Source organism: Heterodontus francisci, chromosome 33 (assembly GCF_036365525.1).
Source record: "Heterodontus francisci isolate sHetFra1 chromosome 33, sHetFra1.hap1, whole genome shotgun sequence".
NCBI lineage: Eukaryota > Metazoa > Chordata > Chondrichthyes > Heterodontiformes > Heterodontidae > Heterodontus > Heterodontus francisci.
The window spans coordinates 51,123,626-51,411,983 of NC_090403.1; the positions used below are offsets into that span (position 1 = coordinate 51,123,626).

A 288,358-nucleotide genomic window follows, 5' to 3' on the forward strand; every position below is an offset into this window, starting at 1 on the left:
ACCTTTATTTTAACCTTATATGATAGAGCTGATAGGAAAGACCTATTTCCCTTACAGAGATCAATAACCAGGGGGCATAGATTTAAAGTAATTGATAGAAAGATTAGAGGGGAATTGAGTATTCTTTTCACCCTCATCATATTTACAAAAAACACTTGGATACTAACTTGAAGTGCCACAGCCTACAGGGCTACGGACCAAGAGCTGGAAGGTGGGATTAGACTGGATCGTAGTTTTTTCAGCTGGCACCGACATGATGGGCTGAATGGCCTCATTCTGTGCCATAAATCTGTCTATGTTTCTATTTGACTCTCTTGCTTCTACCTCCTTGTCTCAGTTGCTCCTCTTGTCTGCCTGCTATTTATTTTTGCTTTGTGTTTAAGTTCATTTCTATTCTCTTCCTCTCTTTTTTTGATTGCTTCCTTCTGTTTTCTTTCTCTTTGCATTCCTATCTTTTTATTCTTTCTCTTGGTTAGTCCTGTGCTCAGTTAGAATCCACTGCACCAAGCCTATGTGTCTTTTTTCGCTTTTAAAGGTACGGTTCAACAGCAATGGGCTTGCTCTAGTGATTAGCTCAAGTAACCATTATTCATGAGTGAGACATGAGTATCTGTAGTTAATAAACCATTTGGGGAGGATTATCACACACAACATAAAAGGTTATTGTGCAAAGTAGGAGCTCATGGTTTAGGAGGTAACATATTAGCATGGATAGAAGATTGGCTGGCAGAAAACAGAGTATGAATAAATGGGTCCTTTTCTGATTGGCAGGATGTGACGAGTGGAGTCCCGCAGGGGTCTGTGCTGGGGCCTCAACTTTTTACAATTTATATCAATGACTTAGATGAGGAGAGCGAAGGCATGGTAGCTAAATTTGCAGATGACACAAAGATAGGTAGGAAAGTATGTTGTGAAGAGGACATAAGGGGTTACAGACTGCTATAGACAGGTTGAGTGAGTGGGTAAAAATCTGGCAGATGGAGTACATGTGGGAAAATATGAAGTTATTTGGCAGGATGGATTAAAAAAGCAGAATATTACTTAAACGGAGAATGACTGCAGAATTCCGAGTAGCAGAGGGATCTAGGTGTTTTAGTACATGAGTCACAAAAAGTTAGTATGCAGGTACAGCAAGTAATAAAGAAGCCTAATGGAATGCTATCCTTTATTATGAGAGGAATTGAAAATAAAAGTAAGGATGTTATGTTTCAGTTATATAGGACATTGGTGATACCACATCTCGAATGCAGTGTGCAGTTTTGGCCTCTTTATTTAAGGAATAAATTGGAGGTGGTTCAGAGGACGTTTACGAGATTGATACCTGGAATGAGCGGGTTGTCGTATGAGGAAAGGTTGGACAGACTGGGCTTGTTTTCACTGGAGTTTAGAAGAGTGAGGGGAAACTTGACTGATGTATATAAGATCCTGAACGGTCTTGACAAGGTGGATGTGGAAAGGATGTTTCCTCTTGTGGGAGAGTCCAGAACTAAGAGGCACTGTTTTAAAATTACGGGTCGCCCTTTTAGGACAGAGATGAGGAGAAATTCTTTCTCTCAGGGGGTTGTACAACTTTGGAATTCTTTGCCTCAGAAGGTGGTGAAGGCGGGACAGTGAATATTTTTAAGGTGAAGGTAGATAGATTCTTGTTAGGCAAGGGAATCAAAGCTTATTGGGAGTAGATGGGAGTGTGGAATTCGAGACCGAAACAGATCAGCCATGATCTTATTGAGTGGCAGAGCAGGCATGAGGGGCTGATTGGCCTACATCTGCTCCTAATCCGTATGGTCCTATGGTCATAAGACCAAACTTGTCTTTTTTATCCATTTACGTGATGTTGGAGTCGCTGGCAAGGCCAGCATTGAATGCCCGACCCTAAATAACTGAGTGTCTTGCTAGGCCAGTTCAGAGAACAGTTAAGAGTCAGCTACATTGCTGTTGGTCTGGAGTCACATATAGGCCAGACCAGGTAAGGCCAGCAGATTTCCTTCCCTGAAGGACATTAATAAATCTGATATTTTTTTTGCAATAACCTGGTAATTACATGGTCACCATTACTAATACTAGCTTTTTATTCCAGAATTATTTAATTAATTGAATTTAAATTCCCAGCTGCCATGTTGGGATTTGATCTCATAGGCCAAAGTTGCAGTTAGGTAATATGAGAAGCTTTCTCAATGGCTCAGTTGCTCAGTGTGTATTACCTTGTGCAAAACAGAGCTATGCAGACCAAGAAGCTCTGAGATTTGATTCGTGGCCTGTGCTGTATTAGTTGACCTGGGGCGGGGATGTTTAAGGTTGGACAGGTTAAGAAAAATATCAATATTGTTTTCCATTCCTGATCATTCGCCAGTGACACTTGCTGGAAAACATGCATGTGTGGTCTTAGAGTGAAGATTTAATCAGCCTCAGCTTTGATTCAAAGGACGTAGCAAGGTAACACTTATTGTTTGAGCTCTGCATAAAGAATGGTCACCTGAGCAAGAGACAGAAGGGAAACTAGCATCTCTGGGACCATACCCAGTCTTTGTAGGAGAGAACGGGGAGGTGGAGGTGATGTGGGCTTGAATTTTGGGGTGTGAGGGTGGTGGTGGGGGAGGGGGGGGTGAAGACAAAGGATGAACAGTGAAAAAGAGTAATGTTAAAGTTAGAAAAGATGCAGCATGATATTTAGTTTGCGATTTCAATTCATTACAACAATTTGATCAGTAAATAATCTTTGTTAGGATCATGGTGGGACATCGAACAATGGCTGGCTCGTGGACTATTTTTATAAACATGGACCAGCTCAAAGGTACCTTACCAAGAGAAATGTGTACGGGGCAGGTATGTAGTTTTAAATCCTTTTGAAGAAAATTAGTTCTGTTGTCTTATTTATTGATTTTGTTTTCAGTATAGATCAGATATTTCAAAAAGGGGAGAACTGACTGTGGAAGCAAATGCCCCAAACTTTGAAATTACCCACTGTTTGCGTCTAGAACAAAATGTTTTACAAATAAATGTTAGATCTAAGGGTTAGATCAAACGGGTGCCTGCCCTTTTAAAAAATTCAAGCAGCAACATCTGACCCCCACTTAGTTCCCATCGACTCGGAAAGTGCAGGAATTCCAGGTGCAATCCCACAGTGGTATTATCTGGATTTATCTGATACTATAGGAGGTTTTTATGTTGAGAAAACTGACTAAAGGACCATGGTCCATACTGTAAGGTAGCATAAAGGATAAAAACGTAGGACAGATAATGAGGTAAATCAGTAAGTAATGTTTATGTGGTGCCAGGTTTACTATGATTAGTCAACAACTTCATTATTGTTACATCATGTGACTAGCAGATGACAGAAGGCAAACTAGTTGGACCGTGGTCCTTTTTTCCATCTAGTGATTCCTATGTAAGTTAATATTTTAACGGTTGCAGATTGTAAGTGGAAGGGAAGATCGAGAAAGTGAGGAGTTGCATTGTTTTGAGGTCCCGGAATGGAATGAGTTCCATTCACGGACATTGCAGTGAGACTTGATTTTACCATAGCCACAATGTGAATTGTGACAGGCAAGCATAAGAGGGCTTCCTAAGTTATCAAGTTATCTAGCTGAGTGATATTTGGAGATACACGTGTCTCATAGATGTGACAAAAAAGACATTTGGCTTAAAAAAAACCTCAAAATAGTAAAACCTCAGCAAGATTTGTCCACCAACTGAGAGTACTCTTAAATGGCTATGGTGAAAAAGATAATATTTCAGACCATGGAAGCAAGTGAATTACTTTAACATAGTGATTTCAGGAAACATCTAACATAGTGTCCCACCAAAATGTAAACCAATTATATCTATTTCTTACAGGTGCTGACTGATCTGCTATGTTTTATTTCTCTTACACAATCCAATAATTAATATCTTGTTAGGTCAAAGGTCCTCCTGGCTGGGGACAAACCTACAGAGGCCACAACAGCATTTAACTAAAAATCAAAAGATGATCAGTATCTTAATTCAGAGCATTTGCAATGATCAAGACAGGTTTGCAATTACTTTCACAAGATTACGAATAGGACTGGTGTGTAAAGTTGGGATAGAAAAAAGAAGGCTTATTAAACAGTAACTGCAGTTCTAATGAAAAGTAATTGACCTGAAACATTAACTCTGTTTCTCTCTCCACAGATGCTGCCTGACCTGCTGAGTATTTCCAGCATTTTCTGTTTTTATTTCAGATTTTGCTTATTAAGAAATGTTTTTTGATGAGTTTCAAGGTCTCTCCCATTTGAAAGCTTTTGTCCAATGAAATCAAATTAAGAACCAGTTAAAAGCATTTTCTGTACTTGAAATTTTCCCAAATTTTTTTGAAGTCCGGGTTGTTGGGATGGTTATAATGACATAACCAAAAATAAAAGCTGTTGCTTTCCCAAAGAAATGAACTTTCTCTGTACTTCATGACATTGACGAACTTTGACACTTTCTTCACAGACAACATCTATGTAGAAGAGTTAATAAAGAACCTCCAACATGGCACATATGATGAAACCTTAAACTTGGGTGCTGATATTCACAGCTCTGAAATGAAAAATGTTCAATTTTGCAACACTGGTATTCCTCAATTCAGCACAAAATACATAACAAAAAACCTCATTAAGTATTATGGATACCAAGTGACATTTTTTATGTCTTTGTGATTTTCTGTGGTGAGATGAGCACAGCATGAGAGAATCTAATTACTGCAACATTGCAGAAAAACAACCTGTACTTGCTTACAGAAGAATTGCATTCTCAGATTAAGCATACAAGTGGGAAAGGCAAAATGCCTTTGCTTTCTGCAGACTGATTCCAAATGTACACATTAATGCCATGTTGGTAGTTCCCAGTGAGCTGATGGATAATGGCCATTGAATCCAATGACACATGGGGTTATTTGGTGCCTAGCAACATGGCATAGCAACAGCATGTGTCTGATTATCATTGTCTCATGATATGTCTCCTTTTCTGCTTCTGTCAGGTGCTGCATCACTGCTTTGGAAACAATTTGACATGCAAAGGCATTGAATGGACTTTTATTTTTGTAAATGAGGTGAAATTGAGCATCTGGAGATAACACATTTCATGGTTTTTGACCCTGATGGTTGGAGCATAGAACAACTTGGGGAAAAATTGCACTGGAAAATAATGAACAATTGACATAGCCCAGTGCTTACTGCATTGGCAACACTGTCATTAATTGCTCAAGTCTTGTCAAGATTTTCTTGCTTTGAAGTTTCAATGGATAACACTGACCAGTATAAAACTGAGTCAACTACGGAAGATCCCGAATTCAACCCCTGGAGTACGTTGAGTTTGCTAACCTCAGTGGGAGTGACAGTGGGAACATTACAATGCTCCAGAATGTCCTTGCTCTCAAAGTTACAATTTGAGCAAAGCCAATGATAGGTGATTTCAGGAAAACTCTCTTCACACAAAGGGTTGTGAGAATTTGGAACACTCTGCCCCAGGCCGCCATAAATATAAAGTCACTGGAGGTGTTTAAATAGAGATTTTTTTTAAAATTGTGCAGTGAGGACATTAAGGGATTCTTTAAAAATAAACTGCAAATGCTGGAAATCTGAAACAAGCAGAAAATTATGGAAATAACTGAATGGTACACCTCTGAATCACCACCCTCTCTCTTTAGGATTCGAACTGTCTTGTGTATTTCCAATATTACCTGTGTTTATTAAGGGATATGGAGGAGAGGCAGGAAATTGAGCTTAAAAGGCAGAACTTCCACGGCTAACAAAAAAAATGATGGGAGCAGACTCGTTGGGTTGAATGACCTACTTGTGTTTCTATTGATGAATTAAAGCAATCTTTGGTTGTACTTGGAGTACTGCGAACAGTTCTGGTTCCCACACTACGAAAGGGATATTAAAGCACTGGAGAAAATGCCGTAAAGATTTACAAGGATGTTCCCAGAATTGAGAGGATGTACTTAGCAGGATAGATTGAAAAGACTGGGGTTCTTTTCTCTGGAAAAGAGAAGACTAAGGAGATCTGATAAAGGTCTTTATAATTATGGCAGCTTCGGTAGAGAAGATGTGGAGGAATTGTTTTCATGTGTGGCTGAGTCCAGAATAAATGGGTATAAATATAAGAGCCACTAACAGATCAAACAAAGAATTTAGGAGGAATTTCTTTACCTGGAGGGTGGTGAATGCGGAACTTGCTGCCAGTAGGATTGGTTGAAGTAAATAGCATCGACACAGTTAAGGGGAGGCTTAATGCGAGAGAAATGAATAGAGGGTTATGGGAAGAGGGTGGGAATTGGTAATTGGAATGGGAGGAAGCTTTAGTGAAGAATAAACACTGGCATGGGTTAAATGGCCTGTTTCTGTGTTGTAGATTCCATATAAAACTCAATAAGAAGTTTGGTTTTATTCCGCATGTATTGATTTTGCAGGTCACTCACATGATCAAATAGTCGGTCACCGAGGATTTTTGTCAGATCTCAAACCGATAGACGGATATAATGGAAGATTTGGATACAGAAGAAACATACCCAGCCTGAGACAAAAGCCTTCCAATTTCGGGGAGGTTACCGATCACCCTTTGTACTAGCACAGACGCAAAATCCAACAGTGAAAAGACTTAGGACTGCAAACTTTTATATCATTCTTTTCAACATCGACAGGAATGCATATTTTTTACAAGGACCATTGTTGATATCAGAGATCTTGGAGAGTTGAAAAATCAATCATCAATTGCTACATTTTTAAATAATTAGCATTATAAGGAAGTCACCTCTTCTAGAGAAACAAATTGAATGTGGTAATTCTGTGATTATCAAGAATGTCTGTGTAAACAATATATTGTATGTGATTGACTATGCAGGACTCCTTAGATCCTAAAATAAAGCATGTTTGTAGGGGCAGAATTTTGCAACTGTATATTGTAAGTTAGCTATTTATCCTGTATTTGATATTATAGATTTCTGCATGGAGGAATTCTTGCTTTGAACAGTTCTATTCAAATTCAGGTTGCCTTACCTACACTGACAGAGAAGAATGGCTCATTTGAAGCATAAACACCAGCACAGACCAGCTGGACTGAATGACCCTTTCTGTGTGTAAGACAGCATCAATCTTGGTTTTGACAGGCTTAACTGCTGCCACTTGCACTGATTTGCCTTCCATACTATTGGCCACTTGGCTGAGCTACCTGGGAGTAGGTGGCACTTGTGAAACTGTGCCCAGGCAAGACTAATTTGTACCTTCAGATGTGGCGAGAAAAGGGGAGAAATTGGAAAAGTAAAAACCTTTACACCACAACATTTTCTGCCATATTTTGTTCCAATTTGGAAATATAGATTGCCACATGTGAGAAGAGCTCTGCCACAAGAGTTTCCACATTTGGTTTAAGCACCATTTACATTTGAACCACACGTTGATTTCCCTGCTTCACTGTATGCCATTGTTACTAGACAATTTTTGCTACACAGGGGTATAAAGTTTTCAGAGTCAAGGCAGGTGCTTGGAATTAATATACAGATCAGCCATGATATCATTGAATGGTACGTGCTACTAGGTTAGAAAGTCATGGATTGGAAAGTCATGGGTTCAAGGTCCACACTAGTTCTTGGGCTTAGAATTCAGACCAACAAAATTTAGATGTTAAACGAGTCTTTGTCTGTCTCTTCAGGTGGATTTGGTGCCATTCCCCTGGTATCCTGGCCAACATTCCTCCCACAACCTGTACCACCAAAAAAAAGCAACTGATTGGCTACCATAATTGTGTATATGTCAGTTGTGGCTCTGTGAGTAGCACTGATATCTCTGACTCAGAAGGTTGTGGGTTCAAATCCTACCTCAGAGGCTAGAAAATAAAATCAAGGGTGATATTCCAGTGTAGTTCTGAGGGAGTGCTATACTGTCAGAAGTGCCATCTTTTGCAAAATGCTTTGGGATGCTGTGAAAAGTGCTATATAAATGCAAGTCTTCATTTTACATAACTATTACTCAACTCCAAAAAGGCATTCATTGTGTGAACTGCTTAGATTTTAGAGATGTTTTTGACAATGTGATAAAGCACTGCATAAAATGTAAGTATTTCTTTCTTTTGTTACAATCAGGTGAGGAGGGGTCAAAGGGCTCCCCTCTTTTCCTTCTCCTTGTTTGACCACAACAGGTTTATTTCTTTTTGAAGTGGATATACTTACCAAGTCAATGAATATTTAACTGTTTACATGCTGTGATCATAAAAATATTCCAATCGGACAGGTTTTCTTGAGTTTAACAAAGAAAAAGGTTAGCTTTATTGTACTTAAACCTATCTAAGTAAAAATTTAAAAAAATGCTCCACTTTCAAGCACACACACACGAAGTTCACACACACACACACACACAAATAGATTACAGAGTGGTGAAGGATAGATTGGTTTAATTTGAATTAGAGTCCAGAGAAATAAAAGGGGTATACAATCTGTGGAGGTTGTTGACTCGGCTGGGTTCAGGTTGAATTCAGTGGTCGTGCGACTTTAGTGGTACTGAGGCTTCTGATTTGAAGATGTGGATGGTTGATTCAGTGGTTCTCCTGGAGACAGCAATGTGACTGATTTCCTTCAAAGAGTCTTGGTCTGCAGCAGGGGTATGCCTGGGTGGTCATGGTCAGCAGGCAGGGTTCAAAGCTTGCAAGGTGGATTGGAGAGAGAGAAAAGGAGGGACCCCACTTGGGTCTTCGCTCTTCAGCTTCTAGCTGCTTGTCTCTCTACTGCAGAGAAAACACCAGCTTAAGCACACAAGGGTGGGCCTGTCACATGACCATCACCCAGTGATTCAAACATGGTGGTTACTAGTGTGCATTCCCACTTGCAACTTAATCAATCCATGTCTAGGAATTCCCTTCTTACAGCTATGGTCCCATCGTTCAAGTGATTAGGTTTGAATGGTTCATCTCTACCAGTTGAATATTCAGGTATTGGCCTTGATCCCTTGCTGATTGGAATAGATAGGTTGTTCATTCAGATTCCCCAGGTCCTTGTTCTTGATGGGTCTGTGCAGACAGGCTGTCTCCATCTCAATGCACTGGAATGTGGAAAGATGTAAAATGGAGTGGCCATCTTGAGCTGCCAGCATTGTGGAAGAAACTAGAGCAAAATAAATCAAACTTCCTCGGATGAGTACTCGCAAACTACTTTATTAACTTGTGCACAAGGAGAACAAACACAGTAGAGCTCACATTGAGACTCAGTGCGATGTTCTAAAGAATTACAGTCAAACAGTGGCAATTATACTATTCTGCAACCAATAATCTTACAACAATATTTCAATCCTTAATTTGCATTCTAAAGCACCAATAATATTACAATTTAATTCTTGCTCTAAACGAATAAGATACAGTAATTTTCAATCCTTCGTTTACATATCTATCTCACCATTGGCCTTGCAGCTGGTACAGCGCAACAACAGAAAGAGACATCAGGCTTCAACAACACTCTTCTTATCTCATCAGCCAGACATGGCACATTCCTAAGGAACAGTTTTCGTGAGAAACATATTGACCAAGCAAACTCACACCCCTAGTCCAGGGATGGCTCACCTCAGGTTCCACACTTCCCCCCTTTTGGCCTGGAAGGACAACTGCCAGGTCTCACTCAAGTTCTATATTTGCTAGCCGTTGGGCTTCATCCTTAGTGGGGTCATGATTCAGAAGGAGGGAGGAGATGGGTTGTTGGATTGCCACCAGGACCCTGGAGATTCTGTGACCGGCAAACGGAGCAGATGCAACAAAGGAAGAGTTGGATGACAACGTACAGGATGAGCTGCACAGACCCCCCCCCCCCCCCCCCCTTTGTGCCGCCAGCAAGAAGTGAAGGGCCATTGTCGCTAGATATGATTTCAGGGATTCCAAACCTAGGCCCATATTCACGTAACAGTAACTTGGCTACAGTAATAGCAGCACATAGTTGTATCCCATACATTTAGGCATTTGTATCATCACCATTACATAATCAATTGTGCGAACATAATACAGCCGCAATTTCATTCTTAGAGCAAATTGACCATTCATTAATTCATTTTAAGTATTTACAAATAGGTTACACAATCACCCTTGTGTGGCATAACTAATTGTCTATCTTTTATAGAGCAAGTTTGAAAACTGATTGTCTTTAAGGTAGCTGTCCATCCTGTATTCATACATCCTCTCACATCGCCTAATTAATTTCTTAAGTTTCCAAATTAAGTATGTCACATCTAACACCATGATACCCAAAACCACTATCAGGACATGGGAGATAATTCTAAACCAGGGGTGCATCTGCACGTTTGACTCCCAGTTCCATAAGTCCTCCCACCAGGTTGAATCGTTTATCTCGTCAATCTCATCTTGTAGCTTCTTCAACTGTTGTTCCAGATTGTAGTACACTACAGCAGCGGCCTCTAGCTGCTGTCTCTCTTTACCCAAGCGTGTGGACAATTGCGCAATAGTATATTTATTTTTCTGTCAAACCCTCCTTAATATTTTCTGTCTTTCGTTTTTGTATGTCTACCAACTCCATCTTCCCCAAACTGGTTGGTATTTGTGGGTTGAAACAAAACATACTGTTGTTCACCGGACAAGTCCGGTTATGTCCATACTGGTACTCCTTTGTTGTGGTGGTTAAGCAATATCTCCCCTTTCCCATATAGGCCGCATGGGTTAGCCCTGACAATGCTTTCCTAGTCTGCATGGTGTAACTTACAGTGGCATTAAACCCACATTTTAATTCTGCCATTTTATATAATTTATCCAAACTGGTACCTGTCCTGCATCAATTTACCTCCAATTTTCCTTCGTTTGTTCTAACATCCACGGACCATATGTACTACAAACACTTTCATTATTTGAAATGTCGTGGACCTCCTTTACCTTTTCTATGATATCATTAATAGTATGAGCATGACCTTCCCGTACTCTCACCAGTCCTGTCACTGTTTTTGACAGATCCTGTCCTACTTTAGCTACACCACTTCTGTGCCTTTTGTTCCTTTTTTTAAAAACATCCTTTACTAGCTGACTGAAAGTTCTAACCTTCTGGTCCACATTTTCCAAATCTATAGTATTGACAATTGAAGTTCCTGTATTAAGGACTGTGGCTGCGTTATTCACTAAACTATGTTTATGGCTCTTTCCCTTTATTATTTTCTCATTACCAAATTCCTGTCTCAACAATTGTTGCAGTAATACTCTTGGATCGTCTCAGGGCACCAGTCAGGTAGCTGGATATCTGAGATATTCAATATTACCGGTACCAACTCAAGCTTTATATTATCATATACAATTTTATTACTTTTTATTATTGCAAGTCCATTTTCTGGTCCTGCAGTCAAGGCCGGGCAAGGGAGATCAGTCACTTGTGGCTGTTGGGTCGTAACCTTACTCGTTAGTAATTCGGATGTGGGGTTAACCGTGGTGATTGGAGCTTGTTGTCCGTTTAATAAATTTTGAGTGCTGGTTTGATTTCTGGCTCCTTCTCTTGTACACCCCCCAATGATTTTGACACAAAAGGTCCCTGGAGGGCCTTTGCTGTCAAAATGTGACACACCTGGTAGATTAAATTGTCCACTAAAGTAAAAGCAAAATACTGCAGATGCTGAAAATCCGAAACAAAAACAAGAAATGCTGGAAATACTCAGCAGATTAAATTGTCCGCCAGGCATATAGTAGTTCTTTGCAGGATATTACATAAAGGGGCTGGCTTTAGGTCAAATCCATCAGTAAGGTTCCTGCGATACCCAACAAGGCCCAAAAATGATCTCAGAGCCTTAGTATCTTGTGGTAGGGGGAGTTGGAAGTTTGAGGATTGTCTGTACTCGCATCTGCTCTGTCTCACGCTTTCCCTGTGTTATCACTATTCTCAAATAATAAACCTTTTCTTTCAATATCTGTGCCTTTTCCGGGTTAACTTTCACTCCAACCTTCCAAAGGAGTTGAAGGAGCTCCTCCAGTAGGTCAATTGTCTCATTGATAAAGATGCTGTGATATTTGATGTCTGCAATTAAGTTTTTAAATTCTTAAAGCTGCTGGATCTCTTGTTGGGCATCAGTTCTCATGTGGCCTTGGAACCTGCCGTCACCTGCTTAAAAAACACAAAGAATCCATTGTGGCTCTGCCCCTGAGCCCAATGGGCTAATTTGTCCAATTCTATCTGTCAATTTAGAAATTTAAGGTTTAATAATGTCCATTATATATAAATTTTACTCTCAGCAATGCAAAATTGTGCGGTGGGTTAAATGGAAAAACAGCAGCTGCAGCGGGGGTTTTTTTTTCAAGGGGCGGAGCAAAATTGTCTCAGCTGCGTCACTTTACAAAACCTTTTTCTTCTCTCATCGAAAAAAAACCACACTCCATTTTAATCTATTTTTTAAAATCCTTTTGGTATTCTTAGGGTTGCTCTCCTTTGAAGTTGAAAATGCCACAAATGCTTCCGTTGCTTTCCAAATAACAAATCACATCTGCACACTTACACTGGTATTCCACTGTCATGCCACATATTCTGAACTCTCAGGTGATCTTATCAAAAGATCAAATATCATCGGTGAGGAAAAGTGGGGGGGGGGGCACTAGTGGTGTCTATCTGAGATCTTTGCTTAACTCCCCCTGCAGGGTCCTGATGTCTCAGGTTATGGCCAGACTTTCAAATGTAGCTCTCTTAAAAACTCATATCTCCAAGAGAAAACTATCAATTGCTAGTCTTATCTACACTTTCCTGACTTTCACTGGAAAATTCGAGGCTTCTTGGAAATTAGCTGTTTATTTCACTATTTGTTTATCCCCAGAATTCCTTTATTAGCGCTTGCATCAGCCAGATCTGATTGCCAATTCCTATTAATTATAATTCTATTTCATTTTGAGCCCTGGAGAACCTTTACAATTTATATTCATAATTCCTTAAAACAAAAATCAAACATTTCCATTTGATTCCAGACATTAGTGTATATTGTTTGTGTTTTTTTTACCTTAGATGACATTTTAACTCCTTAAATAACTTGCCAAATTAAACTGGATTTTCGACATCTCACATTATTCCAAATTCAAATAACAGTAAATTTCCCTTTGAGTGCTTTACATAACCACTCATATCAATTAAATTTTGTTTATTGATTCCAATTTCTTATGCCCAGACTTGGTTGTACTTTTTGTACGTTAAAGACAGAAGTGCTTGCAACTATCTCTCCTTCTCAAGCACTTTGTCTCATTGATAAAGATAGTTGCAGCAGGGTTAATTTCTTGCTGGTCTCCAAGGGGGCGGAGCAAAGCATTCTTCGCTGCGTCGCTTTACGTAACCCTTTTGTTTTAATGGAAAAGAACTAAACTCCTTTTTAAATGTTTTTTTTTATCCTTAAATAAGAGGTTTCTAATCCAAGGATTATTATTTTTTTTAAAACAAAGATGATTCCAAATTCCAATTCACTGCAATAATATTTAAAAATCAAAACTGCCAATGTTATATGAGTGAGCCCTCTGTCCGGAACTGAAGACTCCTCCAAAACATGACATAATAAACTTGAAAGTTCATTGTGGCAACAAATGAAATTTCCAGTTCTTCAACTTAAACAGGTCAATTAACCTTAACAGTATTAATTCAATTCAGACTTATTAACTTATACTACTTATTAACTACACACAGAACAGAATAGCACGTGCTTATTTTAAAAGATAGGTAAATTACGTCATTTTTCTTGTTCTTCAGGCGCCTTTCAAATGACTGTAATAAAACCAAAAACTAAAGAAAAAGTTATTTAACATTCTTACAACAAAAGATTTAACACTAGGTCCTTACACAAACTTTAATCTTTCCTATATCTCCTTTGTTTATCCTTCTCTCCCTTAAACCAATATCCAATTCCTGACATTTGCTACTTAAAACAGTCAGTAAAACATGTCTTTAATTTAAACTCCAAAAAAAAACTAGAACAGATTTTAAACTGGAACTCCAATTAAAGCAGTGTTTTAAACTTCAAATTGGATTTCTGCCAAACCTCTTCAGATCTTCAAGGCTGAAGCTTATCTCTTAGAAAATTGTTCATTGCCTTTTCACAGTTGCAAAACCAACTTTTAAAATCAAAATAAAATTTTAACTTAAAATATAATTCAATTTTATATCCCATTCCTGGGTGCACAACACTAAATAGAAATGAACACACTCAACAATCACTTTTCACACTCTTTCAATTCCAAACAACTTAATAGACTCATGCTTTCAACATTAAAGCCAGACAACAAAGAGTTAACGACAGTCTACAGAACACAAGCTGTACATCCCAGACATTCAATTCATGGAAGCTTCCAACATTCACACACTTGAATCAAAAGACACAGTAACTTGTTTTTACTCACTTGAAATTTCCTCCTCCTGATCAACAGGAGGTTCAGACTCCTTAGGAGCCGGCCCCTTTTGTGTTTGCATGACCAGGATCCTGGCTTTGGGTGCCTGTCTCACTTCCTCAGTCCTTCGTACACTTTCCTGACTCTTCCGCGACTCATCTAAGCACTTCAGCATTCGGTCCTTATTAAAGGTACCGTTGGGCGGGAACATCTTTCCCCTACCCTGCGTCCATTTCACCAATCTTGGGACATATAGAATGCTTTCAGGCCCATAATGTATCTACATATATGCATTAGGTGTTCCCTTAATTACAACAAAAGCTAATTAGACTTTACCTTACCGGCCGACTTCCGAATTACCTACCAATCTCGTCGACCTGGCTCTAACGGGGCCTCTAACCCCAAGAGGGACTCGAACCACCCTCCGAGGGGGCCTCTAACCACCCTCAAACTCCTCCGGATCCGGACGGAGACTCTAACCCCGAGGGGGACTCTAACCACCCTCTGAGGGGAACTCTAACCTCCCTCAACCTTTGACGTCAAACCGGGGACTCTAACCCCGAGGGGGACTCGAACCTCCCTCAAACTCTTCTGACTTACCCCGGTAGTGCTACACAGGTGAGCGTGTGCGTTTCCTCGGTCAAAACCTCGTAATGCCGAAATCAGGCAGCCGCGGTCATCGAGCTGTTGACCCGCGAGGCACCACGCTATTCTCCCGTGCTAGGGGGTTCGTCATCTCGGTGGAACCTCCAAGAAACTGTGGAAGAAACTAGAGCAAAATAAATCAAACTTCCTCGGATGAGTACTCGCAAACTACTTTATTAACTTGTGCACAAGGAGAACAAACACAGTAGAGCTCACATTGAGACTCAGTGCGATGTTCTAAAGAATTACAGTCAAACAGTGGCAATTATACTATTCTGCAACCAATAATCTTACAACAATATTTCAATCCTTAATTTGCATTCTAAAGCACCAATAATATTACAATTTAATTCTTGCTCTAAACGAAGATACAGTAATTTTCAATCCTTCGTTTACATATCTATCTCACCATTGGCCTTGCAGCTGGTACAGCGCAACAACAGAAAGAGGCATCAGGCTTCAACAACACCCTTCTTATCTCATCAGCCAGACATGGCACATTCCTAAGGAACAGTTTTCGTGAGAAACATATTGACCAAGCAAACTCACACCCCTAGTCCAGGGATGGCTCACCTTAGGTTCCACAGCATCAAGTCACCTTTTATCTGTTTTTAAAAAAAATTCAATTCAGGCTTCCAGCCGGTGGATTAAAATTCATCATTCGATGTAGCACATTTTCGACACACTTTTATGACATGGGAAGGTGATATCATCAGGAAATGGGCAAAGGATCCTAATCTTTGATTGCAATCAGTTTTGTCCCTTTCTAATAACCAGTTTCTGTAAGGTTGAGGGTTCAGTGCATGAGTCAGTTGCATTTATGCATTCAGGGCCACAATAGAGAGCTTTATAAATAAGGGACCCACATGCTGGACATATCACAATACTCCACCATCATTTCATGGAATCATTTGCTTGAAATATGATCATCAGAAATTTATGACCTCCAACAGTACATTTTGTTCCAATAAAAACTACAGGATTGAGAACTGTACAAAGCATATTTTTAATCAGAAATCTTGCAACTTAAAAGGTTCTACCTTTCTCTGTGGGAGATACCAAAACTAAGGGCTATAAATATAGGATAGTCACCAATAAATGAAAGAGGAAATTCTTGAGAAACCTCCTTACCCACCGTCCAACCTGAGAGTGTTAAGAAGCATTTGCAACCATCTTCAGCCAGAGTTGCTGAGTGGATAATCCATCTTGATCTTCTCCTGAGTTCCCCACCATCATAGATGCCAGTCTTCAGACAACTCGTTTCACTCTACATGATATCAAGAAACGGCTGAAGGCACTGGACACTGCAAAGACTATGGGCCCAGATGACATCCCAGCTGCAGTACTGAAGACTTGAGCTCCAAAGTTAGCTGTGCCCCCAGCCAAGCTGTTCAAGTACAGCTACAACACAGGCATCTACCTACCAACATGAGAAACCGTCCAGGTATGAGGTATGTCCTGTACACAAAAAGCAGGACAAACCTAATCCAGCCAGTTACCATCCCATCAATCTACTCTCAATCATTATCAAAGTGATGGAAGGGGTTGTCAACAAAGCCAGCAAAGTGCATTTGTTCAGCAACAACCTGCTCACTGATGCTCCAACAGTCAATTTATATAAATGACTTAGATGAAGGGACTGAAGGTATGGTTGCTAAATTTGCTGATGACACAAAGATAGGTAGGAAAGTAAGTTGCGATGAGAAGATAAGGAGGCTACAAAGGGACATAGACAGGTTAAGTGAATGGGAAAAGATCTGGCAAATGGTGTATAATGTGAAAAATGTGAAATTGTCCATTTTGGCAGGAAGAATGAAAAAGAAGCATATTATCTAAATGATGAGATATTGCAGAGCTCTGAGATGCAGAGGGATCTGGGTGTCCTAGTGTATGAATCGCAAAAGGTTAGTATGCAGGTACAACACGTAATTAGGAAAGCTAATAGAATGTTATCATTTATCGCGAGGGGAATTGAATACAAAAGTAGGGAGGTTATGCTTCAGTTATACAGGGCATTGATGAGACCACATCTGGAGTACTGTGTACAGTATTGGTCTCCTTATTTAAAGGAAAGATATAAATGCGTTGGAAGCAGTTGAGAGAAGGTTTACTAGACAAATACCTGGAATGGGCGGGCTATCTTATGAGGAAAGATTGGACAGGCTAGGCTTGTATCTGCTGGAATTTAGAAGAGTAAGAGGCAACCTGATTGAAACATATAAGATCCTGAGGGGTCTTGACAGGGTTGATGTGAAAAGGACCTCATTACAGCCTTGGTCCAAACATAGACAGAAGAGGTGAGGTGAGAGTGAATGTCCTTGACATCAAGGCAGCATTTGACCAAGTGTGGCATCAAGGAGCCCTAGCAAAATTGAAGTCAATGGGAATCGGGGAAAACTCTCCATTGTCATACTGTCACACTTAACACAAAGGAAGAGGGTTGTGGTCGTTGATGAGGAAACATCTCAGCCCCAGGATATCACCGCAGGAGTTCCTCAGGGTAGTGTCCTAGGCCCAACCATCTTCAGCTACTTTATCAATGACCTTCCTTTCAACAAAAGGTCAGAGGTGGGGATGGTCGTTGATGATTGCAGAGAGTTTAGAACCATTCACAGCTCCTCAGATACTGAAGCAGTCCTTGTCCGCGTGCAGCAAGACCTGGACAATTCAGGCTTGGGCTGAGAAGTGGCAAGTGAAATTCGCATCACACAAGTGCCAGGCAATGATCATCTCCAACAAAAGAGAATCTGACCATATCCCATTAACTCGCTAAGTCTCCTTCAACAGCACCTTCCAAACCCACAACCTCTACCACCTAGAAGGACAAGGGCAGCAGATGCATGGGAACACCACCAACTGCAAGTTCCCCTCCAAGTCACTCACCATCCTGACTTGGAACTATGTCGCCATTCCTTCACTGTCGCTGGGTCAAAATCCTGGAACCCCCTTCCTTACAGCACTGTGGGTGTACCTACATCAGATGGACTGCAGCAGTTCAAGAAGATGGCTCACCATCACCTTCTCAAGGACAAATGTGTATGGGCAATAAATACTGGCCTTGCCAAAGAGAATCAATAATTAAAAAGAATATGGAGCTCACTACCACAAGGAGCAGTTGAGGCAAATAGCATAGATGCAGTTAAGGGGAAGCTAGATAAGCACATGAGGGAGAAATGAATAGAAGGGTTATGCTGATAGGGTGAGATGAAGAGAGGTGGGAGGAGGCTCATGTGCAGCATAAATGACCAATTCTGCCGAATGGCTTGTTTCTGTGCTGTGAATTCTATGTAATTGATTAAAACAAATTAGAGCAGTTGCAGTATCTACTAGGGCAGCCATAAATGTCATTGTATTTTATGTTGGATGACATACTTAAATACAGAATCATGTCCAATCATGCCCTTAGCTGAAGTCTACGCACAACTCCGGTACACCTGAGGACACTACTTGGCATTGTTATTGGACAATTTTTGCTAGATAAGGGTATAAAAGGATACAGAGCTAAGGCAGGTGGATCATGGCTTTGTGCAACACTCTTTACCCCAATGGTGCAGGGGAAGAGTCTGCATATGGACCCTTCCACTGGGGACTCCTGCCTTCACTGCAGTGTCAATTGTGGCTCAGCTGGTAGCATTCTTGCCTCTGTGTCAGAAGGTTGTAGGTTCCAGAACTTGTGTACAAAAATCAAGGCTGACACTCCACTGCAGTACTGAGTGAGTGCTGCACTCAGTGGTGTCATCTCTTGGATAAGATGTTAAATCAAGCCCCTGTCTTCCCTCTCAAGTGGATTAAAAAAATCCCATGGCACTATTCTGAAGAAGAGCAGAGGACTTTATCCCTGGTGCCCTCGCCTATCAACATCACAAAAACAGATTATCTGGCCATTATCACATTGATGTCCGTGGGAGCTTGTTGTGTGCAAATGTACTGCCATATTTCCGACATTACAACACTTCTTTGGCTGTAAAGTGCTTTGAGATGTTGGCGCTGTAGAAATGAAAGTTTTTTTCCACTGGATAGCAAGATGGTAAAGCAGGGGGTGTCCAGGCAGCAAATGAGGGCGAGTACAGGAAATTACTCTGTGCAGAATGATATAGAGGGAATTTCCAAGAGTTGGTTCAAGGAGGAGTTTTCTGAGCGTTGTGAGGACGGCCAACCCTCCAGGCCTGTTCTGAAGTCTCCAGGAATTGAAGATTAATTTCATGAAAACTGCTGGGGAAAAGTTACTGGAACAATAAAACTTTTGTCCTTTTATCTTTGAAGAGCAGTTGCACGCATTTGCTGCCCTCCAGCCCAGGGGGCAGCAGAGGCAGCGGCCGCTCCGAGTTCCAGTATCCGGAGCTGCGTCGCCTGGAACCGGGGGAGAGGTTGAGAGAACTGCGAGGCTGTGATGGGTGGCGGTGACCTAGTGAGTATTTTTGGCGAGCGAGAGGACAGGGACAGGTAATAAATTTAGTTGGGAGTCTGAGGCCCACAGCAGCATCTCGGCCGTTTAAAAATTGGGAAGGGACAAGGGAGGAGGGAGGAGGGTGAAGGGGGGGGGGTAGTGGGAGGGAGGAGGGTGAAGGGGGGGGGTAGTGGGAGGGAGGAGGGTGAAGGGGGGGGTAGTGGGAGGGAGGAGGGTGAAGGGGGGGGTAGTGGGAGGGAGGAGGGAGAAGGGGGGGTCGTGGGAGGGAGGAGGGTGAAGGGGGGGGTCGTGGGAGGGAGGAGGGTGAAGGGGGGGGTAGTGGGAGGGAGGAGGGTGAAGGGGGGGGTAGTGGGAGGGAGGAGGGTGAAGGGGGGGTAGTGGGAGGGGGGAGGGAGAAGGGGGGGTCGTGGGAGGGAGGAGGGTGAAGGGGGGGGTAGTGGGAGGGAGGAGGGTGGGTAGTGGGAGGGAGAAGGGGGGGTAGTGGGAGGGAGAAGGGGGGGTAGTGGGAGGGAGGAGGGGGGGTAGTGGGAGGGAGGAGGGTGAAGGGGGGGTAGTGGGAGGGAGGAGGGTGAAGGGGGGGGTAGTGGGAGGGAGAAGGGGGGGTAGTGGGAGGGGGGAGGGAGAAGGGGGGGTAGTGGGAGGGTGAAGGGGGGGTAGTGGGAGGGAGGAGGGTGAAGGGGGGGTAGTGGGAGGGAGGAGGGAGAAGGGGGGGTAGTGGGAGGGAGGAGGGTGAAGGGGGGGGGTAGTGGGAGGGAGGAGGGTGAAGGGGGGGTAGTGGGAGGGAGAAGTGGGGGTAGTGGGAGGGAGGAGGGGGGGTAGTGGGAGGGAGGGAGGAGGGTGAAGGGGGGGGTAGTGGGAGGGAGGGAGGAGGGTGAAGGGGGGGTAGTGGGAGGGAGGAGGGTGAAGGGGGGGTAGTGGGAGGGAGGAGGGTGAAGGGGGGGTAGTGGGAGGGAGGAGGGTGAAGGGGGGGTAGTGGGAGGGAGGAGGGTGAAGGGGGGGGTTAGTGGGAGGGAGGAGGGTGAAGGGGGGGGTTAGTGGGAGGGAGGAGGGTGAAGGGGGGGTTAGTGGGAGGGTGAAGGGGGGGGTTAGTGGGAGGGAGGAGGGTGAAGGGGCGGTAGTGGGAGGGAGGAGGGTGAAGGGGGGGTAGTGGGAGGGAGGAGGATCAAGGGGGGATAGTGGGAGGGAGGAGGATCAAGGGGGGATAGTGGGAGGGAGGAGGATCAAGGGGGGATAGTGGGAGGGAGGAGGATCAAGGGGGGGTAGTGGGAGGGAGGAGGATCAAGGGGGGGTAGTGGGAGGGAGGAGAATGAAGGGGGTAGTGGGAGGGAGGAGGATAAAGGGGGTGTGCAAGGTGGGAAGAGGGAGTGAGGGATGGTGTGAGGAGGGAGTGGGGGGGGTTGGAGGGAGGGGGTGAGGGATGGTGTGAGGAGGGAGTGGGGGAGGGGGCAAGGGATGGTGTGAGGAGGGGGAGAGGTGTAGGGGGAGGGGAAGGGAGGGAGATAGAGGGAGAGAGAGGTAGAGCGGGAAGGGGAGACAGAGCAGGGAAGGGAGAGGGAGCTGATCAATAAGATTGTGACAAAGAGCAGTGATGGTCAGAATTAGCTGTGATTATTTTGGATTTTCTTTTCTTTTTCAGTCATATTCTCAGGGATAACAGACAGGACTGGGAGCTAGAGCTGATTTTACACTTGTAATTCTGGGCCACTGAGGCTGTTGTTGCCCATCAACTACCTTGTACACCTGCGAATGAGCCCAAGACCCTCCTGGTCTATTGTCTGATCCACTCGCTATGTCACCGAGCTGACTAATCAAAAGATTATCAGTGATGTTTAATATTCCTGGATGAGTAGTGCTGAGTCCAGTTTTATCTTCAGAGCTGGTGTGTGATTCAGTCACTGTCCAGCCTGTTGGATAACTCCCATGTTTTGTGGATACACAAAGTGTGTATTCTCTGCATTGTTCAAGTGAAGATTACATAGTGAAAGTAAAGATCATGCTTACACTCATGATATCAGTGACTGTGTGATTTCACAAGGTGATTTCCACTGGGCTTTATTTTGGGATGTCGCTGTTTAAATTAATTTTAATTGATAGCCTTTTAATTGCTTTAGAGAATGTTATGATTAGATTCAATCTATCATTAGGAATTCATTAAATTGTAATGGTGACCATATAAAATTGTCACGTTCTCGGCTAATTTCAAGCATTAGGTTTAATTGAGTGCTAGCGCTGTCGTCCTTGAGTCAGAATGTGATGGGTTATTATCTAAGCACATTATCTAGATTACCATTTCATTGCTATACTGAGGGACTCTTCCATTGTCAGCGGTGCTGACTTTCAATTTGAGGTCCCATACACCTATTTAGGTGGACAACATAAAGGATCCCACAGAATCTAGCAACTGGAGTTGGCCATTCAGCCCCTCGAGCCTGTTCCATTGGATTAGATCCTGGATGATCTGTATCTTAACCCCATTTACCAGCCTTTGTTCTGTATCCTTCATAGGCTTGTGTCCTAGCCAATAATGCTCCTTCAATCAATACTGCCAAAACAGAACCCAGAATCAGTGATCATTGATGTTGTTTGCTTTGTGTTACTTTGTGTACTTTGACTGTTGCCAGTTTCTGAGCACATCAGAACAATAGTAAATGACCTGTGTTGGACCTTGATGCTTTCCTGGGGCAATATCATACAATGTGAATGAACGAAGTGATGATATTACGGCAAAACTATGGGAAATATTTACTCTTAAATCCAAATTCTTTTGAAAAGAAAGACAAAATTCTTGTAAGCAAAATGAGTTCCTGTCCCAGTTAAGCATTGGTCGCTTGCTTTTTATTTGTGGGAAATTTTTTTGATGCGTAAAAGGAAATCAAGTGAAATTTTTTTCGCCTGCCGCTTTCAGAATCTAAAGAAAAGCTGGCACCCACAGACTTTGAAAAATGTTGAACGGGTGTGGAAAGCAGAACAGAAGCATGAAGCGGAAAAGAAAAAGATTGAGGAGCTTCAGCGGGAGCTCCGCGAGGAGCGAGCTCGTGAGGAGATGCAGCGCTATGCGGAGGATAGTGGTGCTCTGAAGTAAGTTGGTAAAGTTCAGGTTGTGATGTTTGGGTCCTGACTGCAAAATACAGAACAGAAGGAGTTCAAGAAGGGAGCACAATATTAACTTTGTGTGGATTTTACAGTGGCTTAAAATAATTAGTCGTTGTGCACAATTTGCAACTGTAATGTGTTGAATCATAAAAGCTTTCAGCACAGGAGGTCATTTAGCCCATCATGCCTGTGCTGGCTCTTTGATAGGGCAGCTAGGCTTAGTCTCACACCCCTGCTTTTTGTCTGCTACTCTGTAAGTTTCTCATCCTCAAGTACCTCTCCAAATCCCTTTTAAAATTATTTATGGAATCAGCTTCCACAACTTTTTCAGGAAGAGCGTTCCAGACCTTTTCATCTCCCCTGTAGATCTTTTTGCCAATGATTTTATGTCTGGCCTCTGGTTGTTGACCCACTTGCCAGAGGAAATACTGTTTCCCTATCTATTCAACACCTCTCGTCTTGGAAAAAAAAAACTATTAGGTTTCCCCCTTAACCTTCTCTGCTCTAAGAAAAACAATCCCAGCTTCTTCAATCTCTCCACTTAACTGAAGTCACTCATCACTGGTATTGTCTTGGTAAACCTCATCTGTACCCTTTCCAAGGTCTTTACATCTTTCCTGAAGAATGGTGCTTCGAATTGTCCAGAATGTTCCAGCTGCGGCCTAACCAGTGATTTATAAAAGTTCTACCATGATCTCTTTGCTTTTGCATTTGATTCCTCTATATCTAAACCCAAGTAACCCATATGCTTTTTAAGCACTGTATCATCTTTCTCTGCTGCCTTTTAGGATTTGTGCATTTGGAGACCAAGATCTCTGTGCTCATCTACACCTTTCAAAATTGTGCCATTTATAGAATATCTCCTAAAGTGCATTACTTTACACTTCTCTGCAGTGAACTCCATCTGCCAGGCTACAGATGTAAAAATATTTAACTTTTCGTCACATTCTTTGCCCTGGTTTATCTATGGTTTCTGACGCAATATCTAAAAATAAAATTAATTCTCATTGTGGGGAATAAGTTGCAGATGCTGGAAACCTGAAGTAAGTACTGGAAATCATCCGCAGGTGAGTCGAGGGAAGTTAAGCCAAAACTTTATAAATCACTGGTTAGGCATCCAAGAGTCATTATGGCATTTAAGGAGGCCATTCATCTGGAGTATTGTTTCCAATTCCAGGTACCGCACTTTTGGAAGGATGTTGGGGCCTTGGTGAAGTGCAGAGTAGATTTACTAGAATGTTACCTGGGTTGAGGAGCTTCAGTTAAGTGGAGAGACTAGAGAAGTTGGGTTTGTTTTTCTTAGAGCAGCGAAGGTTAAGAGGAGATCTGATACAGGTGTTCAATATCATAGAGGGTTTTGACAGAAGAAATAAGGATAAACTATTTCCACTGGCAGAAGGGTCAGTAATCAGAGGACATAAAATTAAGGTAATTGGAATGCACTATTTGAAAGAGGAAAGAGCAGAAGAGTGGGACTAATTGGATAGCTCGTTCAAAGAGCTGGCACAGGTGGGATGGGCCAAATGGCCTCCTTCTGTGCAGTAAGATTCTGTGATTTCATATTCTTACGTGACATATACTGGAGTCTGGAGTGAATTTATGTTGACTGCATGATACAGTGGAACAGTCTCCTCACCTACAGAAAGAGCTTTGAGAGTCCCTAGGAGTAGCATGGTTGCCGTCTAAATGTTTTTTGTGTTGGTAAACTAATGCAAGGTTGACTTTTTGCCTGCAGGAAGAAGTCTGATCGACTTGATTGGATGTATCAAGGGCCCAGCAGTATGGTGAACAAAGAAGAATACTTGCTGGGTAGACCTATTGACAAGTATGCTACAGATAAGATGGTGGATGAGGAGTCTGGGCCCCTTTCTGATACTGGGTTGCTCCCTGGCTCCATATTTTCAGCAACGGGGGCTAACTCTACATTGGATATGGCTTCTAAAATACGTGAAGACCCACTTTTTATGATCAGGTAGGAGAAATTGTTCACTACTCAATTTATGTCCGCTCAAACTTGGGGATAAAAGCTAAAGTGCCCAGTATTGAAACTGAGACATACAGACTAGGAAGGTCTCGGTTCAGACCTTGGATTGTGTTAAGTCTGTGCTGAGTAAGCTGATCTCGGCTAACTGCTCTAGCAATGTGAGCATTACAGATTCCTACTTCAGGTAAACAGGGATTAAAAAGAAACATCCAGGGCTTCCTTTTCTGATTGCAGTTCAGTTAGCTCTCAAAGAAAATGTGCAAATGTGAATATCAGGATTGGCGAATCAGCTGAAATGCTGTCTACAACAACAACAACTTGTATTTATAAGGCCCCTTTAACATAGTACATGTCCCAGGGTGCTTTACTGGAGTATTGTATCCAAACTTTGACACCAAGCCGCATAATGAAATATTAGGATAGGTGGCCAAAAGCTTGGTCAAAGAGGTAGGTTTTAAGCTTTTTTTATTTGTTCGGTGGATGTGGGCGTCGCTGGCTAAGCCAGCATTTATTGTCCATCCCTTATTGCCCTTGAGAAGGTGGTGGTGAGCTGGGGTCTAGGTACACCAATAATACTGTTAGGAAGCAAGTTCCAGGATTTTGACCCAGTGACAGTGAAGGAACAGCGATATAGTTCCAAGTCTGGATGGTGTGTGGCTTGGAGGGGAACTTGCAGGTGGTGGTGTTCCCATGCATTTGCTGTCCTTGTCCTTCTAGGTGATGGAGGTCGCGGGTTTGGAAGGTGCTGTCGAAGGAGCCTTGGTGCGTTACTGCAGTGCATCTTGTAGATGGTACACACAGCTGCCACTGTGCATTGGTGGTAGAGGGAATAAATGTTGAAGATGGTGGATGGGGTGCCAGTCAAGCGAGCTGCTTTGGCCTGGATGGTGTCAGCCTTCTTGAGTGTTGTTGGAGCTGCACCCATCATGGCAAGTGGAGAGTATTCCATCACACTCCTGACTTGTGCCTTGTAGATGGTGGACAGGCTTTGGGGAGACAGGAGGTGAGTTACTCGCTGAAGAATTCCCAGCCTCTGACCTCTTGTAGCCACGGTATTTATATGGCTACTCCAGTTCAGTTTCTGGTCAATGGTGACCCCCAGGATGTTGATAGTGGGGGATTCAGCGATGGTGATGACATTTAACATCAAGGGGACATGATTAGATTCTCTCTTGTTTGAGATGGTCATTGCCTGCCACTTGTGAGGCACGAATGGTACTTGCCACTTATCAGCCCAAGCCTGCATGTTGTCTAGGTCTTACTGCAGATGGCCATGGGCTGCTTCAGTAACTGAGGAGTCGTGAATGGTGCTGTATATTGTGCAATCATCGGCGAACATCCCCACTTCTGACCTTATGATGGAGGGAATGTCATTGATGAAGCAGCTGAAGATGGTTGGGCCTAGAACACTACCCTGAGGAACTCCTGCTGTGATGTCCTGGGACTGAGATGATTGACCTCCAACAACCACAACCATCTTCCTTTGCACTAGGTTTGACTCCAACCAGTGGAGAGTTTTCCCCCTGATTCCCATTGACTCCAGTTTGCTGGGGCTCCTTGATGCCATATGGGTCAAATGCTGCCTTGATGTCAAGGACAATCACTTTCACCTCACCTCTGGAGTTCAGCTCTTTTGTCCATGTTTGGACCAAGGCTGTAATGAGGTCAGGAGCTGAGTGGCCAAACCAAGCATCAGTGAGCAGGTTATTGCTGAGCAAGTGCTGCTTGATATCACTGTCGACAACCCCTTCCTTCACTTTGCTGATGATCGAGAGTAGACTCTTGGGGCGGTAATTGGCCGGGTTGAATTTCTCCTGGTTTTTGTGCACAGGAAACAACTGGGCAAATTTCCACATTGACGGATAGATGCCAGTACTGGAACAGCTTGGCTAGGGCGCAGCTAGTTCTGGAGCACAAGTCTTCAGTACTATTGCCACAATGTTGTCAGGGCTCATATCCTTTGCAGTAAGCAGTGCCTTCAGCCATTTCTTGATATCACGCGGAGTGAATTGAATTGGCTGAAGACTGGCATCTGTGATGCTGGGGACCTCAGAAAGAGGCCGAGATGGATCATCCACTCAGCACTTCAGGCTGAAGATTGTTGCAAATGCTTCAGCCTTGTCTTTTGCACTGATGTGCTGGGCTCCCCCCATTGTTGAGGATGGGAATGTTTGTGGAGCCTCCTCCTGTCAGTTGTTTAATTGTCCACCACCATTCACGACTGGATGTGGCAGGACTGCAAAGCTTAGATCTGATCTTTTCTCCTTCTCCTTGAAGAGAGAGAGATGGAGAGATTTAGGGAGGGATTTCCAGATCTTGGGGCCAAGACAGCTGAAAGCATGGTTGCCAATGGTGGAGCAATGAAAATCGGCAATGCACAAAATTGGAGGAGCGCAGAGATTTTGGAGGGTTGTAGGGCTGCAGAAGATTACAGATATAGGGAGGGGCGAGCCCATGAAAGCGGGGATGAAATTTTTACAATTGACAATCAAATAGCCTGCCTACAGCCACTGTCTGGGCTGTCACATGAAACAAATCACTTGAGCTGGTGGCTGTGTGACTGCATGCCAGCAGGAGTTGCCTTTTGGAGAGTTTTGAAAGACACGGTAGAAAAAAAAACATTAGTTTGCAGTATACTGCAGTGTATGAGCGTGATGCACGATCATGCCTTTTTTGGGTTCTTGGTCTCATTTAGCAGGGGCTTGGCACTTCCTTATAGAAGGGGAAGGAAGACTGGAAGGCATGTCATCCATAGCAACTAGTTGCAGAATCTCATGGGCAGAGGAAAAGGAGGAGGCCTCAGAGAATGATGCATGGAATGTAAGAGGGACAGGGGATCCCTATTTCTTCAGTTTGATCACTGCCATATCTAATCCTCGCACATTTTGACTTCATTAACAGAAACTACTTGATGTATTGATTTCTTTCTAAACCGTTTTTTTTAGGAAGCGTGAGGAAGAGAAAAAGAGGGAGGTTTTAACTAATCCCATGAAAATGAAGATGATCAGACAAATAGTAAGTGGGTCTTCCTATTGTATTCATCTCAGTTAGTCCTTTTATCCCTTGCCTCTTCAAATTTACAGCTGGCCGTTCAATGTCTTTGCTTCAGGCACTTGGGTCAGAGAGATGATTTTTTAGGTAATTCTCTCCACAGGTAAATAATGAGAAGCACCTGAGAAATGAGAAGCACTAATGTAGGAGCTGTTCCCTTTTACTCAAGCTGATTATAACCCGTATAAAATACATCCAACCTTTTAATTGACGAATGTGACTGAACCATGATAATGATTCATCCTTGTAGTGGAAGGAGGAACTTTCTTCATTGTTCCCTGCCGTCTCTTCAGGATCTCAGATCCTGGGTTGTGCATCTTCTCCACTCTACTCTTGCACCCCTGCTCTTCTTATCACAATATCTTTAGCTTTAGACTGGTCAAATCCCTTTCACCACTTCCAAGGCAATTGTCATTTCCAACCTGCTCACATGGAGCTGACTGCAGACCATTGTCTCATTACAGCTTTGAAGCTGTTTGACTAATGTGCAGCATCTGCAGCTGTATCCCGATGAGGACCCTTTTAGACAATGCCTTGGGTTTACGATTATCGTGGTTCATTCTGTTTTCTGCATTCTCAGTGAGGACTTTTATGATCACCCGAGGAGAGGCCAGCAGAATCTGTTGGCCTTTCCACTGAACAAATCTGTATTCATTTCTCTGCTGATCTAGATTTTATTTCCTGATTCCTTTATCTGTTAATTCAAAACAGTGATTGTACATGAGCACTTTGCGTATCCACAATTAAATTGAGCCATTCCATTTCTCAATTTGCAAGAGGTAAGAGACAAAAGGAATAGCAGAGAATGCTGTAAGTCAGAATTGCTGGAAATACGTGCTTCCCTGAGCATCTGCAAGAAAAAGACTGCTCAAAATTTGAGGGAGGACCTCTTTGTCAGATCTCAGTTCTGACCCCTTTGAAACACCAAATTATCTTTCTCTTTCAGATGCCAATGGATCTGCTGTGCATTTTCTGATTTTTAATTTTAAAATTGCAACTGAGTGTTTTGAATGAACGTGAGCATGCCAGAAATTGGGAAAAATCACGAGTGGTTATTCTCACTAAATTTCCAAAACCCTCAACATATTTGCATTCACATTTTGTGTTGTAAGGAGTGAAAAATGAGCTCTTGCTTTGTATTGAGAACAGTTCTCTGAAGCGCTGCAAGATATGACACTTTCCTGTGTTTTATTTTTATTTTTACTTCTTCCTGCTTTTATTTTCTCACCGCTCCCCTCCAGAAAGCACTGAACTGTACTATGATGTGTTTCCACTGCCTCCAGCTGCCTTCCTGCATCTTCCACAAGTGCCATTCTTTGGATGTGGATGGAGATGGGGAAAGTAGGCAGGCTGCTGTGTCAGAGCTGAACTTAATCCTCTCCTCACCTGACGCTCACTTATCCTCACAGCCTAACTGGATGGCAATCAGGAGGGGGAAATCACAGCACACGGCAGCAGTTGAATCTGAGACATTTCTGGCCTTTATGGCTGAGTTCCGTATGAGGTTGTGTATTTAGTGGCTGAGCAATCGGGGGTTTGTTCTGTTAAATAAAATATAATTTTTTTCTCATTTTATTTAGTAAATCTACTGCATAGGGGATCTTTTACAGTACGTATTTAGAATAGGATAAAGGATTGTTTTCACACAAACCCTAAACAAGAAGTGTTATAACTACCTCAAACCTACAAGCTTGAATTTGAACTGTTGAGATCATAGAGGACAGAAGGAGGCCCAAAATGCCTGTGGCTTTGAATGAGCTCTCCCAATTAATCTCACTCCCCTAACTCTTTTGCAATAGCCCTGCGAATGCTCCCTTGCCTAATTTATTGAACACCTTAAACTTACTGAAGAAATTTGTTGTACTGAAACAGAAATAAGTTTACGACTGGTCTTTTTTTTTAAAGCTGCAAAAGAATCTAGATAAAACAGAAAAAAAGAAAAAGGACAAGAAGAAGAAGCACAAGAAACATCGACGTTCCAGTGACAATGAGCAGCATAAAGCAAAGTATAGTATATCAGTAAATAACTTCAGTCCCAATTGCAGTATCCTTGTCCAATTCTGGGCACCACACTTTAGAAAGGACAGGAAGATTTTGGGGAGGAGATTTAATAAAATGGTTCCACAGATGAGGAATTGCGGTTACATGGATAGTTTGGAGAATTGGGGTTGTTCTACTTCGAGCAGAAAAGGCTAAGAGGAGATTTGATAGAGCTGTTTAGAATCGGAGATTTGATGGAGCTGCTTAGATAGAGTGAGCAAACAGAAACTGTCTCCAATAGCTGAAGGGTTGATAACCAGAGGGAAGACACTTAAGGTGACTGGCAAAAGAACCAAAGTCGGTTTGAGGAAAACCTCTTTTATACCAAGAGTGGGTAGGATTTGGAATGCACTGCCTGATAGGATGGTAGATACAAATTCAGTAGTAGCCTTCAAAAGGGAATTGGCTAAATACTTGAGAAAAAAATTGCAGGGATATGGGTAAAAAGCAGAGGAGTGGGACAAATTGGATTGCTGTTTGAAAGAGCCAGTGCAGACTCAATGGGCCAAATGGCAGCCTTCTGTGCTGTACTATTCTTATCCCTCGATCGACTTCAGTGAAAAGAAATTATCTTGTCATAACCACATTGCTGTTGTGGGAACTTGCTGTGCTCAGATTGGCTGCCACGTTTCCTACATTACAATAGTGACTACTTTTCAAAAGTACTTTATTGGTTGTAAAGCGCTTTGAGACGTCCTGAGATCGTGAACGGTGCTATATGAATGCAAGTTTTTCTTTATTGATAATTCCTCTTAAACATCTCGGTGCTTCACATACAATGAATTACTTTGAAGCGCAGTGACTCTTATTACATAGGCATACGTGGTGGCTGTTTATGCACAGCACGATCCCACGAACAATTTGTTAAATAAATGCAAGTTATTGTTGTTCCCATTTATGTATATCATTGAAAGCTGCCTGTGGGCTACATCATGACCTGGATGACAAAGCCCATGAAGGAAATATAAAGGCTCCTTTTTACTGGCAGGCTTAAGTTTGGACAAGTTTGCAATGAAATAATTTTTAAAAATTGCATTTCTTTCCTATGAAAAAGGCAAACATTTTTTTTTTTTTTCAAACTATTGCAGAAGGCATGAAAAGGCTACAAGTCCATCATCCACATCTGTTCCAAAGAAGATAGCTGGGTATGGTTTAAAGGTTGGTTTGTCTTCATGGCTACTTCTGAGACTGTTCAACTTTTCTTTTTTCTTGAGCATGTCAAGAGTACAGGTATTTGCTATTGGAATATAAAATACGTAAGTCACATATTATAGAGTTCTTGTAACAATTTGTGATCCTTGTATTGTTGCTTCTGAGGTTACTAACCACTGCTGCTTTAAATTTTAAAAATGGATCCTTTATTAAAATTGCAGTGCTGAATCTTGAGCATAACTGTATCTATATTTAACCAAAACTCTTTCATATCGTACAGTAGATGGGCTGAGTGGCACATTAAATCTGTCAGTAGCAGAGAAAAAAATACCAAGTATCATGCTTTTCTGATTGCCTTATATGATTCAGTGAAATAACAGATCAGCAAATGTCCTGCAGAAAAACAGTCAATTCAAGTGCTGCAATCACGTCAGTGGGTTTAATTTTCCAATGCAATTCTATCTGCCACTTTAATTTCTGCCCAACTGATGCTAGAGCTGTATACATAATATTTGTAACTTAAATTCACATTTTTCTTGAAGAATAGTCCTGAAAAGAGTAGGGAAACAATATTTTGATTGCTTTCAGTTTGTGTTAGAACGGAATAGGTTTAGTAATCCATTAGAGTCATCTGCCATAATAGCTCCTTCTGTGGCCTGGTGTCAAATTTTGTTTGATAATGCTCCTGAGAAGTGCTGTGGGACATTTTACTACTTTAAAGGCGCCAGATAAATACAAGTTGTTCCCATTTATTTCCTATGTCATTGAAAGCTGGCTGAGGATACATAATGACCTGAACTAAAGAGCGCATGAAATGAAGGAAGTAAAAAGACTCCCTTTTCCTAGAAGACTTGAGTAATTATGGAAGTAAGAGAAGTGGAATAGAATTATAGAATGTTTACAGCACAGAAGGAGGCCACTCAGCCCATTGTGTCTGTGCCAGCTCTCTGCAAGAGCATTGCAGCAAGTCCGACTCTCCCGCCTTTCCCCTGTAGCCCTGCAGTTTTTTTTCTCCTCAGGTAATTATCCAATTTCCTTTTGATAGCCTCGATTGAATCTGCCTCCACCACACTCTCAGGCAGTGCATTCCGGAGCTTAACCACTTGCTGCAGAAAACAGTTATTCCTTATGTTGCTTTTGGTTCTTTTGCGATTCACCTTAAATCAGTGTCCTTTGGTTCTCGGCCCTTCCGTCAATGGGAAAAGTTTTCCAGACCCCTCATGATTTTGAACATCTCTTTCAAATTTCCTTTCAGCCTTCTGTAAGGAGAACAGCCCCAGATAATTGCATGGGTACTGGAATAAGCAAAAAAATGCCCTTTAATCTTCAGTTTGGAATCAAGATTTGGTGCAGCATCTGGGGACTTTACAACACTTGTGATGGTTGCTTTGATCGTAGAATAGTACGGCACAGAAGGAGGCCATTCAGCTCATTTAGTCAGTGCCAGCTCTTTTGACCAACCATCCAGTTAGTCCCACTCCCCCGCTGTTTCCCTACATCCCTGCAATTCTTTCTCTTTCAAGTATTTTTTCCAATTCCCTTTTTGCAGGCAACTGTTGAATCTGTACCCACCACCCTATCAGACAGTACATTCTAAATCTTCATCATTCATTGAGCAAAACATATCTTTCCTTATGCCACTTCTGGTTCTTTTGCCAATCACCTTAAATCTGTGCCTTCCAGTTATCAACCCTTCACCCACTGGAAACGGTTTCTCATTATTTACTCTATATCTAAACTTTTCATGATTTTAAACACAGAGAAGCACTTCTCTTACTGTTGATTATATTTTGCTTGGCACAGTTTGGAGGGCTCGGCTATGGAAAATACTAACCTTCAACCTACAAGACAAAATCTTCAATCTTGTCACAATTTAGTGATCACGTTTAGCACCTGTTATTTTCTCCTTGCGTATTTTGATTTTTAGATATTGGAATGATTCCTTCTGCCCCTTCGGTCATGCTGTTCCTGTTTGCCATGCAGGTGAAAGACTCACACAGCATTAAACACCAACACAGTTCCCCATCCTCTGACCAAACTAAAACATCTCATAAGATCAGATCCAGGTCGCGGTCAGGGAGCCGCTCTCGGACAGTCCTACAGCAATTTCACAGGGACATCAGATGTGAAGATAGAAGATCCAGATCAACATCTCAATCACCTCCAAGACGCTCAAAAGTGCAGCCGCGGTGAGTTTTTTATTTCATCCGCTTTTTTTCCCCAAGGTTTTTCTTCCTCCTTTTCCTCTTCCTCTCCTGAAGATGTTGACTCATGCTGGGATTTTGTGGCTAGCTTGCTTCATGCCACCCTACCAAGTATGAACTTGGACAGTGAGTGCTGGCAGGCGGTTCAGTTGTGGAAGGTATCAAGCTGGAGCCTGAAGCTTTATTCATGCCTTCTGCCCACACATGCAGTTTCCAACATTGGCTGGTAATCAGGATCTAGTTTCCTACCTATCCCAGGCTGTTGAGGTGATTTGCATTGTTCCTGCTGTTGCCATGTGAAATCAACACAGTCCAGGAATTCAAGCTGGCATTTTCCTTCTCTATGAAAGAAAAGAAAAACTGATTTGCTTTTATACAGCATCTTGCACAACCTCAGGATGTCCCAAGGTGCTTTACAGCAAATATAGTCACTGTTTTAATGTAGGAAATGCGGCAGCCAATTTGCAAATAGCAAGTTCCCACAAACACCAGTGTGACAATGACCAGATCATGTTTGTAGGTGTTGTTTGAGGGATACCTATTAGCCAGAGAAGCTCCCCTGCATTTCTCTGAAATAGCGCCATGGGGTTTTTTATGTCCACCTGAGAGGGCAGCTCTATTTAATGTCTCATCTGAGAGAGGGCACATTCAACTGTGCAGCACTCCTTCAGGACTGCACTGGAGCATCAGTGTAGATTTTGTGTCCAAGACTCCGGAATGCAGCTTGAACCCACAACCTTCTGCTTTCGAGGCAAGGGAGGGCTACTTATAGAATCACAGCTGACACTGCGTAGGTATCCTGTAAGAGAGTGAGATATTGGAGGAGCTGTTAATGACCGTTTCTAATGAGGTTTTATTTTTGAAGGTACTCTGACAAAATTGGAAATGCTCAAGCACGAAAGTCATCCCCAACAAGAGGAGGATACCATAGGAGGTCTCATCCCAATCAGTCAAGGTACTGAAACTAGAATTCCATAGAAATGGGTAGGGGGATCCAACTTTAAAATAATTCTCAGAGATTCATTAATAAAAGGATCATTAATCACTGGTTGTGGAGTATTTGAAATAGAGACAAAGGAGTAAAAGGTAAAAAGTACAACTTGGCATTTCACTGATCTTGCAGCATCTCTCAGTGAGAGAACAATATATAACATAATCTATTGCGGTAAGCTGTTATTTAACAGCAAATACAAGACTGCTAAAGCATCTCAACGAGAAAGAAAACTTCCAAGGTTGGGACCCGCCATCTGTTGTTAACTAAAACAGTTAAAGATAGTATCAAACTTAAATAAAAAGCCGATAATTGCGCAAAGATGGGAGGCAGGTTAGAAGATTGGACAGAACTCAAGAAAATCGCAATCACCAGGGAAGTGGTACTGAACAAATTGTTGGAGCTGCGGGCTGACAAGTCTCCGGGTCCTGATGGACTTCATCCTAGGGTGTTAAAAGAAGTGGCTAGTTGATGTGTCAGTTCTAATTTTCCAAAATTCCCTAGATTCGGGAAGGTTCTGTTAGATTGGCAAATAGCAAATGTAACTCCTTTATTCAAAAAGGGAGGGAGACAGAAAGCAGGAAACTACAGGCCAGTTAGCTTAACATCTGTCTTAGGGAAAATGTTAGAAGCTATAAATAAAGACGTTAAGGCAGGACATTTAGGAAAATTGAAGTTAATCAGCAGAGTCCACGTGGTTTTGTGAAAGGGAAGTCCTGTTTAATCAATTTATTGGAGATGTTTGAGGGAGTTGCATGTATTGTGGATAAAGGGGAATCGGTGAATGTATTGTATTAGATTTCCATAGGCATTTGATAAGGTGCCACATCAAAGGTTATTGCAGAAAATAAAAGCTCATGGTGTAGGGGATAACATATTGGCATGGATAGAAGATTGGCTAGCTAACAGGAAACAGAGTGTAGGCATAAATGGGTCATTTTCTGGTTGGCAAGATGTAACGAGTGGTATGCCACAGCGATCTGTGCTGGGGCCTCAACTTTTTACAATTTATATAAATAACTAAGATGAAGGGACCGAAGGTTTGGTTGCTAAATTTGCTGATGACACAAAGATAGATAGGAAAGTAAGTTTTGAAGAGGACATAAGGGAGCTACAAAGGGATCGAAATAGGTTAAGTGAGTGGGCAAAGACCTGGCAAATGGAATATAATGTGGGAAAGTGGGAAATTGTTCACTTTGGCAGGAAGAATAAGAAAGAAGCATATTATCTAAATGGTGAGAGATTGCAGAGCTCTGAGATGCAGAGGGATCTGGGTGTCCTAGTGTATGAATCGCAAAAGGTTAGTACGCAGGTACAGCACATAATTAGGAAAGCTAATAGAATGTCATCATTTATCGCAAGGGGAATTGAATACAAAGGTAGGGAGGTTATGCTTCAGTTATACAGGGCATTGGTGAGACCACATCTGGAGTACTGTGTACAATACTGGTCTCCTTATTTAAGGAAGGATGTAAATGCGTTGGAGGCAGTACAGAGAAGGTTTACGAGACTGATACCTGGAATGGGTAGGCTGTCTTACAAGGAAAGATTGGACAGGCTAGGCTTGTATCTGTTGGAATTTAGAAGAGTAAGAGGCGACTTGATTGAAGCATACAAGATCCTGAGGGGTCTTGACAGGGTGGATGTGGAAAAGATGTTTCCCCTTGTGGGAGAATCTAGAACTAGGGGTCACTGTTTAAAAATAAAAGGTTGCCCATTTAAGACAGAGAGGAGGAGAAATTTGTTCTCTGAGGGTCGTGAGTCTTTGGAATTCTCTTCCTCAAAAGGCGATGGAAGCAGAGTCTTTGAATATTTTTGAGGTAGATAGATTCTTGATAAGCAAGGCGGCGGAAGGTTATCGGGGGTAGGTGGAAATGTGGAGTAATCAGTTCAGCCATGAACCTATTGAATGGTGGAACAGGCTCGAAGGGCCAAGTGGCCTAATGCTGCTCCTAATTCGTATGTTTGTAACAGGTATAACAGATACAAATTAACACAAGCTCTAAGCTGAGTACAAAAACAACTTCATTTTGAATTTATTTCTATTCATTTTCCTGCTTGTGTTCATTTTCCCCCCACTTCTCAAATGTGCTGTAACCTGCAGTGATATCTCTCTTGGACAGAAATCCCCTCTGAGAAACCTTGAAACAATTTACAATTTATGCCTTGCTGGCAACATATGAGAGACAAAACTTTCCACAAGCAGTATTTGTGTTTTTTGCATTGAGGAAGAGAGATAAATAGAACTTCAATTTGTAAGATTATAACAAGGAAAATTTAAATGTGTCAAAAGTGATAAAATAGTTCTACTAGCTAATCTTTGCATTAAAACCTCTTAATGAAACTAGATAATATATCTCAAAATTCTTGTAGAGTAAAACTTTGTTAGTTAAGGAGAATATAGGTATTTTTACTGGAGCGTAACTGATTGCAGATGTCTCATTCTCACTCTGCCAGTTAAACTCCTCAGTGCAATCAGCCCCATCTAACTGGGACTGTAGGCCAGCAAATTGGTCAATAAGTTAAAGCCAGCTTTTATTCCTAAAGCAAGTGCAGTTCGACAGTTTACATACCACTGTGATTTCGATTTAGCATCTCATCTGAAAGCTGGTTCCTTTGATAATAGCGCACTGCCTCAATTCTGCACTTTGATGTCAGGCTAGGTCATGTGCCCAATTCCCTGAATGGGTCTTGAACCAACATTCTCTGTCGAGTGGTGTAAAAGCACTTCTCGAAGGCCTCGGGAGATGGAGAACTGGTGTAGGTGAAAATGGAAAAGAAAGTACTGGGGGCGCAAATCGGAAGGAATGCTTTGGCTGTGACCTTTCATTAAAACTTTCAGGATGTTAATCCATTGTACTTTCTGTGCTAGCTGACCTGCTGTGCATTTCCAGAAATTCTACTTTTCATTTTCGATTCCCAACTTTCACTTATTGTTTCCACCTGCACTTGATCTAATTGTGAAGATGGCCTTAACTTGTGGCGGCTGGAGAATGTCATCTATGTGTTCTGCTCAGGTTCATTGCCTTCACTTCCCCACCCCTTTCCAACAGGATAGTGGCTGAGGTTAATGTCCTAATCTGCTTTGCAGTTTTTTGTCAGAAGTTTTAGTTAAAATATACTCACAGGAGCCTTTTCTCCCCAGGGAACCTGTTTAATGTTCACATCACACCAGCCTTTTAGCTAATATTGGGAGATCTAGATCAATATCTGTTGACGAGAGATTAAAGTGGGTCATCCATAGGTGGAGGGAGTTCGTAATAGAATAAACAAACATGGGGAGTCTGGATGGGGTAGCTTTGCTTGCTTCAGACTGGAGCGAAACATACCCCTTGTGTGTATCCATTCACATCTGCCAGGAAACCCCCCCCCCCCCCCCCCCCCAAATCAACCTAGTCTACAGTGAGGCACTTAAGTGAACTTTGATTACTTTGATTTTACAGAAAACTTTCAGCAGAGGAGCTGGAACGCAGGCGGCTAGAAATGATGGAGAATGCAAAATGGAACGACAAAGTTCGCCAATCTAACATCAGACAGTACAAAGAGGAGGAAGAAATGGAGCAAGAGCTGGAGAGAAAGGATACTAGAGAAGGAAAATTCCTCCAGTAAGTATTAAGTGGCATTGCAAGCTGCCTATTAAATTGTAAGTGATTCTTGCCAGCGCCTTGAATTTCACTTTTTATGGGATTGTAATTGTTTTTGATATGCTTTTGCAGTTTTTTTTTTGTCTGCCCTGTCAATTTTCTCCCCTCCTCTTCTGAAGTCATGTTTGGGATATGGCTCTTTGAGTGCAAGATGGTGCCCTCTGGTCTTCTGCCCATTTCACAGGCAGTCAATGTACGCTTCCCAGCAGGGGTCAGTGGAGAGCAAACAGGAAAGTGAGAAAAGCCAAGGAAAAGAGTGGGGGAGGAAAGAACAAAAAGGAAGCTCTGATGGGGTGGAGGGCAGTTGTGATTAAATGACAGTGGGATGATAATGCAAGGCAAAAGGGAATGGAAATGGGACAATAACGAAACAAAAGATGGGACAGAGGAGGTGTAAATGGCAATAGCAAAACCATTACCAGCGCTTACTGCCGGTGAAAGTGGTTGGATCTGAAATTATTGAAGTCAATGTTGAGGCCAGAAGAGAGATAAGGTCTTGTTCCTTGAGCTTATGTTGAGCTTCATTGGAACAGTGTAGGAGGCTGAGGTCAGAGAGGGAGGAAGCATGCTAATCTCAGCCATTCCTTTGTTACCTCGAGACTTGAATATTCCAATGCAGTCCTCATAGGTCGTCCCAACATTCTACCATCCACAACATGAACTTATCGAAAACTCTGCTGCCCATGTGCTTACTCATACCAAGTCCCATTCATCCATCAGCCCTGAGCTACATTGGTTCCTAGTCAAGCAATGCCTTGCCCTTGTTTTCAAATCCCTTCATATTTCTGTAATCTCCTCCAGCTTCATAACTGTCCAAAATATTTGTGCTTATCTAATTCTGGTCCCTTGGGTCTCCCAGTTTTTAATTGCTCTACCTTTGGCAGCTGTTCCTTCAGTTTTGTAGGGCCTAAGCTCTGGAATTTCTGCTCCTCCCCTAAAAAAGCCTCTCTGCCTCTCTCTCTCATCCTGTAAGATGCTCCTTAAAACCTACTTCTTTGACAAAGCTTTTGACCATCTAATGGCCTAATATTGCGTTATGTGGCTGTGTCAAATTTTACTTCATAATGCTCCTGTGAAATGCCTTGGGATGTTTTATTACTTTAAAGGTGCTCTATAAATGCAAGTTGTTGATGTCTGTGCCTCAGGGACTGAGGCTAATTACAGTTCTGCATACTCAACACAAACTAAGGTCAAACCTGGAACCTTGTGTGGGTCCATTCCAACTGGGCAGTGCATTTACCAACTAAGCCGTGAAGTGGGTTTTCTGGCATTTTTTTTTAAAAACAAAGTGACAGAAAATATGTTGTGTTAAAGTCCTACGCTGTTCAGATTTATGTTTTTCATAAATGCGTATCAGTAGTTTGTAAAGAGGCTTGAAGTCGTATGCAGGTACTATATATAAAATCATACAGGATTCTCATTATTTCCATACTTCCCAATTTTGAATGGGATTTTGACTTTTTTTTGAGACTTCATTAACAAAGCTCGTGTAATTGCACATTTGGAATCATCTCCATTCGCAGGTCGGATCCTGTGAGCACAAAGGAACAGATTGTTCAGGGCGTTTTGCTGTTTCCCTGTCCAACCCAGCATCAGTTTTCAGTCACACCTCCATAGTGGAACATTCACAAAAGGGAATACAATGGCACTATTCTCCAATTCTGCTGATGACAGTCACAGTAACTAAATTACATTATCTGTATGTTGATGATTGAAGAGTTAAATCTCAGGAGTGAAAGGCGATGTGAAGCTCAGCAAACACAGCAGTTCTGAAATTGGGAATCAACTTGGGATTATATTGTGAAAGAAAGAAATAAAAAATCACTAATTTTCTTTTAACCATGTGTTGATGAAAGGGATTATTTAGGGTATAATAGCTTTGTTTTATATATTTTATTTCCCTATAAATTGGGATGCTCTAGTGAAGTGAGATCATCCTATTAGTAAATGTCTTAAAATCCTGAAGTCTGCATTTGATTTTAATCTATAAAACCTTACTGCCTGTTATCATGTTTGTCATTTTTACATCAATTTTTTACCATTCTAAATTCCTCTGTCCACATTTTTAGTGGAATCTATTGATTTGAACTTGTCGCACAGTAATGTCAGGCTTCTGTCTGTGGTGCTGTAGCATCAGTTTTGTGTTTTCCAGTTCCTTGGCCTGTACTGAAGAGAAACCCCTATGCTCCAACCAACATGAGCTTTCTTCTTCCCAAATTTCACAATAACTGCAAAAATAATATAACTATCTAAAAATAAAAACTGAATCTGACTTTAAAACGGAAGTTGAATGCATCTGCACTTTCTGGTCAAGTTGTTTTCTCCATACAGACCCTGCATGCTTCACCTCAAGACAACTCTTGGTCTTGACTTCCTGTGTGCCACTTCATGAGAAATCGACTAGTGTTTATCTAAATGCATTGAGACACAATAGCAGTGGATAATGTGATAGCACAGTGCTCTAGAGCAGCAATGTATTCCAGCACTGGGGTTGGGGATGTGTGGTTACCATGGATCAATGTTGCATGTCTTCCCAGAGACCAGCTAAACAACCTTTATTGTCCTGGGGAAAATGTTTGGTAGGGTGGAGTGGGATGGAGTGCTTGGAGGGTAATTTTCAATTTAGCATGGATCAGGGGTATTCTCCAGTCGAATACTAGAGACTTCAAATAATCACCATCTACAACCAGCAGTTTTACCCTGGAGTGTAAACACTTGTTTCTACAGTATATTCTCTTGTAATTGTCCTGTCTCCAAAAGCTGTACAGGGACTACAGATTAGCTTAAAGAAAACTGAAAAAAAAAGTTTATTTTTTCGAAGCTGTTTATTTCATTGATAATATTTTAGGATTTAGACTTGACAGTTTTTAATTTTTTTTGCAGCAAACTGAAGCTACAGAGTGCTGCAACTTCTTCATTAGAAGATCGTGTGAAACGCAATATTCATTCCATTCAGCGGACGCCAGCAGCCCTGGAGAAGAACTTCATGAGGAAGTGAACTGGGCCTTACAATCAGAACAAGAGCTGAGCTCCTATAGGAGGGAAGAGTGTCTAGAAGATATAGCAGCTGCTGATTTTTGCCTTTCCTAGTACAAATCCCTAACAAAGCAAAAAATATCAGGACTTAGAAATCATTCTTACTCAGGGAAATGGACTTGAATGCACAGAGACTACTTCGTTCAACATCGTTTTTTCCCCCTCCCAAATACCCTACCAGCAATCAATCACAACCAAAAATGTTTGGTCCCACTGAGAAAAGTGTCAATGCAGAAAGGGATAAAGTCTAATAGAATTACCCTACATGTACGCGAGAAATTGTTACAGCCTAACCTCCAATGCCGGCCATTAAATCTCCTGTGATTGTCCAGGGTCAGGAACAGTGTTGATGTTTAGATGTCAACTTGGTCTTTTCCTTTAAGGCCATCACTCAAACTGCTGAGGGAAAGCAGAGGGTTATTGTGTAACTGCTTGTAAATTTCAGGCTGTTGTAAAACAAAAAAAATTACATCTGTAACAAAATGCAACACCTGGGCTGTGACAGACATTTGCTAGACACAAGATTGTTACATAAGACTAGTGAATTCCTGCAATGTTACCCACTGTTGTACTACATACAAGATGACAGAATTAAGAGAGAGACTTCTGAAACTCTCTCCAGGTAGCTGACCAGAACCTGCAACATCATGACAGACAGTTAACATAGCAAAATTTAATAGGAAATGTTGACGTGCAATTTTACAATAGTAAATGTTGACAGAAAACTGTTACCAAACGTCACAAGTAAAATTTGTAGACAGGAATTGTGTGCCATATGCAAGATGATTAATGTACAGATAGATATAGATGTATAATAATTGTGATTTAAAAAAAAAGAATATTTTGCTTTCCTCCCTTCCCCCAATGTACACCAATTCTCAACCAGTAGATGAATTTCCCCTCCGTGATCTTTCCTGGAATTCCCACCACTGACCCCCTGATGGCATAGGTCAGATTTAGGAATTGGAAGTCAAACTGCCATCATGCCACTCTGCGCAAGAGTTTAACCTCTTACCTGCCATGTGCCTTTGGGGTTAGTAAAGTTACGAACAGCCAACTGGGCAGAACCTGCCTTGTCCTACGATCATGGAACCATCACAGGTCCCATCCAGCATTCATTTCCCACCAGTGTGAGTACCGTGTCCAATGACTACTACATTAAGTGGCATACATACCCACTAAGCCAAGTAGGGAGGTGAAGAAGGCCAAATTTTATTGAACATTGACACGGGATTCTGCTACACCAACTTGTATCTAGTGTAAATAATTATCAATATTTGGTAACCTGAAGCATATCTTGTCAACTATGATACCTTTTGATCTGTTTGCACAAATTAATCTGTAAATAACTGAGTGGTTGGTGATTTATTTGATATTTTTATTAAAACTTGTGTATAATGCTGAGCAAATTGTTTAAAAGCAGTGAAATTTTATTGCCAAAAAGTTTCTAGTTTCAAAATACAGTAAAACCATTTATTTTTATTTTTATTCAATTGGTCAGTTACAATGTGCAGTCATACATTTATAAATTCTAATGTTCAGTGTACAAAATACAGAGCGATGGGGAATGAGCCTTATGGATGTCCCAGGGGAACTGCTTTTGTTAAGTGGTATTTGTGGTTAGGTGTCGAATTACTAGTGTTTAATTGTCCAAAGTGATCATGACAATGCAGAGCGATCGCGGACGTTATCAGTGTGTGTGAACATTTGCCAGCTTGCCAGTATGTATGCGCGCATGATGTCACCACACAATGACGTCCTCACCTCACAATAGCGCATGGCTACCCGACTGGGAGCTAATGTGTCAGGGTCAGGTCACTCTTCCAGGTCTGGCATTCAGGCTCGGGCCAGCCAGGACGTCAAGGCAGGAAACGCTCCGCACTAGTCTGCAGTGAGCGATTCCATCCAAGGTAGAGCGCAACCTTTCAATAAAGTTGATTATATTCTGGTGGTCGGGTCGGGCGTGGGAAAAAAATAAAAGGGCTCGGGTCAAATGTGGTTCTGTCGGGCTCTGGTTGGGTTTCATTTGCAGACCCGAGCAGGCCTTTACCTCACAATAGCTGTCTCCGTTCACCAGTACACCGCTCCCTCCCACCGTCCCTGTTACAATTGCCGCTTCACCTCGCTCGACTACTCACTCCCCCTGCCCGTTTCCCCAACCACAGCGACTCTCTCTCGCCCCACCGGCTGCTCTCTCCCCTTGGCCGCTCGCTCCAGGCCTACCCGCTTCCCCCCTCTCAGCCACTCGCTCCCACCCTCAACGCTTTCTCCCCCAGCCCCTCCCACCGGCCACTCGCTCCGGACCTCACCACGCTCCGCCCTGCCCCCTCAGCTGATCGTTCCCCGTTCCTTGCTTCCCCCTCCCCCATCCTACTGTCTGGCCACTACCCCCCCCCCTGCTCTCTCTCTCTGCACCCCAGCCCCCCCCCAATTTCCCCACCACCAGCTCGCTCCAGGTCACGCCATTTCCCTCTTCTCAGCCACTTGCTCCAACATTGCCCCCTCACCTTTCGCAGCCGGCCTTGCTTTCTAGGGCAGTGCGGCGGGGAATGATCGAACATGGGAGTGAGTGGCTGCAAAGGGGGAAGCAACACAGCTGGAGCGAGCGGCTGGGGGGTTGGTGGGGAAAGGAAGCAAGCGGCCGGAGGCGGGGAGGAGCGAGTGGTGAGAAGATGGATGCAGAAGGGCGTGGCAAAGAGAAGCTCAATGGCAGGAGGGAGTGGGGGACTCTTGGGGGTGGGATGGAGGCGGTGATGGCAACCATTGCGGGGATTGTTGGGTGAATTTGTTTTTGTGATAAACTGAACAGCGCCATCTTTATTACTAGCAGCTGCCTGAGATGTGGCAGACAGTGATGTTTCAGTGGAAGAGGTTGCATTTGTGCATGTGCTAGTATTGTGCCACCTAGTGGTTGCGTTGTCAGCAAACGCAGCCTTAATTGTCAAGCAGCTCTACATACCGTTGATCAGTTGCTCACATACTGTAAGATCCACCCCATGCATAATCTAAAAGGGTGGACTCCATAACACCCTTTGGCTATGTTGGGGGATAGTTTCCTGAACCTACTCTGCAATACAAGGAGAGGATTAGAATCACGCAGCACAGAAGGAGGCCATTCAGCTATCCTGTGTGCTGGCACTATCCAATTACTTCTACTCCCTTGCTCTTTCCCCATAGTCGTCTAAACTTTTTCCCCTTCGAGTACTTATCCAGTTTCCTTTTGAAAGTTATTATTTAATCTGCTTCCACTTTTCCCAGGTAGTGCATTCCAGATCATAATTTGCTATGTTTAAGAAAAATTTCTTCTCTCCCCTCTGGTTCTTTTGCCAAATATCTTAAATCTATGACATCTAGTTACCGACTGACTTGGCCATCTGAGCCGCATGGAAGATGACAGGATCCCCAAAGACACATTGTACAGCGAGCTCGCCACTGGTATCAGACCCACCAGCCGTCCATGTCTCCGCTTTAAAGACGTCTGTAAACGCGACATGAAAGTCCTGTGACATTGATCACAAGTTGTGGGAGTCAGTTGCCAGCGTTCGCCAGAACTGGCGGGCAGCCATAAAGGCGGGGCTAAAGTGTGGCAAATCGAGGAGATTTAGCAGTTGGCAGGAAAAAAGACAAAAGCGCAAGGAGAGAGCCAACTGTGTAACAGCCCCGACAAACAAATTTTTCTGCAGCACCTGTGGAAGAGCCTGTCACTCTAGAATTGACCTTTATCGCCACTCCAGGCGCTGCTCCACACACCACTGACCACCTCCAGGCGCTTACCCATTGTCTCTCGAGATAAGGAGGCCAAAGAAAAAATGACATCTAGTTACCGACACTCCTGCCAGTAGAAAAAGTTTCTCTTTATTTACTCTTAACAAAACCTCCCAAATTTGAATACCTCTATTAAATTTCCCTTTACCCTTCTCTGCTGTAAGGATAACTATACCAGCTTCTCTAGTCTCTACATAACTGAAGTCCCTTATGTTCTAATTAATCTCCTCTGCACCTGCTCCAAGGCTTTAACCTCCTTCCTAAAGTGTGTTGCCCAGGTTATTTACCAAAGTGCTGTGAATTTCCAAAAACTGCAGCAAAAACAATTACTGAGCAAAGGGAGGAAACTAGCAATTAGAGTAAAACTACATTTGTTAACTAAACTCACAATTACAGTTACAATTTACACATTTCTAGTAACAAATGACTAACATTGATCCCAGAGCTTGGAACAGATAATTAAATTTTCTTCAGACCTGTGAGAAGTGAAAAACAATTAAGATTTTACTTTGAAAAGTAAAATGTTGAAAAAATGCTGAAAAAATTGCATGAAATAATGGAAAGAGAATAAAATGATGATTGCTTCCAGAATTTCCATAATTTGGGATAAAGCACGAGACCAAGACAACATTTCTTCGACTATAACTTAGAAAGAAACAATTGCAATTTCTGTAATATGACCATATTTCAAAGCACTTTTCATAGTGAATTATTTTTAGACTAAAGTGACAAACGGTTACAAGACAAAACCTGAAACAAAATAAAATTTCTAATTATTTCCAAGACTAAAACAACACATTGTTCATCCAAACAGCTCCCTCATCATTACAAGTTTAATGCACTGTAGCTGTAGATAACCTTTTATTAATCACCGAGGAGAACATTTCACATGGCAAAAAACCTGCTTTTAAATGAACTAGTCATTGATTGTTGAGGGTGGGAAGAGTGAGTTTCAGGGCCATGTATAATTTGGACAATTATCTGGTGTGCAAGAAGTAATTATTGTCCCTCTCAATGCATTTAATGAACTGAGATTTTCTCCTATGTATTTTTCTTAAGCTGACCTTGATTATATTTGGCTGTAGAATTCTTGTCACTATTGATCATCTCTCCTTGATCTTTGCCCTTGGTGTCTCCACCTGCCTTTTCCCCATTCTTGATCTCTGGCCTTCAGTGTCTCCCTCTGGCATCGTTTTCCAGTTTCGCACTATTCTCTATTATCTGTCTCTGACCTCATTTGTTCTTTCCTGATGCAGGGCCAACTCCATCAATGTTGCAGCGCCAGGCAACATCAGTCTGGTACAAGTAGCAAGATGAGCAAACTGCAGCATCTGCATTACACAGACCTATTGTTTCAGAAAGCAGCCGGTGTCATTTACTTGTTGCTGCAAGCCCCAAAAATTAAATTTTGTTAAGCAAACATGGGGGCAATTTCCTCCCCCATCCTACCCCCTCCCATGGCTTAGAAATTGTAGCCAGTGGGGGCTGACCCATCCAACAACATTTTGTAATTCTTTAGGGCTTCTCATGTAACAGAAGTGTTTATATTCAGAAAAGTCCCAAGTTTGATCCTTGGTCAGTGGTGAGTTTGGTGATCTCAGCTAGAATGCAATAGGGACAATCCAATTGTTTTTTTAGTCCTGAGTTCTGCGGTCCTCCAATTCTGGCCTCTTGTACATTCCTGATTTTCATCCTTCCACCATTGGTGGCCATTCCTTCTGCTGGCTAGGCTTTAAATTCTGGAATCCCCTCCCTAAACCTCACCGTCTCTCTTCCTGTCTTCTAAGTTGCTTCTTAAAATCTACCTCTATGGCCAAGATTTTGGTCGCCTGTCCTAATATCTCCTTATATGGCTTGGAGTCAAATTTTGTTTGATAATGCTCTTATGAAGCACCTTTCAGAATTGGGATGTTTTACTATCTTAAAGCCATATGAACATACGAATTAGGAGCAGCAGTAGGCCATTCAGCCCCTCGAGCCTGCTCCACCATTCAAGAAGATCATGGCTGATCTGTTTGTGTTTCGAATTCCACACTCCCATCTACCCCCCAATACCCCTTAATTCCCTTGCCTAACGAATCTATCTACCACCACCTTAAAAATATTCAATGACCCTGCCTCCACCACCTTCTGACGCAGAGAATTCCAAAGTCGCACAACCCTCAGAGAGAAAGAAATTTCTCCTCATCTCTGTCCTAAAAAGGTGACTTTTTTTAAAATCAGTGTCCCTTAGTTCTGGACTCACCCACAAGAGGAAACATCCTTTCCACATCCACCTTGTCAAGACTGTTCAGGATCTTATAAACTTCAAGTCTCTCCTCAAACTCCTAAACTCCAGTGAAATGCAAGTCATTCGGTTAGCAGGGAACAAGCAGCAAAGGCCCCTGCCTCTGGTTTTCTATCCTGTGACCTGCTAGGAGTATATTGTAATGGTTATGAAATACCTTTTTGTACAATGCAATACTGAAGTCTCTTAAGAATTTTATTTGGACTGTGAACTGAACCACCTAAAGAATTTTATCAAGCCTCTCAAACATCCCAAAGTGCTTCATATTGCTTTGAAATGCAATACTGCATAGGGAAATGCAATAGACAATGTGCAAGATAAAACAGTCACCAAACGAATGACTGACCAGCCAATCTGTTTTTAATAGTGTTGGTTGAGACAGGAATATTGGCTAAGTCTAATAGTATGAGACTTTTAACATTCATGTGAAACACAGGGACAGGCACATTGAACCTCAGTCTAGTGTCTCATCTGAAGGACAACATTTCTAACAATGCCGCATTAACTCTTCTACGTACTGTACTGGAATACCAATCTATGTGATGTGCTGAATTCCTTGGATGGAGTTTAAGGCTACGATCTTCTGACTCTTGAGGTGAGAATGTTACTAGTTGAGTCATCATGGCTCATTGAATAAGTAATAAGTCTTTGGCAGGATTTGCCAGCAGTGGAATTCTTAATGGTGCAATTTTTACAATGGAAGATTTTTTTTAAGTGTGTAGGATTCCAACTGAATTTCAATGAAACGTGCAGTGGGACTTGCAGCTCTGCCTCCAATCCAGCTCCAGGCTACTCCCCACCGCACCACCCCACCCACCACCGCCCCCACCCCGCCCCTGCCCTCACCACCAAACCCAACCCAAATTCAATTTTCAGACAGCACAATGATAAAGTAGGAAAATTCACTATTGCATCTGTCCTTGTTTGACCCAGAGTCAACACAACTGCCTTATTTTAAAAATTAATATATTTTTTTTTCTCTCGGAAAGATGGTAACCAAAGGAAGATGACAATAAGTAATTCTGTTTAAATGAGAAATATGGTGGGCTTCTCCAGTGGCTTGTTGGCAAAGTCAGTCTGTGATGGAGGCTGCGTATATACCACAACTCTAATGTAGGTTGTTGTGTTGCTTTGCACTGATATTAACAAATCCAGGTTTAGATTCTGACCTGACAAACTGAAGTGGAGTGAGACTCCTTGGAGTTAGTCAACAGAAAGTAGGAGACAGGACAATTGGTCTCATGTGTGGTTAAAGCTGATTCCTGACCCTGAATATGATTCAATAATTCCTGCTAGAAACTGGATGCCAGACTCAATCCCTTACAGTTGAATAGCCCGCTCATACTCACTGTCTAAAGCATGAATGGAAAAATGGCCAGTGAGGTGTGATAGGGTGTACAATTCCATTGCATCATGGCCCAGCATAAGCTAACAATTTCAGGAGAAAATGAACACAGTAAACAGAAATATTGCTAAAGCATACAATTCTTTCAAGTGTGTAATCGACGATTAGAAACTGTTGTAATCACACACCTGCTTCACAGTCAGAACACACCATACGCAGCACTAATGGAAGATAGGAGAGAGAGTGTACATGCAATGTAAATTTAATTTAAATACATATTTAGGGCTGCCATTGTATCTAATGTCAGAGTTCTATGCAAAGAAAATGTATTCTTTTACATATGTGGATTTTGACTATCTTAGTTCAATATATTTTCTGCATCTGTTTTATCTGTAGGGTGATTTTTAATGTGATTCTGTAAGATATAACTACAGATAAAGGCTGTCAGTTGTTTACCAGAAAAGTCTTCCTCTCACCACTGTTAAATAAATACATAGCAGTTTTGGGGTCTCAATCAGTGCAGCAGCAGGGACTGTGACAGTTGGCCTCAACATAACTGGTTGAGAGAGGGGAAGAAAGCGCTTAGAAGTTCCTGTTCCTCCTTGCTATCCTGAACCCAATTGTGTAGACATAGGAGGAGGTGAGGATCAAGTCCAACTGTGATGGCCTCATGGTCAAATAGCTAGCCAGCACTCATAGCCCGGGCTCCAACATTATGAATGGCAATTTAGCGAGGTCTGATCACAAGATAAATCCAGATAATTGAGGCCATTCAACCCATCTCAAAATACTGTTAGACCCTTAGACCTCAGTCCATTAAGGCAAAACTCGGGCCTCTTCTCAGTGCTCCCAAACCCCATCACCCATGCTGATCAGTCATTACCATGGTATCACTACTTGACATAATATTCCTGTTCCTATAAAACCCCATAAGCAATAAACATTGTGTATTGTATCCATTTGCAATATTTGCATTCTGTCGCTGAACAAGTCCATTCAATGCATTGGTTTATTTTTTTTTAAGTGTCAACAGTGGAAACTCCTTTACTCAACCCAGGGTGAAAGACCATCCATAAGCAACGCTGGCCTCAGATAGACAGCATGTAATCAGTTGCTGACTATAGCGACCACGTTTTGTGATAACTGTATATGTAGAATGTTGCGCAATGTATAATTTTAAAGGATTTTGGATTTAATAGATTATCCTGGCCAATATTTAACCCACAGCCAATACCACTAAGATATATTATCTTGCCATTTGGTTCATTGTTGTTTGTGGGACCTTGCTGTGCGCAGATTGGCTGCTGCTTTTCCTAACTTATTCCCAAATGTACTTAATTGGCTGTAAAATGCTTTGAAACATCCTGAAGTTGTGAAAGGCACTATGTAAATGTAAGTTCTTTTGTTCAACCACTTGTATATAAAATAAATCATTTCTGAATGTCACCAGTACCAACAACTCACTCAAATGTTACTGAGCAGTCCAAGCTTCATGAGAAACTTCTATCGAGGTCTAGAATTCTTTACCCTTTCTCTTCCTTTCTTTTCATGTGTAGCAGGCACAGACAGAGCAGACCAATTGCCTCGTGGGAAAATATTTCACCTTGGGTATCACTAAGTCAAAGCAATATTTGGGATTACATAGTATTTACAGCACAAAAATAGGCCTTTCGGCCCAACAGATCTATGCCAGTGTTTATGTTCCACACAAGCTTCCTCTGACTCTTATTCATCTAACCCAATCAGCATATCCTTCTATTCCTTTCTCCCTCACATTGTTACTTATCTTCCCCTTAAATGCATCTATGCTATTTGTCTCAAATATTCCTTGCGGTAACGAGTTCCACATTCTAACCACTCTCTATGTAAAGAAGTTTCTCCTGAATTCCCTATTGGATTGGATTGACTATCTTATATTTATGGTCTCTAGTTCTGGTCTCTCTACATCTACACTATCAAACCCTTTCATAATCTTAAAGGCCTCTATCAATCTTCTCCTTTCTAGAGAAAAGATCCCCACCTGTTCAATCTTTCCTGATGCATATAACCTCTCAATTCTGGTATCATTCTAGTAAATCTTTTTTGTACCCTCTCCAGTGCTACAATGGCCTCAATGCCCTTTAGCAGAGAAAGTGAAAGATATTTGGGTGGTTCCTGTTTCTGATCAGGAAACATAAATGTGCAAAAAGCAGATGTGGGTGGACGGATTCTCATCATAGGCTTCAAGTTTGGATGCTCTGCCAATACTCATTGTCAAGACTTGGGTACCAATGGGTTGCAAATGCCAATGGATCATGTCAACCATCATGAGTCAGCACCTTAAAGGGCAGAAGTGTTGTAAACAAATAGGAATTCCGCAGAACTGAGCAGTTCTGAAGGTATTTGCCAACAATCAAATAATGCACCTCTTTGACAATATTTGTAGCAGTCTCAGTCAGCAGTTCTCCAGCCTTGATAAAATGCTCAGGCTCTGCTGTCTCAGCACTTAGCTTTGGAGCCATTTATCACCTTGTGCATGCCAGGCAAACAGGAATCGATACTTAGTGAATGCACATGTGTACTCTTTTGTCAAATCAAGGAATTTCTTTTGTCACAAAGACAGGATCGCATGATTGATTCTGTCCACCTTTCAAACTGTTATGTTATCCCATTTTGTTATGTGTCGAGTATTCAATCAGTTTTCACTCCATTTGGCAGTAAATTGGCTCCTTAGTTACTACAAATCTTGGAGCAATTTGCATACATCACAAATTCATCCAACTGCAGCCTAATTTGTTTTGTTTTGAAATTTGCTGAGATGAGCAGAAAAAGTTCCCTATCACATCCCAGGAACCACAGGCATTACATATTCTTTCCATGCCATTGGTGACTGCGCCTTCAGCTGTCTGGGCCCTAAGCTCTGGAACACCCAGCCCCCGCAAAACCTTTGCGCCTTTCTACCTCTTTCTCCTCCTTTAAGATGCTCTTTAAAACCTACTTCTTTGGCCATGCTTTTAGTCACCTGTTCTAATATCTCCTTATGTGGCTTGGTATCAGATTTTTTTTGATAATACGCCTTGGGAAGTTTTACTACTCAAGTTGTACACAATAAATGCAAGTTGTGGAAGGGAAAGAGAAGAATGCCACAACGTCACAAAACAGTAAGAGGCGAGGAGGCCATTTGGCCCTCTGCACTTCACCCATCCAAAAAAGAACCTATTACACCCCTTGTAGACCAATACTTCCCCAATAGTGTCCAAAGTTTAGTAAATAATTCCAAGGGTTTTTTACCTCCGCTGCCCTATCTGGAAATCCATTGCATTGTTAATCACTCCTTATAGGAAAATATTAACAGGAGCAGGTGATTTGGTCTCTTGAGCCTGTTCTGCCGCCATTCAATTAGATCACAGCTGATCTTTATGTTAACTCCATCCACCCACCTTGGAAATGCAATGAACATCCTGACCTTTGTCATAAATTAGCATTTTGCTGATACAAATACATGCCTTACTGTCGTGGTTTAATTTTTAATAGCAGCTTTTCCTTTACTACACCATTTACGATCTTATACGCCTATTTGAGAGTTCATCTCAGTTGAATCCTTTCAAGGTTGAAGAACCCAAGTTTTCCAGTTTTCTCCTACAATTAAGAGGTGATCTTATTGAAATGTATAAAACTCTTAGACAGCTTGATGGGATAGATGCTGAGAGACGGTTTCCCCAAGCTGGAGAGACTAGACCTAGAGGTCATTGTCTCGGGAGAAGGAATAGGCCATTTAGGATTGAGATGAGGAGAAATCTCTTCACTCAGAAGGTTGTGAGTCTTTGGAATTCTCCACCCCAGAGGGTTGAGGATGTTCAGTCAATGAGTATATTTAAGAATGCGATTGATAGATCTTCGTTCACTAAGGAAATCAAGGGATATGAGGATAGGATAGGAAAGTGGAGTTGATGTAGAAGTTCGCCCATGATGTTATTGAATAGTGGAACAGGCTTGAGGGGCTATGTCACCTACTTCTGCTCCTATTTCTTGTGTTCTGAGAGTCTTTGGTAGCACTCTTGTCTCTGTGTGTTCAAGTCCCAATCCAGAGACTTAAGCACAAACATCTAGGCTGGCAGTGCAGCGAGGAAGTGGTACACTGTTGGAGGTGTGTATATAACAAGTCATGGTGTTTTAAAGTCATTCATCATATATGAAGCACTCCAGGTTGTTTTTGAAAGACATGACAAGGCACTCCATAAGGCACTCTGATGAATCAAACATTTTTATTTTATTTCATAGAATGTTGTAACTTGCTATTTCTAAACAGTTTCACATGTATATTTCATTGCCAGTTTTATTGTGGATATGGTTTGCAAAAAAGGACAGAACAGAGAGAGCCCAGAGTGACTCTGGTGAAAGTCAGTGGATTCACACTTTTAACATATTTACTCAATTCATTCCATCTTCGCTGCCTCCGGAGAATATTTGGCATCAGGTGGCAGGACCGTATCTCCAACACAGAAGTCCTCGAGGTGGCCAACATCCCCAGCTTATACACACTACTGAGTCAGCGGCGCTTGAGATGGCTTGGCCATGTGAGCCGCATGGAAGATGGCAGGATCCCCAAAGACACATTGTACAGCGAGCTCGCCACTGGTATCAGACCCACCGGCCGTCCATGTCTCCGCTTTAAAGACGTCTGCAAACGCGACATGAAATCCTGTGACATTGATCACAAGTCGTGGGAGTCAGTTGCCAGCGATCGCCAGAGCTGGCGGGCAGCCATAAAGACGAGGCTAAAGTGTGGCGAGTCGAAGAGACTTAGCAGTTGGCAGGAAAAAAGACAGAGGCGCAAGGGAAGAGCCAACTGTGTAACAGCCCCAACAAACAAATTTCTCTGCAGCACCTGTGGAACAGCCTGTCACTCTAGAATTGGCCTTTATAGCCACTCCAGGCGCTGCTTCACACGCCACTGACCACCTCCAGGCGCTTATCCATTGTCTCTCGAGATAAGGAGGCCAAAGAAGAATTGCTAATTGAGTATAAGTTACAGAATGTCATACCAAAACCATATGGTGATCTGGTCAGAACATACTTTGAGTACTATGTCCGGTTTTAGTTACTGAGACACAGGGAAGGCATTCAAGCCCTGTAGGTAAAAAAAAGGATCGGATTATAAGAAAGAAAGACTTGCATTTCTATAGCACCTGTCAAGAAGTCCCAAAGCACTTTACAGCCAATGAAGTACTTTTGAAGTGTAATCACTGTGTAATGTAGCAAAACACCACAACCAATTTGTACACAGCAAACTCCCACAAACAGCAATGTGATAACGACTAGATAATCTTTTTAAGTGATGTTGATTGAGAGATAGTGTCCAGGACATTTGATCTCCCTTACTCTTCTTTGAATAGGGCCGCGAGCTCTTTTATGTCCACCTGAGGCAGATGAGGACTGCATTTAATCTGATCAAGAAGACAGGACCTTCAACAGTGCAGCACTCCCTTGGTACTACATTCAAGTATCAATTTAGATTACCTGTGGAGTTGGTGGGGAGGGGTGGGGTGGTGCATCTTGAACATATGACTTTCTGAATGGTTAAAAGGTTTACGTGTACAAATCTGTTTAGAAATGTTGAGGGGACCAGGACGGCAGTGCAGCTTGCCTTTGGCATGTATAAGCCATTGTTTGTGAAAAGTATTGTGTGATATTCTCTCTCTTTGGCCTCCTTGTCTCGAGAGACAATGGGTAAGCGCCTGGAGGTGGTCAGTGGTTTGTGGAACAGCGCCTGGAGTGGCTATAAAGGCCAATTCTAGAGTGACAGACTCTTCCACAGGTGCTGCAGAAAAATTTGTTTGTCGGGGCTGTTACACAGTTGGCTCTCTCCTTGCGCCTCTGTCTTTTTTCCTGCCAACTGCTAAGGCTTTTTGACTCGCCACACTTTAGCCCCGCCTTTATGGCTGCCCGCCAGCTCTGGCGATCGCTGGCAACTGACTCCCACGACTTGTGATCAATGTCACAGGACTTCATGTCGCGTTTGCAGGCATCTTTAAAGCGGAGACATGGACGGCCAGTGGGTCTGATACCAGTGGCGAGCTCGCTGTACAATGTGTCTTTGGGGATCCTGCCATCTTCCATGCGGCTCACATGGCCAAGCCATCTCAAGCGCCGCTGACTCAGTATTGTGTATAAGCTGGGGATGTTGGCCGCCTCGAGGACTTCTGTGTTGGAGATACGGTCCTGCCACCTGATGCCAAGTATTCTCCGGAGGCAGCGAAGATGGAATGAATTGAGACGTCGCCCTTGGCTGACATACGTTGTCCAGGCCTCGCTGCCATAGAGCAAGGTACTGAGTATTGTGTGATATTAACAGTACAGTAATTGGTGGTACTGGTAGGTGGCAGTGTTTTCTGCTGGGTGGAAGGAGGGTGATGTTCATTTGGGTTGTAGAAGCATCTTACAGCGGCAGGGGGAGCAGCCTTAGAGCTTGGAGAAAGAAGCCGAGAGAGAGACACCGAGACAGACAGACAAACAAGAGACATTCACAGGGCTTTTTGGTTCTCACCCGTCCACTTCACAAGGAGCTACCATGACATTTTGGTCTCACCCTTGCAATGTGCCGTCAAGCACAGAAATTTAAAGACTAAAGAATTTTTAAATGCTACAGAAGCAAGGGGGTCTTGCAAAAGGAAAATATTAAGATTTTTTCTTCTTCTTGCATTTGATTTCATTTTTTTTTGAGGGGGGCAATTTTTGTTTTACAAAAATGGCAGCCAACTGTACTGCCAGTGCCAGCAAGACAAAAACCAAGAAGAAACACTTTGTGGCTCAGAAAGTGAAGCTGTTCAGGGCCAGTGAGCCCCTACTTAGTGTCCTGATGTGGGGAGTCAACCACACCGTGAGTAAGATCAGATCTGTCTTAATTATTGGAAGTATTTTGATTTATTTATTCATACATCTTAAAAAGGAGAATCTACTTTACTGAGAGGAGCTGGACTTGAGAGAGATGGCTTAAGATGCTCAATTGCCTCATCATTTTTCTTTTAGATCTTGATTTAAGATTGTGCATGGATTTTGAAAGAAAAAAGAAGCTGGATTACTTTGTGATTTTAAGTTTAATTTTTAGGGATGAATCTGGCCTTTCTGGAAGGAGGATTTGGAGCTAAAGGCCTGTTGGGTTTTAAGAGGATCTTTTAGGAGGGGAAGTGAGGAGGGAACCTCACTTAATAATGAATGATAATAAATATATTTGTTGCTGGACAATGTTTTAATGAAGTGAATTGTTTTATTTATGAAAATGGAAAGCAGGAATGTTAATTTTTTTTATCTTTATAAATATCCAGCTCAGGCCTGAGGGTGGAGTTAGGTTTTAATTTTAAAAAGTGTGGAAAATAATGTTATTTTGGTCGAGGGTTTTATTTATTGGGATGTTTAGCGCGATTTTTGTCTTTATTTCGGGCTCTTGTGAGGAATTTTCTCTCAGGCCCAAAACGGGGGGAGATTTTATTTTTTATTTTAAATTATTTTTTAAAATTCCTTCACAGTTTAACGCTGGGTTGTAGTTTGCTTTCTCCCTGGATCTTTCGGCCTTTATTTTCCTCACTCGGCGGCTTCAAAGTTTAGTTTAAATTTATTCACATTTTATGAAGAAAAATTTATCTTAAATAAAACCAACCTTATCCGGGCTGTGTCATTAAAAAAAAAAATCATCCTCCTTTCCCACGTTTTTATCTGCTTTGCCGTTTCCGGCAAACGCGCCTCTCAGGTTGGCCTCTCTCCTTAGGCAAGTCCGAGGCTTCTGCGGCCTAGCTCTGCCCAGCTTACGGTTTTACCCTTCAAGAGAACTGTTTAAACTCTCTCAAAGGCATCAAAATCCTCCCTCCAAACAAACCTTGGAGATTAAGGAGGCAGGGCAATGATTTAAGTGAGTATTTGGTTTTTTTGGGGTGGATATGTTAGCTTTACACAATTGTGGGTTATGGTTTATAATTTGTCTTGTGTTTTGAGCCCAGTAATTCCTGTAATTTTATGATTTCAGTCTGGGATTGCAGCACTTAGAGTAATTTTACGTTTTCAAACATATTTGTGATTGCGTGCGTTTGTTAATTTTCAGCATCCTGCCAAGTGGGTTATAAAGAGGTAATGAAAGTTCCTTGAGGGATTGATGTACATCTTGATGTGGTGACTTCCTCCCCTACTTTGTATAATACGTCGATGAATTTTTGTTCGGCAAGGGTATTGAAGGATGTGGCGCCAATGCAGATAGGTGGAGAGGTGACAGATCAGCCATGATCTCAATGAATGATGGAACAGGTTTGAAGGGCTGAATGGCCTCCTCTTGTTTCTAATATAGATCCACCTGGGAGCCCTCATCATGTGGCTACGGAGCATTGCAGCCGGGAGATTTGCCTGCAAAACTGGGAGTTGGGAAGTAGCACTGTGGACATCCTTTTGGGTAGATCAGAGTGGTTGGCGGGGCTGTATTATAACCGCTAGCTCTTGGTAGCTGGGTTCACCCCAGTCATAAATAAAGGATGCCTCAGATTTGAAGAATTAATATTTCAAAAATCTGAGTGATCTGCAATGGTTAGGATAGTGACTTCTCAATTTAACCATGATTTCAAATCTTCTGTTCTCCTGACCATGCTGGCTAGGAATCGCAGACGAACACTCCAGTAAGGATAAGGAGTAGTAACCCCTGCTGATTTTTTCTTCCCCCTCTCTAGCCCAGATGTACTGACATCAATTGTAGAGACCCGACTGCTGCTGAGGCTGAAATCAGCTAGTTCAGCACAGTCTGGAAATTGAACCTTCTTGCACTGTATGACTCAGTTTCACAATGGCCAGTCCAATTGCCCATTGATCCATTGGAGGAGTCTATACTGTGACTTTATTTTAACATTGTTTCTAAAGCTGTTTATTTCATTTCTCTACCCAGACAGATGAAGTTTGATAGGGTAGTTGTAAAGAAAATGTTTTCACTTCTGAGGGAGTCCAATAGGAGGGCATAAATAGAAGATAGTCACTAATAAATCCAATAAGGAATTTAGGAGAACTTTAAGCTGAGAGTGGTTAGAATGTGACCCTTGCTACCACATGGAAAAGTTGAGGGTGAATAGCATAGATGCATTTAAGGCGAAGCTAGATAATTACATGATGGAGAAAGGAATGGAAGGACAAGGTTGGATGAAGTAGACATGGAGGATAAACACCAGTTGGCCGAATGGCCTGTTTCTGTCCTGTAAATGCTATAATATGTATATGTATTTTATATCCCAAAGTCTATCCCAACTGTTGCGGTTGGGGGTGGGGATGGCGTAATCCATCGTAATCTGGATGAGGGGTCATGTTCTGTGTGAAGTATACACGGCAATTAAATTTTGTGACACTTCGGAATGTAGGTCAGGCCACAGGAGAGTATGGACACCAGGCCAGTTATGCTCACCTGCAGAATTTCACTTTCCTTACAAAACAACGGCACATTTAATAAACCTGTGAAATAGGTAAAGGAGATTTCACTGGTGATTGTGAGTTGTTGCAGTTCTTTTTGTGCCACTAGCCTTTTTACATGAGTGAAATAACACTTGGTCGTCAACTTAACTACACGGGTAATGCTTTCTGGCTGGGGTGGTTCTTGCTGTGGAGTTTGACCTGTCCTTTAATTCATCCTTTTTGACATCTGCTGCAAGCATTTTAGCACAAGAATCAAAAATGTAGCTAGTTTACCTGGAGAATAATGGGTGCTCAGGAGTCATTTTAAGGCATTTAAACATTTTTTAAAAAATCCCCACTTCAGGTTTCTTCCATCACATTTGGGTACTGCTCCATATACAACTGTTGCTGTCTGGTACCCCAGCCAATTGGCCATCTTGCATGTATGAATGTTTTGGCTGTAGGGGCCATCACAGCTGAGCTTGATACTGTGCAATTTTTCCAACAGCACTGGATAAGAATGGGAACGCTAGCCATGTGATGCTGAGGCCAATTATAGCCTCACTTCTTCCTCTTGCTCAGATCAGCCAACTTGTCACTTTCTGTGAATAGAACATGGGACTGTCCTCGTGAGTATGGCTCAGTCAAACACCACATAGTTCAGTTGCCAACTGAGCCATTAGGGTGAGCAAGTTGCAGCTTGAACTGTCCTCTTTGTCTTTTCAATGCAAAAACCTTGACAAGTTTGGGTAAGGTTGTTGACCAAGGGTGTCCAAACTGCGGCCTTTGACCCCTGGACGTTTGGCTTCCAAAGCTCAGACAACCCAGTCCGATTTGCACTTTTACCACTTTTTACACTTCTTTATTTGTTCATGAGATGTGGGCTTCACTGGCAAGGCTAGCATTTATTGCCATCTCTTATTGCCCTTGAGAAGGAGCTGGTGAGTTGCCTCCTTGAAATACTACAGTCAGTGTGGTGTAGGTACACCCACAATGCTGTCAGGGAGTTCTGGGATTTTGACCCAATGACAATGAAGGAATGGCAATATAGTCAGGATGATGTGTGACTTGGAGGGGACCTTGCAGCTGGTGGTATTCCTATGTTCTTCTGGGTGATAGAGGTCACGCGTTTGGAAGATGCTGTCAAAGGAGTCTTGGTGAGTTGCTGCAGTCATTTTGTCTTGCATTGAGCTCCTTGGGCCTGGAGATATGGCAAGGGCTGTTGTTAGTACTTTAGATGGTGGGTTAGAAACATAAAGATTTGCAACTTGAGAAATATGCCTGCTAATAGGAATATTGATTCAGACTCCATCTGGTTCAAGAGGCCCTGTGGTAGCCCTCGAAGACAAAAATGCTTGGACACTTCTTATCATAAATCCCAAGAGCGATTCATAACTTAACTGAACGTGGGTTGCTACTTTGAAATCAGTCCTCTGTGGCTACTCTTATGTTTTTATAAAACATATATTAGAAAGTGTAATGCGGAAGCTGTATTATGTTTCTTCCCCTTGTTGTGATTGGTGAGCGGGCTCACCGTGCAGTTGGTTCCAGAATACAAGATCACAAGACGGTTTGGGTGGAGAAGCCTCTTACTTATGCCCCTATGGTCCCATTTTTACAAATTACCAGCTTTCCCATTTTCCCATTACAGCATTTGGTTGCTTCCTAAATGAGCCCAGTATCCTGGCAAGATCCATTTTTGATAACTCGGGTTGATCGTCCTCTATGACACCTACACATTAGGGTTATTTATTATGACATACCAATGTGGCATGACCTAACATAACCAGTTTATTGAATTGTAATGCATGGAATTGATCATATTTTACATATTTTATTGTTCAATACTATAAGTTCAGAAACTATTTTTGCCATTGTTCATATCTCTAATTCTACATAAAACTTGTCTTCTAAACTCAGCTTAGAATTTTTTTTACTTTTTGGAATTGTGTGGCACTAGCTGTAACATGCAAGGGACAGCAAAAATAGAAATAAATAAAAATAACACAGCAAGAGGAGTTCAACACCAAATTATATACAGCAGACAGTAAGCTTAAGTACAAACTCATAACAAAGGCTTGATCCAGCAAGATTAGGCAGATGAAAGATCTGAGGCATAATTATCAGGGCTCCCAAGGATCAAGCAACAATGACAGGGGCATTTGGACAGTTCAGTTGACATAAAATCTATGTGGGGGTGAAAATCAGAGGAAGTTGGGCAAAAAATAATCACATGGAGAGCTGAAGAGACGTGCAGTTGGAACAGTGCTTTGGATGGTTCTTATTCCTGGCTACAGTAAAACGGGAGAGAAAAAGAAACAACTTGGATTTATATAGCACCTTTCACGATCACTCAAAGCGCTGCACAACCAATGAAACTTTTGAAATGGAATTGCTGTTGTAATGTAGGCAAATGCGGCATCCAGTTTGTGTATAATCGGGTTCCATAAACAGCAATGATATAACCGACCAGATAATCTGTTTTAGTAAAGTTGGTTGATCGATAAGTATTGGCCTACACATTGAAGAACTTGCTTGCTGTTCTTCAAGTAGTGCTGTGGGATCTTTTACATCCGCCTGAGAGGGCAGACGGTTTAACGTCGTGTGAAAGACGGTACCTCCGCCTTTCTGCCAGTCCTACATTGAAGTGTCAGCCTTGATTATGCGCTGAAGTCCTGCAGTGGAGCTTGAACCTATGACCTTCTAACTCCGAGGCGAAAGTACCACTGAGCCAAGGCTGAGACCTAAAATACAATATCCTCTCATACCCCTGTAGCAGAATGTAGTTTTGCAGATGTGGCAAGAAAAGCAGGTGTGAAATATGAATCTCATGGGAAGTGAATTTATCAATCACAGTCTTGTTGTAACGTGCTTTCGTGATATTGGGGTTAACTAAAGGTGATTTAGTTTCTGTCACTCTACCTCTCTCTTTTCCTTTAAGATGCTTTTTAAAATCTACCTCCTTGACCAAGCTTCTGTCCTAATATTGTCTCATGTGGCTCAGTGTCAAACTTTCTTTGATAATGCTCCTGTGAAGCACCTTGGGACATTTTACTATATTAAAGGCAGTATATGACTGCTTGTTGCTGATAAAGTAGACATAGAGAAGATGTTTCTATTCTGCTTGTGGGGAGATCAAAACCAGAGATCATAAATATAAGACCATAGAATCATAAAATGGTTATAGCACAGAAGGAGGCCATTCAGCCTGTTGGGTCTGTGCCAGCTGTCTGCAAAAGCAACTCACCTAGTCCTACTCCCATGCCTTTCCCTCGTCACTAGATAGTCACCAATAAATCCAATTGGGAATTCAGGAGAAACGTTTTTACCCAGAGAGCGGCTAAAATGTTGAACTCGCTACCACAAACAATAGTTGAGGCAGATCACATAGAGGCATTTAAAAGGAAAATAGATAAACACAAGAGGGAGAAAGGAATAGAAGGATATGTAGATAGTGTTAGATGAAGTAGGGAGGAGGCTGATCTGGAGCATAAACACCAGCATAGACCAGTTGGGCTGAGCAGCCTGTATTTGAGTTGTAAATTCTGTGTAAACCATGTTTTACAGCAAAGCTATACACATCTGAATGGGATTACTTACTTTCTAAATTTGAATTCAGGGGTATGTATTTTAACTGTGCAAAGCTGTTTCTGCAATTTTAGATTGGGGGAAATTTGCTCGACTAATGGAGAGGAGAAGTTGTCTTCATAGTGACAATGTCTGCCCTTTGCTTCAGCAGTATAAACAGAATGATTCCAGAGTTTCAGATCAGAACTGATGTAAATTAGACTTGCTTCAAGAATAAGTGCTAATTTTGTTGCCAGTATAAATTGGCAATTGACTTGATTTAACCTTCCTTTTCTCAATCTATTTTGCCTGTCTCCAAAATACCGACTTGTTGTCATCTTTTTCACAGTGACTGTTTCCTCTGTTGCATCCAGTGAATCTCAGTGCTTTTGATAAATTTGTATATTTTTAAGTCTGAATATATATGGATGTATACGGTGTCAGGAATCATGTCCACGTGTCTCCACAAGCAGCTTCAAAAAAAGTGATGTAAGTGCTGTTTGTGCAGCAGCCATTCGCCTGCCAAATGGATTTGATTGTTGATTATATTTACGATATGGGAATGAATACAACAACTGTGTTCCTATAGCACTTTTAATGTAGTAAAACGTCCCAAGGAGATTCACAGGAACATTCTAAAGCAAAATGGACACTAAGCCGCATAAGGAGATATTAGGGCAAAAGACCAAAAGCTTGGGAAAAGAGGTCGGTTTCAAGGAGCATCTTAAAGAAGGAGAGAGAGGTAGTGAGGCGGAGAGGTTTAGGGAGGGAATTCCAGAGCTTAGGGCATAGGCAGCGGAAGGCTCGGCTGCCAGTGGTGGAACAATTAAAATTGGGTGCTCAACAGGCCAAAATTAGAGCAGTACAGATATGTCGGAGGGTTGTAAGGCTAGAGGAAATTACAGAGATATGGAGGGGCGAGGCCATGGAAGGATTTGAAAACAAGGACTAGACTTTTAAAATTGAGGCATTGGTTAACCGGGAACCAATGCAGATCCGCTAACACGAGGTGATGGGTGAACGGGATGGCATAAAAGCCATTCAGCCTGTTCAATTCACCATGTTGCTCAAAACTGGAGAGTTGAGTTTTTTTTTTAATAAGGCTTCATTCATGCTCTAGCAGGAAAAGGGAAAAGCTCCGCCTCACTTCAAAATCAGGTATGACTCTGAATTTACACTACAACTTCTGAGTGTTGGTGTTGATCGAATCTGTTTCACAACAGGACTATTGTTATATATGTGTCACCTAAAATTGGTCTCAGGCAGATCCATTAATAGATTCTGAACTTCTTTAAACTTGATCGGCATCTGGGAACATGAATCCCGTTCATGTCCAAGGCAGCTAGCCAGATTTGTGACTCCTTATACTTCAGATGTGACAGGTTTCCCAGAGGCAGCCTTTACTTGTGGAATATAGAAAATACCTTGCTCTGAGCTAGAATTTACCCCCATCTACTGAACTAACTCTGAGTAATACAAACATTTTATTTGTATTCACCACGATTAAGTACTTAGTGTAGAGATTACCATTTGTCAATTCATTAGAGGTGCCATCATACTACACCACTGCAAGACTACTATCTGTGTACGGTGATGTGGGTCAGCCTGAGCCGAGTTGCACTGTGAAGTTTTGTGTAGCTTTGCAGCCAGGATAAGCAGGAATCTACAAGCCTGCATCACACTGCCCTGAAGACCATCGAAATGCTGGTTAAATTTTATCGTCAGCAAAGAATGAGCAGGACAGTTAGTAATTTGGTTTATGTCATATTGGAATGTATTGGAAATGGGCCGATAGTGACCTTTCTTAATTTCACACTAGACTAAAATCATTTAACATCTACACAAATTGTCTAGTCAAACCATAAGTCAACATTATATTCATGAGCTAAACAACAAAGTTTGGTGACACCTTATGAAGTTTCCCCTTTCACTTCCTTCCTTTTATGTTCCTTCATGTATTCTGTTCCTGTTTCACTCCTGTCTATTTCAACTTGCTGAAAATACGACAAGCAGATTTTTTTCCACTCCAATTGTCTTCCCTTTTTCTAACCCCCACCCCATATTTTCCTGAAGGCAGAAATTCTTACTGGTGTGCAGTTCCTTGGGCTCCTGCATTCTTCTGGCACTTCACACAAGTTACCATTCCTGTTCTTGTGTGAACATAGCCAGTGACTGCTGCCAGGGTGCTCAAGGTGACGGCAACACAACTGAGCCTGATCCTGTTCTCCTCATCTAATAACCCTGTAGGTGCACTAGCCCTCAGGAATTGCTGTTTCGCGACCAGGAGTAATTTCCCCCATCCCTGGGTCATCCCTACTCTGAGATCAGGTAACATAACATAAGAATGAAAGATATAGGAGCAGGAGCAGGCCATATAGCCTGCACAGTGGCGCAGTGGTTAGCACCGCAGCCTCACAGCTCCAGGGACCCGGGTTCGATTCCGGGTACTGCCTGTGTGGAGTTTGCAAGTTCTCCCTGTGTCTGCGTGGGTTTTCTCCGGGTGCTCCGGTTTCCTCCCACAAGCCAAAAGACTTGCAGGTTGATAGGCCAATTGGCCATTATAAATTGTCACTAGTATAGGTAGGTGGTAGGGAAATATAGGGACAGGTGGGGATGTTTGGTAGGAATATGGGATTAGTGTAGGATTAGTATAAATGGGTGGTTGATGTTCGGCACAGACTCGGTGGGCCGAACGGCCTGTTTCAGTGCTGTATCTCTACTCTAAAAAAAAATATAGCCCTTGAAGCCTTCTCTGCCATTCAGTAAGATCATGGGTGATCTTCTATCTAAATGCCACTTTTCTGCCCTATCATTTTTATTATTTGTTTTTGGGATGTGAGCATCACTGGCAAGGTCAGCATTTATTGCCCATCCCTAATTGCCTTTGAGAAACCATATCCGATATCCCTTGATTCCCTGAGTATTAGAAAATTTATCGATCTCATTCTTAAATGCACTCAATGACTGAACATCCACAATCCTATGGGGTAGATAATTCTCTGAATAAAGAAATCTCTCCTCATTCAGTTCTAAATGGCTGATCCCCATATAGTGAGAGTATGAATCCTAGTTCTAGTCTGTCCAGCCAGGGGAAGTAGCCTCTCAGCATTACCCTCTCAAGCCCTCTAAGAATTTTCTACCTTTCAATTAGATAACTTCTCATTCTTCCGCACTGCAGAGAATATAGATCCATTCTACACAACCTCTTCTCAGATGATAACCCTCTCATCCCAATCTGGTGAACCTTTAACCTGGCATACTTTGGCCTGTATGCTTTAACTCATCGGGCAATTTGGATGAGATGTGAAACTGCAATGTTGAAAATGTTCAAGTGGATGGTAAAGATCCCTTGAGAGTTTGCCTTGTCTCCTGATCAGTCTTCCTTCCTCAACAAACACATCAAAAATCAGTTAACATCACATTTACCTTAATTTTATTTTTTGGATATTGTTGCATACAAAATGTTTGATGTATTTGCCAATGTCATGTCATGCTAGGCCCCCACTAGCTAAGAATGAAGCACATTAATTTTGTCATGAACATTGATTTGAAACTGTTACTGGAGTGAAGAAAGGACTTGTTAAACAGATCAGCCATGGCTGGAAAAGACATTTGCATATTAACAGACAGTGATTGGAAGGACAAAGGACCATTCCCTGACGCGTTCAACCCATAATGGACCTTGATCACCAGGTATTGTGCGTAAAAGGAGCATTCCAGAGACTGCTAAGGTGATACAATCCAAGACGTGGTCAGACCAGTTAGTCACATGACTAACCTGCTTGACAACCTGGGTTTTTCTGAATTGTACAAACAGTTTGAACTGAGAAAGTCTGTTTGCTCCTGAACTGAGAATATCTCTCCTGTCTGCTCCCATCTCTTTCTCACAAGCCTCTGAATCCACTGAAGGCACATGAACCCCAAGAGAGAAGAGTCTCCTACAGCAAACAAGGTTTAAGAAGAATACTGGGCCCCAACGAAAAGCAAGATCTACCTATAATCTAGGACTCTACAGTGAGCTCAAAGAACCATAACAAAAACTCTTCAGATATTGCCTCAAACTTTTCCACTTTATTTTTCCTCTGCTCTATTTGCACGTCTATCACGTATGCATGCCAGCTTGGGTGCATCGTGTATCTGTAGGCGTCAACCGAATTAGAGTTTAAGTTCAAGTTTAATAAATTTCAGCTTTTCTTCTTTAAAGTTAAGAAAGCCTGTTGTGCTGGTTTCTTTGCCTTATAATTGGAAAGCGGTGAACAAGGATTCACCAAGGGGGAGCTAAAAACATGGTGTGTTTAAAATTAAACCCTATTTTGGTAAGACATGGTGAAGGCTGAATGGGAACCCTAGACCTCTTTCTCACCTTGTTGTAACAGTCACACCAGTGGCTACATGCCAAAGTAATTAATTGTATATGAAGCACTTTGGGATGTTTCTAAAACATTTAATAGGGTACCAAGCTGTGGTAGGGCTGTGGAAGCTCAGTCATTGAGTATGTTTAAAGTAGAGATTGACAGATTTCTAAATACCAATGACATAAAGGGATATGGGGATAGAGTGGGGAAAAAGGCATTGAAGTGGATGATCAGCCATGATCGTATTGAATGGCAGAGCAGGCTCAATAGGCTGAATGGCCTACTCCTGCTTCTATGTTCCTATGTTCCATATAAATGCAAGTATTTTCTAGCCACCCATGCAGTGACAATTGCTGCTCTCTGTTGCCTATCTCGTCGTCATTCTTTATGTAGCCTGTAGTTGTTAAACTGAGACCCCCCCCCCCCCCCCCCGCCCTCTCCAGTGAATATAAGATATCACATGGCACTATTTCAGTGTCCTGATCAATACTTATCCCTTACCCAACATCACTAAAACAGATTATCTGGTCATTATCATATTGCTGTTTTGTGGGAGCTTGTTATGCACAAATTGGCTGGTGTGTTTCCTACATTACAACAGTGACTACACTTCAAAAGTATTTCATTGGCTGTAAAATGCTTTGGGACGCCTCGAGGTTGTGAAAGGCGTTATATAAATGTAAGTCATTCAAGATGGTGAGTGTTCGACAGATATTGTCCTGTGTTGTCTACAGGTGTACAGTTTCCTGAAAAGTGCGACTTGGTCGTGATCAGGTATGGGAAACTTAAATGGTTTTATGTCTACTCCTTAGTTTGAGTGCTTCAGGTCCAGTTATCATGCTCAAGATGCTACCCAGCTGATTCAGAAAGTGAGACCTTTCTAAGTGGGCATATGGATTGCCTGTTTGTTCAACTTCACCAATTCCATTCTCACTCACAGGAGTTAGTTAGGTGAATGCCCTCACCTACCACCCCCTCTGAAGTTTCTTCCTGTCTATAAACAGCCTGCTTTTGCTTGTCATTGCCCCAGAAATTGGGAATATTGATGCTACCTTTAATATGCTGTAATGGGTGTTGAGATAGCTGTCACCTAGACTGGTAGGATTTTTATGGTTGTGAGTATAGGATCCTTCAAGCCCTTCAGTTTTTGTTCATGTTAGCAAAATATCATACTGATAAAGACGTGAATAATTTTCTCTTTTTAAAATAACAACCTGATAATGGTTTTGCAAAAATCTTTTCTTTGTTATAGATTTGTATATTAATTCAGTTAGTCACAACTGGAATCATGGTTGCTTATTGAATCTTCTGAAACTAAAAGGCACATTCTGTGTTGCCAGGTTAAGTTACTGTAGCATTTATGCTAAGTGTAGATTTCACTTTAAGTAACTTTTACTTAATTGATGGAGAATCACTAAAATTAGTGTTTTTTTTAAAATACGTTACTCACTGTGTGCAGGGTACCCAGCAGGCAATCAAGCAGATAGAATTCTGAACTATAGAACCAAATCAGTGGAGTACAAGGAAAAAGATAAGACCACACTTTGTGACTGCTGTGTTCAGTTTGGTCACCGATACACAAAGGAGGCATTCAAGTCTTGGAGGCGTTGCAGTGAGGAGGCTTGACACCCCCAGCATCAGAGGACTGAGTTGTGAGGAAAGACTGGAGGAACTAGGGCTTTTCAGCCTTGAAGTGAGGTAAATAAGACAGAACCTAATAGAGTGCATAAGATAGTAAACATTACATTAAAGTTTAAGTCTTTAAATGTAACAACAGGACAAGGGAGCACAGGTTCAAAGGCTAATGCTTTCACACTGGAGGAAGAGGACAAAATACCAGCCATACAACTTAAAAATAAGTTAAGGGAACAAAATTGGTGGATTTTATGTATATTTTATTAAAATAGTAAAGCAAAAAAAATAACAGGACTTAAAGACAGACAAATCTCCAGGTCCTAACGGTTTTCATCCAATGTACTGAAGACAATAGGTGAGGAAATTGCAGATCCAAATTGTTCTGGAGTCAGAATTGTGCCTTGGGTTTGGAAAATTGTAAATGCCACTATTATTTAAAAAGGCAAGGAAAAGAAACGGTGTAACTACAGGCCTGTTAGTTTTATACTGATTATAGGACAGTTACTGGACTCTATCATCAGAGATAGAATGACTGAGCACTTGGCTAAGTATCAGGTGGTCAAAGAGAGTCAACATGGATTTGTGTAGGGTAGGTCATGTCTGACTAATCTAGTTGTATATTTTGTAATCACAAGGGGAGTGGCCAAGGATATTGCCTATATGGACTTCCAGAAGGCACTGGATAACGTTCTAAATAAGAGATTATTAGCAAAAATGAGAGCAGATGGAATTTGAGGTAATCTTGTGACATGGATTGGTAATTGGTTGGGAGGTAGGTACCGGAGTAAGGATAAAGACTTTGTTTTCTGATTGGTGTTTTACAAGTGATGTTCCCCAGGGATCTGTACTGGGACCTTAACTCTTCACCATATATATATTAATGACTTGGACGAAGGAGTAGAGGGTTGTATTCCAGGTTTGAAGATGACACTAAGTTAGCAGGAACATCAAGTTGTCTGGGTGGCAGGAGGAAGTTACAAAGCACAGATTCACCAGAACGCTACCAGGTCTTAAAGGGTTAAATGACGAGGACAGATTATACATATTTCTTTGAGTTTAGACGGTTGAGGAGTGATTGAAGCAAGGTATGATTTTTTTCTGGTGGGGAATCCAGAACAAGGGGGCATACCCTCAAAATTAGAACTAGGTCATTTCGGAATGAAACGGTTTCACACAAAGGGGAGTGAAAATCTGTAACTTGCTCCCCAAAAGGCTCTGGACGCTGGGAAAATTTACATTTTCAAGACTGGGATTGACATTTTTGTTAGGTAAGAGTTTCAAGGGATATGGAACAAAAGTGGGAAAATGGAGTTGAAGTACAGATCAGCCATGATTTAATTGAATGGCCCACTTTTGTTCTTGTGTTCCTATGACAAGAAATTCTTCACACAAAGAATGATGAATACGTAGATTGAACTTTGAGGTAGGAAGGCAAAAACACTAGTTATTTAAGAAACTGTTGGATACTGTGGGTGTGGAGAGGAAGGGGAAGAGTGTAGGTTTATTCTCCATAGATAATTGATCTAAGATTAGCTGAATGGCCTTCCCACCCATAAGGAAGTGATCTTTTGAATTTGTTCTTGCAAATTATATGTTACTAGAACAGTCTTGTCTTTTTCCAAAGGATTGATGCAGCTGTGATTATTGCTACTTTGAATTTTGTTCTCTTGTCCCTTCTAAGTCCCCAAATATGCCATCTTACGTGTTCTTCCTCTTTCCTGCATCTTCACAATGTTGGAATCAAGCCTCATTGTACCGCCCCTAAATTTTCCCTTCCTTTTACTGCCTACAGGATTTTTTTAAAAAACAAGCTTGGTGTCATCTATTCACTAGTACTTGATTTATCTCCTGTCCTACTCTTTTAAACTTGGTGGTGTTCTGCACTTTGGACCTTTGTTCTTTAGCTAGGTTTCTCAATAACAATTGAAATATTACAATGGTCTGTGTTTTTATGACTGTTGTAATAGAAATTAAAATGTGACTCATTTGTTCTTTAGATGAAGCACCAATTATTCAGCTTCCAAGGCATGGAATCGGCTGAGTGGGGGGGAATGTCTGAACAGGTAGAGAGCTAGAACTGAACGTCTGCTACTGGACCTGTTCATTGCCGACTCTGGTTTTTGCATGATGTTTTGCTGAATTATATGGTCCTTGCAAGACTGGAAACACCAGGTGATCTGGCATTCTGGGGCGTGATACACCAACAACAAGGGCTCACATCCTGTGCAGTCAGAAAAGAACAGTTTCAGTGTAACTCTTGTATTGTTGGAGTATAGGATTGGGGCAGAAGTACCAATTTCAAAACTTCTTCCTTAACTTTCATCCCAGTCTCCTTACAGTTATTATTGCAGTTGTGTGTTTTTGAATATTACTAAGCTATACATTGACCTGTGTAAATCGTTTGTTTTGTCACCCCTCTCTCTATCATTGCTTTTCTACTGCAGCCTGGGTCTTGGGAGAATGACCTAACTGGATTACTCTCCAGCATTTATATGTAGGCATTGACCTTGAATGTTCAGTTGTTGATCTCTCATCTTTGAATCAGAGGTCATGGATTCAATCCTTACTTCAGAGACTTGAGCATACGAACCAGGCTGGCTCTTCAATGAAATACTGAGGTAGTGCGGCATCTGGCGGCATCTCTTAGATGAGGTAATGTAAGAAAACGCAGCAGTCTATTTGCGCACAGCAAAGACTCACAAACAGGAATGTGATAATGACCAGATCATTTGTTTTAGTGATGTTAGTTGAGTGATAAATATCGGGCAGGGAGAACGCCTCTGCTCTTTTTTGAAATAGTGCCATGGGATCTTTTTATGCTCACCTGCGAGGGCAGCGGGGCTTCAGTTTAACGTCCCAACCGAAAACTGCACCTCTGATGGTACAGTGCTTCATTAGTACAACCTTCTGACTCCGAGGTCAGACTGCTACCCACTGAGCTACAGCTGACACTGCACTGGGACGTTTGCCTATGTGCAAGGTGCTGACATCACTTCACACACAATAGTTGCTCCTACACACAAAGGTGCTTTGTCATCATGTCGCCAGCAGTAAATATACCACCACAGCTGGAATTGCACATTAATTCCAAACTGGTGCCGATTGGGTCAACAATGTAAAGAATAGGTCTTCCAGCCATAGGTGTTAAAACAGTACGGAACATTTTTAAGAGAAAAATTGTGAGAGATGGAGTACTTTGTAGGCAGTGTACTTTTTTTTTTAAACAAAAGAAAAGTAAGACATATTTATTCTTGGAATGCCAACCATTTCGGCATCAAGCACCCTCAGGTCACTACAGCCAGATGTAGAGTAAAGACCACTCCACACTGCCCCAATCTCAGAAGGCGGGTAAATAGAGTTGAGGTAAAGATTAATCATGATCTAATAAAATGGTGGAACAGGTTCAAGGGACTGAATGGCCTATTCCTGTTCCTACAAGTTGTAATCTTTGAATGAGATTCCCAATTTGTGCTCTTGACAGTTCTAATGCTGTAACTCCCTGTCCACCAGGAGCTGCATGGTGACTGCCCAACCCATTTTCACATAGCAACAGACAGAAGAGACTTCCGCCCCAAGGGGCTGGGCTGGACTGGATTTGAATGCTGGTCCCAGAGGTGAAAACCAGTGTCTAGGCCACTGCACCACTCTGTTCCGTGGAGAGTATTTTCTATAGATTTTCTTTTAATTGATATCAAAGAATTGGAATGAAAACTCAAATTGAAAGGAATGAACAAGCTCACAAAAATACTACAGTAAAAGTCTGATTATGTGCACTCTCACTTATCTACCAGACTTTTCATGGGAGTTTGGGGTTAGTCTTGCATAAACCAGGTAAAAATCAAATTGAGTGTTTTTAATTGATTTTTCCCCCTACCTCATCTCTCAATCCAGCAGTTATCTGTATCCAATACTGAGTAGGATAAACTATTCATGAAGCTCCAAAGTTTAGTTTCAAGTCTGGAATCCACAGGTCTCAGGTCTCATCTGAAGATGTTTGAAACTTGATTAGATAATTTAAAATAAACCAATCAGTTTCAGGTAGCAACGTACAAGCATACAGCACTTTTAAAATTGTCTCATCATCTTTGTGTCCAAATCCCTCGTTCCTCCCTATCACTTTAATCTTCTCCAGTCCTACAACCCCCTGAGAATTTCGTGCTTCTTCTAACTCTGGCTTATTGTGCATCTTCAACGTGCACTGCCCCATCATTAGTGGCAGCATCTTAAACCCTAGGCCCTAAGCTCTGGAAATCACCCCTCCCCCCCCCCCCACCCCCCCACCAAATATCCATTTCTCCTACTTTAAGATGCTCCTTAAAACCTACCTCTTTGACCAATTGGGCTGGATTTTGTTCTCCCCCATGCGTCAGGGTCTATGGCCGGGGGTGGGGGGGTGGGTGGCCTGAAGATGCCTCCAGGAGAGGGCTGCCACCCACCCTGACACTGGGAGGGACAGGCCTGATATTACCAGTGGCGGCGAGGCCTCATGGCGCCCCCCCCCTCCCCCGTCGCTTGGTGATGGGACCCCATTTGAATATTTAACTAAATTAAAATTAATGAATTAATGATACTTATGCCACCGCCTGATGTCCCACTGCAACCTTTGGCCCGGTGGCCAGCACTCCTGTGTCTTTGGATCCCTGCCCGGGGAAACGAGGTGCCACACTGGTTGGCGGGGGGGGGTGCGGGGGTGGGTGAGGAGGAGGAGGTAAGTTTATCAGACGGTGGCGGGGGGGGAATCGGGGTCAGAGTAACACCACTGGTGTAGGGAATGGTGGGAAGGGTTTGAGGTTAAAGTTTATACAGTTTTGGCGAGGGAAGATCAGATGGACAAGGTAAGTGTTTTGATGGGGGAGTAGGGCAAATAATTAATTGTTATTGGGGGGTGGGAGAGGGGCAGAAGAAATGACTTTATTTTTATTTACTTTAACTTTAAATATTTAAATTTACTGGTAGGGCTCAAAGCCCTTTAAACGTGGCGTCAGCACTTGCGCACAGCCAGCCCTCTCCATGCGATCGGGGTGGGGGTGGTGGATGCGGCCCACCCCGGCTATTTAACTGAGCCTCCGCACGGAAGATTCGGGCGGCACCGTCATTCTCTTCGCCCGGCATCGGCGGCGGGCACAGAAGATTGAGCCCATTGTCTCCTTTGGCTTGGTGTCAATTTTTTGTCTGATTACATTCCTGTGAAGTGCCTTGGGACAAAGTTTTACTACATTAAAGGTTCAATGTAAGCACAAGTTGTTATTGTATCGCATCAATATGAAAGTGTGACATTTGTCTTTAATATAAACACACAATGCTATGTATGTTAATTTTTTTTAAAGCTTGCCAAGGCTGATAAGATCTGATTAACTAAAATGTTTAGGTTTACAAAACACTTATCCTGTATAATTACTATTTTCATATAGGCTGAAAGGATTACTATATAGTAGCTATAAAAACTGTTTCACCTAATGTCTGTATTTTGAGCAGTAATGCTTACTACTGTGTTGGTGATTGTTGGTTTCCACAGTCAATGCATTGCTACTGTGCAGTGTAGCGCTGTTGTAGGGTGAGATTTTGGTTGTGTTTGGCAATGCTTCTGCTGTCAAATTTCATCAATAATTACTGGCAACTTTCACAATCCCCTTGGCTGCTAATTTTGAAAATCAGCTTTTGAATTATTGTTTTAGTCATTCAGATTACTACCCGCGTTGCTAATTGAAGACTTTGTTGAAGTAACAGATAAACATTGCAAGTATTGAGAGTTTTTTTGTAGTATCAGAAGGTGTTGATGTGTGTGATTGTGCAGTTTCCTCATGCTGCAGGTTTAGGAGCTTTAATTAAATGATGGTTCAATAAAAGCATGTGTGTATAGTGGGGTGTATTTGTGACATGATCCAGTGTTGTATTTAGCGTTTTTCTACTAATATGCTAAATAAAGAAATAACAAATTGTGTAATACTTTGACCTTGCGATGCTCTTAATTCATTTCTTTAAATTACTGCCAATCAGTGACGAACCTGTAACCAACAATTGGCTTGCAGATGAGATATTAAACCAAGGCCCTGTCTGTCCTCCCAGGTGGACATTTTTCTAAATTCTTTCATGGGATGTGGGCATCACTGGCAAGGCCAGCATTTGTTGCCCATCCATAATTGCCCTTGACAATTGAGGGGCTTGCTAGGCTATTTCAGAGGGCAGTTAAGACCCACATTGCTATGGGTCTGGAGTCACATGTACGCCAGACCAGGTAAGGGTGGCAGATTTCCTTCCCTAAAGAACATTAGTGAACCAGATGGGTTTTTACGACAATCGGTGACCGTTTCATGGCACCATTACTGAGACTAGCTTTCAATTGCAGATTTTTTTATTAACTAATGGAATTTAAGTTCCACCAGCTATCGTGGTGGGATTGGAACCTGTGTCCCCAGGGACATTAACCTGGACCTCTGGATTACTAGTTCAGTGCCATTACCACTATGCCACCGTCTCCCCCAGAAGATAAAAGATCCCATGATTTTACTTAAGGGGAGCTCTTCCTGGTGTCTTGGCCAATATTTATTCATCAAACAACATCACAAAAACAGATTATTTGGTCATTATCACATTGCCTTTTGTGGGAGCTTGCTGTGCGTAATTTAGCTGCAATGTTTCCTGCATTACAACAGTTGCTACACTTCAAGTACTTCATTGGCTATAAAGTGCTTTGGGTTGTCCTGAGGTCATGAAAGACTCGACATGAATCCAAATTCTTTTTGTGTTAGATTCAGCCAGAACGGAGGACATGATTTTGCAATAGTGTAGTTAATTCTTTCTATGAGAACACCATTGTAATCAGTGACACAGAGTGCATTTGAATTTGGTGTACGTGCTTGCAGCCATTGCTGCCTAAATCTAACCACCTCCCCTTGATGTTGAGTGGCATTACCATCGCTGAATCCCCCACCATCAATCAGAGGACACCGTTGACCAGACACTTCACTGAACCAGCCACATAAGTACTGTGGCTTCAAGAAAAGGTCAGAGGCTGGGAATTCTGCAATGCGTAATCACCTCCTGACTCCCCAAAGCCTTTCCACCATCCACAAGACTCAAGTCCTGGGTGAGATGGAATACTCTCCACTTGCCTGCATGAGTGCAGCTCCAACAACACTCAAGAAGCTTGACACTATCCAAGACAAAGCAGTATGATTTGCAACCCATCCACCATCTTAAACATTCACTCCCTCCACCACTGATGCACAGTGTGAGCAGCGTTTACCCCATTTACAGGATGCACTGCAGCCACTTGCCAAGGTTCCTTTTACATGCAGTGTCCGAACCCATGACCTTTACCACCTAGAAGAACAAGGGCAGCAATCGCATGGGAACACCACCACCTACAACCTCCCCTCACACACCATTCTGCTTGGAACTATATCGCCGTTCCTTCATCCTTGCTGGGTCAAAATTCTGGAACTCCTATCCCAACAGCACTGTGGATATAACTGCACCACTTGGCTGCAGCGGTTCAAGAAGGCGGCTCACCACCACCTTCTCTGGGGTAATTGGAGATGGGAAACAAATGCTTGCCTTGCCATGGATGCCCATGTCCCATGAACAATTTAAAAAAAAAGATACAGAAACAAAATTGCATAACACTACTGCATAACATTTATAAACTACTGGTGGACCTACCACGGTGTTGCTCATGGTAAGTTAGAAATAATGTCTCATTTGGACCAGGACAGTTTTATCAGGAAATGCAAACTGCTGCTACAATATGGCACATCCCTTTAAGGGCTTTGATGTCTAATAGTGTGTAAGGAATCACTGGGCATGTTCAGCAGTTCATCAGACTACAAGCCAGAATGCTGTTTTTTTTTTGAGTGTCATTTGAATGTATTTACAATCTGGGATGATCTTTTTTTTCAGAAAAGAAACTCTGACTGTAATGGTTTGATTTTAGAAATACTGCTTGAGGCTTTTGATTTCTTCTCATAATTGTAATGCAGAGTTAATTGACAATAAGTACATTTATACAGAATGCAAATTAAAATTTATGTCTCTCCATCCAGAAGTCTGCCCTGGCAAATGAGGCGGGGTCTTGTGACCTCTTCTATTTCTTCGGTCAGTAATAAAGCTTCTTGTCCTTTCTGCTATTGACAACATGACCAAGATCAAGCTAGCCTGGTAAAATTATCGGTGATAGAAGAGTAAAATTATGAGGACAGGTTGCATGGATAAGGCTTGTATTCCTTGAGTATATAAGATTAAGGGGTGATCTATTGGGGTGTTTAAAATGATTAAAGGAGTTGGTAGGGTAGATAGAACCTATTTCCTCTGCTGGGGAAGTCGAGAACAAAGGGGCATAACCTTAAAATTAGAGCTAGGCTGTGCTAGGATTATGTCAGGAAGCACTTATTCACACAAAGGGCACTGGAAATCTGGAATTCTCTCTTCCAAAAAGCTGTTAAGGCTGGGGCTCAGTTGAAACTTTCAAAACTGAGATTGATAGGGTGGATAGAACCCACACACGAACCATGCCAAACCTACAAACACACACACACACACACACACACAAACACACAAACACACAAACACACACACACACACACATGCCAACACACACACAAACCCTCACCTCACACACACAAACACATTCCCAACCCACACACACATGCCAACATACATCCAACCCCCCCCATACACACACATGGACAAACATACACTCTGTCTTGCTGAAGTTATAGATAGCAATCAGTAGCAGAAATTGTCTTTTTTTCCTCCTCGCTAGCTCTGGGGCACTCAAGTGAATTCAAGCGTTGCTGTGGCTAATTTGCCTGAAATTTGCAAAGGCTGGGAATGGAACCAGGGACTTCCACAATCCATGTGTGTCAGTTTCACACAGACCATGCATTTGGCAACCAAGCTGTCAAGTTACATTTGACTATCAAAAGTATTTTGGGCTCTGATTCCACTGAGGATTCAAACTGGCAAATGTAGATATAGTGGCAATAACACGGTGGTGAAATTGACAAGTAGCTTTTACTAACTTCCTTTATTTTGTTCCACATCGGTGTGTTTCCTATGAATTATCTTCATCCTTCTTCCGATTTATAGTATCTTGTCAGGCAACCCATGTTGGCAATTTTAAGCACTGGAACTAATACAATTTGCTATAAAAGTGAGTTTACAGTGTTAACCGTTTCCTTTACAGATCAACGAGCTGAGCCATGTTCAGATCCCTGTAATGTTGATGCCAGATGACTTCAAAGCGTACAGCAAGATAAAAGTGGACAATCACCTTTTTAACAAGTAGGTGGATGTTGCTTTCTGTAGTTTTATTGTATAGATAAAAAAGATACCCTCAGATTTAATGATTTGAATCAGCTGTATTGAACTGTATCCTCAGAACACCCCCTTTGAACCTTACTTTATTGAGCATGGAAGCATATGCAGAGCTTTAAGAGTTTTCCAGTCTGTCAGATTAATTGAAATAATGTGCATCATTTTTAGTTCATGATGTGTTGGCTTTTGAATTCATTTCAAATTGTGACAATTTGAATTATTTTTTAATGTCCTTAAGAGATATAGTAATCAGGTCCATGAGTGAGATTTTCCCACATTTGTACTCTTGGGAAAGGGATTGGGTGCTGGATAGAAAGGACAAGAGGCAAAGCACATCCTTAAAGAGAGGTACGAAGAATCAGTGAGCCAGACCTGCTTTCTTGCACATCCAGACAATAGGCTGTAAGAGTGGCACTGACAGCGAACAACTCGTCCTGTGAATTCTCTTGAGCAAGGAATGGTTTGTGACATGAGTGCAGTTACAAAGAGGGCAAGGAGAGAACCATTTTGGAAAGGGATACAGAGGGAGGGTGTGACAAATGTTGATCTAGTGAGTGTTGGATTGTGCCCAAAATCTGATCCACCTAAATGTCAATCCTATCCTAAATGTCATTGGAATTTAGCAATTTCCAGTGATTGAGATTTGTTAACTCAAGAGCTCTTTTCACTAGAAGAGGGAAATCTAAGGGGTGACCGAATAGGGGTCTTTAAAATAATGAAAGGGTTTGAAGCGTAGATGCAGAGAAGATTTTTCCATGTGTGGGGGAGAATATGAATGTGAGATAGTATCTAATAAATCCAATAAGGAACTCAGGAAAGACTTCTTTACCCAGAGAGCAGTAGAATGTGGAACTTGCTACCACATGGAGCACGGTTGAGGGGAACAGCATCGATGCATTTAAGGGAAAGCTAGATAAGTGCACGAAGGAGAGAGGAATACAAGGATAATGATAGGGTGAGATAAAGTAGGGTGTGAGAAAGCTCATTTGGAGTATAAACACTGGCATAGCTGGGCCGACTGGCCAGTTTCAGTTCTGTAAATGCGGTGTAACTCGATTAATTATCTGGGTCACGACTTTGCGAGTTTGAAAAGCAAATGTGCCTCAATTGAGGGGGATTTTTGGGTAGCATTGACAACTACTGTTAATAAGTTGGAGATCCAGACAGTCATTGTACTGAAAAGAGGATAGCATGTAGTTATTGAGCGAAATAATTACTGAGTGAAAAATCAAAATCCTTTTGTTATTTCCTTTCTGTAACCCTGACTCCCAATTTCTTGGAAATTATAATAATATCATAGTTCCGGGCTAGGAGATAGGGAAGAGTTTGGAAGTCTGACAATAAAATTAGATTTAGCCAAGTCTTTCCAATTTGCTGTTTTGTACATGACTGGACTCCTACATGAGGAGGGTGGAAAGAAGAGACATAGCAGACGCATTAACTCACATCGGTTCACAGGGATTCGGTGTTTTATCGAATGAAAACTGGATTAAAAACCCAACTGTGAAGAAACTGTTCATTATTTATTTTACAGGGAGAACCTTCCAAGCCGTTTCAAATTTAAGGAATATTGCCCAATGGTTTTCAGAAACCTGCGAGAGAGATTTTCCATTGATGATCAGGATTACCAGGTTGGTTTCTTTTTCTGCTGGTCAGACCTAAAGGTACAAGTTCTCCTAAACTCTGGCAATGGATCCTGTTAATTTTAACAACAAATTCTGGAGGATGTCTGTGAACTGAATCTTGCTAAGTAGAGACTGAAATTAACCCATTTCTGTAAAGTAGGGTTGCCCAACGTACAGCCCACGGGCCAGGATCCAGCCCGCAGATGTATTTCAGAGATGAGAAATTTCCCATTGTCTTCTGCTTTCAGACCGACTTTTTAAAACATCGCGCTGTCAGTTTCACAGTTGACAGGTGTTGCATGAGAGCGGTAACAGCGGTTTTCCAACTTTGGACAGATTTGGGACTTTCCGACTTTTTTTTTAAAAGGCCGCCTGAAAACCCCGAATCTGTCCAAAGTTGGGAAGCCACTTTTCCTGCTCTCAGTGCCTGTCAGCTGTGAAACTGAGTGCAATTTAAAAAGAAACTGACCAATGACAAAGCAGCTGTGCTGAGCGCTGCCGCTCGCTGCAACTGTCAGAGAGAAGTGGGTAACAGAGACAGCAAGAGAGATAGGGGGACAGACAGCGAGAGAGCGAGGTGGGGGCAGAGGGCGAGAGAGAGTGGGGACAGAGAGCGAGAGAGAGGGGCGGGGAGACAGAGAGAGAGGGGGAACAGAGAGCGAAAGAGAGAGGGGGGACAGAGAGCGAAAGAGAGAAGGGGGGACAGAGAGCGAAAGAGAGAGGGGGGGACAGAGCGAGAGAGAGAGGGGGGACAGAGAGCGAGAGAGAGGGGGGGGACAGAGAGCGAGCGAGCGTGGGGGGGTACAGAGAGCGAGGGGGGGACAGAGAGAGAGTGGGGGGACAGAGAGCGAGTGAGAGAGAGATGGGGGACAGAGAGCGAGAGAGAGAGGGGGGACAGAGAGTGACAGAGAGGGGGGGACAGAGAACGAGAGCGAGAGAGAGAGGGGGGACAGCGATCGAGAGAGAGAGGGGGGGACAGAAAGCGACAAAGAGAGAGAGGGGGAAAAGAGAGCGACAGAGAGAGAGAGTGGGGGACCGAGAACGAAAGCGACAGAGAGAGAGAGGGGGGACAGAGCGAGTGAGAGAGAGAGAGGGGACAGAGAGCAAGAGAGAGGGAGGGGACAGAGAGCAAGAGAGAGAGGGGGGACAGAGAGCGAAAAAGAGGGCAGACAGAGAGCGAGAGAGAGAGAGAGGGGGGACAGAGAGGGGGGAGAGAGAGGGGGACAGAGAGCGAGAGAGAAAGGGGGACAGAGAATGAGAGCGAGAGAGAGAGAGGGGGGACAGAGAATGAGAGCGAGAGAGAGGGGGGGGACAGAGCGAGAGAGAGAGGGGGGTACTGAGAGTGAGAGAGAGGGGTAACAGAGAGCGACAGAGAGAGAGAGTGGGGGACGGAGAACGAGAGCGACAGAGTGTGAGTGGGGGACGGAGAACGAGAGAGAGAGAGAACAGAGAACGACGGTGGGGGGGGACAGAGAACGAGAACGACAGAGAGAGAGAGGGGGGGACAGAGCAAGAGAGAGAGAGGGGGGGGCAGAGCAAGAGAGAGAGTGAGAGAGGGGAGACAGAGAGAGAGAGAGGGGGGACAGAGAACGAGAGAGCGAGACAGGGGGGGGACAAAGCGAGAGACAGAAGGGACAGCGAGAGAGAGAGAGAGGTGGGGGACAGAGTGAGAGAGAGAGGGGGGACAGAGCGAGAGAGAAAGGGGGGGACAGAGAGAGAAAGAAGGGGGGACAGATTGAGAGAGGGCGGACAGAGATAGAAGGGGGTGAGAGAGAGAGAGAAAGAGGGACACAGAGAGAGAAAGGGGGAACAGAGAGAGAAAGAGGGGAAACACAGAGAGTGAGGATGGCACGGAGCAACATCACGAGGGTGGGTAACACCACGAGGGGGGGGGACACGGAGAGAGAGAGTTAGAAAGAGAGAGACAGACAGACAGAGAGAGGGAGAGAGAGGATCAAGATCACTTCTGACAGATGGACATCTATCTGGAATACTCCGCATAGCTACAAGAAGTGTTTGGGGGACAAACATTGAGTACTTATGCAAGCAAAAGAATGTGACGTATCACACTAACCCACTGTCCAACATGGTGATGAGAAAGTAAGTCAATAAATTAATCTTCTCATTTAAAGCTTCTTCACAAAAATGCACATTTGTTCTTGTTTTAATCAATAGTAAGATAAATTTTTAATGCCTTTATCTTTCTGAAATTGTCTCACAGGCCCCCCAGTGAGACAAAAATTGTAATATGGCCCCCCAGGTGACAAGGTTGGGCAACACTGCTGTAAAGCCTTCACTGTATAGGGGAGGTTCGTACTTTGCAGTGCCGTGGGCTGCATGTTTTATTGGGGGCAATTTTAATTTATATACAAATTTTGTTTTTACATTGGGCTTGAAAAGCGTTAAGCTCTGTGGTCTTGATCAGCCCTGTTTGGATTTAGTACTTGGTCAGTTTTACTCTCATCATTGCTTTCACTTCACTGCTTGGTCTGGCTGTATACTAAAATGTAATTAGAGGTTTTGAGCATGCAGATTAGGGCTGATGTTTTTTTGTGGAACCATGCTTAACTAGCACTATGTTTGTATGCAACCAACTTTCTTCCTCCCCGTGAAAGGAAATATCCCAAAGAGGGAACAGCATTTTGCGGTGTCAGTGAAACCAGCCACCAAATTACTCATCAGGGACTTGTGTTTTTCTGACTAATAGAGATGCCAAAATGTGCAGGAACTAAATGAAATTCCTTATACCGTTGTACATTGCATTTTATGTCAGCCCAGTTGACATTTACTCATCTTACAAGTTAAACTCTGAAATTTATTTGTAAGGAACTTTTAGAACAGTGCAAAGTTTGAGTTTCAGAGGGTTTAAGCTTGAATAGAATGGAGCAGCACAGGCACTGCAAAGCTTGCTAGGCTAAATGTTCCGCCTAGGGTGGAACTGAGTCATACAGACTGGGAAGGACCCAGATTCTTTCACTCATCTGTTCCTGACTTACTGATCTCAGCTGGAGGGGTGGCAGGGGAGGGGAAAATCAGCTAGGAACTGCTATTCAGTGACCCCCCCCCCTCCCCATTTGAATGATAGTGAACACTGGTTGGGTACCAGTGGTTCACATGGCTGAGGTGCAGATGTGCAGACCATGCTAGTGGCATCATACACCAGTGTGAGACACCTCCTTCGGAATAGTAGTGGAGAAAATTGGACAAGCTGAGGACCTGAGCATCACTGAGGGTGTGACAAAAAGAGTAATCTACACTGTGTAATATCTTCACAGTGAAGAGTAAAATCAAAGACTAGTACAGCACAGAAGGAAGCAATTTGGCCCATCTAGTCTGCACTGGTTCTTTCAAAGAGCAATCCAGTTAGTCCCACTCCTTGGCTCTTCCTCTATAATCCCTGCAATTTTTTCTGATTCAAGTATTTATCCAATTCCATCGTGAAAGCTACGATTGAATCTGTTTCCTTCACCCTACGAGGCAGGGTATTCCAAATACCCCAGCAAATGTAGCTAATTTGGGATTTTGCTAATTTAGTGGTAATGCTGGTGTAACAAGCTCCACTGAACATCACTGTTATGCATACAACAAATTAATCCAATTGAATTTGCAACTGAGTTACATTCAACAGAATATTTTTGACTCTGGACCTAGGCTCAATGGTGGCATTGGTGTCACGTAATGCGCTGCTGGTTGGCAGTCTGATGCAAAAGGAGGATGTGTGCTCTACTGCTGCTGTGATTAGTTAATTGAGGGTGGCAACAAAGGTATGGATTGAGGAAACACTTGGCACTTTTGCATGATATGTGAAACCAGTATTAGTTGTGTTACCTCTTTATTTTTGATAGGTGACGCAATTACTTATTTTTCCCCTTCTGCTTCTTTTTGATATCTGGCATAACATGGGCCACAATTAATGTAATGCTTCGCCAAAATAACTGCAGCAAGATTTCTGAACATCATCTTCCAAAGGACACTCGTTCTTTGCTCCAGTATAACTCTTCTATCTATGTCGTGGATATTCTGATTCACAGAGTTCAGTTGTGTTGACTTTAACACTAATCGATTTTCCTCAAGCAGTCATGAAAGAGAGAACAAATTAACCAACTTCTGTTTGGGTTTGATTACTCCGCAGTTTAATCTGTGATAAAAACAGAAAATGCTAGAAATACTCAGCAGATGTGGCAGCATCTGTGGAGAGAGAAACAGAGTTAACAGGTTTGATTTTGCTACAGGCTTTGACACCCCGATGTCGGGACCAAATGGGGGTCCCGAGCCTGCACTTGCCGGCAGTGAGACAGGCTCAGTGATTTTCCAGGAGGCGTCTTCCTAAGTGGCTGCCTCTGAGCTCACCTGCCAATTAAGGATAGTGGGCGGGCTCTCGCAGCAGACTCAATCAGAAGGCTGGCAGCTCTGATGTCTCGGCAGCCCCTCTGGGAGAGATGGGTGATGCTCAGGCGGTCAGGGACCGCAAGGACACCTCAACATGGAGGTGCACTCTGAAGAATTCAACATTCCACAGAATAAACTGGGGCCACAGCTGCCAGGCCATCATTGCAGAGGGTGAGCACCACCACAGGACGGCCTGTGGCTGCGGCTGTAGCCCTCGCAGCCCAGTGGATTCATGCTGGGCTGCTATGAAGAATGCACCTCTGGCTCTCACCCAGCCTGCCGCCAGGAAGCCACCCATCTTCCAGCTACAGCCGCATCAGGGGGCCCCATCCGCCATTTGGAAAATACAGACGGTGTGTGAAGAGTGCCCACAATTGGCACTTTAATTGGCTACCCGCACGCTGGTGGATGGGTAGCCGTCACCCCTGCACCCCAGCTCCTAGAAGCTACTTCCCTGAAAATAGGTCAGAGGTGGGAACGTGGCGACAGACTGACGCACTGACTGGTAGCGAGAAATTGCCGTCACAGCCACCTCCAAACCTGCCTCTGCCTTTGTGGCAAAATCCAGCCCTGCGTTTCAGGTCAATGACCATTCCTCTGAACTGGAGAAACTTTGAGATGTAACAGGTTTTAAGCAAGTGAAAGGGGGCAGGGTGGGAAGGATCATAAAGGATGGTCTTTGATAGGGTGGAAGGCAGGAGAGAATAAATGATAAATGAGTTTAATCCATGAGTTAGGTTGAAGTGGGGTGTTTGGTTTGCTCTATATGTCCTCTTGGTGAAGAAGACCTTGCAGTGCACATTATTTAATGTAAGAGGATCCAAAGGTTTTGTCTCTTTGCTGCCTCACATAGAAGGTTTAAATCCGTTTCCCCTTTAATTTTGCATTTTCTTTTAATTACGTTGTTGGGATGTTGACATTGCTGGGAGGCCAGAATTTATTCTCTACCTTTTGTTGCCCTGAGAAGAAGGTGGTGAGCCACCTTCTTGAACTGTGACAGTCTATGTGGTATTCTTTATAGTGATTTGATGCAACTGAGGTAGTTTGCTGGGCAATTAAGAGTCACCTTGGTGTGGCCAGCCTGGGTAAGGATGGCAAGGTTTCATCCATGGAGGACATTAGTGAATCAGTTGGGTTTCAGCAACAATCTGATAGCGTCTTGGTCATTGTTTTTTTACTGATACAATTTGTTTTTATTTCTAAATTTTTATATCACATCCAAATGGGAAAGATTCCAAAGGATAAATGTAGAGATGATGTGTCTACTTGTGGGGGAATTCAAAGCTAGGGGTCATAAGAGTAAGATGGTCACTAATAAATCCAACCGTGAATTCAGGAGAAACTTCTTTACCCAGCGAGTGCTTAAAATGTGCAACTCGCTACCACACGGAGAGGTTGAGGTAAATAGCATAGATGCATTTAAGGGGAAGCTAGATAAGCACATGAGGGAGAAAGGAATAGAAGGATATGGTGATAGGGTTAGATAAAGTACAGTGGAAGGATTAGCACTGGTGTAGGTCAGTTAAGCCGAATGGCTTGTTTCTGTGGTGTAACATCTTGGTGTTCTGATTTAGGATATACCCATCACTGAGCAACAGTGCTAAGAGCAGCCCTTTCCAAACCAGCAGCCCTTTCCAAACCAGCAGCCCTTTCCAAACCAGTAGCCCTTTCCAAACCAGCAGCCCCACAAAATTCAAACAGGATGAATCAGCAATGTAAATGTAAATAGGATTCCTTTCTGGACTAATGCCCAAGGCTGCAGTTTGGAAACTTCTGACGTAATGGGTAAAGCTGTCACTTGGTGTGGAACCTAACCATACAGACTAGGAGGCGTCATGTTTGATTGTCAGACTATAGTGAGTTTGCTGATCCCGTTCCGCAGTTGCAATTCACCTCTGTGTCAGGAGAATTGGGTGAAAAATCAGCCGGTGTTCTTGTTCCTGATGGGTATCAAGCGATTTATGCTGGATAGTGGAGTCTTGCTGTGTGGATGCTGGATGCCGGCAGGATTGGGCTTCGCTGGAATCCTCCTGCTGGGGTAGTCAGTCTGGGCGTTGCCCTTCATGGCCAGCTATTCTGTTAATGTCTAGGTGCATGTGTGAATACTAGTCACTTAAATGAACTGCCAAGGGCTACTGCAGTTGCTGCTGGGAGATCTGTATCCCAGCATCAGTCACTCTGGAGGAAATTATGTGTGGTGGGATGAGGGAATGAATGCCACTTGGGCAGAAGCTCTGTGAGCTGTTTGATTTTGAGTTCTTGACTCTTGGCACCAAACTTGGCAACTGCTGAACAAATGCTGCTGAAAAATCCCACAGTGTGACAGCTGAATAGAAAAAGCAGCCTGAAATAAATGGCCTTGGTGATCGGTCTTTTTTTCCCCAAGTCCAGATCCTGGTACAGTTTGAGCCCAGATAAATGGCTGCATCATCCAAGCACAGTGCTGGTCACAGTAGGTGCTTCAAGTGTGCCATTCTTTAGAAATTGGTCTGAGCCCCTGAATACTCAAAGTGTAGAATTTCACAGCCAAAGTAACTTGTTATGGAGATACTCTGCTGGTATAGTGCATTACATCCCACTACAGTAACAGTTCTCAACCTTTTAGTCATGATCACCCCTCCCCCTCCCAACAACCCTTCACCACCCCCCCCCCCCCCCCCCCCCCCCCCCAGGTTGATAGCCCATTTGTACACAGGAAGAGATAGAATCAAGGGGGAAGCAGGACATACTGGCTCCAGTAGCTTCAAATTTTCACCTCTCCGGGGATCTGCCTAATCGCCGTGGCTCCCGGGAAATTCGAATCTATTGATCTCAGTGTAGCAAAGAGCCCCATATCCCTCCTATACTGTCTGTCTCTCACACTGATTGCAGGAGGTTTGGACATCTCAGGTTCTGCTCCCTGCGTTGGCACTGAGTGTTGTACAGCAACAACATTTAAAATGCAGTTTTAAAATCCCTGCATAAATGTGTATGCAGGGCAAAGACTTCACTTTTGGACTTATGACAGTTTCTTCTGCGTTAAAAGTCCCTAATATTAATAATTGAGGTGCAGGTAGCCAGGGTCCCAGAGCTCTGGCGTGTAGTTTGACTTTAGCAGCAAGTATTTTCATGTGAGATAGATTAGTTTTTGAAATGAGATGCAGCTTTGGGGGAACATCGGCTCCAGTAAGCTGAAGGGACAGAAAAATAGCCCCCAAATCATGGAGTCTTACTTTTAGTATTTAGTGTTACAAGAATGGGAGATCACAATTCTTTCTGACTTTGTATGTATCAATAAAATGTTTTGTGCAGCATTCCTTCCTCAGTGATGCTATGCATTAGGAGAGTGCTGTTCATCCATACTCACATTGTTACTGAAGCACAATTTCACAATGACCTGTGGACATTAAGTGTTAAGGGCTCTCATGAAGAACCCACTTGGATGAGACGTAGGAAAACTGTTCGCATCTGTGAAACAATGCTCCAGATACTTGGAGGGAAACAGGGATAAAAGAATGAGATCGGACTCGATATTGCATTATAGACTGTTCTATTTCTTCCCGTTCACATTTTTGGAGTACTTTTTCATGTTTGCCGACTACTTTCTGTCCCTCTCTCAGCTGCCTATACTTCAACTTTTTCCTCCTATTCTGTTCTCTGTGGGTCATACTAGCTCTATTGAGGCAGTCTACTACAAAACCACTGCCTGAGCCAGCTGCAAAGGATTTATGCTAGAGGCACTTTTTTGACGGCTGTCTTTATTTTCTTTTATATGTCCTTGTGCAGAAGTGGCTGCTTCATTCGATGCCACACCATACCTGTGGCTAAGGTAAGCAGAATACGGAATGTAACCGACTTCCAACTTGTCAGCTCCCTTGTAGCCCCTTGCGATTCTTAAGCTGTCCATGGAATTTGGCTCATTCAAAAGAAGGAAATGAGACTGGAAAAGCTGGGGTTGTTCTCCTTTGAACAAAGAACATAGGAACAGGAGTAGGCCATTAAACCCATTGAGCCTGCTCCGGCATTTGTTACGATCATGGCTGATCATCCACTTCAATGCCTTTTTCCCACACTGTCCCAATAGGTTAAGAAGAGATTTGATAGAGGTGTTTAAAATCCTGAAGTAACTAAAGAGAAACTGTTTCCAATGGCTGAAAGGTTGATAACCAGAGGGCACAGATTTAAGGTGATTGGCAAAAGAACCAGAGGTGACATGAGGGAAATTTTTTTTACCCAAGGAGTGGTTAGGATTTGGATTGCACTGGCTGATAGAGAGGTGGATACAGATTCAATAGTAGTCTTCAAAAGGAAATTGGATAAATACTTAAAGGAAAAAAATCTGCAGGGATATGGTGAAAGAGTGGGAGTGTGGGACTAACTGAATTGTTCGTCAGTAGGCTCGGTTCAGACTCGACTCAATGGGCCAAATGGCCTCCTTCTGCACTGTACTATTCTGCGGTTCTATTCCCTGGAAAGCTTTGCTTTACACCTGTAACTACAAGCTGGCTGCATGATGTCATGCTTTCCAGAAGTCAGGCTCCCTATAATACCACAAAACAACAACAACAGTAATGTTACGACCAGGTGAGAAAGGGGTCTAGGGTTCCCTCTCAGCCTTCACCTGGTCTTACCGTAACAGGCTTTAATTTTAAACACACCGGTTTTTTTAGCTCCCTCTTAGTGAATCCTTGTTCACTAACTTCCAATTATAAGGCAAATAAACTAGTCAAACAGGTTTTCTTAGGTTTAAAGAAAAAAGGTTGAACTTTATTAAACTTAAACTCAAATTCAGTTAACGCCTACGGATACGCAACGCGCCCTTACTAGCATGCATACGTGATACACACATGCAGATAGAGACAGAAAAGAGCAGAAGAAATAAAGTGGAAAAATTTGAGGCAATATCTGAAGATAGTTTTGGTTACTGTTCTTCGAGCTCGCTGTAAAGTCCTTGATTGTAGGTAGGCCTTGCTTTTCATTTGGGCCCAGTATTCTTCTTAAATCTTGTTTGATGTAGGAGACTTTTCTCTCTTGAAGTTCATGTGTCCTCAGTGGGTCCAGAGGCTTGTGAGAAAGAGATGGGAGCAGACAGGAGAGGTCTTCTCACTCCAGGAGCCAAGTCTTTTTTGAGTTCAAAAAACTTTGTGTCTAGTTCAAAAAACCCTGGACCAGCCAGTTAGTCATGTGACCAGCTGGTTTAACCAGTCCTGACTTTTGTGGATTGTATCACCTTAGCAGTCTTTGGAATGCTGTTCCTTATACTTTCAATGCCTGGTGATCAAAATCCATTGTGGGTTGAATGTGTCAGGGAATGGTCCTTTTGTCTCCACAAGCACTGTCCATTAGCATGCAAATATTTTTCAGTTAAGTGTCTGGCAGCCCTTGTAACAGGCCTTCTCTGCTTCCCAGCAAGTTTAAAATCAATGTTCATATGACAAAATTAATATGCCTCATTCTTGGCAGGTGGAGGCCTGCATGACAGTAATCATATAGTGTTGTTAACATAGTAAACCATCACAAGGCGCTTCACAGGAGCATTATTAAACAACATTTGAGACTGAGCTACGTAAGGAGATATTAGGGCAGATGATCAGAAGCTTGGTTAAAGAGGCAAGCTTTAATGAGTGTCTTAAAGGAGGAGAGAGAGGCAGAGGTGTTTAGGAAGGGAATTCCAGAATTAGGACCTTTGCAGCTGAAGGCACGGCTGCCAATGGTGGAGCAGTTAAAAAAGAAGATGCACATGAGGCCAGAATAGGAGGAGCACAGAGATTGCAAAGGTGGGGGGTGGGGGGGGGGGGGGGGGGGGAGGGTGGTGGGGTGCGCAGGGGTTTACAGAGATTTGAAAACGAGGATGAGGATTTTAAAATTGAGGTGTTGTTGGACCAGGGCCAATATACGTTAGGGAGCACAGGAGTGATGGGTGAACAGAACTTGGTGTGAGTTAGGATATGGACAACAGTGTTTTCGATGGAGCATAGAAGTTGGGAGGTTGGCCAGGAGAGCATTGTAATACAATGTCACAAACTGAATTTCTGCACGATACAACAATGTATGATTCTGTTTATTAAAATTCACTGTAGTTTATAATGTATAACAAGCTGTATATTTTTTGTTTCCTGAAAATTTCAACTCTGGAGAAGAATCTTTGATTTTGGACTCGTATATTCAACTTGGATTGCATCTATATTTGGCCTGAAATCTGGTTGTATGAAATTGATTGAGACATACCAGTTGAGCTTGTCTGAGGCCACATTTACCCTGTGGGCTGTCAGAATTTAATTTAGTTGTTTTTTTCCCATCCCTTCCTCTACTTCAAGCATTGAACACATCGGGCGATTATGAATAGTGTGATGTTAAACTTCAAATCTTGTAACTTTCACCTGGCTTTCAACTCGGTTAAAATACGGTGATTGGAGCTGGGTTTATGCCAGTTGTAACCAATCCTTTTTATTAACAAGAGCAGAATATGCTTGCAACCTGAGCTGCTGAGTGCAGAGAGCAGACATGTTGGCATTTTGACTGTGAAACTTTGTAGTAGAGTCGAGTAGAGAAAGGTGAGGAATAAAGTAGTTAAAGTTTGAAAATGAAGAATGGGGGTAAACGAGGGCTGAATTTTATTTTGACAGCAGGGGTCCTGGCAATGGGCCGGAAAGCGGGGGAGCAACCTCGTTTCAGCCATCTAACGGCTAGCAGGCAATTAGCTGCTGGCCGTAGAGGCTGCTGTCCCTTTAAGGGACAAAAACCCGCCTCAAGGAGGCGGGAGCGGTGGCCGCTGCTGGGACTGCACCCAACCCGGAACAGCATGTGGACCCCACCCTGGGACCAAGGTAAGTGGGGTCATACAGGCCCCAGCAAGGGGTTGGGGAGGTGGTTGGTGACGGCATGGAAGGTGAGAGGTCTTGTGGTCATCCTGAAAGGAGTGACGCCCCCTCTCTCCCCCACCCCCCCCCCCCCCCCCCCCCCCCCCCCCCCCCGGAGCCTGCCAGGTCTCACCCGGTGGTGTCTCCATGCGGTAGCAGGCCCCTCCGACATTAGTTAAATGGGAGCAGAGGTGGGAAGCTGCCCTTATGAGGCCTTTAATTGGCCACTTAGGTCGCTCACTTGGCCTCAAACGGGAGCACTGTACTCCCTCTTCCCCACCGCAGACGAAATGGCATGGGGGCAGGACAATGTTGGGCATGCCAACTGACGCCTCCCCAAGCCATTTATTTCTGTCCCCTCCCGTCCCATCTCCAAGAGCCATGTAAAATTCGGCCCAAAGGGCTGACCGTATGAGCGGAATTAGTTTTTGCTGAAATTTATCTTTTGCTAAATATTTGTGTTTAGAGCCAATATTGCAATAATAAAACTGCTGCTGACATTTGAGGAGCTTTATTACTAAAATAAAAACAGAAAATGTTGGAAACGCTCAGCAGGTCAGGTAGCAACTGTGCAGAGAAGGAAACAGAGGACAGATTTTTCCCGCAGGCTTCAGGACATACTCAAATGGGTGTCAGAAGCCTGTAACTTGTGGGGAACAGGCACCCATTTCTGTTTTTACCGAATTGGTCAATTGATGGCCAGAAGGCGGGCTCGCCATCCAATTAAGGATGGTGGGCGGGCTCTTTAAGCTGAAGGGCCAATAGGAGACCCTCCAGCACTGAAGACGCAGCGTGCTGCCTTTGCAGCTATGTGAGAGAGAGGGCAGCCAAGATGGAGGCGTCTGCTCTCCTTTTTTAAATGCAATATTAAAAAAAGCCCTTAGCGGCTGGCCACCATAATGGAAGGGTATCCCCTCCACAGGGCAGCCTGCGGCTGAAGCTGAAGCCAGGCAAGTGGGAAGGGCCTCTACGCCTGCCTGGAGTGCTAGCCCCCCCTGGTCTGCCGCTGGGAGGCTGCTTCCAGGCAGCTACCCTGTTCCCTGACGCCTTCAGGGACTTGGAGGCCAACTGGAATTTTCCAGTAGGCCCTAATAGGCCATTAACTTGTTAAATTCACTACCCGCTGCTTATGGGCAGGTAGCCCCCCTCCCCCAACGGGGGCAGGCTGATACCAGGAAAGTGGCATGCTGGCCGACAGCATGAATTTACCCTCTTGCCCACCTCCTTGCCCGCCCCATCAGGGCCTAAAACTTCAGCCCAGGGTTTCTGCATTTATATAGCGCCTTTCAAACCTCAGGCTTTTCCAATGTGATTTTCAGCCAATTAAGTACTTTTGAAGTGTAGTTGCTGTTGTGATGTAGGAAACGTGGCAGCCAATCTGCGCACAGCAAGCTCCTACAAACATCAGTGTTATAAAGAGTGGATAATCTATTTTTGTGATGTTGATTGAGAGACAAATATCGGCCAGAACACTGGGGATAACTCCCCTGCACTTTGAAATATGCCATGGAATCTTTTACATCCACCAGAGAGGGCACACCGGACCTCAGTTTAATGGCTCATCTGAAAGATGGCACCTCCGCAGCACAGCACTCCCTCAGTACTGCCATGGAGAGGTGGCCTAGATTTCATGACCAGGCCTCTGGAGTGGGATTTAAACCAGTAAGTTGGTGGAATGGGTAGACAGGTGGCAGATGAAGTTCAATGCAGAGAAATGTGAAGTGATTCATTTTGGTCGGAAGAACATGAAGGGACAATATAAAATAAAGTGTCTTGTCTTTCAACACACCATTAACATATTGTTTGTCTTTGCTCCATGACCTTTTGGTCAGCTATGTGGCCTTGTCCAATCTACACCTTCTCCTTTGTTATCTCTTGCCCCACCCCCACCTCACTTGCTTATAACCTGTGACATTTCTAATATTTGTCAGTTCCGAAGAAGGGTCACTGACCCGAAACGTTAACTCTGCTTCTCTTTTCACAGATGCTGCCAGACCTGCTGAGTGGTTCCAGCATTTCTTGTTTTTATTTCAGAATTCCAGCATCCGCAGTACTTTGCTTTTATATAAAATAAAGTGTACAATTCCAAAGGGGGTGCAGGACAGAGGGACCTAGGTGTATATGTGCATAGGTCATTGAAGATTGAGACAGGTTGAGAGAGTGGTTAATAAAGCATACAGTATCCTGGGCTTTATTAATAGGGGCATAGAGTACAAGAGCAAAGAAGTTATGTTGAACTTGTATAAGACACGAGGTCAGCCTCAGCTGGAGTGTTGCGTCCAGTTCTGGGTCTGGCACTTTCGGAATGATGTGAGGGCATTGGAGAGAGTAAAGAAAAGAGTCATGAGAATGGTTCCAAGGATGAGGAACTTCAGTTATGAAGATAGATTGGAGAAGAGAAGGCTGAGAGGTGATTTGATAAAGGTACTCAAAATCCTGAAGGGTCTGGGCAGAGTAGATGGAGAGAAACTGTTCCCATTTGTGAAAGGATCGAGAACGAGAGGGCACAGATTTGAAGTTTAGTTTAGAGATACAGCATTGAAACAGGCCCTTTGGCCCACCGAGTCTGTGCCGACCATCAACCACCCATTTATACTAATCCTACACTAATCCCATATTCCGACCACATCCCCACCTGACCCTATATTTCCCTACCACCTACCTATACTAGGGACAATTTATAATGGCCAATTTACCTACTAACCTGCAAGTCTTTTGGCTCGTGGGAGGAAACCGGAGCACCCGGAGAAAACCCACGCAGACACAGGGAGAACTTGCAAACTCCACACAGGCAGTACCCAGAATTGAACCCGGGTCGCTGGAGCTGTGAGGCTGCGGTGCTAACCACTGCGCCACTGTGCGAAGTATTTGGTAAGAGAAGCAAAAGTGACATGAGGAAAAACTTTTTCACATAGAGAATGGGTTAAGGTCTGGCTCTGCCTGAGAGTGTGGTGGAGGCAGGTTCAATTGAAGCATTCAAAAGGAATTTAGACTGTTATATGAGAAGGAGGAATGTGCAGGGTTACAGGGAGAAGGCAGGGGAATGGAACTGAGTAAATTGCTCTTTCAGAGAGCCGGTGCAGACACAATGGGCTGAATGGTCTCCTTCTGCACTGTGATTCTGTGATCTCTGACTCTGGCAAGGATGCTAACCAATGAGCCATGGCTGATAATAAAACCCAATTAAGATGGGGGAAATTGGTATTGTGTGTTGGGGAGGAGATAAAAGCATGGTTGAAGAGAGTGGTTAGGGGGATTGTAATTTTATCTATCAGTGGTATCTGCATGGAGCTCTTAAGATTTGCCAATTGTGTAAAAGGTTAAATGACTACCTTCAGCAGCATGAAGCAACTCAGAGAAAATGAGTCTTTCAGAGCTCCAATCACTATCTATCAATCGCTGATGGAGAGTGTACGTCTGAGGGTGTATTGTAAGAACAGGATCGGATACAGCTGTCCTTCCCGCAGCACTGGAATAGCCTGCAGACATTCTCAGTCCATAATCGCATGAGGAATGACCAATTGTGCAAAGTACTGGAAAGTGCCAGGCACCTTTTTTAGAAGCATGCCCCAGTGAGGGAGTTCAGGAGTGGAGGGAAAAAGCAAACCTTTAGCGGCAACCATTACAACCTTGTAACATTAATTCTAGTTCTGGGAAGCTTTCTGCCTTAATTGGAACTGTAGTCTGTGAGCAATCTGCCAATTTAATTAAACAGTTGCACTATTTGGTTACTGTTCAGTAACTAGGAAGGTTTTGGCTAACTCCAGTGAAAATAGTCAATGATTGCTGCATGTAGTTATTGATCATTTAAGTCCCTGGGTCACATAATGTGTTCTAGAATGGATTTAAACAGTCTCCTGGATACGAAAAGCACAGACCAGAAAGGACCCAAGTCCGTACAATGCTGACTCAGCTGATCAGGTGCCTGACAGCAGGTGCAGTGCTGTGAAGGTTACAACAACTTGCATTTATATAGAACTTTTAATGTAATAAAACAACCCAAGGCCCTTCACAGGAGCATTATCAAACAAAATTTGACACCAAACCACATAAGGAGAAGGCAGGTGACCAAAAAACTTGGTCAAAGAGGTAGGTTTTAATGAGCATCTTAATGAAGGAGAGAAAGAGGAAGAGAGGCGGAGAGGTTTAAGGTGGGAATTCCAGAGCATAGGGCCCAGTCAGCTGAAGGCAAGGCCAGCAGTGATGGAGTGATTAAAATTGGGGATGCACGAGAGGGCAGAATTGGGGGGGGATGCAGATATCTCCGAGGGTTGTAAGGCTGGAGGAGGTACAGGGAAAGGGAGGGGTGAGGCCATGGAGCGTTGTGAATACTAAGCTGGGGAAGGGAAGGAGCATTCACTGTTGATGCCGCTGATCAGTGTTCAGTGGACACAGCATGCCTGTGTGGACATTGGATAAGGAGGGATCTGGCTGCTTTGTGGCATCCCCCACTGTGGAGTAACCTGCAAACACTCACTGTTTAGGCTCACCTGCGGAAAAGTAACGACTTGTGTGAGGTATAGGAGGTGGAACTGGCATCTGTTCAACTGTACCCGAGCAGAAATCAGTACCATCAAGAAAGGCGCACTGGGGGGAAATCCCTTGTTATAATTGAACACGACACCTCTTTCACCATAAAAATAGCCATTTATAAGCCACTTGTGGTTGTGATGCTTGTGTAATCCTGTATTGCAGCATGTGATAGCTCAGATCTTTTAGATAATTGTTTCATAAACTCTTGTTTGATCAGGTCTCTTGAATTAGAGTTTGTGTTTGTGCAAGGGGCAAATACAAACCTTGCTGTTTATTTAAAGATGTTTAACCAGTGTTATGCTAAATCACCTTTATTGACATTCCGAAGTTCACTTGTTTTATACATATTTTTGTATGTGTCCATATACAGGCATATTTCACTAGAACATACCCCCTTGGGGATCTACAAAAAAGATTGTTAGATCAGGATGTACGCTATAACTGGGTTTGCTAACTTGCTGCATCAGAAAAATAAATGACTAATTTGAGATGAATATTTTATTATGTTACAGTGCAGAAGGAGGCCATTCAGCCCATCGTGTCTGCACCAGCTCTCCGAAAAAGCAATTCACTCAGTTCCATACCTGCCTTCTCCCTGTAACCCAGCACATTCTTCCTTCACAAATAACAGTCTAATTTCCTTTTGAATGCTTCAATTGAACCTGCCTCCACCACACTCTCAGGCAGTGCATTCCAGACCTTAACCACTCTCTGCATGAAACAGTTTTTCCTCATGCCACTTTTGCTTCTCTTACCAAATACTTTAAATCTGTGCCCTCTCGTTCTCGATCCTTTCACGAGTGGGAACAGTTTCTCTCTATCTACTCTGTCCAGACCCCTCATGATTTTGAATACCTCTATCAAATCACCTCTCAGCCTTCTCTTCTCAAGGCAAACAGCCTGAACTTCTCCAATCTATCTTCACAACTGAAGTTCCTCATCCTTGGAACCATTCTGCACTCTCTTCAATGCCCTCACATCATTCCGAAAGTGTAGCGCCCAGATCTGAACGCAATACTCTGGCTGAGGCTGAGGCCAAGTTCAAGTTCAACATAACTTCCTTGCTCTTGTACTCTATGCCCCTATTAATAAAGCCCAAGATGCTGTATGCTGTAGGAAGAACATGGAGAGACAATATAAAACAAAGGGTACAATTCTAAAGGGAGTGCAGGAGCAGAGGGACCTGGGTGTATATGTGCATAAGTCATTGAAGGTGGCAGGACAGGTTGAGAGCATGTTAAAATCACAGAATCGCTACAGTGCAGAAGGAGGCCATTCGACCCATTGTTTCTGCATCAGCTTTCCGAAAGAGCAACTCACTCAGTTCCATTCTTCCTACCAAAATGAATCACTTCACATTTCTCTGCACTGAATTTCATCTGCCACCTGTCTGCCCATTCCACCAACTTGTCTGTACTATACAGTGTACACTGCTTCTTATTATTCATGCCCTTCTCAATGCTGTTTCTATCCTTTTAACTGGTCCAAAAAGAGAGATTTTTATTGATGTAGAGTCTTTCATAACCTCAGGTATCCGAAAGCCCTTTAGAGCCAATTAAGTACTTTTTGAAGTGTAGTCACTGTTGCAAAGTTGGAAATGCGACAACCAATTTGCACACAGCTTGGTCCCACAGACAGCAATGAAATAATGATCAGATGATCTATTTTCTTTCTTAGTGTTGTTGGTTGAGGGGTAAATATTGACCCAGGGAGAATTCCTCTGCTCTTCAAAATAGAAATAAAAATATTAATGAACAAAAGTATCCTCATTTCCAGGTTCTGACTGTATAAAGTTTTGCATAGTTGCATTTGCTTTTCTGAACTCATCCAGTGAAGTGATAACTTTTTTACATTTGTTCAAGGGAGGTGGGCATCCCTGGCTAGGCCAGCATTTATTGGCCATCCCTAATCGGCCTTGAAAGTGTGGTGGTGAGCTGCCACTTTGAACTGCTGCAGTCCATGTGGTGTATTTACACCCACAATGCTATTAGGGAGGAAGTTCCAGGATGTTAACCCAGCGACTGTGAAGGAATGGCAGTATAGTTCCAAGTCAGGAACGAGTTTTGACTTGGAGTGGAACATGGAGGTGGTGCATCTGCTCCCCTTGTCCTTCTAGGTGGAAAAAGTCCCAGGTTTGGAAGGTGTTGTTGAAGGACCCTTGATGAGTTGTTGCAGTACATCTTGTAGATAGTATACACCGCGGCCACTGTGTGCCGGTGGTGGAGGGAGTGAATGTTTAAGGTGGTGGATGGGGTGCCAATCAAATGGGCTGCTTTGTCCTGGATGGTGTCGAGCTTCTTGAATGTTGTTGGAGTTGCACTCATCTAGGCAAGTGGAGAGTACTCCATCACACTCCTGACTTGTGCCTTGTAGATGGTGGACAGGCTTTGGGGAGTCAGGAGGTGAGTTACTTGCCGCAGAATTCCCAGCCTCTGGCCTGCTCTTGTAGCCACAGTAAAAATAAAAGGGGCAGAAATTGGTTCCATTCATGTTTTCTCCTAGTAGAGGAGTGATTCGCTGTTTGCTTTGTTTCCTGCCAGCACAGGCATCACCAGCACTGGCCAGAGTTTAAAGAGCTGATTTAAAAAAAAGTCAAGGGTTGTTGACGTTATAAAGATCTCTTGGACTGATCCATCAGCCAAGTGTGAGTTACCTCCATGTTAACTCCAGCCTTTTTGCCACTGACGGCCTTAAATGTTAAGTCTTTGAACAGACAATTTTTTCGGCGTTTGCGTAAAACACCGCAGGAATGTTTCTGTGTCTCTCTTGCTATTTTTAACTAGCGATTGACTCCTTCACTGAGATCTTCATGAGTTGGCAGCACTGTTTTGTTTTCTCTGGATCGGCATTTCATCTTTGATGATAGCAGACTTGATTTTTTTTCCCTCTGTCGGCCCATACATTTGCAACAGTGGTCTTTGCTAAGCCAAGTTTTTTGCAGATTGTGGCTTGTGATTTCCCTTTGTGGTCTAAATAATCGATGATTTGAGAATTTGCTTTAAGGGACAAAGAGCATCTCTTTTTATTTTGTTTCATGTGATGTGGGCATCGCTGGCCAGGCCAGCAATTATTGCCCATTCCTAATTGCCCATGAGAAGTTGGTAGTGAGCTGCCTTCCTGCATGTTTCCTGTTTTCTCGTTGCTGTTGTCTCTGCACACCCTTTGCCTTATTTCAGTTTGTGCGATGGCCGCTTTATCATAGAATAAAACGCACACATCAGTTGGGATTAGTGCTACAAGAGGTTATCTTTCAATCAGGCTCATCTTGATTTCCAGTGTTGTACCTTAAAGGAAGAACGAGAGATAGACGAAAAGGTTTAGGGAAGGAATTCCAGAGCTTAGAGCATTAGCAGCTGAACGCATGGCCTACGAAGGTGGAGCGATTAAAATCAGGGATGCTCAAAGGTCAGAATGTAGATATCTTGGAGGTTTGTGGAGTTGGAGGAAAGATTACAGAGATAGAGAGGGGTGAGGCCATGGAAGGATTTGAAACCAAGATGAGAATTTTAAATCAGGGCATTGCTTTACCGGGAGCTAATGTAACTCAGCGAGCAAAGGGGTGATAGGTGAACCAGACTTGCAGCTTCTAGATTTTTGTCCAGCAGTTATGAGCATTCCTTCGACTTTATTGGACGTCCTCACTCTCTTTGACCAAGCTTTTTGCTTCATAACATTCCTGTGAAGTGCCTTGGGACATGTTATTGTTGTTGCAGATTTTTCTATTCTTTCATTGGATGTGGGCAGGGCCAGATTTGTTCATCCCTAATTGCCTTTGACAACTGAGTGGCTTGCTAGGCCATTTTGGAGGGCAGTTAAGAGTCAACCACATTGCTGTGGGTCTGGAGTCACATGTATGCCAGACCAGGTAAGGACAGCAGATTTCCTTCCCTAAAGGACATTAGTGAACCAGATGGGTTTTTACGACAATTGATGATGGTTTCATGGCATCATTACTGAGACTAGCTTTCAATTCCAGATTTTTATTAGCTAATTGAATTAATTAATTATCTGAATTGAAATTCCACCTGCTGCGGTGGTGGGATTTGAACCTGTATCTCCAGGACATTATCCTGGCGCTCTGGATTACCAGTTCAGTGACATTTCCACTACGCCACCATCTCCCAGTAATTCCTAGCCCTGCATCTAGCAGAAACATTGAAATGAACAGATTGGTCAGAAGATGCTTCCTGAGCTAGCCTGTTGATCTTTTTTCAAAAAGACAGTGAATATGGTTGTCTCACCATAATTAAAAACTGTCCTAATTTGTCCTTGTTTAACCCCAGTTATAGTGCTAATTGTAATCCTTACTAATCATTAAGTTATTCTTAATGGATTAACAGCGAAGGGCTTAAGAAATGCATAATACTCCCCATGACTCAGTTGAGTAGTTAAATCATATAGATCACGTTCGACCCTCAGTCCTTGCTGTGCTAACTTGTCTTGGACAGGCTGCAGTACAGGTGTCACAATCAGTTCAAGAACTTCTGGCAGGATGGAGAAAAAATGACAGAAAAAGGAGGAAAAAATCCATGGGATTTCTTTTCTTTGAAAAAGGATAAAATTAACTTGCAAGGTAGAAAGAGAGGGCGACGAATAAGTATAGACTGGAGTTTTACATACATATGTACGTCCATTCCCCTCCCACCCCACCCCCAGGAGCGGGCTAGTAGGCTGGGGTAAAATTGGGTTGAATGGTGGTGGTGCTATGCCTGTCATCTACCCGCTCCCAGTATTTTGCAAGCGGTGGGGAAGGTGGCAGGCAGCCCTCTCAGCTGTGTGCCAATTGAGGCCCTTAAGTGGCCAATTAATGACCACTTATGGGCCTCTTGCCACTGCTGCTGATATTTTCCAGCATGGATGGGCACTTTGGCACCTGGGGAGGCCACTGGTAAAACCTAGCACCCTTCTTGCGTGCTAGGGGTGGGGGCCCCTCCTGATTGGGCACCTTGTGCCACATGGAGCCCCCCCCCCCACCCCGTGGCATGGCCAGCCCCTCTGGAAGACACCCCTGCTGTCTCCATAGACTGTCCCCCTCCTCCTTGCCGGGACCTGGCCGATTGGCAGTGGTGACACCTGACCCCACTTACCTTTTCTGATGGCGATGTCCATGTTCCTGTCCTCACTGGGTGAAGTCCCAGCAGTGGCCACCACTCCTGGTGGCGCTGCTGGGGCTGAAGAGCTGCCCGTCCTCTGATTGGCCAGCAGCTCTTGGAGGCAGGACTTCCTGCCTCAGAGGGGCGGAAGGCACGACTGCAACTAGTTAATCGCCCGGGCCACACAAAATATATTTGTGACGTCCAGGGCCAGCGGAGGCGGGCTTGCCTCTGGCTTTCCAGCCAGTGGATGGGGCCACCGCCTCTAAATTAAATTCCTGCCATAGCATTCCACATATTCTTCTTCTTTCTTTTGGGCCTCCTTATCTCGAGAGACAATGGATACACGCCTGGAGGTGGTCAGTGGTCAGTGGTATGTGAAGCAGCACCTGGAGTGGCTATAAAGGCCAATTCTGGAGTGACAGGCTCTTCCACAGGTGCTGCAGAGAAATTTGTTTGACGGGGCTGTTGCACAGTTGGCTCTCCCCTTGCGCCTCTGTCTTTTTTCCTGCCAACTACTAAGTCTCTTCGACTCGCCACAATTTAGCCCTGTCTTTATGGCTGCCCGCCAGCTCTGGCGAATGCTGGCAACTGACTCCCACGACTTGTGATCAATGTCACACGATTTCATGTCGCGTTTGCAGACGTCTTTATAGCGGAGACATGGACGGCCGGTGGGTCTGATACCAGTGGCGAGCTCGCTGTACAATGTGTCTTTGGGGATCCTGCCATCTTCCATGCGGCTCACATGGCCAAGCCATCTCAAGCGCCGCTGACTCAGTAGTGTGTATAAGCTGGGGGTGTTGGCCGCTTCAAGGACTTCTGTGTTGGAGATATAGTCCTGCCACCTGATGCCAAGTATTCTCCGAAGGCAGCGAAGATGGAATGAATTGAGACGTCGCTCTTGGCTGGCATACGTTGTTCAGGCCTCGCTGCCATAGAGCAAGGTACTGAGGACACAGGCCTGATACACTCGGACTTTTGTGTTCCATGTCAGTGCGCCATTTTCCCACACTCTCTTGGCCAGTCTGGACATAGCAGTGGAAGCCTTACCCATGCGCTTGTTGATTTCTGCATCTAGAGACAGGTTACTGGTGATAGTTGAGCCTAGGTAGGTGAACTCTTGAACCACTTCCAGAGCGTGGTCGCCAATATTGATGGATGGAGCATTTCTGACGCCCTGCCCCATGATGTTCGTTTTCTTGAGGCTGATGGTTAGGCCAAATTCATTGCAGGCAGACGCAAACCTGTCGATGAGACTCTGCAGGCACTCTTCAGTGTGAGATGTTAAAGCAGCATCGTCAGCAAAGAGGAGTTCTCTGATGAGGACTTTCCGTACTTTGGACTTCGCTCTTAGACGGGCAAGGTTGAACAACCTGCCCCCTGATCTTGTGTGGAGGAAAATTCCTTCTTCAGAGGATTTGAACGCATGTGAAAGCAGCAGGGAGAAGAAAATCCCACATATGTAGTGTCATAAAGTATGAAAATTCTGCAGAGCGCAATCAGATAAGAGCTAATTTTTCTAACCTATCAATAAGATTTGTGATAAAAATAGAAAATGCCAGCAACACTCAATTGTTCAGATGACCTAAAATGTTAGTAGTGTGTTTCTCTCGCCACAGATCTTCCTGACCTGCTCAATGTTTCCAGCATTTTTCTCATTTTATTTCAGATTTCTAGCATTTGGAGTATTTAGCTTTTGATTAGAATTTGGGCTTCATTGCCTTACTTTCTGTCCAATTTTGGGTGGTAGGTGCAGTACCAGCTTTCTGCCACTAGATATCTCTGCATTTTGTAAATTAGTGTCAGTATTTATGCTAAGTTTCTATGCCATAGCTGGCTTCTTTCAACAATGTATTTTCCTCATGTTGCATAAGGTTAGATTCTGTGAGGCAGGATTCTGTTGCAAGCAAACTCCTTCACAAGCATGCTTTTATCAATGGAAAAACATTGGTTTTACTTCCTGAAATGGAGAAGGAGCACCTGCAATATTCAAATTAAATTGGACAAGGGGACATGCGTTCAAATTAGTAACATGTACATTTAGGACTGATTTCAGGAGATTCTTCACTCGAAGTGTGATTAGTGTGTGGAATAGACTTCCAGGAAGAGTAAGTGAAACAAAGACCCCCGAATCTGAATGGGGGTAGTTTTTTACGTTTCTCCAGATTGATGAATTGAGATAGGCCAAATGCCCCCTTTGTCCGTAATTATCTTGTGAATACACAGTTTCTCTCCTAATGCAATCATCCCTTTTAGAGAGGAGTGTACTTCATTTGTTTTATGGAGGGCCTTGTCCCCAATTATCACATTAGTCCACATTTGGCTCTTGCACAAAACCCCAGGCTTGGGAATTGGAAGACAAGTGCAATACAAATTACAAGGGAAACATTCTGCAATTTTATTCACCAAGGGAAGGAGATAAGACATGAATAACAAAAGAAGCTGCGCAGTGAGGTTATGACTTGCAAAAATTGGGGTGGTGAAGCACAGGAGTACTGCTTATGGAGGTTCCTCTGTAATATATGAGTATGGTTTCAGAAAGATAAATTATAAATACTGGAAATCTGAATTAAAAGCAGAGGTTAACCACTGCCTGAAAAGAGAAAGGACAGGCATCTAGGAAAGGACAGTCGGGCATCTAGCCTTCCTCAATTTGTACTAAGAGTCCTACCCAAACGTTAAGCTGTCTTTCTCTGTTCCAGGTGCTTGACTGATTGGAGGACAGGTTAGGGGTGGCGTGGGTAACATTTCCTGTATGGTAAAATTGTGAATGCTTGAATACAGAAAGCATTTAACATTCCACTACAAATAACAAATGTCAGACATCTCTACTCCTCACTCCATTGTGTTTTAGGGGCACTTTACTTTGCAGCTTTTTATGTTCAAATGTACCACTCACTTTGGATAAAGTTTTTAATTCTTTCATGGGATGTGGGCAGTGCTGCCAAGGCCAGCACTTGTTGCCCATCCTCAGTTTCCTTTGACAACTGAGTGGCTTGCTAGGTTATTTCAGAGCGCAGTTAAGAGTCAGCCACATTGCTGTGGGTCTGGAGTCTCTGGAGTTACATGTAAACCAGACCTGGTAAGGAGAGTAGATTTCTTTTTCCAAAGGACATCAGTGAACCAGATTGTCATAAAAAACAATTGATAGTTTCATGGCACCATTACTGAGACTAGCTGTCAATTCCAGATTTTTATTTTTTAATTGAATTTATTAATTCATTGAATATAAATTCCACTAACTGCAGTAGTGGGATTTGAACCCATGTCCCCAGGGCATTAACCTGGGCCTCTGGATTACCAGTACAGTGACGTTACCACTATGCCACTGTCTCCCCATAGTTTATGATTTTATTTTTGATGGCTTCTAAATATAATATTGGTTGCTGTCTCAGAAACATGTTTAGCTGCAGTAGATAGAACACTCGTGATATTCTTGGTGTGAACAATGAGGTCATTGAACAGAGTGTTGCTTTTGTTGGGTCAAATTGATTGCAGTGTGGTTTTGATTTCTCCCTTGTTAAAGTGTTTTGTCTGTTGCCTCATAAGTGGGGACTTTGTTACTAATAATAGTTGATAATCCCAGGGCATAGGTGTTTGTTTATTTTTTGTCAATTCTTATTGTTTATAGCGATCTTTGTCAAAGCTTCCATCGCAGGAGCTGGATAAAGTAACAATGAACATGGGCTTAGTCCGCCAGGTCAGTTATAAAATGGCACCTTGCATCTGAGCTTTACCACAATATCCTGTTTGCTGCACTGCATGTACTTCTGTAGGTAATATGAAGTTTGTTAACTAACATGTTGCAAAAACACAGAACTTTCAAGATCCATAATAACTAATTTTTTAATGACTATTTTACCTTGAACAGCGTTGTCCAGTACCTTAGGCACTAGCCACATGTGGCTAATTGAGAATTCAGATGTGGCTAATTGCATTTCTCATAAGTAAATAAGGATTGAGGAATGGACACCATCTTTGAGCATGTGATCTCAACACTCATAGTTGCACGGCATATACATGTGAATGTTAACCTTTTTCGTGCATTTGTTGGTAAAATGAAAAGCAGAGTGTGTGTGTGTTTTTTAATCATTGTGACTGCTTTACTTCCTTGGTTACTGTTTGCTAGTCCTGTGCTGAAATGGTGTGTACCAAGGATGAAAATGCTGGTCTTTAGCACCATGGAAATACCAGTAATATTGCATGGAGAGGGAGCTGTCATCGTGGACAACTTGGCCAATCACCATAACCACTCCAGGCCAGAACCAGAAAGCAAACCCAACCAATGACTGACAACTACAACAGGTAGCAGGAAAGAAGCATTCAGTTGAGCTCTGTGAAGAGAGCGGGAGACGAGCTCGGGGTGAGGACAGGACACTCCTGGATGGAGAATGGGGGCGTCTTTGGGAAGAGAGCAAGGGCGGGTCTGGTGCGCCTTTTGTGAGTCAACATTCTCAGCAATCCAATAAAGTCAAAGTAAAGCTCACAACTGCTGGACAAAAATCTAGAAGCTGCAGTAAGATGGAGCGTGTGCTAAATTTATGCTCGAATTCCCAGCTTTGATGAACGAGGAAGACTGCCAAGTGGTAGATGGTTAAGTATAAACTACATGTATCTGTACTGTGTGAAAGGCATCTACTAAAATTAATGGGTGTGGCTAAACCGTGTCACGTTGTCGCTTGTGGCTAGTCAGCAGCTTCTAATGGACATCGCTGTACTAGAATAGCACGTTTGGAGGATCGCTAGTGTTAGTGCTAATATTCCTTCACATTAGAACTGCAACATTGCAAGTTAAAAGGCTCTAATGGGTTAAATTTTTGTTCATCAAGGTGCAGGATACTGAGGCTGGAAATGGAATGATTGTCTATTAATTGTCTACATCGAGCACTTCCATTCTAATCAGGTGCAAGACCCTGTAAATGGAATGTGGAAGTACTTTATTGTACTCTCCATATTTTTTCCCCAAGTCTCAGGATTCCCTTGAATAAACCAATGTGATACTTTCCTGCAGCACATGTTCTTGTGGCCTCTGATGGAAATCCCCAGTTGTGTGGCATTGATGTGTGCGCTAAAAGAAATGGGCTAAGTCTGAGACTGCTGTAATTGATTTAATCCAGGACCCTCGGACACCACAGCAATTTGCTTCTCTAAATGTTTCCATTCCAAGTTCCCTGGAGTGGTGACTTTATTTATTCAGAGATAGAAGCTTTGCTTGTGTAGGTTAGGATGCCAATAAGTTTATTTATTTATTTAGAGATACAGCACTGAAACAGGCCCTTCGGCCCACCGAGTCTGTGCCGACCATCAACCACCCATTTATACTGATCCTACACTAATTCCATATTCCTACCACATCCCCACCTGTCCCTATATTTCCCTACCACCTACCTATACTAGGGGCAATTTATAATGGCCAATTTACCTATCAAGTTGCTGCACCATGTTTGCAACAACAACCGCTTGCATTTATATAACACCTTTAATGTAGTAAAGCATCCCAAGGTGCTTCACAGGAGCGTTATCAGACAAAATTTGATACCGAGTTACATAAAAAGATACTATGACAGGTGACCAAAAGCTTGGTCAGAGAGGTAGCTTTTAAAGAGTGAATTAAAGAGAGGGAGGGAGGGGATTCCAGAGCTTAGGGTTGAAGGCATGGCTGCCAATAGTGGAGCGATTTAAAATCGGGGATACACATTTAGTCACAATTGGAGGAGTGCAGATATCTCGGTGGATTGTAGGGCTGGAGTAGGTTACAGAGATGTGAAGGTGTGAGACCATGGAGGGATTTGAAAATTAGTATTAGAATTTTAAAATTGAGTCATTGCCAAACCGGGAGAAAATGTAGGTCAGCAAGCACAGGAGTGGGGATTAAGGATTCTTCTTTGGCCTCCTTATCTCGAGAGACAATGGATACGCACCTGGAGGTGGTCAGTGGTTTGTGAAGCAGCGCCTGGAGTGGCTATAAAGGCCAATTCTAGAGTGACAGGCTCTTCCACAGGTGCTGCAGAGAAATTTGTTTGTCGGGGCTGTTGCACAATTGGCTCTCCCCTTGCGCCTCTGTCTTTTTTCCTGCTAACTACTAAGTCTCTTCGACTCGCCACATTTTAGCCCTGTCTTTATGGCTGCCCGCCAGCTCTGGCGAACGCTGGCAACTGACTCCCACGACTTGTGATCAATGTCACAGGATTTCATTTCGCGTTTGCAGACGTCTTTAAAGCGGAGACATGGACGGCCGGTGGGTCTGATACCAGTGGCGAGCTCGCTGTACAATGTGTCTTTGGGGATCCTGCCATCTTCCATGCGGCTCACATGGCCAAGCCATCTCAAGCGCCGCTGACTCAGTAGTGTGTACAAGATGGGGATGTTGGCCGTCTCGAGGACTTCTGTGTTGGAGATACGGTCCTGCCACCTGATGCCAAGTATTCTCCGGAGGCAGCGAAGATGGAATGAATTGAGATGTCGCTCTTGGCTGACATATGTTGTCCAGGCCTCGCTGCCATAGAGCAAGGTACTGAGGACACAGGCCTGATACACTCGGACTTTTGTGTTCCGTGTCAGTGCGCCATTTTCCCACACTCTCTTGGCCAGTCTGGACATAGCAGTGGAAGCCTTTCCCATGCGCTTGTTGATTTCTGCATCTAGAGACAGGTTACTGGTGATAGTTGAGCCTAGGTAGGTGAACTCTTGAACCACTTCCAGAGCGTGGTCGCCAATATTGATGGATGGAGCATTTCTGACGTCCTGCCCCATGATGTTCGTTTTCTTGAGGCTGATGTTTAGGCCAAATTCATTGCAGGCAGCCGCAAACCTGTCGATGATACTCTGCAGGCACTCTTCAGTGTGAGATGTTAAAGCAGCATCGTCAGCAAAGAGCAGTTCTCTGATGAGGACTTTCCGTACTTTGGACTTCGCTCTTAGATGGGCAAGGTTGAACAACCTGCCCCCTGATCTTGTGTGGAGGAGTGGGGATTAAGGATTAATATATATTATATTATATCAATATATTAATATATCTTCAAGAAAGGAGGCACTGCTAGACCTGGTTTTGGGGATGAGGTGGGCCAAGTGGATTAAGTATCACAAGGAGAGCATTTAGGGGATCGTGATCATTGTATCATCAGGTTTAGGCTGACTATGGAAAATGGCAAAGAGCAATCCAGGATAAGAATAATTAACTGGGGGAAGGCCAAATTCAATGGGGTAAGATTGAAGCTGGGGTGAATAAATTGGAGTCGAAAACTGGCAGGAAAACTGGTAGATGAACAATGGGCTACCTTCAAAGAGGGGATAGTTCGGGCATAGTCGAAGTATGTTCCCTTGAAGGGGAAAATTAGGGCAAACAAATCCAGAGCTCCCTAGATGACAAAGAGGTAGAGATTAAGATAAAGAAGAACAAGTGTGCTTATGACAGATGGTCAGGTAGAAAATACTATTGAGAACCAGGCTGAATATAGAAGGTCCAGAGGGGAAGTGAAAAAGCAAATAAGAGAAGCAAAGAGAAAGCATGAAAAAAGACTGGCAGCTAGCATTAAAGGAAATCCCAAAGTTTTCTATAGGCATATAAATAGTAAAAGGGTGGTAAAAGGAGGAGTGGGCTGAATAGATACCAGAAAGGGGATTTACACATGGAGACAGAGGGCATAGCTGAGGTATTAAATAAATACTTTGCATCTGTCTTTACCAAGGAAGAAAATGCAACCCAGGCAATGTTGAAAGAGGAGGTACGTCAGACACTAGAGGGGTTTAAAATTGATAAAGAGGAAGTATTAGATAGGCTGTCTGTACTTAAAGTGGATAAAGTACCAAGACCACATGAGATGCATCCAAGGATACTGAGGGAAGTGAGGGCGGAAATCGCGGAGGCACTGGCCATAATTTTTCAGTTTTCCTTAGACTCAGGGGTGATGCCAGAGGACTGGAGAATTGCAAACGTTACACCCTTGTTCAAAAAAGGGTGTAAAGACAAGCCCAGCAACTACAGGCCAGTTAGTTTAACCTTGGTGGTGGGAAAACTTCTAGAAAAAATAATTCGGGACAAAATCAATAGTCACATGGACAAATGCGAGTTAATCAAGGAAAGTCAGCATGGATTTCTTAAGGGAAAATCATGTTTAACTAACTTGCTGGAGTTTTTTTGAGGAGGTAACAGAGAGGGTTGATGAGGGCAATGCTGTTGATGTGGTGTACACGGACTTTCAAACGGCATTAGATACAGTGCCACACAACAGACTTATGAGCAAACTTGTAGCTCATGCAATAAAATGGACGGTAGCAACATGGATACGAAATTGGCTGAGTGACAGGAAACAAAGAGTAGTGGTTAATGGATGTATTCGGGCTAGAGAGGAAGGTTTGTAGTGGAGTTTCCCTGGGATCAGTGTTGGGACCCTTGCTTTTCCCGATATATATGAATGACCTAGACCTTGGTGTACAGGGCACAATTGCAAAGTTTGCAGATGATACAAAACTTGGAAGCATTGTGAACTGTGAGGAGGATAGTGTAGAACTTCAAAAGGTCATAGACAAGTTGTTAGAATGGGCGAACAGATGGCAGACGAAGTTCAATGCAGAGAATTGTGAAGTGATTTATTTTGGTAGGAAGAACATGGAGAGACAATATGGAATAAAGGGTACAATTCTAAAGGGGTGCAGGAGCAGAGGGACCTGGGTGTATATGTGCATAAGTCATTGAAGGTGGCAGGACAGGTTGAGAGAGCAGTTCATAAAGCATACAGTTTCCTGGACTTTATTAATAGGGGCATTGAGTACAAGAGCAAGGAAGTTATGTTGAACTTGTATAAGACAATAGTTCGGCCTCAGCTGGAGTATTGCATTCAGTTCTGGGTGCCACACTTTCGGAAAGATGTGAGGGCATTGGAGAGAGTACAGAAAAGATTCACGAGAATGGTTCCAGGGATGAGGAATTTCAGTTATGAAGGTAGATTGGAGAAGTTCAGGCTGTTTTCCTTGGAGAAGAGAAGGCTGAGAGGTGATTTGATAGAGGTATTCAAAATCATGAGGGGTCTGGACAGAGTAGATGGAGAGAAACTGTTCCCACTTGTGAAAGGATCAAGAACAAGAGGGCACAGATTTAAAATATTTGGTAAGAGATGCAAAAGTGACCTGAGGAAAAACATTTTCACGCAGCGAGTGGTTACGGTCTGCGCTGCCTGAGAGTCTGGTGGAGGCAGGTTCAATTGAAGCATTCAAAAGGGAATTTGACAGTTCTATCAAAAGGAAGAATGTGCAGGATTATGGGGAGAAGGAAGGGGAATGGAACTGAGGGAATCGATCTTTCAGAGATCCGGTGCAGAAACAATGGGCAAGTGGCTTCCTTCTGCACTGTAACGATACTGTGATATCCAGTTTAATAATGCAGAGGTAAAATCTAAGGGAATAAATCTGAGTCCACACTGGATATCATCTTCTAATCTGTGTGGTGGTTTTCTGCACCTTGGCCAGGGCATCTAGCTAGTGATTTTGGAATCCCATGCAAGAAAACAAAAAATTGACTTATTCTGCCCCTGTAATCTTGCTTAGCTCTGTTGGTAGTGCAGTTGCCTCTGAGTCAGATGACTTCAAGCCCCACGCTAGACCTTCAGCAAACAAACCACATTGTCACTTCAGTCTGCTGCTGAATGGATATGGCGCATTGTTGGAGGTGTTGGCCTTGAGAAGATACGTTAAACTGGGATCAGAGTGATACTGCCAGTTCAGTATCCTGATCAATGTTCCTCCACCAAACACAGATGAGCCGGTCGTTTATCTTGCTGCTGTCTTTGGAACTTTGTGTGCAAAATGGCTGCTGCATTTGCTGCATAAATATTGCTGCAGGATGTTATTTTGCTGCTAAGGTGAATCTGTGTCCCTTTAAGGCCACGAGATATGACAGCTGTTAAGTAAAATGGTGATTAATAAGGTCATTCAGAGTGAGGGGGAAAATGGGGCTTGAAAGTTTAAACACAGGTGGAACAGGGCTTAACAAAATATAAACACTGGGCCCTATAGCCGCAACTCCCAACAAAATAATGTTAGCAACACTTGAGACACGGACCCTGACCACAAGCCTTCACTCATGGGATGGTTCAAGCCAATTGTCATTCTTGGCAACAGAACTGAACAGAACTATCTGATCCGGTGGTTCACAGCTTTTTTTGGACTGGCCCTCACTAAAAAAGCATGCAACCTTTTCTCACTCTGCTCTTTCACTTCTGCTTTATTCCCCACTCACTGCCTTTATTTTTGTTTATTTTCTTCTGCAATTCCATTCTTTTGTTTTCCTCCTCTTCTGCTGGTTCTCTTGCTCTGTTCCAATTCTGTTTCACACTCTGCTTTACTTCTGTGTCATGCAGGCATCCACCTGCTAAGAATGAGGCATATTATTTTTGTCATACGAACATTGATTTTAAGCTTGCTGGGAGGAAGAGAAGGCTTGTTACAAGGGCTGCTGATACTTAGTGGAAAAAAATTTGTATTTATTGCTTGTGGAGACACTCCCTGACACATTCAACTCAATGAATTTTGATCACCAGACATTGAAGGTGTAAGGAAGAGCATTCCAGAGACTGCTAAGGTGATATAATTCACAAAAGCCAGGACTGGTTAAACCAGCTGGTCACATGACTATAATAAAAGTAAAATACTGCGGATGCTGGAAATCTGAAATAAAAACAAGAAATGCTGGAACCACTCAGCAGGTCTGGCAGCATCTGTGGAAAGAGAAGCAGAGTTAACATTTCGGGTCAGTGACCCTTCTTCGGAACTGGCAAATATTAGAAATGTCAACGGTTATAAGCAAGTGAGGCGGGGGTGGGGCAAGAAGTAACAGGAGAAGGTGTAGACTGGACAAGGCCACATAGCTGACCAAAAGGTCATGGAGCAAAGGCAAACAATATGTTAATGGTGTGTTGAAAGACAAAGCATTAGTGCAGATAGGGTGTTAACGGACTGAAGATTGAACAGCAGCAAGTACAAACATGAAAAAAAAAAGTGGGTAAGCAAACTGAACAAACTAAGATCAAATGAAATAAACATTAAAAAAAATTGTAAAAAATGTAAAAAAGAAAAAATAACTAAAAATAAAAGTAAAATGGGGGGCCTGTCATGCTCTGAAATTATTGAACTCAGTGTTCAGTCTGGCAGGCTGTAGTGTGCCTAATTGGTAGATGAGATGCTGTTCCTCGAGCTTGCGTTGATGTTCACTGGAACACTGCAGCAAGCCCAGGATAGAGATGTGAGCATGAGAGCAGGGGGGAGTGTTGAAATGGTCACATGACTAACTGGCTTTTGAGAAAGAGATTTCCAAAGACTCGAGACCCTCTGAGAGAAAAAGTTTCTTCTCATCTCTGTCTTAAATGGGTGACCCCTTATTTTTAAACAGTGATGCCTAGTTCTAGATTCTCTCACAAGAGAAAACATCCTTTCCACATCCACTCTGTCAAGACCCCTCAGGATCTTGTATGTTTCAATCAAATCGCCTCTTACTCTTCTAAACACCAGTGGATACAAGCCAAGCCCGTCCAATCTTTCCTCATAAGACAACCTGCCCATAAACCTCTCTGAACTGCTTCCAACGCATTTACATCCTTCCTTAAATAAGGAGACCAATACTGTACACAATACTCCAGATGTGATCTCACCAATGCCGTGTATAACTGAAGCATAACCTCCCTACTTTTGTATTCAATTCCCCTCGCAATAAACAATAACATTCTATTAGCTTTCCTAATTACTTGCTGTACCTGCATACTAACCTTTTGTGATTCATGCACTAGGACACTCAGATCCCTCTGCATCTCAGAGCTCTGCAGTCTCTCACCATTTAGATAATATGCTACTTTTTTATTCTTCCCGCCAATATGGACAATTTCACATTTTCCCACATTATACTCCATTTGCCAGATCTTTTCCCACTCACTTAATGTATCTATATCCCTTTGCCTCCTTATGTCCTCTTCACAACTTACCTTCCTACCTGTGTGTCATCAGCAAATTTAGCAACCAAACCTTCGGTCCCTTCATCCAAATCATTAAAATAAATTGTGAAAAGTTGAGGCCCCAGCACTAATCCCTGCGGCACACCACTCGTTACATCTTGTCACCCAGAAAATGATCCATTTATGCCTACTCTCTGTTTCCTGTTAGCTAGCCAATTTTCTATCTATGCGAATATGTTACCCATGACACCATGAGCTTTTATTTTCTGCAGTAACCTTTGATATGGCACCTTATCAAATGCCTTCTGGAAATCTAAGTACAGTACATTCACCAGTTCCCCTTTATCCATAGCATATGTTACTTCTTCAAAGAACTCCAATAAATTGGTTAGACATGATTTCCCTTTCACAAAACCATGTTGACTCTGCCTGATTACCTTGAATTTTTCTAAGTGCCCTGCTATAACGTCTTTAATAGCTTCCAACACTTCCCCTAAGACAGTTGTTAAGCTAACTGGCCTGTAGTTTCCTGCTTTCTGTCTCCCTCCCTTTTTGCATTTGCTATTTTCCAATCTAATGGAACCTTCCCTGAATCTAGAGAATTTTGGAAAATTAAAACCAAGGCATCAACTATCTCACTAGCCACTTTTAAGACCTTAGGATGAAGTCCATCAGGGCCCGGGACTTGTCAGCCCACAGCTCCAACAATTTGCTCAGTACCACTTCCCTGGTGATTGTAATTTTCTTGAGTTCCTCCCTCCCTTCCATTTCCTGATTTACGGCTATTTCTGGGATGGTACCTGTAACCTCTATAGTGAAGAGGTTCATCACATGGCTTCTTGTCCCCAGCTGCCTGGCCCAGTAAACTGCTTCCCCACAATCTCCAAAAATTGGTTAAAAATTCCACACTTTTATTTTTAATTCCCCTATGATTTTTTTCTGCTGGGTTGTTTGCATCAGTGTCCTAGAGATTAATTCCTGTAGATTCCAGGCCAATCCTGGAGGATTGGCAAGCCTACTCTAGTTCCTTCGGTATTGGAGGTGATGCATTGAGAGCAACATGGGGAAGATGAAGGAGCCAGAATGATCTCCCAGTCAGCTGGGGAGTTGGGATCTTTCAAAAGAACAGGGGTAGCAGGACTCTTAAAAATAACATTGGGGCACACTGAGAAAACAAGCAAAAGCACATATAAAATGGTGGGCCATGGAGAGTTAAAAGTAACAACAGGTGGGGTTCTTAGAAAAACAGAAAGCGAGACTTTCAAAAATAAAAGTGGGAGCAATAGGGCTAAGAAAACAATATGACTATCAGATTTGCAAAAAAAAGTCCCAGCGCGGCACTTGAAAAGCACAGCGGGAACAGATTTAGGCAAAACAGCTGGGCCAGCAGGGCTTGAGAGCAAAAGGGGTTGGATGTATGAAAAACCTCCCACACTGACAGCAGGAAACACTGTTCCCAACTCCTAGACAGGGAATGTAGTCATAAGCCAGCTGAGGCCAAGAAGAGGGTTTCAAAAGCTTTATAAACTGCAGGAGCCAGACTTCCAACGACAAAGAAAGGAAGGAATATGACGTCTAGAAAAGAACCATCACCATCCGAAGCAAGACTGATGGGGCCTTTTGGAGCAGCAAACTGGGAATTGACTGTTGACCTGCAGTGGAGCTAGGTGATGGGGTTGGGAGGACCAAGGCTCGAATTGATCAGATGATGCCGAGAGCTATTAGGAATATAATCAACAGAAGAGCATCCAATAGCTCGCTTGTACATGAGGCTGAGGATCAAATCACAGCTCAGTGTAATAAATAGGAAAATTCAAGGGTGGCAGAAAAGCATGATAGGACATACATATGCACGCACTTCCTGTAAGTTTAACACTTGCTTCCTGTAAGACATTTAATATGTTAGCATTGGTCTGCCATGGTGTTGCATGCAGTAAGTCAGTACATATGGTGAGTCCCTTAACTGTCCTTGTCATCTGTATTTCTGCTTCTCTCCTTGCTCCACTTCTCTTTTCTCCTCCTCTCTTCTCTCCTCTCTCCTCTGCCTTATCTTTTGTTCTTCTCCCTCTTCTCCTCCTCCCTCCTTTCACCTCTTTTTTCCTTGCTGTCCCGGAGTTGGGATGTGTTGCGGAGGGGGTTGGGGGGGGGTGGAAGTGGGGGGAGGCCGCAACACATGCCACATAGCCATTTGAACCAATTAATGGCCTATGAATGGAGGCAAACTGGGATTTTCCTCCCACTCACAGTAGTGGCCTGGCTGTAAAAGCCATTTTTAATTTAAACTTTGCAGAGGGAATACCTCTATTTTGAAGCGCCCTCTCTCACTTACTTGCCGTGGCTCCCTGCTGCTGCTTTCAAGCTGGAAGGCTTCTGGCCCTCCAGCTTTGACAGCCCACCTGCTTTCCTTAATTGGACAGCAAGCCTGCCCTCTGGTCATTAATTGATTGCTCTGGGGAAAATCTCGATGAGTGACTATTTCACACAGTAGGGGCTTCTCCCATTTGGAAACAAATGAACTTATTAGCGAGAGGCAGCATGGTTTTGTGAAGGGGAGGTCTTGTCTCACTAACTTGATTGAGGTTTTTGAGGAAGTGACGAAGACGATTGATGAAGGAAGGGCAGTGGATGTTGTCTATATGGACTTCAGTAAAGCCTTTGACAAGGTCCCTCATGGCAGACTGGTACAAAAGGTGAAGTCACATGGGATCAGAGGTGAGCTGGCAAGATGGATACAGAACTGGCTCGGTCATAGAAGACAGGGTAGCAGTGGAAGGGTGCTTTTCTGAATGGAGGGATGTGACTAGTGTGGTGTTCCGCAGGGATCAGTGCTGGGACCTTTGCTGTTTATATTATATATAAATGATTTGGAGGAAAATGTAGCTGGTCTGATTAGTAAGTTTGCGGACGACACAAAGGTTGGTGGATTGGGGATAGTGATGAGGATTGTCAGAGGATACAGCAGGATATAGATCGGTTGGAGACTTGGGCGGAGAAATGGCAGATGGAGTTTAATCCGGACAAATGTGAGGTAATGCATTTTGGAAGATCTAATACAGGTGGGAAGTATACAGTAAATGGCAGAACCCTTAGGAGTATTGACAGGCAGAGAGATCTGGGCGTACAGGTCCACAGGTCACTGAAAGTGGCAACGCAGGTGGATAAGGTAGTCAAGAAGGCATACGGCATGCTTGCCTTCATCGGTCGGGGCATAAAAATTATAAGAAGTATAAAAATTAGCAAGTCATGCTGCAGCTGTACAGAACCTTAGTTAGGCCACACTTAGAATATTGCGTGCAATTCTGGTCACTACACTACCAGAAGGACGTGGAGGCTTTGGAGAGGGTACAGAAGAGGTTTACCAGGATGTTGCCTGGTCTGGAGGGCATTAGCTATGAGGAAAGGTTGGATAAACTCGGATTGTTTTCACTGGAATGACGGAGGTGGAGGGGCGACGTGATAGAGGTTTACAAAGTTATGAGTGGCATGGACAGAGTGGATAGTCAGAAGCTTTTTCCCAGGGTGGAAGAGTCAGTTACTAGGGGACATAGGTTTAAGTGCGAGGGGCAAAGATTAGAGGGGATGTGCGAGGCAAGTTCTTTACACAGAGGGTGGTGAGTGCCTGGAACTTGCTGCCGGGGGAGTTGGTGGAAGCAGGTACGATAGCGATGTTTAAGAGGCATTTTGACAAATACATGAATAGGATGAGAATAGAGGGATATGGTCCCCAGAAGTGCAGAAGGTTTTAGTTTAGACAGGCATCAAGATCGGCGCAGGCTTGGAGGGCCGAATGGCCTGTTCCTGTGCTGTACTGTTCTTTGTTCTGAACCCATTTGAGCCTCTGGAGTGGGAGGTCAGGGAGAAGATAGAAGCAGGAAAAGATGAGCAGGGTGGAGGCAAGGAAGAGGGAGGGGGGAGAAGGAAGAGGTGAAGAGGAGGGTGGGGTGGTGGATGGGTGTGGTTCAATGTCAGGTGAGCATCTGTGAATAACTTAACAAAATATACAGATTGTAGATTGAACTAGGGACCTTCCTGGCTCAGTGCCATGCCTTAATGTGCAAGTAATATTTCTTAATTTGTTGATTGTATAATTTGATTTCAGTTCTTTAGCATTAATGTCGTTTTTGCATTGAATTCCACCTGTTAGCTGCTGAACCTAGGGCCATTGACATGGTTATAGTTATATTCCACAGAGTTCCTGAATCATTCATTTTTGTCACACATTGGGTGATGATAAAGACCTTTAGAGCTGAAAGCTAAAGTGTGAAAATGCTGCAAAATTAAAATAAAAATAGAAAGTACTGGAAATACACTGGGTCCATTGGCATTTGAAAAAAGAAGACAGGGTAGCATTTCAGTTGAGAATCCTATATCAGTTTCTGATGAAAAGTCTCGAACTGAACTTTAACCTTTGTTGTGTGTTTCTTCCATTTTCTAGGGGTCTTTTTGTGTTTGTCAAGGTGAGGAATGTTAATGGTAGTAAGTAGAACACGTTCCATTTCAGGCACCAAGAAGTGTGAAAGACTGCAGGACATAAGCTAACATGATAGGTGGGCAGATGCAGTTCAGTGTAACATTCCCGTTTTGTAAAACAGCGTTATCAACAGCACAGGTTGTTTGTGCTTCCGCCCTACTTCCCTTTCTGATAAGTTTCACCAAAGCTCTCCACTGCAGACAGATTTCAATGTGGTTGGAAATAAAGACTAGTCTGGTTCATTCTAGCTTTTGGTTCTGCCTTCTGCACAGATGTGCTCAAACAACTGCTTTGATCTCCCAGCTGTACAACGGTTTCCAAGATAGTCATCTATTACAATAACGACTACACACGATAATTCAGATTAGTTTCAATTGCTGCAGCATCTAGAATGAATTAAAAGTTTTCCAGTGCATCATTGCTCCAGACTGAAACTTTCGTTAATTGCAATAAAAGCAAAATACTGCGGATGCTGGAAATCTGAAATAAAAACAAGCAATGCTGGAAATACTCAGCAGGTCTGGCAGCATCTGTGGAGAGAGAAGCAGAGTTAACGTTTCAGGTCAGTGACCCTTCTTCAGAACTGTACTGACTTACTGCATGCAACACCATGGCAGAACTGAAGAAGGGTCACTGACCTGAAACGTTAATTCTGCTTCTCTCTCCACAGATGCTGCCAGACCTGCTGAGTATTTCCAGCATTTCTTGTTTTTATTATCTTTAATTAATTGCACCTTATTTTCTTGAATTAATTGCCAAATATTGCCAAACCTTAAGGATATCTGGGTTTTTAGGCACTAATTTAGTGGATTAAGGCTTTAAGTAACTTTGATGCTTAGGAATTATTCTTGTTTCTCCTTCACACACCCCATTCTGGTTAAGATGGCATTTGTTGGATTTATTTGAGGGTGAGCTGTTTTAAATCACCACTGAGCCATGATCTTTTTTTGCAAACTTCTTGTGGTTCCCTGATGGTTGAATTGGTAAGTTGTGTTGTCCAGTGTCAAACTGAGTGATACAGAATAAGAGGGCCTCAGGTTGAATCCCCAGTCTCCTAGTGTGGCAGTAGGGGTGCTACATTTGGTCTCGCACCCCAGGACTAGGGAAGGAGGAAATCAGCCATGGCTGCCATTTCTGATCACCGTCCAGTAACCTCTGTTGTAAAGTTTGCACTCAGACACATGAGAATCTGTGCGGATGTGAACATTTGTGAGGGTGTGTCAAATGAGGGCAATGCCAGAGCTGAATACCCCTAAGTTTTAAAAGGGAAGAACAATCATGGTAACGGACTGTCAAGAAACCACACCTTAACATGAGTGAGCACCTATCAGTCCACAGTAAGTTGTGGGGTTTAATCTAACTTTACAGAGATAGTGCTGTTTATTTTTGCAAGTCTTTTGCAAGGTTTCTGATTGTTGTGCAGTCCATTCCACTTGTATAAATATTGCATAACAACAGAAGTTATAAATACCTTCCCTTTTACAAACTGGTATACCATTCTCCTTCTGAGATTACTGGGCCCCTGACATTGTCAATTTTACAGACTTCTGTCTTTTCAACTAATAACCCTGATCATTTTGTGTTCTTTTTTAACTCAAATGATTGATGACAGTTGACGCAGGGCAGCTAACTAGGAAACAGTGGCCTTTTCTTCATCTTCCCTTTTCACATACTGTAAATCCTCATTGCCCAGCATGTTTGTCATTTTTTTCCCTGAAGGATTAAAGGGGGTGGCTTGCTTTCAACAATAATAGTCTCTGCTGCAATTTGTGCAAAATCTCCAAGATGCAGAATTTGAAGATAATAGCTGCCTGCTGACAGTTCCATCATTTCACATCTTCCCTTCACAATGAATTTAGTTTGTTACAACCCATAGCTTCAGCCAGAATAACTGATGCATTTGTTTAAAATCCAGCAGTTGCAAACTGGAGTGTACTTTCTGTTTATATATACTAGTTTTTCTCTTGTGGGTGTTGTTCACAAAAATAAAAAGAAATCTTTCTTGTCTTACTGTCTTTGCTTGTCACTAGTTCTTTCTACCTTTCTTGCTCCCATACCTCCCCTCCCCCCCCCCTCTCTCTTTGTACAGTATCACATTTATTCTTATTTTCTCTTTTGTGCAAGGTTCTCTGTATGCCTCTTTCTCTGTATGCCTCTGTCTGTCTCTCTATCTCTATGGTTCTGTCTCTCGATGCCTCCATCTGTGTCTCTCTGTATGCCTCTGTGTCTCTCTTTGTATACCTCTGTCTGTCTCACTCTCTCTCTATGTCTCTTTTTCTTTCTCTCTCTTTCTCTGTTAGCCTCTCTCTATGTCTTTGTTTCTCTCTATGGGCTGAACTTTTGCCACGGAGGTGGGAAACAGGAGCCGGGTTTGTTTTCGGGTCAGAAACACGCCCCCCCCCCACCCCTGTTGAGAAACTGATTAAAGTTAAGATTTTCACATGGGTAAGCCCTTAATTGGTATGGAGACAGGTTTCCTGTCCAATTAGAGCCAGTGGGGCAGAAATAGAGATAGGGTCAGACGAAGTGTGGGACTGATTTAGACTCCCCATGGCAGCCTTCACTGAGGCTGCTGGTTGTCCTAAGGGAGAGATCTACTGATTGTGCCAAAGCCTTGCACACCACAGTGGGAAGTGAGATGTCACAGGACAGATGGAGGCCTGACACCTGGGGCAGGCCTGTCCCTCGCTTCATAGATGCTGACCTAGATCTAATGCTGGAGGCTATGAGGGAGAAGAGAGAGGTCCTCTTCCTGGAGGGTAGCAGAAGGAGGCCACCTCGTCATGCAGCAGGGGCACCTTTCTGTTCATTGTCATCTCCCTCCTCCTCCTCCTCTCTCACCTCCTGCAACTACCCATTCCCTGATGAGCTGTCTCCTTCTCGGGCCTCATTGTCTTCAAGGTCCACACCTCTCTGGAGGTCCATGGAAGTCAGTGACCGAGACCCTAGCAGGAGGGTATTGAAGGGCTGTCCAGGCACCAGAATTGCATGTTTAGAAGCCCGATGGCCTACTCAGTGGTTATCCTACTGAGCAGGTGGCATGGGTTATATATTGCCTCTGTGTCTCTGTCTTGGGGTCCCATAGAGGGGGGAGTAACCATGTCTTCAAGGCATACCCCTTGTCTCCTAGAGTCCATCCACGTAATTTGAGGGTTCGAATTATGATTTGAGGCAGCCTGGATTGGTGGAGGATAAAAGAGTCATGGCAGTTGCCAGGAAAGCAAGCACACATATTGAGGAAACTCTTGTGGTCGCAGACCAGCTAAATTTGAGGGAGTGGAAGCACTTCCTCTTGACGAATCTGAGGTGGGCAGTTGTTGGGTGCCTCGATGATCTCATGGGTGCAATCAATGATCCCTGCACCTGGGGAGAAATCCTGTGATAGTGGCGAAACCCAACGCCCTCTGTCCCTTCAAGGCCGCATCAGTCGTGAAATGAATTTACTGTCCAGCTCTGGCAAAGAGGGCATCAGTGACCTGTGAGATGCAGTACTGTGCAGCTGCTTATGAGATGCCACTAGGGTCTGTAGCTGATCCTCGGAAGGAGCCAGAAGCAAAGAAGTTCAAGGCCACAATGACATTGATGGCTACTGGCAGGGTGTGGCGACCAGTGTTGTGATGTGCAAGGTCTTCAGCGATGAGGTTACAGATGTCTGTGATTATCTGCCTGGAGAGTTTCTGCCTCCTGCGGCACTGGTCTCTGTCATCGCCAGGTAGCTCCATCTCCGGCGATAGATCCTGTGGTGGGGGTATGTTGTCGTTGCCTTCCTGCCCCTCTTTCCTCTCCCATGCCCTCCTGCTGCTCAGGGTTCTGCCTTTCTTGCAGTGGGTGTTGCCCCTCTTTGTCACAAGGCCAAAAATCTGACAATCATGCCCCCATTGCCAGCTGCAGCCTTCCTTTTGGATAGGTGGCTGCCCAATTGTCCTTGGCAGCCTTGCCTTCTGCTCTTCTGCCCCTGCGGTGCTGGGGATGGTGACGATCCCGTTCAGTTACCGAGCACTGAGTGGCCACTCTACCCGCCACCTGCGCAGCACCAAGGGGGCATCCTTACCAAATGCTGAGTTCCCCCTTTGCCCCGCTGACCCTCTTCTGGTGCTGGGGTGATGCCCTGGGGCAGTCATGACCGGCTCCCTGCTCTGTATACGCCTCCCTTCAGCAGATACTGCCTGAAACCTGTGCATCCCCTTCAAAATTCCACCCTCCCCCTCCAACAAGCTTTTAACAGGCTTTTTAATTACTTTAATTGGCCTCAATGGGAGGAGAGTGTGATCCCTGCCCCACCCTCCACTCCCGCCATGAACAGTGTCCTGAAACTGACATGCCGGTTGGTGGCAGTATTTTTGAGCCCCCACCCCACCTCTGTTCCCAAATACAGACGGGGGGGGGGCCCGAAAATTCAGCCTTATGTCTCTGTCTCCTTCTGTGTCTCTGTCTCTTTCTCTCTCTATGTCATGTGTGTGTGTGTGTCTCTGTATATCTATAGCTCTTTATGTCTATCTCTGTGTCTTTCAGTGTGCCTGTCTCTCTCTTTCTATGCTTCTCTTTCTGTCTCTCTTTCTCTATGTCTCTCTCGTTATGCTCTCTCTCTGTCTCTGAGTCTCTCTCTGTCTCTTTCTTTCTTTCTCTCTCTCTCTCTCTCTATGTGTATGTCTGTATCTCTCTCTCCCTCTCTCTCTTGCTCTTCCTCACCCTGTGCGTATCGAATCGCATGGAGTCCTGGGATTAAAATAAGGACTCTGACTGTCTTGTTAGTTGCAAAAATGATCTACTTTCCACCTTGGTGCAGATTAGAGCTGGGGATCAGTGGGGGTTGGAAAGAACTGCATCTGGGAGGAGTGGGTTCCTTGGGAGTCAGGTAGGGAGGAATTGGGAGCTAGGTCCTGGGCTGTCCTCTCAACCTAGTAGACCAGACATTGGGCAGTTCAGTACTGAAGGAGTGCTGCATTGTTGGAGGTGTTACCTTTTGGAAAGGTGTTACATCAGGGCCTCTTGTTCCTGACTAAGTGGGCATATACAGTCCCATGGCAGTATTCAAAGAAAAGCTGAGATGTCTCCAGGTGTCCAGACCAGCATTTTTCCCTGAACCAAAATTACCAAAACTAATTAGCCAGTCATTTATTTGTTTATTTTTCATGAGGCCATTTATGCGCGAATTGGATGCTGCATAACAACAGGGGCTACATATTGGCTGTGTCACACTTTGGGATGCTCAGAGAACATGAAAGATGCTATACAAATGCAAGTTCTTTCTTTACATTAGACACACCCCTTGTCCAAATAATGCTTTCTGATGCACATTTTTGATACAAGATGCATTTAAATTGTCGTGCAAGTACAAAGTGTACACAAATGTGTAACAGCATGTGTCTGGTTTCATGTCTCAATCTGACTCTAGAACACGTTAAAACCAAAAATGCACAAATTCCTTCCCCCACCCTGTCTGGGGAGGCCAAGTTATCCCACTTGAGATTGACACAAAATGGACTGTAACGCAGTGTGAAATCGTGCTTAAAAAGTGCTCAGGCACTTCGCTGGGCCTCACAGCCACTTCATAAACTTACTGCAAGGAGCCTTGCTTGTGTAATGCTTTGAGAGAGGGAATGCTGCCATCAGTGAAATTAAAACATTCAAAATTTATGGCTGGTTAGTGCAGGATTTAACAAAACACAAAAATGTTTTATGGCTCTGTTATGAGTCCCCTTTGTGACTGTGAACCAGAATTAAAAAAAATTATGTGATAGTTTTAATATAGTTTAAAATCAGGATGAATTGATACATATTCTTTGATTCTTGGATTTTTGAAATTCTTTGTACCACTCATCTTCAGAAGCTTTCAGAGAAAGGTTTTATTTGTTGCAGGTCTTGTGTTGGAAGAAGAGGCTGTCTTATTAAAGGCTGAAAGACCCTTTTGGTTCTAAAGGGTCTATAGGAGAATCATTTAAAATGTTAAAAAAGCCCCTTTTATAATATGCTTTCCTAAAGACTTATAATCATCCGAAGTGGGTCTCTTTATTTAATGTCTTGAAGATGAAAGGTGGAATGTATAGATTGTAGCATTATTGAACATTGCTATACAAAATACAGCTTGTGAAGGGCAGTAGTGATGTAGATCCTTGTTATCTGAGTCTGGAAGGAAGGTTCTAGCCTGTTATTTATTTGGGTTTATGAATCGATGACATTTGTGCGTTGATTTGAAGATGAACTGGTTAAATGGGATGGATGATTATTTTGTTTCTCAACCACTTTTAAGAGTCATCTTGGGTTCAGTTGGTAGCAGCGCCCACCAGTCTGACTCAGCAAATGGTGGATTCAAATCCTTCAGGACTTGAGCTCCTAATCTAGGCTGGCACCCCAGCACAGTATCGGGGAGTATTGTCCTGCTGGAGGATGAGGTGTTGAACCCCTCCGAGTATTCTTGTGTGGATCTCATGGCACTATCCAAAGAAAAGTAGAGAATTCTCCTGGCCAATGCTCCTCTCAACCAACACTACCAAAATTCATTTCAGTCTGAAAGCATGACCCCGAGCTTCCAGTTGCTTGCCATTTCAACACCCTCTCCCCCCCCCCCCACCCCCAACCCCACTCTCATGCCTACGTTTCTGTCCTTGGTCTGCTGCAGTGTTCCAGTGAACATCAACACAAGCTTGAGGAGCAGCACCTCACCCCTTTGATTAGGCACTGTACAGCTTGTGCACTCAACATTGAGTTCAACAATTTCAGAGCATGACTGACCTTTTTATATATTTTTCTATTTTATTTTTTAACCATATATCTGTTTCTCATGTGCCTTTGGACAGAGCTGCTCATTATTCTGCCTTTAACACTCTCGCTGGACTAATGTTTTGTCTTTCACTACTAGCCTTTACACTCTCTTTACCTTTGTCCCATGACATCGTTGTTACTTAATCTCTCCTGCTCTCTGCCCTATCACACACATTCCTTTTGTTCCCTTCCCCACCAACCCCCCTCCTCCTCCTTCACTTGCTTAAAACCTAACTCTTTTCTAACCTTTGCCAGTTGATGGAAGGTCACAGACCTGAAACGTTAACTCTGCTTCTCTCTCCATAGATTCTGCCTGACCTGCTGAGTATTTCCAGCACTTTCTGTTTTTACACCACCAAAATTAAATTGATAACTTATTGTTCTTTGTGGGATCTTGCTGTTTGTAAAATGACTTCCATGTTTGCCTGCATAACCATAGTCACTGAACCTCAAAGGATTACCCGGATTGTGAATCACTTAGGGGCATTTCTGAAAGATGTAATAAAGTGATACATAAATGCAAGTCTGCCTTTCTGCCTGTGTTCCTATCTCAGCATGTGCTTTCACCAGGCTTCTCAAAAATGCTGAGTAACTTAATTTAGTTTCTAAATTTATGAAAGTGAAACGGCCTTGGGCAAAAACTGCTATTTTGAGAGCAGCTTTTGTGGAAGTTCTGGCATTTAATTGTTAATTAATGCCAAAGTGCCTGTATACTGTAAAACCTGGTAATTGGGCTATGTTATGCATGTCAGATCTGGAGACTGAATAAGCAATCCATTGTTTCCCAGCACAAAGTGCAGAAAATTTATGTATCTTGGCAGTGTATATAAGACTTTTTGTTTCTTTTCTTTTTGGTGTACCGTTGTTTGGTACCAGACTGGAATTTAGGAGAATGCATTTTAAGCCATGAAGCTTGGAGTTAAAAAAAAAAAGCCAAGATTTTCAACTTGAAGGCTCCAGCCATTAATTTGAAAGAAGATGGTAGCTAATGAGGAAGGAGAGATTAGACAGGGAGAAACCTAGCAAAACTCAACACTAAGGTTGTGGTTGGCCAAGTTACCATTTTACCTCTAAACATACAGAGCTAGGCTCTGCTGCATGTACCAGCATGCAAGTGTTATTCAATCAAAGGGCTTGACAGGCTAAATGCGGAGTGGCAATTTCCCCTGGGTGGAGAATCTAGAACTATGGGTAATAGTCACAGGATAAGGGGTCGTACAGGTCATAGTAATGAGATAAGAGAGCAGTGAATGTTCAGTTGTTGACTTTATTCAAGACTGAGGTTGATGGATTTTCTGACACTATCAGGATCAAGGGATATGGGGATAGGGTGGAAAAGTGGAATTGAGGTAGAACAGGGTGTCCAACCTTTTTGCGTGGGGGGACGCATTACAATTTTTATCTTACATAATGGGCCAGTGAGACAATTTCAGAAAGAAAAAGGCACTAAAAAGTTATCTTACTATTAATCAAAACAACAACAAATGTACATTTTTGTGAAGAGGCTTTAAATGGGAAGATATCTTATTGACTTACTTCCTCATCACAATGTTGGACACTGATTTAGTGAGATACCAGGCATTTTGTTGCCTGCACACGTAGTCAATGTTTGCCCACACACTTGTAGCAATGCGGAGTATTCCGGATAGATGTCCATCTGTCAGGAGTGATCTTGATCGCTATCCCTTCTCTGTCTGTCTGTTTGTCTGTCTCTCCCTGTGTTGCTCCCCCCTCTCTGTGTTGCTCCCCTCGCTCTTTGTTGCACCCCCCTCTCTGTGTTGCTCCCCCCTCTCTGTGTTGCTCTCCCCGCTCTGTGTTGCTCCCCCCTCTCTGTGTTGCTCCCCTCCTCTGTGTTGTTGCCCCCCCTCTGTGTCGTCCTCACTCTCTGTGTCCCCCCCCACCCCCTACTCTCTCTGTGCCCCCTCTTTCTCGGTTCCCCCCCCCTCTTTCTCTCTTGGTCCCCACTTTTTCTCTCTTGGTCCTCCCCCTTTCTCTCGGTTCCCCCCTCTTTCTCTCTCCCCCCCCCCTCTCTCTCTCTCTGTCCACACTTCACTCTCTCCCTCTGCTCCCTCCCTCTGTCTCCCTCTCTCTCTGTCAACCTCTCTCTCTGTCCCGACCCCCCCCCTCTCTCTCTCTCTGTCCCCCCCTCTCTCTCCTCTCTTTCACTCTATCCCCCCCTCTCTCTGATAGTTGCAGGGAGCAGTAGCACTCAGCACAGTAGCTTTGTGGTTGGTCAGCTTTTTTTAAAAATCACGCTGTCAGTTTCGCAGCTGACAGGTTGGTTTCCAACTTTGGACAGATTTGGGGTTTTCCGGCGAACTTTATAAAAAAAAAGGTCAGAACCCGTCAGATAACCCCGAATCTGTCCAAAGTTGGAAACCAACCTGTCAGCTGTGAAACTGACCGCAATTCTTTTTAAAAAGTCAGTCTGGAAGAAGAAGAAAATGGAAAATTTCTCATCTCAAATACATCCATGGGCTGTATGTTGGGAGAAGATAGCCATGATTTTATTGAATGGTGGAGCAGTCTCGAGGGGACATATGACCTTTCCCTGCTCCTATTTCTCATGTTCTTATGTGTTTACCAATTCTTACACGTGATTGCCTCTCTCCTTCCCATTGTAATGCTGGAGATCAAGCAGTTACCTTCCTGGATTCAGAGTCAGGTAGAACCTCCACTGCACCATCTGCATTTTTCTAAGCTGCCACCTTGGGCATATCAGTGCTTCAGGCATATAAATATTGCATTGTTGTCGCGAGACATGTCTACTTTATTGGTACCAACTGGCCAGATGAAGATATTGAGAAAAATGCAGATTATGTTAATAGGTTGCAATGTTGTCCAATTTGCTTCATTCAGTATTAGTCACTTTCTACCTCGGTGTTATACAGCTCAGAATGTTCTCTATATACATAATTTTCAAAGGAGGGTATGTATAATTGTGCTGCTGCATGTTTATCCCAGTTCAGTGGACATGGTGCAAGACTTTCAAACGCCAATCATTGTACTTTATACCTATTGATAGCACTGGAGGTGATGTGGTATCTTGATTTGAACACAGTGGTGCTACAGGGAGCTGGAAGAGCGTGCAGGGTGGCACATTTAGCACTTAGGAGGGCCGAGAGTCGGACCATAAGAGAAGCAATGAATGGCCTTAGTAATATCCACTTAAAGCAGATAAAGGTTGTGAAGGAGTGAGGGAAGCTGGAAACGAGAGGTGAGGGAAAGATCATCCAACATGCAACAAGCTTTTTTTGGAAATAAAAACAAAAATTGCTGGAAATGCTCAGCAGATCTGGCAGTATATGTGGAGAGATCAACAGAGCTAAATGTTTCAGGTCAGTGACCCTTCATTAGGTGGAATCTAGTCTGTACTAGTCCTCAAAGGAAACCTGAATAATGGAACAAAGTGGATGGGTCTAATGGCCTTTTAATCTCCTTTAAAAGGCAAAATACCTATTTGAAAGTTTTGCTGTAACGAAGCACTGTGCAAAGAACAAATCCAATATTAAACAATGGAGAAGAGCAATAAAGATTTCTGATTCACTGAGAGATGTATTATTTTCTATCTAATGTTATTCCCCCCCTCCTTAAGATGTTGCCTGTCTTTGAAGCAGAGTTCCCACTGATTATTACACAAGAACAAGTGTTTGCAGAAAGGGAGAGAAAATTTGGAAAGAGCCCATAACTCCCAAGATTCTGTGAACTTTTAAAAAATGTTTAATTAGCAAAATTTTATTATCTAACCCTGATATCTTGTAATATTTTGTTTTTGACAAAGTTTTTTTGTAAACGATTGGAAACCTGTTATGGTTGATGAACCTTCTTAAAACCTAATTGTGTTACATGGAATGTACAGCATAGAAACAGGCCATTTGGCCCAACTGGTCCATTACTGGTGTTTATGGTCCACACAAGCCTCCTTCCACCTCTGTCAGCAAAACATTCTGTTTCTTTCTCCCTTATGTTTATCCAGCTTCCTCTAAAATGCATCCATGCTATTTGCCACAACTACTCCTTGTGGCAGCGGGTTCCACATTCTAACCACTCTCTGAGGAAGGAAGTCACAGCAGGCAACGTAAATCCATGTGCCATTTGTCCGAAAAGGTGTTCCTGCAATTTATACTCAAAATCTGTTCTTTCTTTCAGAATTCAGTAACACGGAGTGCCCCCTTAAACAGCGATGCGCAAAATCGAATGGGAGCCCGATTCCTCACCACATACGACAAGAGATTCGTCATTAAAACGATAACTAGTGAAGATGTAGCAGAGATGCACAATATTTTAAAAAAATACCATCAGGTACATTTGGATCCAGGCAATGTTTTTTTGATTAAGGGCTATGACAAAGGTTGGGATCTGGAGCTTCCAAGGCATTAATCGTGCACTACGTTAAAACTGACAGAGAGAGGGAGAGGGGGGGAGAGAGAAAGAGGGGGGAACCAAGAGAGAAAATTCATCAAAAACTTCAATAACTAAAGCTTTCACATCGTAAGATGCAGCAGTGGAGGGGGAGGGAAGGATTTCTATCCTTTGTGTCTAGCTTACATTTGGTCAACCATTTAAAACTGGTTTGAAGCTGGCCAGGGAGTGACCTTAAACTAAAACTTGAAGTCTTTACTTGCCACTTTGATCAGAATGAGTGCCGACTGGGATTTCGGTGCTCAAATTTGCAGTGGGCACAAAATTTAAATCAGGGCCAATAGAGTCAGAAGTCGGCAGAATGAAGCATCATGAAACTGGTGTTCTAATTGCGAGAAATGTATTTAGTCACAGACTTGCTGTCCGCTGAGAGGATGAGAAGGGGAATTTAGTTATGGGATATGATGAAATGGCCGAGGCATTGAACAGGTATTTTGTATCGGTCTTCACAGTGGAGGACATTAATAACATGCCAGTAATTGACAAAAGAGACGAACGTAGGTGAGGACCTGGAAACAATCATTATTACGGAAGAGGTAGTGTTGGGCAAGCTAATGGAGCTAAGGATTGATAAGTCTCCTGGCCCTGATGGAATGCATCCCAGGGTACTAAAAGAGATGGCGGGAGAAATAGCAGGTGCACTGGCGGTAATTTTCCAAAATTCGCTGGACTCTGGGGTAGTCCCAGCAGATTGGAAAACAGCAGATGTGACGCCACTGTTTAAAAAGGGAGGTAGACAAAAGATGGGGAATTATAGACCGGTTAGCTTAACCTCTGTAGTGGGGAAGATGCTTGAGTCTATTATCAAGGAAGAAATAGCAGGGCATCTCGATAGAAATTGTCCCGTTGGGCAGACGCAGCATGGGTTCATGAAGGGCAGGTCATGCTTGACAAATCTTTTGGAATTCTATGATGACATTACGAGCAAGGTGTACAATGGGGACCCAGTGGATGTGGTGTACCTAGATTTCCAACAGGCCTTCGACAAGGTGCCGCACAAGAGGCTGCTGCATAAGATAAGGATGCATGGCGTTAGGGGTAAAGTATTAGCATGGATAGAGGATTGGTTGACTAACAGGAAGCAGAGAGTGGGGATAAATGAGTGCTATTCTGGGTGGCAATCAGTCACTAGTGGTGTGCCTCAGGGATCGGTGTTGGGACCGCAATTATTTACAATTTATATAGATGATTTGGAGTTGGGGACCACGTGTAGGGTGTCAAAGTTTGCAGATGACACTAAGATGAGTGGCAGAGCAAAGTGTGCAGATGACTGTGAAACTTTGCAGAGGAACATAGATACATTGAGTGAGTGGGCAAAGGTCTGGCAGATGGAATACAATGTTAATAAATGTGAAGTCATTCATTTCGGTAGGAGTAACAGTAAAAAGGATTATTACTTGAATGGTAAAAAGTTGCAGCATGCTGCTATGCAGAGGGACCTGGGTGTCCTTGTGCATGAATCGCAGAAGGTTGGTCTGCATGTACAGCAAGTAATTAGGAAGGCAAATGGAATTTTGTCCTTCATTGCTAAAGGGATTGAGTTTAAAAGCAGAGAGGTTATGTTGCAGTTGTATAAGGTACTGGTGAGGCCGCACCTGGAGTACTGTGTGCAGTTTTGGTCTCCTTACTTGAGAAAGGATGTACTGGCACTGGAGGGGGTGCAGAGGAGGTTCACTAGGTTGATTCCGGAGTTGAGGGGGTTGGTTTATGAGGAGAGACTGAGTAGATTGGGATTATATTCATTGGAATTCAGAAGAATGAGGGGGGATCTTATAGAAACATATAAAATTATGAAGGGAATAGATAAGATACAAGTAGGGAGGATGTTTCCACTGGCAGGTGAAGCTAGGACAAGAAGGCATAGCCTCAAGATTAGAGGGAGCAGATTTAGGACTGAATTAAGAAGGAACTTCTTCACCCAGAGGGTTGTTAATCTATGGAATTCCTTGCCCAGTGAAGTAGTTGACGCTTCTTCAGTAAACGTTTTTAAAGCTAAGGTAGATAATCTTTTTGTACAATAAAGGAATTAAGGGATACGGTGAGAGCGCGGGTAAGTGGATCTGAGTCGACGAAAAGATCAGCCATGATCTTATTGAATGGCGGAGCAGGCTCGAGGGGCCGGACGGCCTACTCCTGCTCCTAGTTCTTATGATTTTATGATCTTATGACCTGAAGGTAATATCCCAGACGGGAAGCATGTTGCCTGCACCAGGATTTAATAAGTCTGAAGTACAGCACTTTTTGTTAGTTCAGTATCAGAATGTTTAAAAATTAACAGCAGATGGCGGCTCTGTGGATGGTCTAGTATGTAGAAGTTCTACCTGGTGTTGTATTGGGCCATGCAGTGCCCCTGGATTAAGGGGGAGGAAAAATGAGCCATGTCTGTTGCTGCTAATTCTGTGATATCCACTTGGAAATGTCCATGCTTGATATTAAGTGAGGATTGGATGGGGCTTATCTGTGATTGCCCTCCATGGTTGAACGACCTGTTGATGCTTGCTAACTGTCATGAAAAATGGCCAGCACCTGTGCTGCCATACCCCAGCAAGAGTCTGTGCCTTGTCGAGAGGAGTAGAAAAAGTAGCAATTATAATTAATAGCAATTAATATAATAAAAAACGCATGTTCCTGTTTGACTTTACTCTGTGAAAGTATTTTTTAAATTTTTCTAGTATATTGTGGAATGCCATGGCAACACGCTTCTTCCCCAATTCCTGGGCATGTACCGGTTAACAGTGGATGGAGTGGAGACCTACATGACTGTAACGAGAAATGTATTTAGTCACAGACTTACAGTTCACAGGAAATACGACCTGAAGGTAATATCCCAGACAGAAACATGTTGCCTGCACCAGAATTTCTCTGCATGTGTTTCTTTCAAAGCTAGTTATGGAACTTTGTATAACTTCTGTGTCAGAAAGGGGACCATAATCTGCAAAACATTGAATTATATAGCTCTCCACACATAAAAGTATCTTCAAATATAAAAGGTATGCAATAAACAGGGAGGAGAAATAGGAAAAGGTACTATGGGGAGAGTGAAGGCATAATCAAAGAGTGATTTTTGGGAGGCTTTTGAAGGCAGTGAGAGGAGTAATAATGTGAAGTGGTGCAGGGAGAATGTTCCAAAGGAAGGAACTCACTGTCTGAAGCAACAGCCTCTGATGTTTACAGAGAAGAAGGTGGGAATTCATCAGTAATCCAGTATCCAAAAGGTGAAAGGTGCAAATAAGAGAATATGGCTGGGAAAGATCACTCATGTAGGGCCTAACAAGACCATAAAGGTACATAAAATTGAGGACAAGGATCTTGAAGTCAATTTGCTGGAACACAGGGAGCTAATAAAGCATCAGTAAGGATGGAGGTGTCAAGCAGGTGGGTTTTGTTGCATCTGTGGAGCGTCCCTAGTGGAGGGGCTGGTGCGCTTTTCAGTACAAAATGCTTTAAGTTTTAACCACTGCCCACAAAGTTAGCTATCACCCCTTCGATACATTCTCCTTCGTTTTACAAAGTATGTAATGTGTCCTTAACAACCCTCTACCTACAGCAATCTGCTTACCCAGTGAAATTCATGGCTGCACTGCAACAAAGTTACTTTCAATTACTTTTTTCCCAATTTTCTTTTTAGAAAAAAGCTATTAATGATTAAAACATTTAAAATTTAGTTTCGTTCCTAAATCGCTAACACATCAGGAGCCACACAGACAAGGAAGATCTTGCATTCAATCCCTAGTGTGTGTGGGTGGTGTTGAGCTGGCTGACCTCAACTCAGGTAGCAAAAGGGATGCTGCCTTTAGTCTTGTGCTCCAGAGCTGTGGAAGGGGAATAAATCAGCCAGGGTTCCTGCTCCTGATCTCTCTCCAGTGACATGTACTTGAAGTTCACATGTATGAATGTCAATTGGGGACAGCATTGGGCTTGTCTGTTGTGCTCACCATGATGGAATAGCTTACTGATATTCACTGATGAGTCTCACCCATGAATAATGGCCATTTGGACAAGGTACCGTATCCCGATAAGGAGTTATAAACATTTGAAGTGAGAACAAAATTAATTGGGGCTTTTTATATGAGCAAAACATTTACATTAGCTGCTGAATGTTCATTCTCAAAACATGGAGCTGATTCGCAGGTCAGTTTGATAACAGAAATGTTCAGAATTCCAGCAGTGAATAGAAACCGTTTTTGGTGAGTCAGACAAATTCTTCTTCCCCACTCCCCAGATGAAATCACTTGGTGGGTGAAGCAATTGTTTAAATGCTTACTCTTGTTAAATGAACAAGCCTTTGCTTATTCTTGATATCTGCTTGCTAATCCTCTCTGATTAAAACTCTTCAGGGCTAGCCTGTCCCCAGTGGCTCATCAAATATATCAACTGAATAGCTCAGCCATAACCTAGCAAGGTCCAGATTTAATCTGTTTTTTTCGATTATTCATTCATGGGATGTGGACATCACTGGCAAGGCCACCATTTATTGCCCATCCCTAATTGCCCTTGAGAAGTTGGTGGTAAGTCACCTTCTTGAACTATTGCAGTCCATGTGGATTATAGTTTTTTGCAGCGGTTTTGGAACAACTCAGTGGCTTGCCAGGCCATTTAAGAGTTGCTGTGGTCTAACATCACATAAAGGCAAACCGGGTAAGCTCGACAGGTTTCCTTCCTTAAAGGACATTAGTGAACCACTTGGGTTTTTACGACAATCCGGTGGTTTAATGGTTACTATTACTGATACTGGCTTTTTATTCCAAATTTATTCCTTAGCTTCTGACTTTCTTTTATTAAATTCCTTAACTGCGATGGTCAGATTTGAACTGCAATTCTGGATTATTAGTCCAGGTCTCAGATTACTAGTTCAGTAATATAACCACTATGCTACCATGCCCATTTTGCTGGTTTCAACCACATAAGAGCTGGTGGGTACTAAATTCGGCCTCTGTGTCCCTGGGCTAGGGAGGGAGAGATTTAAGCCAGGTTTGCCACTCCTAATTGTTTCTGCTGGGGAGTATGTGTGCATGGGTGTTGGATGAGTCCAGGATCAGGCTGGATCATGATAAGTTATGCAGTCAAATAGCCAGCCATCCGGAATCAACAGTGGAGGATGGCTAACACCATTGGAACTCTACCCCAACAGGAGTCACTGACTTAAGAAAAGAAGGGAAACGGGGAAAATGCTGTGAACATTAATTTTTAAAGTAGCATGAAAGGCCAGTATGGTCACTCCGTCACCCACTGATTTACAAATAGCAACCAGAGGTGCCCAGTTTAGTGCATTGCCAACTATATTATTTTTGCAAATCCTTGCTCTTGTCCCTGAGGATATGAGACCACAAAGGTAGTGGTGCACAGCGAACAAGTGAGATATACAGATTCCCCGATTGGTTAAATTGATAACAGGTGGCATTCAAAGTGAGAGCAATGAATAAAGACCATTTCGGTGAGTTGGGTGAACTCCTCCTATCCCCTCCCCACAAATCCGCTCCCCAAAATGGTGCTGATAACAGGGGAAATGATTGTTTAAGTAATCACTGTATGAGACAAATAACCCTACTTCATTCTCGATGTCTGTCTGCCAACCCCCCACTCTGATTAAAACTCATCACAACCGTGGGTGGCATATTTGAATGTTGGCCTGTGCTGTGAGTCAGACCCCTGACTGCAGCATTGTGAAAGTGCTACATGAACCATAAAACATAGTTCCTGTAATTTTCAACTGTATAATTAATTCCTTTTAAACTGTGCTATAAACAGGCTTGGAAAAGGATTAAATGCGGCAAAACTGGATACTTCACCCCTTTTCAAAGTTTCTTTTGTCAAAGCAAATTTCAAAGTAAACTTTGATGTGGAGATGGTATTTATCAGCATGACCTACCAAAGGAAAACCTGCTAAGAGGGGTCTTAGTGAAAGCCAACTGATTATTCATAATCTTAAAGGCACAGTGCCCATTAATAATTTAAAGCTGCAGTGCCTCAGAATTATGATTTTGTTGTGTGCATCTGTCCCTAATAACTTATAAAATGTTTAAAATTTATAAAATTTGAGGTATATAAAATTTTGATATGGTGAGCAGAGAAAAGATTGTTTTCTCTAGTTGGGGAGTCAGTGATCAGAGGGGTCATCAATTTAAAATTATAGCTACTAGACTGAGGAGAGGAGTTAGGAGTAATTGCTTTATACAGAAGATTGTTGGAATATGGAGTGATTGAAGCATTGTTGTATTCCAAAAAGCCAGTTGGTGAGGTACTGGAGCCAATCTTTACTCAGTCTAACATTTATTTACAGAGTAAAACATTACAAGCATACACCTCCTAGCTCAACTAACCACCTCCACCACCCCCAGTTTCAGTCTGTGTCTCTTTATATCTGCTCAAGTGAAACCCCAATTATAACCCTCCACTTGCATATAATTAACCACAATTGATATACAATTAACAAGCAATGTCATCTTTTCTGGCAATATTGCATAGATTTTTGAAACAGAAAAATATAGGGCTATGATGAGAAAGCAGTGTCGTGGGATTAGTTTTGGATTGCTCTGGCACAAAGCCAGCACTGATACAATGGGCCGAACAGCCTCCTTCTATCTATAACCTTCTATAAGCTTCATCAGTCGGCTCCTCACATTTGCCTTGCAGAAGCTGGTTTTCTCAATAGATTCATAAATCCACAGTTTGGTGAGTGTGCAATACTGTTGTTCTCTTTGAATAGCCTCTCATTTAAACTATGGAGCACAGACAATGGAGGAATAAATGCATTTGGCTGCACTTTAGTAAAGTAAAATACCGTTAAATTCTCCCAGGTGTCATCTGTTGCAAAGGTATTCCAGTTTTTGGAACCAAAGTTAATCTCAGGAACTCATAATTGTATGTACTCTCATTTAAGATCTTTGCTGTACGCCCCCCAGATCTGGCTCTTATTTCCAGGAAGCTGTCTATAAAAGAAGGAGCTGACGAGAACACTGTGTTCATGCACTGTCCTCATCTCTGGAACATGGTTTTGAATCCAACCAGACTGATAGGGTGTAGCTCATGTCTTGTTTTCTCCTGATTTTTAATGATTCTACATGAAATAAGTGGGAGAAGTCTCACCTCAGTTCCTAATGCATACAGGTCTGTAGTACAATACTATATGTAATTTAGGAAAAAAAAATTATATTAAATGTGCAGTCTCACTTGGTTAGATCACGGTAATGCCTGAAGTGGGATATGAAGCTATCACACTTGTGTAAAGAAAGAAAATCTTCCATTTGCAAGGCACCTTTCATGACCTCGGGATGTCCCAAATCTTATACAGCCAGTGAAGTACCTTTGAAGTGTAGTCACTATAGTAATGTAGGGAAAGTAGCAGCCAATATGCACACAGCAAGCTCCCAGAAACAGCAGTGTGCTAACTACTAGATGATCTGTTTTAGTGATGTTGGTTGAGGAATAAATATTGCCCAGGCCACCAGGCAAATCTGTCCTTGTTACAACCGAAGTGGGAGGAGTGCACTGTCATTTCTAGTTCCATTTTTCGACAGATCACAAAATATGTTTTTTTGAATGTTTATCCAGTTACCGATGCATTCAATCACATACTGTACTCTTTATCCCAGAATAAAATCCACCAACCAGGTTTCTTTAATAAACAACAAAATTATCAGTTTATTATAAAACAAGACTGAACCAGTAATGAAGCAAAGCATTAACACACAGATTGAAATATTAAAGTTTCCCTTTTTGAATTCCCCACACAAACTCACATGCACACTGAAGAAAATACAGAAATTCTCTCTGCAGAGGTCTATTACAAAAAAAAACCCCAAAAAAGAATACTTTGGCCAAATACTTGCTAATTCTTGAAGAATAATGAGAAGGTATGGAAAGATGTCAGTTGTCCCTTTTTGGTCTGGCGTCCCAAATACGCATAAACGGCTGTCATGGGGCTCTTTCTAAAGCAGTTCTTTTCAGGCGACGTTGAGGAACAGTTTGGCGGCCTTTCCAGGAGAAATGCGGAATCAGTTTCTCTATTTCATACACTTGATTCTCTGGAAGTTCTCAAAGACATGGAAGATGGTGAGCTGATGGTGGCTGCTGGTTTTCTCCAACTGTGTTCAAAACAGTTCACATCCCAACACACTGTCCAAAGCAAAACCAAAATCAAAGAGTTCTTTCAATGAACTATTAACAACAAAGCAAAGTCCAGCTTCTATGAAATCTTCAGCCTTCCAATCAATCCATCTTCACAATTTAAATATAAGTTCTCAAAATCATATACTTAACAAAAAATACAGAAGCGCTTTCGTAATATCCCGCAGATATGTTTTTGAAAGTGTAGTTAAGGCATGTTATTGGGACAAAGTAGAGGGAGCTTTACTCTGATCTGACCCATACTATTCCTAGTACTGACATCCTTACTGTTAATGAGCTCAAGAACACAATTGAGTGGCATTTTAACAGTGTAAGTGGACAAACTATGCTGCTTGAAATTAAATTTTGTGTGCTGGCTGGAATATTATAACAAATGGCCACAGAGAAAATGTTTGCTAAACTATAGTCGTCTTTCAGCATAGATATGTATAAAATTAAGTTATTAAATTAATTAAATGCTGGCAGTAAGTCAACTAATTAAGGAATGGAGTAATTTAATTATTGAATCAAGTGAAAAATTAATTATGAAATGCAGAGTATAACTTAATTTAATTTAGAGAAATTTAAGTACATTCTATTGAAAGTGAATGCTTCCATTATATAAATAAAAATTGAAAATCCACAGACTGTCCCAAAGTCTCTTGTGAAGGCACTGCACAATGTGCTACTGAGCTATCCAAACCAGTTGAGCCCAGATTTGAATCCTGAATTGTTCTGAATTATGTGATGTAAGCTGGTTGAGTATAGAATAATAGAATAGAACAGCAGAGAAGGAGCCCATTCAGCCCATCGAGTCTGCACCTGCTCTTTCGAGGCAATCCAGTTAGTCCCACTCCCCGGCTGTTTCCTATATCCCTGCAATTTTTTTTCTCCTTCAAGTATTTACTTTCGAAAGCTACTATTGAATCTGTTTCCACCACCCTATCAGGCAGTGCATTCCACATCCTAACCACTCATTGAGTGAAAAAGCCTTTCCTCAGATCACAGTGGCGCAGTGGTTAGCACCGCAGCCTCACAGCTCCAGCGACCCGGGTTCAATTCTGGATACTGCCTGTGTGGAGTTTGCAAGTTCTCCCTGTGTCTGCGTGGGTTTCCTCCGGGTGCTCCGGTTTCATCCCACAAGCCAAAAGACTTGCAGGTTGATAGGTTAATTGGCCATTATAAATTGCCCCTAGTATAGGTAGGTGGTAGGGAAATATAGGGACAGGTGGGGATGTGGTAGGAATATGGGATTAGTGTAGGGTTAGTATAAAATGGGTGGTTGATGGTCGGCACAGACTCGGTGGGCCGAAGGGCCTGTTTCAGTGCTGTATCTCTAAACTAAACTTCTGGTTCTTTGTATAGGGACACTGCTGCTGGCCTCAGTGCCCTCAATGATAGAGGGGAAAAATCATACAAGGGTGTTCCTGCTCCTGATTGCTAGCCAGTGATCCCTGCTGCAAGGTGTCTTTGTGTTTATTAGGTGAGGAGAAGATCAAACTTGGCTTCGATGTCCAAATAACAGCCATCAATACAACAACAACAGCATGCATTTACATAGTTTCTTTAACATAGTAACATGTCACAAAACGCTTTCAGATAGAATTTGGCACAGAGTCACATAAGGCGATATGGGACAGGTGACCAAAAGCTTGGTCAAAGAGGCAGGTTTTAAGGAATGTCTTACAGGAGGAGAAGCAGATAAGTTTAGGGAGGGAATTCCAGAGTTTAAGTCCTAGGCAGCTGAAAGCAAAGGCGCCAATGGTGGAGTGATTGAAATAGGGGATATGCAAGAGACCAGAGTTGGTGGAGCGCAGAGTTCTTGGAGGGTTGTAAAGCTGGAGGAGACAACAGAGATGGGGAAGAGCGAGCCATGGAGGGATTTGAAGGTAAGGTTGAAAATTTTAAAATCAATACAAATTGCATTTGCAGAAATTCAGCACTTTAGCTGTTTTGCTACTGTTAAGTGAAGATTATATAATGCAGATTGTACAGCTTAATGATGCTGGAGGTTAATTGAAATTTTCAAAACATGAGATGGGTAGTTTTTTTTTAAGTAAGGATATAAGGATATTGAGAGATATGGAAGAAAGGCTGGTAAATGGAGTTGAGACACTGATCGGCCATGATCTAATTGAATGGCAGACTAGACTCAGAGGCATGTTCCCATATACAACCTGTCTTTTATACACCAACGTGCTCTATCATTTCAGTTATTTCAACAAGATGCTGATTTGCACTAAATTGCATATATTAACTTTGTGAAGCTCCTCATTTTTGCAGACTTATGTTGGAGCTAAATACATGTTAGAAATTGCACAATAGAGAACTTTGAATCTCTGAGAAGTGGATACAATTTGTGGGGGGGGCGGGGTTAAACTGCTTAATAGCTGAATTGCCATTTTCTACCCTAATTTAATGTCTGCTAAAGGTTTCTACAGCCATCCTGTTGGTGCAGCCGTAGTCCCAGAAGACCATAGACATCTCTCTCCATTAGAGAGAGACAGTTGGTGATGTTTAGCTTGAGGGCCACCACTCCTCAAGCTTGGGGTAAGGTGAAGAGGCAGGCCTCCATGAACTGCCACAGCCAGTGTGGGGATTGAACCCGCACTGTTGACATCTTCCTGTATCACACTCGAGCCGTCTAACCGACCACACCAGCCACCACCACTGCCACCCCCACCCCCACTCCCCCACCACAGCCATCCGGTACTGCTATGGTACAGAATGCTTTCAGTTCCAACCGCAACTGTATTTCTAACTGTTTGCTACCTTTTCCAATAAAGGACACTGTGCCACAGTATGGCAGAGTGTGCGGTTGTGCCTTTAATGTCCACGTAAGCAAGTTCTGATCTCCTATGTGCCCTGAGAGATGCAGCGAGCAGATGACTAGTATTACTCATTACAGGGAACGAAAGAAAGTAGGGGGATGAATCCTTTAATTCCATATTCGTACAACCCGGTCCCCTCTCCACTCCCCCCTCGGAAATTGAACAGAAGATTGGGATTTGCACGAGTTTGCTTATTCCATCCTCCTTGTTTCATGTGTGGTGTGCAGTCAAGGGAGTTCTGAGGAGAGTAACGTTTTAAAATATCTTTTCTTTAAAAAAAAAGACAATGTTAATGTTTTCTTGTTGCTTTCTTCCTTAGGGTTCAACGGTATCGAGGGAAGCCAGTGGAAAAGAAAAGGTATAGTGATCTACGTGTATGAAATGCATGATCATTCTCTCAGCTTCCCTTGCTTTTATAGGCATTGGTTTTATCTTAGAAATATGACCAACACATATTCACAAGCAGAGCCAGTTTGAAAGTCTTCTTTCATCTACAACAGCCAGGATTTTGTTTTGTTTGTTTTTTATATATATATAGTTATTGCAAAGAAACTTCTATTTATTTTTTGTAATTTAAAAAAAGCATGACATTATTAAATCACTTTGTATTTATGGAATTGACAGGAACAATGGGTCTCTTCATGTGAGGCTTGAAGATGTTTACTGCTATAGGCCTTTGCTTATTTGTTATGATATAGGCATAACCTGTGGTGGAACAGAGAGTTACTTCAATCCCTGTGCTGTAAAGTATTACTGATGCCAGCTCTGAACCTAACAGAATTGGATGCAACGCTGCTGCAGTGCAGCAAAGCTCCAACACATTGAGCCTCAGAGCAGTGGGATTAGAGCTGTACATGTTGCCTCTCTGATGAATTACCAATATCGTCCATGCTCTCCTGGGAAGGTGTCCACAGGGAGGAAGAAACACTGGTGATGCTTCTGTACACCTCCTACAGACTAGGCATAGAAGCCTGGCAGAGTGTGTGGCCAGGGATAAGAGGGAGTGTGTTGGAAGAAATATATTCTTCAACATTAATAGAAGGGAAAGGATGTACAGTAAAACACCTTCAAATAATTGATGCAATAGCTTAAGTTATTACTTGACCTCATTTGGCTAAAAGTAAACCTACCTGAAATATTCCCTTCACAATACTTGTCCCCCAGAGTGGATTGAGCAATACATCTAAAGATCATGAGTGCATGGTTTTCCAGAAGTTTAATCTCTGAAGGCGATGCTCGCAGCTAAATGTATAATTATATAATTTATCTATGCTGTTCTTTCAAAGATATGATTGCATTACGGCACTTTTTATTCTAACTCAACATCATTAATTGCTGATAATGTACAAAAGCCCTTAAGAAAAGAAAACATTTGATCCATTAAGCCCTCTCCTTCCATGTTGCATGTACGCACTTCTTTGCCATGAACTATATCCCACTCATTTCAATCTGACCATTTCTAACCAGATATATATCCAGCTTTTTGTTTTGTTTCAAAGGTGTTAGTTGACATAGTGTTAACTGACTTTGCTGGGACTCTGCTAGGGGCAGACCCTGTAATGTACTTCTTTTTTCCTAGTTGTATCCTTATAATCCGTCATTTCTAAAATAGTACTTGCATCAAAACATCTCGCATTGAATTGCTTTTTATTTGAAGTAGGGTGACCATTGTTTCCTCCAACCGGCTGCGTAGCAACCTGAAAGTCCCTGCACAGGCCGTGTACAAATTATGGCCCCTTTAAATTACCGCACGTGCGTGGTCATACAAACAAAATTAAATGGGCCACACACTGAAACAAATCGCCTATGCACTTGAAAAAAGATTAGATGGTGACTACTGTGGTGCAGCTGTTCTATGTCAGTAACGCCTCACAGTTATGAGATGAATGGGCAGTCAGTCTGACTGTAGCTGGTATTATTTGTGTGTGTTCTATACATCAATCATCTGCTCTATACTGCTGCAAGCAAACTTCAATAATAGGATAGACCCAGAACACAAATAAGCACTGCAAAAGTGATTGGAGTAATACTCCATATGCGTTATGCAATGTAGTAGGTATTAGAGAACAAGTCATTCGATCTTTCAGAAGATATTGACCGGCAATTGGAACTTTATTCTTACAGCTAATGTTGGTTTCCAGGCCACTGTGCTGGAAGAGAATGGTTAGAACGTGGAACTTGCTACTACATGGAGTAGTTGACGTGAATAGCTTAGATGCATTTAAGGGAAAGCTGGATAAGCACCTCAGGGATAAAGGAATAGAAGGATATGCTGATAGAATTAGGTGAAAAGGGGTGGGAGGAGACTTGTGTGGAGCATTAATACTGGCATAGACCAGTTAGGCCAAATAACCTGGTTCTGAGGTGTAAACTCTGATGTCTTGCAAACAACTATCAAATGCTATTATGTGGCAACTGAATCTGATTCAACAAATGCAAAATGGAATTACAACGAAAATTAGGCACAGCCCAGTGTAGCATTCAGCCATACAAATTAGAGGCTCCCAGATTCAAAGCTTAGTGTATTGTTGAGTTTATTCATCTCAGTCAGGACATCAGTAGAGGTGCTACAATCAGCCTCCTAAGTGGGGAAGGTGATGCAAATCAGCCAGGTTTCCTACTTCTGATTGACATCCAATGATCCCTGTTGGAAGGTTACATGTATGGAGGTTGGGTGAGAACAGGGTCGGCTCAGCTTTACAGTTGTCTTCCCACCTCTGCTAATGCAATATTGTCCAATGTTAGCCAGATGTGGCTAATTCCATTTCTGATTAATAAATTAGAAAGTGGCTAACAGACACAGTCATTGGGCATGTGATCTCAATACTTGTATTCACATGACGTATGCATGAGAACTCGAACCTGTTTTGTGCATTTGTTAGTAAAATGATAAAATGAAAATCATTTTTTTTATCATCGTGAGCACTTTATTTGGTTGCTGATTGGTGGTAGATATTTGTTCAGTAAGTACACATGTGAAGTGTGTTTACTGATATTGCATGTAACATGTGTTACGAACAGGTGAGAAAGGGGTCTAGGGTTCCCTCTCTGCCTTCACCTGGTCTTACTGTAACAGGGTTTTCATTTTAAACACACCATGTTTAAAGCTCCCCCTTGGTGAATCCTTGTTCACTGCTTTCCAATTATCAGGCAAAGAAACCAACACAAAGAGGTTTTCTTAGGTTTAAAGAAGAAAGGTTGAAATTTATTAAGCTTAAACTCTAATTTGGTTAATGTCTACGGATACACGATGCTAGTATGCATATGCAATACACACATGCAGATAGAGATAGAAAAGAGCAGAAGAAAAATAAAGTGGAAAAGTTTGAGGCAATCGCTGAAGATAGTTTTTTTGTTACTGTTCCTCGAGCTCGCTGCAGAGTCCTTGATTGTAGATAGGTCTTGCTTTTTGTTGGGGTCCAGTATTCTTCTTAAACCTTGCTCGATGTAGGAGACTTTTCTCTCTTGGGGTTCATGAAGACTCTTCAGTTTTCAGTGGATTTGGAGTTCCGTGAGAAAGAGAGGAAGAGCCAGACCTGAGAGGTCTTCTTCAATCCAGGAGCATACTGCAGTCTCTCTGTTCAAAACTCTTTGTACAATTCAGAAAAAACAGTTTGCCAAGCAGGCTAGTCACGTGAGCACTGGTCTGACCATACTGTTTGTGGATTCGGCCATCCCAGCAGTCATCCTGAAATTTGAGCTCTCTCACCTTCAGTGTTTGCTGCTCAAAAGTCCATTGTGGGTTAAATTGGATAAGGGAAGTAACCCCATTGTCTCCACAAGCACTACCTGTAATATGCAGATATCTTTCCAGCCAAGGGCCTGTTGATTTTTTTTTAAACAAGTCCTTTTTTTCACTTCAGCAACAGTTTTCAAATCAAAATTCATATGACAAAATTAATATGCCTCATTCTTGGCAGGTGGGGAGTGGGGGGTCTGCATGACATACGTCTTCTACTAAATGTAGCATATGCTGCTAAAATGGTGTTGCCCTACTCACACCTTTGGCGAGCCAGCAATTTCTAATGGATGACTCTGGCCTAATGGGTGCATATCCTGCTGACTCTTGCAGTCAAGGCTTACAAATGAAAAGTTTGCAGAATATGACAGGGCTGCCAGTGCCCATGACACTATATGCAATTATGGGCTGTATGGGCTAAAACATTCTGCAGGAAGAGGCCCGCCTCGGCCCGCAATGTCGAGAAGGGTCCACCGCATACTAACGGTGGCGGGGGGATCTCGGTGCGGCCCCCCCTGCTGCTCGGTGGCAGCACCCCAATTAGAATATGCAAAATGCTACTTACCTCTGTAGATTATGCAGCCCACCGCCTCTCGATGCACACTTCCTCATTTTTATGTAGAACGAGCGGCCGTCACGAGCCATCCCCGTTCACGAACAGAAAACCAGACAGGACAGCAGAAGCAGAAGTACTGGACAGTGAAGGTAAGTCCAGATATACATTCCGGGAGGGAGGAGGGAAGGGGTCAGGGATTAATGGAGGGAAAGCTCTGCAGGCATGAAGGGAGGCACTGTGTACACTCCCTCCGTAATCAGTGTACGCTCTGCGTTTGTTTGTGTGTGTGAAGGAGCAATGGCACTCTAGTCATCCTGTGTGTGGGGAGGGTATCAGAAAGGGTAGGAGCATTAAGGTTATATGGATGGTGGGGGCAGTCGATGCAGCTATTAGGATCTTGATGTGGTCATGCTGTGCCACTCTGACAGTTAGCCAAGATGAGCAATGCCATGCTACACCTTATAGTTGATCTGTGAAAGCACCTGATGTACCCGTCAACACTAATCCCTGCCTTGTTAAGAACCTTCGAATAAATGAAGGATACAACTTTACTTATCACATAGAAATGGGTATGGCTCATCCTACATTGTGTGGTCCGCTTCTCCTGAAGATCCGTATGTGCCGGAGGCAAAATCAACAGGCAGGTGCGGTCTACGTAGAGGCCCCCAGTTGTGAGCAGCAGCCCCCAAGGGGAGCTCGCCATTATGGCCACTGTGCATCTACAGGCCCCACATGACATGCCCTCGGATGTCAGAGCACCAGTTTCAGAGGTGATTGCGCATGTAAAGAGGGTGGTGACACGTCTCTGTGCCCTGCTCAACGATGACCTGCAGCCATGGGTTTCGATGGACATCCTATGCCTACGGTCCTCATAGTGGCAGCGGTTCTTCAGCTTGATGCTTGTGCAGCATTTCAGGGGCCCACCAGAAACCTTTGTGGGGTCACACAGTCAGCAGTGTATTGATGCATCAGGGAGGTCACCTATGCTCTGCACCGGAGGGGCAGCGAGTATGTCCGCTTCAAGACTCTCACAGCCAGGCACAAAGGGCCATTGGTTTCGGCACCATTGCCGGAGAACCATAGGTTTTAGGGTCCATAAACTGCACCCATGTGACCATCAGGCCTCCCACCAGGCTACCACCTGCAGATATTACCATTAAAGTAGTCCTCTCAATCTAGGTGCAGCTGGTATGTGATCACCAGAGATGCTTCATGAAAATCTGTGCCCACTTCTCAGGCAGCTGCCATGACACCTGGGTCCTGTGCCAGTCCCAGCTGCCACTGCTGTTCATGAACTGGCTCAGATGGAGGAGTGGCTTCCTGGAGACAAGAGCTATCCCTTGCAGTCATGGCTCCCGACACCAGTGAGATTCCCCACCACTGCTGCAGAGGAGAGATACAACGCCAGCCACTGAGCTACAAGAGCCACCATTGAGCAGGCGACCAGCATACTGAAAAGGCGCTTCCAGTGCCTGGACAGATAGGGTGATGCCCTCTACCATGGGCCAAAAAGGCCAGCTCCTTTCTTTGCTGCACGCTGTGTTCTGCACAACTACGCACCCAATAGAGGGCAGGCTTGGCATGATGAGGAGAGACGTCAACAGGGTTCCTTCACTGACTATGAGTACACTGGCGACCTACAACAGGAAAGGCACATGGGAGGACAGATGGCACCCACGCTCTGCATGCAGGGCTAGCAGTGAGCTAGGGATGTATGGCAGTGGCTTATCAGACAAAGGCTCTCTGCTCCATAGGAACCGACATGAGCTCTGCAAGCCACACATCACCCTCGCTCACCTGCTGTGCACCAGTCCACATCTGCAGCAATCCTGTGTAAACCATTAGAGGCAGCAGCTGACTGAGCCAATGTCCATGTCACTACATCCATGGAGACGCTCATGAGTAATGGTGGCATGGCAACGATACTGCATACGTTGGCTCTCCTGAAGGGCTAACAGTGCAACGGGATGTGACATTGGCGCAACATGCTGGCACACATCATTCACACAGAGAAAAGGACACACATGTTGGTGAGGAACATTTAGTGAAAGATGTATTTGCATTGCTGTGACACCCGTGCATTCTCATTTGTGTCAGTGTGTTCTCTGTAAATGCTTGCGAGTGCCCCTTCTCGGTGCAACCTATGCGCTAGCAGCCTGACTGGAGGAAGGCTGCTGATCTGATTGCCCTTGGTCATACCCTGTGCACACAAGGCCTTGAGGCCCCCAGCTGGCTGGGGGAGTGCTCGTTAAACCTGTTCCGGCATTGGACCCTTTGACGCTGGATGTCCCCACGGCTACTCACCTTCTCTGCCATTTCCAGCCAGGCTGCCTTGTTCAGGCGGAAGGGCCTGTTCTTGCCATCACTGGGGAAAAGGACCTCCCGCCTTGCCCAAGCAGCCTGGAGGAGAGTGAGCAGGGAGGTTTCACTGAACTGTGGGGCCACCCTAGAGGACCCCTCTGCCATCCTTGGTTCTTGGTGTGGTCCTTTAAATGCAAAGGTGACTCCATCATGTAACTGCTCTAACTTCTGTCTGCAAGGTTTGTCTTGCACATGTTTGTAAACCAATGCAGGACTAGTGAGGAAATCTGTGCTGCTGTCATGGTTTTTTGTCTATTACACTTCGACAGAAGTTAACAAACACTTTGCTTCTGCAGCGGCTGATTTTAATTATTGGTGTAATATTTCTAGTTGGCAATGCAGCTAGAATATGAACATATTTTCCTGTTTTTTCACAAAGATCGTTTAATTGCAGTTACATGTCTTTTCACATAACAGTTAACAGAGAAATGAATACAGTTTCCAAATGCATAATAGTCTGCGGCTTTTCACAGTCAGATGATTAGAAGCCCATAGTATGCAGATATTCTTCAATTATGGTTTTATTTCTGCTGTGCATTTGCCTTTTATGGAACATTTAAGTCTCATGTCCTGGAATGGGTGAAATTAAGATTATTCATCCAGATGCGGCAGGCCTACAAGAAGGAATGTTCCACTTGAGTGGAAAAAGAGGATCGCAACCTCAGAGGACACTGGGACACAGCAGGGTAAGTATGTGGCAGCAAAGCAGAAAGTGCTGGGGAAACTCAGCAGATCGGGTAGCATCTGTGGAGAGAGAAGCAGGGTTAACCTTCAGGCCTGTGAACTTGGTCACAGACCTGAAAGTTAACTCTGCTTCTCTCTCCACAGATGCTGTCTGACCTACTGAGTTAGTCCAGCATTCCTGCTTTGCTGCCTGATTAACAGCAGCCCCACTCTTCAACAGTCAGGTAAATATTTATTTGACAGCTGTCAGGAAGCAGGTGCTGGAACACTTTAAATAGGGTCCCAGCACCTGCTGCACAGTTGTCAAAAGGTTCCTCACTGCGCCAGATGTCCCGCCTCTCCCCACGTAATATGGTGGGGGGGGGGTCAGCTCAGTGCAATGATGTTAATGAGCCCCCGCGCGTAATATTGCGGGGGCTTGGCAGCGGCCCCTGAATGCGGGCACGCCGCCAAGTTCAAAGTGTGCCGCCACGGTGCAAATAAAAGTCAGGCCTATAAGTCAGCAGCTTCAAGAGGAAAAAATGTGTAAACTGATAGACAAGGGCACAGTCAACGAAACATTATTTCCTCTGTCCCCTAAGTACAGTCAATATCTAAATTGCAAATAATTGAATAAGCTTCCGGTTGAAAATATCTTCAGATCATTAAACAAAGCTTTTGTTTTGAGATTTTGTAAAAATAAGACGATGCAAGGGATTATTCATTGTGGGGGGCGTGTTGATGTTTCTGTAACATCAAAATGAAGCAAATGATAGCCAAGGTCATCACACTCCTTGATCAAATATGTCAGAATAATTGTGACGTGTCCCATGTTTTAATTCTCGTAAAGTTACATTTCCTGAATCAGTAAGAGGGATTGAATCACTTTCTGCAAAGTGTGTGTGCTTTAATTCCCATTTCCAAATGAAGAACTCTTCGAAACTGTCTGGGAGAAATGATTTACTCTTAGACATTTGAGTGCCATCCCCACATTTCACGTTTGCAACATGGTGTTGAAGTTACAAACAAAAATTACTGTTACAAATATAAATTTTTCTGTTTCCTCTTTGGGGAATTTATTAGTATGTGGCATTTTTTGAAGGCCATTTATTCGTAACTGCTATTTAAAATATATATATTTTATCACATTTTGCTAAACTCAGTACAAATTTACTTTTAATCACAAGCAAAGGGGTAGTTCGAGGAAAGAATGTAAAAAGTTGAGCTTTCCAGCCCTGCAGGGAGGTGACTAAGAAAGGACTTCAGAAGGAATAATTCTTCAATCCCACAGCCCCAGCAGGAAGCTGTGATTAGGGAATTGGGGCTATATTGTCACTGGACCTGAACTCCGTGTGAACATGGATTCTCTGTTGGGGGTCACACCACTGCGAAAGTGGCTAAATGCTGCATAAATAGTAAATATGGAACACTGCTCAATGACACTAGAGAGGGGCAGCTGGTTGGAAGTGGCAACAGGCACATCTGGGACTGATGTCAGGAGTTTTTCATGGCAAGAATTATCATTATGTGGTTTGGACTTCCAGGTCGACTATTGGAGACAAAAAGACTGAGATCATGAAAGAAACAGCTTAATGGTGTGATGGTGGAGTGTAGATCTTTTATTGGTGAGCAAGGATAGCGTGAATGGGCCTCCTTACCCATGCCAATATAAGAATTGGCATAAAAGTAAATATTTATGGGTTCTGGGGGAGGAATCTGCAGATATTTAAAGTGGGAATGTCAGGCTGGAAAGCCATGTTTCAGGGAATTGGGCACAAAATGTCATTTAACCGGGGAAGAGAAGTAGTGTTGATGATGTTATAAGGAAATTTCCTCCTTTCCAAATAGAGAAATATAATGGTATGTCAAATGACTATCCCAGGATTCACATACCCTAAAGGATGATACATGTTTTTAAACAAAACTAATGCTAAAGGGAAAAATCTGGTACAACTGAAAGAAAAGAAAGATTGTAAGTCAGCAGTGACTCAGTTCGTAGCACTTTCATCTGAGTCACAAGGTTCTGAGAATCCCCACTCCAGGGCATGAGCGTAAAAATCAAGGCTGACACTCCAGTGCAGTACTGAGGGAGTGCTGCACTGTCAGAGGTGTTGTCTTTCGGATGAGACGTTAAACTGAGGCCCCATTTGCCTGTTCGAATGGATGTAAAAGATCCCAAGGCACTATTTCGAAGAAGAGCAGGGGAGTTAGCCCTGGTGTCCTGGCCGATATTTATCCCTTAATCAATATCACAAAAACAGATTGCCTGGTCATTATCACATTGCTATGGGAGCTTGCTGTGTACAAATTGGCTGCCATGTTTCCTACATTACAACAGTGACTACACTTCAAAAGTACTTCATTGGCCGTAAAGCGCTTTGAGACATCCAGTGGTCATGAAAAACGCTATATAAATGCAAGTCTTTTTCAATAAATAGAAACTGTTTCTACAAACTAAATAAAGAGACAAACATAATTAAAATCCCTGCATTGCGTTTTAGTGTTTTTGTGGAACCTTTTGACTGTAACTATAGGTAGATCCACTAGTCTTTATGAAATCTCACAGAGTGCTCAGTTTATAAGTTACCACCCATCAATAAGAAGGAGCATTTTAGGTTCGATCTCCGCCCTGGGCTGACTTATGTGATCTGAGTTGAGGTGGCTATAGGGAAGACACAGTTGGCCTTAGCACCTCTGGATTAGGAAGTGGGAAGAATTCAGCCAGGTCCAGTGATCTTGCTGGAAGGGTGCATGTGCAGACAGGATTGAGCTTGGCTATGATGTGTCTCATGGGCATGTCCCCACTGATGATCACAATCTAAATTTGCACATAAAGCATTGCCCTTTGGTCAAGGTACTTGAAGTGGAGCCTGAGTAGCTGTATCTGGGCGTGAGTGATTCACATTTCTACTGGCATATCCTACGTGATTGATGTGATGCATTGCACTCTGCCATTAAGCATGTGGCAATACCAATGATGTTTGTAGTGGTGATTTCCATTGCTAAAGCACAGTTGAAGCATCTTTGCTGATATTGAAGCTTTGGGATTCAAACTCCAAGATGCACTTATGGCTGCCTGGAGAACACTTGCAGCCAAGCATGTCTACATTATTTTGCTAAAATCAGTGAAATCAGAAATGATGGGCTCACAACAACTGTGGAGATTTAGGAAACATTTTCACCATTCCCAGTGCACATGATGGCAAATATTTTTCTTCAGATGGATATACCTTATAATATGTCACATAACTTGCGTATCTCTGATGTTAATCACTCCACCATTGACAGCCATGCTTTCAGCTGCCTGCACCCTAAGGTATGGAATTCCCTCCTTAAATCTGTCCATCTCTCCACCTATCTCTCCTTTAAGACACTCCTCAAAACCTCCTCTTTGACTAAGCTTTTGGTCACTAGTCCTGATATTGTTATGTGACTTGGCATCAAATTTTGTTTGATAGCTCTTATGAACTGCCTTGAGATGTCTTATGATGTTAAAGGTGCTATATAAAAATGCAAGTTGTTGCATTAATAATCTTTTGTCTAGCACATGTCTGTCACACACAGCAACCATAGGCTTTAGAATATGTACATAAAGGACTTAAAGCAGTAAACTGCCAGATTGTGCTAAACACCTAACTGGTTCTCTGATGCCCTTTAGAAAAGGGAAGGTTGCCACCCCTACCTAGCGTGGCTTGCACACGGGTAGGATGGTAGATTCCCTTTATTGAAGGGCATTAGAGAACCAGTTGGGTTTGTGTTGTCCTAAACCCAACTGGATAGTTGACTCTTAATGCCATGAGATTTGGTATAGCAAGCCTCGCACTTGGAGAAACAATCACTACAATCAATTAGAAGACGTGCCAATATTCAAAGCAACTATGAAGGGACAGTAAAGGCAGCCTTGCCATGTTGCCTTCATGTCACGTACAAGTTTTTTAAAAATAGGATTGATCCAAATATATAGTCCATCTTGTAAAGTGCTTTATATTTGAATGTGATCTCTAATTTGTTTTGCTACAGGCTAAGGAATTACCAACACTGAAGGACAATGACTTTCTAAATGAAGGACAAAGAATTCAAATTGGAGATGAAAATAAAAAGATGTTTTTGGACAAACTCAAGCGTGATGTGGAGGTCAGTAATCATCATTACAATTTACTTCATAGAAACTGAGACCACTGAGAAAATATGGTGCATACAAACTGCTTCATATAGGATATATGTTTGGTCATGTGTTTGACCCTGGACAACGTTTTTGCCTCCTGTGCTAAAGATGCATGTTGAGTACTTGACTTCTAGTTGGGGTTTTTGAATCTCAGAAATTGTGCCATAGATCTAATTGCCATTACTGAGACATGGTTACAAGGAGATCAAGGTTGGGAAATGAATATTCCAGGGTACACAATATTTCGGACAGACAGAATGGCAGAGGAGGAGGGCAAGCCCTGATAGTAAAGGATGGCATAGGGACATTAATAAGAAGGATCTGGCCTCAGAAGATCATGAAGTAAAATCAGTTTGGGTGGAAATTTGGAATAGCAAGAGTCAGAAAACACTGGTGGGAGTAGTTTATAGGCCCCCTAACAGTAGTTATATTATTGAACAGAACATTAAAGGGGAAATTATTGGAGCATGTAAAAATGGTAATGTATTAATTGTGGGAGACTAATACGCATATAGACTGGGACAATCAAATTGGCAGCAGTGGTCTAGAAGATGAATTTGTAGAATGCTTTCGTGACGTTGGAACAATACATTGGAGAACTGACTAGGGATAAAGCTATCTTAGATCTCATATTGTGTAATGAAGCAGGGTTAATAAGCATTGTCACAGTAAAAGATCCACTGGGAAATAGTGATCATAATACCATTGAATTTCATGTTAAGTTTGAAAGTGACACATTTCAATCACAAACAAGAATCTTAAACTTAAAGCCAATTACGAAGATATGAGGGGAGAACTGGCTAAGGTTAATTGGGGAAATAGACTGGAAGGTATGACGGTAAATGAACAGTGGGAAACATTTAAAGAAACAATTCAAAGGGTTCAACAAAAGTACATTCCGTTCAAAAACAAAAACTCGTCCAGAAAGACCCATCCGTGGCTTGCTCAGGAAGTTAAGGAGAGTATTAAACTAAAAGAAGAGGCTTACAATGTTGCTGAAAATCGTAGCAAGTCTGAGAATTGGGAGTGTTTTAGAAACCAGCAAAGGGCCACCAAAAAATTGATAAAAAGGGAAAAAATAGAACATGAGAGTGAACTAGCCAGCAATATAAAAACAGATTGTAAGAGCTTTTATAAGTACATAAAAAGGAAGAGAATAGCTAAGGTAGACATTGGTCCCTTAGAGGCAGAGGCAGGAGAAATCATCATGGGGAATGACGAAATGGCAGAGGCGTTGAACAAATATTTTGTGTCTGTCTTCACAGTAGAAGACACAAGTTCCATATCAGAAATAGGCAGTAACCTTGGGGCTAAAAAGAGTGAGGAAATTAAGGATATTGATATCAGTCGAGAAAAAGTATTGGAGAAACTTGAGGGTCTAAAATCTGACAAGTCCCCGGGACCAGGTGACCGACATCCTAGGGTTCTAAAAGAGATAGCAGCAGAAATAGTGGATGCGCTGGCTATGATTTTCCAGAATTCCTTCGATTCAGGAATGGTCCCGTCAGATTGGAAGTTGGCAAATGTTATGCCGCTTTTCAAGAAAGGAGATAGAGAGAAAACAGGGAACTACAGGCCAGTTAGCCTAACATCAGTCGTTGGGAAGATGCTGGAAACTATTATTAAAGTTATTATTATTATTATTATTACTATTATTAAGTCTTAACATTGCACTTGGAAAAGCATAGTATGATTAGAACAAGTCAGCATGGTTTTACTAAAGGGAGATCCTGTTTGACAAATTTATTAGAGTTTTTTGAGGATGTAACTAGTAGGGTAGATAAAGGGGAACCAGTAGATGTAGTATACCTGGATTTTCAAAAGGAATTCAATAAGGTGCCACATAAAAGACTAATAGGCAAGATATGGGCTCATGGTGTTGGGGATAATATATTAGCCTGGATAGAGGATTGGTTAACAGACAGGACGCAGAGAGTGGACATAAATGGAGCATTTTCAAGTTGGCAGGCAGTGAATAGTGGGGTGTCGCAAGGATCAGTACTGGGGCCTCAGCTATTTACACTATATTAATGACTTGGATGAAGAGACAGAGAGTAATGTATCTAAGTTTGCTGATGATACAAAGCTTGGTGGAAAGGTAAGTTGCGGGGAGGATGTACAGAAGCTGCAAAGAGATATAGACAGGTTAAGTGAGTGGGCATCAAGATGGCAAATGGAGTATAATGAAGTTGTTCACTTTGGTCATAAAAATAGAAAAGCAGAATTTTTTTAAAAGGTGTGCAACTGTTAAGTGTTGATGTTCAGAGAGACTTGGGGGTACTCGTACAAGGAACACACAAAGTTACATGCAGGTGCAGCAAGCTATTAGGAATGCAAATGGCATGTTGGCCTTCATTGCAAGGGGATTAGAGTACAGGAATACAGAAATCTTACTAAAATTGTACAGGGCTTTGGCAAGACTGCACCTGGAATACTGTGCAGTTTTGGTCTCCACATTTAAGAAGGGATATACTTGCACTGGAGGCAGTGCAGCGAAGATTTACTAAACTGGTCCCTGGGATGAGGGGGTTGTAAATTGGGCCTATATTCTCTGGAGTTTAGAAGAATGAGAGGTGATCTAATTGAGTGATACAAGATTCTGAAAGGGCTTGATAGGGTAGAAGCTGAGAGATTGTTCCCACTGGTCAGGGAATCTAGACACAGTCTCAGGATAAGGGGTCAATCATTCAGAACTGAGATGAGGAGAAATTACTACACTCACAAAGGGTTGTGAATCTTTGGAATTCTCTACCCCAGAGGGCTGTGGTTGCTCCATCATTGAATACATGTAAGGCTGGGATAGATAGATTTTTGGTCTTGCAGGGAGTCAGGGGATATGGGGAGTGGGCAGGAAGTGGAATTGAAGCCTAAGATCAGCCATGATCGTGTTAAATGGTGGAGCAGGCTCGATGGGCCACATGGTCTACTTCAGCTGCTATTTCATGTGTTTTTGTGTTTTCTACCTTCAACAATTTCTCCTTCGCACCCCCCCTCCCCGACAGTTTGTCTGTGCTTTCAGTCTTTCTTCATCCTCCAAAGGTTGACCTGTGCCTTCAGTCTCTCTCCAACTTCCAAAGGTTGACTCTGCCTTCAATCTCTCCCCCAGCACATGGAAATACTAATGATGTCTGTGGTGGTGACTCCCATTGCTAAGCATCTCTATGGATATTGAAGCTTTGGGATTCAAACTCCAAGATGCACTCATGGCTGCCTGGAGAACACTTGCAGCCAAAGGTGCCTACATTGTTTTGCTAAAATCAGTTAAGACAGGAATGTTGGGCCCATAATAACTGTGCTCCCCCAAGGGAACAATTGAATTATGAGATTGTTGAGTGGACTAATCTGATCTCTATGTTTATGTCCATCTGAGACGGTAGAAGGGGCCTCAGTTTAACGTCTCATACAAAAGACAGCACCTCTGACAGTGCAGCACTCTCAGTTCTGCACAATGCCAGCCTTGATTTTTTTTTTGTGTGCACAAGACCTGGCGTGGGACTTGAACCCAAAACCTTGTGACTCAGAGGTCAGAGTGCTACCAACTGAGCCATGGATGGCGCAACTGTGAGTGTTAGCTGGGTATGGGGGTTGGGGGGCATCTCAACCAAGTCTAATTAATCAACTGGTAGCCACAAGAAATTGAAACTAACAAGTTAATTGTCTTGCTCATCACATTGGAATGGCTGGACTGAAGTAACAATGTTCAAATGATTAAATTTATGAATGAACAGACAACAATGAAATATCAAAATCCTAGAACTCTCATTGAGAGAGAATCTTTGCTGCACAGCCTGCAGCGCTTCAAGAAGACCCTCACCCCGCCACCTTCTCGGGGCAACTAGGAATGGGCCACAAATGCCGGCTTTGCCAGTGATGCCCACATGATTCTTTTTTAAACTATTACTTCAGGAAACAGTAACTAAGAGCTGAATGAACAAGAAACTGCAGCTCCATAGAAATGTTAAATTTCAGTGCAGAAGGAGCCATTCTGCCGATTGCATTTATGTCAGCTGTATGCCTGAGCTATCCAAAAACTAATCCCACTTCACTGTGCTGTCCCCATAATCTTGCATCTTCTACTGCTTCAAATTAGATCTACTGTTCCTTTTTAAAAGGTACACTAGTCTCTGCCCCAACTACTCCCCATGGAAAAGTATTCAATGCTCATAAACTCTCTCATCATTCTCTAAGTGATGATTTTAATTGATAATCTATTATCTCCAACCAGAGGAGGTAGTTTTCCTCTATTCACCCTATCAAAATTATTCATAATTTAAAAACATATTAAATCTCCTCTTAGACTTCTTTGCTGTGGTGGAAATATTCCCAGTATCTCAAGTCTCTCCTCAGAACTATTTGTTGATTATCCCTGCAATTATCCATACATCGCTATTATAATTGTTACGCTATTAAGTGCTTTTTTATGGCTTTCTAAAAGTGGGTTTTAGAAGCTGCTTAGAGAGTGATGTTTAATAGAACCCTTGATCGTAGTGTGTTTGCTTAGAGCAGTAACTTTTGAATTGCTACAGGAATTATAGGAGAAAGCCATTCAACTCCTTAAGCCTGTTCTGCCATTCAGTGAGACCATGGCCGATCTGCGTCTTAACTCCATCCACCCGCCATGGCTTCATATCCCTAATACACTTGGCGAGCAAAAATCTATCAATCTCAGATTTAAAATTATTAATTGAACTAGCATCTCTCTACTTGTATCTTATCTATTCCCTTCATAATTTTATATGTTTCTATAAGATCCCCCCTCATTCTTCTGAATTCCAATGAATATAATCCCAATTTCCAACCATCCTTTGTGTGAAGAACTTTTTTTAACTTGTTTCCTGAAAGGCCTGGCTCTGATTTTTATGGCTATGTCCCCTTGTTCTAGACTTCCTCTTCAGTGGAAATAGTTTCTCTCTATCTACCCTATGGACTCCTTTTAAAATCCTCAAAAATTTCAATCAAATCAACCCTTAACCTTCTGTATTTCAGGGAATACAAACCTAGTTTATGCAATCCCTGCTCATGATTTAAGAACATAAGAACTAGGAGCAGGAGTAGGCCGCCCGGCCCCTCGAGCCTGCTCCGCCATTCAATAAGATCATGGCTGATCTTTTCGTGGACTCAGATCCACTTACCCGCTCTCTCACCGTATCCCTTAATTCCTTTATTGTTCAAAAAGATATCTACCTTAGCTTTAAAAATGTTTACTGAAGTAGCGTCAACTACTTCACTGGGCAAGGAATTCCATAGATTAACAACCCTCTGGGTGAAGAAGTTCCTTCTCAATTCAGTCCTAAATCTGCTCCCTCTAATCTTGAGGCTATGCCCTCTTGTCCCAGCTTCACCTGCCAGTGGAAACATCCTCTCTACTTGTATCTTATCTATTCCCTTCATAATTTTATATGTTTCTATAAGATCCCCCCTCATTCTTCTGAATTCCAATGAATATAATCCCAATCTACTCAGTCTCTCCTCATAAACCAACCCCCTCAACTCTGGAATCAACCTAGTGAACCTCCTCTGCACCCCCTCCAGTGCCAGTACATCCTTTCTCAAGTAAGGAGACCAAAACTGCACACAGTACTCCAGGTGCGGCCTCACCAGTACCTTATACAGCTGCAACATAACCTCTCTGCTTTTAAACTCAATCCCTTTAGCAATGAAGGACAAAATTCTATCTGCCTTCCTAATTACTTGCTGTACATGCAGACCAACCTTCTGCGATTCATGCACAAGGACACCCAGGTCCCTCTGCATAGCAGCATGCTGCAACTTTTTACCATTCAAGTAATAATCCTTTTTACTGTTACACCTACCGAAATGAATGACTTCACATTTATTAACATTGTACTCCATCTGCTAGACCTTTGCCCACACACTCAATGTATCTATGTTCCTCTGCAAAGTTTCACAGTCATCTGCACACTTTGCTCTGCCACTCATCTTAGTGTCATCTGCAAACTTTGACACCCTACACGTGGGCCCCAACTCCTAATCATCTATATAAATTGTAAATAATTGCAGTCCCAACACCGATCCCTGAGGCACACCACTAGTGACTGATTGCCAGCCAGAATAGCACTCATTTATCCCCACTCTCTGCTTCCTGTTAGTCAACCAATCCTCTATCCTACTTTACCCCTAATGCCATGCATCCTTATCTTATGCAGCAGCCTCTTGTGCGGCACCTTATCGAAGGCCTTTTGGAAATCTAGGTACACCACATCCACTGGGTCCCCATTGTCCACCTTGCTCGTAATGTCTTCATAGAATTCCAAAAGATTTGTCGAGCATGACCTGCCCTTCATGAACCCATGCTGCGACTGCCCAACGGGACAATTTCTATCGAGATGCCCTGCTATTTCTTCCTTGATAATAGACTCAAGCATCTTCCCCACTGCAGAGTTTAAGCTAACCGGTCTATAATTCCCCATCTTTTGTCTACCTCCCTTTTTAAACAGTGGCGTCACATCTGCTGTTTTCCAATCTGCTGGGACTACCCCAGAGTCCAGCGAATTTTGGAAAATTACCGCCAGTGCACCTGCTATTTCTCCCGCCATCTCTTTTAGTACCCTGGGATGCATTCCATCAGGGCCAGGAGACTTATCAATCCTTAGCTCCATTAGCTTGCCCAACACTACCTGTTCCGTAATAATGATTGTTTCCAGGTCCTCACCTACGTTCGTCTCTTTGTCAATTACTGGCATGTTATTAGTGTCCTCCACTGTGAAGACCGATACAAAATACCTGTTCAATGCCTCGGCCATTTCATCATATCCCATAACTAAATTCCCCTTCTCATCCTCTAAAGGACCAACTTTTACTTTAGCCACTCTTTTTTGTTTTATGTATTTATAGAAACTTTTGCTATCTGTCTTTATATACTGTGCTAGTTTTTTCTCATGTTCTATCTTACTTTTCTTTATAGCTCTTTTTGTGGCTTTCTGTTGACCTTTAAAGTTTTCCCAATCTTCTAGTTTCATGCTGTTTTTGGCCACTTTGTATGCCTTCTCTTTCAATTTGATAGCCTCCCTTATTTCCTTAGACACCCATGGCAGATTACCCCTTTTCTTCCAGTCCTTCCTTTTCACTGGAATATACTTTTGCTGAGCACTTTGAAAAATTGCTTTGAAAGTCCTCCACTGCTCGTCAACTGTCCCACCATAAAATCTTTGTTTCCAGTCTGCTTTAGCCAAGTCCTCCCTCATTCTATTGTAGTCCCCCTTGTTCAAGCGCAGGACCCTGGTATTGGATTTTATCTTCACACTCTCCATCTGTATTCTAAATTCAACCATACTGTGATCACTCCTTCCAAGAGGATCCCTAACTATGAGGTCATTAATTATTCCTGTCTCATTACACAGGACTAGATCTAGGATAGCTTGCTCCCTCGTCGGTTCCATTACATACTGTTCAAGAAAACTATCACGGATACACTCAACGAACTCCTCCTCAAGGCTACCCTGACTGAGCTGGTTCGACCAATCTACATGTAGATTAAAATCCCCCATGATAATTGCCGTACCATTTTTACAGGCATTAGTTATTTCTTTGTTTATTGCCCGCCCCAATGTGATGTTATTTGGTGGCCTATAGACTACGCCTATCAGTGACTTTTTCTTCTTAGAGTTTCTAATTTCCACCCAAATGGATTCAACCTCATTCTCCATAGAACCTATATCATCTCTCAGCACCGCCCTGATGTCGTCCTTGAATATCAGAGCTACACCACCTCCTTTACCTTCCTGTCTGTCCTTCCGAATAGTCTGGTACCCCTGGATATTTAACTCCCAGTCATGACCAACCTGTAACCATGTCTCCGTAATGGCTACCAAATCATATTCATTCACGATGATTTGTGCCATTAACTCATCAACCTTGTTACGAATGCTACGAGCATTCAGGTAAAGTGCCTTTATGCTAGCTTTCTTACCCTCATGATTTCCAACATCGCTAATAATATCTCCTGAGTTATCCTTCCTTTCTGCTTCTTTCATAGTCTGCCTTGAACTTAAACCCTCCTGCACACATGTTAACCTGCTGCTTACCTTTTTATTTATCATCATACTCTCTGTCGTTTTCCCTTTCCCTTCCCCCCGACTCACTAGTTTAAAGTCCTAGAGACCACCCTATTTATCCTTTTCGCTAGAACACTGGTTCCAGATCGGTTCAGGTGGAGACCGTCCCATCGGTACAGATCCCCCCGGTTCCAAAACTGATGCCAATGCCCCATGAAATGGAACCCCTCTTTCCCACACCACTCCCTTAGCTACGTGTTTACTTCCCTAATTTTCTTATCCCTAAGCCAATTTGCACGTGGCTTGGGCAGTAATCCGGAGATTATGACCCTCGAGGACCTGTTCCTTAATTTCGTTCCTAGTGCTTTATAATCCCCAAACAGGTCCTCCATCCTAGCCTTGCCTATGTTGTTAGTCCCAACGTGGACCACAACAACTGGATCCTCCCCCTCCCGCTCCAATATCCTTTCAAGCCGGTCAGAGATGTCCTGCACCCTGGCACCGGGCAGGCAACACACCATGCGGGACTCCCGATCCGGCTTGCAAAGGATACTATCTATCCCCCTAATTATAGAATCCCCTATAACTACCACATGTCTTTTTGCTCCCCCCTCTTGAATGGCCTTCTGCACCATGGTGCCATGGTCAGTTGGCTCATCCTCCCCACAGCCCTTCTCCTCATCTACACAGGGAGCAAGTATCTCGTACCTGTTGGATAAGGTCAAAGGCTGAGGCTCCTCCACTCCTGAACTCAGGATCCCCCTACCTGCCTCACTTGCAATCACACCCTGTTGTCCCTGATCACTAACTGAATTTGAAACCCTTGGAACCCTGGTAACCTCAGTGATCATTGACTATATTATGTGATTTGATGTCATGCTTTTCAAATTCTGTGCAAGTTAGGCTGAAATAAAGGCCTGCTCGGGTCTGCAAAAAAAAACCCGACCCGAGCCCGACAGAAACACATCCGACCCGAGCCTGACCTGGCCCGAGTCCTTCCATTTTATCCCGCGCCCCACCCGACCATCAGTTAACTTACCTTCCGTTTTTCACTTTGTTGCTGATCTGCACAAGCTTAAAATAACTAACAAAACCACCTTTCCAGTCCAAGAATTAAATTAACATTGGAGCCACTTACCTGTGATAGAGCGTGTCTGACCCAGCCCATCCTGAGCCCGAATGCCGGACCCGGAAGTGCGACCCGACCCGAACCCGACAAATGTAGCAGGCCTTTAGGCTGAAACCTTTTTTTTGACTGGTTAGCAATGCCAATAAGGAAATACCCCAAACCACCCTGAAATCTGCAACTCTCGAGGGTGGGAGGGAGGGATAGGTGGGGAGGTGGGTTTATGTGGGATCCCGAAGGCCAGCACGCTCATGGGCCTTTTAAGTAATACAAACCCCACAGGGCATCCAAATCCCTGTTGAATTAGACAGCTGTAGCGATAATTTTGTTTCCATCTTTGAACAGAGAGATTAATGACCTTTGCAGTTATTTTTCTTTGGTTAACTGGCAGTTGCAGCACTGGTGAAAGCATCATGAAGCCAATATAATCACCGCTATCTCTGGATTGGGCAATTTCTGTCAGTAATGGCAAAACGAGCAAAGAGTTTCTTCCAGCAGAAAATGTATGGTTAATACCCCTATTCCTAAAAAGCAAGAAATGGAGCTGTTGAATGCTGAAGCATCCTGAATTGTAAAGTTTATCTGCTAAAATTACCGCTGAAACAGAGACATTTTATCAAAGCTTTTCATCTTGCACCCATCAGGGCAGATCGCAAGAATACCAATGTAAGGGAAAGCAACAAATTTATACTATATGAGAAGAGGGTGCTGATTGGTTGACAAGTAGACTCTGATTGGTAGAGGCGTTGCCATGGAGAATGCACCAGTTTGCAGTGACTGACAGTTAACTGCCAAGCTTTGTTTGAAATTTAAACCAGGCAGCTTGACTCTGATTGGTCGAGGCATTGCCCTGAGGAAAGAACCAGCAAATGGCTGTCACTTATTTCACTTACCCTGGAAGGGGAATGTATCCCAAATATTTGAGCAACAGGTGAACCTAGCTGTTTCACACTGCTACTATGCAGTAGCAACATGTGTGGTGTTCACCACTAACAGGATGCTGCCGTCAAGCCAAAAAGACATTCTGCCTATCACACAATGAGGAATATGATATATGAATTTCAATGCCAGTGTGATGCTCGGTATACAGGCCATACGTCCCAAAGACTGGCGGATCGTATCAAACAACATGTCACTTATTTTGTTTCGCTGAAACAGGCACATTGTGTGCACATGTTGTTTCTGTCTGCAAAGAATAGAGCTCTGTGTATTAATATATGTAGCTTCCAGTACGCACAGATGCGCCACACTGCGAGCCCAACTGACAATCTTAAATTGGTTGTCAGCGTAATTCTTAGCACACTGAGGATTATTTAGCAAATGTTATCCAATCGTGGAATCATATCTAATGTGGGACACTGTGTTTTGAGTTTTGCAAGCACGTGCTGGTTGGGTACGGTCAGTACCTTGCCCATTGTGAACAGTGGAAGGGACATGTTGTTTGATACGATCCGCCAGTCTTTGGGACGTACGGCCTGTATACCGAGCATCACACTGGCATTGAAATTCATATATCATATTCCTCATTGTGTGATAGGCAGAATGTCTTTTTGGCTTGACGGCAGCATCCTGTTAGTGGTGAACACCACACATGTTGCTACTGCATAGTAGCAGTGTGAAACAGCTAGGTTCACCTGTTGCTCAAATTTTTGGGATACATTCCCCTTCCAGGGTAAGTGAAATAAGTGACAGCCATTCGCTGGTTCTTTCCTCAGGGCAATGCCTTGACCAATCAGAGTCAAGCTGCCTGGTTTAAATTTCAAACAAAGCTTGGCAGTTAACTGTCAGTCACCGCAAACTGGTGCATTCTCCATGGCAACGCCTCTACCAATGAGTTCACTTGCCAACCAATCAGTACTCTCTTCTCAGTTGCTTTCCCTTTGTTTCTGTCCTGGTGAGTGCAAAACGAAAAGATTCGACAAAATGTTTCTGTTTTCAGTACTACTCAAGTTCTGTACGACCAAACGACTATTTGCTAATGTTAGCTTCTTCACACTGACTGGCATGGTTACCTCTTCAAGCTTGTTGTACAGAGGGTATTGTCAGTGCTTGCTGTTTACATGAAAATATTCATTTGTTGTATCTGGAAAGGACCACTGATGATGACTCCCTTTTCAAGAAAATTTATAATTTCTTGTTCATATGGTAGCATAAATATCATGCTCTGTTGGTAGAGCTCTTGCATATTGCAGTCATAATACCAGCCCTAAACTAGGTGTAGTGCACCTCATTTACCTGCTACAATGGAAGTGGGACTGCACCCTTGACATTAATGAAATGGGCTGATAATTGCGGGTTCCCTCCATTGTTGGTCTGACACAGCATTTATAGCTTCTGATTGGCCTGTTTAAACGATTCAATTTTCATCCCAGCATTTGCAATTAAGATCCGTCTTTTTCTGTTATTTTAAATATGCATTTTAAATGTTGGTAACCTGACTCCTGCTGACCTCCTGACCAGAAGCCTTGGTGCCTATTGGTGTCCTAACCAGGAGCCCTGACAAATCCGAGTCTCCAGACCAAAAGCTTTAACTCCTGCTGATCTTTCAGAGCTGATGTCAGGAAGCACTCCTTCAGACAAAGGGTAGTGGAAATCTGGAACGCTCTGTCCCAAAAAGCTGTTGAGGCTGGGGGTCAATTGAAAATTTCAAAACTGGGATTGATGGATTTTTGTTAGGTAAGGGTATTAAGGGTTACAAAGCCAAGGCAGGTAGATAGAGCTCACATACAAATCAGCCATCCAAGACTGGGTATTGTGTAATGAGAGAGGAATAATTGACAATCTAGTGGTGCGAGACCCCTTGGGGATGAGCGACCATAATATGATAGAATTCCTCATCAAGATGGAGAGTGATGTAGTTGATTCTGAGACTAGGGTCCTGAATCATAGTAAAGGAAACTACGAAGGTATGAGGCACGAGTTGGCTAAGACAGATTGGGAAATGTTACTTAAAGGGATGACGGTGGTAGGCAATGGCAAACATTTAAAGGGTGCATGGATGAACTGCAACAATTGTTTATCCCTGTCTGGTGCAAAAGTAAAACGGGAAAGGTAGCCAAACCATGGCTTTCAAGGGAAATTAGAGATAGCCTGAGATCCAAGGAAGAGGCATATAAATTTGCCAGGAAAAACAACAGACCTGAGGATTGGGAGCAGTTTAGAATTCAGCAAAGGAGGACCAAGGGATCGATTAAGAAGGGGAAACTAGAGTAGGAGAGCAAGCTTGCAGGGAACATAAAAATCTGACTGTAAAAGTTTTTGTAGGTATGTGGAGAGAAAAAGATTGGTGAAGTCAAATGCAGGTCCCTTACAGTCAGAAACAGGGGAATTTATTCTGGGGAATAAAGAAATGGCTGACCAACTAAATGCATACTTTGGTTCTGTCTTCACAACGGAGGACACAAATATCATACCAGAAATGTTGGGGAACACATGGCTTAGTGAGAGAGAGCAACTGAAGGAAATCAATATTAGTAGAGAAATGGTGTTGGGGAAATTGATGGGGTTGAAGGCCGATAAATCCCCAGGCCCTGATGGTATGCATCCCAGAATACTGAAGGAAGTGGCCCTAGAAATAGTGCATGCATTGGTGGTCATCTTCCAAGATTCTATAGACTCTGGAACAGTTCCGACAGATTGGAAGGTAGCTAATGTAACCCCACTATTTAAAAAGGGAGGTAGAGACAAAACAGGGAAATATAGACCAATCAGCCTGACGTCGGTAGTTGGGAAAATTCTAGAGTCCATTATCAAAGATTTTATAGCAGAGCACTTAGAGAACAGTGGTAGAATCGGGCAGAGTCAGCATGGATTTGTGAAAGGGAAATCATGCTTGACAAATCTACTAGAATTCTTCGAGGATGTAACTAGTAGAGTTGATGAGGGAGAGCCAGTGAATGTGGTTTATTTGGACTTTCAGAAGGCTTTCGACAAAGTCCCACATAAGAGACCAGCGCATAAAATTAAAGCACATGGGATTGGGGCTAGTGTATTGCGATGGATGGAAAATTGGTTGGCAGACAGGAAACAAAGGGTAGGGTTAAATGAGTCGTTTTCCGAATGGCAGGCAGTGACTAGTGGGGTCGCAGGGATCGGTGCTAGGACCCCAGCTATTCACAATATATATTAATGATTTAGATGAGGGAACCAAATGTAATATTTCCAAATTTGCAGATGACACAAAACTGGGTGGGAGGGTGAGTTGTGAGGAGGATGCAGAGAGGCTTCAGGGTGATTTGGACAAGTTGAGTGAGTGGGCTAATGCATGGCAGATGCAGTATAATGTGGATAAAGGTGAGGTTATCCACTTTGGTAGCAAAAATAGGAAGGCAGACTATTATCTAAACGGCTATAAACTGAGAGAGGGGAATATACAGCGAGACCTGTGTGTTCTCGTACACCAGTCGCTGAAGGTAAACATGCAGGTGCAACAGGCGGTATAAAAGGCAAATGGAATGTTGGCCCTCACAGAGAGAGCATTCGAGTACAGGAGCAGGGATTTCTTGCTGCAATTATACAGGGCCTTGGTGAGACCACACCTGGAATATTGTGTGCAGTTTTGGTCTCCTTATCTGAGGAAGGATGTTCTTGCTATAGAGGGAGTGCAGCAAAGGTTTATCAGACTGATTCCTGGGATGGCGGGTCTGACGTATGAGGAGAGATTGAGTCGGTTGGGCTTATTTTCGCTGGAGTTCAGAAGAGTGAGGGGGGTTCTCATAGAAACCTATAAAATTCTAACAGGACTTGACAGGGTAATTGCAGGAAGGATGTTCCCAATGGTGGGGGAGTCCAGAACTAGGGGTCATAGTCTAAGGATACGGGGTAAATCTTTCAGGACTGAGATGAGGAGAAATTTCTTTACCCAGAGCGTGGTGAGCCTGTGGAATTTGCTACCACAGAAAGCAGTTGAGGCCAAAACATTGTATGTTTTCAAGAAGGAGTTAGATATAGCTCTTGGGTCTAAAGGGATCAAAGGGTATGGGGCGAAAGCGGGAACAGGTTACTGAGTTGGATGATCAGCCATGATCATAATGAATGGCGGAGCGGGCTCGAAGTGCCGAATGGCCTACTCCTGCTCCTATTTTCTATGTTTCTATCTAATTGAATGGCAGAATGGGATTCAAGGGATGAATAGCCTCCTCCTGCTCCTACGTCCCTATATTCCTGACCAGAAGTTCTGACTTTGGCAGTCATATTGATCCAATGCTAGTGCATATTTTGGGATGTATCAGCTTTAATATCTATACACGAGATACAGACCGTCTCACTTCAAAGCCATTGCAGCCTAGATCCGAAGGCTACAAGTTGCTTCAGTGGTGCCTGGCTCTGCAGTCAACTTTTATGGAGCTGATACTGATTGTGTACCAGTAGTTGCTTTTATGTTGTGCTATGGTCCATATCAGTGGTGCCAGCCCCTTTTGCATTCGTCTCAGACAGCTGGCGGCAACTCGAAAGAAGACTTGTCAGTATTCGCCAAGGTCTGCAGCCTCTTTAGATCTTCCAGATACGAGCCTCGGAGAGTCCCAGAAAGTTTACTTTCAAGTTGAAGCCAGCTGCACTGACCCACAAATAGGATTTAACACCAGTGGCACAGTCTCCTGTTGCATAAAGGCAGCTAATGCATATACTGTACGATGACTGGTGCACTATAGTGAGTCTGTTTTGCTTCTCAATATGGCTAGAATGAAGTACTATATTAGGAGTTCTTCAGAATATACAGGAGAGTTGTAGTGGGGTGTTGAGAGTTTTTTTGTAATTTGATGAATCAACAAAGTTAAACTCCCTAGAGATAACTGAATCTCTCCTGCAGTCACATCCTATTGCCCCAATGATGGTTTTGAGTAGGTACCTAAACCACCTAACTTTGCTTCATTTTTATCAATAGTTTTTAGCACAGCTGAAGATCATGGATTACAGTCTGTTAGTTGGTATCCATGACGTGGATCGTGCTGAGCAAGAAGAGATGGAAGTGGAGGAGAAAGGTGACGAAGAGGATTGTGAAAATGATGGAATGGGTCATCCAGTTGGCTCATATGGAACTCCACCAGACAGTCCTGGAAACATGTTGAATTTCCCACGAATCTTTGGACCAGGAGAGTTTGATCCAACAGTTGATGTGTATGCTATAAAGAGCCACGACAGTAAGCAGATTGTTCTAAAGTTACCAGTTTTTTAAAAAATACTTTTAGTTTAAAGATTTTGATACCTTGCATCATTGCGGAAACACCATCAGCACATGGACTGCAGTGGTGGTAGCGGAAGGCCCATTACCACTATTTGAAGGCAACTAATGAGACTTTGCCAGTGTCGTCCACTTCCCAAGAACATACTTTAAAAAAAAATTCCCCTACTCTACTTTGAATAGTGTTGCTATGTGTTATGAAAAAGGAAATTATTACTGGGAAAATGTACACAAATCATTATTTATTCTCAATTCATAATCCAGTATTTTACACGTTTTTGTTAGATTGTGGAACATTTAAAAACATTCATCGTGTCATTTCTGGGAATGGCATTCCTTCTTAGCGCTAAGCACTCACAAATCAGGTAGAGCAGAGCACTGTTGGTGTAACTACGCCACACGACTGCAGCGGTTCATGAAGATGGCTCACGCCCACCTTCTCAAGGGCAATTAGGGATGGGTAATAAATGCTGCCCTTGCCAGCGATGCCCAAAACCCCACAAACAAATGGAAAAAATAGGTTAAATGCAAAGTAATGCTCCCTTTATGTTGTTCCAACAATATGCCTTCACCCCAAACCTAGAAACCCTGGCTCAGATACTATGTCCCTAAAGCTGTTCACTTCATTTTCTCTCTCCTCACCTTTCAAACCCCATTTGTCAATGCGTTAGATGTGGCAGTGAACTCCCACACTTGTGCTTTGGTGATATTTTTGTCTTCTGCAAAGTGTCTTCTGTTTTTTTTTGAATGTTACAGAAACTACATCAGTGAAAATTTGTTTGTTGTTTAAGAAGCTCTTCCTGATATCTAGAATTTACTGCACAGGCCCTTCGGCCCAACAAATCTATGCCAGTGTTTATATTCCCCATGAGCCTCCTCCCGTTCGATTTCATCTCACCCTGTCAGTATATCTTTCTATTCCTTTCTCTGTCATGTGTTTATCTAGTTTCCTGTTAAATGCATTTATGCTATTCATCTCAACTACTGCATGTAGTAGCAAGTTCCACATCTAATGCTGGATCTGTATAAAACGCTGGTTAGGCCACAGCTGGAATATTGCGTGCAGTTCTGGTCACCACATTGCAGGAAGGACATAATTGCTCTGGAGAGAGTACAGAGGAGATTTACAAGTATGTTGGGCTTGCAAGTTGCAACTATGAGGAAAGGTTGGATACGTTAGAACAGAGGAGGCTGAGGGGGTGACTTCATTGAGGTGCACAAAATTATGAGGGGCCTACATAGAATAGACAGTAAGGACCTGTTTCCCCTCGCGGAGAAGTCAATTACCGGGGGCACAGATTTAAGGTGATTGGCAGAAGGATTAGAGGGGACATAAGGAAAAACTTTTTCACCCAGAGGGTACTGAGTGCCTGGAATTCACTGCCCGGATCGGTGGTGGAAGCAGAAACCCTCCACTCATTTAAAAGCTACCTAGACCTGCACCTGAAATGATGTAACCTGCAAGGTTACAGACCAGGTGCTGGAAGGTGGTATTAGATCGGACAGCTAGTTTATTTCAGCCGGCACAGACACGATGGGCTGAATGGCCTCTTTCTGTGCTGTAACTTTTCTGTGGTTGTAACCATCCTGAATTCCTTATTGGATTTATTAGTGACTATCTTGTATTTATATTTATCTGTTTTAAATTGATTTGCCACCAATGGAGATTTTATGTTGAATAAAATGCCATGCTGGTGCCGGCTTGCGACCGTCTAGGTTTAGCGCAGCCCTAAAATAAAATTAACAAATTCACTCAGACTAGCAAACAGGAAGACCTGTCTTTTATTGGGCCTTTTTGACAGCCAGCAATACCGAGTGCGGCACATGTAATTCCTGTCTGTGCAAAGTTTGAGTATTGGGAGCAGGCAGAACTAGCACTGGTTTCATGCGATATAAAAGCAGCTGAATTGCCATGCCTGTTTATTCTGTCTTTTTCTTATTTATTTTGAGGTAATTATACAAAGCATTGTACTGCTTTGACTCTACATCTGCATTAACGTTGGTCTTGAGTGCAGCTCAGAGCCTCAGCTGCTGGCTTTTAAATATACCCTAAACCTCTGGAATTCCCTCCCTAGACCTCTCCGACTCTCTACCTCTCTCTCCTCCATTAACAAGTTCCTAAAAACCTACCTGTTTGACAAAGCTTTTGGTCACCTGTCCTAATATCTTCTTCTATGGCTCGGTGTCAAATTTTGTTTGATAATGCTCCTGTGAAGCATCTTGGGAAATTTTACTACATTAAAGGTGCTATCTAAATACAACTTGTTGTTAATTTACACGAGATGGGATCCGATTAAGCACGAGGTGACTCTGAATATAGCACCTCATCCTAGCTTTGGTTATTTAGCATTTTACATGTTTGTTCTATCACAGCTTAGCAATATATGGTGTAAGTTTACTTGAGGCTTATTGCTTCCAGCTGTACATTTGTTTTCATTGACTTTTATATGAGTTTGTTACATTTGGCAAGCAAAATCAGGTGCACTGTCAGAACTAATGGAAATGTTGTTTATCTTGGTCCTTTTTCCTATACTGTAACATCAGCAGCCACTGTGGGATGTCGGGTCAATGACAGTGGCAAGATTTGTTTGATGCTCGGTGCTGGAGGCCTGAGAATTGCTGCTGTCTAATATATCTCCTGTTTCAGAGTCTGTTGCTGTCTCTGATGGGGGACCGTGTTGTGAGTGGCGGTGGGTGGGGGGGGGGGGGGCGGTGGGGGTGGTGGAAGGTAGCAGAGCAGAGTGCCACTTGATTTTTTTCAGACAATGGGTTCTCCTTGTAGCTGATGTGAAAAAAAGTGATTCTGACAGTTATTCTAGTTTCATAAAAATATACATCATTGTAATTCAAATCATTGTTGGTGTGCAGATACACAGTAGGTCAATCAGCACCTGAGAAGCAAAGAGTTAACATATCTGATGTGAAATTTGGGGAAAAGTTTTTTGTCTGCGTTTGCTGACAATGCACCCACTAGGTGGCGTAGTACTTGAACATGCGCAACTGCAGCCTCATGCACTGAAATGTCACTGTCTGTGACGTCTCAGGCAGCTCCCAGTAATAAAGATGACTCTGCTCAATTTATTTCAAAAACAAAAAACAAATGAAACCCAAATGCCCACAGTGGCTGTGCTCATTGCCTCCATCCCACCCCCTACAATACCCCGCTCCCTCCTACCATCGCGCTTCTCTTCGCCGCTCCCTCCCACGCCGTCTGCTCGCCGCTTGCTCCCCGCCTCGCCACTTGCTCCCCGCCTCGCCACTTCTCCCTCCTCAGCCATTCGGTCCCCGCTTCACCCCCCACTTGTCGGCCACTCCTTCCCACTCGCAGTCTCCCTCCCCTGCCTAACTCGTCACTCTCTCTCCCCCGCTTCCCCCGTGCGGAGAAGGATGGCGGCAATAGCAGGAGGGAGTGGGCAGTAGAAGTGGGAGGGAGTGGGGAGCAGAGGGGATGAAGCAACAGGGCCAAAGCAAGTGGCCCACAGGTAGGTTGGGGGGAGAAGTGGCGAGGTGGGGAGTGAGTGGCCGACAGGTGGTGGGGTGGACTGAAGTGGGGAGCGAATGGCTGAGGGGCAGAAGTGGCGAGGTGGGGAGTGAGTGGCCGACAGGTGGTGGGGTGGACTGAAGTGGGGAGCGAATGGCTGAGGGGCAGAAGTGGCGAGGTGGGGAGCAAGTGGCGAGCAGACATTGCAGTACACAATGACTTTTTTGCCCGCATGCAAGCTGGGTGCTGACGTAGGCTGCGCATGCACAGCACCATTCTTACAGTAAGAGTCCATTCTGTGCATGTGCGAAGCTGGGAGCACTCTGATGATGTCGGCACTGGGCTGCGTTGTCAGGAGACAATTTGTAAAATTTTAGCTAAGACCTTTTGGTGGAGTGGTTCTGATTAAAGCTGCCATCTGAAACGTTAACCTGTGTTTTACCTTCAGATTCCTAAGCTGGTCAGTTTCAGCATTTTCTTCATTTATCTTAGATTTCAGCATTGACCATTTTCCTTGAAGCTGTTTTTAAAAGTTAGAATCATTAGTCAATTATTTTAATGTTTTATCTTAAATCATTCCATCTGGGCACTGTCCCAGGGCAGTGTTGAGGGAGTGCTACATCATGTTGTGTTCCAACTGCCTATTTCAGTGGTTGTGAAAGGTTCCACATGCCACTATTCAAATATGAACAGACAGTTCTCCCAGTGCCCCGGCTACATTCCTCCCTCAGCTAACATCACCAAAAAGACACCGTTCAGTTGATCATTGATCACATGACTGTTTGTGGGCTCTTGGTCTGCAGAAAATTTGTAAGAACCACTTCTGATTTGCATAGACAAACAGCAAATGTGACATGATAACTATGACTCATATTGACTCATATTGCAAAACGCTGTCCCCCTTTCAACATGATCAACAGGGACCTTCAGCACTCTGCCAAAAAGTGACAAGGGAGAACCATGATTGTAGTACTTGAGTACTGCACTGTTAGACTTGCTATTAGCACAACCTTTATGCCTGTGAATGGGTTAAAAAGTAATGATTAGGCAGTATATATATTTAGGCAGAACAATGGCAAATGAAATTTGATACAGGCAAATAAGTATTGCATTAAGGAAGGAAAAATAGGCAACATACACAATCTTGAGGATGTTGCTGAAAAAAGTCCAAGGTGTCTTAACAAACACCGTGTTAAGCATATCCTTCCATCACAAAACAGCATCAACAAAACCAATTGAAAGTTGAACTACAAAGCTAAAATAGTGGAATATAAGTCAGAGCAGACAGTGGTCAGAGTTTATAATCCTACGTCAGACCACACCTTGAAAACTGTGTCCAGTTCACATTGCCAAGAAGCAAGGGAGAGGATCAAGGACTGGAGGCAGTGCAGTGAAGAGCCACATGGCTGGTCCCTAATGGTGTTTCTGAATTATGAGGGAAAAATGGAGAAACTTTGGCTTTTCAGATGGGAAAGGAGGTGTCAGAAAGGTTATCTTGTAGAAGTGTATAAAATTGTTAAGAGAGTGGAAAAAGTAAACCCTGAATATTGCTTTATATTAGGGGAGTAGAGCAAGGGAACACTGGTTCAGACTAGTAAAAGATCATTTTAGGACAGATGCCTTATTCATTGAGAGTTTATTGTGGAATTAACTTCCAGGAAGAGTAGTGGTGCCAAAAACAACACCTTATATTGATATAGTACTTTTAATGTAATGAAATGTTCCAAGGGGTTTCACAGGAGTGTTGTAAAGCAAAATTAAACACCGAGCCACCTAAAGCGATATTAGGACAGATGGCCAAAAGCTTGGTCAAAGAGGTGGGTTTTAAGGAGCATCTTCAAGGAAGAAAGAGAGGTAGAGGTAGGGAATTCCAGAGCTTAGGGCCTTGGCAGCTGAAGGCACAGCCACCAATGGCAAAGCAATTAAAATTGGAGAGCTGAAAAGGTCAGAATTAGATGAATGCAAATATCAGAGGATTGTGGGGTTGGAGGAGATTACAGAGATAGGGAGGGGCAAGGCTATGGATGGATTTGAAAATAAGGATGAGAATTTTAAAATCAAGATGTTGCTTGACAGGGTGTCATTGTAGGTCAGTGAGCACAGGGGTGGTGAGTAAGGACATGGACAGCAGAGCTTTGGATGACCTCAAGTTTATGGGGGGTAGAATGTGGGAGACCAGCCAGGAGTGCATTGGAATAGTCAAGTCTGGAGGTAACAAAGGCATGAATGAGGGCTTCCGCTGCAGATGAGCTGAGGCAGGGGCAAAATCGGGTGATGTTACGGAGGTGGAAAAAGGCTGGAAACATTAAAGACTGACTGAATGCTGCAAGGAGAGGGACTTCAGGAAGCTTCTGTATTAATTAAGATGGGGTAAATGGCTTTCCTCATCTGTAGTCATTGGTCAAGGATGTTTCATTAAGATGTGAAAGCGTCTATGACAGTGGAGTTGTTAAAATACTGGACTAGCAACCTGGAGGTTGCGAGTTCAACCATTGCAAGTTGTGAAATAAACTCGTTGCATCTGGTAAAATGCTGGTGAAAGCTGCCGGATTGCTGACTGCGTTTCACTGATGTCCTCCATGTATAGGGGAGCTGCCACCTCTACCCAGTCTGTCCTAAATGTAAGCTGAGCCCAACATTATGCAGTCAATTCTTAATGCCTGCTGAAGTAGCATAATGAACCACTCCATTTTAAAATCAGTTGCTTGAAGAAAAAACGCCCACTTCTCAAAAAAAAATTTTTTTTTTAAAAACATGAGAACCAGACAACATGGGAAGGAGATAAACTCCTGGTCTGAATAATCTGAGCGCATGTGTGGCACAGTAATTAGAAAACCATTAAGGGTAGCAGGTGGAGCTGACTGTTCTGCAGTCACTAATGGAGATGCTGAGTCTGTTGGAAATGAGCTCGATTAGAAGTCATTAACAACTGGACAAATAACATGATTGGTTCAAATTAAGTAAAATGGGTAATTTTATTTTGAACATCTGCAAGCCAGATGCTCTGTTTATTGTTCTTGTTCAAAAGATTGAGTTTAAATCAAATAAAACTAGTTAGAAAATGGTAAGTTCAGAGAAGCACATGACCAAACCTGCCTATAAGGAGGGTGACCTTTGGGAGTTGTTGATGTTTAGATGGGTGGTCTCTAATACAGGTTTCATGTCTGATGTTTGGCCATCACTGCGACTGGGAGATTTGCTAGTTCTGTTGGGGGAGGGGAGGGGTTTAAACTAATTTGGCAGGGGGATGGGATACAGAGTGGCGGTAAAGTGGGGGGTAATATAGAACAGAAAATGAGTCTGCCTGGAAGGCAGAGCAAATATAGACCTGGTAAGGCGCAAGGGAAAAATGCAAGGTTAGATCGCATCTATTTCAATGCAAGGAGACTTACTAGTAAGGCAGATGAATTGAGGTCATTAATTAACACATGGGATTATGATATTATTGCTATCACAGAGACATGGTTGAGGGAGAGACCGGACTGGCAGCTCAATATTCCAGGGTATAGAATCTGGCATTGCACTGTTGATCAAGGAGTCAATTACTGCAGTAAGGAGGGATGACATCTTAGAAGGTTCCTCAAATGAGGCCATTTGGGTAGAACTTAAAAACAAAAAGGGGCCATTCACTAGGCTGGATGTCTACTACAGGCCTCCAAACAGTCAGGAAGAGATAGAGGAGCAGATATGTAGGCAAATTTCTGAGAGGTATGAAAATAATAGGGTAATAATAGTAGGGCATTTCAACTTCCCCAATATTAACTGGGATAGTCTTAGTGCAAAAGGGGTGGAATTCTTAAAATGCATACAGGAGAGCTTTTTGAGCCAGTATGTAGACAGTCCCACAAGGGAAGGGGCAGTACTGGACCTAATCCTAGGGAATGAAACCGGTCAAGTGGTAGAAGTGTCAGTGGGGGAGCATTTCGGGGATAGTGACCATAACTCTGTACGATTTAAGGTAGTTATGGAAAAGGACAAAGATGGACCAGAAGTAATGACACTGAATTGGGGGAAGGCAGATTTCAATATGATAAAACAGGATCTGGCCAAAGTGGACTGGGAGCAGCTACTTGTAGGAAAGTCTACATCGCATCAGTGGGAGTCATTCAAAGAGGAAATAGTGAGAGTCCAGAGCCAACATGTACCCATAAGGTGAAGGGTAGGACTAACAGGCCCAGGGAACCCTGGATCAGGAAAAAAAAAAGGAGGCTTACGGCAGATCCCAAGTGCTGAAAACAGCGGAGGCACTAGAGAAGTATAGAAAGTGTAGGGTGGCACTTAAAAACGTAATTAGGACAGCGAAGAGGGGGCATGAAAAAACACTGGCGGGCAAGATAAAGGAAAATCCCAAGGTGTTTTATAAGTATATTAAGGATAAGAGGATAACCAGGGTAAGAGTAGGGCCCATTAGGGACCAACGTGGCAATCTTTGTGTGGAGCCGGAGGAACTAGGTGAGGTTTTAAATGATTACTTTTCATTGTGTTCACTATGGAGAAGGACGATGTAGGTGTAGAGATCAGGGAGGGGGATTGTGATATACTTGAACATATTAGCATTGAAAGGGAGGAAATATTAGCTGTTTTAGTGGGCTTAAAAGTGGATAAATCCTCAGGCCCAGATGAGATGTATCCCAGGCTGTTATGTGAGGCAAGGGAGGAGATAGCAGGGGCTTTGACACAAATTTTCAAATCCTCTCTGGCCACAGGAGAGGTACCAGAGGACTGGAAGACAGCGAATGTGGTACCATTATTCAAGAAGGGTAGTAGGGATAAACCAGGTAATTACAGGCCGGTGAGTCTAACATCAGTGGTTGGGAAAATATTGGAAAAACTTCTGAGGGACAGGATTAATCTCCACTTGGAGAGGCAGGGATTAATCAGGGATAGTCAGCATGGCTTTGTCAGGGAGAGATCGTGTCTAACTAACTTGATTGAATTTTTCGAGGAGGTGACTAGATGTGTAGATGAGGGTAAAGCAGTAGATGTAGTATACATGGATTTCAGTAAGGATTTTGTTAAGGTCCCGCATGGAGATTGGTTAAGAAGGTAAGAGCCCATGGGATCCAGGGCAATTTGGCAAATTGGATCCAAAGTTGGCTTAGTGGCAGGAGGCAGAGGGTAATGGTCGAGGGCTGTTTTTGTGATTGGAAGCCTGTGACCAGTGGTGTACCACAGGGATTGGTGCTGGGGCCCTTGCTGTTTATAGTGTACATTAATGATTTAGATGTGAATATAGGAAGTAAGTTTGCAGATGACACGAAAATTGGTGGTGTTGTAAATAGTGAGGAGGAAATCCTTAGATTACAGGGAGATATAGATGGGCTGGTAAGATGGGCGGAGTAGTGGCAAATGGAATTTAATCCTGAAAAGTGTGAGGTAATGCATTTTGGGAGTACTAACAAGGCAAGGGAATATACAATGGATGGTAGGACCCTAGGAAGTACAGAAAGTCAGAGGGACCTTGGTGTACCTTTTCCATAGATCACTGAAGGCAGCAGCACAGGTAGATAAGGTGGTTAGGAAGGCATATGGGATACTTGCCTTTATTAGCCGAGGCATAGAATATAAGAGTAGGGAGGTTATGATGGATCTGTATAAAACGCTAGTTAGGCCACAGCTGGAGTACTGTGTACAGTTCTAGTCACCACACTATAGGAAGGATGTGATTGCACTGGAGAGGGTGCAGAGGTGATTCACCAGGATGTTGCCTGGGCTGGAGCATTTCAGCTATGAAGAGAGACTGAAAAGACTAGGGTTGTTTCCCTTGGAGCGGAGAAGGTTGAGGGGGGACATGATTGAGGTGTACAAGATTATGAGGGGCATTGATAGGTTGTCTTTATTGCCATCGTTTCATGGCTTACCAGTGTAATTGCTAATTATGTAGCACAATTATCATGGTGATGACCGGAAACTCTACTCTGATTGACCATTGTCATGGAAGTTGTGGTTAGCCAATTAGACAGTAAGCTTGAAATACTATGCAGCAGAGAAGCTGTTCTGTTTCGTCTCCCACTGCCACCCACCAGGGTCTTAGAGAATTGCATGAGTATTTGGATGGTCTGCAAATATAAGTGAGCAAAGTTACTGGGCGTGAAACTGCTAGAAGAAACATGTGTATTCTAGTGCTGGTATCATAACTGCATTGTAATAGTCTTGTTCTCTAATGTCAGTAATACTGGCTAATTTTCCAGATGCTCCAAGGAAGGAAGTTTTCTTTATGGCGATAATCGATATTTTAACTCATTATGATGCAAAGAAGAAAGCTGCCCATGCTGCCAAAACAGTCAAACACGGGGTAAGTACATCACCTGCAACAACTAAACATTGGGGTATATTTTCTTCTGTTCGCGAATTCTGAGTACAAAATGAAGAAACCCACTTACATTGTCAGCTTGACTCTGTGGGTAGCACTCTTACCTCTGAGGCAGCAGGTTGTGGGTTCAAGGGGCGCTCCAGAGACTTGAGCACATTATCTAGACTGATACTTCAGTGCAGTACTGAGGGAGTGCTGCACTGTCGGAGGTGCCATTTTCAGCTGAGACGTTATCCCAAGGCCCAGTGCTTGCTCTGTTGATGCAGAAAGAAAAAAACTTGCATTTATATAGTGCCTTTCACGACCTCAGGACCCAAAGCACTTTACAGCCAGTCAGGTACTTCTGAAGTGTAGTCACTGTTGTGTTTTGGGAAAAGCAGCAACCAATTTGTGCACAACAGGCTTCCACAAACAGCAACATGATCATGATCAAATCATCTGGTTGAGGGATAAATATTGGGCAGGATACCGGTAGAACTGCCTTTCTGTACTTCTAAATAGCGCCATGGGATGTCTTGCATCCGCCCAAGAGATGTAAAAAAGATTACATGGTACTTTGTTTTTTTAGAAAGTCGTGAGGAATTTTCCCAGTCTCTTGGCCAACATTCGTTGCTCAGTCAGCATCACCAAAACAGGTTATCATTCTATTTGTTGTTTGTAGGATCTTGCTGTGCTAAAGTTGGCTATTGCATTTGCCTCCAAAAACAGTGACTACACTTTAAAAGATAATTCACTCGCTGTGAAATGCTTTGGGAAGTCCTTAGGACATAAAAAGCAGTATGTAAATACAAGTCCTTCTTCCAGAGGCTTGGAGAGCAGAATACACATGTCATGTTGATGCGGTGCCCCTTCATAGTCTGAGGTTAAGGCGCATGGATCAGTGCAGTGTGCAAAGACCTCTGAGCTTGCTCTCACCCGTGCTCAGTCTAGGCATGTTTGTTGCTACCACAGGGTCTAAAGTGTGGCCTTTCTTATTCCTTGCCTCCACACACATACAAAATAAGAAACACAATAAATACTCAGGCTAATGATGAACAAGAAATATCTATGCAATTGTTCCTGTAGGACCTGAGTTCAAATCCAATCCTCGCATATTACTGAAGAATTATTAATTACTGAGCTGTTTCCTTTTACCATTGCTTTCTCTCACTGTCTTGGTGGCTCTTTCTCCAAACTCTTTCACTCGCTTCAATTCCTTTGCACGCTTTCTCAACTGCTCTGTCTCTTGCACCTTTTCTCTCTCTCTCAGTTTCTCTTTCGCTCGCACCCTCTCTCGCTGTCTCAACCTCTCGTTCTCTCACTGTCCCCATTGCTCTTTCTCTGTCAATCTCTCGCTGTCTCAATCACCCTTTCTCTCAGACTCTTTGTTTTGCTGCCTCTCATTGTACATGTTCTCTGTCACTCCCTCTCATTTTCTCTCATTATAGGTCATATGGAAAGTGAGTTTGGCCAGCTTTGCTTAGATTCCCACAAGACCCTGACTCACAGGATAAATGTGCCTGGTAACAATTTTGCAGTGGCAGTCAGGGAGAAGCCATAGGCCTGTGAGAATGGGGGAGTGAGTGAACACATCATGTTGATCCAAGTGATGCCTCTTACCCAGGAGTTGAGGCACTTGGCTGCAAGCAGTATATGGAAAACTCTGTGTAGATGTTCACCAAAACAGAATCTCGGTATCTTTGATTCTGACAATGAGCCCAAACTGGAAAAATATGTCCTTTCTCATTGTTTGCCTTCACACAGACCAGATAAGAAAAAAAGAAATAAGGAAAAAACTGGAAATCTAAGAAAATACAGAAAATGCTGGAATTGAACAGCAGATCCATCGGCCTCTGAAAAGAGAAAAGACCCTTACCAGTTCAGTGTGGACCCTTCACCAGAACTTATCCTACATTTATTTTTATTCTTTCATGGGATGTGGGCGTCGCTGGCAAGGCCAGCATTTGTTGCCCATCCCGAATTTCCCTTAACAACTGAGTGGCTTGCTAGGCCATTTCAGAGGGCAGTTAAGAGTCAGCCACATTGCTGTGGGTCTGGAGTCACATGTAGGCCAGACCAGGTAAGGACAGCAGATTTCCTTCCCTAAAGGGCATTAGTGAACCAGATGGGTTTTTATGACAAGAGATGATAGTTTCATGGCCACTATTACTGAGACTAGCTTTCAATTCCAGATTTTTAAAAGATTAATTAATAGAATTTAAATTCCACCTTCTGCTGTGGTGGAATTTGAACCTGTGTCCCCGGGGTATTGGCCTGAGCTTCTGGATTGCTAGTTCACTGAAATTACCAATATTCCACTGTATCAGAAACGTCAGTCTTTTCTGTCAGAGGCTGACAGATTTGCTGCGTGTTTCCAGCATGTTCTATTTTTTTAAATTGTCTCAAATGCTCAGCACAGTGATATTCAACAGTCAGTGAAACCATCCCAAATCAGGAACAATCTGTCTTGAACAGAGGGTTTGAGGTGGCTGGGAGTATAACAAACTGTTTCTTTTTATTTAAAAGCTGATGGTTTTCTACTTGGTTATATTTAATTTCAACCAGTGCAACTAGTGTTACTTCAAGGAAGGGAACCAGCCACTCCTCCCTGATCAGGCCTACATGCGACTCCAATACCACATTTTGAGCTGACTTTACAAAAGAAGGCTCATTATGTATGGTCAATATTTAAATAAATGTGGCCAGACGAACATCATCCATGTCCTGAAAACAAATTTTCTAAAAATGTTTGGTGCCCCTTGACAATGAAAGAAAATAATTAGTCAGTGTTCCCATTCCTTGGTCGCTGTGTGGGTGAGGGCAGGTCAGGTATGGCTGCATAGAATTGCACACATGTTACAGCACAGAAACAGGCCATTTGGCACAACTGATCTGTGCTGGTGTTTGTGCTCCACACGAGCCTTCTCCCATCGTACTTCATCTCACCCTATCTCACCCTATCCTTCTAATCCTTTCTCCCACATGTGATTATCTAGCTTCCCCCTTAAATGCATCTATGCTGTCCGCCTCAACCAGCGAGTTCCACATCCTGAGCATTATCTGAGAAAAGAAGCTTCTCCCGAAATCTTTATTGCGTTTGTTAGTGACAGTGGGGTCAGTTGATCACAGTGAATTCTGAACCCCATTCTTATTCATATAACCTGCTTACACTCACTGTGCTTTTCTTTATTCACTGTGGGGAATGTGGGTGTTGCTAACAAGGCCAGTATTTATTGCCCATCCCTAGTTGTGCTTGAGAAGGTAGTCTGTGTGGTGAAGGTACTCCAACAGCACCCTTAAGTAGGAGTTCCAGGTGGTTTGACCCATTGATATATGTCCAAGTGGGGATGGTGTGTGACTTGGAGGGGATCCTGGAGGTGGTGGTGTTCCCATGAAGCTGCTGCCCTTGTCCTTCGAGGTGGTGGAGGTTCTGGCTAATAAGTCTTGGCAACTTGCTGCAGTGCATCCTACAGATGGTACACATTGCAGCCAAGGTGCACTGGTGGTGAAAGGAGTGGATGTTTGAGGTGCATTAGGCTTGTGCATCAAGAACGGTCAAAGTGTGGACCATGCCTGGGGAAACTGAGCATCAGGACTATCTTGAGAGGCGGGGAGACAACAGGAAATGAAATGATTTATTTTAATATGTGTAGTGCCATTACTGGCGATTAGAACTGCCCTGTTTCTTCCCAGCATGAGTTTGTAATATATTAGCAGCAAACTTCAATTGATATTTTTCTTCTAACATTTTCAGATCCACATAATAGCGAGCATCTCAGATTAGGATGGGAAGCTGCAGCCACATTACTGTGTGATTTGATTAGACAAGAGGGTTCATAATTGTACTGTTATTCTTCAAAAGGAGCAGAAGGGCACAATTGCAAATTTTAACAGCAAATGTCAGGTCAGCTAAGCATTTATTTTTCATTTAGTGCATTTCAGTATAAAGAGAATGTTGTGAGGGTGTCTAATTATACACATTGAAGCTTAGCAGTATCTGGGTAGATAAAATGAGACAGAGCTAATGGCATAGCTGAGTCAGCCACTACATTTGTGCTTTTTGCCTGTTTGTGGGTGAGTAACTTATAGGAAGTTTTGCTGCTTTTCGATAACTTTGAGAAGGTGGGGAAGAAAGTGTATGTATGCGTGCATGACTGGATGTCAGGTGCGAATCAGATTGGGTTGAACTGCGATTCTCTATACAGTTAATTAGTCTGTTTCATGCTAATTGTCTAATGTCACACTTGAAGAATGAGTTACTGAAGGCTGCTGAATCCTGGGGAACTGTATTGCATTTTGAGTCAAAATTGGAGGATATGTGGGGGAGATGGGGAAAGAGGTGGTGGAGGGGAAATGTCTCTGGGGGCATGGTGAATAAATGATCAGGTCTGATTAATTTCTTTGTTTCCACTAGTTGCAGTTTCTTGAAAATAAACCGGCAACCATTTTCCTTTTCCATTTCTTTGCTGGTGAAGGATTCATGGTTTCTAAGCACAATTATCTGAGTAACACCTTGTTTGTTTGTGTGTTGCAGGCTGGTGCCGAGATCTCCACCGTTAACCCCGAACAGTACTCGAAGCGTTTCTTAGATTTTATGTCTAACATCATAACATAGTGTCCCTGCAGACACCCACAACACGCACAATGAGAGACTACCAATGAGTAGCAGACGCAGGAACTTGGAAACTGAGGACACTGTAGTGGTGCGTGCAGTATTCAATGTGCAGAGACTAATCTCCAAATTGCATCCTTTGGAAACAAAACAACAAAAACACAACAAAAAAAGATACTTACTGGCAAACCTGCATTGCCTCAAATGTTGCATTGCTCTTGAAGTTTTCTCTGCCATGTATTCTGAGTGTGTTGTTACTGGCAGTAGCTTCAGTGGCACTCCGTTAGCCATGGTGAGACATACTGCATGATTTTAAAACCAGAAGGTGGGCACTTGCACGCAGTGAAGGACAACGGGCACTTTGACAATGGCGAGAATCACTTTTTTACGGTTGAAATATTGTCCTAACGGAGCAAAGACACGGTATTGTTTGCGTGTATCTTTGTGACGCTGCACTCATCCCAACCCTGGTTTTGCCATTGCCAGGCCTTTGCCATGCTGTTTCTCAAATGTTTTAAGTTGTCATATTGTCTAATCGCAAAAAAAAAAGACTTTAGCAACTTTATCAATAAACCAACGCAACTATATATAAGCTATTGTTTGTTGGGGGTGGGGGAGGGGAAATGTTTACTAAAGCAAAGTAAGATTTACAATAGGATGCCACATATCCAGATTACCCGAGTCTGCATCTGGTCACGCAGTCTGTGGAGTGGCCATCAGTCCATCTGATGTGACTTGGGTAAATCCATTGGCTTTGTGGCATTCCTAATGTATTCTGAAAGTTTACTTTTTTGTTACTTGGCAGGAGGGCTTGCATTTACTTTGATGTGAGCTATTTGGCTTTTTAAGAGAGTACAGTCTGTAATAGTGCTTTAAGCTAATTTTTTTTTTTTGGACAATGTGTCATTCTGTCTGCTAGGTCAATAGACATGAGTAAAAAGGTAATTTTTTTTTTTTAAAAAGCTAACTCCTTTGTAAGGGACTGTTTTTAAGACTCAAATTCTTTTGACAAAGTATTGCTGTTTGCTGTTGAATCTGATGTTACAAAGAAGTAGCCGTGACAATAATGTTGCTTGGTAGTGTTTTTGTAAACACTACCAACATTGTCCGATTTTTGAATCCTAAACTAGCCTGAAATGTTACAAAAATGCCGCGGCAATATTGTGCTGTTTTAGTTTTTAAAAAGTTCTGGATATATGAAAACAAAATACAACTACAACAAGCATCAAATTTGAACCATTTACCTGTCGCTTGCAGAAACCATAGAAGGAATTGATTGGCACTTTAACCCTTTAAATAACAGAATTTCATGTATGCTGTTAATTATGTGTAGCATAACAGATATTAAAGGAGGGATACTGAAGGTGAGCTTGGTCTGCACTTGGTGACTAAGTGATCACTTATAGATATGTATATGTCTAAAACCATTGACGAGACTAAACTTTAATGTTGAACCCTCGCTAACCTATTTTCTATGGACTGTTTTTAATACATAAACCTTCTTTACCAAAAGGATGGTGGCCATTTTAGTAAGTGATCCGGCAAGTTCATAATTGCGAACAGTAGACGTAGGATGTTAGAGGTGTAAAGATTACAGGAGATAAATAGAAACGCACCTTCTGACACCCTATTTGTGTTGCTGAAAGAAATGTACAATTCATTGCACTGTGTATGTTATAATAGAGATTCTAGTGCAGTTATAGCTGGCTCAAAATTGTAAAGGATGAAAAAAGGAACATTAAAATTACAGTGTAAGTTCAGTTGCATCAGGATAAGTGCACATCTGATTCCAAGCTTTGAATTTCAGCGTACCAAATGATTTCTTGTTTCACTTATGTGGAGTTCTTGATGCAGGCATAACTCCTGTGTTTAATCTTGACCCATGCATAAAATGCTTTAGTTGTACTGCAGCCCTGTTATTCCTCAGCCCATTACTGTCTGTTTGTCACACTGTTAATTTCTCCTAAGAAGTTGTATTTTACACGATTTGGAGGGAGACTGTTTTCATGGTATTTTCTAATGGGTGTTCATATTGCTGTTAACTTATGAAAGTTGGCAATAAGAGCAGAATTTTTAAAAAATCATCCATAATTTCATTAACTATACTTTTGTTTATTAAATCCAAAAAAAATTGCTGTTGCTACTATCACTGCAGATGCTTGCTGGAGAACATGTCCATAAATAATAGCTACTGTCCCATACCTCACCCAAACAGACCATTTGTCATGTGCAAAGCCTGAGGCCTATCAGCAGGCTATTTTGCTATGACTGCCATCAGCACAATTTCCATCCGTAGGTACTTTGAGTGGCCACTTGTCAGCAGATTTTATCCCTCCCTAGTCCAAAGGCACTGAGGCCAATTTTAGTGTCTTTACCACTCCTACCACTTGAGGCAAACTAACTCAGCACAGGCTAGGGATTGGACCTTCCTGCTTTGCATGGTTCCACACCACATTGTTCATGTGTGGACACTGTGCCTGATCAGTGCTTTTGCCTTATTTTTACAAGGCCAGAGTTTCTCCCTTGGCAAGTCAGGACCTCCAATGTTAATTTTCCACATTTCCTGTTAGTTTTCTGCAATAGATTTGATCCAATCTCACTCTACTGGATCTCATTTGGCCCATGCACCAGGTGGAAGTCCTTATTTCAGATGTTTAAGAAAAAAACCTGTATAACCATCAGCAAGGAAATCAAAGCTCTTGTGATTAGGACCTGAAAGCGATAGGGGTGTTATGTCTTAACAAATGCATCAAATTAACCCCAACCAACATAGAGTTTTCCAACATACGCATTCAAGCTTATATCGGTCCAATCCATAATGGAAATTATCAGCAAAGTGCACGATTTTCGGTTAGACCAATTATGCATTTATCAGAGTTTGACTGTAATAATTTGTAATGCTGTGTTTGGGAATCATGGTGACGCAGTGTTTTAAACTCGCTGCAGTAATACCAAAGCTTACAAATAAAAAACAAACATTTTTGTAAAAATGCGCTGGTCCAATTGGATGGTCAACTCTCCCAACAGTAGTCATCATTCAGCCAAGTACAATTCGATCAGATCCAATTAGAGTGAGATTCTGTGCTGTGTTCAGTTTTTCAGTAGATCCCATTACCCTGGATTTTTCTTTCACACGTCCTCCTATACTTCCTTTCTTTCCAGACTCTGTTTTTGAAGGTCATAGACTTTTATGTTGATTCCCCCATTTAAGTCAGGAGGCAGTGGATCTCAGCCATCCTTTTTCAGATGAAACATTAAACCGAGTCCCTGCCTGCTCTCTCAGGTAGATGTAAAAGATCCCATGGGACTATTTTGAAGAGCAGGGGAGTTCTCCATGATCTCCTGGTCATTACTTATCCCTCAAATCAACAACACTACAAAAAGATTATCTGGTCATTATTGTGTGCAAATTCACTGCTGCCTTTCGAACATTACAACAGGGACTACACAAAGTACTTCATTGGCTGTAAAGTGCTTTGGGATGTTGTAAAGTTGTGACATAGATTATTTATATATATATAAATAATGATACAGCCGTAATGGGATATTATGGATCTATATTCGAATCATACAACTCGATCAGAGTGTTAACAGACCAGTGTGGGTCTGCTTTGAATTCTTTTCCCACCCTCTCCTCTGAAAAATTGCTTTGTAAATAAAACAAAAATCAATATGTCCTTTAATGGCAGACCACACTCTCACAGTAGGGAATATCAAATGATTCTATACTTAAGATGTTCCATGTTATATAGCTGGTTTATTTATTTTTTTAATTACACTCATCTTATAAACAGAATACTTAATAACTGCCAAATAGAATATGAAAAGTTATTCAATTCAAATTATCTTGTTTCGACTGACACTCATATTTTGGATGTGTCAGAACAGAAAACTACACTTAAAAAAAAAAAATTGTGTTGCAAAGTTTGCTGCAGGGGTTTGTTTTTAATCCATGCGAGCCTTTAATGTTCTAGTGGTAATCTTGTCTTTTTCACTGCGAAGAAAAAAAACAAATGTTACCAAATGGAATTAACAATACAGATACATAAACACTCCATGTTGCAGTGACCTCCTCTTGCACTACACACACAAGAGGCACGAACCAGAGCAGACAAATATAACGTAATTGGCAAAAGAACCAGAGTGGAGATGAGTTGTTTTTTTTTAAACCAGCAAGTTATGATCTGGAATGCACTGCCTGATGGGGGTGGTGGAAGCAGATTCAATAACATTCAAAAGGGAACTGAATAAATTCTTAAAAGGCAGAATTTTGCAAGGCTATGGGGAATGGGCAGTGAGTGAGACTAACTGGAAAGCTGTTTCAAAGAGGGCACGGGTACGATGAACTGAATGGCCTACTTATGTTCTGCATCATTCTATAGAAGTCAAACAATTTTCCACTTGCACCCATGCTCGTTCCTCCTAAGTAAATGCTTTGCCAATAACACAGAGCCCTGTCTGCAGGAGTTGCACAGGTTGTTGTTTAAACAGTCTGCCAGATTCCAGAAGCTCAATCTGAGACTTCTGGCAGGTCAATGGAAATGATCATCTCTCTGGACTGAACATTTTTCTTCTTTGGCCTCCTTGTCTCGAGAGACAATGGGTAAGTGCCTGGAGGTGGTCAGTGGTTTGTGAAGCAGCGCCTGGAGTGGCTATAAAGGCCAATTCTAGAGTGACAGACTCTTCCACAGGCGCTGCAGATAAAATTCGTTGTCAGGGCTGTTACATAGTTGGCTCTCTCCCTGCGCTTCTGTCTTTTTTCCTGCCAACTGCTAAGTCTCTTTGACTCGCCACTCTTTATGGCTGTCCGCCAGCTCTGGCGATCACTGACTCCCATGACTTGTGGTCAATGTAACAGGACGTCATGTCGCGTTTGCAGACGTCTTTAAAGTGGAGACATGGGCGGGTCTGATACCAGTGACGAGCTCGCTGGACAATGAGTCTTTGGGGATCTTGCCATCTTCCATGCGGCTCACATGGCCAAGCGCCGCTGGCTCAGTAGGGTGTAAATGCTGGGGGTGTTGGCAGCCTCGGGGACTTCTGCGTTGGATATACGGTCCTGCCACCTGATGCCAAGGACTCTCTGGAGGCAGCAAAGATGGAATGAGTTGAGACGTCGCTCTTGGCTGACATACGTTGTCCAGGCCTCGCCGATATTGATGGATGGAGCATTTCTGATGTCCTGTCCCATGACGTTCATTTTCTTGAGGCTGATGGTTAGGCCAAATTCGTTGCAGGCAGCCGCAATCCTGTCGATGAGTCTCTGCAGACACTCTTCTGTGTGGGATGTTAATGCAGCATCGTCAGCAAAGAGGAGTTCCCTGATGAGGACCTTCTGTACTTTGGTCTTTGCTCTAAGGTGGGCAAGGTTAAACAACCTGCCATCTGATCTTGTGTGGAGGAAAGTTCCTTCTTCTGAAGACTTGAACGCATGTAAGAGCAGCAGGGAGAGGAAGATCCCAAACAGTGTAGGTGCGAGAACACAGGAGCAGGAGTAGGCCATTTGACTGCTCTGCCATTCAATAAGATCATGGCTAATCTTCAACCTCCACTTCACTTTCCTGCACTATCCCTATATCCCTCGATTCCCTTAGTATCCAAAAATCTAATCAGTCAGTCTTGAATATACTCAATGACTGAACATCCATCGCCTTCTGCAATAGAGAATTCCAAAGGTTCACAACGCCTTGGGCTGGATTCTCCTGCGGGCTTCGGCACCAAATAGGGGCCCTGTGCCCGCACTTGCCGACAGCAAGACTGGCAGCGCAATCTTTACAGAAGCGGCCTCCAAACTATCTGCCTCCACGCTCACCATCCTATTAAGGACATTGGGCAATCATGATGCTGTCGACCCCCTCAGCAGCTCCACCAGGTGGGTGCTGCTGAGGCAGGTCGGGACCGTGAAGGCACAGATCCAATTCAAAAATTATCAGGGCTTAAGCCAGTAACCTCCTCAAAGCAGAGGGGAAATGCCCCCCTGGGAGGAATCGTTCGTGCCACAGGTACAGCCTTTCCTGCCCGCTGCTCCGTCATTGGGGCAAAGAGTCTCCTGCTCCGATGAACCCCCAGCCTGCCACAGTTAGGCCTCCTGCAATGAGCCAGCGGGCCTCTGCGCACGGTTGGGGGGGGCAGGCGTGGGGGCCACTTCCCCGGTTACAAAATGCCAGCGAGGCTGCAAGATCACCCCTAATTGTGGCCTTAACCATCGTAAATGGCTGCCCACCTCCGGTGAAGCAGGCAACTGATCCTATTTCCAGCCTGTCTCTGGGAAAGTTTCCCGGCAGTGGGAATGCTTCAGGGAACCATTCTGATGTGGCTCCCCACTATTTTTCCCCGCTCCGTGGGGCTGAGAAAATCCTGCCCTTTTGAGTGAAGAAATTTCTTCTCAGCCCTAAATGGCCAATCCCTTGTTCTAAGATTGTGACACCCCCCCCCACCCCACTAGCTTTAGACTCAACAGCCATGGTGTTAGGTTGGAGAGTATAGCTCAGTGGTCGAGCACTTGACTGCAGATCAAGAGATCACTAGTTCAAATCCAGGTGCTCCTTTACTCCCATGTTTCTGGTCTGTACAATTCTCTTCCCCAGACGGTATTGGCGGCAGGGTCATCGAATATTTTTAAGGCTGAGCTAGATAGATTCTTGATTGACAAGAAAGGGAGTCAAAGGTTATCGGGAGTAATCAAGAAAGTAGAGTTGAAACCACAATCAGATCAACCATGATCTTATCAAATGGCGGAACATGCTACTCCTGCTCCTAATGTGTATGTTCGTAGGGTAAACATCCTCCAGCATCTACCCTATCAAGCCCCTTAAGAATTTTATGTTTCAATGAGATTACTTCTCATTCTTCTAAACTCGGGAATATAGGCTTAGTCTACTCAATCCCGAGTATAGTGAATCAAGTGCAATGCAAGAGCTTACTGACACACATCTATCCCATTGTGGCACCAACTCAAACTTGTGATTGGTAAAGTCAGAAGCAAGTTATCAGGCCTGTTCACTCATGGATATAAATCATATCCCTCCTCATCAGGTGTCACCTGCAGCATCACATGTATTGATTTCGTCCCAGCACCACCTTCGAGCAACCCAGGGATATAATTACCTTTGGTAGCACACTGCTTGACACACATTGAAATTTCCTTTCTCTCCTACTTAAAAGTCATTAGCCTGCTTATTTTATGATATTAAAACAGAACACAAGGAATGCGTCTGCAGAAAAATCAAAACTCTGCCAAGTGTAAAAAGTGTTTCAAACTTACATGATGTGAACGACGACACCCATACCAGATACAGCATCTCTATCCACTGCATTCAGCATAGCCTGAGATATAGTTTCAAACAGATCTTCTGGTTCCTGAAATAGAACCATTCATTTAGTATGTTAGCATACGACATGAATGCTGCTGTACAAATGCAAGTTCTTTCTTTCCTGAATGGTGCATTTGATTTGTTGCAAAGGGACAGTGTAAATAACAAGTCATCTCCCAGCCCGAACCTAGAATGCAGGGGTTTACGATCTCCCAGGAAGGCCATCTCACAGCTCCTGGGCTCAATGCTGCCTGGTGGCGGCAAGTCATGTATTGAAAAAGTACTTGGGATCTCATGAGTACTCATACTTATGACTACTTTACCAAGTTAAACAGAGGGCCCCAGCCATATTCTGAAAACATCCACAATTTCCCAGCCAGGGAGTGAAGCTATGTGTGTCTGATGTTCATTCCTGTAGCATAGCAGCCCAAATATGTCTGCTGGTTCAGCTGGTAACAGACCACCTAGTGTGGCACTGAGCTATACCATTCAGGAAAGCCCCAGGCTTGATCCTGGGTCTGTGCGGAGTTAGCTGAACTGCAAATAATTACGGGTGCTACTATTGCCTCAATGCTCCTGGGTGGGGGTGTATGTGTGGGGTTGAGGTGTTGGGGAATCAACTAAGGTTTCAATGTTGATTTCTAACCAATGGCCTTACAGGTGTGTAAATATTGGATGGGAATTGGTTCAAGCTCAGGAATGACCTGTCGACACTGACTGTCTAGATTCACACAAGAATGACGACTGCTTGGGTGAAGTACTGGAAAACTACCAGTATCAGTGGAACTGCACCTCAGTGTAAATCATTCCCTGCAACCCAGCAGAGTATCGGGCTGGGGGAAAAGGAACAGCATTTACATAAAAAGATTCTAGCGCACTCTCTCATCAACTGTAGAGTATTTTACTGCAAGAGAAGTCCAGTGCCAGCTCAGCCCTTATCTGTAAATTTTATGCTAAATTAAACACACCTATTATTACAGGATGCCCCGTTTAATCTTGGAGGCTTGTTTTCAATTAATCTTTTCCAAAAAGGCAGAATAATGACAACACAGCTACAACTGAAGATAAGTTAATGCTACTGCTGTTTCAGAATGGGATCCTTATTGGCAACGATATGTCACCAGGTGCAGCAGCTCATATAGGGACCAAAGAAAATAGAAAATGTGCTTTTTGGGAACAAATAAAACCAGCATAATTTGAATTTAAACAGGGGCATCAACAGGTCAATGTGCCAAACACTCACCATGTTTGGCTCCCAAAGGGACTCACACATGCCGTACATTTGTTCTGAGCATGTTCCACTGACCACAAAGTCTTCCGTCTCCATTGGGCAGCCAATTAAGTCAAGCGAGCAAATAAACGGTTGGTATGTTTTTGGATCAAGTCCTGCAATCACTGGTTCAACATAGTACGGGCCAAATCTGCAAATGTTAAAAGTAATCATGAGAACAGCAACCTACATCACAAACGCCATTCATTGTGAGAGATGCTTCGAGGACTTGCAGAGATGCTATAGCCCAGAAATGACTGTGCTGATAGCAGTGGGCGAACACTTACTGTGTTCACATGATCTTCCTCTATTGTAGTTGTGGCACTAAACTAAACAGGTTAACTAACGCCTGTGTTCAAATAACAGACAGAGGAATGTCATACAAGGCCAAACGTTTGTCCAGTAACATTGACAATTTTAATTTCAACGTTAATATAAAAATATTCCTATTGTTAGCATAAAGTAAGTCAGTAGTCCCTCTAGTACCCCAACCCTATTATAACATTCAGCTTCATTAATACTCATGTTCCGACTATGTGTTTCCTACAATACAACAGTGACTACACTTCAAAGTACTTCATTGACTGCAAAGCTCTTTGGGACATCTGGTGGTCATGAAAGGTGCTATATAAATGCAAGTCTTTCTCTTATTCTGCTGGGCAGATAGCTGCAAGCATTCATGACTGAGAAAGTACATTATTCCCAATATTTATATTTACATTCTACTAAATTAAAACTGATAGCTTTGGATGCCACTTCCCTGACCTAATATGAAGTAATATTCTAGGTTTGCCTTCTCCATACTGTTTAATATTTTATCTACCTCAATGTGGATCTCGCCCCTGCTCAATTTCTGGACTGGAGCTTTCCTAATTTCTCCTCGCCACTCCTTCACTTTACACTTGGGATCAATCGTGTTTCTCTTTCCTGCACCTTCTCCAGTGTGTGGATCGGTCTTTAACGTCATAATGATTGAGATGAGGAGAAATTTCTTCACGCAAAAGGTTGTGTACCTTTGGAATGCTCTACTGCAGAGAGCTCAGTCGTTGAGTATATTCAAGTCAAAGATCAACAGATTTTTTGGATACCAATGGATGTGGGGATAGTGTAGGACAGTGAAAGATCAGTCATGATCTTACTGAATGGCACAGCAGGCTCAGGGGACCAAATAGCCCATTCCTGCTCCTATTTCTTATGTTCTTATCTTATGTGATCAGAATTAAATACAGTATTGCTAATGCGGCATGATCATAAGCAAATGTCAGGCGATTTAAGCAGTTCAACAGGTTCAATTGCTATATCCCTAAACCCAAGAAGCTTTGATGCCTTACTAGGTATGGGTGCATCAAGTGCTACAGAGTAGTAAGATACGGTTGAACACCTGCAAATTAGGCAAAGATCCAATTTCAGCCATGCAGTTAGAGAAAGGCACCTGGTAGACTGCAGTTATTCTCTACACGAAACCTACAACCACAGATCCCCAAAAGCGCTGAAGGATTAGTCAATTGAGGCACTCTTGGAACACCGACCAGCTAGCTCAACAGCAGCAGAGATTTAAGAAAAATATTTATATGAACAAACAGCAAATCATCAGCATAGAAGGCCATTCGGTCCATCAAGTCTGTACTGGCTCATTTGAAAAGCAATCCTGATAGTCCCACTTCCCTGCTCTTCCCCCCACTTCCCTGCATTTTTTTCAAGTATTTGTCCAATTCCCTTCTGAAAGCTACTACTGAATCTATTTCCACCACCCAATCAAGCAGTACATTGCAAATCCTAACCACTCTGTTAAAAAAAACTGTTTCCTCATGTCGCCTCTGGTTCTTTTGTCAATTACTCTGATTATCAACCCTTCAGCCGCTGAAAACAGTTTCTCTTTCTTTACTTGACCTAAATCCTTCATGACTTTAAACACCCTATCAAGTCTCCTCTTAGCCTTATCTGATAAGGAGGATGCTGACTTTAAAAGAAAATTACTAGTACAGTTATAGGTTGGTTCCAAATGGAGCAGGATGGATTAACATTTGACTGTGATGCTGGAAACTTTTTGCAGGTGAGACAAGACACCAAAATGGGAAGTGAACATTTGCCTATTGCCAAATTAGTTGACCCTCAATACCAAACTCAATAGCTTTTTTTGGTGCCTTATATACTGTGACATTCAAAGACCAGGAATTAAAAGGAATTCTAGCTACCAGCCTATAGGAACTCCATTTAGTTTGGTTACAATAGTATTTGAATGTTTTACAGCTAACTCCTGTATTGTCCTCTAAATATACTTATACATAATTACATTCACACACTCCCTCACTGAAGTAAGACACACTCCAGTTTTATTCCTCAAGATGCAGTGGAAACAGATTCAATAGTAATTTCCAAATAGGAACTGGATAAATAGAATCACAGAATCATGGAATGGTTACAGCACCGAAGGAGACTATTCAGGAAGGGAAAATATTTGCAAGGCTATGGGGAAGAGCTGGGAGTGGGACTAATTGGATAGCACTTTCAAACAGCCAGCACAGGCTGGTTGAATGGAGGGTGAATGGCCTCCTTCCGTGCTATATCATTCTACGACTGACAAAGTAGCTGAATCATAAAGGGCCAGTAAAAGTCCCCATTCTACACAGATAGCATCTGATTCAGGGCAGCAGTTGGACACAATTAATGCCTGCAAACCAGAGTTAAGGATTGGGAAAAGCAGCTGAAAACCCCTCCATTTTTAGCAAGGCACCATGCCATTTTTCTGTTGAGGGGTGGGGGGGGGGGCCTTCCTTAAATATTGATACACGCTCCAGGGAACCCCTAACCTAATTTACCAAAGTTATTCAAAGGAAAACAATGCAATCATTGCAGAGCTACTTACAATTACAGTGCACCTTTAATAAAGGAAATTTCCCAGGCACTTCAAAGGAGACCCGGATGCCACACAGGAGTGGCTGTGCAGAGTCACATGCAAGGCACAGGCTTCACCCAATGGGGGAAGAAATTCAAAAAGGAGATCGCGATATGCAATTACCCCGCACGTGGTCTCATTGAGGCAGGCAGCAGCCAAGCTTTACGTTGCCTGCTCATTAACATGGTTGTGTCATGAAGCCTAGTTGAAAAACATGCTGCTGATTGGCTGCATAATCAATGGCGACAGGGGGAGGGGGAGGTGCTAGTGTGGGGCTAGCTGACCTATTAAAGGCAGCATGCCCCTCTTAAAGGGCAGGAGCACTTAGTCTGCAGCAGCTACTGCAACAGTCTCAGGAAGGCTTCAATGGAAGGAAGAATTGGCAATTGGAGTACTGTGTATGACATAAGACCCTGGTTTGCGTATTTAAAGGGACTACCTCCTGACTCAGGCAGGTGATTGTTGCACCTAATGGTAGACCCATGGCAACATAGCTCGGCTACACCCTCAGCAGGACCAAGGCAGTAAATCACACCCCACCATTTTCAGGGCACGATATCTGCTTCACCAACAAGCGGAAGGCCTCAAAAAATCTCGCTCCCAATAAAAGTTGCTGAGGAGACTGCACATTTTACACTAGGAATTTGGTGAATTTCTAAAACTATCGGCCCATTAAAGAATTAATAAACTCTAACCACAAATGGGTTTGTTATTTAGCAATGCAACTTCACATTTGAGAATCAGACAATTCCACGCCGCATAACTCCAAACATTTCACAATAGGTTGGAGTATTTAACCTACCGTCGTTCATACAGGAGATTTGAAACCATGCTCATAAATGTTTTTGGTTTGATCTGTCTGCCTTCTTTTAATTCATACAGGTTCAACCTGAATTTGAGACGCTGTGAACTGAAAAGAAAATGGGAGAAGTATTAAGAGTAGTGGACTACCTCAACTCACAAAAGGACAACAGTACTCGGTTCACGTTACTAGGAAGTCAGAAAAGCATTCAGTAATCGCTCGGGCATCTGGTGGGTGAATCTGAAATGCAGGAGCCTATAGTGCAAGAAATGGAGCTAACCAGATCTTGTGCAGACTCAATTTTACAGAGCACATCTGACTGGTAGTCTGCTGGGAGACTCCTGATCAGATCCCAGGTCTGGTCCAAAATTGCACTTTCATTATGATAAATGGAGCCACTCAGGTACTATATCTGGTTCCATCATCAACACTGCCAGAGCTTCCCTGGATGAAAGGCGACCAAAAATAGCACAATCCAATTTAGATATTCCCATAAAGATACAGAGTTGTAACCAGCATACTCTCTCATGCTTTTCTAAGCTCTTCCATGAACTTTGCAATCCTCCAACTCTGGCCTCTTGCACATTCCCCATTCCCCCACTACTGCCAGTCGTGTCTTTTACATGACTAGGCAGTAAGCTCTGGAATTCCCTCCTTAAACATCTTCTGTCTCTCCTCCTCCTTTAAGCCCCTCCTTAAAATCTACCCCTTTGACCATGCTTTCAGTCACCCTGTTAATACTCCTTCTTAGGCTCACTGTCAAATTTTCTTTGATAACGTTCCTGTGAAGGGCCTTGAGAGGTTTTCCTACATAAAAGGCACTATATAAATGCAAATTATTGTAGTTAAAAGAAACCTGTATACAGGACTGACGCAGTAGACAGTCCTGTGATCTCTTAAGAACAAAATACGTTGGAGAAGAATTCTGGAAAGAGAAACTCCACTAAACGGTGGTTTAATTCATATGCAAAACATTTTGGTACTGTAACTGAAATTAAGTGTAAAATAAACCCAAATAAAAAGTAAATTATTGAGTGGATATAGTTAGAATATCGATCAGCCATGATCTCACTGAATGGTGGTGGAACAGGCTAGAGAGGCTGAATGGCCTGCCCCCTTCTAATGTTCCCAAACCAATATGGTGGACTCTTAAGTGCCCTCTGAAGTGTCCTAACAAGTCCCACTGTTGTGCAAATGTAACTTGGATGGGCAATAAATGCCAGCCTTGCCAGCAAGGGCCATGTCTTAAGAATGAATAAGGATGGGGCATGGTTCTGCAGATGCCAGTCACACTCTGCTGCCTCACCCCAAGAGTCCATTATTTGCATGCAGGCTTCGAAAGCAGGTGCCTACTTGCTACTCCGCCATTGCTGGGAGGAAAGGGTACCCACAGTCAAACCTGATGCTGTCTTCATCTAAAGTCCACTTTAAAGTGCACACTTCCAAAATGGGATGCCGGACTGCAACTAGAAACAGGAACACGGGTTAATTTAACTCTCCTTAACGCACGGCCTCACAGATCAACCGTAGCACTCACTGCAGCCGCGGCTGTAATCACCTGAAACAGCACAGACTGAGAATCGAAGCTGTGAGCTCCTAGCCTACATGACTCAGCTAGTCACTGGAAAAACTGACTTGAGACATCAGGGGAGCTGTGCTTAAATTGGAATTGGGAGTAAGTTTATTCCTCGTTAGTCCAGAGTTTTCCAACCAATCGCAATGGCTCTATTGCTGCCTCAGCTAAAATGAGCACTGGGAACAAACTAAGCGCTTCATTTACATGCTGTCTTTATTGAAATGGACCCAAAGTGGACCTGAACTGGGCACTCTTAATCCCACATTACTGTCTTGCTAAGGAAATTTTACCCCTTAACAGAGATCAGACTAAGCCAATCTCGATCGTGGTACTTACACAGTCTGTACATCTGTGCCAAGACCAGCCAGTCCAATATATAACCTCTCGCCCATTGGAAAGATTTTCTGGAAGTCAGTGGTCACCAGCTGTGCCTGAATTCCAAACCTCCTGTCGGCTGCTATTGCCACACAATCCTTACCCCTCATGGCCATGACAGCCCCACCATTATATGACATGTGCGACTGGGAGAAGAGCAAGAAAAGCACAAGTTAGGAACTCCTGCAGCATTTGATGACTGAATATATCTCAACATCATTCTGATTAACGATTAAGGGGGAAAAATACAATTTTTTTTTTATAATTCAATAAGCATTTTCCTGAATACTATGATTTGAGGCATTATAGATTAATTTTTGTAAAATCCAGTGGATACAGTTTTATGCATTACACTCCCTGACAAAATACTTATAAACATATACCAAGCAAAATGAAACATGCCTCAAATCACCATTGTGGATGAGTTTTCTTTTTTAACTGTTCTGTTATTGAGACCAGTACTGCCACTAGAATGTCGATAAGATGTCATGGTTGGTGTCTGAAATGTTCATACCATGTCCAACTGAACTATGAAAATCACCCAGCAAAACAAGGGTAGACATAAAATCAAAGTGCTGGAAATACTCAGGTCTAGCAGCATCTGTGGAGAGAGAGACAGAGTTAACTGTTAACTGTGTTCTGATGAAAGGTCACAGACCTGAATCGTTAACTCTGTCTCTCTCTCTCCATAGATGCTGCCAGACCTGCTCAGTATTTCCAGCACTTTCTGTTTTTATTTCAGATTTCCAACATCTGCAATACTTTGCTTTTATTAAAAAAAAGTATAGATTTTGCCTGTCCAACCCTTTGTCTTGAGAGAGCATTTTGACCTGTATAACGCGAGGAGTAATTTAAGTGGTTATAAGTCAGTCACTGGCAGCATTTGTGATGGTAACAATTTAAGTTTGTGCATTCTCAAGTCTCTATAAGAACCTTATTCCACAACGTCAATGTACATGACTTAATCAGAATATAGGAAAATTTGCACTCGAGATATTCTTTTCATGATTGTTACACCAACACAATTAAAAAGATTACGGACCACACACTCAATTCTGCATCTTTCACAAAGCAGTTGAATGCAGAAATGATTATCCAGGAATAAGCCAATTTAAATATTGTAAAACTAGTCTGATAGTTTTTTTTAACAGATGTGCCAAATTACAAAAATTAAAGTTGAGTGAGATTGGTATCAAGGAAGTTCAAACCCCATAGAAATGTCAAATATTAAAAGTAAATAATTTACTGGACAGAACTTTCTCTGCAATAAAATTGTGCTTGCTAAATTGGAGGCCAAGCCAATAATGGATTACAGAGACTTTAAGGGGCTGTCATTGCAGAAACTATAAGATTTAAGTTCAATGAACTAATTACTGTATTTAAACACACTCCCACTAGAGTTATTCCTCAATAATAAGTTTCTTATTTACTTTTGGGATTAGAATAGATAGGTTTGATGGCGGGCTCCAACACAGTAAGCCGAAGAGCCTATTTCTGTGCTGTATAACTCCATGACTCTTACTCATTTGCAGCATTTATTGCCCATCCCTAACTGCCCTCGAGAAGGTGGTGGTGGCAACTGACTGGCTTGCTCAGCCATTTCAGAGGGCAGTTAAGAGTCAACTACATTGATGTGGGTCTGGACTGGGTAAGGACGGCAGGTTTCCTTCCCTAAAGGACATTAGTGAACCAGCTGGGTTTTTACGAAAATCCAGTAGTTTCGTGGTCACCATTTGTGATACTAGCTTTTTATTTCAATCTTTTTTAATTCACTGATTTTAAATTCACCAGACTGCCATGCTGGGATTTGAACTCATGTCTCCAGATTAATAGCCCAGGCCTTGGATTACTAGCCCAGCAACATGGCCACTATAATACTGTAGCCAACAAGTTTTTTTTAAAAAGGGAAATTGAGTATCAAAAAATGATCACAACATTAACATCACCAGCGATGACATTGGGTTTTATGTATTTCACTATATTACAGGAATATTACAACTTGTACATATTTATGAATTAACATTTTATTTATTTAGAGATACAGCACTGAAACAGGCCCTTTGGCCCACCGAGTCTGTGCCAACCAACAACCACCCATTTATACTAACCCTACAGTAATCCCATATTCCCTACCACCTACCTACACTAGGGGCAATTTATAATGGCCAATTTACCTATCAACCTGCAAGTCTTTGGCTGTGGGAGGAAACCAGAGCACCCGGCGAAAACCCACACAGTCACAGGGGGAACTTGCAAACTCCACACAGGCAGTACCCAGAATTGAACCTGGGTTCCTGGAGCTGTGAGGCTGCAGTGCTAACCACTGTGCCGCCCCATGTTAAAGATACTTCTCTATCAAGAAGTCATGCAAATTTTCACAAATCTGGAATAAAAAATTGAAAAATTAGCAAGGTGGTGAGAAAGACAAAATATCATAAGGAGATTTATCACATGGAGATTTAGCAGATTGTAAAGTGCATCAGGGATACAAGACAACTAACTGAAAATATGGTGAAGGAAGTAACTGAATATAGACATCGAGTCTTTAAAATACTGAAGGAATACATCTTAAGCTAAAAGGAATAATGACTGGAAAGTTAGTGCAAACTGTGAGGAAGAGAAAAAAAACTAAATTATTGAGAAAAGATCCTATAACTGTAACTAGGCAGTCTCTGATGGATTAATTCCTGGAAAAGGAGCCTAAAATTCGTGTAGCACAATCTGAGTGAAGAAAGACAATTAATAATTGTAATAAAATTAACAGAACCCGCTTCAGGTTTAAAATGAAACTAAAATAAGGGTAAAATCAGCCTTGGTTTATAAAGGAAAGTAGAGGCCACATTAATCAGGTTCGGCCTGGCTCATTCCAATGTGCAAATTAAACAAGTCAGCTGTAGATCAGTACAAAATAAGTTATATTTTGAGCATTCTCCCCTTCCCTCGCTCACCATTCTGCGTAGTTGTCAGTCAAGCCCAAATACGGTGAATTTTACAGTATTTTCCCAACTTCCACACCAAAAATAAAAAAATCACCACTTCCAGCTTCTGCCTACCGCTCACCCTAACTTGATGCGCAGTATAGTACCGCCTTCCAACTTCGGCGATTGGCTCTCTGGCTCCCCGCTGCCGCCAGTCGATCTCACTAAGTGGTCAATCGCCAGGTACGTCATTGCAGCCGCGGCGGACGGGTTCGGTTGCACTCATGGGAGCGAGAAGGAAAGTGAACAGTCACTGTGTGCGGGCGGGCCCGGCCGAGCATGCCGGGATCGTGGAGGACCTAAGCTGGAAGAGGAAAGGAGGACAAAGGGAGCCAAGAGTGTGTGGAAAACATTGTTGATGTTGTGACTTGGGAGGGAAGGAAAAAAAACAATTAGAGTGTTTCACTTAAAGATACGCGTTTTTTTAAAAGAAAAGAGAAATAAAATTTCCACCAAGTCACATGAAGTAAAACATGGATTTTGGTTTTTTTTTGTAAAGCACATTAATTCTAACAGAGAAATGTAGCAAACAGAGACACATAGATGCACCAACTCCACAACCAAACGTTATATTAATGGGAAATATGATGTAGAAAACAAAGAGGAACGTAGATACATTCCTACAAAACCAACCTTCCACACACCCAATTATTTTAGGGGAAGGAAGCATGGCTGCTGGGATGTGTGTAGAAACAATGACTCTAGAAACCATTATCAGATTAGGGGAATCGATTCAGACTTTTAACACCATATTTTCATGTTTATGATTCAAAAGGGCCATGTTCATTGTTGTACTACTCTACAAATGGTGTGTTCATGGTGCACAGATATATACACTAATGCTATTGTAGATCATGGGACACTAGCTATCTTTACACTGCCCAGATAGAAGCAACCTTCCCACCGACAGTAACAATCTTCCTTATTTTCAAAGAACGTATACGCTTCTTTAAAACTGGGAGATATACATCTTGTAGAAAAAATCAACTGTTTCTGGAAGGTCACATCTAACGCTTAATTTCGCTGAGACGAGGAGCTCTCGGACAAGAGTCACTGCATGTTCCTAATGTATATGTTGATTCAGTTTTCATGAACAAAGTTCGTGATGAGTAATGAGATTTAAATATATTCGAACAATGTGACTGGACCTAGGTATAAAACGTAGCAATTTTGAAATAATTTGTTTCAACAATACTGGAAAAACTAACACCAGACTATGGTAAGCGTGGTCCATAATTCTTGCCTGTTGATATTCAGTGCAATTTTATAGTCATCTTGTATCAATTAAAAAAGTCAAATTGTCTCATTGGCAATGTACAATAGCTATAATGTTATAATTAGTAACATAATTATCATAAATCACGCCTAATACCATTTAATCAGTCAGTGAAATAAATTCTAGTTCACTCTTGATAACTAGATTTTCAGTTTGACTGGAAATTAATACTTCTAAATGATGTAAACAAGGCGAATTGCACGCTGGAATCTGCCCTCGGCCCAGATACGTGCTTAACTAGACTGCCCCAATATAAATTATATATGTATGTACACGCAGAATTAATAGGTATAATTCAAAAACCACATGGATGAAAATAGTCCATAAAGAAATCTGTCCCCTTTCATTTGATCAGTTTATGTTGGAATAAAATAACCCCTTGTTAATTTAGAAACAGACCTATTTAAGAGGCTGTGATTCTATGAATGCCAAGTGATGCTTTAGCTTTCAGAAGGAATGACTTTCATTCCAGTAGATGCGGGAAATTGAAGCGATTTGGAGGTATTTTACCTGGCAGGGCAGACAATGACCATAAATTCCCGTAAACAGCCTCCAAAGGTGTGTGTCAGTGAGATGTAATACTAAGCAACACAGTATGGCAACAAAATGTTTCTGGTGAGATGGGTAAGGGTTTGAGAATGCCGTTCCCCAGAGAAATAGAAGTGAGATAAGGAGATCAAAATGATTTCAATCCCAGGTGATAGTTTTGGGCCTACACACTGGAGCGTATTTCGGAAGGAAATTGATATTATTCTGGCTGCACATCTACCATCAGTCCTCGTTATTAAGGTTAGTGGGGAGTGTAATTTGTCTTAAGGGACAGGGCTAGTCAAACTTAGAGTCTTATTTTGGGGATTAAGATTTGTGGAAGCAAATAGTTTGTGTTGAGAGCAGAACTGGTAGTAACTGGAACCTTTTCCTTTCACACATCCTGCCATAGTGTCGAAACATCTGTTTTGCCCATACTCTCGATTGTTTCATACTGTACTGAAAATTATTATCCAATGGAATCTAGACTAAACTAGGATTCTATGCCGTTTTTGTGAACCATAATATTTTAGTTACACGTTGTAATTTGCGGCTTCACCAACACAGTGTTGAATTAATTACAAGGATAACTAATGTCCGCCCCCATCCAATTCTGATAAAAGTGCTTTCAGACAGTTAAAGACTGATTGTGACTTAAATGTTTACTTTGTTTCTCTAATACACCGCAAATATCATTTTGCAAGGGGGCAGGATTCACGTCCATCAAAAATTTGTTCCAGGTAGATTTTCTATCAAGCTGAATAATTTGGTTTGCCACTAAAATCCTATTTATATACTTAGATATTTGTTTTTTAGGAAGTGTATCATGCAGTTTAAAAAAGTAAAAGTAATTGTTATAATTTTTTTAATCATAACTTTAAAGGTGATCATCGCTACATACAAGATATTGTGTGTACTGAGATATCTGACGAAGCGGACGTTTAGCATCACCCTGAAATATTTTTATTGCCGCTATTCCAATAAGAAATCATTTTGATGTATATCTATACAAATATTATCACAAGAAATTGGATAGTAGACAGATTTCACATTGAACACTGCAGACTTGTTAAAGTATCAGCAAAATATGCATCGATTACATTTCAAAACGACAGCCGTAAAAGCTTAGACAATTAAGACACTTTCTAATTTTATGGGAAATTTGCACAATTTATTAACCTGATTTTTACAGTATGGCATTAAGATTGAAAATTCCTGATCCCTGTGAGAGTCAGACTACTGAAATCAGGTACAGATGTGCAATATTTGTTGGTCCAATACGTGGCTTGTTATATTTTTGCTATTAATTTGTACTAAGGGATCGATGCATCGATTTACAAGGTCGGTGAATTGCACATTCCAAGAACTCAGCAGCACTTTTTTTTTGCTGAAAACTGCGAACCACAGACAAATAATCCGTCCAGAAAATAACTCGGATTTCTTGACCACGTATTTTGGTGCCAAATGTTGCTTTTGAATGCCCTTCCTGTACAGATGTTTTTTCTTCCCCTTACTCTATCTACCAAGCGATATAAATCACATTTGGAAAGTCCCCAGTGTGTATGATTTACACGAGCGACAAAGTTATTTGTGTAGTACAATACAGTTGAGGGGAATTACATTTACTGTTTGTGTTTCGACGTGCTCAAACCCCACAAAGCAAAAATGGGAGCTGAGAATCATAGTATTTGTCAAGTGATTTTTGTACACCAGCAGAGCAGAAAGGTCAAAAACTGCTGCGGGCATTTAGAGGCTGCAGGTTCGGAGAGTATTTTAATTCATCAATAAAAAAAAAGACAGGGACTATTGACACCGGCAGCCGTTTTCAGTCCTATGTGTTGTCAAATAAAGCTTTTGTTTCAGTCAACTGTAACCCCAAATCAGGACTCTTTCATACTAACACCAATCCCACTCGTAATACTGTCGTGCCTGTTAATTCCGGTTCTAACTTAAGGCTGACTAGCTGCCTCTGGCCCTATCACAAGACGTGCTGCTAAAACCAACCTTAACTTAATGGTAACGTCGCCATTGAAATAAAGCTTTGCAAATTACCCAGTGAAGGAGATGTTACGGCTTGGAGTTGGCAACCAGACAATTCCGTCTCTGTATTGGACACTTGGAAGTCTGCGGTATTTATATAAACAAAAACGAAACGCAGTTCGTCGCCCAATGACGCCCGAAGTATTAGATTAACAGCGCCATCGAAAATAATTGGAATAATGCCAAATGATTCATAATTATATAAAGCAGCTCCAATCCAGACACAACGTTGGCTGGCGTATTATTTAAACGCCATGTGAAAAAGTGTGGGGTCACCAGGTCTCTTGATTGGATGGCATTGTGTTAGGTCCCCTTAATAATCAGGACCAGACGTCGATTAGACCCCAGCTATTGCTCTTCATCGGATTGGTGGGAATCAACAATGGGTTTAATAACCATCCTCAGTAATGTGGCCTGAAAATGTCAGCGGGAAATTCCACCACATCTCGCAAATAAAAGACTGCGGTAGAGTCTATTTGTATGAAACATTAGTGTTTTAGACCAAATTATTAAAAGCTTATACGCTGCCCTTGGGGCTTCCATTCTATCAATAATTTGAATTCCCTGACCAATTCAGGAAGCCTCGCAGATCTTTTTAAAATCTTTATATGGTTGGCAAATCCTTGTCTCTTTCTCGATATTATTTTACTTAGAATTATATAATGATGTGATTACTCTTTAATAAAAGGTAAAATATTATCATACAGGTGAGATTCTACATAATTGTTATTTTCTTATAGAGATATGAATGTATTTTTAAATTATTTTTCAACGCATAATCCAGACGCATAAATAGCTTTCCTAAAGATGTGTAGCATGTACACAGTCTGTAGTGCATGTGAGATATATCTTATTGTAAATATCAAGCTGTACATTTGATGTAAGGATTGCAAAACACTAACATATACCCAGGGTCTTAGCTCGGAGATTGCACCGTTCAAATCTGTGCAGTGTTGTTCATTACGACTTCTGTGTCCGCAGGCTCTTTTCAAGACTGGACTTTTCTGGCTTTCATTAAAGTTGGTCTGGAAAGTGTCCTTGTGAACCATTCGTAATAGAAAGTGTTTGTGTGTTACCGCCACACCAAATAAAATCCAACTGCAGTCCCTGCAATAGAGAACGAGACAAAACATGACGTTGTCAGTAACCAGTCATGGGTATTTAAATGCTGCAGGCAGGCAGACGAGACGCCTTGTCCTATGTCGTGTACCCCTGACCACAAGCATTGTGGATACCAATTCCTGATCTTGTTCTCAAATCACATGTGTGTGAGTAGAGAAAGAGACAGACGCTCGGTAATAAAGTACTCATTCATTGTGATGTCACGGTCACTATAGTTTCCGACTGACATCATAAAGCCACTCACTGTATTAACATTCTCTAAATGTCGCAACCTTCCTATTTGGAATGTTGTGACGTTAGTCGAACGCACCATTCATCTCACCCGTGACTAGTAAATCTCTCAGTGGTTTCTCGGTTGATGCGCCGCCATGTGTTTCTCTGCTGCTGGAAGAAACTGCATTGCCCACTGTTCCCCGTTGGACATCTTCCATTTTTATGATTGCAGATGTTTTCTTTAATTCTCAAAAGCAGCAACACGAGGAAACATGAAACCACCTCTGAAGTCGTGACATTTCCACAAAGGGCTGCCCAGTCCCTATAGCTCTCTGTGTCACCCAGGCCCCACAGCATGGCTTATATGGATATCAAAGGAATTACGCATTTCTGCTCTTATACATCGGATGTATGGGAGTTTACCGCTCCATTTCCACCTTAATATCACAAAACGTGTAGAGCCTGCATTTACATAAGTTCACAACAAAGATCGGGGTAGAGCTGGTGTTTCACTCTAACATGCGGCCTATTTAAAGAGCTTATTCTCGACAATCTTTAAATGCAAACATTGATCGAGCCGATCCATTATTTTCTTTTAGGTGATTAATGTTCAGTTTCCATAGTACTTGACATATTTCCTGTTAATTTTGTGAAATAAAATGTTCATGTGCACTCTCCCTGTATTTGATCCAGGAAGTATAAGGAACCATTCACTAGAAGAGCAATGAATTATATTTGACATTGGAGCTCAGCCCAATGTAGATCAAAACTGCCACTCAAAAGGCAAAATGATACTGACGATGTTCCAGCACGGCATTGATTGAGATTAGTGAACACCGACAAATATGTTCTTTCGTTCATTTACTCTCAAGTCCTCTCCCTTTCCCAGCTTTATCACCACTTCCATCTTTGCATCTCTTATGTTTCCTCCGTTCGATTCCTAAAGGACTTGCAACTTTTAAACCACCACATTGTGTCCATCAAATATAATGAGTAATCTGCAGCTAATTGATCCGTTCCAAACTTTCGACAGGAAAACAGGCGACAACAGCAATGATGGAATCACTACAGGAAGCAAATTCAGTCAAATCCTGTCCAGAACTGACTAGGCTGCAGAACATTGTTCACTACAACAAGGATGCACGTGGGAGAACATGCGAACTTAAGGTAAACGTTTTAATAGAAAAAATAAACAGACGGACACTGGAAAAGACATGTTCAGAGGGATGTGAATTGTTGGCTTTTCTGGTGAAAAAGCAAAGCTAAGATTCACTCGGTCGGTGAGTGCAATTGGGAAGCGATCAGGATCGACGACAGAAGCATTTATAGCACATCGCGCGAAGCCAACAGAGACTAGACAATGTGAGGGTGGGACTCCAAAAGTGAAGGAAAGGAAAGAGACTTTAATGAAGTGACGTGCAGGTCGTGTTATGAATAGGCAGGTCGAATACAATGAGAAAACGCACTATAGAAACTCAAATCTTAGCCGCAAGGCAACAATAAAGTTGAGCCAATCCTCCCAATGCAATAGCCACTGGGTTCAAGAAGAAGGATATCCTCGTGTTAAACGCATTCTTTAACAGTTTACTGCCTAATACACAGGGCTGTGCTGTCCGGATATTCAATCTGTAACGGTGTCCTGTTGTCGCATCAATTGTGAACAGCCAGCCCTTGCCCTCCCTGTGCTGCAGTTCAGGGTAGGATGGCATCATTGGGCATTGATGGTCTTCTGGTGGGTGGGTGGGTGGGTGGGTGAGAGGGACAGTGAGGCGGAGAGCGGAAACAAAAATGCATCATTTTCCGAACAAGTGGCAAAATAGTGAAACAAAATAATTGATGTACTATTGTCACAAACTTGAAAATAATTGCAAAATTTGCATGATTAAAACCACGTTCCCTGACCCATACTTTCCTTCTATTTCGGATCCGTTGCCTATTGGATTTTCGGGATCTTTTATTAGTGTGAAATTTCTAGTTGATTAGCTGTTCCCCGCTCCCCTCTCTCCCCACCCTCACTCCCGGCCACCATTAGCACTTTAGCCCCGGTTTTCCTCGCTGCGACAGTGAATATTCACTGGCCTGATGATGTGAGGTTAAATTGTGGCCCGCTTTCATTGTATTGATTCTGTTCCCAGCCAGCAGAGAGCACTCCAGCTTTGGAGAAGACTGGGTGACTGTCTGTTGCTAGGTAACCGCGTCTTTCCTGCCTGGAATAGTGTTCTTTTGTTCGGAGGCTGCCAGTGTTTCCCACGGTGACATATGCTGCCTTCTGCCGCCTCTTTAATAGCAGAGGATATATCGATCGGTGCTGTCCTTTACTGTTCAGCTGTGCGGGGAATGGAGATAATATGGATTCAGACAGAGTGAAAATAACCAGCACGTGTCATTGGAGATCCAGTCCATTCCATGATAAACCGGGATATGGCCCAGTCCTAGTGTGAATAAGAGACAATTTATTTCCCTTATTATGCTGAAAGGTTATCACACAATCTCGTGCAATCTGCATGATTTAAATTGACTATTATCATTCATGACTGGCAATAACCTTCAAAATAATAAAGGAACATTCTTGTAGCAAAGCAATAGAGGCATCATTTCAAAATGGAATCATTTAAGTAATTTATGCACCAATGTGTATTTTACTTCTATTGCCATTCGTGTGTTTTTTCCGAAGAAACTTGCGGTGAGAAAGCTAGTCATTACTAATCAATAGATCGATTCCCCCGAACGTGTGCTGTCAATTCTGGAGAAGGAATTTCGTTCTTATTGTCAGTTTGTCCTTGAGGTTTCCCCGGCCGCAGATAAATGCGACTCTTCCCCCACCCCCCTCCAGTTTCACCAGGCACCTCACCAAAAAGGGGTGAGGGGAGGGGGGCGATGGAGAGAGTGGAAAACATGCGAGACAGAGATAGATGACGTGGAGATAATAGCTAAATGAAACAAAGAAACGGGAGGGAGGAAGGACAAGGGACTGTGTCACATTAGTGAAAGCGATGTATCACCCTTACAACCCGCACACACACACACACAAACACTTATACATTCAAGGATTAAAAAAAACCTTTGTGTTTAGTAAGTTTGCTGTATTGTAAGTGCATTTTGGCATAAAATATAACGCATCTATAAAATACAATAAAGGAACCGTATATTGTTACGGATATGTGCTTGATATTAATAGAGTGGATTTTGAATGCATATCCCTTGTCCAATTTTTGACAATATATTTATGGTAATATTGCTGCACTAACCCTTCTTATCTGCAGGCATTAATGACATTAGTGCCTTTAACACGTTGATGAGAAGACACAAATAAAGGGGACAGCAAGAATATGGCAAGCAGACGGAAGGCAGAAGATGTCAAATGGGGTTAAATCTCATTATCCCTAACCAGAGAAACAGATCGATGGACATCATAGCCCAAGATGAAACGAAATCACAAATGCTCTGTAAAAATTAAATTGTGTTAGTATTCGAAGTGAACAGGAGTTATGTGCAGAAAACCAGTCTTTGTCTTCCTGTCTCTCACCCTATTTATCTGTCTCTCACTCTCACTGTTCCTCTGTAGCTCGATCTGTTTGCCCCCACTCTCTACCTCACTGTATTTGTCTGTTTCCATCTGTCTTTGTTTCTCTGTATGTTGCTTTCTTTCTCTCTGCTTCTCTATAATCCCCTTTACGTCTGTTTCCCTTTACCGTTGTCCATTTGTCTTTGCTTGTCTCGATCTGTATTTCTCTGTCGCTACCCTTCTCTGTTTATCTGACTTTCACTTTTTATCGGCCTGTTACTCTGTCTCTGCCTATATCGTTTATTGACTAACTATCTATCTATCTATCTATCTATCTATCTATCTATCTATCTATCTATCTATCTATCTATCTAACACTCACAGATACGCGCTCACTCACAAACTACAAATTCTCGCCCACAAATGAGGCAGTAAACCTTTGGTCAATGTTTTAAGGCCGTTCACCTGTACCGACCTAATTAACTGATAATTGATCATTCCAACTGTACCTTTCTGAGTGCAGGATGGCGTTGTTTTTCTTATGTTCGCAATGTGTCATTATTTTGGTGGAATAGCCATGCTCCATTGTAAATATTATATTCTAAGTTGATGCATTTAGCGTGTATATCGGAACTTTGCTAAAAGATTTTTAAAAAAATCCTCATTAACTAGCCATCGCAAACTGCTTATGTATAAATTGCTGTAGTTTCAGCAACTCGGGATAAAACGTTCAACACTGCCCAAGGAGAGTGGGAATGATCTAATATACAATTGGATAAATTAAGGATTTAACAGTTCATCATTTAGTATTCTATATTTATAGGAGAAATAATAATAGAATAAAAACAAACTATGATGTACTCGCTGAATTGAAATTTTATAATTGGGTTGGTACCAAATCCAATGTTCCAGAAGATTATACAGCTATTGTTGTTCTCATCAATTGCAAGGAACTAATATGAGATCACTAATCAAGTTAAACTCAACTACGGTAAACTATTTTACGAACCTATGTTATCAACATAATTGAACCGTCTTTAAGGATGAATACAGAGACAAAGGAAGATTTTCCTCAGTGTCTACATTCTAAATGATTCGCATCTAATCCGGTAAAGAATGTAATTTAATATGAAATTGTAATTTCTTTATATCTTCCTTCTTATTTTTCTACCATTCCGTCTACCTCTCCTTTCCTTTATGCCATTCTCTCCCCTTTCCTATCCACATTACTGTATCAATTATATGAATTGGCCAATGGTCTGTTGGATTAGTGAAAAGGAGAAGATTTCGCATTGTTGAATTTCCTTGAACTGGAGTGGAATCTCTAATTGTCATGCTACACAGACATTGTGATGTTATTGGAAACCGAAACACGTTTATCAAAATTGCACATCTGCGAAAAAAATACACTCACTGAGAACAGCCAAATGTTGCTTTTAATTTGTTGTAAGTTATATGAAAAAGGAGCAACGTTTTATCACGTCCGACAAACATCTCAAAGCGTTACAATGAGTTACTTTGAATGCAACAATATGCAGCGAAATGTGTACCTTTTCAACTTTCTGATTTGTCTTTTCTTATAATGTAAAAAAGAGTCATAGTTTATTTTTAATATAAAATTTACTGGATGTATTGTTATTTGTGCTGAGTACTTATATTTTTGCACCGTTCCAAAATATTTAGGAGACGTATGATATTCATATTAGTATATTAGTATATTGATAGTTATAAGACCGATTCGGGCTGAAAACAGCTTCATCCCTTCATTCACTTTAATTATCTTATACTTGGGCTAACAAAACGTCCAGATTATTTATTTTTTGTTGAATCTTTAACTTATGCTTGGATAGCATATTTAGTTGTTTAAAACATTCGCTCGGCCGGCAGCCAATGTGCAAATTAATGGAATTTGACGCTGATAATGATGCAGATTGACAGAGCAAGTCCAGTCAGGTTGAAGAAAAAAAGTTTGTCTGAGAAAGGAAGTGAATTTATCAATACTGGAAGTGGAGTTACAAAAGTACAAAACATTGTTCACCGTGGTGGAAATTTATAATTACAATATAGTCATTACAAATAATGTAATAGTTGTATTATTATATACTTTACACATCATAGTCTACTAAATGGAAATGTACTGATAGATATTCCTCAGCGGTGTATGTATATATAAACAAGTTCTCTAACATAAGACTACATAATACACTGTTACAGGTAGAGCTTAAACCAATGCTTGGCAAAGTGACTTTATAGGTTTTGATAGTGAGAGATACTCCATCAATATCCTAGCAACCAATAGCTACGAATTCTGTAATAGGTTTGACATTAAAATAAGTGATGGATACATGATTTTAACACTGACAGGATGCTAAATCAGATAGCGCTTAATTCTGACAGATTCTAAACCGCAGTTTCTGTAGAAATACTGTATTAAGTGTAATGATACACACTGACGAAGGTGTAGCAATATCCAAACATGACAATACAGAAATTTGTAGTATTAACACTGTATAGACAAGGTAACACAATCGCTCACACTGCATTGGCATATAATAATAAGCAACACCGATATGACAGTAATGGAGAGTTTGGTAAACTGCAGTATAAGAAAATACATTGAGATACAATATTAAATGTGTGTGGAAATAAATCGAGCACTCCGATTGGTCGAAACAGGGAGCATTAATAAGTGACATAACGTCTCAATTCCTGGGAAATGACAGATATCTCCTCATCTTTTCACTGAATCCTGTGCAGAAATAGGGCACGTTGAGCAGATTCAACAAGAACTGCAATAATTTTTTAAAATTAAAAATGCTTTCGGACCACAGAAACAGACAATTTATGAGAGTCTGGAAATATATACTCTATCGAACAGAGTAATAGGTATTGGATTGATACAGAGTAATAGACGCTGTAGTTAAATAAATGCTGCATTAAAGCAGAGAAATACCTATTGCATTGAAGTACAGTAATAAATGCACTGAACAGAGCAATGCGCACTAGATACAAATAACTACATTAAGATCGAGGCACAGCCACCTGACTAAAACCCGGTAACAGACAAACTATCAAATGTGAGAAAAAAGCACTGTATTGCAATGCACTAATAGTTAAACAGGGCAATGGGTATTCGGTTTGGACACAGTAATAGATAATATGGTAATGAGAAGTAATAGATCTTTAATTAATTATATACATGGCTACATTTGGATATTCAAACAGAGGTGCAATCCAATCAAAATTAAGTTAAATTATTTGTGAAACCTCCAACGCCCACACCGCTGTCTGTGAAACAAAGAGAACTCAAATCTGTGGCACAAAATTTGGTGCCAGGCAGCCTTTGTGAGGTTGTTTTCACAAGGCAATTTCAAAATGGCTGTGTTTATATGTAGGGCTACAATTAATCAACGTTTAAATAAATATAAAGGTTTTTATGTAAAGTCTCGACTCCAAGAGATTGACAATGCATATCTGGACAACTGAAAAAAGTTGAGAAAATGCACCAAGCACATAATGCCTTTTTAAAAAAAAAAAATACTCTGGCCTCTTAAAATACTCACATTTTTCAATTTTTGCAATTGTGAAATTCGGATTATTTTTGTGGGGGGGGGGGGGGAGGGGGAAACATTTTTACAGCCCTTGAGCTGACGGCTGCCGTGACGTGCACTGTCGCTAAAGGCCAGAGACTTCCGAATGAATAAATGAAACAGCAGATTGAAATATGCGTTGAGACTATATTAAAGCACTAAGAGAGAACAAGAGAGGAAGAACCAGAAAAGAAAACACTGCCGCTTAGAAACAAATATTATTAGTGATAATAAAATAATTTCCAAGAGAAAGATTTAATATGTCTTACATATGATAATTAACACATACGGTGAGCATGCTTCCTGTTGGAAAGATATTAATTATAAAATATAAAATATAAAATATAAAGTATATATAAATACACCCGGGACAAGCCTTGTGAAGTTGTCTCCCAATGAGAACCAGCAACAAAGGAAAATTAATTCACTGCAAGAGAGATAATGGAGTCTTTGCCTCTGATACTGTAATTTTTCGAATCACTTTAAAGTGAAATAAATAGTAAAATTGAAGAGACTACATCAGGAGGCTCCTAATACATTGGGGAGGAAAAATTGCAACGTCCCTGGGTGGGCTCGAACCACCAACCTTTCGGTTAACAGCCGAACGCGCTAACCGATTGCGCCACAGAGACAGCCTGTCTGCCAGCCCTCATTCATGCTGCCTGAGTAGAATAGTTCTACCTCTTCTTTACTGTACAGACTTAGTTAGAAAATGAATGCTTGGGCGAAAAGATAAATCTCAAATAATAAAAAGAAAGGAGATTCTATTCAAAGGGCTGCAGATTTAAATGCTGCATGTCCACGTTAACCCCTTTGGAACTGATGTGAGGATTTTTTGTGCCAGATCCCGGATTTTGTGCAGGTAGGATTCCATGCACAAAATCCTGCATATTTATGGATTTGTTTGGTTTGAAGGAATCAACAGAGGTAAAAGGTCTCAGGGTTACATGCAACTTGCAAAATAAAAATTCAATCATCACATCGCTTTGCAGCCCTTGAATTGGTGCTTTGTTGAGAGACATTAATTTTGCCTGAAGTGTATGTGAAGGAGGTAATGTAACAGATAAAACGCACGTGGATATTACCTTCCCTTAGTTTAAAAATATGAACCCAATTGCCATTAAAAATTCTAACAGCAACGGTGCATTCCGCATTTGCGATTCTTTCGTAAGTATTGCAAAGCTTATTTTTTAATCGTAAAACCAAGTCATAGTTGCACTGTAGTTCATTCGGAATTAAGTGAATGGAACACATTTGCCCTGGAACACGTGTTTCTGCTGCTAAATTTATATTTTGTAAATGCAACATTTTTTTTTAAGGCGCAACTGTTTGGAAGAACATGATGTGCTTGCAATTCCAGGACTGGGGGGGAGGGGGATGTTGCAATGGGATTGTTTTTGTATTATTTTCCCGAGGCATCAAATGGTTAACAGGAAACCAGCAAGCCCGGTTGCAGCTGTCAATCAGCCGGCGGCTGCAGACGGATCAAGTTGCTCAGCTGATGTAAATGAATCTGCCTGTTGGGGGAGGGGAGATAATTGGCTGAATGGTAAAGGTAATAGATTCCACGGGCTGCAGCCTGAAAAAGCATCTGCAATCAGTTTCTCATTGTAATTACTCATTCCAGATCGTGACTGAAAGCATTTTATATCCTGATTTCATTTCTTTAAATTTAATAACCTTGCAAGTTGATCGCTGATAATGGGTGGAACGTAAAGCTGCAAAATAACGTCCTGAATAATTATTGTAACAACCTTCCATATTCGTGCACTTGAAGAGGTGAAAAATACAAACACGGAATAATTTGCAGGGATTCCCCCTCCCCCACCACAATTGTATGCTTCTATAGATTAGTCTCTAGTCGTTTTAATCGGCATCTCAATTGGAATATCGGTTCTCTGGCCCAATTTCTGATCTCTTCCATCTCAGTGCAAAAATAGTCCTAAATCTTTTGCGCATATTTTGTATTTTAGATTTTACTGGTATTCTGATGAGTCATGTGAAATGTGTTCTCGAGCTCTGGGAATTCACATAATCCAGCCCAATATTTCTTCAGTTTAAATATATTGCCTTAACAGGCGCATGCACAATACAGGCGGTTTGAAAGTCCCTCAACCTTCAATTTCTGTTTAAGCATCAGGCATTCTGCCATTTACGTACTGCATCATGAATCGTCATAATGGCTGCCCCGGTGAGTATTATTGGACCTCGCACCAAAAATCAAAGTACCTGTGGTTTGTAAAAATATATAGTTTTTTTCATAACAAGGCAAACATGCCATTCACTTTGCATGCTGAACACAAAACAGCTGTTGGGTAGGCTGCCATCATGATTTTTTGCTACCTGCGATTAAAACATGCCAAATAGCATCCAACTATCAACCTATAAAAAAAAAATTTCCTGCACCAAAAAAAAATTATGCACCTGTATAAAAATGTATCTTTTAAAAATAATTGTTGAGTTTAGGTAAGGAAGAATTCAGCTAGGTGCAGGCACTCTTCATTGTTTAATGGGGAATCCTAAACTGTTCAATTTTATTAAAGAAAAAACTATTTATAAAGAAGGACTTTCACTCCATCCGGTGTGATTTTGTACCCCCCACTCCCCGTAGCTTATTCGTGAAATGTTTTTTGTTTAGCTCAAGGAAAGCTCTTTTCGACACCTCTAATATTGTACTGCAAGACTGCCTAATGCGGAATGAAAAGAGCGAAATTTTAACCCTCTCTTCCCCCCAGCCCCGCCAACTTTTCAATACCCAATATATTTTTGCAACCCACTGAAATTAAGCTATGCCTCCAATTCCGACTTCTATCGCTGAAAAAATGGTGTAACATTTTCAACCAGCCATTAATAAATAATCAAATCTACAATTCGCAAGATAAACGGTTTCTTTCAGTTATCTTTGGACACAGAAAAAGGAACTAACTGGTGCTGAAGGCCCCAAGAGGTGGATCACATTGTAAAACCCACGCAGTGGGCCCCATCAAGTGCTCAGCGTACGTGATCTGGGTTTATGTACGCATAAAGGGTTTCAGAACCCAATTGCGGTGGGCTGGTAATCTGTCAGTTTATGTGAATTTTCAGGGGCATTGTTGGCAGTTTATACAAGGTTAATATCTGCCCAATTTATTGCAATTTGACAGCAATGAGCTTAGGGAAGTGTTACACTCTCTCTACATTTCTTCATTACAAATCTACATAAGGGAATAGTCTCTGTTTTTTTTCTCTAAAGAAGCAAAGTCAAAACATCCTGATATTGACAAGTAGATTAAAATGGATCTTGTTGCTTTTTTTTACGATCTGCATCTTCTGCAATCATGAAATCATATAGCACAGAAAGGAAGTCGTTCTGCCCATCACGGCTGTACTGCCTCTTTGCAAGAGTTATTCAATTAGTCCCCTCCCCCCACACCCTTTTAACGTATATATCCATTTCCTTTTTGAAAGTTATGATTGAATGTTTCTACCACCGTTACAGGCAATGCATTCCAGATCATCATAACTCAATGAGTAAAAACAAATTCGTCTCATTTCCCCGCCCCTCCCCCCAACTTTTATTTGTCAAGTATCTTTAAATCTTTGTCATCAGGTTACCTACCTTCTTGCTAGTGGTCAAATTCTATAATAGAGTAAAAATGGCACAGTGTAAGGAAACTCGACATCTCGGGATTAATACCATTTTATGGGTTTGTTAAATGCGATCGTTCTGTTCATCCCTGTTTAAAATATGGATCAAACTTTTAAAAAAAACATTGTAACTAATAGTTCTTTGAGCGCGGGGAAAGATTATCTTTCTCATGCATTTAAGCAGGAAATTGCCTTAAAATATTTTTTAGCTACGAGGAGAGTCTAGTTGGGTTAGGGTTGGAGAATGGAGAATGCCCTGGTCGGATTTGTGTTATTGGAGCAAGAGTTGAGTTGGGTCGGCTGTAGGGAGGTGGAGTTGATAGTCGCAATCAAAACATGATTGGTTGAGTGTTTCTATCAGCTCGTCGCATGTTTGGATTGAGTTATGTCATTGATCAGAAGACAGTCTGTCAATACTCTGAAGCCATTTATATTATATACAACTTACAGCACAGAAACCGGCCATTCGGCCCAACTGGTCTATGCCGATGTTCCTGCTTTACACTAGCCTCCTGCCACCTTACTCAACTTATCCTATCAACATATCCTCCTATTCCTTTCTCCCAGTTCCACTTAAATGCATTTGTTATTTCCCTCAAGCATTCCATGCGGTCGCGACTTCTCCATTCTTGAGTAAAGAAGATTCTCCTGAATTCCTTGCTGGATTTTTAAAAATCTTCATGCATGCAATTATAATAATTAAGCAGCTGTTTAACATCTCAATGGATAAATAATCTTTATAATTCTTCACCTTTACTGGCGGAAGAACAAATCGCATCAACATCAACTTATATATCGCCTTTAATGCTATTTACAATAAACTTATAATTAGCACTATTTCTAAACCAAACATCTCAGTAGTATGAGATACTTTTACCTAAGCTTTTGCCTGGTAGGCTTCCTCGGGGATAAAGTGAGAACTGTGAAAGCTCAATTATCTACCTTCGCTTCTCACCTTACTCCACATAAGCCCCAAAGCGAGAGCTCAGGACGTTTTCGACTTGGTATTCCATACGTTTTCTTTCTAACTGAATCCTTTGATCTAACTGAATTCCTTTGGAGATAAACGGTCTACACCACACAAGGCGGCTTTTATTAATTTCTTTTTAAATCCGACGGAAGCCTGGAGAAAATGCATCAGCCAGCGTGGGAGACAAGTTGGAAGAAATATTGGACTTGCGACTTCCAATAAGGACGCGTCTTTCGTTGACAATTATTTAAATATTTGCTCTTGATTTTTGCATTCATCAAGATGAATTCTCTAGTATGAAAAAAATCGTGGAGTCTCTCAAAGTCTGGGATATTTGAAAGCCATAAATCTTAGCTATTTGACTCCCGCCGAGAAACACAGATGGTGGGACATTTTGAGAAGTTGTAGGCGGGCAAGTTGTCAATCATTCCGTGTTGGTGGATTTAACCAAACACACTTCCCAATCTATTTCTCTGCATTGAAGAGCCATGCATGCAAAACTGGTGGAATGGACTCTGTGTTTATTGGAATATTTGATCATTGGCATTGCACTGTTTGGAGGAGTGTTTTGTACAATTAACAATTGTTTCTATTACTTACTCTGGGTAGCTGCTGCAGGGCACAGTTCCACTGAGACCCTACTAATCTTAACACGAACTAACATTCGTTACCTTTTCCGAAATTGGTCTCTCGTCATAATCTAAAGATAACGGGAATAAAGAAACAGCCGGAGACATTTTCGCCCTCAACTTTCATTAACGCCTCATCCATCCGTCCCCCAGAAATGCAACTCCATTCTCTTCCCTCTTTCCAGCGGACAGAAGCTGCCTGGCTTATGTGAGAAACTGAGATGAAATTATATGGTATAGGACAGAGCCAAGGCGAGAAAACAATGTGAATCAAGACGTAGCTGGATCTTTGGCACAGACCAGTGTGCAATTCGAACCAATGACTATCTTCTACAAGGCAGAACAAGTCAATGCCCATATACCCTACATCAATGATTTGCCGATCGCTAGTTTTTAGTCCAACAGCCAAAATTAATTTGAAATTGAAAACTCCAGCTCTTAAGTCATGCCATGTGATAAGGCTGGGCTCTGTTGAATGCAAAACATCTTAATTGTCCAATATCACACATCGTGAGTTTTAGGTTCTCTCGGTTCCTGCATCATAATAAGATGAATGTTTCCTCGCCCGAATCGAATTTAGGAACAAAGGAAAATAAGAGCAGCAGTAGGCCATTCGGCCCCTCGAGCTCCTCCGCCATTCAACTATCATGGCTGATCATCTACCTCAACGCCATTTTCCCGCACTATCCCCATTTGCCTTGATATCTTCAATATCTAGAAATCTAGCAATCTCTGTCTTGAATTCCTGTGACTGTCCTTTAAAAAAAATGATTTAAAATGCAGAATTGCGTGAGAGGGAGACCTAGGTCCACGATAGATTGGAACATTTAAAAATGCAACGATAAATTAGTGTCTGGTGATATGCTGTAACTGGATTTGGCAGGACCCATATTTCATTATCTCAGGAGTTTTCTATATTTAAAGCAGTTTCAGGCCTTTACAAAGTGTTGGGACACTGATACTATGAATGAAGTTTCATTCTAAGCAGGTTTCGCCGTACACTATTTGGAACTGAAAATGTATTCTTACATGGGGTTTTATTAATCTGTTAAATTGTGTGTTTTTTCGTTGGCTGCTCCCTATTACTGGAAACTGTTACATTGGATGAGTTTATTGTGTGGGTGGAAATCAGTTGTCAAATTTGCAGCTGAGTTTAGTCTCGTCTCTATGATAGCAGATTTGATATAATTATACATTTTTTTTGAAGTTGACTTGTAAGTTCTTGTAAATAAAAAAAATTACATACTTGGTGTGCCATCTGCACATCAGAGAAGGATAACGAGCTGGAAGGCAATCCCTAGGCTACCATCTTGCAGTTTGTGATCTATTTATTGTCGCATGTGAGGTGTATCAACTCTTGCTCGTTACACGCGCAGCAACTCTATAATTCAGTTAGTATTTAGATTGCTCAGTTCCCGCGAGAGGACAGATTTCCCTCACGAGATCTGCAGTTGAGTTTTGCACACAGACGCAAACAAATCAGAATATAGATGTGCAACTCGGGTGAATCTGCCAAGTGCTCGTAATGCATACTGCTCTCTCTCTCTCTCTGAAATAATTAGAATATATATTGAAATTCAATGGATTTTTGCCAGTGCAGATTGTCTGACATGCCCGTCTGCTGTGTAACATTGCACAACCCCAAATCCTAACACTAATGGAATTGGATGAAGAATGGTATCAATGCCAACAAGTTGGGATCAGATTTCAGCTACTTCGGTTGCCGAGAATCTGTGTAACAGAAACAGGAAGGTTCAAATTCGGGATTATTATATCAATTAAGTATACCACATGCTGGGAATGCACAGCTGGTCGGTTAACATCTGAAAGAGAAAGGAAGAGAAACTTCCATCCCAATTGTAATATATTGTTTGCTCAGGAAGCATAACTTGATTAATTCTTTGATTACTTACTAGTTTCCTTACATGGGTAACCGTATGACGTCATGTTGTAATGGCAGAGTTAGGGCTCCAGACGAGTGTGTTTCCAAGAGCCATATGTCCTTATATTTGGGAAATATTCTCCTTTTATGTAACGGGTTTGACCTACCAACTGCCAGTAAATCACTTTATCTTAGTGTTTGGAACTTATGCATAGATTGGGTTTTTACAAGAAACACATGAGGTTGGATGAAGAACCTACCGTCCAATCCCTGGAATGAATTCCTTTCTTCTGGAAATCTGAAGTCCAGAACTAATCGGACGCTTGATCAGATTTTCACTAAATAGTTTTCCTCTGGACCTTTTCTTGACTAAATCATGATCATGCCAAAAGTCGCCTGTCAATGAAAATACACCTGCTCTCGCATATTGTTGGAACAGACCAAAATATGCGGTTCAATCAACAACTTTTCTTCCCCGCGGAATCGGGAGTAAACCTGATTCTGTCTGGCAGGCGTCTGGTTTGACTCACTTTATTCAATCTGTCATTAGAGTGTTTAATTTTGGGTGTGTGCCTCAAACATGCAGCAACAGGAGATCCAACGGTTTAATTTCTTTTCCACAGCATTGCGGGAAACAGCAGAATGTTGGACGTCTTATTCCAATCAAATCTAAAGAGGAAATAGTAACATATTGAGGTAGCAACTGAGAAATATTGCCGTGATTAAAATATTTACAGAAAAGTACCTTAAATGAAAGTAAGACGCTGTGGCTGTCTAGATATCCTTATTCATGGCATTGAGCGTGCTGCCAAGTCCATGTGGACCTTTCCATTTTTACAGCAGTTTGAGCGCAACTCAAAGCAATTTCGGAAAATGTCAACTCTACGTTTTGTAAATATAAAAGACAAAGTTATGTATGATCTCCATCAAACTAGCTGGCTTTAGAGACTTTGAATGCTCAGCGTTATTAACATTTGCCAAAACTCCAAATATCATTATAGTAGAGATTTGACTTTCTTTAGAGATGTAGATTGGCGACTCAAGGCAGTTGCTTACTTGTCCATATCATCAAAACTCTACTTCTATTATAACTCGCCTTTCGAATGAGATGTCTGCTTGCTCAGGTACCCGAAGAGGAGCAGGGAAGTTCTCCCCGGTGTTTTAGACAACATTTATTCCTCACCTAACGTCTAAATCAGATGGTCTGGTCATTCATTTCATTGCTGTTTGTGGGAGCTTGCTGTGTGCAAATTGGCTGCCGCTTTTCCTTACAACAGTGATTACACTTCAAAGGTACTTTATTGGTGGTAAAACCACCAATTGGTGGCATAGGGACATCCTGAGGTCATGGAAAGCTCTACGTAAATGCAAGTCTTTCTTTTCTTTCTATAATTATCCTTTAGCTCCGGTTAGCACTTGATTCGGAAAATACAATAATATAAAAGCAAAATACTGCGGATGCTGGAAATCAGAAATAAAAACAAGAAATGCTGGAACCACTCAGCAGGTCTGGCAGCATCTGTGGAAAGAGAAGCAGAGTTAACGTTTCAGGTCAGTGACCCTTCTTCGGAAAATACAATGTTGTTCACAAAAAGGGGGCGGTGTCTTTGGCCCATAAAATTTTATGATTGGTGTAACAGTCTAAATACTGCGCATTGAACTATTTCTATTTGTGTGTATGTGTGGCCCCGGAATTGGAGATCACTGGGAAGTATTAGAAATGCAGTCCTGATTATGATTTGGTGAATATTTTGTAATGACGCGGCACATTATTTCACTGTTTTAAATTACAGCATATAATATGCTTGGACACAGCAAGGATTAAGAACCACATTTTTTTGGGGGGTGGGGACAAGATTTAGGTCAATTAAGTAATTTTGTCCGTGCTTATGATGCAAATATATAGGAATTTGAAAAATGACGTGTCGTCTACCGTGATGAACCCACCGAATTCCTGACAGCTTCTCGATAGTATATCATAATGAGCATCGAGAGGTCCAATGCTTACTATCAACCCACCGGTTATTATCAAGTAAAATTGGAGAAGGCATGTTCACAAAGAACACGAGGCTTGCCGAATGAACGAACTAGTTTAGTTTGCCTATTTTGGTGCGGAGTCTTTTTTGGGTTTCAGTGGGTTCAAAACGTTGGAAAAGATACTGAAGAACGAAGATGTATTCATTTAATAAAAGCAAAATACTGCGGATGCTGGAAATCTGAAACAAAAACAAGAAATGCTGGAATCACTCAGCAGGTCTGGCAGCATCTGTGGAAAGAGAAGCAGAGTTAACGTTTCGGGTCAGTGACCCTTCTTCGGAACATCCGAAGAAGGGTCACTGACCCGAAACGTTAACTCTGCTTCTCTTTCCACAGATGCTGCCAAGACCTGCTGAGTGATTCCAGCATTTCTTGCTTTTGTATTCATTTAATGTTGTACCAGTATACGCAAGATCTGTATCTGCTGCTTCTATCCCGAAATCAAGTGGTATGATCTTCTATCTCACCCCTGGTTTACTGGTCTTATGGATATCCCATACGAACTGTGTGCAAGTTTTATGAGAATAAAAGCATAATCTGATGTTTTGTGTAGTTTAAGTATAATATATGCAAGCTCTACTGGTCTTATACCCAGAATCTAAGGATCTTGTAAATACAGTCCAAGCATTTTTTTTATATAGCTGTATTATACATGAAGACCGCGTATTTTCTTTCTCCATAAGGATTCTGTGACTGAAATAGCTTTGTGGTCACATTGTGGTTACCGCTGTTACTGTGGCAAAGATGTCAGATGTGGCAAAGAAGACTCCCCGTGTGTCTCGTTTCCAACATAATTAAATATATTCCTATTAAAGATTAACTCTTCCTCAAAAAGTTCCACGACATGTTTTCATGTGACTGGAACAATTCAAAAATATGCAAAACTCTAAGATATAAAAAGAATCAGACTAGTTATTTATAATTTACAGAGAGGGTGGCTAGAATGTATGATTCTCTGCCACAAAGCACTGGTGAAGCATATAGTTGTTTGAATAAAGAGGAATATGAAGAGAGCAGGAGCGTGGCTTGAGGCTGGGTGATTCACGTGAAGAAAACTACGGCTCAGATCATTTGGACCGAACAGTCGTAAAGTTTTGTTTTAATTCTATGTATGGTTTGTAACTTAATGAAGTTTGTATTAGGAATAAAGTACAAATTTATTTTTTGAATTTTCGAGTTTAGCGCGTGCTGCAGTGGGTCACTGATAAGGACACTGACAGACGTACTGTAGATAGCGAAGAGTGGGATATTGAACCTGGTTTCAGTCTGAATCCAACTGACTGCTTATGAAAGTCGAAATCCATTGGGTTCCCATCCAAATAGTTTTATCAATATTTGGTTTGATGAAATGCAAGGTGGAACGTTAATGTGAAATGAAAAACAATATGGTAAGACACCATGGAATTTCAGAAGACGAGCAGTTCCATTGAAAATAGTGAGAACTGATGCTTACTATTTAACATGCTTCTGATCCTGAACCTTCAAGTGTACTTCCGGTTTATTATTTAAACACTTCCTTTTAAATATAAAAAAAGAAAAAACAAATTGTGAGGCGACCGAGCCTTAAAACAGTGGCAATGTGTTAGGAAACCAACATTTTTATCCTGGTGCTGATGAATTGATCGGTCAAACACGTTATGTGCATTGCGTGCACTATAAAAATGACAGTGAACAAATGTTAATCCGATGGCCATAGTTAAATATGTATTCCCCATTCTGATGATGGTTACTATAATTACATTTGAGCCCGGTTATTTGTGCGAAAACTGCTTGTTAGGTGATTAGTTGACTCCAGATTGCTGGAATCCCGCTTTAATATTCGGTGTGTGAGCATGTATTGGAACAGATAAGGACAAAGGCCGTAAAGGGAAAAGGCCCAATCTTCCATTCAATTACCTGTAGGTGTTGGTTGGCAGGATTTCGCTTGATAACTTTTATTTCCCAACGATGTGTGATAATTTACCCCCAAAATATCATTCATCCCTCTCCAGCGGTAATCTGAGTGTTTTAATGGAAAACATCAATTTGATTGACCTGAGCTGCAAAATTCAAATCACAAATTTGTTTCATTCGGAAGAGCATGTGATCGAATGCCGGCGTTATTTAAAACAAAGTACACGAGTCAAGTGGCATGGCAATTGAGATACAATGCTTATTCATTATCAGGCCAGCGTCCAGATAGGAACGGATCCTAATGAGAGAATATGATATTATTTGGAGTCCTATTTTATATCATAAAGGTCCTTTACTACAAAACTAACCTTTGCCTTAAGAGATATTTTCAGTCCATCACAAGTAATTGTGCTCACTGTGAACAGGTTGCAATTTTCAATTCTTTGACCCGAGTCATTTTATCAATGCATGATTTTATTTTGGCGCCTGCTTTTACACTGTCGAATTGCAGGCGCCAAGTTTTTGAAGAAGTGTGTTCGAAGGATCCCTAACAGCTGTGCCCTGGCTAGCATTCATTTACACGCGGAAGCTTATCAGCATCAGAGCCTGAAGAAGCAATAGAGTTACTTCAGATAGCCGGCGATTCAGCTTGCCCCTTTGGTACCTGGGTGCTAGGAATTACCCTTTATGTAGATCATGAATAAAGCAAATTCCGCACATGTCACAAAGTTAACGCATGTCATTGTGCAATGTGCAACTTCTGGTCTCGACTCCAGATATACTTTTTTCCCAATAGTCTGGAAACTCATGGCGGGTATCTCCAGATTCTGGAATGCACACAAACAGCAATACAATGTATGCAATGAAAGAGAAACTTTGGATAGCCTAAGTTACCTGTTTAAATCTTTCCGCCAAACCCCTCTAAATTCGGAAATGCAATCAACTCGCAATATTTAATACCTTGCTTATTGCGTGTAAGCATAGAGGAGAGAAAATGGTTGCCATCATTAAGAAATATATTCCAGTAAGTTATATGAAGCTTTATTATTCTGGTTAAAGTATATCCAAGGTTAGAACCTTCAAAAGACATCCATGTGGGAGTGTCTAAGTTCTTATGGCAACATACGGCCAAGGACTTTGACGCCGTGAGGGGTAAACTGTGAAAAATAATAATCAATGAATTGAGGACGTATTGAGGCAACCCTGGCAAATCACCCTCCATCAAAAAGGTAATGTTTCATAAATGTAGAAATTGCATTCCAGCAGCTCCAGTACCATCGCGTTGTGCCGTCCAGGGTTTAGTGATACACTAGAGAAATTCACAATCCAGCATTTATTAAAGCCCTCAGAGTTTTGAAAGTTCAAATCTTACGCCTTTCCTCAACCATGAAGTGAAGTTGGCAACTCCTGTTTATTTAAAAGAAAAATATCTTCTACGTGAATCAACATGTGTTCCCCCTTCCCCGCCACCTCCTGTGCTAACTTAATGCAAGGTCTGTTATCTGCAGAACGCAAATAGAGGGATGGAACAATGCCAAGTTAAACTCTTTAACACCACTGCAGTAAAAACTGTGGTTCAGTTGGTAGCACTCCCTCGCCTCTGAGTCAGATGGTTGTGGGTTTAAGTCCCAGACTTGCTAGGCTGGCAGTGCAGTGCTGAGGGAGTGCTGTGCTGTTGGAGGTGCCGTCTTTCAGATGAGATGTTAAACTGAGGCCCTATCTGCTCTCACAGGTGGATATAAAAGATCCCATGGACTATTTGGAAGAAGAGCAGGGGAATTATCCTGGCCCATATTTATCCCTCAATTAACATCACAAAAACAGATTATCTGGTCCCTATCACGTTGCTGGGAGCATTCTGTGCGCTAATTGGATGCCACGTTTCCAGCATTACAACAGTGATAACACTTCAGAATGTACTTCATTGCGGCGTCCGGTTGTCGTGAAAGGTGCTATATAAATGCACGTCTTCCTGAAATGCTCCTGAAGACATTGGCAGTTTATTTCCATTCAATCCACGAAGTGGGAGGATGGCCTGTTATAGTGAACTGCCACATATTCAAATCGATTTGCAAAACTTAGTAAAATGCAGGATTGTGTTTTACTCACGTGTATTACTACACTCTGGATTTACTTTATGCTACAGTTAAAGATCGATCCGTTTCTATTGTGATTCTCTGTACTTACATAGAACCATAAAAGAATTACGGCACAGAAGGAGGCCATTCAGCCCGTTGTGTCCATGCCGGCTGTAAAAACTAGCTGCCCAATCTAATCCCACCTTGCATGAACCTGGTCCTTAGCCTTGCAGGTTACAACACTTCAGGTGCATGTCCAGGTATGTTTTAAAAGAATTGAGAGTTTCTGCCTCCACCACCATTCCTGGCAGTGAATTCCAGACACCCACCACCCTCTGGGTGAAAATGTTTTTTTCCTCATTTCCCCTCTAATCCTTCTACCAATGACCTTAAATCTGTTCCCCTGGTAATTGACCTCTCCGCTAGGGGAAATAGGTTCTTCCTGTCTACTCTATCTAGCACCTCATAATTTTGTACACCTCAATTAAGTCACCCCGCAGCCGCCTCTGTTCTAAGGAAAACAACCATGGCCGATCCAATCTTTCCTCAAAGCAGCAACCAAGTTTCCTTCAAATGCACTACCCAATACATGGCTAAATATGATTAATTAACAGCAAGACGTTCTTGCTCAGTGCCATCTACTTGGATATTCCAAATATTTCCCTAAAAGCAATTATGTGTTTAGTTATTGTTGATGTCGGTAACCCATTTATTGGCCATTTTGCGGAGGTTCATCATAGATTCAATTTGTACAGTAGATCAACCATAAAGGGAAGCATTTATGGAGTTAACATATTATTATGATAGCACTGGTGTCGTCTGATGGAGTCTATCCCTGCTTCATCAGAAATAACACAAATGCACTGTTAAATTATTCTTTCCCAATATCCGACAACGGTGGAGTCTTCCTTTGCATCATTCTACACTTCCTCCTACAACCTATAAGCTTTTAGTACACACGACTGGTGTCACCTAAGCAATATTTCTTACTTTACCTCTCTTTCTTGCCCACTCTTTAACATAAAAGTTGCAATTTTCTCTCTGGATTGCGATGTTTCACCCAGATTCCCCAATGGAAATTCTTAAATTTCTTCCTATCGTTTCTTCCTAAAAAAAACATTGTTCGTGCGTTCGCACGGGAGCTTGAGTTGGAAGGACGTGCGTTCAAGCTCCACTCCAGAGCACAGAATCTAGGCTGACTTTCAAAGCATTACTGAAAGAGTGCCATACTGTCAGAGATGCCGTCTTTAGGATGAGAGGTTAATCCGAGGTCTCCTCTGGTCGAAGATCCTACAGCACTTCGAAGCAGAGCAGGGTAGTTTCCCCGGTATCCAGGTCTAAATTTACCCTTCGATTAGCAGATTATCTGGTCACTATCTCATTGCTGTTTATGGGAGCTTGCTGTGCCCAATTTGGCTGCCTAGTTTTCCTACATTTCAATAGTGTCTACGCTTCAAAAGTACTCAATTGCCTATAAAGCGCTTTGGCGCATTCTTAGGTCATGACAGGCGCTATATAAATGCAAGTTATTTTCTTTCCATTCTATTGTATATATTATTAATAGCAGTTGCTTTGTCTGTGTTACTTTTATGAGCCTCCACATTCATAATATTATATTCTCTATATAGCTTAATTTTGTCTCGAGGGAATACTGGTGGTTCTGCACTCCAGGGCGTTTATACTCACGGGTGGCAGTAATTACGAACAAAAAACTCCCACTAATCTTCTTACTTTATTAACATTTCCAAAATATGAGTTTGCTTGATCTATTTTTTTCAAATGGATAGGCACAAACTTTCAGTAGCCGTGGGTTGGGATTCCGGGCTGAATTTGTTCTGGCTGTATTCGCAGGGGGGGAGGGGAAGGAACAGCTGTATATTCGCTATGGCTTTAAAGCTGCCCTTGTCCGTCTGTCTCACTATGGCTGTGCCTGTTATTGTGTTGAAAGACAGTCTTGGGCTCTCACCTACATCAATCAAACTCAATGAAGATCAATGAGAACAAAAAGTTGAGTTCAAATTGTCAGTTAATTCTGAAATCAAGAAGAGTTTTTTGTAACCTTCCTGACTTTTGGTATTTGGCTTAGTTGTGACGTCATTAGCACACCAACCAAAGCAAATCTATAAATGTGGCGACATTATGACATAATTTGATCAACAACGCGCATTGGCCATTTACGGCTTCATCTGTATGACTGTGAAGAAGGACCAATTCTACAATTACCTAGTAACATAAGTTTAATGTTGAAGTATGACAAAAATAGTTGGCCACCGTTCGACACCATTGGTTGCGATATTACTGTCAATTGCTACTCATCGGAGTTTTTGTGTTTAATGCAATGCTAATGAGAAACGGTTTGGGGTTGTGCAGTGGAGAGATTCAAATGAAGACTTCCCGGGAAGTCTTCAAGTTTCGAAATGGACACCTCTCCCCACCACGCACACAAACACAAGGACCTGCACCCCTCATCCCCACCCCCTTTCTATTAGAATATGAATGTAAAATAAAAGTGAGATTTGCCACAAATAGGTTGAAAGTGATGCGTTGTCGACTGTAATCCACAGCCATCTGTTTCTTTTAACCTTCGGGAAAACGTGGGAAATGGATGGGACACAGCTTAGCAATCCAACTGAGAACTGTAGACTTTGGCACTCCCCGCGAGCTTCTATTGAGTTCAGGATGTTGTTGCTCGTTTTCTCTTGGGCATCCAGCAATCAAAACCAGATCTGTTCAAAATTGTATGAACTTAAAAAAAAAAGAATTCTCGGATTGTTCTCTGTGGCTTCTTTGCAGGGGGCTCGGGTCTAAATTTACTTTATAACCAGACAATTCATCTGTCAGGAGAAGGAGACATGACAACAGATAAACTGCTGACGTTTATTACTTTGCGCAGTCACTGTAAATAACGTGGCACGGTCCCATCATGTTAAAGATACAATTTACCCCCAAAATACGAGGGGCTATCCTTTTCTCAAGAACATTAAAGAAAATTGGAAAGTGCAATCATTTAGTTCATTTATAAAAGGGAAATGTCAAGTACTTACCAAATTACATTGAATATTAGAGAGATTACCATCCCTCCCCCCAAAAAACAACTAATGTAAGTACAGAGTTCATTAATAACAAGAAAATGTCATGATTGAATTAAATAGGTCAAAGAATAAAGAATGACCCAGAGACCTGAATTAAGGTAGAGTTTCCTTGCATTAGTGTGTTACTAGGTTCCAGGTGAATTCCCCATTCGTGTAGATCACACTGTTGTTTTACTTTCCCTGAGTGAATAAAGAAAATATTTCATTGCTCGAAGCAGAATAGTACCAGGGCGAACGAGTGAACTTTCAGTAGTTTACTGTTCCTTAGAGAGACCTGATGAAGTGCTTAACTGTAAAATACTTGTTGCAGGTCATGTAGAACGTGCTGGTGAAAATAGCTGTGATTTTTCCAATGATGGAATCCCAAAAGACGTTGGCCTCTATCATTAATCGTTGGGCCATCAAATATGTTACATTGCTGATAATTTTTATTTGAACCCTGTAAAATATTTTATCATTACAATATATTTTAAAGATCCATTGACACTGTGCTATAGTTGGGATGTTATCTGGAGCTAAAGCAGCTCCATATAATCTATATATCTAAGAAACTTTGCAACCTAAAGTGCAGTTGTTTTCTTTTCAACTATCTGCCATGTTCTTTAACTCCATCCTGGGAAATCGCCTGGAAATGCCAGACATACGGGGGGGGGGGGGGGGGGGGATGAGGCGGAGTACAGGGGTGAAGTGTTTAGTCACGATGCTCCGGCCATCATAGTATGGGGCAGACTTGATGGGCCAGCTGGTCTTTTCCTGCCGGTCGGTTTCGTATGTTCGTAACAATGCGTTTAAATATTTCAAACCTTGTGTCAGAAATGTCTGAAATATTTATATCTCCGTGATGTTTTAATAATAGACTGCCGTCTTTTTTGCTCGGCTGTCGAAAAAGACACATATTGCGTGCTATCTTCAATAATAGCTGTGAAATGCCGAGTAACAGTCCATATTTTAGGAGCTCTTAATTGCTTTGTATTCTCTCTTGACATTTGTACAAACTTACCTGAACCAGGGTCAAGCATTTTCTGAATGGAGAAAGCATGAATGACCTCTTAAGTTACTTTGTTACAAGTAACAGGGGTACATATTAACCATGGAGAATGAGGAAAGTTTATCTGTACTATAACTATTATGACTTTTTAAACAACAACTTACATTTATATAGCGCCTTTTAAAACCTCCCAAGGCGTTTCACAGGAGCAAAATTAAACACCGAGCCACATAAGGAAATATTAGGACAGATGGCCAAAAGCTTGGTCAAGGAGTTGGTTTTCAGGAGCATCTTAAAAGAAGGGAAGCGGTGAACTTTGGCAGGGAGGGGATTCCAGAACTTAGGGCCCAACCAGATGAAGGCACGGTCACCAATGGGGGAGCGATTAAAATCGAGGATGCTCAAGATGCCATAATTAGACGAGCACAGATATATTTTACACAACACGGTGATCACGGAGGGGTTAATCTGCTTCGTTTTCAAAATTGTAAAGTTTTATGAGTTGTTCAGGTAAAGTTCTGTTTACAATCCCGACCTCGTCGGGATCCTCCGCAAATTAAACTTAAAAAAAAAATACCGCTTGCTGCACGGATCCGCCGTTTCTTCGTTCGTGATGCAGTGTTTAACACTACCCCCAGGAAGCTGTTCAACTTTTAACTTTTAGCCCGCAGATGGCAAAAGTTAGGCAAGGCCGCCCGTAAATAGACGAATAGTATGAAGGAGTTGTTGGAAAATAGGAGCGGGAATATTCTCCGAACACACAATCTGAGGTTGGGTTGTGACATAACCTTTTGCTTCAAAAGGAAAAAGAGGAGGAAGATAGATTTGCATTTATATAGCGCCTTTCACGGCTCAGAACCTCCCAAAGCTCTTAACAGTCAATAAAGTACTTTGGAAGAGTAGTCATAAATAGATTTAATTTGAAGCAGACTCTTAGTCAAAATCCTACATTTTATATCATATATTTGTCCATAGACATAACTGGAACTTGGAGAGTACCTGGATGTTAGTTCCCTCTCTCTCTCTCTGTAGCATGTTTGTTATCTCGCGGGTTACTTTGCTCTTTAGTTGGAGTAGTTATCCTGGTTATATGTTGTATGAGCGTTTGCGTGGCAGTCAGTACGGATAGCAACGCACTGTTAATCCAGTGTTTGTATTGTTGCACATTCTGCGCCTCAACGAGCTGCGGTTTTTATATAGAAATGAAATGAATGCTTTGTGTTGCTGCCTATTAGACTCCACGGCCAGTCACGACCCTTTTAATAGTTTTAGATGGACCAATAACGCAATTATATTTTCAATGGCACTTCGTGATTGTAATAATTAATTCATAGTTAAAATAAAGGGCATGCTGTGGGTCGTGCGCAACCTGGAAACCCTGGGATTGTTTCGACGAATGAGGCTGACTGGATTATTGAGATGCTCCGGCGACCCGGGTTCAATTCTGGGTGCTGCCTGTGTGGAGTTTGCAAGTTCTCCCTGTGTCTGCGTGGGTTTCCTCCGGGTGCTCCGGTTTCCTCCCACATGCCAAAGATTTGCAGGTTGATAGGTTAATTGGCCATTATAAATTGCCCCTAGTATAGGTAGGTGGTAGGGAAATATAGGGACAGGTGGGGATGTGGTAGGAATATGAATTAGTGTAGGATTAGTATAAATGGGTGGTTGATGGTCGGCACAGACTCGGTGGGCCGAAGGGCCTGTTTCAGTGCTGTATCTCTAAACTAAACTATAGGGTCAAAAGCACACGGCAGTTATTAATAATCACGGTAACAGCTGCTCTGGTCCGTATCTTTACGGAGCTAAGCGACGGTCTCTTGAAGAGCGGAGGCCTCGGACAGGGAAGCAAACGATCTTGGAAATAGCTTCCGGGAGGGAAGCGGCTTTCCTGGGGAGTAAAGCGACCTCAAAAAGCAGCGTGTGGGCCGGGGAGCGATTGGGAAGCAACAATTGGCTCGAGAAACAGTAGCTTCGGGGCTGGGTGGAAGGGCGAACGTGTAAGAACTACAGTGCATGGAAAGAGCCGCGGCGGCGGCAGTGAAACAGGGCTGCATACAGCCCCGGGGAGACAAACAGCCATCGGCGGTAGGGGAGGGGCGGTATTCGAGGCGGATTGAGGGAGGGTCACGGGTGGGGACAGGCTGCCACATGGGGACCTGGGCTCACTGAGGGCGGCTGAAATTTTGAAACCTTGATTGAAATGGGATTTGCAGTTTTGCCAAAACACAGGCACATAAATTATGTCTGCAATACAAGGAGTCCTGCCACATGACAATTATTCGATATTTTATGTAGACCCCCTCTCCTGGAAACCAATCCAGTGTTTAATTTCCAAAACAGAGGTGGGAATGTATTATATTTCAACGCCATTATTCCAATATTTGTGTGTTTACAGTTGATTAGGACAAACTCAATCTTATTGTTGAATGTCCATGTAACTCAAAAAGTTCAAGGAAATTAGCACATTTTTAAATCCTTCACTTTAAATGGGTGGAGCGCCATTCTAATTTTGTTTTTTTTTGGTAAACATTGGAGTATTCTGGAGAGAGGCACAGTGCTGAGACTGACTCTGTGATCAGCCAATGCGGACTAATCAGGCTGAGAGAGGCGGAACTTGCTGAGTCCCTCCAGCCCAGTCACTGCTGAAAAAGAGAGGAGAGGGAAAAAAAGCCATTGTATAACACCATGCACTGGGGGAAGAAACAGTGACAGATAGCAAATCAACTGGAGGTAATGCGGGAGAAATGTAAATGCATTGGACGGGTTGAAGACAAGAAGAAAACGGAGTGAATGAAGCTTTAAATGCCTGCTGTCAACAATGGAGGAATTTGCCTGCTTGTGGGGCACTTGGGGTCATGAAAACAGTCCCCCTGTGAGAGGCATGCGCCAGTAGTGACACCCTGGCCCCTTTCTAAAAAAAGAAAATTGGCCTTTCTTTTTCATCCCAACCTCCAACAGCCATCCATTTATTCGCATCGAGATCCAGCAGCTTCTTAAAGAGAAGAATGGCCCTTTGCAAAACTGGTGGCAAATAAAACGATCCCCTTTGTCGCTGATCAGTAATACTGCAGAATATCTTGGGAAGAACAGGTCCTTGTCCAGAGGGAAAATATTCTTTTGAATTAACATTCCTGTTACCAAAGTGCCAATTAAAACTGGGGCGGACTGTGTGGTGGCAGGGTTATAATATAAAGCATATTCTGGTGGGGAGCTTACAAATCATCACATTGAAAAAATAGTCAAAAGAGTTACTGGGATAATAACTAACACCAATAAAAGGCGTTTTATTTTTTTAATGCATTTCATATGGGGTGGAAATCTTAGAGGCTCCCGTCCTATCAACCCTCTCAAATGTAGTGCCCATGAAACAGAGGAGTGTTGTTTTGAATTCCTTGTTGGCATTTGGGAGGAAGGCCGTTGGAATGTAGCGTCTATGAAATCTTGTAATGTAGAGCTGGAAATTCCCATTGACTTGGAACTCCACAGCTTACAGAAACTTAAAACAGGCGCTATATTACTGTATGTGTGCTAGCAGTGTAGGGTGGGTTTATGGTTTACATTACTTCTAATAAAAGAACACAAGGAAACGTCCAATATTTTTTAAAAAATGAAATATAGAGGTGGGATTTCTTTCAAAAGAAAATCATTTCTTTACATTTTAATTTCCATGTTTAAATCCAAGCAACAAGGTTTGCATTGAGAGTAGCGGACATAGGTAGTTAACAAGCTTCAATGTGTGCTAACGCTATATTGGTGCATTAACAATACTCCTTTCAGCCATATCATGACTTTGTGCGACATTGAAAATCGATAGAAAATGGCGGAAGCTCTGTTGAAATTTACAGGCATTCCTCCATTTTCCCTTTCAAGCAAAACATGTTACCACATTCAGTTGAACTGTCCATGACCGTGTGAGTAGGGCGAGGCATAAGTGCTATGTTTTTTTAGAAGCCCTAAACTACCGGCTACATTTAAACTCGTCGTAATGTCTCCAGTTATCACTAAACTCCCTCCTCTTACCGATTTTTAAAAAAAATTGTCCATGATAAGTTATTTTGACACGCAGGAACGTCCGCCTCCCCTCTTTTCTGGGAATTTTCAGAAATGTTTCTCTTGAGTAAATAATATGCATTGGAAAAACAACACCTGACAAGTTGAGTGCAGGATGGTTCTCAGTTTGTGATACAATTAAAATATACCAGCCACTATAAGGGTCCTAACTACAGACTGTATTTCCAAACATACACGCTGGAGTTTGTCATTTATGACATGTATTGCTTACTATGTATTCCTTCCCAAAGAATAGAGTACTTCTGATATAGTAGTGGGTTCGGAAGCATCCAAAGTCTGTATTAATGTGCAGGTTGAGTGGTAAAGGTTCCATACATCAAGGTAACCCGAATGGAGACACTTGAGAAGGCATTAAAATATGCGACAGAAAATGTAGAAGATTTCCGGGAAATGGCTTTGCAAGCATAAAGATTGAGAAACATTAATTTTTAAAAGTTTATTCTTTGTAAATGACGTGATTCTATCACATTTCGACCCAGTGACTTTATTCCTACTAAATGTTGGACAATCCAATTCAAACCAAAGCTGTAAAAGCTGATTGGTGCCAATTTAACTAGAAGAAAGCATTTTTCTAGCTTAAATCATGTAACTACGTCATTTTATTTTTATTGGGATATATTGAAAGCAAGTAAGAGATACGTATATGTTTTTATATTGAGAAACGGAGGTGAAGGGTCTTGGCACATACAAACATACGAAATTGACGGGCAGGAAAAGACCAGCCGATCCATCAAGCCTGCCCCACACTATGATGGCTGCAGCATCATGACTAAACACTTATTCCCTCCTCCTCCTTTCCCTCCGCCTTCCCGCCCTCCTCTCAATACACCCCGCCCCCACAACCAGTACCAACTCCGGAGCAAGGTAATGTTCCGGGAGAGGCAAAAAAGAGCAAAATGAATCAGTGCCAATAAAGGAAAATACTCCGGGAAATTCAAGAAGAATTGAATTAGGGATTAACCGTAGATAATGTCAACCTTTTTTTTTACAATTATGAAGGTAGTAGGGGGAATGGTCGCATAGAGATTATGTTACTGGAATAATAATCCAGAGGCCTCGATTTAATAATGTGTTCCAATTCAGTTAGTAGTTAAATCTGGAATAAAAAGTTAGTATTAGTGACCATGCAGTTACTGGATTATAGTAAAATCCCAACAGGTTCACTAATGTCCTTTAGGGAAGGAAATCTGCCAACCTTACCTGGTCTGGCCTACACGTGACTTCAGATCCACAACAGTACGGATGACTCTTAACTGCTCTCTGAAGTGGGCTAACAAGGCACTCAGCAATTAACCTTTCCAGCGACGCCCGCATTCGCCGAATGATTTTTTTTTTTAAAAAAGCAATACGGAAGGAGCTCTGAAACGATGGAAAGATTGAGTTGGAATAGGAAATAACTCTGTGATTTTTCATTTCAACATTCTAAGAACAAGAGACCATTTCAGACAGCCCTAACTAAACTTGGAGGGAAAACAGGAAGGGTTAGAAGCTACATGGGTGTGACGGTAATGTGTGATACTTATTAAGTTGTAGTGTTTATTTTTTCTTGTATTCCACTGGAGGCTGGCGGGGTTTCCGTGAACTCATGAATATTCCTCAGGACAGCAGCATTTTATTGCCAGTGTCATAGCATCTTCTGATAGAGTAAGGTTTGGGACAATAGGACTGCATAATCCTGCGCTCGCTAATAACTCAAAGTATGTGGCGCATAAGCTATTATTGTCAATTAATCATGCTCACACATCACAAGACATAAACAGGCAACTTTCAAGAGGTTTTTTTTAAAAGGAAGATTTTGCATTTACATAGCGCCACTCACGACGTCAGGACGTTCCAAAGCGCTTTACAACTAATGAGTGCAGTCACTGTTGTAATGTAGGAAACCTCGCAGTCACTCTGCCCACATGTAGCAATGTGACAATGACCAGATAATCTGTCTTTTAGTGAGTATGGTTGAGAGATAAATATTGACCTGGACTTGCTCTGAGGTTAGTGCCGTCCCAAGTTGCTCAAGGTTAAACAACATTTGCTAGTTGAACTTGTTACGTGATGGCACCCTTGGTTTACCGCTAAGTGGAGGATGGTAGATTAATTGTTCTTGGCTTCCAACTTTGTGAGGTACTTACTGCCATGAACTCACCCACGATTACATCACCAGCTCTCACTACCAGTAAGGATTCAGATGCGGGAAAAACCTAAAGGACAAACATAAATATTTCGTGTGGGAGACAAAGGAAGGAAAAAGCAGTAAACTTGGAAGCACCATTTTGTTTTCCTTCATGTACACGGTCATTGTGTCATGCGGGAGTGCCCGACCTACCGATTTAGTTAATCTCTCGCCGTCTCGCCCCCGCCAGACTGTCATAATTACAAAGTTAGAATCGGGCAATCACCGCCTTCTGTAGATTGGGAGTGGCTTGGATCCGGGACCATTAACGAGCAGAATTCTGTAATTAGAATGTGAAATTATATTTCAATCAAACTGTTTGTTAATGTGGAATCATTAAGGGGAAATGGCTTTCATAGATTTTAACGTATTTCGACACGAAGAAGGGACAAGTACTTTTAGAAGTATTCTATAGTTATTAAAAGACTCAAAGGTTATGTCACATAGAACACGCTTTGGTCCCGCCCATGTTAGTTGGGAGAAAGTCGACCCCGTCTTTTATCAACAGAACACATTGAACTGGGTCGTCCAGCTTCTGAATGGGAAAGATAAGTTAACGTTCTGAAGGGGAGAGGTGCGGGATTTCTAATGAAGGATCTCCCAAACATTCACCTATCTTTCGCTTCCAGAGGCTGACTGGTTTGCTGTCTATTTCCAGCTTTATGTGTTTTTAAAAAAAAAATCAGATTCCAATATTCGCGGTATTGGATTTTAGCTGTAATTAATTTGAGTACAACCAGGATCAATTTGATACCTGAACAACGTGCCAAAAGACCCCATGAACCAGGGTCAAGTGTAAGCGGGCCCAGAGGAACTTGTAGTGAGAGGTACATAGTCTTGAAGACTTTACAATGAAATCAACATCCGAGTGAATTGTGCTCTATTCAAATACTTTCAATTTCCACGATTTTGAACCGAATCTGTGCACTAGAAGAGATAATCTATATTTGATAAAAGACGTCCCGTTTCTGGAAGGCACAGGACCCTGCATTACTTTTTAATCGGCAATGTGTGATTCTGAAAGATATTCGTGTTTAATGTAATGCCACATGCCATGCTTGCTTGAAGATTTCAAATCCTGATGCAAATTTAAGATCATACTGCCTCTCGCCCCCTCGTCCCCTTCTCGCTTCCGTCCCCTCAAATCACCACTGAAAACCGAGATCAATTTTTGGCTCGGCGAGGGGGAGTGGTGGTGGTGGGGGGGGGGGGGGGGGGGGGGGTGTGGGGGGCGTTTGGTGTTATGTATGTGTGTGTTTGGGGGGCGGGGGGTACTGAGCCTGCCAAGTTGAGGTTGCGGTAGAACAGAAGGCGAAATCCTGGAACTTCGAGGGAATGAATGGAGAATACAAAGAGTCTAAGACCTGAGGATAGATCATTGTGGTGTAGATTTCACATGTTTCATTCCATGATTGTTTGGCGATCACGAGCTAACTAACACATTTCGTCTGTATTAAAAAAAAAGGTTTTTCTCCTTCCTCATTTACATTGGTGGAAAGTATGAAGCTCACGTGAAACCGGCTGAGTTTGTTTCGCACTCTCTCTCCACGCACAATATTATATATTTAATATAGAAATATAGAACATGCCAGTGCTGGAGCTGAAGTTGACCGGTGGCGCCCTGAACCTCACAACTTCCGCTTGATAAAACAGTCAACCCGATTATAAATATTTCCGATTAAAAATTGGCTTGGACACGCATCCAGTCCTAGAGCCGAAAATTAAAAATCAGAAAAATTGTTTATTAATCAGCACACTATGTATTAGTTGGACAGCGATCTTTATAGGATTTATATAGCATCCTTATAAATATATATTGCTAAGGGAGCCGCATTTGTTTTTTAATTGAAGAATATGAATGCATTCACGGGCAAGCTTTCAAATGGAAGTGTCCTGAAAGTGTAGTGTGGCCGAAATAAATGAACGCAGCGCCTATTAAAAACGATTGCAGAATAATTAATAATTCTATATGTTGTAAGTGCTGCCGTATGTATCCACTGGGTTAAAAAAAATGTCAACCGCAATTCAGGGTGAACCCTGAGCTCTACCTTTGCAATGTGTAAAGGGCTGCGTATATTTCAACCGAGCAAGACAACAAAAAGCAGGTACCCCCTCCCCCCCCCCCCCCCCGCCCAACTTCAAGATTCAAACACCTAATTAATAATCTACACGCCCCAAACCACTTGTGATGTTGGAAGAATAATACACAATAAAAGGGGTAACTAACTCGTCTTTGCTTATTTTTTGTAAGTGTTGATTTGTATAATATTTAATAAGTTATATTTTATGAAATGTCACATTTTATCTTTGACCTTTTTAACACTGATGCCAAATCCCCCCCCACCGCAACCTCCCTCCTCCGTTTTGCCTTTCTCTCTGTGTATTCCTGTCTCCCCCTCAGCCTTTTCTCAGTCAATGTTTCCCTGCCTTTGTGTCTCCCTCAGTTTGGATCTTTGTCCCTGTCTATGTTTGTGTGTGTCTCTGTCTCTTTTTCTCTCCCTCTGGCTTTCTTTTCTCAGTCACAGTTTGTCTGCCTCTGTGCGTGTGTGGCTCTCTCTCTCTCTCTCTCTCCATGTTTGTATCTCCCTCTGTCTGTCTGTCTGTCTCTCTCAGCCTTTCTCTTCTCAGTCACTGTCTCTCTGCGTCTGTGACTCCCTCTGTGTTTGTCCCTCTGTTTGTCTGTCTATGTCTCTCTGTCTTTTTCTCAGTCAGTATTTCTGCCTCTGGACACCCTGAAGGAATGAACCCACGTGACCAAACGGGGCGGTCGATCAGGAGCTGAAAAAAAAGCCATTTTGTGCGAGGAGCCTGTAGTAACAGCTCCAGCCAAACACTGTTTCTTCGCTCGATTACGCGCACCAGAGACGGCGGGCGCCCGACGATCAGGTAGGGACCGCTTTAAAAAATATTCTACTTTCCGAGCGGCCTGGGAGACTGGGCTCTGGGTCGGGCAGATGTCTTTACTTGAACGAAATTAGTGGTGCGAGATCGCTTGACATCCCTATTGCTGTTTCTATTTCAAGATGGCCGCTTGCCTTGAATTCATTTCCACCGATCTGCTACTTTTCATTGTTTCTGCCGATTGTCTTCGTTGCTCCGGTGCCCGTTCTGGCCCCGGCCGCTCCGGCTGACCCCGGGCGTTCCCTTCGCCTCCCAGTCCGGCTCATCAGCCGGCACTCGGTGCTCTCATTTGTTGCAGAATTGGTGTTGGACCCCTGTGCATAGTGCTTGGCTGCTGCCTGCCCGAACTGTCTGTCTGTCTCTCTCTCTCTCCTCTTTTTAACACTGTTGAGTTTCCAGACGCCGGGGCACTTTGCCTCTCTCAACACCGAGTTAAGTTCCAAATCGCTGCTTTCCCCAACCCGAGCCAAGCTGGCCCGGCACGGCTTGAAAGGTCACACTCTTGGCTTCTGATCCTTGTTCACTTTGGGCTCTAGTTTCCTTTCGAATCACCGGGCAGAGCTTTCGAAAAGACGCTCCGGCTGGGTCGGGAAGCCTCGTGCGCTGAGCAAAAAGTAGCCACCCAAATATTGGGCACGATTTAAACTTTGTCCCGGGTGTCATCGGCACGATTTTATAGGATCGGAATCTGCACAGTGTGCAGATTGTCACTGTGAGAGTCCTGTGGCGATCCGACTGAACCCGGCGCTTTTACGAACTTATTTCGCCCGAGTTCCTCCTCGAAACACTTGGAAGTCGGCGCAGGTCCCCCCCCCCCCCCCCGCCCTGTTTACAAATCCAGCTGCTTACCGCGGCTAAAATGTGGTAAATCTTTACAGTCTTGTTGTATGCCCGGGTCAAGGGGGGAGAGAAGTGTAGAGAGACACTGACCGCACTTATTTCTTATTTTTATTTGTGTGTGAAGGGCTCGGAACACATATCGGCACAGCACAAGGGAGTTGTGTCGAAATGTAAGTGGGAGCTGCAGCTCCGACTGGTTATAACGAAACTATATTGAATCGTTTTTTTAATGTGCGTGTTGTGTGTTTTTGGACTGATAGCTTATTTTTTTCTGATGTATGTAGTTTTTAGTCACTAAAAAGCTTTCAGAGTAATGCACCCTTTCAAAGTCGCTTATGTCTAAAGTATATCTGTGTAAAAATATGTAAGTAAAAATTGATATATTGTGTCCAACTCAGTAACTGTAACCTGGGAAATGGTATGAAATTGAATTTTAATCTGGTTGTAGTTTACGCCTTGTGAAGTTGATGCCATGTTTTGTGAAGTCCTGTCAGCTATAGTAACACAAGTTATTTTGGAGTTTCCTTGGTGCTTTTTGTTTTAAAGAAGGCGCCTGGTTTCGGCACTGACACTTCTCTCCAGTCAGTTTGTAACAACAGCGGGTAACTATAATTAAGACTGAAAGCCGGGCGTGAAGAGACGGCCAGCACAGTTTTGTCTTTTTAGAAACGGGGAATATTTTTCTTTGAGGGGCAGGTGGGGCTGAGTGGAGATTTGATGCGGTATTCACATACAGATGGGGTTTTTAAAAAGTATGTATTTTTCCAGAAGGAGGGTTGTGCGAGTTTGGGCTTGAGATGGAGGCTGTTGTGACTGAGTGCGTTTTCGTGTTTATGTCTTGTTACTAGAAACATGCGCCTTTGCACATGGCGCCCCCGCCCCCAATCCCCCACGCATGTAAATCAAATCAGGGCAGAAAGACGGGAACAGCTCGTTGGGCGATTAATATATGAGCCGGGAGAGAGGACGATTCGGGTTCAAGTTACAAGAATTGTCTATTAACTCGAGGCACATGGGACGAAAATTACTAGCGCGTCAAGCTCGCCTGTAAATTGCTTAGAAACGCTGAACAGTGTTGCTATGTTATCCGGTGGAGGTGAAAGTTGCTGATATTCTCCTCCACCCCCCCCCCCCCCTCCCAGATGATTATGATAACTGATATTGTGTGTTGAGGAACGAGTTAATGATGTGTATGCATCTTGGAAGAAGTAACCGTTTGATCTGCATTTTTACCATCTGACACCTCCCGGTGTCTCCTCGAAGCCATTACTGAAAGCCATGTGATTTAGCTCTTTAAAAAAAATACAGCGAAAACCTTGACAAAGTCTTCGTTCCGAATCACGTGTGTGTTGTATTGTGTATCCGGGTCCCAGCCCTTGCTGCTATAGTAGTCACACTGCTCTGATTGTATTCAGTGAGTGTCGTTTAACGTGAATCCTGCCGACCTGTCGTTTTTGCTGTTCCATTGAACCGCGAGTTACCGGAATATTGAGCGCTGCCATTCGGATTATTTGTCTGAAAGCGAGTGTGGGACAGCACCGGTGGCCGAAGTCCTTCCTCTGTCAGGGTTTCGCCCGACAATAAATAATCGAAGATAGCAAAAAAGCAAAATACCAAAATGAAAACCAAAATTTGGAGGTCCAGTTACACAGCATTTGGAGTAAACGCGGCCATGCATAGATATCTGTTAAATGTAAATATACAATAAATATCTGGTGTGTGCGTAAAGGATTCCCGATAATTAGGAATTCCCATCCCCAACCCACGCCAGAATGACACTGCATCATTTGAGTTTCTTGGAGTCAATGACACACATTACTGATGTATTAAGTAACCCATCTCGCCATATTAACTATAGGTCTGTTTCTGTAGGTGTTCAACTCGAGTTTACTTTTTACAGGGTTTCTCTCTCTCTCTCTCTCTTTTTTACCGCCAGTCTCCCTTTATCAAAACCTGCCTCCTGTGAGTTAATTGCAATGACAGACTGGCTCTGGTGAGAAAATGAATGAACATAGATTGGGTTTTACTGTCGAAATGAAATCGCACGTAGGCCAGTCAAAAGGAAACTAACCACCTTCTGACACATTCTGCAACCCGTACAATTGGCAGCACAAATTATTCCGCTGGTTGCTCATAAGATTAAATTGGGCCTCGCATGATTCAGCTACTAAAACAATCAATTTTAAAACAAGCATAGTATTGCATGCATTTGACCTCTTATCCACGCACTTCAAACATACCGTATACGCTCGTTTTATCCAATAACTTGTGCTTTAAAAAAATGAGCTATTTTCATCGACAAATCTATGATCAACACTATCGCAGTAACAGGTTAGCTACCATTCAGCTGGAGTTTATGAAATTAGCTTGAAAGTGACAATCAGGCTGATTAAAACTGTAGTTTTAATTTATTGCGGCTCCCACCATCCCACCAGGCAGCGCAGTACTGAGTGCGCCGTGGTTCAAAACTATGGGTTGCCCTTACACTGAAAAGCAAGTTCACGGGTCATAGGGGGCAAGGAATGGAACGTGGGGGTATCCCCCATCTCCGTTGTAAACACTAGACTAGGCCTAAACTGCTTTACATCCTGTGAGACCCATTACAAGTCATAGATTTGAGAATTTACAGCAGGCATTATTGTAGTATTGACCCAAGTTGAGATTCTTTAAGACAATTTATGTAATAAATCCTTCAAGTAAGACAAGCTGTTTAAGATTCCCAAATCTATTGCAATGAATTCCTGACCAGTATCATTTCCATCATAAGGCCCACGTTGTTTACTTGGGAGAATCGAGGTGCTGTGATTCAAGGTCTAACTGTGCCTGTTTCTGTGTGGCCTTATCGATAAAGGTTACACACATGGTACATTCACACAGCAGCCCGTTGCTACAACAACCACCAATGCACTCTACATTTAAGGAAATTAAAGGCTCAGACAATCCGAGTTGTATTAATTTAGTGAGCAATTTTTTGTATAGAAAATGACAGATAGAAGCCACCATAGCATACTGTTTATGTTATATCGCTGGCACATTGTTGTTGAAATTCATGTATAGATTTAAGTGGTGTTACTGGGAATAACAAGACCAATTAGCCAGCACTCCGAGATAGAATGAATTTGCACTAGTTTACCGAGAATACAACTTGGAGTTAGAGAGAGATTCTGAAAGATTGACTTTTTGCAAAATTTGTACTCTTGTGAGTACACATTGATGCAAAGAACATCAATCAATTTTACAGGTGTAAATCATACTATTTTCAGTTACTTAAACTGGAGTGCAAAATATTTTAAAAGTGTTTACTTTGTTTTTGTTGCTGTTATAAATTGGCGTTTAGTCCGATCGCATTAAAGATCAGGAAAGGTTAGCTGATTCCTTGCTACTTGTAGTGCTTTGCGACATTGCGTAAGCAAGAAATCTAATCCACCGCGAAAGTTAAGTAAAGAAATGTGTTGACTCTGACAGGAACACGCGGGTGAAGCGCTGTGACCTCCAACCCTTTGCGTGTCCTACCGCTGGCCAAAGATCTCATAGCGAATGATTATTGAGATCCATTTTTTGGAAGCGGGGAGGGGAGTGGAGTGAAGCAGGGTGAGGGGAGTGTGACGTGTAATATAATTTGCGTCCGCCATAACTGTATTTATAATCCCGGGAGAGTTCTTCTGTTTGGTAACTTCATCAAATAAATCACTGCCTTTAAAATAAACGAGCAAAGCTTATCAATTACTTTCAATCTGCAGCACTTAACTAAAAACAAGACAGACATCGACGGTTGCGTTTATTTCAGATCCCCCTCAACAGCTGTTCGTTCCAACCTCTGGATCCTGCTGTGTTGCAACTTTTTGGAAGGAAAATTGATTTCCCGGGTGATATTTACACCAATCCCATCTGCAACCAGTTAGGTGCTCAAATGAACTCCGGGAGAAACTTAGCAGTTATTAGGATCTTGAGTGTGGTTTTAGCGGACCTGATGCAATCATTGTTTTCTTTGCTCAGAATCAAGCATGATTCAACCAGAGCCCGTATTAATACAGGTAAATAGCGGTGCACCCCGCCCCGTCCCCCCCTTCCCCGCTGTCCTAGTACCTGTAAATGCAGCAATACCGTCGGCTGGTTGGTGGGTCGAACGGTTTTGTCTGTTTGCTTCCAGCTGCAACAAAAGAAATTTCAACGTAATTCAGTCATGTGGACGATCAAGAGCGTCATCTGCAGATCATCTACATGCAGACTCGCACTCAAAAACACACTCAAAACATATACACTCAAACACAAACATTCAACACACCTACACTCAAACGCACACACATTCAAAGCACATACAATCAAACACACACTCAAAACATATACACTCAAACAAGCACACACTCAAAACATATACACTCAAATACATATACATTCAAAACATATACACTCAAACATACACGCATTCAAATACAAGCACACGCTTACACTCATACACACCCCTCAAGCACTCTCACACAGGCCCCACACTCAAAACATATACGCAAACACACACGCACATTCAAACATATACACACACACTTAAAAACTCATACACACACCTCAGGCACACTCACGCAGACCGCAAATACACGCACAGTTAAACACACACACACACAGTGGAGGCTGGAGATCCTCTGAACTAATTTGCATCTTGAGTCCACCTTGTGTCGATTTCCAAAATGGATTGCAAAGGACTGGTTTGAATGTCAGTACAGTTGGGTGGTTTCTCCACTCTCAGGCCTGTTTGTTTTATTTAGAGATTTGGTTTTTTTTTGGGGGGGGGGGAATCGGTGGAAAAATCTGACGAAGTCTAAGGACGGTCGCTATAGCTACTAGAAGTGTTGACAGTAGCCGCCATCCACGTCATTACAGGTACAAGCCGATGATATGTCCTTGCTTATTTTCCTTTTTAAAAAATCTATTTTAGAAGGACTATTAACTTAGCGTTTTATTTATCTTCATTTTTTCGTATACATTATTTTTCTTGGCAGTTTCACCCGCCGGCCGCGGGGGTGTGATGGTGCATTTTCCAAGCAATATTAACTTTCTCCAGCATCGATTTAAGCGACCGTGTATGTGCCCATGCCGGCAATACTCTACATAATGAATTGCATGTTAAACGTTCATCAGATCATTTGTCTGATTTTGTACGGATCAATGGCTATGAAAACGTGTGTGTGTTGGGGGTGGGGAGAGAGAGGTAGAAGAACGAGAGACGATGGTGTCCAAGTAAAAGATGGTAATGTGTGTGAGTGAAAACCGAGAAAGAGCGAGATGTTTTGGTAACTATTTCGTGTCAGCAAACTGCTGAAAGGACGTGTGCGTGTATTGCAGATGAGACATAGCTGAGGTGGGATTAGGAATATTCCTAATAGTACGTACACGACCATCGCGTTTACTGCTTACCATCTGTTTACCACATCAAGTGCGGGATTGCTCCAGTGGCTTGGGAAGCACGGACAGGTAAATCAGATAGTGAGGTCGAGGAATCGAATGCAGTAAAGTTGCATCGAGCCCGTATGTTTACATTGCAGTTATGTCTTCCCTTGCTATCGAACTGTACATTGACACCACCGAGATCTTTTTACCCACATCAAAATGATTCACATGTTTGTAATCTAGTGTTGTCAAATGTACGATGTTGGTGACTATCTATGTTACGGTTAGACGGGCAACTAGTGCGGCTCACGGTAAAGACTGCTCAGTTTTGCTAACGAAGATAGTTGATCTTGTTCGAGTGGAAGTACCATATAGAATAGATTGGGATGTATTATTAATGTTGGCAGAGATGTCTCCATTGTTGTTTGTAGATGTATGTGTGTGTGTGCATGTACGTTTCATTGACATATTCCTTGTAACATGCACCAGATTCCTTTCAAAAATGATTCACTGGCACAGCACTCTGTAGTAACTCAACACAAAGCTTTCCTTTAATCAAGTGAGGACAGACTGTGAAATATTTTTCACTTGCTCTGAGAAAACCATAACTCTCAGGGCCTCACTCTATTCCATCCCTAAACAGTTTCACACTCATATACTGTCTGTGTGTGTGTGATATATGACTAACACCCTAATTCAACTGTATGCTAGATTAATGAATATTTATAATCTGTTACGGCCCGCCTGTATTTTTCAGACTTTTTCCTTTCCCCTCCCCTTAACGTTTTGGAATTGCTCACTTAAAATATGCGAACCAGGCTTTAGTCAAGTAAAGGCAATTGTAAAACTGTCATATAACGTCTAAAATGCAATATCGCCTCGTCCTTTCTCTTCTCAGTAATTCAGTGGCGAGTTTATATATCATGACCTCAGTTGCAGTGGGCGCTTGATATTTTCTTATTGCAACTGTCTCTTACGACAATCGTTGTGCAGAAGTCTATAGAAGGGAGCCAACCCTGTTTCCCCCAATTTCAAACGCACCTCTTGACGCGTTCCATCTGCAGCTTTTGCCCTTGTCTTTAAAACAGCGCCATAAAAAACACCGTGTAGAGAACGCCATATGGAGCCTCCTGTTTGTCAATGGTGATCACATCATACTGGATGTCACCTGGACCACTGCACCTTGCAACGGTGACCATTGCTAAAACTTCTATCTGAAGCTGCTGCTACTGTATGTTGAAGTAATTCAGACTGAACAGCAATATCTGATGGATGTACAGTTATATTTGGATGAAAGGTTCACATGCTAAACACTAAACACTATGCCCTCGTTGCTTCCAAAGATTTTTTAAAAATTTACAGTAAGAAGCGCCCAGCCACCCACCTACCTCTATCACAACCCCTCCCCCCACCCCCGCCCCCCGGCAAAATATATCTCCTGATCATGTTTTAAGGGTAGGGCATCACATGTGCGGATCCCTACTGCACCATTCATCTGTCATGTAATCACTCCCTTTCTTTTCTGAGAGATGATTACAGGACACAATACACCAACAGGCGTATGCACAGTTGGTTACGAAGAAAGGCAAGCTTTGGACTAACATTTTTCTTACAGCATTCTCAACTTTTCTAAGTAGCCAGGCCTCCTCTTTATGCGATGAAATGTTTGAGAAACATGCGTAAGTACAGGAGTGGATGTACACACTGCTATTTATATCCGCCTTTTAAGACAGTTGCTTGGTAACCGCGTCTACATCTAAAGAAGAGGGATTTGAGGTAAAGCTGGCGTACACTGTATGGTAAGACAGTAACCTGGAGAAATGTATCGCCCATTCGGTGCATGATTTAAGATTGGGACCTGAAATATATAGTGAGGTCAGCTTTCTAAAGTACATGTCCTTTCACTTCCAATTGGTCAATTGCAGAGAGTCGCAAAAATTAGAATATTACAAGCAGAGAAACCAATTGAACTTTGGCTCTCCCAAGTGCTTAAGGCAGATAGATGTAATTCAAAAAATCTCAGCATTTGTTTGTGAAATGCTCGTTATCCAAAACTATTCTTCACTATCATACGAAATCTTCTTAAAAAAAAAGATGCTCCAGATATAATTTTGTTTTCTAAAATGACATTTTACAAAATCAAATGTTAGTCTTACTGCAAAACACAATGAAAAGCGCCAGACTAAAACATCTTGGGGAAGGAGTAACTGTTCATTCGATGTGAGAATATTCTAAATATATTCCAAATGGACCTGCTCACTATTTCACTGCTTACTATTTCACTAAACAGAATGACCAGAACAATTCTTTCACTCTGTCTCTAGTTTCAACACTGGACTGGGACATTCTATTTTAGATTGTGATGCTGTGCTTCAAACGGTAGTCAACTGAGTTTGTGTATCTGTATACCCTCCCAGAGGAAGATCCACCCCTGTGTTTCTGCTGCAACAGTGAAAGATTTAACTTTTGAAAGACAACTTTGCCATTATCTTATTGAACTCAGCGGTAAAAAAAAAAGACTAGGTCAGCACAGTGACGCCCTTCCTCAATCAGACTGTATTCAAGTGTTTTTTTTGTCATTTCTACTCGCTGTCATGTTTTCTGATTAAATTAACAGTGGGGTGCCTTGCATCTTATTATACTAAGCTTCCAGCTATTAGCATTTGTAATAATGCATGGTACCCAGCTCATGACTAAATGATCTAAGGAGTAATAGTACGACAGTCTCCTTCGGTTCCAACCCCTATAGAGTTTACAGCACAGAAACAGGCCCTTCGGCTGTTGAGCTTGCTGTCTGTTAGGATCCGGTACGTTTCATAAAATATAGATGAGTTGTTGTGACATGAAACGCAGGTTACACATTTATAAAGACTCAAAGTTAACATTCCCAGTGTTTGCTTACTCCACCTTATCTTCGGCCTATCCTGTGGCTTCACCTTCCCACATAGTGCAGTCCCTGGTTTCTTAATATAATCTATGGTATTTCATTGCGTTCATTCATTTAGAGTACTTCTCAGTCCTGTTTCTTCAATCAACCCACGTACTCGATTCAAAAATGTTTGGAATTCAGAAATTGCTATTATGTAGAAATTACTAATGAAGGTTACGTGAAATTGTCGCAAGGAGGTGATACTTTGAGTATTTGTTTTAAAATTGAATTCTTCTGAATTTGTTACCAAACTCGTACATGACCTAGAACACCCCTAACCCAAATACAATTAATGTTACTTTCTTATCTTTCCAGAATCCATTGCAGCTAAAATGCACAGAACCACCCGGATCAAAATCACAGAACTAAACCCTCATTTGATGTGTGCCCTGTGCGGGGGATATTTCATAGACGCTACAACTATCATTGAATGTCTACACTCATGTGAGTTTACTCTAATCGTTCTGTTTATGTGAACTCTTAAGCCTTAAACCTAAGCCATGACGACGTCTTCCACTTATTCAGGCTCCCTGTCGGCAGGCTACAGGTGAACTGCAATTTGAAAGTTTAAGTGAGGCGTTTCTGAGACATATTTGCAGCAGTTTTACTGCCATGTGTGTTTTAGTTATGAATCATAATGATGTCTACTTTTGTAACCATGGTGTAGGACATCATATAACTGGTACCTTTTCTATGATTCTTTGCATATCTCCTTCACAGAAGAAGTGGTTAATGAACCGAGTTTGGCTTGATTGTAAGGATGTAACAACATTATTCGTTTTTATTTACCTTCTACAAAAGTAAACTCACACGGACGGGTTTTCAACTGTCAAAAGGTGCCGAACCCCGAATAACTCAATAACACAAATAATAATTTTGTAAAATGCCAGTTTCTGTCACGCGAGGCTGTATTAGTTCGCCCGCTTTCCTCGTGGTAATCACTATGTGTCTTTGTTCGTCGCTAAACATAACCCGCAACGCTACGAATCGTGAACCAGATGGAACCCAGCGAGTATTGTACTCGCCCCATTCACCATATCCGAAGGTAAAGCCCACTTTGAGTGTCACAAGTGGAATCAGGTGTTTTACTTCGTTACGGTGCCCGTAACAATCCTTTAGCTTTGACCTTTGGCCCTCACTCAAACTTGCTCCAATGTTCATGAATGGTGCGAGCACCTATGATTGAAATATAACGTGCACCTTAGCAGGAGGAAAAGGCTGTAACTCAATCTGACGGTTCATCTGACGTCTCTGAACAGCTGGAGCTTTGTTCAGCTTGTTGCTGAGGTCATAGTAATCCCTCCATTATGTTAAAGCTCCTACCCCAACAAGGTAAGTCGCAGCTTCTCTCTGTCTGTTCCTATCTAGTTAATGCATGAGTTACAGACAAAACATAAAGTCATTACTATAAAGTTGTTTCCAATCATGAGCACTTTGCTGCAATTTCATTATAGCTTTTTAATTACATAAGTTCATTAAAAAAAATTTCAGTCTTACAGTGACAATACGATTGGGAATAGAACTTTTTGTATCTACTTGCATATTTAAAATATATATTCCAGACAATTGTTATTTTTAAAACAGCAATTATCCCATTAATTATTGTTTGGAAATTACATGTTAATTATGTAATAATTATGAAATTGTTTTCTGAATATAAGGTTTTACACTTGTAACATCAGACCATTCTGTGGTCACATGTGATTGATCACTTATTCCTTATTTGCTAGATTCTTTTATATTACTTATGCCCTGTTTGTAATCAATCAAGAGCGGGCTGATTATTATAAATAAACATCCCAGCAATCGATTGGTAGCATTTATTGGCACATTTGACCAACTATGTTACAGACATACATCATACATCAGAACGGGGACTGCAGAAACAGTCTTATCATCATTGACCTCCAATTCTAATAGAGTTTTTAAAAAAAGATTGAGCACTAAAAATGATCCTATCAAGTTATTAAGACAGGAATATAATCTTAACATTTAAATGACCAATTAGAACTTCTGGCTCCTAGTCTGTAATGTCAGTTGCAAACTTTTGATTTGTTTTGTATCCACTCTCTCAAATCCATTGTTCACAATATAATTATGATAATGCTTGAAAATCATCCTAGACAATTGACCTATTTTATAATCATCTATTATTTTCCATATAATTAATCTGATTTCAATTGTGTTGCTGGTGTGTAACAGATTTTAGATATTCATTAATAGTCCCTTAGATTGCATTATAGTCTTGTAGTCAATGATAAATATTGTAATATTTTCTACATGAAACAGTTGAAATTACTGAGTTTGCATCTACTCCCAGCTATCAATTATTGCTTCTGTAAAAATCATCTGAACCCATATGATTTGGTTACAAGCTCTGGTATCCAACCTTATTTCTGTGTAAACAATTTCAACCAAAAAATAAATTACAAGTTTGTAATAACTCAGAGCCCCATGATTACATTGCATCCCTACAGATACTCCCAGCTGTGCGCTGTCCTCTATATAAACCATCTGAATCCTTCAATCAGATGATTGCTTCATGATACAACTTGTGTACTGTTCTATCTGTAATCAAGCCCAGTTTATTTATTATTCTCTATATTTGCTCACAAAAGAACAGTGACTAGGCTTTAAAAAGTAATTAATTGGTTTTGAAGCTCTTTGGGATGCCATGAAGATTTAATAAGGTGCAAAATACATGTAAATTGATTTTCTTTCTTTCAACAATCCTTCACTATGTTATTTCCTTGCAACACTCTCCAACAAAAACTCGTTTGCAGTTAACCATCATTCACCACAATACATATTTCTCCAAACGAAATACTTTATTGTCCTGAAATTGCATCAAATCCAAAAAAGTGTTCATTTAACACTGTATGAAAGTTATATCTTACCAGTAAAATGTCCCTTCACTTTTGTCTCTTTCAGCTTGTTCAGAAAGTTGAGTTTTTTAAGAATAAAAAGCTTTTTTTGGCACAAAGAACGAGAGATTAAAAACATCAGGCTTTTCAAAGTTTGCTCCCAATTTCTTCAAAAGATTATAAATTGCTTCATGTGTATTACAAAACTCCCAAAACTAACTTACCATTTGTATTCTAAATCCTGCAGCATAGATTTCTAAATCACAGCTTCTTTCACGTTTACATATGTCTGTGTGACAACCGCATAATATTTTCAAAATTATAGTATTCACCAATAAATAAATCGGTGTTTAGATTCTGAAAGGTCAGTATTTGTATCATCATTACATACAAGATTACAGAATCTGTAGTGTGGTGCGAAGTAATAACTCATTGAGGGGTTGAGGTGACGCTGTAAACCGTGACAGCAAAGCTGGAAGAGTTTATTAACTTATCTGAAAGCTAGGATGTGTTACTGCCTCTGTGGCGACTCCAGAGTTTATTACTTTGCGTGGGGTTGTCATGACGGCAGCCGTTCGTCATGCAATCATGTGATTTTATAGAAATGATACCGGGATTGATTTTCCTGACTGGCATGAGGGAGTATTGTGGTTTCCATATATTGTATTTCATACTAAACGCAGCTATCAAATTGTGCATGTGTAGTCTGTTACCACTCTAAACAATGCTGCCTGCGTTTGTATCAGGAATAGGTATACACAATCTCAAGCTTACTGAAACAATAGGTCGCTCCTGTCCCTGAAAATAAGCTGGTCAGTGTGAAAGAACAGAAGTTAAACTAAGGACCACTTGATTCAACGACTTTCCCTTTCGAAAACACTTTCATTTGCATGAGGTCAAAATCTTGAGGATAGTAGAAATGTGGATCTCTCTCCACAAAAAGACATTTGAGGCAGGGGGTCAAATTGCAAATTTCAAAACTGAGATTGATAAGAGTTTTGTTCGGCGAGGGTTAAGGAGCCAAGGCCGGTAGATGGAATTTAAGATACTGATCAGCCATGATCTCAATGACTGTCAGAACATGCTGGAGGAGCTGAATAGCCTCCCTCCTGTTTCTATGTTCCTGAAGGGTATTTTTTAAAGAGCAGCGTCCCCAGCATGGACTCGACATATCTATCGTGTAAGTGAACACTTCGAAAACATGAACAGAAACTGATCAGAAACATTGAAAGTTATGTTTGTATTCTTGTGATTGTCGAGTTAATAAAACTATCTATTTAACAATTATCTTTTTCTTGTTTAAATCCTTGCAGTTTGTAAAACTTGTATCGTTCGCTACTTGGAGACCAACAAATATTGTCCCATATGTGACGTACAGGTTCACAAAACTAGACCCCTCCTTAGCATAAGGTGAGTTCTGTTGTCACATGTTCTGTTCGTCTGGAACCCATAGTTGGGAATATCAATCTGCGGGTGCTTTTTATAAATTATGAATTGGGTGACCATTCCCCAACCTGTTCTATTCATTAAAATCATTTCCTTATATAAGTCTGCGAAATCACTGGTTCTGATTTTGAAATACGGGCGAGTTATAAACCGTCCACCTATCATTAATGGGGTACGACATCCACTGTTAAGAATTGACATCAAGTTGTGGGAGGTCATATTTTGACCTAGAGTCATAAGAAAACCTCGGCACAAACCGGGACCACTTAAATTAGGGTGTATGTGGCGGTGCAATCTGACCATGGGAGTTACTCGCTCTAATGCCCTTTCCACTCTCCTCCTTATAGCCATTAATTTTTTTTCTTCTTGCGCTATTTATTCTCCTCCCAAATCGTGCGATTAACTGGCATTGGCCTCTTCTGACATGTCATATTTTCAAATTTATTAGAGAACTTAATATTTGATGTGCCTCGGAAATCCCGTGCATGTACTTTCAACCCTTGTCCTTCCCTTTGTTCCAGGGCCGATAAAACATTACAAGATATAGTTTATAAATTAGTTCCAGGCCTTTTCAAAGGTAGGCCACTTTTCGTCACATTTTGCCTTTATTTTTAAACAGACCTGTTGCACAGATTTTTGGATCTGAATGTGTGCTGGTTTTGTTTCTCTTCCAGATGAGATGAAGAGGCGGAGAGATTTCTATGCGGCCCATCCCTCAGCAGATGGTAAATGTTTATTTGAAAATAGGGGATTAAGGTTGCCTGCAAATCTGATACTGTCTTGGGAACGAAACCTTTTCTCTCTCCCCCCTTAGATCTCCAAACTGCATAGTCAACTTCAATTTAATTCGGAATCAAGAATCAGAAAACATCTACCTATGATTCATAAATATTAGAGGATTGTTCTATATTTTCATTACACTGTGGATGTGGTAGCTCCTATATTAATTTATGCGGTTACATAAAATGATACTTCTATTCAATCTGCTCCCAACAATATATTGTATTTGTTTCGCAGACTGTGCACAGATACATTCTACATAATAGATGTGCCTGTGATTTGAAATTATTATATTTTGTTTTCAAGAATTTGTCTAACTGGAAAACAAAACTGCTTCCCAGAAACTGAGGAGGTCACCGGGGCCTCAAAGGGTTAAATAAACGGTCTGGGCTGCGAATCTAAACAGGCTGTTGTGTTAAGGAGGAGTTGCATTAATCGGGTAACGGAGAATGTATCGTTCTCTCTGATTTCGAGTACCTATACACTTGAGTTTCTCTAGACGTGGGGTCAACTAATGGAAACGTTGGGGGTTTATGTGTGCGTGTAACTATAAATTCAAGTATATAATTGGGCACATGTATTTTTCCTCCCTCTCCAACAGTCACAAATGGTTCAAACGAAGACCGTGGGGAAGTCACAGAAGAGGAGAAAAGAATTATTACAGACGATGAAATCATTAGTTTGTCTTTAGAGTTTTATGAGGGCAACAAGTAAGTAGAATCGTGTGTAGCGAAGCAGATTCCGCTTAATTTGAATGGTCTCCAAATATTTTTTTCAGGATTAACAGCAGTATGGATTTTCGGAAATAAAAGCACATTTCTCTCTTTTTGTGACACTGACACCGTTCTAAAAAGTAGCCAGAGACGCACAGAACCTTGGTTATCATCATGCTTCTATACATGACAGGGGGAAAAGTTAAACACAAATGCTGGAATGAAAACAAAGCGTGCTAATGTTACCCACTCAATTTTGCTTTTATTTTCTCTGCCTTGGTCACCAGATAGGTTGTAATCCATTAGTCTCAATAAGCTATTTACGATTTTCCACGTCTAGAATGGAAGGAAGGGCAGAAGTCTGAGGGCCTGTCTTGCATTATGTTGCGTTAGCAGGAACTATACATCTCTTTCAGATGATAATTGACCTGCCGTGCATTTCTGACATTTTTCAAATGTTATATGATTGGAACAGCTGCATTTGTACCAGGGGGCTGAAACTCACATTCGGTGTAAGGCTTGTATAAGAACCCCTTTCACTGTCATCCAGTAGATATAGCGCCTTTCACGACCTCAGGACACAGCCAATGAAGTACCTTTGAAGGGGGAGTCACTGTTGTAATGTAGGGAAACGCGGGAATTTGCATACAGCAAGATCCTACAAACAGCAACGAGATAATGACCAGTTCAATGTGTGTTGGTGATGTTGGTTGAGGGATGAATATTGGACAGGACACCGGGGAGAACTCCACTGTTCTTGGATTTGTGCCATGGGATCTTTAATTTCCAGCTGAGTTTGCTGAAATTCGCCCCATCATCAATGCATTTTCAAATATCAATCTGTTAATTAATGGTCGTCCATTTACTATTGTAGATCATTTATAAAATGATTAATAATTATAAAGTTACCATAATATCAATGCAAAATCACGTTTACACGCACTATCCCGTTATTATTTTTAGAAGCAGGGAATTATTGAAAGTGAGTTACACGGAGTTTGGTGAAACTGTCGGGTTTGAACGTTCTTCGATTGTACTCTCTTTTATTCCAGTCACTCCTTTTCTAACTGTATACCTAATTAATGCTACATTCTATTTATTTACCGTTCCTTTTCTAAACCAGCCCAAGGATACTTAGATTTCCACTGAGGGTTTTTCGTTTTATGATTTTCACCTTAATTCACCAGGAAGCTTATTGAAAGCAGGATATTGGAGACTAAATATGTCGAATAACTGCAATTAGGTTTCTACTCAAATTAATACAAATTCCATTTATTTTGCACTGTTTTATAAAGCGCCGAATTTCCCTTTGTTTTCGAGTTGTAAAACATTCCAGTTACCATTTTATGAAGAGACAAAATTACTGTAACCGAACAATATGTGACTCTGCAAACCATGAGAAAGTTCTCGAGCTCTCTTCTGTTAGTGAACGATTATACATCCGAATGACTATTTGGCGTTGTAATTAAAGAAAGGACTTGTATGTAGATCGGGCTTTTCTGCAGCTCAGGACGTTCCAAAGAGCTTTACCGACAATGAAGTATTTCTGACATCTTAGTCACTGTTGTGTTGGCAAATTGATTAACCTAAACTGTTCCAATTTGGTTTGTTCTAGATCAGAAAAGAAAGAGGTCCCACAGACTGAAGACACAGACAAGGTAATTTCCTCACCAGTGGTTTTGTCTGAACTATTTAATCAATTTTTAAAATTAAGTTGCTATTAGCATGCTGCCTGGTGTGCTATAGGTTCAACGATTGATAATAGCGAAGAATCAAGCATTTATATTTATGTTTATTTGGACTTAATGCTTGGGTACATCTTTTAAATTATACTTAGCAAAATCTGTTTTTCACAGTTTCGTTTTTTTCCACAGTATTCGTCTGTCCGTTAGAAAGTGTGAAGAATGCTTGGAGACATGCAAAATGTTCATAAACTCACTTCTGGGTGTCAGTGTCTTATCTACTGACCAGAACAAAGAATTTAATATTAGAGGCTTTAAACATTAGGTTAGAAAGTCACTACTGCAAATTTGATTACTGGTATCAAAATCATAGAATCTTGCAGTACAGAAGAAGGCCATTCGGCCCATCGTGCCTGTGCCAGCTCTTTGAAAGAGCTATTCAGTCAGTCCCACTCCCATACTCTTTCCCCATAGCTCTGGGTTCCCCTTCCCCTTCCCCTGATATAGCATTGTCCAAATGTTCCGTATCAATTATTTGTAGTTGTATTTAAAAATGTGATTACAAAGAAACTTACCTTAAACAGTTAATCAGTAGAAAGGTGACGAAAATGCATTAGGAAGTTCAGGGTTCGATTTAGATTGAAGTTTCATTGTCCATTTTCGATCGATGATGTATATTTAAGCAGATATTATGGATACTTCTCGAGACGTGAGACGAAGAGGCTCCTTCATGACAGATTCAAACTTCACTAATGAAAGTAAGGGTTAGACTTAGATTATAACGCTGCTAAGATTCCAAAGGCATTTTGCAGGAACGACATTGAGTCTTTTCAAGATTATTTTATGGGTTGGAGTCACGAAATGCTTGTGGCCAGCGGCGTAACTGTTTCTCCAGTACTTCAGTTACAGTGTTCAATGTTGCTAAACGCTAGATCGATGGGTAGCCTCCAGACCAGTATTTCTTTGTCCCCTTTAACCAAAACTCAAATTTGGTCCTCCCATTGATATTGTAGGCTTCTTTGCGATAAGTAGACAGCGAAATTCTGGATAGTGTCTCTACGTATAGACGTCATTCATTCCTTTTGAGCAAGGTCACCCGGATTACTTTGCCCCCTTTGCGGAAGTACAGTTGTCTATCCATTGTATAGAATCATTAATTCAGACAAATCTATGTATCGACATTTTCTGGCTTTACCCGTACCGGGCATATCCAAAAGTGCTCTCTTGAGTCGTAAGAAAGTTACCATCTCAAATCACTATTGCCATCTGAATCGAAATGAAATGCACGCTTGCTAATGACAAAGCACTGTCTTGAGTGCGCGTAATGATTTCAGCAACAGAGAGAGAGAGAAATTCAGAAATGTGATTCTTGTTCATTTGTTGACCATACTATCATTCAAATTGGTTTTAATTTGTTCTGGAGATCTTGTACAATGTTTTCTTTTTGAAAATAGTATGTGTACATTTGCCCCCGTGTTCATCTGGTTTTTCAACTCCAGTCTTGGAAAGAACATGCTTTCATTAGCATTCAGTAACTCACAGTATACTGGTGCCTCACAGTATACTCACAATATATTGGTGCCTCTAGTGAAGGTGTGATACTATTGACCTTTGACAGCTGTTGCAGTAATTTCGGTTGGTTGAGCAAGGCGCTGCACAATAATGGAGATCTTTATTCATAGATACCGTGCAATCAAACGTAAAGCTGCTTATACCTTGGTTGCAGATTTAGCAAACCTGACCAAAAATGTTAAATAATGTTCTCTCTTGGCCGTGTTCTCCTGGCCTGTCAACTGTTCATGCAATCTGAAGTCCCCAAACATCATTTCCTTGTGAACTCAAAAACGACCTGGCAAAAATAATAGTTGTTGGTTTGTCTTGACAACCATCAGACCAGAAGTCCCATCGCAGTGGTTGAGGGCACCTGTCAACCGATTACATTATCTCATCCAGGAATTCACTCACCGATTGTGTGTTTCCCCTCCCTAGGCTAATAGTGTACGGTACCTGCGATGCCCTGCTGCAATGACGGTGATGCATTTGGGAAAATTTCTACGGAATAAAATGGATATTCCCAGCAATTTTCGAGTAAGTTTGTCGTTTAAAAAAATCACATTGAAATCTGTTTTCTGTTCTTTTATCTTTACTGAAATCTGTCTGTTTTGATTCTAGATTGACGTTATGTACGAAGACGAACCCCTCAAAGATTACTACACACTTATGGATATAGCATATATTTATACGTGGAGACGGGTAATTAACCCTTTTGTTATGGGTATAGGCAACCTTGTGTATGTATGCGTGTATACGTGTAGGTGTGTCCATGTGCATATTTGTGTTTGTGTATTTATATGTACATGTATGTGTAAGTGTGCTGAATACAGGCAGTTAGGAGAACAGCTGGACCGAGTCGAATTCGTGTACTTTCCAAAGAACATTATTGCGATCTCATACATTGGCAAAGCTTAGATGTGACTGCACACTCCCTAAAATATAAATTCCTTTTAGTTCTTTGTGATGAGTGCTGGGTTCTGTGCAGTCCCCGCGGTGCCTGTTCCAGGCAATGCACTCAGGTAATCCTCGGGTGATCTGAGACAGAAAAACAGCCAATCAGGTTTCAGCTGTTCACCCAGGCGTGAACAAGAAGATATTGCAGTCCTTGGAGTATAGTCCCTATTGATAGGAAAGGAGTTGTTTTTCTGAACAGTAGACCTGGGTCCGCAGCCAAGTTGAGAACCCAGGTAATAGGAACAATCTACACCACACGGTTATACTCCATTTCGAATCGCTATCTTTATCACATATGCTGCTTTCATTTATTTAATATATATAAAACGGGTTATTTACATAGTGAGTACTGTGATAATCCACGCCAATCTATTCATTTCACTCATTGCACTGTATGGGGCCATGACACACCAGATATCTGGTACTCAGCCAATTCAAGCGGTGCAGGTGCATATGTTACCTGAACTTACTTTTTACACTTCAAAAAAATACTTGCTAAACGCCAAACAGATGCACTCGAGTTTCCCAGATGCTGTCCCTACCAGGCTATGTTAAATTCTGAGAACATAAAATTCTTTTGCAGATGTTAAATGCTAATCTTGCATATTTTGGGAAAAAATTAAGGCTCATGGGTTTAGATTGGTTGCTAAGCTTGCAATATATACTGGCCAGCTGTTCTGTCTGTCAATACAAATGTTTAACATTATGCTAATCCAGCTTGTAATTTAATTACCAACCTGAGTGCAGTACAATAGGGGTATGTTTTCCTTACTTTGCATAAAAAATCGATTGCTGAAATAAATAAAACCATATTTATCCGCCCTGGGTTTGCTGTGATCAGTTAGTTTCAGATCCCAAATCTGATTATCAGATTTCACTACAAGTACAACATTATAAGACAATTGTAACTACATCTCCCTCAATACTTGAAAGTCAAACACACGCACACACACACATAGGCGTGTTTGTATACGTATAGATAAAACTTGCATAGATATTTTGATCCTTTGCACTTGTCTCTTCACCTAGGTTTTTCAACAAGCTTGTCCCATCCGTTCAAAGCTTGTTAGCTAACTTAGTAGTAATTGAAAATTCCTGTATTTTATAAATATTAGTTACTCCTACAGTACCTGGGAAATGTTCTGCTGTTTGGGTACAGAATGGTGTGAAATTAAGGAGGAATGAGGGGCATGAGAAATGGTCTTTTGAATTATACTTGGCTTTTTGAAAAACCTGTGTGAAAGCCCAAGACCCATAGTGAAGGACACAACCAAGTTGAAAAGAAAGGGAGTGAAGATGAGAAAGTAGTGGCCAGATTGTGTTTTTAAAACCTTGGGTTTATCTGAGGGGAAAACAACTAAAAGAGATAGACTTCCGAAGTTTTGAAGTCTCGGGAAAGACTGACTGGTTTAGAGGATGATATTCAAATGTCTATATTGTATTTCATGTTATTTCCAGTAATTGATTGACTACAAACTACGCACACTTTAATATTTCTGTTTTCTGGTTCATTTGCAGAATGGCCCTTTGCCCCTGAAATACAAGGTTCAGCCAGCCTGCAAACGGTTAAAACTCAGTCACCCGAGTGAGGACTTTGCTAACACCAGTATAAATTCGGAGAGTGACTCAGTGAGTGACAAGGGCAGCCCAGCCGCCGTCCCTTCCACGTCTTCGTCACTGCCAAGCCCCGGCACACCGGCACTGTCTCCCAATCCGCAGTATCCAGTTGCAGCTGCCTCCATCGTGAACGGCAACACAAACTGTCACCAGATGCCTCCATCTGTCGGCAGAGGCCGCAAAGTGACTGTTAACGGCTCGGCAACCCCGGCTTCCTGCTGAAAGCTGGACCAACTGAATGTCAACCAACAAGCAAAAGGGACTCGCCTGCATATTAAACACGGCGCGGCGAAAATCAAACTGGCTTCTGCGCCGTTTATTAAATGTAATATATATATTCTGTTTAGCAATATGGTTATTGTCAGAAACATTTGTATTCCCTACACAGATTTGTAAATGTAAACGGACAAAACACACCTCCAGGTTGGGATTCCAGACGACTTTGGGTGTCGCCGTTCATTTCCTCTAATTGCAGATGTCGAGTATAGTCGATCCTTTTAAATGAAGGAACATTGGACCCAGGATACAATTTGGTTGCCACGTGTGTTCACTGAGAGATCAGGCGGTGACGTTTTTGTAAACCCTGTACATTTTTTTAAAAATTGCCTTAAAAACAGTCTCATTCGTCGCAGTTGTTAAAATGGGAACATATTCAAGCTGGCATTGTGACAAGTGATCTCAATTGACTTTCAGTCTCATTCAGATGGAAGGTGTTGTAGTCTGTTAAAGTTGACCAGAACTAGGAGAGTCACGGGTTGGAAGTTGCGCCATTATATAGATCACCCAGCTTTAAAGCTTTATGGGACAATGACGTGATCTAAGAAATGCTTTATATTCTAACTCCAACTTTGCGGATCTGGGGATAATCAGTACACACTTCGAGCTAGTGGAATATGTAATTTTATTTTACTAATTTTGGTTTTAACTTGATTTGTGGGGGAAAAGTTAACGCCCGCTAGGCAGTGGTCGCGATGCCGTGAATTTCTCATCTCACTTAACAAAGCGCCAGATCTCTTAGCAAATCACCTTCAGTCCTGACAGAGACTTTTTCCAGAAAGCGTCGACTTGTCACCTCGAACCTTCCCCACCTTCTCAGTGGGAAACAAAGCAGGAGCTAGGAGTTGAAGGGAAAATCTCCAATCTTGGGCGCACTTTTAACAAACTCTGTACTGCCATTCATTCCTACCTTCTTCATTCCTACCTTCTCACTGGACCTTCTGGAACCTCTTCAACAGCTTTAGTTATACTTACAAGGGGGCGATTCAGAGACGGATAAACTATTTTATATAAATGGTTTTACTTTGAATGAAATACGTACGGAATACAATTCAAAATAACAGAATTGGAAACTGTTGATGCTGAAGTGATTAGAAGGATAGCCAGCAAATACCAGAGCTGTAGATAAACAAAGGATTAGGTATTTTGTTCCTGATTCTAATCGCGCGGTCTTTTTCTTATAGGACGTGGTGTTTCTTTAACAAAAATGACAACGATAATCAAATATTCACGCGAACATTTGGGATAATTCCAGAAAAAAACTGTCGTTGCTGCTTAACACAAATCGTGATTTTTTCCCCCCCATTTACTCAATTAACTGGAGTCGACTGTACAATCTAGCATTTCAGTGCTTACATTTTCTTAGTTTGGTGTGTGCGAGTGTATGTGATTGAGAGAGAGAAACAAGTGTGAGTGTGAGCGAAACACAAATATTAGCAATGAAATGATAACTCTGTCCTGCTAATGATTTGCTACCGACAGAACAGCACAAAGAAAATGAGTTCAGAATGGAATATTGTTTCATAAATTTTATTTTATGTTTTGATAAACCTATTAAATCATTCTAGAAGCGTATTTACTTTAATTATAAACACCCTCCCATGTTTAAAAATAACCTTTCGATTGTAGAATGGAGAATGGTGAGACAGCTATTCCTTCAAAATAATGACAATATCCATTTATTTTCTAAAGCAAAAAAAAACTTATTGAATAAAGTTTTGAAAGGAATGGACACGGGTAACACGATATTGCCTCATTTAGTGATTATAAATGATTGTAAACTGTATGCCGATTGGTCGTGAAACTTTCGAGGGGGGAAAAAAGGATGTTGGAAATGTACAGCACGCCAGACAGCGGCTGAAAGAGACAGACAGGTTCATTGGAACAAGCTTCTTCTTTCGGTTGCATTTTTATGCCTTGTGGTTTCAAGCATTCTTGCTCTGCCTTTTCGCCCGAACATCAGTAGATGCATCAATTCCTAGATTTACACAGAGTACGTTTCAAAAAAATATACTTTATTGGCCATAAAGCGTTTCGGAATATCTCCAGGTGGTGGAAGGCGCTATGGAAACGCAAGTATTTCTTCTTTATTAGTTAGGGTTGAATACAGATCCAGTAAGCTTCTTTGTATAAGATCAATATCTTTCTAATGAGATGCGTCCATGAGATACATATATGGTTTAAAAAGGGGTAAAAGTCACTTAGTGAATTCAGTACAGCTGAAATCCCTGCTGCCATTTTCACCAATCACAAGAAATCTGGAGCACTTTGAGACTCTTTCGTACACAACGCAATTGAACTCCGATTCAATGTCTTGGAGACTGGAGCTGTTTTATTTCGAAGGGGTAGAGGCAGTCCGTGCTACGGTGTGGCCTCGGGGGCCGTCACAGGGAGAAAATGTACAGAACAACACCACCCTGGGGGGAGGGAAGAATGCCTGACAAGTCAGAGGGAAGGTAAAATTCTATCGTGCACCCAGACCCTTGTATGAATAAGACACCTCCAAATGTAAGAAACCTCCAAATCCATCAACATTAGATCCACTTACCTCCTTAATAAATGATCAACATGCATATCCGTCGGTCTCATTCCGATAATTGTTGCCTATATGTTTAAAAGAGGTATAACGCTGCTGAAACCCGTACTGCCATTTTCGACAATCCCACCAAATCCATTGCACATTGAATCTCTTTCGTACACAAGTCAATACAGATCCGATTCAACACTTCTTTACTCTTTTTTTAAAATTGTGAAACTTTAATTATCTAGTGAGCACTGGATTGTATTTCACCCGAACCGCCGCTTATCTGAAGGTGAAGGTGATGTTTACAGTGAGGGCTTTGTATTGCAATAAAGGCCGACAGGAAGGGTATCGTGTTCATAGGCAGAATATGGCGAGGCGAACCGGCTGAACCGAGCAAAGCATCTGGGCTGAAACTTTAAACAACCTTCGATGCAAATGCAACAAAATCCATGGCAAGCAGCAGCCAACAGGCTACCCATCAAGCTCTGCGCATGATACACCTTTCAGGAGGGTCGCCATGGTTACCATCGATGCTGGGCAACAACCCTAGGGTTTTTTAGAACAAATTTAATTCTAAATAAAGCTGCCACAATTTCTTCTAAATTCAACCCTCACACACTGACTAATGTTTTAATATTTTTCTCCCGAACAGACAAATTAAAGAAGCAGCATCGTTGGATTATGCAGAGATTGAATATTCCCAACTAATTTTATTATTGTGGGTAGTTTCAGGATCTGCTGAGAACAGAACATTCCACATTTTTCATTAAAAGATGCCTCGGGCGTTCCAAACATTGTTCCGGGAGAAAATAGAATTGGGATTATTCATGGATAGGTGCAATGGAGATGTATCAATTCTACTTACATGGAAAACAACAGCCAATATAGATAGTTGGAAAGTTTAACCGAGTATATTAGATTTGAACAAATACATTGGATTGGCATTATCTACTGTAACGCGCCAAAATCTTATTCACTCAGGCCACAGATAGATTAGATTGAGACCTATCGAAAGCCCAGTCTACGAAAGCACAGGAGAGCATTTCAACAAGCTTAGTCCCAACGATATCTATAAGTAATAAAAACAAGAAATGCTGGAACCACTCAGCAGGTCTGGCAGCATCTGTGAAAAGAGAAGCAGAGTTAACGTTTCGGGTCAGAAGGGTCACTGACCCGAAACGTTAACTCTGCTTCTCTTTCCACAGATGCTGCCAGACCTGCTGAGTGGTTCCAGCATTTCTTGTTTTTATTTCACATTTCCAGCATCCACAGTATTTTACTTATATCTATAAGTAAGTCGGTGAAGGGTGATCATTTGGGAAGGGAAGCTCCTTCTGTACAGGATACCCGCCTGCAAAATGTCCTTTTATATTACTGGTGAGGAAGAGACAGTAAACTTCACGCCTGTTCCAAGAAACTCCTGCCCTAAACCATTTTTTGATGGTTTTCTGCCGCTGAATCCCAATTAAAACTTTCGATTTTGTTTGTTGTATTTTTAGTCGAAGTATTTATAATCGTGCTCTTAACATGGAGGAAATGTTAGGGGAGGGATTTCTAATCAAGAAAACTACCACAGATTGCAAACCATTCTTTTTTTAAATGGAACTGTGTGTTTCCGCTGAGGGGAAACGTAAAAAAATTGGTTACTTTTCGAGAACAAAATGAGAGATTGTCGTTTACAACGAGAGACACTGTTAGATACCCAACAATTCATTTTTCTGGGTAGGGATTGTGGAGTTAAATGAAAATTGTTCAGCCAATTACAAACTTAATAAACATTTACTGTTCTAATTCATCACTTCTAGTTTTATTGGGGATTGAAAGCATAGTATACAGCAAAATACGTTTTTAAAGTTCAGTTCTATGCAGATGTGCCAACAAAAGGAAAATATTAAGAGATTTATGACCAGACTGAGGGAGATTGCAACCCGATTTAAACACATGGAGTGGTGTTTATTTTTCCAGTGTGATATACATCAAAAATATGTGACATTTTAAACCAATATGAGCAAGTCTCGATCCAAGCAAGGCTGGACAGGTCGAGTTGTGCAGGGATTTAAGTTGACGGCAAACTTTTTTCCCCCTCTACACAGATGTTGCTTTAGATTTGTTGGCAAGTTGAGCGGGAAGAGGTCGTGTTTGTTCACGCAATCGCTCGAACAAATCTCTATGAGATTTATTGGTATCTGCAGGTTATTTTAGAACTGTTGCATAAACCAAATAATTTAACCTGTGCACAAGTTCAGGAGATTGGGAAATCCCCAAATGCACTATTTTATATCTTTCTTCCACATTTCAAATTCGGGGTACTGGACAAGCCAATTCGTTTGCAGGGCAAAGAAGAAATACCTTTGACACACTGAAAAACTTCCACCAAACTAATGGGAAGAGCATTTTCAGTTGAACTCTGGCAGGAACGTAAACGCAATTGCAATTAAGTTAGCCCATTCCACTTCAAGTTACATTGCACTTACACACATCTGGCAAGAGACAACTTTTACAGATATTTGCACAAGTTAGAACAGTGCAGACATAATTATTTTTCGAGTGGAACTTTTCGTAACACGTCATTGCATATTTCTATTATTCCCTGGAAATAAATTGTAAGCTAATTTTAAAATTTTTATTTGAACATACTTCTGTTAAATAATTACTAGATCAAAAAAAAAAAGGCCAAAGAATCATCTTAGGGTGAGGGTGTGACTGGAGTGGATGAATAACAAGAGCACAGGAGAGTGAGCGAGTCGGTTGGAACTTTTCCCCATTGGGCGCCAGGGCAAATTGAATGTGCGAAAAACGGGCCCCCCATTTTACTTTTATTTTTAGTCATTTTTTTCTTTTTCTTTTAATTTTTTTTTTGTGTTTATTTTATTTCATCTTAGTCTGTTCAGTTTGCGTACCCACTGTTTTTTTCATGTTTGTACTTGCGGCTGTTCAATTTTCAGTCCATTAACACCCTATCTGTACTAATGCTTTGTCTTTCAACACACCATTAACATATTGTTTGCCTTTGCTCCACGACCTTCTGGTCAGCTATTCTGTGACCTTGTCCTATCTACAACTTCTCCTTTGTTATCTCTTGCCCCACCCCCGCTTTACTTGCTTGTAACCTTTTACATTTCTAATATTTGCTAGTTCTGAAGAAGGGTCACTCACCTGAAATGTTAACTCTGCTTCTCTCTCCACAGCTGCTGCCAGATCTGCTGAGTATTTCCAGCATTTCTTGTTTTTATGTGCGAAAAACTTCATTGAGAAGCATTTTATACCATCAGCAGCCAGTGCTTGTCACTGGGGAGATGGGGAATCATACCCAAATGGTTATGCTGGAAGCATTTAACACAGCAGCTCAGCAAACCTACTAGAATCATAAAAACTCACACCACAGGAGACCATTGAGCCCATCATACTCTTTGTTTTGAAAGAATAGTCGTGATTAGTCCCAAAACCCTGCATTTTGTCCATGGCACCGTAAGTGCCTCATCCTCAAGGACCTGTCCAACTCTCCTTTATAATTATTCATGGTTTTAGCTTCCACCACCTTTCTAGGTGGTGTTACCTTATAAATGGCAACAAAATAATCCTGATAATATGAAACCTAACTAGAAAATGCTGGATATACACAGCAGGTGAGTCCATAATCTGTAAAGACGAACGGTAACACCTTGCAGTCTTTGAATGAGGAACTGCTTCCTTAAAAAGTGGGTAATGAACCCTCAGCCCTCTGAGCTTGACCCTTTGTCAAGGGATGAGGTTGATACTGCCAGCCCCAATGGGTATTTCTATTGCGCACAGCTCTTAGGATGAACCAAAGAGATCGATTTTGTGACCTAATATAATTTCTAATAGTTAATGACCAGATCACAAAATCACTCCTGGTTTTCACTGTATCATAGGCATTCCCTTTTATTCTTTCCTCCCCTCTCTATGCCTGGCTCTGTACTTGGCTAAAAACTGTTAAATCTTTTCACTCCTTCTAGTTCTGATTGAAAGTCATTGACCTGAAAGGTTAACTCTGTTCCTCTCCTGACAGATGCTCTCTGACCTGCTGAGTTTTCCCAGTATTTTCTGTTCTTAATTCAGATTTCCAGCCTTTGCAATATTTTGCTTTACTTTTAGCTAAAGCTTGGCATTGAGCATGTTTTAAACCTCCACTTCTGACTCTGCACATGTAAGTTCAGTCACTCTGACCAGCACTGGCTGGCAGGGTCAACTGCTTTAAGCCAAGATCAGACCTTTGGATCTACTGGTGCAATTTGCAAAGAACCAGGACAAGGTAAATAAATATTATGCTAGAATTTTATTTTTGTCTCATAACATGATTGACCATTAACAGAGTTTTCCAGGATTTTCTTTTTCTAAGATCATCTTGCACAATTTTATGCTCTGCAAAACAATTTTTTGGAATCATGTAACACAGATGGAGGCCATTCAGTCCATTGTGCCTGTGCTGGCTCTTTGAAAGAGCTATTCAAAATAGTCCCAATCCTTGTAGCCCTGTAAATGTTTCCTTTTCAAGCACATATCTGATTCCCTTTTGAAAGTTACTAATGAATCTGCTTCTACCAGCCTTTCAGACAATCCATTCCAGATCATAGCAACTTGTTGCGTAAAAATATTTCTCCTCATCTGCTCCCTGATTTTTTTGCCAAATGTCTTAAATTTGTGTCCTCTGGTTAGTAACTACACTCCAAAAGTAATTCATTGTGTGAAGCACTTTAAACATTTTACTGATATGAAAAGATGCTATATAAATGCAAATATCATAATGGCAGCAGGCTGAGAGCGAGAATACAACTGTGTGAGATACTCATTGTATATAACTGCAAGTGACATGTAAGGTAACACCTGATAGGCCAGAATACAAGGAAGTACATAAACTTTATCTCAATTTAAATGGAAAAAGCCCTTATCCATTGAATAATATTGGATGAGGGAGGAATGTTGCAAAGTACAATGTAAAATGACCTGCACTTGTATTTTGTTAGCTTTTATTCCCTAGAGTATAGATGACTGAGGTGTTTAAAATGTTAAAAGACTTGGATAGATACAAATAAACTGTCTGCTCTGGTAGGGGAATCCAGATAAAGGGGGTAATCAAAATTTTAGTGTTAGACCATTCAGGAGCAAAATCAGGAAGCATATTTTTCACACAAAGATTAGTAGGAATTTGGAACTCTTGCTCCCAAAAGGCTGTGGATGTGAGGACAAAGCAGAGATTGATAGCTTTTTGTTAGGTAAGGGCATCAAGGTATACGGAGCAAAGATGGGAAACTGGAGTCGAGCAGCATTTCAGCCATAATCTCATTGAATGGTGGAACAGGCCCAAGGAACTGAAAGGCCTCCTTCTGTTCCTAATCTTGCTATGTTCCTACATCAGCCACCTGGCCAGTAAAGCAGGGCCTTAGTTGAATGCTTCATTCTACGCATGTCTCAGCCAACAATGCATTACTACCTCACTACTAGACGATAGGGAATGAATTTCTGCAGAGTTCTCCTGATTATCTGCTGTAACATTGAAGGCAGAGCAATGAAACCCCCAGAAAAATGGCGTAAATGTAGTTTATCCTGTGGCACTTGCTACAAAGTTACAGTGGATAATCAGATGAAGCCTCTGTGGAAATTCACCCACCATGTGCTCAAGTCCCGGATTGAGACCTGAACCCACCAACTACTGCTTCAGAAGCAAGAGCTTTGAGGTAAGTACATACAAATCCTTCTGACTTCTTCAAAAGGAAGAAAAAATATTTGACAACATTTTTTAAATGAGAGGAAGAAAGGATCTGGATTATTTTTGGCACACATAAGTTAAGTAATCATTGTTTTCAATATAATTTCTATTCCTGTGTATTCATAAATAAGTCAAGAAAGATTTGCCAAACATGTTGGTGTCCCTTTAACTTTCTCATTTAAAGCTTTTAGTTTTCATTTTAGATAAAATTATTATGTCAAAAACCTGTATAAATCAGGACTAGCACTAGCAGTATTTAAATATCTCTGAGGGTAAAGTGGGGGATAAGTAGCAGGTTTGTGAAAGAATTGGAACACCTAACATATTGAGGTTGCTGCGCACATGTGAACACACACCACAAGTGCACATAGGATAGATCAGTGGATGCCTACACATCTTTTTGTGAGAGTACTGAAAATAGTTTTTATCATGTAAATTAATTTCGTATATCGGCATTCCCAGTGCGGTTGCTTTCTCCTGTTATCCCTCATTTCCTGAAGACAGTGACTCATGCTAGGATACAGTTCCTTGAGGTTTGGCAATCCTCTGATAGCTCGACCAAGTGACCATTCTTTGTGAATGAGTCTAGACAGTGAGTGCAACAGCAGCCTATTGGGCTGTACAGGATATCCCATGCTGAGCCCTGATTGAATCCAGTGTCCCAATGCACATCTCCAGCAGAGGCCACAAGAAAGGAATTAGGAGTTGGAACCCTGGTTTGCATTTTTTTTTCCATCTTACCATCTTATGCTGATTGTAATGTCCCACTGCTAACTTTAATTATTCATTCACAGGATGTGGGCATCACTAGTAAAGCCAGCATTTATTGACCATCCCTAATTACCCTTGAGAAGGTGCTGGAAAATAACTGAGTGGCTTGCTCGGCCACTTCAGAAGGCAGTTAAGAGTGAACCACATGTGGTGTCACATTTAGGCCAGACCAGGTAAGGACAGCAGACTTCCTTGCCTAATGGACATTAGTGAACCAGATGGGTTTTACCACAATCCAGTCAGTTCCATGGCCACCAGGACTGATGTTAGCTTTTTATTCCAGATTTTATTCAATGAATTAAAAGTAAATTCCCCAGCTAATGTACCAGGATTTGAACTCATAACATTAGACTATTAGTCCAGGGCTCTGTGTTACTAGTCCAGTAGTATAACCTCTATGCTACCGTTCACATACAATGATAGCCAATTGATGCTAGTTAACTTGGTACAATTCTGCAACTTTATTTCGTTGTATGATTCAGCATCACAACACACAATCTACTGACCCATGCAGTGAAATTTTGTGCTATTTTGTGTTTTGGCTGATTTGCTAAACTAAAGCTAGAAGGTCACCTTCACTAATCCTTTCAAAAATCTAATGCTTACAAAGTATGATAATTACCATTTGAATTATATGAGCATTTTTTGCTTAAAGAGCAGGTGTCACAATCAATAGTCTTTCACAAGTCAGTTACAAGGAATTGCCATTAATTATTAAGCATTCCTCTGCTCTTTGCATTTAATGTTTTGCTTAAACAGGAAATGCCAATAATATTATCAAGGGAACTGGTTTGGAGTTATTACCAAGTCTGACATTGCAGGGAAGCTGAACTGACATCAGTAGGGAAGAGATTAACCTCAGAAGTGTCTGCTTCATCTGTGAATGTTAATTAAGCTCTTTTACTCTGTTGGGTTTCGCAACTCATTTAAACTAGTCCCCACAATGAACTGTTTACTGTGTACAAAAATATGTTAAAATAATCACTGGAAAGTCAAATTAGGCAAAAAAAATTGTGCCTTTTGAAAAAGGATTCTAATGACTTTTTAACTTTAGTGAACTTATGCAATTGAGAATGCTTTCACAATTAATGAGTACTCAATAATGTAGGGGCTTATGAGGGAATTATGGGGAAAAAGTGGAAGAGAAAAGTATTTTTTAATTTATTCATGGGATGTGGGCATCGCTGGCTAGGCCAGCATTTATTGCCCATCCCTAATTGCTCTTGAGAGGGTGGTGGTGAGCCGCCTTCTTGAACCGTTGCAGTCTATGTGGGGTAGATACACCCACAGTGCTGTTAGGAAGGGAGTTCCAGGATTTTGACCCAGCGACAGTGAAGGAGTGGTGATATTAGTTCCAAGTCAGGATGGTGCGTGGTTTGGAGGGGAACTTGCAGGTGGTGGTGTTTCCATGCAACTCTGCCCATGTCCTTCTAGTTGGTAGAGGTTGTGGATTTGGAGGGTGCTGTCAAAGGAGCCTTGGTGCATTGCTGCAGTGTGTCTTATTGATGATACACACTGCTGCCACTGTGTGCAGTGGTGGAGGGAGTGAATGTTTGTGGATGGGGTGCCAATCAAGTGGGCTGCTTTGTCCTGGATCGTGTCGAGCTTCTTGAGTGTTCTTGGAGCTGCACCCATCCAGGCAAGTAGAGAGTATTCCATCACACTCCTAACTTGTGCCTTGTAGATGGTGGACAGGCTTTGGGGAGTCCGGAGGTGAGTTACTCACCACAGGATTCCGAGCCTCTGACCTGCTCTTGTAGCCATGGTATTTATATGGCTACTCCAGTTCAGTTTCTGGCCAATGGTAACCCCTAGGATGTTGATAGTGGGGGATTCAGTGATTGTAATGCCATTGCATGTCAAGGGGAGATGGTTAGATTCTCTCTTCTTGGAGATAGTCATTGCCTGGCACTTGTGTGGCGCAAATGTTACTTTCCACTTAGCAGACCAAGCCTGGATATTGTCCCCCAGGTCTTGCTGCATTTCTATATGGGGAGGAGTCACGAATGGTGCTGAACATTGTGCAATCATCAGCAAACATCGCCACTTCTGACCTTATAATTGAAGGAAGGTCATTGATGAAGCAGCTGAAGATGGTTCGGCCTAGGACACTACCCTGAGGAACTCCTGCTGTGATGTCTTGGAGCTGAGATGATTGACCTCCAACAACCACAGCCATCTTCCTTTGCGCTAGGTATGACTCCAACCAGCGGAGAGCTTTCCTGCTGATTCCCATTGACTCTAGTTTTGCTCGGGCTCCTTGATGCCATACTCGGTCAAATGCTGCCTTGACGTCAAGGGCAGTCACTCACACCTCACTTTTTGAGTTCAGTTCTTTTGTCCATGTTTGAACCAAGGCTGTAATGAGGTCAGGAGATGAGTGGCGCCGGCGGAACCCAAACTGAGCGTCACTGAGCAGGTTATTGATAAGCAAGTTCCACTTGATAGCAATGTCGACGACACCTTCTATCACTTTAGTGATGATCAAGACTGGGTGGTAATTGGCCGGGTTGGATTTGTCCTGCTTTTTGTGTACAGGACATACCTGGGCAACTTTCCACATTCTTGGGTAGATGCTGGCGTTATAGATGTACTGGAACAGCTTGGCTAGGGGCACAGCAAGTTCTGGAGCACAGGTCTTCTGTACTATTGCTGAAATGTTGTCAGGGCCTATAGCCTTTGCAGTGTTCAGTGCCTTCAGTCGTTTCTTGATATCAAGCGTGTGATGTGGATTGATATGAACTTGCATTTTTATAGCACCTTACATGACCTCAGGATGTTCCAAAGAGCTTTACTGCCAATGAAGTACTTTTGAAGTGCAGTCACTGTTGCAATCTATGAACATGGCCACAAATTATGCACAGCAAGGTCCCACAAGCAGCAATGAAATAACGACCAGATAATCTCTTCCAATTATGTTAGTTGAGGGATAAATATTGGCCTGTGCACCAGGGTGAACTCCCCTGCTGTTCTTTGAAATAGAGCCATGGGATCTTTTGCATCCACCTGAAAGGACCAACGGGTCCTTGGATTAACATTTAATTCAAAAGACAGCATCTCCGACAGTGCATCATTCCTTCAGTACTGCACTGAAGTGCCAGCCTGGACTATGTGCTCAAGTATTTGGAGATTGACCTAAGTAGATAATCTTCTGACTGAGGGGTGAAAGCGCTACCACAGAACCAAGGGAGAAATCATACAGGAGCTTTAAAGGAAGTGTGTGAGGATCACCTCCTATGAGCAAATTGGGTGCTGCATTTCCTACATTGCAACAGAGACTACACTTCAAAAGTAATTCATTGGCTGTAAAACTCAGTGAGAGGGATGGCAAAGTAAAGATTTCTGGCATATTTCAATTTGGTAAACTACAAAAATTCACCAAGAAAATTGAGGATTTATGTAAGTGGCACCCTTATATGACTCTGCTACAGCAGAGAAGAATTGCATCCAGACAGAGAATGAGGTCTGTGAGAAAAATCTGAAACCGCCAATGAGAATCATTTGAACTTGAGGGGTGGGGGGTTTGGAAGGGAGGGTAGAGAAAATTAGATCCCAAATAAGATTTAAGAAAGAATGGCTGTTAATTGTCTTAAATCTGTGAAATACAAGAAGCAGCTACAAGCAAACACTGGGAGCTAAAGATGATGTAAATCTAAGGTCTATGTACATGAATGTTAGGAGCCTGAGAAGGTTGTGGCTGTTGGAAGCTACAAAATCAGAAATCTTTCTGATCTCAGACAATGGTATTGGATACAATACATAAGAACTGAGTGCTCAGGAAGGACTGTGTACATAGAAATGGAAGTGATGTAGCCCTGTATGCTGGGGAGGTTAATGCGGTTGATCCACTAGAGGTGGAAAGGTTTGTAACACGAAAGGGGCAAGTTTAACATTAAAGGATGCTACCAACAGGCAGATCTGAATGGAAGGAATGCACTTTATTCTATGGAGAAGTAACATTGACATGTGGAAATGGGAAGGTTAGATCAGCCACCATCAAACTGAATGGCGGAACAGGCTCAAGGGGCTGAATGGCCTACTTCTGTCCCTAAATTTCTAGTTTAATGGGGGATTTCAACCAACCTAATGTAATCTGGGAAGATCAAGTTAGCAAACATATTGCTTGAAGGCTTCATGACCCAGTGTATCAGGGACGCCATGAGAAACAGTGCACATCTTGACTTGGTAATGGTTCGTGACCCTGATAATATATAGGAAACAGAAGTTATAGCTCCGTGTATAACTACAACCAGAGAATAATCAAATTCAACATGATCTGCGATTTATCAATACCGAGCCTGGAAAATAATTTTAAAAAGGCCAACTTTAGGGAAATGAAGTACAAATGTATGGAAATTCATTCCAGAAATTTTTTTGTAACACTTCAATAGAAGTCAAGTAGTATATTCTTAAAGGCAGACTGCTGAACATGTAAGGTCAAATTACCCTAGGATTAACAAGCACAGACTGAATAAATGGACCAATAAGACAACCAGAAGCAAAATAAGGGGGAAAAATCTACAAATCCTGAAAGGGGAAAGGTGAAGGGTACATTAGGATGAATATAAGAACATTCAGAAACAGATTAAAAGGGAGGCTAGAGAGGTAAAGAGTAATTGGTAAATGAGAACAGCTGCAGATGCTAAGCACATCAATAAAAAAATAATGACAGTAAGCGAACATTCAGAAAAGAAGTGGTAACCTAAAAGATACTAATGGGGTTGAAACTGGATGACAATGAAATAGTTACTATATTAAAAGATTACAGGTCAAAATAGTAATGCAGAAAAGAAAGAATAACATGCCTTCTACAATTGACATTAATCAGATTAATGACCTTCACGTAAATGAGTTCCAGACCACCAGAGAGGTTTAAAGACTTAAAATAAATGAATCCCCCGTTATCCTAGGAGAGACGAGGAATGGGATTTTTGAGGTTCTGATGGTCATTACAGAGGAGTGGATGAACACTGATAAATTTCAAATAAATGTTGCAGAACAGATCCCAATAACTACAGTTAAAGTCATTTTGCTTCAATACTGAATAAAGGGATGGAATAGTGTAAACTTAAGGATTACCATTATGAAAATTGATAATTAGTATAATCACCAACACAGCTTCGGGGAATCTTATCTGACTAACCTCATTGACAACTTTGGGGAAGTGAAGTCCCAAATGGTCCCAGGAAAGCCTTGTGATACAGTGCAGCCACACTTCCAAAAAGTTTTTTTTTTTATCAAGTTCCGCATGATATTTAAGTTTATAGTAGTGGGGAATTGAAATAAAATCTAGGATGATGACAGGGTAAAAAGCAGTTGTTAAGAGACTGATATTGAGTTGGGGAAGTGCTGAGTGTTGTTCCACAGGGGTTGGTTTTGGCATCCCTACAGTTTCCAATTTACAAACATTTATTCAAACTTTCAGTGTAAACTGATCAAATTTGCAGTTAATACGAAACTGGGAAGGAGGAGTTGAATCTGAAAGTGGCAATAGGGACCAGGAAATGAGTCAGATAGAATATGTAAGTAGGTGGACAAATGGCAAATGAAATTTAATCCAGGTAAGTGCAAAACGTTACACATGGGAAGAAAATGCCACGAATAATGTTGAAATACATAAATGCCAAATTGAGAGAGACATAGGGATATTAATACAAACTTCCAGACTTTGCAACCTACCAAACACAACATTGATTTCAATAACTTCAGATCATAACCACGACTCCTATTTTATCGGACAGCGAGTACTGGTAATAGTTCTGTTGTTGCTATTTACACCTCCTCTAGACCCGTCTTTTAGTCCTTTACTTGTGTCATTACCATCTCCTTTTGCATTGCACCATCATCTCTTTTATCATTTTATCCTTGAGCCTGTTCTTCACCCCCCCCCCCACCCCTCCTCTCACCACCACTGTTTCCCTGCCTCTGCATTTGTTAAAAAAAAAGGTCAATTTCTAACGTCTTTTAGTTCTGATGAAAGATCATCATCCTGAAACGTTAACTCTGTTTTTTCTCTCCACAGATGCTGCCAGACCTGCTGAGGATTTCCAGCATTTTCTATTTTTATTTGAGTTTTCCAGTATACTTTGCTTTTGTTTTAGTAGACTTGTGTTTAACTTGCCCAAACATGTAGAGCAGCAATCAGCAATGCAAATAAAATGCAGACTTATATAGCCAGAACGTAAGATAAAAGTCAATGGAAACTGTGCTTTAATTGCATGATTCTCTGGTCTGATGATGACTTGAGTACATCTTCATTTCCGGTCACTGAGAAGTAAAGGAGATCTTCAAATCTTGAAGACAGGATGGAGAATAGCTGTGAGACTGACCCCTAGCATCAAAGAGGTGAGTTATGCAAAAAGACTGGAAAAACTTAGGATTTTTAGTCTTGAATGGAGGTGACTGAAAGAGAACCTCTTAGAGGTATAAGAACATATGAAATAGGAGCTGGTGTAGGCCATTTGGCCCTTTGAGCCTGCTCCACCATTCAACAAGATCACGGCTGATCTTCTACCTCAACTCTACCTTCTCAAACTATCCCCATATCCCTCAATAATGAAAAATCTATCAATCTCTATAAAAGAAGGATGAGCAACTGGATTTGAACTAGAAACTTTTAAATCTGTAGTTAAATACTCTATCACAGAGCTATACCCCCAGGTATGTAAATAGAAAACTGTAGAGAAAAGGTAAATCTGGAACACTATTTCAATTTAAACTGAGGGTAGGACTGGGTTCAAATTAGCAAAAGGCAGATTTTGTACTGATAGCAAGAATTACTTCACTCAATGAATGTTCAATGAGCTTTGGGGACAACAATGTGGGATCATTTAAGATTCAGTGGGGGTCATAGAGAGATACAGCATTGAGATAGGCCCTTTGGCCCACTGAGTCGGTGCCAACCAACAACCACCCATTTATACTAATCCTACATTAATCCCATATTCCCTACCACATCCCCACCATCTACCTACACTAGGAGCAATTTACCTATCAACCTGCAAGTCTTTGGCTGTGGGAGGAAACCAGAGCACCCAGTGAAAACCCACATGGTCACAGGGAGAACTTGCAAACTCTGCACATGCAGTACCCAGAACTGAACCTGGTTTGCTGGAGCTGTGAGGTTGCAGTGCTAACCACTGTGCCACTGTGCCACCCCAACAGGATTGCTGAGCTAGGATAGGCCCACATCCCATGAGGTTGGGTGAGGATAAATTAAGGCCTGTCTAGCCTCACATTCCGAAATGGACCAGTTGATTGTGGTACTGGAGGGCCGATGGTGCCATGGAATCTGAGTCAACATCTTCTGAAAAAGAGGACAGAAAATTAGGGGAAAATATAGGCTTGACTTTGAGCATTGTCTGGAGTGATTTTAGACTTGGAACTGTGCGCTATGCAGTAAACACACTGCAACTGCTGCTAAAAGGCAATAGGCTACAAATTTTCCATTAATTCTTTGCTCCATGCTGTGCTTGTACTCATAAGCTTACCTACACTGTTAGGAAGAATGTAACAAGCCAGCATACACTGCAGAAACTTTGGGCACAGTGGGACCTCACAGAGCTTCAGTTGAGAGAACAGTACCTGAAAACCAGTAAATGAATCACTGACTTGCCAAGGGATTTCTCACATGGAGCTGACATGTAGATTGCAAACAATTCCCATTAGGGCTGAATTAGCTCATGTTACCTTGCAGAAAACAATGGGGGAATCTGCATTTACCGTCAGTATTCCTGGGCTAAGGTGAGGGTACCAGTGTACCTCCTCCAGATTGTTATCGTTTGAGCCCTTGTTGCTGGGCAAGGAATTGCATTGAATTGTTTGTTAGGACTCATTGTTGAAGCTCGCAGTTGGGCTTTTTGAATGAAGTAGTGCAAAGCTGCCAAGGTACCTATTGCACAAAACAATCTGAGTATTTTCCACAACATATTTGAAGGAAACATTTGAATGTTGAAGTAATGAGGCAGGAGCAGAAATTTTAAATGGCCTGTTTACAGGCAAAGATTTCTTGAGGCCTTCTTGTGGATTTTGTTCAATTCCAAATTTTCTCCTTCTCTTGAAGACCATGAGGTTTTCAAATAGTGCTGTGCAAAAAAGTAAAATTCTTTTATGCCCAACTAAGGGCCTCGGTTTAACGTAGAAAGAAACATAGAAAATTTACAGCACTGAAGGAGGCCATTCAGCCCATTGTGCTAGCCTAAAAATATCTACAAACAAAATATCTATCCACTTTTCAATCGATAAACGGCACCTCCAACAATTTAGCAGTCCTTCGGTACTGCACCAGAGTGTCAACCTGATTTATGTGCTCAACAGGCCAGAGTGCTACCACTGAGCCAAGGCTGGGGACCTAAAAGGGGTTTAAAGTTGTAGTGTGTGTTTACCGTACATCAGCTGCTGATTGCTGCAGCTGTTAACTTTCTCCAGACCAGAAAGATCAAATGCAACAGCAGAAGCTGAGTGGGTTAGAGGCAGTAGAGAAGTGCTATCAAATACTCATTGAATAAGGTAAACACAATTTAATTAAAATATCCAGCAGTAATTTCTTTTCTGGTGCTTTTCACTGAATGGTGAATAATCACTTCTGAAAGCAGTATGTTGCAGTACAATTCTACAGTCCAGATTCAAGTTGCACATAAGTCTAGGATTCCTGCTAACCAGGTGTTGAGTGTCATGGAAGAGCTTACATTGACCTCAGATTCTTGATATTTTAATAAGGCCAAAAGAAAGCATCATGAACTGAATCCTTTGATGCCAATTGACACAAATCCACTTCAGACGTTCCAGTCTACCACTGGCTGTGCCAACTTTTAAAAGATTTTACAAGTCCTGAAAGATTTTGATGGGACTCCTGAGACTTTAGATGAAGAGCTTAAATTCTTGTGTAGTTTTATTGAGTAGCCATTCTGCAATTCTTCATTTAGATTTTATTGAATGAAAAACAATTCTGTTGCAGAGTTTTCTGTGTAGTTTATACTGCATTTTTCATTGATGCACTTTGCAGCTCATGATGCATGCCCCACGTTAAGATCAGGGAAATACATAATTATCATTGGAATTTTGTAGCTAATTGGTGGAAGAAGTCTTATTTTCAGAGCAAGTGATTTCTTACTGGAAAAGATGGCAAATATTATAGGGTTAGTTGTGGTGCCTTTCAGAATGGCCTTTGTGTTAGAGCTTGTTGTCTTGGTGTTTGTTCCTCTCCTCAAGGTCACAAGATAATTATGAGTGTGGAAGGCCATTTAGCCCATCTTTGTTCATCCATCCTGAGAGATCCTAACCTCTCCATTTTTTTAATATCTACAACTCATCTGGAAGTCCATTCCACATGTTGACCACTCATTGTGCGAAAAAGCATTCCCCGGTGTCAGTCTTAAATTTACCCTTTACTAGTTTGAACAAGTGTCCCCTAGTTAAGTGCCATCATACATTTTAACCCCTGAGCCATATGTAACTAATTGGGAATCCCGATGTAGCTAGTAGCATTTCTGATTAATGAATAAAAAGAATAATAGACACTTTCATTGGGCATGTGATCTGAGTCCTTGTATTCGCAAGGCGTATGCATGTGAACTTTAACCTATGTGTGCATTTGTGGGTAAAATGGTAAGACATAAGGCAAAGTGTATGAGCGGTTTTTGATTGTTGTGAGTGCTTTACTTCCTTGGTTACTGAAAGGTGGTAGATGTCTGTTATGTAAGTATTACAGGTGAACCATTTACCTGTAAAACATGTTCTGCTAAAATTAGTGCATGTGGAAAACAGTGTCACTGTAGCCACACCTGTGGCTAGTCAATATTTTCTATTGGATAACACTGGCTTAACTCAACTTTGGCACTTTAAGTTGATGTAGTCTTCCTTACTGCTTCTGTCTTCACTACAGAGGATACAAAAAACATTCCAGTAATAGCTGTAAATCAGGGGGTGGAAGGAAGAGAGGAACTTCATGAAATTACAATCACCAGTTAAGCGGTACTTAGCAAACTGTTGGAGCTGCGGGCTGACAAGTCCCCGGGTCCTGATGGGCTTCATCCTAGGGTCCTAATAGAGGGTGGCTAATGAGGTAGTGGATGCATTGGTGTTAGTTTTTCAAAATTTGCTAGATTCTGTAAAGTTCCATCAGAATGGAAAGTAGCAAATATAACCCCTCTATTCAAGAAGGTGGGGAGGCAGAAAACAGGTAACTATAGGCCAGTTAGCTTGACATATGTCATGGGGAAGGTGTTAGAATCAGTTATTAAGGAGGCTATAGCTGGGCACTTAGAAAACCTCAAAGTAATCTGGAATAGTCAGCATGGTTTTGTAAAAGGGAACTCATGTTTAACCAATTTATTGGAGTTCTTTGAAGGAGTAACATGCACTGTGGATAAAGGGGAGCCCATTGACGTACTGTACCTAGATTTCCAGAAGGTATTTGACAAGGTGCCACATAAAAGGCTATTGCACAAAGTAGGAGCTCATGGTGTAGGGGGTAACATATTATCATGGATAGAAGATTGGCTGGCTGGTAGAAAACAGAGAGTATGCATAAATGGGTCCTTTTCAGTATGGCAGGATATGATGAGTGGAGTCCCACAGGGGTCTGTGCTGGGGCCTCAACTTTTTACAATTTATATCAATGACACAGTTGAGGGGAGCGATGGCATGATAACTAAATTTGCAGATGACACAAAGATAGGTAGGAAAGTATGTTGTGAAGAGGACATAAGGAGGTTGCAGACTGATATAGGTAGGTTGAGTGAGTGGGCAAAAATCTGGTAGATGGAGTATAATGTGGGAAAATGTGAAGTTGTTTACTTTGGCAGGAAAAATAAAAAAGCAGAATATTACTTAAACAGAGAACGACTGCAGAATTCCGAGGGTGCAGAGGGATCTAGATGTTCTAGTGCATGAGTCACAAAATGTTAGTATGCAGGTTCAGCAAGTAATAAAGAAGGCTAATGGAATGCTATCCTTTATTACAAGAGGAATTGAAAATAAAAGTAAAGATGTTATGCTTCAGTTATACAGGGCATTGGTGAGACCACATCTCGAATATTGTGTGCAGCTTTGGTCTCCTTTTTTAAGGAAGGATGTGAATGCGTTGGAGGCGGTTCAGAGGAGGTTTACTAGATTGATACCTGGTATGAGCGGGTTGTCTTATGAGGAAAGGTTGGACTGGGCTTGTTTTACTGGAGTTTAGAAGAGTGAGGGGAGACTGGATTGAATTATATAAGATCCCGAATGGTCTTGACAAGGTGGATGTGGAAAGGATGTTTCCTCTTGTGGGGAAGTCTAGAACTAGGGGGCACTGTTTTAAAATAAGGGGTCACCCTTTTAGGACAGAGATGATGAAATTTTTTTTTTATCTCAGAAGGTTGTGTGACTTTGGAACTCTCTGCCTCAGAATGTGGTGGAGGCGGGGTCATTGAATAGTTTTAAGGCTGGGGTAAATAGATTCTTGTTAGGCAAGGGAACCAAAGGTTATCAGGGGTTGATGGGAGTGTGAAATTCAAAACACAAACAGATCAGCCATGATCTTATTGAATGGCGGAGCAGGCTAGAGGGACCAAATGGCCTACTTCTGCTTCTAATTCGTATGTTTGTATGTTCCTGATTAACTTTTAATAAAAGAAGGACTTAGGAAGAAAGATTTATATAGCATCTTTCATGATCTCAGGACCTCTCAAAGCCCCTAACAGCCAACATAATACTTTTGAAGTGTTGTAATATAGGAAACACAGAACCAATTTGCACATAGTAAGCTCCCATTAATGATCAGATACTCTGTTTTAGTGATGTTAAAGGATAAATATTGGCCAGGGCACAAGGAAGAACTCCTCTGCTCTTCTTTGAATCATGCCATGGGTGATATGTGTTCCTGTGATGTGTGCAGCAGAATCAAATAGCTCCATTGCTTTTGGGGTCTTTAAGAGCATCAGTCGTGGCTCAATTGGCAGCACACTTGCCGCCGAGTTAGAAAGTTGTTGTTTCAATTTCCAATCCAGAAACTTGAGCATAAAAGGTCTCGGCTGACACTTCAGTGCAATACTGAGGGAGCACTGCACTGTCAGAGATGCCATCTTTCAGATGAGACATTAAACTGAGGCCCCATCTGCCCTCTCAGGTGGACTAAAAGAGTCAATGGCACTACTTCAAAGAAGAGCAGGGGTGTTATACCTGGTGTCCTGGCCAATATTTAGCCTCCAATCAACATCACTAAAACAAATTTTAAAGACAGATTATCCAGTCATTATCACATTCCTGTTTGTGAGAGCTGGCTGTGTGCAAATTTGCTGCCACATTTTTTACTTTGCAACACTCTGAAACTACTTCTTTGGAATATAGTGCAATGGGACATCCTGAGGTCTTAAAAGGTGGCCTATAAATGCAAGTCCTATTTTTAATGAACTCAAGACGACTAACTGTTTTTCTCACTGAAAGTGTTAAAATTTGGAAAATTTGCTGAGCCAAGTTGTATGTCCCAGTCATGGTTGAAAATGTGTTGCTGCAGCGTGTCAATTTTTGTTTGCAGAGGAAATAACAAACATCTTACAGATAATGCATATTGTTTCAAATCTTTTTATGCTCATCAAGGTAAGTGATGTTAGGTATTTAGGAATTGCAGGACAGAAAAAGATTAAGGTCCATGTAGTTTCCCTTGGACCATCCTGGTTGTCACATGATGCAATAATAATAGATTTGTTGACTAATCATAGCAATCAATCTCTAACCATTAGTCTACTACAGACCCCGAGAAGCCAGAGAATAAACTCTTGTCTCTTTAGGCATGAATTAGGTGTAGCACAGCCTGATGTAGAATAATGCTCCTTCTACACAACCTCAACATCGGAGATGCATCCCTGCTGTGATATCTTTGTCATTTACTAAACCAGTCTCTCTGAGTAAGACTGGCAGCTAGGGCTGAATTTGGGACAGTTGGTGTATCTTCTGGGCAACCTGCCTTCCCACAGCCAATTGGAAAGCGAATAGACTCTTTGCTACTCGATTGGATTAATCTTGACTGTCAGTCAAATGACTCTTTCTCCTCAATCCAATACTTTTATAATTAATAAATGACAATCCCAGATTGAGATTGCCCAATATCATTTCATATTGTACCCTCACAACCAGCAAATAAGACTTATCACCCATTCAGTCGAAGGTTGAATTTAAACCAATTAGCCACCTAACCAATTACACCATCAGCTTTCCTGATAGTTGTTTTAGCAATTATAAATGGGAGGGGGTAGATTTTAATTTTCGGGTGGGAGGTGATATGTGGAGCAGACACCTGCTGTACACTCTGAGCGACTTTCCTTTTTATTGACTTTGGTGCAAACGTTAAAATTACCGCAAGGAGTCCAGAGCTTCTAATAACGAAAGCAGTCCAGAAATAACCTAAAGACACTTATCTTTATATATCTGTGTCTGTAAATAAAACACTGATTGACTTCCCAATTCCTCGCAACTCTTGATGTCTATTTTGGATATCATTATTTGCACCAAGTATTCTGTGCAGTCAAAAGCTAGCAAAGTTCAGGATGTACTGTACATTTTGGGTTGTCAAACTTCCAGGATTGCTCTGGATTCTCCTGGAATTGAAGATCAATCTCTTGGATACTGCTTTAAGCAAATCCCCAGGAGAAGAATCATACGGGCATGAAAAATAAATGTATTTTTGAGCGCTGTCAGTTATTAATTATAAAAGTATTGGATTGAGGAGAAAGAGTCATTTGACTGACAGTCAAGATTAATCCAATCGAGTAGCAAAGAGTCTATTCGCTTTCCAATTGGCTGTGGGAAGGCAGGTTGCCCGGAGGATAGACCAATGGCAGGTGTGTGGGGGTGGGGTAGTTTATGGTGGGAGACCATGTGATGAAAACTCCAGGAATACACCCAACTAGAGTTGCAAACTTTGCCCGCAGGTGTGGTTTAGGGGGGGATCACCCTCCACCTTTCCCAGATATCCTGGAAATGTGAGACTGAAGCTAAAGTCCTGTTATGAAGGCCTTCACTCATTTTCCTACTTCATTCGACCCCACAAGCAGGTCACAACTAACGCAAAGAAAAGCCTCTATAATTCCAATTTGACTTCAGAAGACAGTGGTGTGAGAACACTTGGGAGAATTGTTTGCATCACTTGATAGGTGCAGTGGTAAGTTAGGCTTTAAAAATTGCTTAGGTTGTTCATTAGCCCTTTTGGGCGCATTTTAAATTTGCTGCTGTACTTGCTCAAGTGAGGTGCTGGTAAATCGTGGCGTTGTCTACAGTCAGTTGATGCAGATAAGCTTTATTTTATTTTAATATATACAAGATAATGACAGACTTTAGAGATTCATTTAAGGCCATCTAGTGGTCAGAGCCTGCTACTAATTTGAGGTAGCAAAATTGATTGGGAACTGTTGACATAGCAATTTACAATAGCAAATATTAACTCTAAAATGTGACCAATAATTGTGAAAACAGGAAGTAAGGTTTGTACATGTGGTATGAACGATAGTATGTAGATTTGAAATTTACTGGTTGTGAGCAGAGCTTTGAACCTGTCTGCAAACATTTCTCCCGAATTGGAGATTGCAATTTGTAACCAAGCAAATCATACTCCGCGCCTATCAGTCACTGATTTGTAGCACAATGTAACTGCAGCTTGAGCTTTACCACTGAATCTTACAGCACAGAATGAGGCCATTCAGCCCATTGTACTTGCGAAAGCTCTTTGAAAGAGCAATCTGATTAGTCCCACTCGCCCTGTTGTTTGCCCACAGCCATGCAAACATTTTCCTTTTCAAGTATTTATCCAATTCCCTTTAGAAAGTTACCAGATTTCACCACCCTTGCCAGCAGTGCATCAGTGCGTCAAAAAACATTCTGCTCGTCTCCTGTCTCATTCTTTTGTCAATCTTGTGCAGTGTACGATTATGCAATACTCTCCAGTGTCTGTTACCCACGTGGTAAACTAGCATTTGGTAGCACTGTTGCTTCTGAATTAGAGTCATAGAGTTATAAAGCACAGAAACAAGCCCTTTGGCCCATCGTGTCCATGCTGGCGATCAAGCACCTATCTATTCTAATCCCATTTTCCAGCACTTGGCCCGTAGCCTTGTATGCTATGGCATTTCAAGTGCTCATCTAAATACTTCTTAAATGTTGTGAGGGTTCATCAGTTCAATCTTCACCCAGGACTTGAGCACATAATCTTGGCTGATACTTCCAGTGTACTACTGAGGGAGCACTGTATTGTTGGCGGTGCCATCTTTCAGATGAGATGCTAAAGAAGGCCTCAGCTGCATGTACAATAGCAAAATATTGCGGATGCTGGAAATCTGTAATAAAAATGGAAATACTGGAAATATTTAGTAGGTCAGGCAGCATCTGTGGAGAGAGAAACAGAGTGAATGTTTCAGGTCTGTGACTTCTTGTCACCAACAAGAAATGGATTATCTGGTAATTAGTTGTGGGGCATTGCTCTACACAAATTGTCTGCTACTTATGTCCACATAAAAACATTGACTACACATCAGAAGTGGTTCTTTGATTAAGAAGCATTTGAAACATCCTAAGGATGTGGAAGTGCCTTTTTATAAATGCTAATTCTTTCTTTCTTTATTTCAATGTGCTGTTATTCTGACTGTAATTTATTGCAGCCCCTTTTGTCTTGTACATGAAACTCTTTAACCAGTGTGTTTCTACTGTGAAACCTATTGCAGTCTGTGTATTGTCCTGTATGTGACATTTTCTATCCTATGTGATATCCTGAATGCAACCTAATCCTGTGGATGATGCGTCCCAATCTGTTATCTTGCATGCAACATTCGGGAGCTTCTGCATTGTTCTGTGTGGAATACATGTGCCATTGATTTTGAATAATAAAGTCTCTTAAAAGCAGTTTTTCTTTGACTGAAACATGTACTATTTTCTTTTCTATCAGCTGTAGCTCAGTGCCTGTGAGTCAGAAGGTTGTGGGTTCAAGTCCCACTCCAGGCACTTGAGCATAAAATCTAGGCTGAAACTCCAGGCTGTGACTGAGTGACTGCTAGAATTGTCACAGGTACCGTCTGTCAGATGAGTTGTGAAACTGAGACTTTGTTTGCTCTCCCACCTGGGCAAAGACATCTCATGGGACTATTTTGAGAAAGAGCAGGCGAGTTTTTCCCAGTGTCCTGATCAATATCTATCGCAGAACCAGCATCACAAAAACGGATTGTCTGGTCAGTTATTTCATTACTGTTTGTGGGAGCTTGCTGCATGCAAATTGACTGCCTACATTACCACAGCGACTACACTGCAAAATTAATTAATTGGCTGTAAATCAATTTGGGATATCCTGAGGTAATGAAAAGTGCTTTATAAATGCAAAGTCTGTCTTATTTTCTATGTACTTCTGTGCATTACGATCCCCAAACTGTTATCTTGCACATGACAGTCTCCAGCTAGTATATTATTCTGTGTGGACTACATGGACCGTTGATTTGAATAATAGTCTCTTAAAGAAGATTTTCTTTGATCAAAACATGTATTTCTATTTTGCTTTCTAACATTGATATATAAAGCATAGTTGAGCAAAAAGAAAATGCTTACTGTTATTTTTACAATGAGCAAAAATATAACTACAAATTCTTTTTACTGTGATCTGTTCTTTCATCGTATGATAAATTTCAACACAATTTAATCCTGACAAGTCTGTAACTGCTCTCCTTTGCCTCGATGCTTTATGCTTTGGGGATTACTGCTGGATTGAGACTTCTGTACAAGAGGCGTGAGCAGCAGCAATACATTTGAATTATGTGTCAGGATCTAGTCTGGATTTATCTGTACTTGATTGTGTTTGTCGAGTGATTTATTGGAGGTGTTAGGATGTCAAAACACTGATTATGAGAGCTCAGATGGAGACAGTGTCTGAGATGTGTCTCAAATGGGGTTTATAGCAACATTAACCCACCAGAGCTGAAACCGTACACTGAGGTTTGAACACGTAAATTGAAAACAGCATGGAATTATTGTAATAAACTAAAGATTGGCTTGCATCTAAGGCAGCACAAATGCAGCATATTTGATTTTGTGCCAATGATCCTTTACATTATGAGCTCCTGATTCACCTATGTCATTGGTGTGTGTCTTTGTGTTTCTATTTCTCTAAATGAGGGTCACCAGAATTGGACAGGTCATTCTGCACATGTGTATGTATGTGAAATTGTGCTGAAATTGGAAGAACAATGGGATTGGTAAACCCGTTAGCAAGCACACCTTCTTTTTCACACTCCTTTCAGTGCTTTCCAGAGGGATCACTCAAAATGAGAAAATGATGGGAACACATTGACTGGAGATAGATTGGAGAAGCTGGGACTGTTTTCCTTGGAGAAGAGAAGGCTGAGTGGAGATTTGAGAGAGGTACTGAGTGGCCTGGACAGAGTAGATAGGGAGAAACTGTTGCCATCCGTGAAAAGATTGAGAACGAGAGGGCACAGATTTAAAGTAATTGGTAAAAGAAGCAAAAGTGATATGAGGAAAAACTTTTTCATGCAGTGAGTGGTTAGGGTCTGGAATTCTCTGCCTGAGAGTGTGGTGGAGGCAGGTTCAGCTGAAGCATACAAAGGGAATTAGACAGTTATATGCAAGGAAGAATGTGCAGGGTTATGGGGAGAAGGCCAGGGAATGGCACTAAGTGAATTGCTTATTTGGAGAGCCAGTGTAGACACAATGGGCCCAATGGCGGCCTCCTGCACTGTAACAGTTCTGTGGTTCTGTGACATAGCAGATCAGTCAGCTTCTGAAAAACATCTACTGACAGAATTTTGATGAAAAGTCCCACCCTTACTGTTAACTTGTCTCTTCTATTTGTTTCAGAATGTTTAGGACCATTATTTGTTTTAAGTAATAACAGAAAGAGAGGAAAAAAGCATTCAGATCTAACGTCAAAGAAAAACCTTGGTGGAACTCTGACAGTATTTGGATGATTAGCAGTGACTGGTAAAAAGCATCAGCTTAGTTCCTGTTACTGTTTTGTCAAACACGCTGTGAAAGCTGAAACACTGACAGCTTTTATTTGTGGTTCCCATAGATGGTACTGGCGAACGAAGGGGAGAACATATGAAGCTGACTGCATAGCTAATTGTACACCAAGCCCAGAGTGTTCTGAAATGAAACGAGTAACATGAGATACTCAAAACTTAAACTGGACTTTGAATTCTTTCTGTCCACTTCTCGCTCAGCTGCTGCTGCCCAAACCTAGAACCACAATATCAAAAAAGATATAATCGCTGTGTATTGTAAATATAGCTAACCTTGTTAGAATTAATACAAGAACATAGGAACAGGAGGAGGACGTTCAACCCTCCAGCCTCTTCCGCTATTCAATGAGGTCTGAAAGGGGACTGGAGAATGCGACCAACGATCCTGCTATCCCTCACATAATTGTGATAACTTATCAAACTTGGGTAATTATATTTAAATTAATATAATCGTGGTAACTTAGAAACAGGATGCATGTGATTGGCAAGAAAGTGAGGAAAACGACTCCTTATATGGAAGGCAGTGGAGAAAATGGGTCTAAAAATATGGACTAAAGGCCACATGGTGTAGCATGAGAAAAAAAGAACAGGAGCCAAGTTCTCCACTGGATCGGATGCTATCGCTTTCTCGTTTTTTCTTAGCTGTTGCTTAAATATGTTGTATTTTGTGATTCAATAAACTATATTTGTTATCCACAAACCAGTTAGTCTCTTCCCTCCGCCCTCCCTCTCCAACCCAGATTTTCTTACGACATCCAATACAATGCCTTCTTTCTTAAGCAGTGCAGAAAAAAATTCTTTCTGTTTAATAATTCTTTAAGTCAGAGGAACAGGAGGAGGCCATTCAGCTCATCAGGCATGTTCTGCCATTCGATTAGGTCATGGCTTATCTGTAGCGTAACCCAATCCACCCACCTTTGTTCCATAGCCCTTAATATCCTTGCCTAACAAGCATCTAGCAATCTTAGTTTTGAAATTTTCAGTTGTATCCCAGCCTCAACAGCTGTTTGGGGTGAGAGAGTTGCAGATTTTCACTACCCTCTGTGTGAAGAAGTGCTTCCTGGTTTTACCTCTGAATAGCTTGGCTTTGACCTTTAAGATTATGCTTCCTTGTTCTGGATTCTCCCATCAGTGGAAACTGTTTCTTTGCATCCTCTTTATCAAAATCCCTTTATCATTTTAAACATCTCAATAGCATCATCCCTCAATCTTCTAAACTCAAAGGAATACAAGTCAAGCTTATGCAACAAATAAAGTTAAAAGCCGCAGTGCCCACATTATATTTTTTGAGTGTGTTGGATGGTGTGACAGCAGGATGTAACAGAAACAATTGCAACAACAGTTTAGATTTTTTTTTCTTGTTTTCCTGTAGAGATAGTGGATGTTTGAAACTGAATGCCAACAATAACAGTAAATTTGATCCCTCCTTATGTATTTTTGTTCAAGTTTAATCACCAGTCATTGCAAGGAAGTGAAAACACTGTATTCTTAATAACCTTGATGTTGCACCATGTGGTGGACTAGCAGGTTTTTTTAAATTCATGAAATGTGATAATTCCACATTGCCTTTGAGAAGGTGGTAGGAACTACTTTCTTGAATCGCTGCAGTCCATGTGGTAAAGGTACACTCACAAGTGCCGTTGTCGTCTCTGGTGCCTGGGTTGATGCTGGGAGGTCCGTCTGGTTTTATTCTTATTGGACTTTTTCCTGTAGTGGTTTGGATACAACTGATGGCTTGCTAGGTCACTTCAGAGAGCAATTAAGAGTCAACCACATTGCTGTGGATCTAGAAACATAAAAACATAGAAAATAGGAGCAGGAGTAGGCCATTTGGACCTTCGAGCCTGCCCCGCCATTCATTATGATCATGGCTGATCATCCAACTCAGTAGCCTGTTCCGGCTTTCGCCCCATACCCTTTGATCCCTTTAGACCCAAGAGCTATATCTAACTCCTTTTTGAAAACCTACAATGTTTTGGCCTCAACTGCATTCTGTGGTAGCAAATTCCACAGGTTCACCACTCTCTCAGTGAAGAAATTTCTCCTCATCTCAGTCCTGAAAGGTTTAACCCATATCCTTAGACTATGACCCCTGGTTCTGGACACCCCCACCATCAGGAACATCCTTCCTGCATCTATGCTGTCAAGTCCTGTTAGATTTTTATAGGTTCCTATGAGATCCCCCCTCACTCTTCTGAACTCCAGCAAATATAATCCTAACCGACTCAATCTCTCCTCATATGTCAGTCCCGCCATCCCAAGAATCAGTCTGGTAAACCTTTGCTGCACTCCCTCTATAGCAAGAACATCCTTCCTCAGATAAGGGGACCAAAACTGCACACAATATTCCAGGTGTGGCCTCACCAACGCCCTGTATAATTGCAGCAAGATATCCCTGCTCCTGTACTCGAATCCTCTCGCTATGAAAGCCAACATACCATTTGCCTTTTTTACTGCCTGTTGAACCTGCATGCTTACCTTCAGCGACTGGTGTACGAGAACACCCAGGTCTTGTTGCATATTCCCCTCTCTCAGTTTATAGCCGTTCAGATAATAATCTGCCTTCCTGTTTTTGCTATTAAAGTGGATAACCTCACATTTATCCACATTATACTGCATCTGCTATGCATTAGCCCACTCATGCAACTTGTCCAAATCACCCTGAAGCCTCTCTGCATCCTCCTCACAACTCACCCTCCCACCCAGTTTTGTGTCATCTGCAAATTTGGCGATATTACATTTAGTTCCCTCATCTAAATCATTAATGTATATTGTGGATAGCTGGAGTCCTAGCACCGATCCCTGCGGTACCCCACTAGTCACTGCCTGCCATTCAGAAAAAGACCCATTTATCCCTACTCTTTGTTTCCTGTCTGCCAACCAATTTTCTATCCATCGCAATACACTACCCCAATCCTATGCGCTTTAATTTTATACGCTAATCTCTTATGTGGGACTTTGTCGAAAGCTTTCTGAAAGTCCAAATAAACCACATCCACTGGCTCCCCCTCGTCAACTCTACTAGTTACATCCTCGAAGAATTCTAGTAGATTTGTTAAGCATGATTTCCCTTTCATAAATCCATGCTGACTGCCCGATTCTACCACTGTTCGCTAAGTGCTCTGCTATAAAATCTTTGATAATGGACTTTAGAATTTTACCCACTACCGATGTCAGGCTTAATGGTCTATAATTTCCTGCTTTCTCTCTACCTCCCTTTTTAAATAGTGTGGTTACATTAGCTACCCTCCAATCTGTAGGAACTGTTCCAGAGTCTACAGAATCTTGGAAGATGACCACCAATGCATCTGCTATTTCTAGGGCCGCTTCTTTAAGTACTCTGGGATGCAGACCATCAGGCCCTGGGGATTTATCAACCTTCAATCCCATCAATTTCCCCAACACCATTTCTCTACTAATACTGATTTCCTTCAGTTCCTCTCTCTCACTAAGCCATGTGTTCCCTAACATTTCTGGTATGGTATTTGTGTCCTCCTTTGTGAAGACAGAACCAAAGTATGCATTTAGTTGGTCAGCCATTTCTTTGTTCCCCATAATAAATTCCCCTGTTTCTGACTGTAAGGGACCTCCATTTGTCTTCACCAATCTTTTTCTCTTCACATACCTATAGAAACTTTTACAGTCAGTTTTTATGTTCCCTGCAAGCTTGCTCTCGTACTCTATTTTCCCCTTCTTAATCAATCCCTTGGTCCTCCTTTGCTGAATTCTAAACTGCTCCCAATCCTCAGGTTTGTTGTTTTTCCTGGCAAACTTTTATGCCTCTTTCTTGGATCTAATGCTATCTCTAATTTCCCTTGTAAGCCATGGTTTGGCTACCTTTCCCGTTTTACTTTTGCGCCAAACAGGGATAAACAATTGTTGCAGCTCATCCATGCGTTCTTTAAATATTTGCCATTGCCTATCCCTTTAAATAACGTTTCCCAATCCGTCATGGCCAACTCGCGCCTCATACCTTCATATTTTCCTTTACTAAGATTCAGGACCCTTGTCTCAGAATCAACTACGTCACTCTCCATCTTGATGAAGAATTCTATCATATTATGGTTGCTCGTCCCCAAGGGATCTCGCACCACTAGATTGTCAATTATTCCTCTCTCATTACACAATACCCAGTCTAGGATGGCTTGTTCTCTAGTTGGTTCCTCAACGTATTGGTCCAGAAAACCATCTCGTATACACTCCAAGAATTTCTCCTCTACGGTATTGTGACTAATTTGATTTGCCTAATCTATATGCAGATTAAAGTCACCCATAATTACAGATGTTCCTTTATCGCATGCATCTCTAATTTCCTGTCTAATGCCATTCCCAACATCACCACTAGAGTTTGGGGGTCTATATATAACCCCCGCTAATGTTTTTTGCCCCTTAGTGTTTCTCAGCTCTACCCATACGGATTCCGCATCGTCAGAGCTAATATCTTTCCTCACTATTACGTTAATTTCCTCTTTAACCAGCAATGCAACTCCACCGCCTTTTGCTTTTTGTCTATCCTTCCTAAATACTGAATATCCCTGGATGTTCATTTCCCTTCCCTGGTCACCTTGCAGCCATGTCTCCGTAATCCCGACTAAATCATACCCGTTTACATCTATTTGCGCGATTAATTCATCCACTTTATTGCGAATGCTCCGCGCGTTAAGGCACAAAGCCATAACATTACTTGTCCCCTTCTCACTATTTTTCACTGTGGCCCTGTTTGATTCTGGCCCTTGATTTCTCTGCCTATCACTTTTCTTATTCCTCTTATTGTCTTTTGTTCTTGTCTTTGATCCCCCCTCCTCTGACACCTTGCAAAGGTTCCCAACCCCCTGCCATTTTAGTTTAAACCCTCCACAACCACTCTAGCAAATACTCCCCCATTACATCAGTCCCAGTCCTGCCCATGTGTAACCCGTCCAGTTTGTACTGGTCCCACCTCCCCCAGAACCAGGCCCAATGCCCCAGGAATCTAAAACCCTCCCCCTCAACATCTCTTCAGCCACGTATTCATCCGATATATTCTGCTATTTCTCCTCTGACTAGCATGTGGCACTGGTAGTAATCCTGAGATCACTACCTTTTGAGGTCCTACTTTTCAACTTACTTCATAGCTCCCTATATTCTACTTTTAGGACCTCATCCTTTTTTTTTAACCTATGTCGTTTGTGCCAATGTGTACCACAACCACTGGCTGTTCACCCTCCCCCTGAAGAATGTCCTGTAACTGCTCTGAGACATCCTTGACCCTAGCACCAGGGAAGCAACATACCATCCTGGAGTCTCATTTGCAGCCACAGAAACGCCTATCTATTCCCCTTACAATTGAATCCCCTGTAACTATTGCATTCCCAAACTTTTTACTCCTTCCCTGTGCAGCAGAGCCAACCGTGGTGCAATGAATTGGGCTCTTGCTGCTTTCCCCTTGAGAGGCCATTCCCCCCAACAGTATCCAAAGCAGTATACCTGTATTGCTGGGGATTAGCCACAGGATACTCCTGAACTGCCTGTCTAGTCCTCTTGCTCTGCCTGGTGGTCACCCATTCCCCTCCTGCCTGTGGGGTCTGAACCTGCGGTGTGACCACCTCTCTATACGTGCTATCCACGATACTATTTGCCTTGTGGATGCTCCACAGTGTCCCCAGCTGCTGGTCCAGCTCCGAAACCCAGGCTTCCAGGAGCTGCAGCTGGAGACACTTCCTGCACACATGCTGGTCCCGGGCACTGGAAATGTTCCCGGCTTCCGACGTGGAGCACGAGGAGCACACCACAGCTTTGAGCTCTCCTGCCATGACTTAACCAATTAAATTAAACCTTCTGGAAGTCACATGTAGGCCAGACCAGGTAAGGACAGCAGATTTCCTTCCCTAAAGGGAAGAGATGGGTTTATAAAACAATCCAGTAGTTTTCTGGTCACCATTACTGTTGCCAGCTTTTTAATTCCAGATTCATTTAATTACTTGAATTTAATTTCCCTGGTTGCCGTGGTGAGGTTTGAACTCTTATCTCTGGATCATTAGGTCAAGGCCTCTGGATTACTCATACAGTAATATAACCATGAT

At 42.1% G+C, this 288,358-nt stretch overlaps 5 protein-coding genes, 1 long non-coding RNA gene and 1 other non-coding gene across 13 annotated transcripts in view; 5 read left to right on the plus strand and 2 right to left on the minus strand.

Annotated features, from left to right (window-relative positions):
• Nucleotides 1-6,877, plus strand: part of LOC137347998 (sperm microtubule associated protein 1-like) — a 7,455-nt gene extending 578 nt beyond the window's left edge. Inside the window, exons 2-3 of the mRNA XM_068013069.1 lie at nucleotides 2,724-2,823; nucleotides 6,413-6,877. Coding sequence (XP_067869170.1) covers nucleotides 2,724-2,823; nucleotides 6,413-6,570 — 258 coding nt within the window. The 3' untranslated portion in view covers nucleotides 6,571-6,877. The remainder of the gene's footprint in view (nucleotides 1-2,723; nucleotides 2,824-6,412) is intronic.
• A 12,249-nt stretch (nucleotides 6,878-19,126) lies between these two features.
• cwc25 (CWC25 spliceosome associated protein homolog) lies at nucleotides 19,127-41,973 on the plus strand. 2 transcript variants are annotated; one of them, XM_068013546.1, is made up of 10 exons: nucleotides 19,127-19,404; nucleotides 22,275-22,447; nucleotides 24,198-24,434; nucleotides 27,392-27,461; nucleotides 29,403-29,503; nucleotides 30,626-30,695; nucleotides 32,673-32,878; nucleotides 33,759-33,848; nucleotides 37,328-37,489; nucleotides 40,412-41,973. In XM_068013546.1, exons 2-10 carry the CDS (start codon nucleotides 22,413-22,415, stop codon nucleotides 40,524-40,526), a joined length of 1,086 nt encoding a protein of 361 aa, XP_067869647.1. In that variant the 5' UTR covers nucleotides 19,127-19,404; nucleotides 22,275-22,412; the 3' UTR covers nucleotides 40,527-41,973. The 2 variants fall into 2 exon arrangements, with proteins under 2 accessions (XP_067869647.1, XP_067869646.1); XM_068013545.1 differs by having other exon boundaries at nucleotides 19,127-19,369.
• A 12,440-nt stretch (nucleotides 41,974-54,413) lies between these two features.
• On the plus strand, nucleotides 54,414-179,942 carry LOC137348202 (phosphatidylinositol 5-phosphate 4-kinase type-2 beta). Of its 6 annotated transcripts, XR_010969094.1 has the most exons (12): nucleotides 54,414-54,820; nucleotides 76,096-76,193; nucleotides 77,761-77,857; nucleotides 102,340-102,408; nucleotides 126,030-126,182; nucleotides 128,975-129,121; nucleotides 137,559-137,597; nucleotides 148,579-148,692; nucleotides 163,749-164,004; nucleotides 173,697-173,821; nucleotides 177,573-177,722; nucleotides 178,353-178,429. XR_010969094.1 is itself a non-coding variant. In XM_068013548.1 (11 exons), exons 1-11 carry the CDS (start codon nucleotides 54,689-54,691, stop codon nucleotides 178,431-178,433), a joined length of 1,290 nt encoding a protein of 429 aa, XP_067869649.1. In that variant the 5' UTR covers nucleotides 54,414-54,688; the 3' UTR covers nucleotides 178,434-179,942. The 6 variants fall into 6 exon arrangements, 5 of the variants coding, with proteins under 5 accessions (XP_067869649.1, XP_067869648.1, XP_067869651.1 ...); XM_068013548.1 differs by lacking the exon at nucleotides 177,573-177,722 and having other exon boundaries at nucleotides 173,718-173,821; nucleotides 178,353-179,942; XM_068013547.1 differs by lacking the exon at nucleotides 177,573-177,722 and having other exon boundaries at nucleotides 54,415-54,820; nucleotides 178,353-179,942.
• A 2,225-nt stretch (nucleotides 179,943-182,167) lies between these two features.
• Nucleotides 182,168-195,741, minus strand: psmb3 (proteasome 20S subunit beta 3). The gene is made up of 6 exons (XM_068013553.1): nucleotides 195,611-195,741; nucleotides 192,624-192,808; nucleotides 190,712-190,819; nucleotides 186,987-187,164; nucleotides 185,695-185,789; nucleotides 182,168-182,424 (listed from the first exon to the last, which is right to left on the minus strand). Exons 1-6 carry the CDS (start codon nucleotides 195,611-195,613, stop codon nucleotides 182,376-182,378), a joined length of 618 nt encoding a protein of 205 aa, XP_067869654.1. The 5' UTR covers nucleotides 195,614-195,741; the 3' UTR covers nucleotides 182,168-182,375.
• A 12,731-nt stretch (nucleotides 195,742-208,472) lies between these two features.
• On the minus strand, nucleotides 208,473-208,546 carry trnan-guu (transfer RNA asparagine (anticodon GUU)). Its single transcript has one exon. It is a non-coding gene; the product is annotated as a tRNA-Asn (tRNA).
• Nucleotides 208,547-234,136: 25,590 nt separating this feature from the next.
• On the plus strand, nucleotides 234,137-256,981 carry LOC137347957 (polycomb complex protein BMI-1-like). The gene is made up of 10 exons (XM_068013023.1): nucleotides 234,137-234,231; nucleotides 243,713-243,841; nucleotides 247,575-247,671; nucleotides 248,229-248,284; nucleotides 248,382-248,432; nucleotides 249,089-249,197; nucleotides 250,816-250,858; nucleotides 252,872-252,970; nucleotides 253,055-253,135; nucleotides 254,909-256,981. The coding sequence occupies exons 2-10, from the start codon at nucleotides 243,730-243,732 to the stop codon at nucleotides 255,227-255,229; spliced, it is 969 nt and encodes a 322-aa protein (XP_067869124.1). The 5' UTR covers nucleotides 234,137-234,231; nucleotides 243,713-243,729; the 3' UTR covers nucleotides 255,230-256,981.
• A 21,206-nt stretch (nucleotides 256,982-278,187) lies between these two features.
• LOC137348205 (uncharacterized) lies at nucleotides 278,188-282,966 on the plus strand. The gene is made up of 3 exons (XR_010969095.1): nucleotides 278,188-278,443; nucleotides 282,133-282,255; nucleotides 282,347-282,966. It is a non-coding gene; the product is annotated as an uncharacterized lncRNA (long non-coding RNA).
• Nucleotides 282,967-288,358: the final 5,392 nt, after the last annotated feature.

What these genes read in the sequence shown, in the direction of transcription:
- cwc25 (XM_068013545.1), top strand. An exon ending in TAGCTGGGTATGGTTTAAAG is followed by an intron (nt 30,696 to 32,672) that starts GTTGGTTTGTCT and finishes TTTGCCATGCAG; the next exon opens with GTGAAAGACTCACACAGCAT. An exon ending in CGCTCAAAAGTGCAGCCGCG is followed by an intron (nt 32,879 to 33,758) that starts GTGAGTTTTTTA and finishes TTATTTTTGAAG; the next exon opens with GTACTCTGACAAAATTGGAA.
- LOC137348202 (XM_068013547.1), top strand. Translation starts at nt 54,689, where the DNA reads ATGGCAGCCAACTGTACTGCCAGTGCCAGCAAGACAAAAACCAAGAAG. An exon ending in AAGCCAGTGGAAAAGAAAAG is followed by an intron (nt 137,598 to 148,578) that starts GTATAGTGATCT and finishes GTTTTGCTACAG; the next exon opens with GCTAAGGAATTACCAACACT. An exon ending in AACTCAAGCGTGATGTGGAG is followed by an intron (nt 148,693 to 163,748) that starts GTCAGTAATCAT and finishes TTTTATCAATAG; the next exon opens with TTTTTAGCACAGCTGAAGAT.
- psmb3 (XM_068013553.1), bottom strand. An exon ending in CCCTTTGGGAGCCAAACATG is followed by an intron (nt 185,790 to 186,986) that starts GTGAGTGTTTGG and finishes GTTCTATTTCAG; the next exon opens with GAACCAGAAGATCTGTTTGA. An exon ending in GGTGTCGTCGTTCACATCAT is followed by an intron (nt 182,425 to 185,694) that starts GTAAGTTTGAAA and finishes TTTTCTTCGCAG; the next exon opens with TGAAAAAGACAAGATTACCA.
- LOC137347957 (XM_068013023.1), top strand. Translation starts at nt 243,730, where the DNA reads ATGCACAGAACCACCCGGATCAAAATCACAGAACTAAACCCTCATTTG. An exon ending in GGCCCATCCCTCAGCAGATG is followed by an intron (nt 248,433 to 249,088) that starts GTAAATGTTTAT and finishes CCTCTCCAACAG; the next exon opens with TCACAAATGGTTCAAACGAA. An exon ending in AGACTGAAGACACAGACAAG is followed by an intron (nt 250,859 to 252,871) that starts GTAATTTCCTCA and finishes TCCCCTCCCTAG; the next exon opens with GCTAATAGTGTACGGTACCT.